Source organism: Chiloscyllium plagiosum, unplaced genomic scaffold (assembly GCF_037043375.1).
Source record: "Chiloscyllium plagiosum isolate Xiang-an unplaced genomic scaffold, Cpla_swu_hap1 HiC_scaffold_7, whole genome shotgun sequence".
Classification (NCBI taxonomy): domain Eukaryota; kingdom Metazoa; phylum Chordata; class Chondrichthyes; order Orectolobiformes; family Hemiscylliidae; genus Chiloscyllium; species Chiloscyllium plagiosum.
In genome coordinates this window covers 70352311-70640668 of record NW_028270145.1, presented here as the reverse complement: position 1 = coordinate 70640668, position 288358 = coordinate 70352311, and the positions used below count along the sequence as shown (strand labels likewise).

At 44.8% G+C, this 288358-nt stretch overlaps 1 protein-coding gene across 4 annotated transcripts; it reads right to left on the bottom strand.

Moving 5' to 3' along the window:
* Nucleotides 1-98554: 98554 nt before the first annotated feature.
* On the bottom strand, nucleotides 98555-261269 carry b3galt1b (beta-1,3-galactosyltransferase 1b). 4 transcript variants are annotated; one of them, XM_043693920.2, is made up of 6 exons: nucleotides 261132-261230; nucleotides 177523-177691; nucleotides 138299-138492; nucleotides 135507-135657; nucleotides 131066-131200; nucleotides 98555-102778 (listed from the first exon to the last, which is right to left on the bottom strand). In XM_043693920.2, the coding sequence occupies exon 6, from the start codon at nucleotides 102589-102591 to the stop codon at nucleotides 101611-101613; it is 981 nt and encodes a 326-aa protein (XP_043549855.1). In that variant the 5' UTR covers nucleotides 102592-102778; nucleotides 131066-131200; nucleotides 135507-135657; nucleotides 138299-138492; nucleotides 177523-177691; nucleotides 261132-261230; the 3' UTR covers nucleotides 98555-101610. The 4 variants fall into 4 exon arrangements, with proteins under 4 accessions (XP_043549855.1, XP_087845239.1, XP_043549854.1 ...); XM_087989113.1 differs by lacking the exon at nucleotides 261132-261230 and adding an exon at nucleotides 190902-191004; XM_043693919.2 differs by lacking the exon at nucleotides 177523-177691 and having other exon boundaries at nucleotides 261132-261269.
* Nucleotides 261270-288358: the final 27089 nt, after the last annotated feature.

Sequence of the window (288358 nt, the reverse complement as noted above, 5' to 3'; positions counted from 1 at the left end):
AATGGTGAGCAAAACTTGTAACTGTATATTGAAAATTAATGAACACATTTTGATTACATTAGAATTGTAAAACTGACTATTTGAATGATATGTTGCTCAATTAGATTGTAATTATATGCATTATATTTGTCTTCAGGATTTGGAGAAAACAGTTGAGACAAACAAGTTAAGTTTACTCCAGGGAAAGCTGTGTATTAAATGCAAGTATTTGAAAGTTATACACATTTATGTTTATAATTCCCAGATGCTAAATGACACAGAATGACCAATGGCATTGTTGGACTAAGTCCCCTTAAAATGCAAAATTTTATCAACGTAATAGTTACAAATGGCAATGTTTTGACATTTTAGAAACTTTAATAAATGTGTAATTTGAGATAATGCTTAAGTTTGATTTAAATTCTGGTGGGTGGATTTCAGCCTTATTAAAATTGATCATTATGCAGAACCATTCTTTGCAGAAGTACAGTTATCTTTGGAGAAATGTTTTTACATCTGCTTTGCTCACCTTTATTTATTACTTCATATGAATACTAAAAAGAAAATTTTGAGTCTAAAATCATGTTTATTTTTCAGGTAGAATGAAAAGGCAATTGCACATAGATTTAAAGCATCTCTGATTTTGATTTCTCTGGAGTTCAGATGAATGAGGGTGAATCTCATGGAATACTATAAAATTCTAACAGGACGAGACAGGATAGATACAGGAAGGATGAATGATAACCAGGGGTCACAGTCAAAGGATACTGGGTAAGCCACTTAGGACTGACATGAGGATAAATTTATTCAGCTAAAGAGTGGCGAGCCTGTGGAATTCATTACTGCAGAAAAGGAGTTGAGGCCTAAGCATTGTATAATTTTAATGGGGTTGGATATAGGTAGGGTGAAAGTTTTCAATGGATATGGAGAAAGCAGGCTATTGAATTAGATGATCGTCCAATATCATAATGTATGGTGGACTAGGCCTGCAGGGTCTTATGATCTGTTTCTGCTCCAATTTTCTATGTTTTCCACTGATTATATTTTATTTGGGGTTAGTTAGCTCAGTAACCTGGATGGCTGGTTTGCCAGGTTCAATTTTTGTACTGGTTGAGGTCACCATGAAGATCCTGTCTCCTTGAACCTGTCCCTTGGAGGTGTGATGTCTCTCAGGTTAAACTAACCACCAGCCATCTTTCTCTCTAATCGCAAAATAGTCCTATGAGTTGATTTCAAGTTTACCTTTATTTATTTTGTGAATTATCTAAAATGATGACTCCTTGTTGAATCTCCAGTATAGGGAGGAATGATGTGCAGCAGGACACAGTGTGAGAGGTTTGGTTCCTTTTATTTCCTCACCGGTGGAATGTGGGTGTTGCAACCTGGCTAGTATTTATTACCTGTCCTTAATTGCCCTTGGCAAGGTGTGAGTGAGCTGACGTTTGGAACTGCTGCAGTCCATGTGCTGTAGGTTGTCCCACCATCCCTTTAGAGAAGGAATTCAAGGATTTTGACCAGTGACCCTGACAGAATGGTGACATGTTTCCAAGTTAGGATGGTGAATGGCTTAGAGGGGAACATAAAGGTGGTGGTGTTCCAATGAATCTGCTGTCCTTCCCCTTCGAAATGGAAGTGGTTGTGAGTTAGGAGGTGCTGTCTAAGGATCTTTGGTAAATTTCTACAGTGTATCTTGTAGATAATACATATTATTACTGGATACGTAAGTTTTGTGTTCCACCATTTCCCAGTAACATCAGCTTTGTATCCTTCTTCAACCCCATGTGTTGCTCTTTGCAATCATCTTCAGTCCTTTGCTTGAAATATGTACAAAATGTTCAGTTTATTTATGAAGAAGATCAGGAGAAAATATTAAAGTAATAGAACCTGTGATTCATGAATGCAAATTCATGAATGAACACAAAGTAATTTTATTCATAGATAATATGAAATGGCAGCAAAGTATTAATTCTATATCAATACTAAAAAACAAAAGAATTAGAATAGTTACTAGAATATCAGAGATATCAATCAGGTCAACATCCAGTAAGTAACTGTAGATATTAAAATATGTGTTAATCTGGATCATATGAAGTTTAGAATATTAGAATAGGGATATTTTACATTTAAAATTAAAATGTCTTTACTTTTCAGCCACAGACTGTGGTGGGAATGAGAGCCTTGATGGGGTCAAACTAATAAGATTTTATTATTGGAGAGTTACCCTCTCACTTGATCCAAATTGAATGGAAGTGCTGACTGAAAGCTGGTTCATCCATCACAAAGCTGTTAGAAGGCAGATTAATTGATGGTTTTATTTTGGGTTTCACTATGTTACTACTTCTCGTAACTGAAGGGCAGAATCTGATGGGGTCTCAGCAACATGGGTTCTTGAAGATACATTTGGCAAAGCCAATCTTGATGTTGAGAACATCTTGATGTATCTTTTATGCTTATCCCAAGCACGTGGAGCGATTCTTGCTAGGCAGTAGTGAGATGTCAATTCACGGTCATTAATGCTTGCTAAATACTTTGTTAACACCACAATACACCTCAGACTTCTAATTTACCAAACTTGCCAAAACAATCTCAAATATTTTTAAAAATCTCATATAGAAACCAGACAGTGTACTGGCAGATCCATCTTACCACTTTCTCTGAACGACCTCTGCATTGGAAGCCAGACAATAACATCGCAAGGCATGATCTCTGGGTACCAGCAAATGCACTCCTCCCACATTGGCATTTGGAACCAACAACCCATCGCAACCATCTTGGTATTTCTACTATGCACTGATGACCATACGTTGAAAGCATACTAGCAACTATCTTGGAAAGCGACAGGGCAGACACTTCACTCACAGGAACAGACATAATTGGACAACGTTGCATCTCAGGGATGCTCACTTTCTCTCTTAGTGCCAGCCTATGTGCTCACTACACACATCTCGACCTTGCTTTTCCTTGCTAATTAGCACAGTCACACAACCAGGTAGCTTCCGTACTGCTAAGCAGTCCTTAGTCTATGGGTGGACATCTTGTTGTATGGCAGTATGCTGCATCAATCTTGCACCTGTTCCATGCGACAATACCTTACGTGGTAAACACACTGCATAGATTGCTCCATAGGGGAGTAGTCTTCATTGAAATCTTATGAGGCACTCAGGCGGCCTTAGCACACTAAGTCAAGGGCAACCTCACACAACAGTCAAAGCATCTGGACAGGGGACCTGTGGCTCTGCAGTCCTGGGAATAAGACTCAGTCAGACTGTTGACACTGTAATAGCAAAGCTAGGGATTAGAGCTAATGTAATTGAGAAGGTTATTAAGCACCAGGCAGGGGTTTGGGTATGTGTTGCACAGAACTGTTCTATCATGTTGGTTAAGCAGGTGGGGTCACAGTCAGTTCACTGGGTCCAGCAGGCATGATATCTCAATCCTCAGGTCTGGGTGGGAACAGGCAGGTGTGAGCATATTATCTGAAAGGCAATGTAGATACCTGGGGCCTCACCAACATGGTCAGGCTGAGGCTTGGAAGCCACTCCTTGAGGAATGTTCACTGTTGCCTTCCAACCTACTGGAAGAAAATGGCTGAGAGCATATGTTCGGTTCCTGCGGTAAATTACTTGACTGATTATATGCTGGTAGCAGAAAACACCATTCAAAGATCTAAATGGGAACAACAATGCTGATAGGCCCATGAGAAGTGGAATGCACAGAAAAGCAGGCCGCCTACTCCCTGGCCACCTACAGCACTAATCCTCTCTGTATGCGACACTACCCTGACCTAACCATTACTGGACAACTCTTTGACATCTTTGTACACAGAGGGACTCAAACATTAAGGATATTGAATGAGGAGGGATAAACGTTTTACAAGAACCCAACGCAACAGGGTCTCCCTGCTTGCTAATGATGCATTCAGTGCAGATCACCATCCATTGAACATCATCTGTGCCCAGGAACAGCTGCTAGATGGTGTGAAAAAGGTATTTTCTACATAGAGAGATTCACAAGTACTGGTCAGAGAGTTATGAACACTTACAGAATAATTAAAATTTTCAAAAAAAATGCCTTTCTTCTAACATGCCACCAAAATGCTGTCAATGAGATTTCTTCTTTCTTTCCCTTCTACTGTATGTCAATGAAATTGCTGGTTCCGCAGTTCATGTGAAGGAGTCGGCTCTGCTGTGGAGCCTTTTGGCCCTGGTGGTCTCATGGGGTGATCACAGTGCACTGGTATCTAGACAGGACAAATATACAAAGGGTCTTCTTGCCATAGGTTTGTAATTCCAAGGGTCAGAAGGGAGCAGACAGAGTGGAGGTGGAGATATCAGGACCAGTCATCTCTGGAGTGTCCCATCAGCGTACGTACCGAACAGCACAGAGGCAGGTGCTGACATCAGCGTACGTACCGAACAGCACAAAGGCCGGCGCTGATGTCAGCGCACGTACCGAACAGCACAAAGACCGGCGTTGACGTCGGCACACGTACCGAACAGCACAAAGACTGGCGCTGATGCCAGCGCACGTACAGAACAGAACAAAGACCGGCGCTGATGTCAGTGCATGTACAGAACAGCACAAAGGCCGGCGTTGATGTCAGCGCACGTACCGAACAGCACAAAGGCCAGCGCTGATGTCAGTGTACGTACCAAACAGCACAAAGACCGGCGCTGATGTCAGTGTACGTACCAAACAGCACAAAGACCGGCGCTGATGCCAGCGCACGTACTGAACAGCGCAAAGACCGGCGCTGATGCCAGCGCATGAACTGAACAGCACAAAGGTCGTGCTGACGTCAGCACATGTACCGAACAGCACAAAGACCAGCGCTGATGTCGATGCACGTACCGAACAGCACAAAGACTGGCGCTGATGCCAGCGCATATATCGAACGGTGTAAAGGCTGGCACTGACGTCAGCACATGTATCGAACAGCACAACGATTGGTGCTAATGTCAGCGCACATACAGAACGGCACAAAGACCGGCGCTGATGTCAGCGCACATACAGAACGGCACAAAGACCGGCGCTGATGTCAGCGCACGCACCGAACAGCACAAAGGCCGGCGCTGACGTCAGCGCACGTACAGAACAGCACAAAGGCTGGCGCTGATGCCAGCGCACATACAGAACAGCACAAAGGCCGGTGCTGATGTCAGCGCACGTACAGAACAGCACAAAGACCAGCACGGATGCCAGCGCACGTACAGAACTGCACAAAGACCAGCGCTGATGTCAGCGCATGTACCGAACAGCACAAAGACTGGCGCTGATGTCAGTGCATGTACAGGAGAGCACAAAGACCGAGCTGATGTCAGCGCACGTACAGGACAGCACAAAGACCGGCGCTGATGTCAGCGCACGTACAGAACAGCACTAAGGCCGGCGCTGATGTCAGCGCACGTACCGAACAGGACAAAGACCGGCGCTGACGTCGGCACACGTACCGAACAGCACAAAGACCGGTGCTGATGTCAGCGCATGTACAGAACAGCACAAAGGCCTTCGCTGAAGTCAGCGCACGTACCGAACAGCACAAAGGCCAGTGCTGACGTCAGCGCACATACCAAACAGCACAAAGACTGGCGCTAATGCCAGCACACATACAGAACAGCACAAAGGCTGGCACTGATGTCAGCGCATGTACAGAACATCACAAAGACCAGCGCACGTACAGGACAGCACAAAGGCCGGCGCTGATGTCAGCGCACGTACAGAACAGCACAAAGGCCGGCGTTGATGTCAGCGCATGAACCGAACAGCACAAAAGTCGCGCTGACATCAGCACACGTACCGAACAGCACAAAGGCCAGCATTGACGTCAGCACACGTACCGAACAGCACAAAGACTAGCGCTGATGTCGATGCACGTACCGAACATCACAAAGACTGGCGCTGATGCCAGCGCATATATCGAACAGTGTAAAGGCTGGCACTGATGTCAGCACATGTATCGAACAGCACAACGATTGTTGCTAATGTCAGCGCACATACAGAACGGCACAAAGACCGGTGCTGACGTCAGCGCACGTACAGAACAGCACAAAGACCGGCGCTGATGTCAGTGCACATACAGAACAGCACAAAGGCCGGCGCTGACGTCAGCGCACGTACCGAAAAGCACAAAGGCTGGCGCTGATGCCAGCGCACATACAGAACAGCACAAAGGCCGGTGCTGATGTCAGCGCACGTACAGAACAGCACAAAGACCAGCACGGATGCCAGCGCACGTACAGAACCGCACAAAGACCAGCGCTGATGTCAGCGCACGTACCGAACAGCACCAAGATTGGCGCTGATGTCAGCGCATGTACAGAACATCACAAAGACCAGCGTACGCACTGAACAGCACAAAGGCCGGCACTGATGTCAGCGCACATACAGAACAGCACAAAGGCCGGCGCTGACGTCAGCGCACGTACCGAACAGCACAAAGGCTGGCGCTGATGCCAGCGCACATACAGAACAGCACAAAGGCCGGTGCTGATGTCAGCGCATGTACAGAACAGCACAAAGACCAGCACGGATGCCAGCGCACGTACAGAACCGCACAAAGACCAGCGCTGATGTCAGCGCACGTACCGAACAGCACAAAGACTGGCGCTGATGTCAGTGCATGTACAGGAGAGCACAAAGACCGAGCTGATGTCAGCGCACGTACAGGACAGCACAAAGACCGGCGCTGATGTCAGCGTGCACGTACGGAACAGCACAAAGACCGGCGTAAACGTCAGCGCACGTACCGAGCAGCACAAAGACCGGCGCTGATGTCAGTGCACGTACAGGAGAGCACAAAGACCGGCGCTGATGTCAGCGCACGTACAGAACGGCACAAAGACCTGCACTGATGTCAGCGCACGTACAGAACAGCACTAAGGCCGGCGCTGATGTCAGCGCACGTACCGAACAGGACAAAGACCGGCGCTGACGTCGGCACACGTACCGAACAGGACAAAGACCAGCGCTGACGTCGGCACACGTACCGAACAGCACAAAGACTGGCGCTGATGCCAGCACACATACAGAACAGCACAAAGACCGGTGCTGATGTCAGCGCATGTACAGAACAGCACAAAGGCCAGTGCTGAAGTCAGCGCACGTACCGAACAGCACAAAGGCCAGTGCTGACGTCAGCGCACATACCAAACAGCACAAAGACTGGCACTGATGCCAGTGCACATACCGGACAGCACAAAGGCCAGCACTGATGTCAGCGCACATACCAAACAGCACAAAGACTGGCGCTAATGCCAGCACACATACAGAACAGCACAAAGGCCGGCACTGATGTCAGCGCATGTACAGAACATCACAAAGACCAGCGCACGTACCGAACAGCACAAAGGCCGGCGCTGATGTCAGCGCACGTACAGAACAGCACAAAGGCCGGCGTTGATGTCAGCACATGAACCGAACAGCACAAAGGTCACGCTGACATCAGCACACGTACCGAACAGCACAAAGGCCAGCATTGACGTCAGCACACGTACCGAACAGCACAAAGACTAGCGCTGATGTCGATGCACGTACCGAACATCACAAAGACTGGCGCTGATGCCAGCGCATATATCGAACAGTGTAAAGGCTGGCACTGACGTCAGCACATGTATCGAACAGCACAACGATTGTTGCTAATGTCAGCGCACATACAGAATGGCACAAAGACCGGCGTTGACGTCAGCGCACGTACAGAACAGCACAAAGGCCGGCGCTGACGTCAGCGCACATACCAAACAGCACAAAGACTGGCGCTGATGCCAGTGCACATACCGAACAGCACAAAGGCCAGCGCTGACGTCAGTGCATGTATCAAACAGCACAAAGGCCAGCGCTGACGTCAGCCCACATACCAAACAGCACAAAGGCTGGCACTGATGTCAGCGCACGTACAGAACAGCACAAAACCAGTGCTGATGTCAGTGCACGAACAGAACAGCACAAAGACTGGCGCTGATGCCAGCGCATATATCGAACAGTGTAAAGGCTGGCACTGACGTAAGCACATGTATCGAACAGCACAACGATTGGTGCTAATGTCAGCGCACATACAGAATCGCACAAAGATCAGCGCTGATGTCAGCGCACGTACCGAACAGCACAAAGACTGGCGCTGATGTCAGTGCACGTACAGGAGAGCACAAAGACCGAGCTGATGTCAGCGCATGAAGAGGACAGCATAAAGACCGGCGCTGATGTCAGCGCGCACATACGGAACAGCACAAAGACCGGCGTAAACGTCAGCACACGTACCGAGCAGCACAAAGACCGGCGCTGACGTCAGCGCACGTACCGAACAGCACAAAGACCGGCGCTGACGTCAGCGCACGTACAGAACAGCACAATGACTGGTGCTGATGCCAGCACACATACAGAACAGAACAAAGTCCGGCAGTGATGTCAGCGCATGTACAGAACAGCACAAAGGCCAGCACTGACGTCAGCGCACGTACCGAACAGCACAAAGGCCAGCGCTGACGTCAGCGCACATACCAAACAGCACAAAGACTGGCGCTGATACCAGCACACATACAGAACAGCACAAAGGCCGGCACTGATGTCAGCGCATGTACAGAACATCACAAAGACCAGCGCACGTACAGGACAGCACAAAGACCGCGCGCTGATGTCAGCGCATGTACAGAACCGCACAAAGACCGCGCGCTGACATCAGCACACGTACCGAACAGCACAAAGGCCGGTGCTGATGTCAGCACACGTAGCGAACAGCACAAAGACCGGCGCTGACGTCAGCGCATGTACCGAACAGTGTAAAGGCTGGCACTGACGTCAGCGCATGTATCGAACAGAACAAAGACTGGCGCTGATGTGAGTGTATGTACCAAAAAGCACAAAGACTGGTGCTAATGTCAGCGCACATACAGAATGGCACAAAGACCGGCGCTGACGTCAGCGCACGTACAGAACAGCACAAAGACCGGCGCTGATGTCAGCGCACGTACAGAACAGCACAAAGACCGCGCGCTGATGTCAGCGCATGTACCGAACAGCACAAAGGCCGGTGCTGATGTCAGCACACGTAGCGAACAGCACAAAGACCGGCGCTGACGTCAGCGCATGTACCGAACAGTGTAAAGGCTGGCACTGACGCAGCGCACGTACCGAACAGCACAAAGGCCGGCATTGACGTCAGCGCACATACCAAACAGCACAAAGATTGGCGCTGATGCCAGCGCATGAAACAAACAGTGTAAAGGCTGGCACTGATGTCAGTGCACGTACCGAACAGTACAAATGTCGGCGCTGACGTCAGCGCACGTACCGAACAGCAGAAATACTGGCGCTGATGTCAGTGCACATACTGAACAGCACAAAGACAGTTGCTGATGTCAGTGCATGTATCGAACAGAACAAAGACTGGCGCGGATGTCAGCGCACATACAGAACAGCACAAAGGCCGGCGTTGATGTCAGCGCACGTACAGAACAGCATAAAGGCTGGTGCTGATGTCAGCGCACGTACCGAACAGCACAAAGACCGGCGCTGATGTCAGCGCACGTACAGAACAGCACAAAGACCGGCGCTGATGTCAGCGCACGTACCGAACAGCACAAAGACCGGTGCTGATGTCAGCGCACATACCAAACAGCACAAAGACCGGCGCTGATGTCAGCGCACATACAGAACAGCACAAAGACCGGCGCTGACATCAGCGCACGTACCGAACAGCACAAAGGCTGGCGCTCATGCCAGCGCACATACAGAACAGCACAAAGGCCGGTGCTGATGTCAGCGCACGGACAGAACAGCACAAAGACCAGCACGGATGCCAGCGCACGTACAGAACCGCACAAAGACCAGCGCTGATGTCAACGCACGTACAGAACAGCACAAAGGCCTTCGCTGAAGTCAGCGCATGTACCGAACAGCACAAAGGCCAGCGCTGACGTCAGCGCACATACCAAACAGCACAAAGACTGGCGCTGATGCCAGTGCACATACCGGACAGCACAAAGGCCAGCGCTGACGTCAGCGCACATACCAAACAGCACAAAGACTGGCGCTGATGCCAGCCCACATACAGAACAGCACAAAGGCCGGCACTGATTTCAGCGCATGTACAGAACATCACAAAGACCAGCACACGTACAGGACAGCACAAAACCGCACGCTGATGTCAGCGCATGTACCGAACAGTGTACATGCTGGCACTAACGTCAGCGCACATACCAAACAGCACAAAGGCCGGCATTGACGTCAGCGCACATACCAAACAGCACAAAGATTGGCGCTGATGCCAGCGCAAGTACCGAACAGTGTAAAGGCTGGCGCTGACGTCAGTGCACGTACCGAACAGCACAAATGTCGGCGCTGACGTCAGCGCACGTACCGAACAGCAGAAATACTGGCGCTGATGTCAGCGCACATACCGAAAGCACAAAGACAGTTGCTGATGTCAGTGCATGTATCGAACAGAACAAAAACTGGCGCGGAATCAGCGCACATACAGAACAGCACAAAGGCTGGCATTGATGTCAGCACACGTACCAAACAGCACAAAGGCCGGTGCTGATGTCAGCGCACGTACCGAACAGCGCAAAGACCGGCGCTGATGCCAGCGCATAAACCGAACAGCACAAAGGCCGGCGCTGATGTCAGCGCACATACCAAATAGCACAAAGACCGGCGCTGATGCCAGTGCACATACCGAACAGCACAAAGGCCAGCGCTGACGTCAGCGCACGTACCAAACAGCACAAAGACCGGCGCTGACGTCAGCGCACATACCAAACAGCACAAAGACTGGCGCTGATGCCAGTGCACATACCGAACAGCACAAAGGCCAGCGCTGACGTCAGCGCACATACCAAACAGCACAAAGACTGGCGCTGATGCCAGCACACATACAGAACAGCACAAAGGCCGGCAGTGATGTCAGCGCATGTACAGAACATCACAAAGACCAGCGCACGTACAGAACAGCACAAAGGCCGCGCGCTGATGTCAGCGCATGTACAGAACCGCACAAAGACCAGCGCACATACAGGACAGCACAAAGACCGCGCGCTGATGTCAGCGCATGTACAGAACCGCACAAAGACCGCGCGCTGACATCAGCACACGTACCAAACAGCACAAAGGCCGGTGCTGATGTCAGCGCACGTACCGAACAGCAGAAATACTGGCGCTGATGTCAGCGCACATACCGAAAGCACAAAGACAGTTGCTGATGTCAGTGCATGTATCGAACAGAACAAAGACTGGCGCGGATGTCAGCGCACATACAGAACAGCACAAAGGCTGGCATTGATGTCAGCACACGTACCAAACAGCACAAAGGCCGGTGCTGATGTCAGCACACGTACCGAACAGCGCAAAGACCGGCGCTGATGCCAACGCATAAACCGAACAGCACAAAGGCCGGCGCTGATGTCAGCGCACATACCAAATAGCACAAAGACCGGCGCTGATGCCAGTGCACATACCGAACAGCACAAAGGCCAGCGCTGACGTCAGCGCACGTACCAAACAGCACAAAGACCGGCGCTGACGTCAGCGCACATACCAAACAGCACAAAGACTGGCGCTGATGCCAGTGCACATACCGAACAGCACAAAGGCCAGCGCTGACGTCAGCGCACATACCAAACAGCACAAAGACTGGCGCTGATGCCAGCACACATACAGAACAGCACAAAGGCCGGCAGTGATGTCAGCGCATGTACAGAACATCACAAAGACCAGCGCACGTACAGAACAGCACAAAGGCCGCGCGCTGATGTCAGCGCATGTACAGAACCGCACAAAGACCAGCGCACGTACAGGACAGCACAAAGACCGCGCGCTGATGTCAGCGCATGTACAGAACCGCACAAAGACCGCGCGCTGACATCAGCACACGTACCAAACAGCACAAAGGCCGGTGCTGATGTCAGCACACGTAGCGAACAGCACAAAGACCGGCGCTGACGTCAGCGCATGTACCGAACAGTGTAAAGGCTGGCACTGACGTCAGCGCATGTATCGAACAGAACAAAGACTGGCGCTGATGTGAGTGTATGTACCAAAAAGCACAAAGACTGGTGCTAATGTCAGCGCACATACAGAATGGCACAAAGACCGGCGCTGACGTCAGCGCACGTACAGAACAGCACAAAGACCGGCGCTGATGTCAGCGCACGTACAGAACAGCACAAAGGCCAGCGCTGATGTCAGCGCACGTACAGAACAGCACAAAGGCCAGCGCTGACATCAGCGCACGTACCGAACAGCACAAAGGCTGGCGCTGATGCCAGCGCACATACAGAACAGCACAAAGCCCGGTGCTGATGTCAGCGCACGTACAGAACAGCACAAAGATCAGCGCTGATGTCAGCGCACGTACCAAGCAGCACAAAGACCGGCGCTGACGTCAGCACACGTACCGAACAGCACAAAGACCGGCGCTGATGTCAGTGTACGTACCAAACAGCACAAAGACCAGTGCTAACGTCAGCGCATGTATAGAACAGCACAAAGATCGGCGCTGATTTCAGGGCACGTAACGAACAGCACAAAGACCGGCGCTGATGTCGGCGCACGTACAGAACAGCACATAGACCGGCGCATGAACCGAACAGCACAAAGGCCGCGCTGACGTCAGCACACGTACCGAACAGCACTAAGGCCAGCGCTGGTGTCAGCGCACATACAGAACAGCACAAAGTCCGGCACTGATGTCAGCGCATGTACAGAACATCACAAAGACCAGCGCATGTACAGGACAGCACAAAGACCGGCGCTGATGTCAGCGCATGTACAGAACCGCACAAAGACCGCGCGCTGACATCAGCACACGTACTGAACAGCGACAAAGGCCGGTGCTGATGTCAGCACAAGTACCGAACAGCACAAAGACCGGCGCTGACGTCAGCGCATGTACTGAACAGTGTAAAGGCTGGCACTGACATCAGCGCACGTACCGAACAGCACAAAGGCCAGCATTGATGTCAGCGCACATACCAAACAGCACAAAGACTGGCGCTGATGCCAGAGCATGTACCGAACAGTGTAAAGGCTGGCACTGACGTCAGCGCACGTACAGAGCAGCACAAAGGACGGCGCTGATGTCAGCGCACGTACCGAACAGCACAAAGACCGGTGCTGATGTCAGCGCACGTACAGAACAGCACAAAGGCCGGTGCTGATGCCAGCGCACGTACCGAACAGCACAAAGATCAGCGCTGATGTCAGTGCACGCACAGAACAACACAAAGACCGGTGGTGATGTCGACGCATACACCGAACAGCACAAAGACTGGCGCTGATGCCAGTGCACATACCGAACAGTGTAAAGGCTGGCACTGACGTCAGCGCATGTATCGAACAGAACAAAGACTGGCGCTGATGCCAGCGCACATACAGAACAGCACAAAGACCAGCGCTGATGTCAGCGCACGTACAGAACAGCATAAAGACTGGCGCTGATGTCAGCGCGCACGTACGGAACAGCACAAAGACCGGCATTAACGTCAGCGCATGTACCGAGCAGCACAAAGGCCGGCGCTGACGTCGGCACACGTACCGAACGGCACAAAGACTGGCGCTGATGCCAGCGCACATACAGAACAGCACAAAGGCCGGCGCTGATGTCAGCGCACGTACCGAACAGCACAAAGACCGGTGCTAATGTCAGCGCACGTACAGAACAGCACAAAGACCAGCACGGATGCCAGCGCACGTACCGAACAGCACAAAGACAGTTACTGACGTCAGCACACGCACAGAACAGCACAAAGGCAGGCGCTGATGTCAGCGCACAGACCAGCGCTGATGTCAGCGCACGAACCGAACAGCACAAAGACCAGCACGGATGCCAGCGCATGGACAGAACAGCACAAAGACCGGCGCTGATTTCAGCGCACGTACAGAACAGCACAAAGACCGGCGCTGATGTCAGTGCACGTATAGGAGAGCACAAAGATTGAGCTGATATCAGCGCACGTACAGAACGGCACAAAGACCGGCGCTGATGTCAGCGCATATTCCGAACAGCACAAAGATAGTTGCTGCTGTCAGTGCACGTACAGAACAGCACAAAGACAGTTGCTGCTGTCAGTGCACGTACAGAACAGCACAAAGAACGGCGCTGATTTCAGCACACGTACAGAACAGCACAAAGACCGGCGCTGATATCAGCGCACGTACAGAATAGCACAAAGGCCGGTGCTGACGTCAGCGCACGAACCGAACAGCACAAAGACCAGCGCTGATGCCAGCGTACGTACAGGACAGCACAAAGACCGGCGATGATGTCAGCGCATGTACAGAACCGTACAAAGACCAGCGCTCATGTCAGCGCATGTACCGAACAGCACAAAGACTGGAGCTGACGTCATCGCGCATGTACAGAATAGCACAAGGACGGCGCTAACATCAGCGCACTTACTGAACAGCACAAACACCGGCGCAGATGTCAGCGCACATACAGAACAGCACAAAGGCTTGCGCTGATGTCAGTGCACGTACAAGACAGCACAAAGATGTGCGCTGATGTCAGCGCACGTACAGAACCGCACAAAGTCCAGCCCTGATGTCAGCGCACGTACAGAACAGCACAAAGTCCGGCGCTTACGTCACCGCACATACCAAACAGCACAAAGGCCAGCGCTGACATCAGCGCACGTACAGAACAGCACAAAGGCCAGCGCTGACATCAGCGCACGTACCGAACAGCACAAAGACCGGCGCTGACGTCAGCGCACGTACCGAACAGCACAAAGGCCGGTGCTGATGCCAGCGCACATACAGAACAGCACAAAGACCGGCGCTGATGTCAGCGCATGTACAGAATAGCACAATGACCAGTGTTGATTTCAGCGCGTGTACAGGAGAGCACAAAGACCGGCGCTGACGTCGGCACACGTACAGAACAGCACAAAGGCCAGCGCTGACGTCAGCGCACGTACAGAACGGCACAAAGACTGGCGCTGATGCCAGTGCACATACCGAACAGCACAAAGGCCAGCGCTGATGTCAGCGCACGTACAGAACGGCACAAAGACCGGCGCTTGTGTCAGCGCACGTACAGAACGGCACAAAGACCGGCGCTGATGTCAGCGCACGTACAGAACGGCACAAAGACCGGCGCTGATGTCAGCGCACGTACAGAACAGCACAAAACCAACGCTGATGTCAGCGCACGTACAGAACGGCACAAAACCAACGCTGATGTCAGCGCACGTACAGAACGGCACAAAGACCGGCGCTGATGTCAGCGCACGTACAGAACGGCACAAAGACCAGCGCTGATGTCAGCGCACGTACAGAACGGCACAAAACAAACGCTAATGTCAGCGCACGTACAGAACGGCACAAAACCAACGCTGATGTCAGCGCACGTACAGAACGGCACAAAGACTAGCCCTGATGTCAGCGCACGTACAGAACGGCACAAAGACCGGCGCTGATGTCAGCGCACGTACAGAACGGCACAAAGGCCAGCGCTGATGTCAGCGCACGTACAGAACGGCACAAAGGCCAGCGCACGTACAGAACGGCACAAAGACCGGCGCTGATGTCAGCGCACGTACAGAACGGCACAAAGGCCAGCGCTGATGTCGGCGCACGTACAGAACGGCACAAAGACCGGCGCTGATGTCAGCGCACGTACAGAACGGCACAAAGACCGGCGCTGATGTCAGCGCACGTACAGAACGGCACAAAGGCCAGCGCTGATGTCAGCGCACGTACAGAACGGCACAAAGACCGGCGCTGATGTCAGCGCACGTACAGAACGGCACAAAGGCCAGCGCTGATGTCAGCGCACGTACAGAACGGCACAAAGGCCAGCGCTGATGTCAGCGCACGTACAGAACAGCACAAAACCAACGCTGATGTCAGCGCACGTACAGAACGGCACAAAGACCAGCGCTGATGTCAGCGCACGTACCGAACAGCACAAAGTCCGGCGCTGATGTCAGCGCACGTACAGAACGGCACAAAGACCAGCCCTGATGTCAGCGCACGTACAGAACGGCACAAAGGCCAGCGCTGATGTCAGCGCACGTACCGAACAGCACAAAGACCGGCGCTGATGCCAGCGCACGTACAGAACGGCACAAAGACCGGCGCTGAAGTCAGCGCACGTACAGAACGGCACAAAACCAACGCTGATGTCAGCGCACGTACAGAACGGCACAAAGACCAGCGCTGATGTCAGCGCACGTACCGAACAGCACAAAGACCGGCGCTGATGTCAGCGCACGTACAGAACGGCACAAAGACCGGCGCTGATGTCAGCGCACGTACAGAACGGCACAAAGACCGGCGCTGATGTCAGCGCACGTACAGAACGGCACAAAGACCAGCCCTGATGTCAGCGCACGTACAGAACGGCACAAAGGCCAGCGCTGATGTCAGCGCACGTACAGAACGGCACAAAGGCCAGCGCTGATGTCAGCGCACGTACCGAACAGCACAAAGACCGGCGCTGATGCCAGCGCACGTACAGAACGGCACAAAGACCGGCGCTGAAGTCAGCGCACGTACAGAACGGCACAAAGACCGGCGCTGAAGTCAGCGCACATACAGAACGGCACAAAACCAACGCTGATGTCAGCGCACGTACAGAACAGCACAAAGATCGGCGCTGATGTCAGCGCACATACCGAACAGCACAAAGACCGGCGCTGATGTCAGCGCATGTACAGGACAGCACAAAGGCCAGCGCTGACATCAGCGCTCGTACCGAACAGCACTAAGGCCAGCGCTGATGTCAGCGCATGTACAGGAGAGCACAAAGATCGGCGCTAATTTCAGCGCACGTACCGAACAGCACAAAGACAGTTGCTAATTTCAGCGCTCGTACCGAACAGCACTAAGGCCAGCGCTGATGTCAGCGCATGTACAGGAGAGCACAAAGACCGGCGTTGATTTCAGCGCACGTACAGGACAGCACAAAGACCAGCGCTAATGTCAGCGCACGAACAGAACACCACAAAGACCGGTGCTAATGTCAGCGCACATGCAGAACGGCACAAAGACCGGTGCTAATGTCAGCGCACATACAGAACAGCATAAAGACCGGCGCTGACGTCAGCGCACGTACCGAACAGCACAAAGACCAGCGCTCATGTCAGCGCATGTACCGAACAGCACAAAGACTGGAGCTGACGTCATCGCGCATGTACAGAATAGCACAAGGACGGCGCTAACATCAGCGCACTTACTGAACAGCACAAACACCGGCGCAGATGTCAGCGCACATACAGAACAGCACAAAGGCTTGCGCTGATGTCAGTGCACGTACAAGACAGCACAAAGATGTGCGCTGATGTCAGCGCACGTACAGAACCGCACAAAGTCCAGCCCTGATGTCAGCGCACGTACAGAACAGCACAAAGTCCGGCGCTTACGTCACCGCACATACCAAACAGCACAAAGGCCAGCGCTGACATCAGCGCACGTACAGAACAGCACAAAGGCCAGCGCTGACATCAGCGCACGTACCGAACAGCACAAAGACCGGCGCTGACGTCAGCGCACGTACCGAACAGCACAAAGGCCGGTGCTGATGCCAGCGCACATACAGAACAGCACAAAGACCGGCGCTGATGTCAGCGCATGTACAGAATTGCACAATGACCAGTGTTGATTTCAGCGCGTGTACAGGAGAGCACAAAGACCGGCGCTGACGTCGGCACACGTACAGAACAGCACAAAGGCCAGCGCTGACGTCAGCGCACATACCAAACAGCACAAAGACTGGCGCTGATGCCAGTGCACATACCGAACAGCACAAAGGCCAGCGCTGATGTCAGCGCACGTACAGAACGGCACAAAGACCGGCGCTTGTGTCAGCGCACGTACAGAACGGCACAAAGACCGGCGCTGATGTCAGCGCACGTACAGAACGGCACAAAGACCGGCGCTGATGTCAGCGCACGTACAGAACAGCACAAAACCAACGCTGATGTCAGCGCACGTACAGAACGGCACAAAACCAACGCTGATGTCAGCGCACGTACAGAACGGCACAAAGACCGGCGCTGATGTCAGCGCACGTACAGAACGGCACAAAGACCAGTGCTGATGTCAGCGCACGTACAGAACGGCACAAAACAAACGCTAATGTCAGCGCACGTACAGAACGGCACAAAACCAACGCTGATGTCAGCGCACGTACAGAACGGCACAAAGACTAGCCCTGATGTCAGCGCACGTACAGAACGGCACAAAGACCGGCGCTGATGTCAGCGCACGTACAGAACGGCACAAAGGCCAGCGCTGATGTCAGCGCACGTACAGAACGGCACAAAGGCCAGCGCACGTACAGAACGGCACAAAGACCGGCGCTGATGTCAGCGCACGTACAGAACGGCACAAAGGCCAGCGCTGATGTCGGCGCACGTACCGAACAGCACAAAGACCGGCGCTGATGTCAGCGCACGTACAGAACGGCACAAAGACCGGCGCTGATGTCAGCGCACGTACAGAACGGCACAAAGACCGGCGCTGATGTCAGCGCACGTACAGAACGGCACAAAGGCCAGCGCTGATGTCAGCGCACGTACAGAACGGCACAAAGACCGGCGCTGATGTCAGCGCACGTACAGAACGGCACAAAGGCCAGCGCTGATGTCAGCGCACGTACAGAACGGCACAAAGGCCAGCGCTGATGTCAGCGCACGTACAGAACAGCACAAAACCAACGCTGATGTCAGCGCACGTACAGAACGGCACAAAGACCAGCGCTGATGTCAGCGCACGTACCGAACAGCACAAAGTCCGGCGCTGATGTCAGCGCACGTACAGAACGGCACAAAGACCAGCCCTGATGTCAGCGCACGTACAGAACGGCACAAAGACCGGCGCTGATGCCAGCGCACGTACAGAACGGCACAAAGACCGGCGCTGAAGTCAGCGCACGTACAGAACGGCACAAAACCAACGCTGATGTCAGCGCACGTACAGAACGGCACAAAGACCAGCGCTGATGTCAGCGCACGTACCGAACAGCACAAAGACCGGCGCTGATGTCAGCGCACGTACAGAACGGCACAAAGACCGGCGCTGATGTCAGCGCACGTACAGAACGGCACAAAGACCGGCGCTGATGTCAGCGCACGTACAGAACGGCACAAAGACCAGCCCTGATGTCAGCGCACGTACAGAACGGCACAAAGGCCAGCGCTGATGTCAGCGCACGTACAGAACGGCACAAAGGCCAGCGCTGATGTCAGCGCACGTACCGAACAGCACAAAGACCGGCGCTGATGCCAGCGCACGTACAGAACGGCACAAAGACCGGCGCTGAAGTCAGCGCACGTACAGAACGGCACAAAGACCGGCGCTGAAGTCAGCGCACATACAGAACGGCACAAAACCAACGCTGATGTCAGCGCACGTACAGAACAGCACAAAGATCGGCGCTGATGTCAGCGCACATACCGAACAGCACAAAGACCGGCGCTGATGTCAGCGCATGTACAGGACAGCACAAAGGCCAGCGCTGACATCAGCGCTCGTACCGAACAGCACTAAGGCCAGCGCTGATGTCAGCGCATGTACAGGAGAGCACAAAGATCGGCGCTAATTTCAGCGCACGTACCGAACAGCACAAAGACAGTTGCTAATTTCAGCGCTCGTACCGAACAGCACTAAGGCCAGCGCTGATGTCAGCGCATGTACAGGAGAGCACAAAGACCGGCGTTGATTTCAGCGCACGTACAGGACAGCACAAAGACCAGCGCTAATGTCAGCGCACGAACAGAACACCACAAAGACCGGTGCTAATGTCAGCGCACATGCAGAACGGCACAAAGACCGGTGCTAATGTCAGCGCACATACAGAACAGCATAAAGACCGGCGCTGACGTCAGCGCACGTACCGAACAGCACAAAGGCCAGCGCTGATGTCAGCGCATGTACAGAACAGCACAAAGACCGGCGTTGATTTCAGTGCACGTACAGGACAGCACAAAGACCAGCGCTGACATCAGCGTACGTACCGAACAGCACAAAGTCCGGTGCTGATGTCAGAGCATTTACAGAACTGAACAAAGACCGGCGTTGATTTCAGCGCACGTACCGAACAGCACAAAGGCCGGTGCTGACGTCAGCGTATGTAACGAACAGCAAAAAGACCGGCACAGATGTCAGCGAATATACCAAACAGCACAAAGGCCAGCGCTGATACCAGCGCATGTACCGAACAGCGCAAAGGCCAGCGCTGACATCAGCGCACGTACAGGACAGCACAAAGACAGGCGCTGATCAGAACAAACGCCGGTGCTGATGTCAGCACATGTACAGAACAGCAGAAAGGCCGGTGCTGATTTCAGCGCATGTACCAAACAGCACAAAGACCGGCGCTGATGGCAGCGCACGTACAGAACAGCACAAAGACCGGTGCTAATGTCAGCGCACATACTGAACAGCACAAAGACCGACGCAGACGTCAGTGCATGTACCAAACAGCAGAAAGGCCAGCGCTGATGTCAGCGCACGTACAGAACAGCGCAAAGGCCGGCGCTGACATCAGCGCACGTACCGAACAGCACAAAGGCCAGCGCTGACATCAGCATACGTACAGGACAGCACAAAGACAGGCGCTGATGCCAGCACACGTACTGAACAGCGCAAAGGCCAGCGCTGACATCAGTGTACGTACCGAACAGCACAGAGGCCGGTGCTGACATCAGCGTACGTACCGAACAGCACAGAGGCCGGTGCTGACATCAGCGTACGTACCGAACAGCACAGAGGCCGGTGCTGACATCAGCGTACGTACCGAACAGCACAGAGGCCGGTGCTGACATCAGCGTACGTACAGGACAGCACAAAGACAGGCGCTGATGTCAGTGCACGTACCGAACAGCACAAAGGCCGGTGCTGACATCAGCGTACGTACCGAACAGCACAGAGGCCGGTGCTGACATCAGCGTACGTACCGAACAGCACAGAGGCAGGTGCTGACATCAGCGTACGTACAGAACAGCACAAAGGCCGGTGCTGACATCAGCGTACGTACCGAACAGCACAGAGGCAGGTGCTGACATCAGCGTACGTACCGAACAGCACAGAGGCAGGTGCTGACATCAGCGTACGTACCGAACAGCACAGAGGCCGGCGCTGACATCAGCGTACGTACCGAACAGCACAGAGGCAGGTGCTGACATCAGCGTACGTACCGAACAGCACAGAGGCAGGTGCTGACATCAGCGTACGTACCGAACAGCACAGAGGCCGGTGCTGACATCAGCGTACGTACCGAACAGCACAGAGGCCGGTGCTGACATCAGCGTACGTACAGAACAGCACAAAGGCCGGCGCTGACATCAGCGTACGTACCGAACAGCACAAAGACAGGCGCTGATGTCAGCGCACGTACAGGACAGCACAAAGACAGGCGCTGATGCCAGCACACGTACTGAACAGCGCAAAGGCCGGTGCTGACGTCAGCGCACGTACCGAACAGCACAAAGACCGGCGCTGATGTCAGCACATGTACAGAACAGCACAAAGATCGGCGCTGATTTCAGTGCACGTAACGAACAGCACAAAGACCGGCGCTGACGTCGGCGCACGTACCGAACAGCACAAAGGCCAGCGCTGACATCAGCACACGAACCGAACAGCACAAAGGCCAGCACTGACATCAGCGCACGTACCGAACAGCACAAAGACCAGCGCTGACGTCGGCGCACGTACCGAACAGCACAAAGGCCAGCGCTGATGTCAGCGCATGTACAGAATAGCACAAAGACCAGCGTTGATTTCAGCGCACGTACAGGACAGCACAAAACCAACGCTGATGTCAGCGCACGTACAGAATGGCACAAAGACCGGCGCTGATGTCAGCGCACGTACAGAACAGCACAAAACCAGCGCTGATGTCAGCGCACGTACAGAACGGCACAAAGACCAGCGCTGATGTCAGCGCACGTACTGAACAGCACAAAGACTGACGCTGATGCCAGCGCATGTACAAAACAGCACAAAGATCGGCGCTGATTTCAGCGCATGTACCGAACAGCACAAAGACAGTTGCTAATTTCAGCACCCGTACAGAACAGCACAAAGACCAGCGCTGACATCAGCGCTCGTACCGAACAGCACAAAGACAGGCGCTGATGTCAGCGCATGTACAGGAGAGCACAAAGACCGGCCCTGATGTCAGCGCACATACAGAACGACACAATGACTGGCGCTGATGTCAGTGCATGTACAGAACCGCACAAAGACCGGCGTTGATTTCAGCGCACGTACAGGACAACATAAAGACCGGCGCTGATGTCAGTGCATGTACAGAACCGCACAAAGACCGGCGTTGATTTCAGCGCACGTACAGGACAGCACAAAGACCAGCGCTGATGTCAGTGCACGTACAGAACAGCACAAAGACCAGCGCTGATGTCAGCGCACATACAGAACAGCACAAAGACTGGCTCTGATGTCAGTGTACGTACCAAACAGCACAAAGGCCAGCGCTGATGTCAGCGCACATACAGAACAGCACAAAGACCGGCGCTGATGTCAGCGCACGTACAGAACGGCACTAAGGCCAGCGCTGATGTCAGCGCACGTACAGAACGGCACTAAGGCCAGCGCTGATGTCAGCGCACATACCGAACAGCACAAAGGCCAGCGCTGATGTCAGCGCACATACCGAGCAGCACAAAGGCCGGCGCTGATATCAGCGCACGTACCGAGCAGCACAAAGACCGGTGCTGACGTCGGCGCACGTACCGAACAGCACAACGACTGGCGCTGATGTCAGTGTACCTACCAAACAGCACAAAGACCGGTGCTAATGTCAGCGCACATACAGAACAGCACAAAAACCGGTGTTGATTTCAGTGCACGTACAGGACAGCACAAAGGCCAGCGCTGATGTCAGTGCATGTACAGCAGAGCACAAAGACCAGCGCTGACGTCAGCGTACGTACCGAACAGCACAAAGGCCAGCGCTGATGTCAGTGCATGTACAGCAGAGCACAAAGACCAGCGCTGACGTCAGCGTACGTACCGAACAGCACAAAGGCCAGCGCTGATGTCAGTGCATGTACAGCAGAGCACAAAGACCAGCGCTGACGTCAGCGTACGTACCGAACAGCACAAAGGCCAGCGCTGATGTCAGTGCATGTACAGCAGAGCACAAAGACCAGCGCTGACGTCAGCGTACGTACAGGACAGCACAAAGACCGGCGCTGATGTCAGAGCATTTACAGAACTGAACAAAGACCGGCGCTGATTTCAGCGCACGTACCGAACAGCACAAAGGCCGGTGCTGACGTCTGCGCATGTACAGGACAGCACAAAGACAGGCGCTGTTGTCAGTGCACGTACCAAACAGCAAAAAGCCAGTGCTGATGTCAGCGCATGTACAGAATAGCACATAGGCCGGCGCTGATGTCAACGCACGTACCGAACAGCAAAAAGGCCGGTGCTGACGTCAGCGCATGTACCAAACAGCACAAAGGCCAGCGCTGATACCAGCGCATGTACCGAACAGCGCAAAGGCCAGCGCTGACATCAGCGCACGTACAGGACAGCACAAAGACAGGCGCTAATGTCAGCGCACGTGCTGAACAGAACAAACGCCGGTGCTGATGTCAGCACATGTACAGAACAGCAGAAAGGCCAGTGCTGATGTCAGCGCACGTACTGAACAGCACAAAGACCGGCGCGGATGTCAGCGCACGTACCGAACCGTGCCAAGGCCGGCGCTGACGTCAGTGCACGTACCGAACAGTGCAAAGGCCGGTGCTGACATGAGCGCACGTACCATACAGCACAAAGACAGTTGCTGATGTCAGTGTATGTATCGAACAGAACAAAGACTGGCGCTGATCTCAGTGTACGTACTGAACAGCACAAAGACCGGTGCTAATGTCAGCGCACATACAGAACGACACAAAGACCGGTGCTAATGTCAGCGCACGTACAGAACAGCATAAAGACCGGTGCTAATGTCAGCGCACATACAGAACGACACAAAGACCGGTGCTAATGTCAGCGCACATACAGGACAGCACAAAGACCGGCGCTGCCGTCAGCGCATGTACAGAACAGCACAAAGACCGACGCTGACATCAGCGCACGTACCAAACAGCACAAAGGCCGGCGCTGACATCAGCGCACGTACCAAACTGCACAAAGACCGGCGCTGATGCCAGCACACGTACAGAACAGCGCAAAGACCGGCCCTGACGTCAGCACACGTACAGAACAGCGCAAAGGCCAGCGCTGATGTCAGCGCACGTACAGAACGGCACCAAGACCGGCGCTGATGTCAGCGCACGTATAGAACGGCACAAAGGCCAGCGCTGATGTCAGCGCACGTACAGAACGGCACAAAGACCGGCGCTGATGTCAGCGCACGTACAGAACGGCACAAAGACTAGCCCTGATGTCAGCGCACGTACAGAACGGCACAAAGGCCAGCGCTGATGTCAGCGCACGTACAGAACGGCACAAAGGCCAGCGCTGATGTCAGCGCACGTACAGAACGGCACAAAACCAACGCTGATGTCAGCGCACGTACAAAACGGCACAAAACCAACGCTGATGTCAGCGCACGTACAGAACGGCACAAAGACCAGCGCTGATGTCAGCGCACGTACCGAACAGCACAAAGACCGGCGCTGATGCCAGCGCACGTACAGAACGGCACAAAACCAACGCTGATGTCAGCGCACGTACAGAACGGCACAAAACCAACGCTGATGTCAGCGCACGTACAGAACGGCACAAAGACCGGCGCTGATGTCAGCGCACGTACAGAACGGCACAAAGACCGGCGCTGATGTCAGCGCACGTACAGAACGGCACAAAGACCAGCCCTGATGTCAGCGCACGTACAGAACGGCACAAAGGCCAGCGCTGATGTCAGCGCACGTACAGAACGGCACAAAGGCCAGCGCTGATGTCAGCGCACGTACAGAACGGCACAAAGACCGGCGCTGAAGTCAGCGCACGTACAGAACGGCACAAAACCAACGCTGATGTCAGCGCACGTACAGAACGGCACAAAGACCAGCGCTGATGTCAGCGCACGTACCGAACAGCACAAAGACCGGCGCTGATGCCAGCGCACGTACAGAACGGCACAAAACCAACGCTGATGTCAGCGCACGTACAGAACGGCACAAAACCAACGCTGATGTCAGCGCACGTACAGAACGGCACAAAGACCGGCCCTGATGTCAGCGCACGTACAGAACGGCACAAAGACCGGCGCTGATGTCAGCGCACGTACAGAACGGCACAAAGACCAGCCCTGATGTCAGCGCACGTACAGAACGGCACAAAGACCGGCGCTGATGTCAGCGCACGTACAGAACGGCACAAAGACCAGCCCTGATGTCAGCGCACGTACAGAACGGCACAAAGACCGGCGCTGAAGTCAGCGCACGTACAGAACGGCACAAAGACCGGCGCTGAAGTCAGCGCACGTACAGAACGGCACAAAACCAACGCTGATGTCAGCGCACGTACAGAACAGCACAAAGATCGGCGCTGATGTCAGCGCACATACCGAACAGCACAAAGACCGGCGCTGATGTCAGCGCATGTACAGAACGGCACAAAGACCGGCGCTGATGTCAGCGCATGTACAGGACAGCACAAAGGCCAGCGCTGATGTCAGCGCACGTACAGAACAGCACAAAGGCCAGCGCTGACATCAGCGCACGTACAGAACGGCACAAAGGCCAGCGCTGATGTCAGCGCACGTACAGAACAGCACAAAGATCGGCGCTGATGTCAGCGCATGTACAGGACAGCACAAAGGCCAGCGCTGACATCAGCGCTCGTACCGAACAGCACTAAGGCCAGCGCTGATGTCAGCGCATGTACAGGAGAGCACAAAGATCGGCGCTAATTTCAGCGCACGTACCGAACAGCACAAAGACAGTTGCTAATTTCAGCGCTCGTACCGAACAGCACTAAGGCCAGCGCTGATGTCAGCGCATGTACAGGAGAGCACAAAGACCGGCGTTGATTTCAGCGCACGTACAGGACAGCACAAAGACCAGCGCTAATGTCAGCGCACGAACAGAACACCACAAAGACCGGTGCTAATGTCAGCGCACATGCAGAACGGCACAAAGACCGGTGCTAATGTCAGCGCACATACAGAACAGCATAAAGACCGGCGCAGACGTCAGCGCACGTACCGAACAGCACAAAGGCCAGCGCTGATGTCAGCGCATGTACAGAACAGCACAAAGACCGGCGTTGATTTCAGTGCACGTACAGGACAGCACAAAGACCAGCGCTGACATCAGCGTACGTACCGAACAGCACAAAGGCCGGTGCTGATGTCAGAGCATTTACAGAACTGAACAAAGACCGGCGTTGATTTCAGCGCACGTACCGAACAGCACAAAGGCCGGTGCTGACGTCAGCGTATGTAACGAACAGCAAAAAGACCGGCACAGATGTCAGCGAATATACCAAACAGCACAAAGGCCAGCGCTGATACCAGCGCATGTACCGAACAGCGCAAAGGCCAGCGCTGACATCAGCGCACGTACAGGACAGCACAAAGACAGGCGCTGATCAGAACAAACGCCGGTGCTGATGTCAGCACATGTACAGAACAGCAGAAAGGCCGGTGCTGATTTCAGCGCATGTACCAAACAGCACAAAGACCGGCGCTGATGGCAGCGCACGTACAGAACAGCACAAAGACCGGTGCTAATGTCAGCGCACATACTGAACAGCACAAAGACCGACGCTGACGTCAGTGCATGTACCAAACAGCAGAAAGGCCAGCGCTGATGTCAGCGCACGTACAGAACAGCGCAAAGGCCGGCGCTGACATCAGCGCACGTACCGAACAGCACAAAGGCCAGCGCTGACATCAGCATACGTACAGGACAGCACAAAGACAGGCGCTGATGCCAGCACACGTACTGAACAGCGCAAAGGCCAGCGCTGACATCAGTGTACGTACCGAACAGCACAGAGGCCGGTGCTGACATCAGTGTACGTACCGAACAGCACAGAGGCCGGTGCTGACATCAGCGTACGTACCGAACAGCACAGAGGCCGGTGCTGACATCAGCGTACGTACCGAACAGCACAGAGGCCGGTGCTGACATCAGCGTACGTACCGAACAGCACAGAGGCCGGTGCTGACATCAGCGTACGTACAGGACAGCACAAAGACAGGCGCTGATGTCAGTGCACGTACTGAACAGCACAGAGGCCGGTGCTGACATCAGCGTACGTACAGGACAGCACAAAGACAGGCGCTGATGCCAGCACACGTACTGAACAGCGCAAAGGCCAGCGCTGACATCAGTGTACGTACCGAACAGCACAGAGGCCGGTGCTGACATCAGCGTACGTACCGAACAGCACAGAGGCCGGTGCTGACATCAGCGTACGTACCGAACAGCACAGAGGCTGGTGCTGACATCAGCGTACGTACCGAACAGCACAGAGGCAGGTGCTGACATCAGCGTACGTACCGAACAGCACAGAGGCCGGTGCTGACATCAGCGTACGTACCGAACAGCACAGAGGCAGGTGCTGACATCAGCGTACGTACCGAACAGCACAGAGGCCGGTGCTGACATCAGCGTACGTACAGAACAGCACAAAGGCCGGCGCTGACATCAGCGTACGTACCGAACAGCACAAAGACAGGCGCTGATGCCAGCACACGTACTGAACAGCGCAAAGGCCGGTGCTGACGTCAGCGCACGTACCGAACAGCACAAAGACCGGCGCTGATGTCAGCACATGTACAGAACAGCACAAAGATCGGCGCTGATTTCAGTGCACGTAACGAACAGCACAAAGACCGGCGCTGACGTCGGCGCACGTACCGAACAGCACAAAGGCCAGCGCTGACATCAGCACACGAACCGAACAGCACAAAGGCCAGCGCTGACGTCGGCGCACGTACCGAACAGCACAAAGGCCAGCGCTGATGTCAGCGCATGTACAGAATAGCACAAAGACCAGCGTTGATTTCAGCGCACGTACAGGACAGCACAAAACCAACGCTGATGTCAGCGCACGTACAGAATGGCACAAAGACCGGCGCTGATGTCAGCGCACGTACAGAACAGCACAAAACCAGCGCTGATGTCAGCGCACGTACAGAACGGCACAAAGACCAGCGCTGATGTCAGCGCACGTACAGAACGGCACAAAGACCAGCGCTGATGTCAGCGCACGTACTGAACAGCACAAAGACTGACGCTGATGCCAGCGCATGTACAAAACAGCACAAAGATCGGCGCTGATTTCAGCGCATGTACCGAACAGCACAAAGACAGTTGCTAATTTCAGCACCCGTACAGAACAGCACAAAGACCAGCGCTGACATCAGCGCTCGTACCGAACAGCACAAAGACCAGCGCTGACATCAGCGCTCGTACCGAACAGCACAAAGACAGGCGCTGATGTCAGCGCATGTACAGGAGAGCACAAAGACCGGCCCTGATGTCAGCGCACATACAGAACGACACAATGACTGGCGCTGATGTCAGTGCATGTACAGAACCGCACAAAGACCGGCGTTGATTTCAGCGCACGTACAGGACAACATAAAGACCGGCGCTGATGTCAGTGCATGTACAGAACCGCACAAAGACCGGCGTTGATTTCAGCGCACGTACAGGACAGCACAAAGACCAGCGCTGATGTCAGTGCACGTACAGAACAGCACAAAGACCAGCGCTGATGTCAGCGCACATACAGAACAGCACAAAGACTGGCTCTGATGTCAGTGTACGTACCAAACAGCACAAAGGCCAGCGCTGATGTCAGCGCACATACAGAACAGCACAAAGACCGGCGCTGATGTCAGCGCACGAACCGAACAGCACAAAGGCCGGCGCTGATGTCAGCGCACGTACAGAACGGCACTAAGGCCAGCGCTGATGTCAGCGCACATACCGAACAGCACAAAGGCCGGCGCTGATGTCAGCGCACGTACAGAACGGCACTAAGGCCAGCGCTGATGTCAGCGCACGTACAGAACGGCACTAAGGCCAGCGCTGATGTCAGCGCACATACCGAACAGCACAAAGGCCAGCGCTGATGTCAGCGCACATACCGAACAGCACAAAGGCCGGCGCTGATATCAGCGCACGTACCGAGCAGCACAAAGACCGGTGCTGACGTCGGCGCACGTACCGAACAGCACAACGACTGGCGCTGATGTCAGTGTACCTACCAAACAGCACAAAGACCGGTGCTAATGTCAGCGCACATACAGAACAGCACAAAAACCGGTGTTGATTTCAGTGCACGTACAGGACAGCACAAAGGCCAGCGCTGACGTCAGCGCATGTACAGCAGAGCACAAAGACCAGCGCTGACGTCAGCGTACGTACCGAACAGCACAAAGGCCAGCGCTGATGTCAGTGCATGTACAGCAGAGCACAAAGACCAGCGCTGACGTCAGCGTACGTACAGGACAGCACAAAGACCGGCGCTGATGTCAGAGCATTTACAGAACTGAACAAAGACCGGCGCTGATTTCAGCGCACGTACCGAACAGCACAAAGGCCGGTGCTGACGTCTGCGCATGTACAGGACAGCACAAAGACAGGCGCTGTTGTCAGTGCACGTACCAAACAGCAAAAAGCCAGTGCTGATGTCAGCGCATGTACAGAATAGCACATAGGCCGGCGCTGATGTCAACGCACGTACCGAACAGCAAAAAGGCCGGTGCTGACGTCAGCGCATGTACCAAACAGCACAAAGGCCAGCGCTGATACCAGCGCATGTACCGAACAGCGCAAAGGCCAGCGCTGACATCAGCGCACGTACAGGACAGCACAAAGACAGGCGCTAATGTCAGCGCACGTGCTGAACAGAACAAACGCCGGTGCTGATGTCAGCACATGTACAGAACAGCAGAAAGGCCAGTGCTGATGTCAGCGCACGTACTGAACAGCACAAAGACCGGCGCGGATGTCAGCGCACGTACCGAACCGTGCCAAGGCCGGCGCTGACGTCAGTGCACGTACCGAACAGTGCAAAGGCCGGTGCTGACATGAGCGCACGTACCATACAGCACAAAGACAGTTGCTGATGTCAGTGTATGTATCGAACAGAACAAAGACTGGCGCTGATCTCAGTGTACGTACCGAACAGCACAAAGACCGGTGCTAATGTCAGCGCACATACAGAACGACACAAAGACCGGTGCTAATGTCAGCGCACGTACAGAACAGCATAAAGACCGGTGCTAATGTCAGCGCACATACAGAACGACACAAAGACCGGTGCTAATGTCAGCGCACATACAGGACAGCACAAAGACCGGCGCTGCCGTCAGCGCATGTACAGAACAGCACAAAGACCGACGCTGACATCAGCGCACGTACCAAACAGCACAAAGGCCGGCGCTGACATCAGCGCACGTACCAAACTGCACAAAGACCGGCGCTGATGCCAGCACACGTACAGAACAACGCAAAGACCGGCGCTGACGTCAGCGCACGTACCAAACAGCACAAAGACCGGCGCTGATGCCAGCACACGTACAGAACAGCGCAAAGACCGGCCCTGACGTCAGCACACGTACAGAACAGCGCAAAGACCGGCGCTGACGTCAGCGCACGTACCAAACAGCACAAAGACCGGCGCTGATGTCAGCGCACGTACCAAACAGCACAAAGGCCGAGCTGATGTCAGCGCACGTACCAAACAGCACAAAGACCGGCGCTGATGCCAGCACACGTACAGAACAGCGCAAAGAACAGCCCTGATGTCAGCGCATGTACAGAACAGCGCAAAGACCGGCGCTGACGTCAGCGCACGTACCAAACAGCACAAAGACCGGCGCTGATGCCAGCACACGTACAGAACAGCACAAAGAACAGCCCTGATGTCAGCGCATGTACAGAACAGCGCAAAGACCGGCGCTAATGTCAGTGCACGTACAGAATAGCACAAAATCCGGCGCTAATGTCAGCGCACGTACTGAACAGCACAAAGACCGACGCTGACGTCAGTGCATGTACCAAACAGCACAAAGGCCAGCGCTGATGTCAGCGCACGTACAGAACAGCGCAAAGGCCGGCGCTGACATCAGCGCACGTACCGAACAGCACAAAGGCCAGCGCTGACATCAGCGTACGTACCGAACAGCGCAAAGGCCAGCGCTGACATCAGCGTACGTACCGATCAGCACAGAGGCCGGCGCTGACATCAGCGTATGTACCGAACCGCACAGAGGCCGGTGCTGACATCAGCTTACGTACCGAACAGCACAGAGGCCGGTGCTGACATCAGCTTACGTACCGAACAGCACTGAGGCCGGTGCTGACATCAGCGCACGTACAGGACAGCGCAAAGACAGGCGCTGATGTCAGCGCACGTACTGAACAGCACAGAGGCCGGTGCTGACGTCAGCGCACGTACAGGACAGCACAAAGACAGCCGCTGATGCCAGCACACGGACCGAACAGCGCAAAGGCCAGCGCTGACATCAGCGTACGTACCGAACAGCACAGAGGCCGGTACTGACATCAGCGTACGTACCGAACAGCACAGAGGCCGGTGCTGACATCAGCGTACGTACAGGACAGCACAAAGACAGGCACTGACATCAGCACACATACAGAACAGCACAAAGACCGACGCTGACATCAGCGCACGTACCGAACAGCACAGAGGCCGGTGCTGACATCAGCGTACGTACAGGACAGCACAAAGACAGGCACTGACATCAGCACACATACAGAACAGCACAAAGACCGACGCTGACGTCAGCGCACGTACCAAACTGCACAAAGACCGGCGCTGATGCCAGCACACGTACAGAACAGCGCAAAGACCGGCCCTGACGTCAGCACACGTACAGAACAGCGCAAAGACCGGCGCTGACGTCAGCGCACGTACCAAACAGCACAAAGACCGGCGCTGATGTCAGCGCACGTACCAAACAGCACAAAGGCCGAGCTGATGTCAGCGCACGTACAGAACAGCGCAAAGACCGGCGCTGACATCAGCGCACGTACCAAACTGCACAAAGACCGGCGCTGATGCCAGCACACGTACAGAACAGCGCAAAGACCGGCGCTGACGCCAGCGCACGTACCAAACAGCACAAAGACCGGCGCTGATGCCAGCACACGTACAGAACAGCGCAAAGAACAGCCCTGATGTCAGCGCATGTACAGAACAGCGCAAAGACCGGCGCTGACGTCAGCGCACGTACCAAACAGCACAAAGACCGGCGCTGATGCCAGCACACGTCCAGAACAGCACAAAGAACAGCCCTGATGTCAGCGCATGTACAGAACAGCGCAAAGACCGGCGCTAATGTCAGTGCACGTACAGAATAGCACAAAATCCGGCGCTAATGTCAGCGCACGTACTGAACAGCACAAAGACCGACGCTGACGTCAGTGCATGTACCAAACAGCACAAAGGCCAGCGCTGATGTCAGCGCACGTACAGAACAGCGCAAAGGCCGGCGCTGACATCAGCGCACGTACCGAACAGCACAAAGGCCAGCGCTGACATCAGCTTACGTACCGAACAGCACAAAGGCCGGTGCTGACATCAGCGTACGTACCGAACAGCACAAAGGCCGGTGCTGACATCAGCGTACATACCGAACAGCACAAAGGCCAGCGCTGACATCAGCGTACGTACCGAACAGCACAAAGGCCGGTGCTGACATCAGCGTACGTACCGAACAGCACAAAGGCCAGCGCTGACATCAGCGTACGTACCGAACAGCACAGAGGCCGGTGCTGACATCAGCGTATGTACCGAACCGCACAGAGGCCGGTGCTGACATCAGCTTACGTACCATACAGCACAAAGACAGTTGCTGATGTCAGTGTATGTATCGAACAGCACAAAGGCCGGTGCTGACGTCAGCGTATGTACCAAACAGCACAAAGGCCAGCGCTGATACCAGCGCATGTACCGAACAGCGCAAAGGCCAGCGCTGACATCAGCGCACGTACAGGACAGCACAAAGACAGGCGCTAATGTCAATGCACGTGCTGAACAGAACAAACGCCGGTGCTGATGTCAGCACACGTACTGAACAGCAGAAAGGCCGGTGCTGATGTCAGCGCACGTACTGAACAGCACAAAGACCGGCGCTGATGTCAGCGCACGTACCGAACCGTGCCAAGGCCGGCGCTGACGTCAGTGCACGTACCGAACAGTGCAAAGGCCGGTGCTGACATGAGCGCACGTACCATACAGCACAAAGACAGTTGCTGATGTCAGTGTATGTATCGAACAGCACAAAGACTGGCGCTGATGTCAGTGTACGTACCGAACAGCACAAAGACCGGTGCTAATGTCAGCGCACATACAGAACGACACGAAGACCGGTGCTAATGTCAGCGCACATACAGAACGACACGAAGACCGGTGCTAATGTCAGCGCACATACAGAACGACACAAAGACCGGTGCTAATGTCAGCGCACATACAGGACAGCACAAAGACCGGTGCTAATGTCAGCGCACATACAGGACAGCACAAAGACCGGCGCTGATGGCAGCGCACGTACAGAACGACACGAAGACCGGTGCTAATGTCAGCGCACATACAGAACGACACGAAGACCGGTGCTAATGTCAGCGCACATACAGAACGACACAAAGACCGGTGCTAATGTCAGCGCATGTACAGAACAGCACAAAGACCGGCGCTGCCGTCAGCGCATGTACAGAACAGCACAAAGACCGGCGTTGATTTCAGTGCACGTACAGGACAGCACAAAGACCAGCGCTGACGTCAGCGTATGTACAGGACAGCACAAAGACCAGCGCTGACGTCAGCGTATGTACAGGACAGCACAAACACCGGCGCTGATGTCAGAGCATTTACAGAACTGAACAAAGACCGGCGTTGATTTCAGCGCACGTACCGAACAGCACAAAGGCTGGTGCTGACATCAGGCGCACGTACCAAACAGCACAAAGACCGGCGCTGATGCCAGCACACGTACAGAACAGCGCAAAGACCGGCCCTGACGTCAGCACACGTACAGAACAGCGCAAAGACCGGCGCTGACGTCAGCGCACGTACCAAACAGCACAAAGACCGGCGCTGATGCCAGCACACGTACAGAACAGCGCAAAGACCGGCCCTGACGTCAGCACACGTACAGAACAACGCAAAGACCGGCGCTGACGTCAGCGCACGTACCAAACAGCACAAAGACCGGCGCTGATGTCAGCGCACGTACCAAACAGCACAAAGGCCGAGCTGATGTCAGCGCACGTACAGAACAGCGCAAAGACCGGCGCTGACATCAGCGCACGTACCAAACTGCACAAAGACCGGCGCTGATGCCAGCACACGTACAGAACAGCGCAAAGACCGGCGCTGACATCAGCGCACGTACCAAACAGCACAAAGACCGGCGCTGATGCCAGCACACGTACAGAACAGCGCAAAGAACAGCCCTGATGTCAGCGCATGTACAGAACAGCGCAAAGACCGGCGCTGACGTCAGTGCACGTACAGAACAGCACAAAATCCGGCGCTAATGTCAGCGCACGTACTGAACAGCACAAAGACCGACGCTGACGTCAGTGCATGTACCAAACAGCACAAAGGCCAGCGCTGATGTCAGCGCACGTACAGAACAGCGCAAAGGCCGGCGCTGACATCAGCGTACGTACCGAACAGCACAAAGGCCGGTGCTGACATCAGCTTACGTACCGAACTGCACAGAGGCCGGTGCTGACATCAGCTTACGTACCGAACCGCACAGAGGCCGGTGCTGACATCAGCTTACGTACCGAACAGCACAAAGACATGCGCTGACATCAGCGCACGTACAGGACAGCACAAAGACAGGCGCTGATGTCAGCGCACGTACTAAACAGCACAAAGGCCGAGCTGATGTCAGCGCACGTACAGAACAGCATGAAGACCGGCGCTGATGCGTCGCACATACCAAACAGAACAAAGGCTGGCGCTGATGCCAGCGCATGTACAGAACCGCACAAAGACCAGCGCTGATGCCAGCACACATACAGAACAGCACAAAGACCGACGCTGACATCAGCGCACGTACCAAACAGCACAAAGGCCGGCGCTGACATCAGCGCATGTACCAAACTGCACAAAGACTGGCGCTGATGCCAGCACACGTACAGAACAGCGCAAAGACCGGCGCTGATGTCAGCGCACATACAGAACAGCACAAAGACCGGCGCTGACGTCAGCGTATGTACAGAACAGCACAAAGGCCAGCGCTGATGTCAGTGCATGTACAGGAGAGTAAAGACTGGTGCTGATGTCAGCGCATGTAGAGAACAGCACAAAGACTGGCGCTGATGTCAGCATACGAACCGAACAGCACAAAGGCTGGCGCTGATGTCAGCGCACGTACAGAACGGCACTAAGGCCAGCGCTGATGTCAGCGCACATACCGAACAGCACAAAGGCCGGCGCTGATATCAGCGCACGTACCAAGCAGCACAAAGACCGGTGCTGTGTCGGCGCACGTACCGAGCAGCACAAAGACCGGCGCTGATGTCAGTGTACCTACCAAACAGCACAAAGACCGGTGCTAATGTCAGCGCACATACAGAACAGCACAAAGACCGGCGCTGACGTCAGCGCACATACAGAACAACACAAAGACCGGTGCTAATGTCAGCGCACATACAGGACAGCACAAAGACCGGCGCTGACGTCAGCGCATGTACAGAACAGCACAAAGACCGGCGTTGATGTCAGTGCACGTACAGGACAGCACAAAGACCAGCGCTGACGTCAGCGCATGTACAGAACAGCACAAAGACCGGCGCTGATGTCAGTGCATGTACAGAACAGCACAAAGACCGGCGTTGATTTCAGTGCACGTACAGGACAGCACAAAGACCAGCGCTGATGTCAGCGCGAACGTACGGAACAGCACAAAGACCGGCATTAACGTCAGCGCATGTACCGAGCAGCACAAAGGCCGGCGCTGACGTCGGCACACGTACCGAACGGCACAAAGACTGGCGCTGATGCCAGCGCACATACAGAACAGCACAACGATCAGCACTGATGTCAGCGCATGTACAGAACAGCACAAAGGCCGGCGCTGATGTCAGCGCACATACCAAACAGCACAAAGACAGGCGCTGATGTCAGTGTACGTACCAAACAGCACAAAGACCGGTGCTAATGTCAGCGCACGTACAGAACAGCACAAAGACCAGCACGGATGCCAGCGCACGTACCGAACAGCACAAAGACAGTTACTGATGTCAGCACACGCACAGAACAGCACAAAGGCAGGCGCTGATGTCAGCGCACAGACCAGCGCTGATGTCAGCGCACGAACCGAACAGCACAAAGACCAGCACGGATGCCAGCGCATGGACAGAACAGCACAAAGACCGGCGCTGATTTCAGCGCACGTACCGAACAGCACAAAGACGGGCGCTGACGTCAGCGCACGTACAGAACAGCACAAAGACCAGCACGGATGCCAGCGCACGTACAGGACAGCACAAAGGCCGGTGCGGACGTCAGCGCAATTACTGAACAGCACAAAGGCCGGTGCTGCCGTCAGCGCACATTCCGAACAGCACAAAGGCCTGTGTTGATGTCAGCGCACGTACCGAAAAACACAAAGACCGGCGCTGATGTCAGCGCATATTCCGAACAGCACAAAGACAGTTGCTGATGTCAGTGCACGTACAGAACAGCACAAAGAACAGCGTTGATTTCAGCACACGTACAGAACAGCACAAAGACCGGCGCTGATATCAGCGCACGTACAGAATAGCACAAAGGCCGGTGCTGACGTCAGCGCACGAACCGAACAGCACAAAGACCAGCGCTGATGCCAGCGTACGTACAGGACAGCACAAAGACCGGCGATGATGTCAGCGCATGTACAGAACCGTACAAAGACCAGCGCTGATGTCAGCGCACGTACCGAACAGCACAAAGACTGGAGCTGACGTCATCGCGCATGTACAGAATAGCACAAGGCCGGCGCTAACATCAGCGCACTTACTGAACAGCACAAACACCGGCGCAGATGTCAGCGCACATACAGAACAGCACAAAGGCTTGCGCTGATGTCAGTGCACGTACAAGACAGCACAAAGATGTGCGCTGATGTCAGTGCACGTACAGAACCGCACAAAGTCCAGCCCTGATTTCAGCACACGTACAGAACAGCACAAAGACCGGCGCTGATATCAGCGCACGTACAGAATAGCACAAAGGCCGGTGCTGACGTCAGCGCACGAACCGAACAGCACAAAGACCAGCGCTGATGCCAGCGTACATACAGGACAGCACAAAGACCGGCGATGATGTCAGCGCATGTACAGAACCGTACAAAGACCAGCGCTCATGTCAGCGCACGTACCGAACAGCACAAAGACTGGAGCTGACGTCAGCGCGCACGTACAGAATAGCACAAGGCCGGCGCTAACATCAGCGCACTTACTGAACAGCACAAACACCGGCGCAGATATCAGCGCACATACAGAACAGCACAAAGGCTGGCGCTGATGTCAGTGCACGTACAAGACAGCACAAAGATGGGCACTGATGTCAGCGCACGTACAGAACCGCACAAAGTCCAGCCCTGATGTCAGCGCACGTACAGAACAGCACAATGACCGGCGCTGATGTCAGCGCACGAACCGAACAGCACAAAGACCAGCACGGATGCCAGCGCACGTACAGGACAGCACAAAGGCCGGTGCTGACGTCAGCGCATGTACAGGACAGCACAAAAACCGGCGCTGACGTCAACGCACTTACCAAACAGCACAAAGGCCGGTGCTGACGTCAGCGCACGTACTGAACAGCACAACGGCCGGTGCTGACGTCAGCGCACGTACCGAACAGCACAAAGGCCGGTGCTGACGTCAGCGCATGTACAGGACAGCACAAAGACCGGCGCTGACGTCAACGCACTTACCAAACAGCACAAAGGCCGGTGCTGAAGTCAGCGCACGTACTGAACAGCACAAAGGCCGGTGCTGATGTCAGCGCACGTACCGAACAGCACAAAGGCCGGTGCTGATGTCAGCACACGTACCGAACAGCACAAAGGCCGGTGTTGATGTCAGCGCATGTACCGAAAAGCACAAAAGCCAGTGCTGATGTCAGCGCATGTACAGAATAGCACATAGGCCGGCGCAGATGTCAGCGCACATACCAAACAGCACAAAGGCCGGCGCTGACGTCAGCGTACGTACCGAACAGCACAAAGATCGGCGCTGTTCCAGCGCACGAACCAAACAGCGCAAAGCCCAGTGCGGACGTCAGTGCACATACAGAACAGCGCAAAGGCTGGTGCTGATGTCAGCGCACGTACTGAACAGCACAAAGCCCGGCGCTTACGTCAGCGCACACACCAAACAGCACAAAGACCGGCGCTGATGCCAGCGCACGTACCGAACAGCACAAAGGCCGGCGCTGATGCCAGCGCATATACTGAACAGCACAAAGACCGGAGCTGACATGAGCGCACGTACCATACAGCACAAAGACAGTTGCTGATGTCAGCGCACGTATCGAACAGAACAAAGACTGGCGCTGATGTCAGTGTACGTACCGAACAGCACAAAGACCGGTGCTAATGTCAGCGCACATACAGAACGACACAAAGACCGGCGGTGCTAATGTCAGCGCACGTACAGAACAGCACAAAGACTGGTGCTGATGTCAGCGCACGAACCGAACAGACCAAAGGCTGGTGCTGACGTCAGTGCACGTACTGAACAGCACAAAGGCTGGTGCTGACGTCAGCGCACGTACCGAACAGCACAAAGGCCGGTGCTGATGCCAGCGCACGTACAGGACAGCACAAAGACAATTGCTGATGTCAACGCACGTACTGAACAGCACAAAGGCCGGTGCTGACGTCAGCGCATGTACAGGACAGCACAAAGACCGGCGCTGACGTCAACGCACTTACCAAACAGCACATAGGCCGGTGCTGATGTCAGCGCACGTACCGAACAGCACAAAGGCCGGTGCTGATGTCAGCGCACGTACCGAAAAGCACAAAGATCGGCGCTGTGCCAGCGCACGAACCGAACAGCGCAAAGCCCAGTGTGGACGTCAGTGCACATACAGAACAGCGCAAAGGCTGGTGCTGATGTCAGCGCACGTACTGAACAGCACAAAGACCGGCGCTTACGTCAGCACACACACCAAACAGCACAAAGTCCGGCGCTTACGTCACCGCACATACCAAACAGCACAAAGACCGGCGCTGATGCCAGCGCACGTACCGAACAGCACAAAGGCCGGCGCTGATGCCAGCGCATATACTGAACAGCACAAAGACCGGAGCTGATGTCAGCGCACGAACCGAACAGCACAAAGACCAGCACGGATGCCAGCGCACGTACAGGACAGCACAAAGGCCGGCGCTGACATGAGCGCACGTACCATACAGCACAAAGACAGTTGCTGATGTCAGCGCACGTATCGAACAGAACAAAGACTGGCGCTGATGTCAGTGTACGTACCAAACAGCACAAAGACTGGTGCTAATGTCAGCGCAACAATCAGAACAGCACAAAGGCCAGCGCTGACATCAGCGCACGTACCGAACAGCACAAAGACCGGCGCTGACGTCAGCGCACGAACCGAACAGCACAAAGGCCGGTGCTGACGTCAGCGCACGTACCGAACAGCACAAAGACCGGCGCTGATGTCAGCACATGTACAGAACAGCACAAAGGCCAGCGCTGACATCAGCGCACGTACCGAACAGCACAAAGGCCGGTGCTGATGCCAGCGCACATACAGAACAGCACAAAGACCGGCGCTGATGTCAGCGCATGTACAGAATAGCACAAAGACCAGTGTTGATTTCAGCGCATGTACAGGAGAGCACAAAGACCGGCGCTGACGTCGGCACACGTACAGAACAGCACAAAGGCCAGCGCTGATGTCAGCGCACGTACCGAACAGCACAAAGGCGAGCGCTGATGTCAGCGCACGTACAGAACGGCACAAAGACCGGCGCTGAAGTCAGCGCACGTACAGAACGGCACAAAGACCGGCGCTGATGTCAGTGCACGTACAGAACGGCACAAAACCAACGCTAATGTCAGTGCACGTACAGAACGGCACAAAGACCGGCGCTGATGTCAGTGCACGTACAGAACGGCACAAAGACCGGCGCTGATGTCAGCGCACGTACCGAACAGCACAAAGACCGGCGCTGATGCCAGCGCATGTACAGAACGGCACAAAGACCGGCGCTGATGTCAGCGCACGTACAGAACGGCACAAAGACCGGCGCTGAAGTCAGCGCACGTACAGAACGGCACAAAGGCCAGCGCTGATGTCAGCGCACGTACCGAACAGCACAAAGACCGGCGCTGATGCCAGCGCATGTACAGAACGGCACAAAGACCGGCGCTGATGTCAGCGCACGTACAGAACGGCACAAAGACCGGCGCTGATGTCAGCGCACGTACAGAACAGCACAAAGACCGGCGCTGATGCCAGCGCATGTACAGAACAGCACAAAGATCGGCGCTGATGTCAGCGCATGTACAGGACAGCACAAAGACAGGCGTTGATTTCAGTGCACGTACAGGACAGCACAAAGACCAGCGCTGACGTCAGCGTACGTACAGGACAGCACAAAGGCCGGTGCTGACGTCAGCGCACGTACCGAACAGCACAAAGACCGGCGCTGACGTCAGCGCACGTACCGAACAGCACAAAGGCCGGTGCTGATTTCTGCGCATGTACAGGACAGCACAAAGACAGGCGCTGTTGTCAGTGCACGTACCAAACAGCAAAAAGCCAGTGCTGATGTCAGCGCATGTACAGAATACCACATAGGCCGGCGCTGATGTCAACGCACGTACCGAACAGCACAAAGGCCGGTGCTGACGTCTGCGCATGTACAGGACAGCACAAAGACAGGCGCTGTTGTCAGTGCACGTACCAAACAGCAAAAAGCCAGTGCTGATGTTAGCGCATGTACAGAATACCACATAGGCTGGCGCTGATGTAAACGCACGTACCGAACAGCACAAAGGCCGGTGCTGACGTCAGCGTATGTAACGAACAGCAAAAAGACCGGCACTGATGTCAGCGAATATACCAAACAGCACAAAGGCCAGCGCTGATACCAGCGCATGTACCGAACAGCGCAAAGGCCAGCGCTGACATCAGCGCACGTACAGGACAGCACAAAGACAGGCGCTGATCAGAACAAACGCCGGTGCTGATGTCAGCACATGTACAGAACAGCAGAAAGGCCGGTGCTGATTTCAGCGCATGTACCAAACAGCACAAAGACCGGCGCTGATGCCAGCGCACGTACCGAACCGCGCCAAGGCCGGCGCTGACGTCAGTGCACATACCAAACAGTGCAAAGGCCGGCGCTGACATGAGCGCACGTACCATACAGCACAAAGACAGTTGCTGATGTCAGTGTACGTATCGAACAGAACAAAGACTGGCGCTGATGCCAGCGCACATACAGAACAGCACAAAGACCGGCGCTGACGTCGGCACACGTACAGAACAGCACAAAGGCCAGTGCTGATGTCAGCGCACGTACCGAACAGCACAAAGGCCAGCGCTGATGTCAGCGCACGTACAGAACGGCACAAAGACCGGCGCTGATGTCAGCGCACGTACAGAATAGCACAAAGACCAGTGTTGATTTCAGCGCATGTACAGGAGAGCACAAAGACCGGCGCTGACGTCGGCACACGTACAGAACAGCACAAAGGCCAGTGCTGATGTCAGCGCACGTACCGAACAGCACAAAGGCCAGCGCTGATGTCAGCGCACGTACAGAACGGCACAAAGACCGGCGCTGATGTCAGCGCACGTACAGAACGGCACAAAGACCGGCGCTGAAGTCAGCGCACGTACAGAACGGCACAAAACCAACGCTGATGTCAGTGCACGTACAGAACGGCACAAAGACCGGCGCTGATGTCAGCGCACGTACAGAACGGCACAAAGACCGGCGCTGATTTCAGCGCACGTACAGAACGGCACAAAACCAACGCTGATGTCAGCGCACGTACAGAACGGCACAAAGACTGGCGCTGATGTCAGCGCATGTACAGAACAGCACAAAGGCCAGCGCTGATGTCAGCGCACGTACCGAACAGCACAAAGACCGGCGCTGATGCCAGCGCATGTACAGAACGGCACAAAGACCGGCGCTGATGTCAGCGCACGTACAGAACGGCACAAAGACCGGCGCTGATGTCAGCGCACGTACCAAACAGTGCAAAGGCCGGCGCTGACATGAGCGCACGTACCATACAGCACAAAGACAGTTGCTGATGTCAGTGTACGTATCGAACAGAACAAAGACTGGCGCTGATGTCAGTGTACGTACCGAACAGCACAAAGACCGGTGCTAATGGCAGCGCACGTACAGAACAGCACAAAGACTGGCGCTGATGTCAGTGTACGTACCGAACAGCACAAAGACCGGTGCTAATGTCAGCGCACATACTGAACAGCACAAAGACCGACGCTGATGTCAGTGCATGTACCAAACAGCAGAAAGGCCAGCGCTGATGTCAGCGCACGTACAGAACAGCGCAAAGGCCGGCGCTGACATCAGCGCACGTACCGAACAGCACAAAGGCCAGCGCTGATGCCAGCACACGTACTGAACAGCGCAAAGGCCGGCGCTGACATCAGCGTACGTACCGAACAGCACAAAGGCCAGCGCTGATGTCAGTGCATGTACAGCAGAGCACAAAGACCAGCGCTGACGTCAGCGTACGTACAGGACAGCACAAAGACCGGCGCAGATGTCAGAGCATTTACAGAACTGAACAAAGACCGGCGTTGATTTCAGCGCACGTACCGAACAGCACAAAGGCCGGTGCTGACGTCTGCGCATGTACAGGACAGCACAAAGACAGGCGCTGTTGTCAGTGCACGTACCAAACAGCAAAAAGCCAGTGCTGATGTCAGCGCATGTACAGAATAGCACATAGGCCGGCGCTGATGTCAACGCACGTACCGAACAGCACAAAGACCGGTGCTGACGTCAGCGTATGTACCAAACAGCACAAAGACCGGCGCTGATGTCAGCGCATGTACCGAACCGTGCCAAGGCCGGCGCTGACGTCAGTGCACGCACCGAACAGTGCAAAGGCCGGTGCTGACATGAGCGCACGTACCTTACAGCACAAAGACAGTTGCTGATGTCAGTGTATGTATCGAACAGAACAAAGACTGGCGCTGATCTCAGTGTACGTACCGAACAGCACAAAGACCGGTGCTAATGTCAGCGCACGTACAGAATGGCACAAAGACCGGTACTAATGTCAGCGCACGTACAGAATGGCACAAAGACCGGTGCTAATGTCAGCGCACATACTGAACGACACAAAGACCGGTGCTAATGTCAGCGCACATACAGAACAGCACAAAGGCCGGCGCTGACATCAGCGCACGTACCGAACAGCGCAAAGGCCAGCGCTGACATCAGCGTACGTACCGATCAGCACAGAGGCCGTTGCTGACATCAGCGTATGTACCGAACCGCACAGAGGCCGGTGCTGACATCAGCTTACGTACCGAACAGCACAGAGGCCGGTGCTGACATCAGCGCACGTACAGGACAGCGCAAAGACAGGCGCTGATGTCAGCGCACGTACTGAACAGCACAGAGGCCGGTGCTGACGTCAGCGCACGTACAGGACAGCACAAAGACAGCCGCTGATGCCAGCACACGGACCGAACAGCGCAAAGGCCAGCGCTGACATCAGCGTACATACCGAACAGCACAGAGGCCGGTACTGACATCAGCGTACGTACCGAACAGCACAGAGGCCGGTGCTGACATCAGCACACATACAGAACAGCACAAAGACCGACGCTGACATCAGCGCACGTACCAAACAGCACAAAGGCCGGCGCTGACATCAGCGCACGTACCAAACTGCACAAAGACCGGCGCTGATGCCAGCACACATACAGAACAGCGCAAAGACCGGCGCTGACGTCAGCGCATGTACCAAACAGCAGAAAGGCCAGCGCTGATGTCAGCGCACGTACAGAACAGCGCAAAGGCCGGCGCTGACATCAGCGCACGTACCGAACAGCACAAAGGCCAGCGCTGACATCAGCGTACGTACCGAACAGCACAAAGGCCAGCGCTGACATCAGCGTACGTACCGAACAGCACAGAGGCCGGTGCTGACATCAGCGTACGTACCGAACAGCACAAAGGCCAGCGCTGACATCAGCGTACGTACCGAACAGCACAGAGGCCGGTGCTGACATCAGCGTACGTACCGAACAGCACAAAGGCCAGCGCTGACATCAGCGTACGTACCGAACAGCACAGAGGCCGGTGCTGACATCAGCGTACGTACCGAACAGCACAAAGGCCAGCGCTGACATCAGCGTACGTACCGAACAGCACAGAGGCCGGTGCTGACATCAGCGTACGTACCGAACAGCACAGAGGCCGGTGCTGACATCAGCGTACGTACCGAACAGCACAGAGGCAGGTGCTGACATCAGCGTACGTACCGAACAGCACAGAGGCAGGTGCTGACATCAGCGTACGTACCGAACAGCACAGAGGCCGGCGCTGACATCAGCGTACGTACCGAACAGCACAGAGGCCGGTGCTGACATCAGCGTACGTACCGAACAGCACAGAGGCCGGTGCTGACATCAGCGTACGTACCGAACAGCACAGAGGCCGGTGCTGACATCAGCGTACGTACCGAACAGCACAGAGGCCGGTGCTGACATCAGCGTACGTACCGAACAGCACAGAGGCAGGTGCTGACATCAGCGTACGTACCGAACAGCACAGAGGCCGGTGCTGACATCAGCGTACGTACCGAACAGCACAGAGGCAGGTGCTGACATCAGCGTACGTACCGAACAGCACAGAGGCAGGTGCTGACATCAGCGTACGTACCGAACAGCACAAAGGCCAGCGCTGACATCAGCGTACGTACCGAACAGCACAAAGGCCAGCGCTGACATCAGCGTACGTACCGAACAGCACAGAGGCAGGTGCTGACATCAGCGTACGTACCGAACAGCACAAAGGCCAGCGCTGACATCAGCGTACGTACCGAACAGCACAGAGGCCGGTGCTGACATCAGCGTACGTACCGAACAGCACAGAGGCCGGTGCTGACATCAGCGTACGTACCGAACAGCACAGAGGCAGGTGCTGACATCAGCGTACGTACCGAACAGCACAGAGGCCGGTGCTGACATCAGCGTACGTACCGAACAGCACAGAGGCAGGTGCTGACATCAGCGTACGTACCGAACAGCACAAAGGCCAGCGCTGACATCAGCGTACGTACCGAACAGCACAGAGGCCGGTGCTGACATCAGCGTACGTACCGAACAGCACAGAGGCCGGTGCTGACATCAGCGTACGTACCGAACAGCACAGAGGCAGGTGCTGACATCAGCGTACGTACCGTACAGCACAGAGGCAGGTGCTGACATCAGCGTACGTACAGAACAGCACAGAGGCCGGTGCTGACATCAGCGTACGTACCGAACAGCACAAAGGCCAGCGCTGACATCAGCGTACGTACCGAACAGCACAGAGGCCGGTGCTGACATCAGCGTACGTACCGAACAGCACAAAGGCCGGTGCTGACATCAGCGTACGTACCGAACAGCACAGAGGCCGGTGCTGACATCAGCGTACGTACCGAACAGCACAGAGGCCGGTGCTGACATCAGCGTACGTACCGAACAGCACAGAGGCAGCTGCTGACATCAGCGTACGTACCGAACAGCACAGAGGCCGGTGCTGACATCAGCGTACGTACAGAACAGCACAAAGGCCGGCGCTGACATCAGCGTACGTACCGAACAGCACAGAGGCCGGTGCTGACATCAGCGTACGTACAGAACAGCACAAAGGCCGGCGCTGACATCAGCGTACGTACCGAACAGCACAAAGACAGGCGCTGATGTCAGCGCACGTACAGGACAGCACAAAGACAGGCGCTGATGCCAGCACACGTACTGAACAGCGCAAAGGCCGGTGCTGACGTCAGCGCACGTACCGAACAGCACAAAGACCGGCGCTGATGTCAGCACATGTACAGAACAGCACAAAGATCGGCGCTGATTTCAGTGCACGTAACGAACAGCACAAAGACCGGCGCTGACGTCGGCGCACGTACCGAACAGCACAAAAGCCAGCGCTGACATCAGCACACGAACCGAACAGCACAAAGGCCAGCGCTGACATCAGCGCACGTACCGAACAGCACAAAGACCAGCGCTGACGTCGGCGCACGTACCGAACAGCACAAAGGCCAGCGCTGATGTCAGCGCATGTACAGAATAGCACAAAGACCAGCGTTGATTTCAGCGCACGTACAGGACAGCACAAAACCAACGCTGATGTCAGCGCACGTACAGAACGGCACAAAGACCGGCGCTGATGTCAGCGCACGTACAGAACAGCACAAAACCAGCGCTGATGTCAGCGCACGTACAGAACGGCACAAAACCAGCGCTGATGTCAGCGCACGTACAGAACGGCACAAAACCAGCGCTGATGTCAGCGCACGTACAGAACAGCACAAAACCAGCGCTGATGTCAGCGCACGTACAGAACGGCACAAAACCAGCGCTGATGTCAGCGCACGTACTGAACAGCACAAAGACTGACGCTGATGCCAGCGCATGTACAAAACAGCACAAAGATCGGCGCTGATTTCAGCGCATGTACCGAACAGCACAAAGACAGTTGCTAATTTCAGCACCCGTACAGAACAGCACAAAGACCAGCGCTGACATCAGCGCACGTACCGAACAGCACAAAGACCAGCGCTGACATCAGCGCTCGTACCGAACAGCACAAAGACAGGCGCTGATGTCAGCGCATGTACAGGAGAGCACAAAGACCGGCCCTGATGTCAGCGCACATACAGAACGACACAATGACTGGCGCTGATGTCAGTGCATGTACAGAACCGCACAAAGACCGGCGTTGATTTCAGCGCACGTACAGGACAACATAAAGACCGGTGCTGATGTCAGTGCATGTACAGAACCGCACAAAGACCGGCGTTGATTTCAGCGCACGTACAGGACAGCACAAAGACCAGCGCTGATGTCAGTGCACGTACAGAACAGCACAAAGACCAGCGCTGATGTCAGCGCACATACAGAACAGCACAAAGACCGGCGCTGACGTCAGCGCACGTACTGAACAGCACAAAGGCCGGTGCTGACGTCAGCGCATGTACCGTACAGCACAAAGACAGTTGCTGATGTCAGCGCACGTTTCGAACAGAACAAAGACTGGCTTTGATGTCAGTGTACGTACCAAACAGCACAAAGACCGGTGCTAATGTCAGCGCACATACAGAATGACACAAAGACCGGTGCGAATGTCAGCACACATACAGAACAGCACAAAGACTGGAGCTGACGTCAGCGCATGTACAGAACAGAACAAAGGCCAGCGCTGATGTCAGCGCACGAACCGAACAGCACAAAGGCCGGCGCTGATGTCAGCGCATGTACAGAACAGCACAAAGGCCGGCGCTGATGTCAGCGCACGAACCGAACAGCACAAAGGCCGGCGCTGATGTCAGCGCATGTACAGAACAGCACAAAGACCGGCGCTGATGTCAGCGCACGTACAGAACGGCACTAAGGCCAGCGCTGATGTCAGCGCACGTACAGAACAGCACAAAGACCGGCACTGATGTCAGCGCACGTACAGAACGGCACTAAGGCCAGCGCTGATGTCAGCGCACGTACAGAACGGCACTAAGGCCAGCGCTGATGTCAGCGCACATACCGAACAGCACAAAGGCCGGCGCTGATATCAGCGCACGTACCGAGCAGCACAAAGACCGGTGCTGACGTCGGCGCACGTACCGAACAGCACAACGACTGGCGCTGATGTCAGTGTACCTACCAAACAGCACAAAGACCGGTGCTAATGTCAGCGCACATACAGAACAGCACAAAGACCGGCGTTGATTTCAGTGCACGTACAGGACAGCACAAAGGCCAGCGCTGATGTCAGTGCATGTACAGCAGAGCACAAAGACCAGCGCTGACGTCAGCGTACGTACCGAACAGCACAAAGGCCAGCGCTGATGTCAGTGCATGTACAGCAGAGCACAAAGACCAGCGCTGACGTCAGCGTACGTACAGGACAGCACAAAGACCAGCGCTGACGTCAGCGTACGTACAGGACAGCACAAAGACCGGCGCTGATGTCAGAGCATTTACAGAACTGAACAAAGACCGGCGTTGATTTCAGCGCACGTACCGAACAGCACAAAGGCCGGTGCTGACGTCTGCGCATGTACAGGACAGCACAAAGACAGGCGCTGTTGTCAGTGCACGTACCAAACAGCAAAAAGCCAGTGCTGATGTCAGCGCATGTACAGAATAGCACATAGGCCGGCGCTGATGTCAACGCACGTACCGAACAGCACAAAGGCCGGTGCTGACGTCAGCGTATGTACCGAGCAGCACAAAGACCGGCACTGACGTCAGCGCATGTACCAAACAGCACAAAGGCCAGCGCTGATACCAGCGCATGTACCGAACAGCGCAAAGGCCAGCGCTGACATCAGCGCACGTACAGGACAGCACAAAGACAGGCGCTAATGTCAACGCACGTGCTGAACAGAACAAACGCCGGTGCTGATGTCAGCACATGTACAGAACAGCAGAAAGGCCGGTGCTGACGTCAGCGCACGTACTGAACAGCACAAAGACCGGCGCGGATGTCAGCGCACGTACCGAACCGTGCCAGGCCGGCGCTGACGTCAGTGCACGTACCGAACAGTGCAAAGGCCGGTGCTGACATGAGCGCACGTACCATACAGCACAAAGACAGTTGCTGATGTCAGTGTATGTATCGAACAGAACAAAGACTGGCGCTGATCTCAGTGTACGTACCGAACTGCACAAAGACCGGTGCTAATGTCAGCGCACATACAGAACGACACAAAGACCGGTGCTAATGTCAGCGCACGTACAGAACAGCATAAAGACCGGTGCTAATGTCAGCGCACATACAGAACGACACAAAGACCAGTGCTAATGTCAGCGCACATACAGGACAGCACAAAGACCGGCGCTGACGTCAGCGCATGTACAGAACAGCACAAAGACCGGCGTTGATTTCAGTGCACGTACAGGACAGCACAAAGACCAGCGCTGACGTCAGCGTATGTACAGGACAGCACAAACACCGGCGCTGATGTCAGAGCATTTACAGAACTGAACAAAGACCGGCGCTGATTTCAGCGCACGTACCGAACAGCACAAAGGCCGGTGCTGAGGTCAGAGCATTTACAGAACTGAACAAAGACTGGTGTTGATTTCAGCGCACGTACCGAACAGCACAAAGGCCGGTGCTGACGTCTGCGCATGTACAGGACAGCACAAAGACAGGCGCTGTTGTCAGTGCACGTACCAAACAGCAAAAAGCCAGTGCTGATGTCAGCGCATGTACAGAATAGCACATAGGCCGGCGCTGATGTCAGCGTATGTACCAAACAGCACAAAGACCGGTGCTGATGTCAGCGCATGTACCGAACCGTGCCAAGGCCGGCGCTGACGTCAGTGCACGCACCGAACAGTGCAAAGGCCGGTGCTGACATGAGCGCACGTACCTTACAGCACAAAGACAGTTGCTGATGTCAGTGTATGTATCGAACAGAACAAAGACTGGCGCTGATCTCAGTGTACGTACCGAACAGCACAAAGACCGGTGCTAATGTCAGCGCACGTACAGAATGGCACAAAGACCGGTACTAATGTCAGCGCACGTACAGAATGGCACAAAGACCGGTGCTAATGTCAGCGCACATACTGAACGACACAAAGACCGGTGCTAATGTCAGCGCACATACAGAACAGCACAAAGGCCGGCGCTGACATCAGCGCACGTACCGAACAGCGCAAAGGCCAGCGCTGACATCAGCGTACGTACCGATCAGCACAGAGGCCGTTGCTGACATCAGCGTATGTACCGAACCGCACAGAGGCCGGTGCTGACATCAGCTTACGTACCGAACAGCACAGAGGCCGGTGCTGACATCAGCTTACGTACCGAACAGCACAGAGGCCGGTGCTGACATCAGCGCACGTACAGGACAGCGCAAAGACAGGCACTGATGTCAGCGCACGTACTGAACAGCACAGAGGCCGGTGCTGACGTCAGCGCACGTACAGGACAGCACAAAGACAGCCGCTGATGCCAGCACACGGACCGAACAGCGCAAAGGCCAGCGCTGACATCAGCGTACATACCGAACAGCACAGAGGCCGGTACTGACATCAGCGTACGTACCGAACAGCACAGAGGCCGGTGCTGACATCAGCGTACGTACAGGACAGCACAAAGACAGGCGCTGACATCAGCACACGTACCAAACTGCACAAAGACCGGCGCTGACATCAGCGCACGTACCAAACAGCACAAAGGCCGGCGCTGATGCCAGCACACGTACAGAACAGCGCAAAGACCGGCGCTGACATCAGCGCACGTACCAAACAGCACAAAGGCCGGCGCTGACATCAGCGCACGTACCAAACTGCACAAAGACCGGCGCTGATGCCAGCACACATACAGAACAGCGCAAAGACCGGCGCTGATGCCAGCACACGTACAGAACAGCGCAAAGACCGGCCCTGACGTCAGCACACGTACAGAACAGCGCAAAGACCGGCGCTGACGTCAGCGCACGTACCAAACTGCACAAAGACCGGCGCTGATGCCAGCACACGTACAGAACAGCGCAAAGACCGACGCTGACATCAGCGCACGTACCAAACAGCATAAAGACCGGCGCTGATGTCAGCGCACGTACCAAACAGCACAAAGGCCGAGCTGATGTCAGCGCACGTACAGAACAGCGCAAAGACCGGCGCTGACATCAGCGCACGTACCAAACTGCACAAAGACCGGCGCTGATGCCAGCACACGTACAGAACAGCGCAAAGACCGGCGCTGACGTCAGCGCACGTACCAAACAGCACAAAGACCGGCGCTGATGCCAGCACAAGTACAGAACAGCACAAAGAACAGCCCTGATGTCAGCGCATGTACAGAACAGCGCAAAGACCGGCGCTAATGGCAGTGCACGTACAGAATAGCACAAAATCCGGCGCTAATGTCAGCGCACGTACTGAACAGCACAAAGACCGACGCTGACGTCAGTGCATGTACCAAACAGCACAAAGGCCAGCGCTGATGTCAGCGCACGTACAGAACAGCGCAAAGGCCGGCGCTGACATCAGCGCACGTACCGAACAGCACAAAGGCCAGCGCTGACATCAGCGTACGTACCGAACAGCACAAAGGCCGGTGCTGACATCAGCGTACGTACCGAACAGCACAAAGGCCGGTGCTGACATCAGCGTACGTACCGAACAGCACAGAGGCCGGTGCTGACATCAGCGTATGTACCGAACCGCACAGAGGCCGGTGCTGACATCAGCTTACGTACCATACAGCACAAAGACAGTTGCTGATGTCAGTGTATGTATCGAACAGCACAAAGGCCGGTGCTGACGTCAGCTTACGTACCATACAGCACAAAGACAGTTGCTGATGTCAGTGTATGTATCGAACAGCACAAAGGCCGGCACTGACGTCAGCGCATGTACCAAACAGCACAAAGGCCAGCGCTGATACCAGCGCATGTACCGAACAGCGCAAAGGCCAGCGCTGACATCAGCGCACGTACAGGACAGCACAAAGACAGGCGCTAATGTCAATGCACGTGCTGAACAGAACAAACGCCGGTGCTGATGTCAGCACACGTACTGAACAGCAGAAAGGCCGGTGCTGATGTCAGCGCACGTACTGAACAGCACAAAGACCCGTGCTGATGTCAGTGCACGTACCGAACAGTGCAAAGGCCGGTGCTGACATGAGCGCATGTACCATACAGCACAAAGACAGTTGCTGATGTCAGTGTATGTATCGAACAGAACAAAGACTGGCGCTGATGTCAGGGTACGTACCGAACAACACAAAGACCGGTGCTAATGTCAGCGCACATACAGAACGGCACAAAGACCGGCGCTGACGTCAGCGCATGTACAGAACAGCACAAAGACCGGCGTTGATTTCAGTGCACGTACAGGACAGCACAAAGACCAGCGCTGACGTCAGCGTATGTACAGGACAGCACAAAGGCCGGTGCTGAGGTCAGAGCATTTACAGAACTGAACAAAGACCGGCGTTGATTTCAGCGCACGTACCGAACAGCACAAAGGCCGGTGCTGACGTCAGCGTATGTGCCGAACCGCACAGAGGCCGGTGCTGACATCAGCGTACGTACCAAACTGCACAAAGACCGGCGCTGACATCAGCGCACTTACCAAACTGCACAAAGACCGGCGCTGATGCCAGCACACGTACAGAACAACGCAAAGACCGGCGCTGATGTCAGCGCACGTACCAAACAGCACAAAGACCGGCGCTGATGCCAGCACACGTACAGAACAGCGCAAAGAACAGCCCTGATGTCAGCGCATGTACAGAACAGCGCAAAGACCGGCGCTGACGTCAGTGCACGTACAGAACAGCACAAAATCCGGCGCTAATGTCAGCGCACGTACTGAACAGCACAAAGACCGACGCTGACGTCAGTGCATGTACCAAACAGCACAAAGGCCAGCGCTGATGTCAGTGCACGTACAGAACAGCGCAAAGGCCGGCGCTGACATCAGCGCACGTACCGAACAGCACAAAGGCCGGTGCTGACATCAGCTTACGTACCGAACAGCACAGAGGCTGGTGCTGACATCAGCGTACGTACCGAACAGCGCAGAGGCCGGTGCTGACATCAGCGTATGTACTGAACCGCACAGAGGCCGGTGCTGACATCAGCTTACGTACCGAACAGCACAGAGGCTGGTGCTGACATCAGCTTACGTACCGAACAGCACAGAGGCCGGCGCTGACATCAGCGCACGTACAGGACAGCACAAAGACAGGCGCTGATGTCAGCGCACGTACTAAACAGCACAGAGGCCGGTGCTGATGTCAGCGCACGTACTAAACAGCACAAAGGCCGAGCTGATGTCAGCGCACGTACAGAACAGCATGAAGACCGGCGCTGATGCAGCGCACATACCAAACAGCACAAAGGCTGGCGCTGACATCAGCGCACGTACCAAACTGCACAAAGACCGGCGCTGATGTCAGCGCACATACAGAACAGCACAAAGACCGGCGCTGACGTCAGCGTATGTACAGAACAGCACAAAGGCCAGCGCTGATGTCAGTGCATGTACAGGAGAGTAAAGACTGGCGCTGATGTCAGCGCATGTAGAGAACAGCACAAAGACCGGCGCTGATGTCAGCATACGAACCGAACAGCACAAAGGCTGGCGCTGATGTCAGCGCACATACCGAACAGCACAAAGGCCGGCGCTGATATCAGCGCACGTACCGAGCAGCACAAAGACCGGTGCTGACGTAGGCGCACGTACCGAGCAGCACAAAGACCGGCGCTGATGTCAGTGTACCTACCAAACAGCACAAAGACCGGTGCTAATGTCAGCGCACGTACAGAATGGCACAAAGACCGGTGCTAATGTCAGCGCACATACAGGACAGCACAAAGACCGGCGCTGACGTCAGCGCATGTACAGAACAGCACAAAGACCGGCGTTGATTTCAGTGCACGTACAGGACAGCACAAAGACCAGCGCTGACGTCAGCGTACGTACAGGACAGCACAAACACCGGCGCTGATGTCAGAGCATTTACAGAACTGAACAAAGACCGGCGCTGATTTCAGCGCACGTACAGGACAGCACAAAGGCCGGTGCTGAGGTCAGAGCATTTACAGAACTGAACAAAGACCGGCGTTGATTTCAGCGCACGTACCGAACAGCACAAAGGCCGGTGCTGACGTCTGCGCATGTACAGGACAGCACAAAGACAGGCGCTGTTGTCAGTGCACGTACCAAACAGCAAAAAGCCAGTGCAGATGTCAGCACATGTACAGAATAGCACATAGGCCGGCGCTGATGTCAACGCACGTACCGAACAGCACAAAGACCGGTGCTGACGTCAGCGTATGTACCGAACAGCACAAAGACCGGCGCTGATGTCAGCGCACGTACCGAACCGTGCCAAGGCCGGCGCTGACGTCAGTGCACGTACCGAACAGTGCAAAGGCCGGTGCTGACATGAGCGCACGTACCATACAGCACAAAGACAGTTGCTGATGTAGTGTATGTATCGAACAGAACAAAGACTGGCGCTGATGTCAGTGTACGTACCGAACAGCACAAAGACCGGCGCTGATGTCAGCGCACGTACCGAACCGTGCCAAGGCCGGCGCTGACGTCAGTGCACGCACCGAACAGTGCAAAGGCCGGTGCTGACATGAGCGCACGTACCATACAGCACAAAGACAGTTGCTGATGTCAGTGTACGTATCGAACAGAACAAAGACTGGCGCTGATGTCAGTGTATGAACCGAACAGCACAAAGACCGGTGCTAATGTCAGCGCACGTACAGAATGGCACAAAGACCGGTGCTAATGTCAGCGCACATACAGAACGACACAAAGACCGGTGCTAATGTCAGCGCACATACAGAACAGCACAAAGGCCGGCGCTGACATCAGCGCACGTACCGATCAGCACAGAGGCCGGTGCTGACATCAGCGTATGTACCGAACCGCACAGAGGCCGGTGCTGACATCAGCTTACGTACCGAACAGCACAGAGGCCGGCGCTGACATCAGCGTACGTACCGAACAGCACAAAGGCCAGCGCTGACATCAGCGTACGTACCGAACAGCACAAAGGCCGGTGCTGACATCAGCGTACGTACCGAACCGCACAGAGGCCGGTGCTGACATCAGCTTACGTACCGAACAGCACAAAGACCGATGCTGACGTCAGTGCATGTACCAAACAGCACAAAGGCCAGCGCTGATGTCAGCGCACGTACAGAACAGCGCAAAGGCCGGCGCTGACATCAGCGCACGTACCGAACAGCACAAAGGCCAGCGCTGACATCAGCGTACGTACCGAACAGCACAAAGACCGGCGCTGATGCCAGCACACGTACAGAACAGCGCAAAGACCGGCGCTGACATCAGCGCACGTACCAAACTGCCCAAAGGCCAGCGCTGATGTCAGCGCACATACAGAACAGCACAAAGACCGGCGCTGACGTCAGCGTATGTACAGAACAGCACAAAGGCCAGCGCTGATGTCAGTGCATGTACAGGAGAGTAAAGACTGGCGCTGATGTCAGCGCATGTAGAGAACAGCACAAAGGCTGGCGCTGATGTCAGCGCACGTACAGAACGGCACTAAGGCCAGCGCTGATGTCCGCGCACATACCGAACAGCACAAAGGCCGGCGCTGATATCAGCGCATGTACCGAGCAGCACAAAGACCGGTGCTGACGTCGGCGCACGTACCGAGCAGCACAAAGACCGGCGCTGATGTCAGTGTACCTACCAAACAGCACAAAGACCGGTGCTAATGTCAGCGCACATACAGAACGACACAAAGACCGGTGCTAATGTCAGCGCACGTACAGAATGGCACAAAGACCGGTGCTAATGTCAGCGCACATACAGAACGACACAAAGACCGGTGCTAATGTCAGCGCACATACAGAACAGCACAAAGACCGGTGCTGACGTCAGCGCACATACAGAACGACACAAAGACCGGTGCTAATGTCAGCGCACATACAGGACAGCACAAAGACCGGCGCTGACGTCAGCGCAAGTACAGAACAGCACAAAGACCGGCGTTGATTTCAGTGCACGTACAGGACAGCACAAAGACCAGCGCTGACGTCAGCGCATGTACAGAACAGCACAAAGACCGGCGTTGATTTCAGTGCACGTACAGGACAGCACAAAGACCAGCGCTGACGTCAGCGTACGTACAGGACAGCACAAACACCGGCGCTGATGTCAGAGCATTTACAGAACTGAACAAAGACCGGCGCTGATTTCAGCGCACGTACCGAACAGCACAAAGGCCGGTGCTGAGGTCAGAGCATTTACAGAACTGAACAAAGACCGGCGTTGATTTCAGCGCACGTACCGAACAGCACAAAGGCCGGTGCTGACGTCTGCGCATGTACAGGACAGCACAAAGACAGGCGCTGTTGTCAGTGCACGTACCAAACAGCAAAAAGCCAGTGCTGATGTCAGCACATGTACAGAATAGCACATAGGCCGGCGCTGATGTCAACGCACGTACCGAACAGCACAAAGGCCGGTGCTGACGTCAGCGTATGTACCGAACAGCACAAAGACCGGCGCTGATGTCAGCGCACGTACCGAACCGTGCCAAGGCCGGCGCTGACGTCAGTGCACGCACCGAACAGTGCAAAGGCCGGTGCTGACATGAGCGCACGTACCATACAGCACAAAGACAGTTGCTGATGTCAGTGTACGTATCGAACAGCACAAAGACCGGTGCTGATCTCAGTGTACGTACCGAACAGCACAAAGACCGGTGCTAATGTCAGCGCACGTACAGAATGGCACAAAGACCGGTGCTAATGTCAGCGCACATACAGAACGACACATAGACCGGTGCTAATGTCAGCGCACATACAGAACAGCACAAAGGCCGGCGCTGACATCAGCGCACGTACCGATCAGCACAGAGGCCGGTGCTGACATCAGCGTATGTACCGAACCGCACAGAGGCCGGTGCTGACATCAGCTTACGTACCGAACAGCACAGAGGCCGGCGCTGACATCAGCGTACGTACCGAACAGCACAAAGGCCAGCGCTGACATCAGCGTACGTACCGAACAGCACAAAGGCCGGTGCTGACATCAGCGTACGTACCGAACAGCACAGAGGCCGGTGCTGACATCAGCTTACGTACCGAACAGCACAAAGACCGATGCTGACGTCAGTGCATGTACCAAACAGCACAAAGGCCAGCGCTGATGTCAGCGCACGTACAGAACAGCGCAAAGGCCGGCGCTGACATCAGCGCACGTACCGAACAGCACAAAGGCCAGCGCTGACATCAGCATACGTACCGAACAGCACAAAGACTGGCGCTGATGCCAGCACACGTACAGAACAGCGCAAAGACCGGCGCTGACATCAGCGCACGTACCAAACTGCACAAATGCCAGCGCTGATGTCAGCGCACGTACAGAACAGCACAAAAACCAGCGCTGATGTCAGCGCACATACAGAACAGCACAAAGACCGGCGCTGACGTCAGCGTATGTACAGAACAGCACAAAGGCCAGCGCTGATGTCAGTGCATGTACAGGAGAGTAAAGACTGGCGCTGATGTCAGCGCATGTAGAGAACAGCACAAAGACCGGCGCTGATGTCAGCATACGAACCGAACAGCACAAAGGCTGGCGCTGATGTCAGCGCACGTACAGAACGGCACTAAGGCCAGCGCTGATGTCAGCGCACGTACAGAACGGCACTAAGGCCAGCGCTGATGTCAGCGCACGTACAGAACGGCACTAAGGCCAGCGCTGATGTCAGCGCACATACCGAACAGCACAAAGGCCGGCGCTGATATCAGCGCACGTACCGAGCAGCACAAAGACCGGTGCTGACGTCGGCGCACGTACCGAGCAGCACAAAGAACGGCGCTGATGTCAGTGTACCTACCAAACAGCACAAAGACCGGTGCTAATGTCAGCGCACATACAGAACGACACAAAGACCGGCGCTGATGTCAGTGTACCTACCAAACAGCACAAAGACCGGCGCTAATGTCAGCGCACGTACAGAATGGCACAAAGACCGGTGCTAATGTCAGCGCACATACAGAACAGCACAAAGACCGGCGCTGACGTCAGCGCACATACAGAACGACACAAAGACCGGTGCTAATGTCAGCGCACATACAGAACGACACAAAGACCGGTGCTAATGTCAGCGCACATACAGAACGACACAAAGACCGGTGCTAATGTCAGCGCACATACAGAACAGCACAAAGACCGGTGCTGACGTCAGCGCACATACAGAACGACACAAAGACCGGTGCTAATGTCAGCGCACATACAGGACAGCACAAAGACCGGCGCTGACGTCAGCGCATGTACAGAACAGCACAAAGACCGGCGTTGATTTCAGTGCACGTACAGGACAGCACAAAGACCAGCGCTGACGTCAGCGCATGTACAGAACAGCACAAAGTCCGGCGTTGATTTCAGTGCACATACAGGACAGCACAAAGACCGGCGCTGACGTCAGCGCATGTACAGAACAGCACAAAGACCGGCGTTGATTTCAGTGCACGTACAGGACAGCACAAAGACCAGCGCTGACGTCAGCGTACGTACAGGACAGCACAAACACCGGCGCTGATGTCAGAGCATTTACAGAACTGAACAAAGACCGGCGCTGATTTCAGCGCACGTACCGAACAGCACAAAGGCCGGTGCTGAGGTCAGAGCATTTACAGAACTGAACAAAGACCGGTGTTGATTTCAGCGCACGTACCGAACAGCACAAAGGCCGGTGCTGACGTCTGCGCATGTACAGGACAGCACAAAGACAGGCGCTGTTGTCAGTGCACGTACCAAACAGCAAAAAGCCAGTGCTGATGTCAGCACATGTACAGAATAGCACATAGGCCGGCGCTGATGTCAACGCACGTACCGAACAGCACAAAGGCCGGTGCTGACGTCAGCGTATGTATCGAACAGCACAAAGACTGGCGCTGATGTCAGTGTACGAACCGAACAGCACAAAGACCGGTGCTAATGTCAGCGCACGTACAGAATGGCACAAAGACCGGTGCTAATGTCAGCGCACATACAGAACGACACAAAGACCGGTGCTAATGTCAGCGCACATACAGAACAGCACAAAGGCCGGCGCTGACATCAGCGCACGTACCGATCAGCACAGAGGCCGGTGCTGACATCAGCGTATATACTGAACCGCACAGAGGCCGGTGCTGACATCAGCTTACGTACCGAACAGCACAGAGGCCGGCGCTGACATCAGCGTACGTACCGAACAGCACAAAGGCCAGCGCTGACATCAGCGTACGTACCGAACAGCACAAAGGCCAGCGCTGACATCAGCGTACGTACCGAACAGCACAAAGACCGGCGCTGATGCCAGCACACGTACAGAACAGCGCAAAGACCGGCGCTGACATCAGCGCACGTACCAAACTGCACAAAGGCCAGCGCTGATGTCAGCGCACGTACAGAACAGCACAAAAACCAGCGCTGATGTCAGCGCACATACAGAACAGCACAAAGACCGGCGCTGACGTCAGCGTATGTACAGAACAGCACAAAGGCCAGCGCTGATGTCAGTGCATGTACAGGAGAGTAAAGACTGGCGCTGATGTCAGCGCATGTAGAGAACAGCACAAAGACCGGCGCTGATGTCAGCATACGAACCGAACAGCACAAAGGCTGGCGCTGATGTCAGCGCACGTACAGAACGGCACTAAGGCCAGCGCTGATGTCAGCGCACGTACAGAACGGCACTAAGGCCAGCGCTGATGTCAGCGCACGTACAGAACGGCACTAAGGCCAGCGCTGATGTCAGCGCACATACCGAACAGCACAAAGGCCGGCGCTGATATCAGCGCACGTACCGAGCAGCACAAAGACCGGTGCTGACGTCGGCGCACGTACCGAGCAGCACAAAGAACGGCGCTGATGTCAGTGTACCTACCAAACAGCACAAAGACCGGTGCTAATGTCAGCGCACATACAGAACGACACAAAGACCGGCGCTGATGTCAGTGTACCTACCAAACAGCACAAAGACCGGCGCTAATGTCAGCGCACGTACAGAATGGCACAAAGACCGGTGCTAATGTCAGCGCACATACAGAACAGCACAAAGACCGGCGCTGACGTCAGCGCACATACAGAACGACACAAAGACCGGTGCTAATGTCAGCGCACATACAGAACGACACAAAGACCGGTGCTAATGTCAGCGCACATACAGAACGACACAAAGACCGGTGCTAATGTCAGCGCACATACAGAACAGCACAAAGACCGGTGCTGACGTCAGCGCACATACAGAACGACACAAAGACCGGTGCTAATGTCAGCGCACATACAGGACAGCACAAAGACCGGCGCTGACGTCAGCGCATGTACAGAACAGCACAAAGACCGGCGTTGATTTCAGTGCACGTACAGGACAGCACAAAGACCAGCGCTGACGTCAGCGCATGTACAGAACAGCACAAAGTCCGGCGTTGATTTCAGTGCACATACAGGACAGCACAAAGACCGGCGCTGACGTCAGCGCATGTACAGAACAGCACAAAGACCGGCGTTGATTTCAGTGCACGTACAGGACAGCACAAAGACCAGCGCTGACGTCAGCGTACGTACAGGACAGCACAAACACCGGCGCTGATGTCAGAGCATTTACAGAACTGAACAAAGACCGGCGCTGATTTCAGCGCACGTACCGAACAGCACAAAGGCCGGTGCTGAGGTCAGAGCATTTACAGAACTGAACAAAGACCGGTGTTGATTTCAGCGCACGTACCGAACAGCACAAAGGCCGGTGCTGACGTCTGCGCATGTACAGGACAGCACAAAGACAGGCGCTGTTGTCAGTGCACGTACCAAACAGCAAAAAGCCAGTGCTGATGTCAGCACATGTACAGAATAGCACATAGGCCGGCGCTGATGTCAACGCACGTACCGAACAGCACAAAGGCCGGTGCTGACGTCAGCGTATGTATCGAACAGCACAAAGACTGGCGCTGATGTCAGTGTACGAACCGAACAGCACAAAGACCGGTGCTAATGTCAGCGCACGTACAGAATGGCACAAAGACCGGTGCTAATGTCAGCGCACATACAGAACGACACAAAGACCGGTGCTAATGTCAGCGCACATACAGAACAGCACAAAGGCCGGCGCTGACATCAGCGCACGTACCGATCAGCACAGAGGCCGGTGCTGACATCAGCGTATGTACTGAACCGCACAGAGGCCGGTGCTGACATCAGCTTACGTACCGAACAGCACAGAGGCCGGCGCTGACATCAGCGTACGTACCGAACAGCACAAAGGCCAGCGCTGACATCAGCGTACGTACCGAACAGCACAAAGGCCAGCGCTGACATCAGCGTACGTACCGAACAGCACAAAGACCGGCGCTGATGCCAGCACACGTACAGAACAGCGCAAAGACCGGCGCTGACATCAGCGCACGTACCAAACTGCACAAAGGCCAGCGCTGATGTCAGCGCACGTACAGAACAGCACAAAAACCAGCGCTGATGTCAGCGCACATACAGAACAGCACAAAGACCGGCGCTGACGTCAGCGTATGTACAGAACAGCACAAAGGCCAGCGCTGATGTCAGTGCATGTACAGGAGAGTAAAGACTGGCGCTGATGTCAGCGCATGTAGAGAACAGCACAAAGACCGGCGCTGATGTCAGCATACGAACCGAACAGCACAAAGGCTGGCGCTGATGTCAGCGCACGTACAGAACGGCACTAAGGCCAGCGCTGATGTCAGCGCACGTACAGAACGGCACTAAGGCCAGCGCTGATGTCAGCGCACGTACAGAACGGCACTAAGGCCAGCGCTGATGTCAGCGCACATACCGAACAGCACAAAGGCCGGCGCTGATATCAGCGCACGTACCGAGCAGCACAAAGACCGGTGCTGACGTTGGCGCACGTACCGAGCAGCACAAAGAACGGCGCTGATGTCAGTGTATCTACCAAACAGCACAAAGACCGGTGCTAATGTCAGCGCACATACAGAACGACACAAAGACCGGCGCTGATGTCAGCGCACATACAGAACGACACAAAGACCGGTGCTAATGTCAGCGCACATACAGAACAGCACAAAGACCGGTGCTAATGTCAGCGCACATACAGAACGACACAAAGACCGGTGCTAATGTCAGCGCACATACAGAACAGCACAAAGACCGGTGCTAATGTCAGCGCACATACAGAACAGCACAAAGACCGGTGCTGACGTCAGCGCACATACAGAACGACACAAAGACCGGTGCTAATGTCAGCGCACATACAGGACAGCACAAAGACCGGCGCTGACGTCAGCGCATGTACAGAACAGCACAAAGACCGGCGTTGATTTCAGTGCACATACAGGACAGCACAAAGACCGGCGCTGACGTCAGCGCATGTACAGAACAGCACAAAGACCGGCGTTGATGTCAGAGCATTTACAGAACTGAACAAAGACCGGCGCTGATTTCAGCGCACGTACCGAACAGCACAAAGGCTGGTGCTGACGTCTGCGCATGTACAGGACAGCACAAAGACAGGCGCTGTTGTCAGTGCACGTACCAAACAGCAAAAAGCCAGTGCTGATGTCAGCGCATGTACAGAATAGCACATAGGCCGGCGCTGATGTCAACGCACGTACCGAACAGCACAAAGGCCGGCGCTGACGTCAGCGTATGTATCGAACAGCACAAAGACTGGCGCTGATGTCAGTGTATGAACCGAACAGCGCAAAGACCGGTGCTAATGTCAGCGCACATACAGAACGACACAAAGACCGGTGCTAATGTCAGCGCACATACAGAACAGCACAAAGGCCAGCGCTGACATCAGCGCACGTACCGATCAGCACAGAGGCCGGTGCTGACATCAGCGTATGTACTGAACCGCACAGAGGCCGGTGCTGACATCAGCTTACGTACCGAACAGCACAGAGGCCGGTGCTGACATCAGCGTACGTACCGAACAGCACAAAGGCCAGCGCTGACATCAGCGTACGTACCGAACAGCACAAAGGCCGGTGCTGACATCAGCGTACGTACCGAACCGCACAGAGGCCGGTGCTGACATCAGCTTACGTACCGAACAGCACAAAGACCGATGCTGACATCAGTGCATGTACCAAACAGCACAAAGGCCAGCGCTGATGTCAGCGCACGTACAGAACAGCGCAAAGGCCGGCGCTGACATCAGCGCACGTACCGAACAGCACAAAGGCCAGCGCTGACATCAGCGTACGTACCGAACAGCACAAAGGCCAGCGCTGACATCAGCGTACGTACCGAACAGCACAAAGGCCGGTGCTGACATCAGCGTACGTACCGAACAGCACAGAGGCCGGTGCTGACATCAGCTTACGTACCGAACAGCACAGAGGCCGGTGCTGACATCAGCGTACGTACCGAACAGCACAGAGGCTGGTGCTGACATCAGCGTACGTACCGAACAGCACAGAGGCCGGCGCTGACATCAGCGTACGTACCGAACAGCACAGAGGCCGGTGCTGACATCAGCTTACGTACCGAACAGCACAGAGGCCGGTGCTGACATCAGCGTATGTACTGAACCGCACAGAGGCCGGCGCTGATATCAGCGTATGTACTGAACCGCACAGAGGCCGGCGCTGACATCAGCGCACGTACAGGACAGCACAAAGACAGGCGCTGATGTCAGCGCACGTACTAAACAGCACAGAGGCCGAGTTGATGTCAGCGCACGTACAGAACAGCATGAAGACCGGCGCTGATGCAGCGCACATACCAAACAGCACAAAGGCTGGCGCTGATGCCAGCGCATGTACAGAACCGCACAAAGACCAGCGCTGATGCCAGCACACGTACAGAACGGCACAAAGACCAGCGCTGATGCCAGCACACGTACAGAACAGCGCAAAGACCGGCGCTAATGTCAGTGCAAGTACTGAACAGCACAAAGACCGACGCTGACGTCAGTGCATGTACCAAACAGCACAAAGGCCAGCGCTGACATCAGCGTACGTACCGAACAGCACAGAGGCCGGTGCTGACATCAGCGTATGTACCGAACCGCACAGAGGCCGGTGCTGACATCAGCTTACGTACCGAACAGCACAGAGGCCGGTGCTGACATCAGCGTACGTACCGAACAGCACAGAGGCCAGTGCTGACATCAGTGTATGTACCGAACAGCACAGAGGCCGGTGCTGACATCAGCTTACGTACCGAACAGCACAGAGGCCGGCGCTGACATCAGCGCACGTACAGGACAGCACAAAGACAGGCGCTGATGTCAGCGCACGTACTGAACAGCACAGAGGCCGGTGCTGACGTCAGCGCACGTACAGGACAGCACAAAGACAGCCGCTGATGCCAGCACACGGACCGAACAGCGCAAAGACCGGTGCTAATGTCAGTGCATGTACAGAACAGCACAAAATCCGGCGCTAATGTCAGTGTACGTACCGAACAGCGCAAAGACCGGTGCTAATGTCAGTGCATGTACAGAACAGCACAAAATCCGGCGCTAATGTCAGTGCACGTACTGAACAGCACAAAGACCGACGCTGACGTCAGTGCATGTACCAAACAGCACAAAGGCCAGCGCGGACATCAGCGTACGTACCGAACAACACAGAGGCCGGTGCTGACATCAGCGTATGTACCGAACCGCACAGAGGCCGGTGCTGACATCAGCTTACGTACCGAACAGCACAGAGGCCGGTGCTGACATCAGCGTACGTACCGAACAGCACAGAGGCCGGTGCTGACATCAGCGTATGTACCGAACAGCACAGAGGCCGGTGCTGACATCAGCTTACGTACCGAACAGCACAGAGGCCGGCGCTGACATCAGCGCACGTACAGGACAGCACAAAGACAGGCGCTGATGTCAGCGCACGTACTGAACAGCACAGAGGCCGGTGCTGACGTCAGCGCACGTACAGGACAGCACAAAGACAGCCGCTGATGCCAGCACACCTACCGAACAGCGCAAAGGCCAGCGCTGACATCAGCGTACGTACCGAACAGCACAGAGGCCGGTGCTGACATCAGCGTACGTACCGAACAGCACAGAGGCCGGTGCTGACATCAGTGTACGTACAGGACAGCACAAAGACCGGCGCTGATGTCAGCACACGAACAGAACAGCGCAAAGACCGGCGCTGATGTCAGCACACGTACAGAACAGCGCAAAGACCGGCGCTAATGTCAGCGCACATACCGAACAGCACAAAGACAGGCGCTGATGTCAGCGCATGTACCAAACAGCACAAATACCGACGCTGATGTCAGCGCACGTACCGAAAAACACACAGACCAGCACTGATGTCAGTGCCCGTACAGAACGGCACAAAGACCAGCCCTGATGTCAGCGCACGTACAGAACGGCACAAAGACCAGCCCTCATGTCAGCACACGTACAGAACGGCACAAAGACCGGCCCTCATGTCAGCACACGTACAGAACAGCACAAAGACCAGCCCTGATGTCAGCGCACGTACAGAACGGCACAAAGACCGGCGCTGATGTCAGCGCACGTACAGAACAGCACAAAGACCAGCCCTGATGTCAGCGCACGTACAGAACGGCACAAAGACCAGCCCTGATGTCAGCGCACGTACAGAACGGCACAAAGACCAGCCCTCATGTCAGCACACGTACAGAACAGCACAAAGACCAGCCCTGATGTCAGCGCACGTACAGAACAGCACAAAGACCAGCCCTGATGTCAGCGCACGTACAGAACGGCACAAAGACCGGCGCTGACGTCACCGCATGTACAGAACGGCACAAAGACCGGCGCTGAAGTCAGCGCATGTACAAAACGAAGCGCATGAGACAATCACTGCTGGAATCATGCTATTGCGAACAGAGATAAGCATTCCCAAAAATATCATTCCTTAATTCCTCTGCAACATTATAAACAAATTACTCTGCTGGAACACACATTATCCCAAAACTACGTTCTCAACATCCGAGGTCCTGGGGGCAATGCTTGTTGACCCCACTGCAAGCCCCAGACATTGTAAGGAGATTTGTGGAACATGCAAGACAAGAGAGAGAAGGCATCATGACCAATGGTTGGAAGTGGTGTCTAATAATTGAGTGATTAATGGGAGAGTGGCACGTCGCTTGGTTCTTTCTTGTTGACACCATGTAGCTATTTCCGCATCCTCAGAGGATGGGTGCCAGTCCCATTCTATGAGGACCAGAATTCTCTCCTCGTATGGGTGTCTACCATCAACCCCACCAAAATACTCAGACACTCACTCACACTTACAGGCTCTCTCTGCCTTGATTATCCTACCTTCTTCTATGATGAGAAGGCAGATGACAATGGGTGGTACAACTGTTAGTACTAGTGCAGGTAGAGAAAAGGTGATTAGATAGACTGAAGAACTGTGGAGACTACATAGAGCAAACAGCATTATTAGTGTGGGAACCTCAGGAGGAAGAGTAGGAGAGGGAACGTATAGCAGGGAAAAATGAAAGTGGGAAGTGTATGCAATGCCACAGACATATTGAGTGTGAGACAGGAAACAAAAGTATGGTATTTACCTGATGGATCAGAGAAGGTTATTGATCTCCTTTCCAGCATTCCTGGCATTTCTGCACACCCTGGAAATGACACAGAGTTTGGTGGTCCAACCTCCTCTGGCAGTCCTGCAGGAAGAAGATATCTCTTCATTGCATCAACCCATCCTCTAGAACCTCCAGGTCCATGTCAGTGAAAAGCAGAGACATCTTCCCCTTCTCTGACAACTTGTGCTTCTGTCTTTCATCAACAAGGCAGCTTCAGAATGCCAATACTTATCGAGGAGTATTTTAAAGGTGGCATGGTACAAGAGATGCCAGTCTTTGAGTGGCTTTTTCTTGAATGGTTTATTGTGGGAATGGTGTGTGGTGCATGGGGTGATCCATGAAATTGAACTTGAGAAATGGCACAGAGGTATGGTAGGTAATTAATAAAGTGAGAAAGCTTCTAGAACACAATTGGGACTTAGTCAAAACAAGAACTGCGGATACTAGAGAACAAACAAAAACACATTTCTGGAGAAATTCAACAGGTCTTGGGAGAGAAAGCAGTGTCAATGTTCTGGGTCCAGTGACCCCTCATCAGAACTAGTAGTAGCTAGGAAAAAATGTTTCTTATAATCAAGATGGCCCTGGGGAAATGGGGATTGGTTTAAAGGAATGGGAGGATTGGTGGAGACAGAGGCCAAGGGACAGAAATGCAGGCAGACAAAGGGATGGATAATGGTTAGCCAGAGAAGAAGAAAAGCTGATAATGGGGATTATAAGTAGTAAAAATGGGTTGGCTGTGCTCAAAGTAACCCATGTCATGGCAAGGACTAGAGTGTGAGTTGGGCAAAGGATATGGAAGATGTTCAGGCCCTAAAATTATTGAAGTCAATATTGAATCCTGAAGGATGCAGCGTCCTTAAGTGGAAATGAGATACTGTTCTTCCAATTGGGCGGAGCCTTGTGGGAGCACTACAGCAGGCCAGAGGTAAAAGTATTGGCCAAGGAACACGATGGTTGTGTTGAAGCCAAAAAAGTAAGATTCAGTCCTAATTCATGATGATACTCATTCAACAAACGCCCACTTGTTTATCTTCATATTATTGTTGTTTATGGATTCCTTCAATATTTTCTGAAAAATGTTAATGCATATTGTTACAATAATTTTAACAGACTCATAAATAAAAATATTTACTGAAAACAAATATTTGTCTTTAACTTAACCATATTTCCTGACAAATTACAATAACATATAGAGCATGTCATAGTCCCAGGCTGCATTTAAGGGCAACAAGGGAATGTGTAGTTTCTTTAAGCTAAACAAATGCTTGCTGTTAAATCTTGCTTCTTTAACAATAATAGCAAGGGGCAATGAATTACAATTGTCTTGATGCTGCCATGTTGAAGTAAAGTTTGCTTCCAAACTCATTAATTGACACATTTAACAATAATGGTCTGCACTCCCCAGTTGGAATAATGATGTTTGAGATACTTACAGTTAAGTAGTCATTTTAGCTGCTTGAGAATTGATCATCATTACAAATACATTACAATCAGCAGATATTTGAGCATTGTCAGTAATGATACTTGAAGGAGTAATATATACAAATTTTATGAATTTCAGTATTTATGTTAACAAGTTTATTATGCAAAAGTAGCTCTCTCAAATTTTGATCCCTCAATCTTTAAACTATTCTTTCTTAGCTTCTGCATTGTGAGATCCTATGCTCTACTGCAGGGAATTTCTGCAATATTTCAGAATCAGTGATCCACTATTACATAGGCAGGTCTTTATATTCTGTTTACTAAGGATGGATCATTCAAATGATTCGCTGCAGAAGGCAGCTCCTAAAAGCAAGGGAATGTTGAGCATTTTTAATATTGCAGGCTATCTTGTCTACATGGTTTTTGTTGCTGTCACTTAAAGAACTGGTTATTTGAGTTTTATTGAAGTTTTTCATCTTGCACAGATCAAGACAATTTACATCCACTTTTGCCTTCTTAGGAAGGCAGCCTCAGTGACCAACATCCCACTATAAGCTGGGTACATAACACCTATTGACAATAACCCTTAGTGCGAACATAGGGAGTAAAAGAAGTTCTTAGCTCTGAGAATGGTCAGTGGCAGCATGCCTTGCAGGTGAGGGCTGCACACACTCCTCCATTCTGTGAGACATGTGGAACCCCCATATACAAGGGCCATGTCTGCATCATGCATTCAACTTCAGTCTCAGCATATGCACCAACTTAGCGAAAATGCTGTGTCAGATAAGAGATCAACACATCACATTAAAGATGTGAGTCAGTACTGCACTCTGATCCCTTCCTATCACTGATCTGCTTCAACCATGAAACTTATAATTGCATTCAGTAGAGTCCATTGTAATACTTACTCAACAGATGATGATTTGACTGTCTCTGCCTCCCACGTTACCCTTACAGGTAGGGAGGTGATGGCCTGGTGGTATTATCATTAGACTATTGATTCAGAGACCCAGGTAACATTCTGGGGACTTGAATTTGAATCTCACCATATCAGGCTTTGATTTCAATGAAAATCTGGAATTAAGTATTTAATGATGACCATAACTGATGGTTAGGAAAATCTTATCTTATTCACAAATGTCCTTCATGGAGTGACATCCATATCTGGTCTTGTTTACATCTGACTTGAAGCCCCACAGCAATATGGTTGACTATTAATTGCCCAATGCCACCCACACCCTGTCAATGAGTTATTAAGGAGAGGTTGGGACTTTTTCCCCTTAAATATAGCGAGTTGAGGAGTGACCTTTATAGGAATTTATAAAATCATGGGGGAGCATGGATAAGGTAAATAGCAAACATCTTTTCCTAAGCTCAGGGAGTTCAAAACTAGAGGGCATAGGTTTAGAGTGAGAGGGGAAAGATTTAAAAGGAACATGAGGGGCAACCTTTTCAGATCCAAGTTGATTCATATGTGGAATGTATTGCCAGAGGAAGTGGCAGATTACCATTACAACATTTAAAAGAAATTTGGACAGGTACATGAATAGGAGAGGGATATGGGCTAAAGAGGGATATAGTCCCACTGGCAAATAGGACTAGTTTAGTTTGGGAAATTTGATCAGCATGGATGAGGTGGGCCAAAGAGTTTGTTTCCATGTTGTATGATTCTATCACTCTAAAAAATAATGTGTCACAAATCATGGATTGCTCTTGACCAGCATTGAGCTCTTTTTAAGTCATTGCTGTTCATTTCTGCATCATTAAGATAATAAGGTTCAATTTGCAAGGACCAATGGCCTGGTTTAATCACATTTAACCAACATTTATCCCTAAGCATTTTTACTCTTGCATAGATTACAAATGGATGATGAACTATTGCAAATTAAATGTAGCTAAAGTTTGCATTTTCCCTTCAATGCCCGTAGCATCCAGTGACTGGGGAACCCATGCATTTTGTCATCAAACTGTCACTCATCCCTCCCACCCTGCTATCCCAGCCATTTTCCAATTATTGTTAGCATCCAGTATATGGCAAACCATCCTTATACTTTGACTTTACTCTTGTCATCTTTCATAACTGTCACCTCAATACGTGTCTCTGCTTTCCATTCCTAAGCCTTGACTGCCATTGGCAAAGAACCCTTCTTTTGCCCTATAGCACATTATTACACCTGTCTCAATGATCAACTCACCGATGTCCCAGCCTTCTGAATGGCACCAACAAAGAGCTCCCAGCCATGACTGACCAGCTCCCTGACCAACAATACAGAATTCCCCTGATCTTTTGCGATGGCCCTGACCATTTCCAACTCCACAAACTGGTCAGACACATCCCTGACAGGCCCAAAGGATGCCTGATTATGACCACGCCCCTGGAGTGTATACAACATGTGCCCCTGAATGACTACCCTATCCCCACTCACCTCCCCAACCCCCACTCCACTAACTGAACTGAGGGCTAGTCCCCATCCACTTTCAGACATGGCCATTTGGTTGAAAAATATGCATTGTGTTTGCTGTGCATGCATCTGGCACATGCTGTAAGTGCTGGATTGACATCTCATATCATGCAACAAGAGGTCTCCTCACAACTTGGTTATATCATAACTCATAAACAGCCCGTGTGTCTACATAAAGGGACATTTAATACGGCAGTACTGACAGCCTTGGGCTCTGGCTAATATGCCAATGTGACAGACCTCATGTAACTTTGCCACAATTCCTGCCATAGCCCATGTCATTCAGATCCTATACACCCTGTATTTATAGCCAACTGAATTGGGACTAATTTAACCAATTAGTGAATTAACTACACTCCTCTCACAGCAGAGTATGTTTACCCTGTCTAAACTGCAAGAAAGAATGAAACTTGGTCAACGTAAAGTACTTTCCATTTACTGCTAATTGCAGGTCGGAGTAAATATTAAGAAACATATTCATACAAAACTAATGACTGAATGCCCCCCAACTCCTCTCACCACAATATGTTATGCACTCAGTTTCCTCACCTTCATTCAAAGATGACATCATCCTTTTCTTCAATATCACCTTCTTCAGGATATATGATTCTATGCTATATGCTTGCCAGACATAATCTGAGTACCTTATGTGATTGGGTTATTGATGGAATTAATCAAATAGAATCATTATGTGAAGGAGATAGTGAGCAGACAGAGCAGTGAACAGATTTGGATAATACTTGCTTTCTCCGTGTCATATTTGGTTGTGCTTCATCTGGATGGAGAATTGATTATAATAAGATCACCGAAGGCCAATCAACTATCAAGCATAAGCTATATGGAAGTTTCCCATTATAATATTATCATAGTAAATCAAGGAAGGTTTCAGCTTGTATGCTGAAGCCTTAACAGACAATGATGTTTAATTGATATACAAACCGGTTTGTGGCATCTACATATCATTATTGTTTTAATCCTAAATTTCTTTCTCCACCAGCCAGTCCTATACTGCCAATGCAGGGCTTTTGCCCAAAACATAGATTTTCCTGCTCATCGGATGCTGCCTGATCTGCTGTGCTTTTCCAGCATTACTCTAATCTTGTCCTAAACTGCTGATTGCTTTCTCCCCAAATGAGGTCATGGACATATATTTGCCACTCCTTCCCCAGTGAACTTCTGTTTCTTTACATTAAGATCCAACTTTTCTTGTAACATAATAAATGCTGGACTTAATCCATCTGACAAGCCCACTGGTCAGAAACAGCCAGCAACACCCTATCAGTTCCTTTGGAGAGGCCTCTCCATATTAAGTGGCCTTAAGGCATTAATTATTCACTCATTAATTATTAAGCAGCAACATTAACCTAGTTGATACCCACCATCAATAGGACTCTTGTGGCAGTGTAGTACATCCCAACTCTGAGTCAAGAGGCTTAAAGTCAAACCCCACCTGCTCCAGAAGTGTGTATTAACATCACTGAACAGGTTAATTGGAAACATATCTATCCGATTAGCGGTGGCTGTGAATCCGATATCACTGTCTTCTGCTTAATCAGGGGAGATTTAGCTGCTTCTGGAAGGCTGGGAGTTTCCAGTTTAATTAAGTGGAATATTTCAAACTCTGTAATGTTGCACCAAATCCACCTTTTAGCTGCAACTTTGGTTGAGTAACAGTTCTATTCTTATCATCTGCATATTTAGAATGGCATCAAGTGAAATGCTTTTAAATTAGAAGAATCTCATTGTGATACAGGAAGGTGGACAGCGACTGTGCAAGAATTGGTTTATTCACCTGTGTGCCATGGTCTCATTCTATTTGCAGTCCAAATATTGTCTATGTCACGACAGGTGAATTGTTAGGAATATTTATAGACAATGATGACCTGGGATATGGAGTTGCTTAGACACGTATGGATGGGAAAGGGTTTATCATGTGATTTCTTAGAAGCAAAAAGTCAAACATAACTGTGGGTTATCTACTGTTTACTGGATGACCAAATTAATGAATTAGCTTTATTGTCACATATACTCAAGTGAAAAGTTTACAATCACCACATTATAGCACCATCTTAGGTAGAAAAACACCTAGGTACAGATTCTTAAGATCAAGTTCTTAAGAAACGAAAAAACAGTAGAAAAGTAAATAAATAAATAGTCTAGCATTATAGGTTAGAGAAATAAATTAGAAAAATAAAGAAGTAGAAGTTTCAAAATATCAGTCTTTCTGTCCCAGTCCATGCCAATATCTAGCCTCAAGGAAGACCTCCACCACCTCACTGCTGCCCCCTGCACCAGACCCATCAACATAGCAGTTACCCCACTTCACCGCTAAACTCACTTCGCTGATATCACAGAATCCACACCCAATCTGCAACCAAAGGTCCCTGGCCCAGGCCAGTAATTTGGGGATGAAAAGTCTAATAAAGGCTTTTAAGATGAAATCAGTCTGGACTTTATAGCTTAATTGCAGGACAAACAGACTTGGAGAAGCCTTGAATCTGTCTGGTTTATTGCCTAGCAACAGCTTCTGGGGTCAGGTTGTTATGTGTTTTCACAGACCTGAGATGTAAATTGCTGAAAAGCCTGTCAGTAGGAAACATTTCTCTCCCCGTCAGGAAGAGACAAACTTTAAATTAAAACCAGCTAAAAGCTCTTTCCCTTAATGAAGCAGCTTGAAACTGATAAAGTCTCAGACATTAGGTTTCCTAAATATTTCTGAACGGAATCTGAATTCTGGTCCAATGCTTCCATCATTCTGAAACTATTTGTAATTTGATCTTATTAACAGGGAATCAAAGTAAATTCATTCTATCTGCTGAATCCCAACCCTTGACCTACAAGGGTGTGGTTCCTGGTTTCCTTTTTATTCCCAACAGACACACGATATCGCTGCAGAGTTGTGTTTTTTTCCTAAGGAGATGGAGCAGATTCCACGTTGTCTCCTACATTTTTTGGTCTGATGGTGTTTGAATATATATGCTTGGGATCAAGCAGATAAAGTTTAATTCTGCATTGTAGCTTAATTGATAATTACTTTTGCCATCTGTTTATAGAATGTTTGTTTCTGATAAACAAGTTACCTTTTACAAAAAATCAGAAATTGCTGGAGAAACTCAGCAGATCTGCTGGCATCTGTGGAGACAAAGCAAAGCTTATGTTTGAGATCCAGTGACCCTTCTTTAAAAGTGTCCATTTATTTCTGCTTTTTTTCCAATTTCCAACATTTACAGTTCTTTGATTTTTAAATGATTCTTTAAATTTCTCTAAGAAACCTGGTGAAAATATCTTTTATTCTAGATAACAGAAATAAAGAGAAACAAATGGATAATTTTAGTGATTCTTTAAAACATTGGTACGATTCATGGAGTGGTGGGGATTGATTACCAATGCAATCCTTCACACAGAGTTGTAACAGAAGCCAGCCTCAGTCCTTCCTGCAGATCTGGTGCTTACCTTGACTGTTAAGACATTTTACTTATCATTTTCAGCGGAATTATTTTATCAAGGGAAGTTCATGCCATCAAATCCATCATAACCTGGACATTTTTTAATCAGGTATTCCACTCTTCATTAATAAAAAAAAACAGATACTTTGGTGCACACTCTCCATGAGATGCAGGAGGGTTTCCTGACACAATATGTAGATAGGCCAACAAGAGGTGAGGCCATACTGGATTTGGTTCTGGCCAGGTGTTAGAATTAGAGGTAGGTGAGCACTTTGGGGACAGTGACCACAATTCGGTGACTTTTACTCTAGTGATGGAGAGGGATAAGTGTGCACTGCAGGGCAAGAGTTATAGCTGGGGGCAGGGAAATTATGATGCGGTGAGGCATGACTTAGGATGCGTGGCTTGGAAAAGTAGGCTTCAAGGCAAGGGCGTAATTGATATGTGGAGCTTGTTCAAGGAGCAACTATTGAGTGTCCTTGATAATTATGTACCTATCAGGCAGGGAGGAAAGGGTCGTGCGAGGGAGCCGTGGTTTAATAAGGAATTAGAATCCCTTGTTAAATGGAAGAGGGCGGCCTATGTAAAGATGAGGCGTGAAGGTTCAATTGGGGCGATTGAGAGTTATAAGGTAGCCAGGAAGGACCTGAAGAGAGAGCTAAGAGCAGCAAGGAGGGGACATGAAAGGTCCTTAGTTGGTAGGATTAGGGAAAACCCCAAGGCTTTCTATAGGTATGTCAGGAATAAAAGAATGACTAGGGTAGGAATAGATCCAGTCAAGGATAGTAGTGGGAAGTTGCGTGTGGAGGCTGAAGAGATTGGGGAGACACTGAATGAATACTTTTCGTCAGTATTCACTCAGGAACAGGACATTGTTGCCGATGTGAATACTGAGAATGGCTTTGAGGTATGTAGGGAAGAGGTGTTGGAAATTCTGGAAAGGGTGAAAATAGATATGTCCCCTGGGCCTGATGGCATTTATCCTCGGATTCTCTGGGAAGCAAGGAAGGAGATTGCAGAGCCATTGGCCTTGATTTTTATGTCCTCGTTGTCTACAGGAGTAGTGCCAGAAGACTGGAGGCTAGCAAATGTGGTTCCCTTGTTCAAGACGGGGAGTAGGGATAACCCTAGTAACTATAGGCCGGTGAGTCTCACTTCTGTTGTGGGCAAAGTCTTAGAGAGAATTGTAAGGGATAGGATTTATGAACAGCTGGATAGGAATAATGTGATCAAGGATAGTCAGCATGGTTTTGTGAAGGGCAGGTCGTGCCTCACAAACCTTATTGAATTCTTTGAGAAGGTGACTAAGGAGGTGGACAAGGGGAAAGCGGTAGATGTAGTGTATATGGATTTTAGTAAGGCGTTTGATAAGGTTCCCCATGGTAGGCTACGTCAAAAAATACGGAGGTATGGCATTGAGGGTGAGTTGGAGGTTTGGATTAGGAATTGGCTGGCTGGAAGAAGACAGAGGGTAGTAGTTGATGGTAAAGGTTCATCTTGGAGTGCAGTTACTAGCGGTATTCCACAAGGATCTGTTTTGGGACCATTGCTGTTTGTCATTTTTATAAATGACCTGGAGGAGGGGCTACAAGGTTGGGTGAGCAAGTTTGCAGATGATACGAAAGTCGGAGGAGTTGTTGACAGTGAGGAAGGGTGTGGCAGATTACAGCGGGATAAAGATAAGCTGCAGAACTGGGCAGAAAGGTGGCAAATGGAGTTCAATGTAGCTAAGTGTGAGGTGATTCACTTTGGTAAGAGTAACAAAAAGATGGGGTACTGGGCTAATGGTCGGATACTTGGTAGTGTGGATGAGCAGAGGGATCTTGGTGTCCATGTACACAGATCTTTGAAAGTTGCCAGCCAGGTAAATAGTGCGGTGAAGAAGGCATATGGCGTACTGGCTTTTATTGGTAGAGGAATTGAGTTCCGGAGTCCTGAGATCATGTCTCAGTTGTATAAGACTCTGGTGCGGCCGCATCTGGAGTATTGTGTGCAGTTTTGGTCGCCATACTATAGGAAGGATGTGGAGGCACTGGAACGGGTGCAGAGGAGGTTTACCAGGATGTTGCCTGGTATGGTAGGAAGATCGTATGAGGAAAGGCTGAGGCACTTGGGGTTGTTTTCATTGGAGAAAAGAAGGTTTAGTGGTGACTTGATAGAGGTGTACAAGATGATTAGGGGTTTAGATAGGGTTGACCGTGAGAACCTTTTTCCACGTATGGAGTCAGCTATTACGAGGGGGCATAGCTTTAAATTAAGGGGTGGTAGGTATAGGACAGATGTTAGGGGTAGGTTCTTTACTCAGCGAGTCGTGAGTTCATGGAATGCCCTGCCAGTAGCAGTGGTGGACTCTCCCTCTTTATGGACATTTAAGCGGGCATTGGATAGGCATATGGAGGATAGTGGGCTAGTGTAGGTTAGGTGGGCTTCGATTGGCGCAACATCGAGGGCCAAATGGCCTGTACTGCGCTGTATTCTTCTATGTTCTATGTTCTATGAGATTGCATGGCAGAAGTTAAAGTAGAACTACTTGGACTGCCAGGAGCTTCTCTGTCCATGCTGTGCGCACCAAGTTTAAAATTCACAGTCACCCATCACTTCAGTTGCTGCAAGTCAGGAACTGGGCCTTATACTGTAGTGCTTCTCCACTGTCAATAAGGAAAAGGCTCTAAATGGAAGTTAGCTCCTCACTTTGCTGACAAGAGCTGGTGAATGGGGTGGTGGGTTGGACTGCCAAGGAAGGCCAGACCATCCGTTAGAACCACCTACACACTGAAAGTTGCCATAGTCAGTTGTGTCTCCCAGATTAAACTGAATGCACAGCAGAGCAGTAAGGAGGTTAAGAGTAAGTGACACAATCTTCTCTGCTAGCTTACATTCACAGGGCCCACCATTTACTCTAACCTTGTCACTTCATACACCTCTTAGCAAGACTCTTGAATTACAATTTTTGTAATTACACACATCGTGCCCCTTAACTCTCATCATCCATCACGTTCTTCCAACTACAGAGGAACCTTGATTGTCCGGCATTCGATTATCCGAATATTGGATTATCTGGCAAGATCACAAGGTCCCGATGCTTGGCTAAACTATGTTATCCGGCATTTGCTTATCTGGCATTTGATTAACCAAGTCTTCATACTCTTTGCACTTCCTGTTCACTCAGTGAGGATACAACAACACCACTCTTGCTCATGTACCTCTACTAATTGCTCTTCTATCCTCTGCCATCAACTTCCACCGTATCCCAATCCCTCCCTTTGTCACATTGCAGGATGGCTCATGTGGGGAAGGGATCACAACAACAAACTTAGTAAAGTTCAATATGCTGTGTTGCATAGCTCTCCTATTAACATTACTGCTAAATCAATTTTTACTTGCACAGTCTTTCATTCCTCTCGTACAAATATTTCCCCGAGTCTCTTATGCAGGCTCCAGCAACACAGTGAAAATCCCTCAAAGTTTGTCTGCCAAATATGTACACAGATCTGCTTTCTATTGCAAGAAGATAAGAGAGGGGCAAAATATCTTGATCTAACTCCAGGTGTCCCTTTCTCTCAGGGAGACATGGTGGTGCTCCCCACTGTAACAAGCTGCCTGCTTCTCCCTCTGCAGTTAGAAAAAAAATGAAAGTGACAGAAACTGCCCGTGTGCAATTTAACACTGAAGAACCTGTGCACTAAAAAGCAATGTAAGCTATAGAGGCTGGCAACTTCCCCCTCCACTAAGACTTCAGTTTCCCTGACCTCCAATGCCTCAACTTCACCATGGACATCCAGTCCCTTTAAACCTTCATCCACCATGACAGGGCCTCTGTTTCTTCCTTTTCCGATGTCCACACCAGTACCCTTCCACTGACACTCTAATTCGTTTGGCTGAACTGGTCCTCACCCTCAACAATTTCTCCTTCAAGTCCTCCCACTTCCTCCAGATGAAGGGAGTAGCCATTGGCACCCGCATGGTCCCCAGCTATGCCTGTCTCTTTATTGGCTACGTAGAACAGTCCATCTTCTGTAGTTACACCGGCACCACTCCCACCTCTTCCTCCGCAACATTGATGACTGCATTGGTGCTACCACGTGCTCCAGCAAGGAGGTTGAGCAGTTCATCAACTTCACCAACACATTCCACCCCGATCTTAAATTCACCTCTCTCCCCTTCCTAGACCTCTCCATCTCCATCGATGATGACAGACTCAACACTGACATTTTCTACAAACCCACTGACTCCCATAGCTACCTGGATTACACGTCCTCCCAACCTGCCTCCTTCAAAAATGCTATCCCGTCTTCCCAATTCCTCTGCCTCCACCGTATCTGGCCCCAGGAGGATCAGTTCTACCACAGAACACATCAGATGGCCTCCTTCTTTAAACAATGCAATTTCCCCTCCCACGTGGTTGATGATGCCCACCAGCACATCTCATCCACTTCCCTCACTTCTGCCCTTGAACCCCACCCCTCCAACTGCAACAAGGACAGAACCCCCCTGGTCCTCACCTTCCATTCCACAACCTCCATATACATCACATCATCCTCCGCCATTTCCACTATCTATAAACGGACCCCACCACCAGAGATATATTTCACTCCCCTCTCCTATCTGCTTTCCGTAAAGACCGTTCCCTCTGCGACTACCTCCTCAGATTCACACCCCCCAACAACCCACCCTCCCCTCCAGGTACCTTCCCCTGCCACTTCAGGAATTGCAACCTACACCCACAACTCCTTCCCCCCTCCCCCCAACCCCACCTCCATCCAAGGCCCCAGAGGAGCCTTTCACATCCACCAGAATTTCACCTGCACTTCCATACATGTCATTTACTGTGTTTGTTGCTCCCAATGCAGTCTCCTCTACACTGGGGAGACAGGACGTCTACTCACAGGGCATTTCAGAGAACATCTCCAGGACACCCACACCAACCAACCCCACCAGCCCGTGGCCAACACTTCAATTCCCCCTCCCACTCTGCCGAGTACATGCAGTTCCTGGGCCTCCTCCACCACCACTCCCTTACCACCTGATGCCTGGAGGAGGAACGCCTCATCTTCCACCTTGGGACTCTCCAACCCCATAGCATCAATGTGGATTTCACCAGTTTCTTCAATACCCCTCCCCCACCTTACCCCAGTTCTAACCTTCCAGCTCAGCACCGTCCTCATGACCTGTCCCATCTGTCCATCTTCCTTCCCACTTATCCGCTCCATCCTCTTCTCTGGCCTATCACCTTTACCCCCACCTCTATCCACCTATTGCACTGTCAGCTACCTTGCCCCCAGCGTCACCCCCTCCATTTTATCTCTCCACCCCCGAGGCTCCCAGCCTCGAATTTCCTGCTCCTTGGGTGCTGCCTTACCTGCTGTGCTTTTCCAGCACCACACTCTTGACTCTAAACTCTAGCATCTGCAGTACTCACTTTCGCCTAGCTTCCATGTAAACACAAACTAAGTAAACACTAAGAAGCTGAGCTGCATCACATGCATGAGTTGCCTGTGTGTGCGAGGCAACCTTGGAAGAAGCATACGATCATAGGTATCCCTGAGCTTCACAGTCAACTGTTGAAGGGCTGGATTGGTTCAGGAGTACCCATAATGATGTGATGAGGATGTTGTTTTACTGAACCCATCATGCATGGATGAAAGATGGAGGAGGAGGAGGATGATGGCCCCAGAGTATGTAGGGACGTTGTGTTGCTTGTATACTTTACGCTAGGCATGTCAAGTATTTGCTGAACTGAAACTGCTCGGTACCCACTCCGAATGTAATATCTAGCATCTCAGGGGAGGGTAAAATTGAAAGATATGTGAAAATAAGGTGAATTGGGAGCTATTGATGACATCTGTTGCTGCTCAGCAGCAATATTCTGAATTCACCATTTAAAGCTGAAGGGGATAGAAATAACATATGTTTCTCAACAACTATGATCAGGTTATTTTATTTCTCACTGTGTTTTGCTTTTGCCCATGGTCTCCCTCCTAAAGGAAAGATGTTGTAAAACCTGAAAAGGTTCAGAAATGATTTACAAGGATGTTGCCAGGGTGGAAAGTTTGAGCTATAGGGTGAGGCTGAATAGACTGGGGCTGTTTTCCCTGGAGTGACGGAGGCTGAGGGGTGACCTTATTTAGGTTTATCAAATCATGAGGGGCATGGAAAAAGTAAATAGACAATGTCTTTTCCCTGGGGTTGGTGGAATCCAAAACCAGAGGGAAGGGATTTAGGGTGAGAGGGGAAAGATATAAAAGGGTCCTAAGGAGCAACTTTTCCATGAAAAGAGTGGAATATAGAATGAGCTGCCAGAGGAAGTGATAGAGACTTGTACAATTACAACATTTAAAAGGCATCTGGAAAGGCAAGGGTAGGAAAGGTTTAGAGGGATATGGGTTAAGTGCTGGCAAATAAGATGATTAATTTAGGATATCTGGTCAAATTAGTCTGTTTCTGTGCTGGACATCTCTACGTCCCTATGACACTATGCCATGGAGGGGAAAATTCAATTCAAGATATTTTCTACTGCACTGTTTATATTGACAACTCCACCTTCAAATACCATTGTAACTAGGCACAGGAATAGCCCATTTAGCTCCTTGAACCTGCTCTGCCAGTCAGTAATATCATGGCTGATTTGATTGTGACTTGTACTCCACATTTCCGTTGGTCCCCATAACCCTTAATCCTTGTCAACTGAAAATTAGTCTTACTCAGCCTTGAACATATTTGGTGACCCAATATCCACTGCTCTCTTTGGGAGGAATTCCACAGAATTACAACATCTATGCAAAAGAAACGCTGCCTCATCTTTGTTTTAAACGGGCAACCCCTCATTTTCAACCTTTGCCTCCTAGTTTTTGATTCTGCCATGCGAGCAAATATCCTCTCAGCATCTACCTGTCAAGCTCCCTCAGAAACTTAATTGTTTCATATAAAATCATCTTAACTCCAATGACTACAGACTACCTGGTTAACCTTTCCTCATAAAACACATTAATTTGAGAAATTACTCTATTGAGCCTTCTCTGAACTGTTGCTTCTACTGCAAGTACACCCCTCTATAAAGGACTTTAAAACTTTACATAATATTTCAGGTTCAACCTCATTAATGCCCTGCGCAGTTGGAGTAAGAATATGACTTTACACTCCATTCACTCTTGCAGTAAGAGCCAATGTTCCATTAACCTTCCTAATTACTTTTGTATGTGCATACTAATTCTTTACAATTCATGTCCAAGGGCACCCAGATTCCTCTGTACTACTGCATTCTGCAGCCTTGCTCCATTTCAATAATATGTTTTATTTTCTAGTCTTTCTGCCGAAATGGACAACTTCTCATTTTCTTACATTAAACTACACCTGCCCGTCTTTCTCCTCCTTGCAGTTTCCTCACAACTTTTTTTTCTATCTATATAATCTATCTTTAGTTAATTTGGATGGAATAAAGTTAGTCTCTTCATCCAAGTTTTTAATATAAATATCTAACAGCCTAGCAGCAAGCTCTCTGAATCTCTACTGGTTACTATTTGCCAGTCTTAAAATGACCCATTTCTCCTGATTCTCTGTTGTCATGTCAGTTAAATTTGTCAATACTCTGCCTAGCCAGCATATCATGTCTAATCCCATTAGCTCTTATCCAGTTTCGCATCACTTTACATGGCATTGTACTGAATGCTTTTTGAAAATCCAAATACGCTTAATCTTTATTTTATCTTTAATCCCCTGCTTGTTGCATCCTCAAAGGGTTTTCCATGTCATTTTGGAGACTTGTGCTTAAAGAATTATGAAAATGAATTTATTTAAAACACTCATGAGGCATGGACACGCTTTTTTGAAAGGAGATTTTGGACTTTTCTTAAGACCCTTACAAGAAGTCACATGTCTCAGGTTAACTGCTTGGACTTAAATAAAAACTGAAAGAACTGCAGATGCTATAAACCAGAAACAAAACCAGAAATTGCTGGAACAGCTTAACAGGTCTGGCCATATTTGTGGAGAGAAATCAGAGTTGATGTTTTGGGTCAAGAGATTCTTCCTCAGATCTGCTTGGACTTGTTTACTGTTTGCCAGGAGTTGTACCTTCTTGGTATTGTTTAGAGTTCAACTGATGTGTAGCCTGCTGGAAGAGGTCATCAAACAGAGTCATAGAGAGGTACAGCATGGAAACAGACCCTTTGGTCCAACTGGTCCATGCCGACCAGATATCCCAACTCAATCTAGTCCCACCTGCCAGCAACCGGCCCATATCCCTCCAAACCCTTCCTATTCATATACTCATCCAGATGCCTCTTAAATGTTGCAATTGTACCAGCCTCCACCACTTCCTCTGGCAGCTCATTTCACACATGTACCACCATCTGCGTGAAAAGGTTACCCCTTAGATCTCTTTTATATCTTTGCCCTTTCACCCTAAATCTATGCCCTCTCGTTCTGGACTCCCCGACCCCAGGGAAAAGACTTTGTCTATTTATCCTATCCATGCCCCTCATGATTTTATAAACATCTATAAGGTCACCCCTCAGCCTCTGCACTCCAGGAAAAATAGCTCCAGCCTTTTCAACCTCTCCCGATAGCTCAAATCCTCCAACCCCGGCAACATCCTTGTAAATCTTTTCTAAACCCTTTCATGTTTCACAACATCCTTCCTGTAGGAGGGAGACCACAATTACACACAATATTCCAAAAGTGGCCTAACTAATGTCCTGTACAGCACAACATGACCTCCCAACTCCTGTACTCAGTACTTTGACCAATAAGGGAAAGCATACCAAAGCCTACACTCCTGCAACTCTACTTTTAAAGGAGCTATGAACTGCACTCCAAGGTCTCTGTTCAGCTGCACTCCAAGGTCTCTGTTCAGCAGCACTCCCTAGGACTTTACCATTAAGTGTATAAGTTCTGCTAAGATTTGTTTTCCCAAAATGCAGCACCTCGCATTTATCCAAATTAAAATCCATCTGCCACTTCTCAGCCCATTGGCTCATCTTATCAAGATCCCAATGTAATCTGAAGTAACCTTCTTCACTGTCCACTGCACCTCCAATTTTGGTGTCATCTGCAAACTTAGTAACTATACCTCTTATGCTCACATCCAAATCATTTATATAAATGATGAAAAGTAGTGGAGCCAGCACCGATCCTTTTGGCACTCCACTGGTCACAGGCCTCCAGTATGAAAAGCAACCAACCACCACTATCCTGTCTTCTACCTTTGAGCCAGTTCTGTATCCAAATGGCTAGTTCTCCCTGTATTCTATGAGATCTAACTTTGCTAACCAATCTCCAATGGGGAACCTTTTTGAACACCTTACTGAATTCCATATAGATCACATCTACCGCTCATCAATCCTCTTTGTTACTTCTTCAAAAAACTCAATCAAGATGTGAGACATGATTTCCCACACACAAAGCCATGTTGACTATCTCTGATCAGTCCTTGCCTTTCCAAATACATGTACATCCTGTCCCTCAGGATTCCCTCCAACAACTTGCCCACCACTGACATCAGACTCACCGGTCTATAGTACCCTGGCTTGTCCCTACCATCTTTCTTAAACAGTGGCACATTAGCCAACATACAATCTTCCAGCACTTCACCTGTGACTATCTCACCTGTGCAAACATCTCAGCAAGGGGCCCAGCAATCTCTTCCCTAGCTTCCTGCAGGGTTCAAGGTACACCTGATCAGGTCTTGGGGATTTATCCACTTTTATGCATTTCAAATCAGCCAGCAGTTCCTCCTCTGTAATATGGACATTTTTCAAGATGTCACTATGTATTTCCCTACATTCTATATCTTCCATATCCTTTTCCACAGTAAATACTGATGCAAAATACTCATGTAGTATCTCCCCCATATCCTGCAGCTCCACACATAAGCTGTCTTTTGCTGATCTTTGTGGGGCCCTATTTGCCATAGCTATCTCATGTCCCCTTTTTGTTCTCCTGATTTTCCTCTTGAGTGTACTCCTACTGTCTTTATACTCTTCTAAGGATTCACTCGATCTATCCTGTCTAAATCTGACATATGCTTCCTTTTTTTTCTTATCCAAATCCTTAATTTCTTTAGTCATCCAGCATTCCCTATACCTGCCAGCCTTTCCTTAACAAAATCACCACTCCCCCTACTCTCTTGCTTCCCTTTCTATCCTTCCTGTAGGATTTGTATCCTGGAACGTTAAGCTGCCAGTCCTGAGCAATGTTTTGGTAATTGCTATGATATCCCAGTCCCATGTTCCTAACCATGCCCTGAGTTCACTGGCTTTCGCTGTTAGGCCTCTTGCATTGAAATAAATGCAGTTTAATTTATCAGTCTTACCTTGCTCTCTGCTTTGTCCCTCCCTGTCCTGACTGTTTGATTCGGTTCTTTTCTCAACTGTACCAATCTCAGATTGATCTCTTTCCTCCCTATCTCTCTGGGTCTCACCGGCCCCCCAACCCACTAGTTTAAATCCTCCTGAGTAGCTCTAGGAAATCTCCCTGCCAGTACATTAGTCCCTTTCCAATTCAGGTATGTGGGATATAAATGAATTAATGTTATTTCTGCAACTATAAATTCTGATACAGAACAGGAATGAGAAAATATATATTCAGCAAAAAGAAAGGATATGTTAGCATAAGACGTGATTACAGAACAATGGTGGATGTATGGGCAAACAGGAAAGCATCGGTTTCCCCCGCTTACACGGAGACACAGGAACAAACCCTAAAGAGGTCAAAGTGGCCTCTGGATAGAAATAGATGCTGATAGAAGAAAAGATATGCCTAATCAATAACCTACAATAGACTGATGTCAAACACCCTTATGGGAGTCAGAGATAAGAGTTTGTCACGGACAAGACAGGATAAACAGAAGTTGTGGGATAAGTCTTAAGGAAATGAGTGACGTAAGCGAAGCAGGGAACAAACAATGGAATAAGAAAAACATATGGGAAAAAACTGTATAAATTGCAAGGGTTTTTTGGGGTATACTGTGCATTTTGTCATTGCCTTACCTGGCAATTAGACAAAGCACCCACCTATAGGTGTATAAATAAAACGACGCTGCTGTTCAGAAATTTGGTCTCGGACTGAAATTATTAAAGTGAGTGAGCTTTTGTTTCTCACAATTGGGGGCTCGTCCAGGATTTTCTTCCATCACCGGGGGGAGTGGCTGGCCTTGGACACTGGGAAGACGCGTCCCGTTCCCCATTGAGGAGCGGTCTCGTGTCCCGGTTTGGTCTGCTCCCTTGGGTGACTGATGTGAATCCTATAAGAGAGACATCTGAATCAGACAGTGATAGGAGCTCGATAAAAGATACGGTGACAAAAGGGGCCAGGCAATTCTGTGCACAGACCAAGGTAAGAAAATTGACTTTTAAGTATTGCCTTGGTGGCCGGGATTGAGTTTTAGTAGTTAATAAGGGACTAACGAAGGAACTCAATATGGATTGTGCTGTGGGTAAGGAAAAAGCCTCCGGGGAAACAAAGTAAGGAAAAGGCAATGGAAATGGAGGCGGGGTCCCTTACAACATTCCTCTGGAAAGTCCTTTGGGCAGGATGTTGTGGAAATTGGCAAAATAATACTTGTACAAGGGAGAAAGATGATTAAATATTGTTGCTTTGTATGGACTAAGGAATCCATTCTTCGTCCCGCAGTCTTCTGGCCAAAGTACTGATCGGACGAAGACTGGGTTTGTGAATATCTGAATTTATATGTCAATGTGCGAGAGAGAGAGAGAATGTAAAGAGCTGTACAGCGGGTAGGAAGTTTAACCCTTTGTGATTTGGTTTGAGTGAACATTTGTTCGTTGGTGATTGAATGTTTGTGTTTTATTCCCTGGAGCTTGAGTTCCAGGACTGTTTTGAATCTGATTTTTGTTATGGAAACTTAACATGATTTCTTTTAAGGTTAAGGATTCTATCGAGATTATGAAAAAAGAAAGAATGATAACTCCTGTTCTTTTTACAGATCATGACTGCCTTACTCTCAGTTTCTAACTAATCTTTTTTATCTTTACATAAAAGCGATTTATGGAGGACAGCTGAAGTTTCAGTTCAACATTAGATTGTAGTAAAAGCAAAATTCTATGGTTAATATCTGTGACCTTGGATTCAGCCATTGTTCATGCATTAGAAATGTTTTTTTTTAAAAACTTGAGTAGACAAATTCTTTTAAGGCAAGCTCTGATTATTTTACGACTTATAGTATTGTAATTGAGCTATGATTGGTCAGGACTATTTAAGAAAACTAATTTTGGATCTAAATTAAAGGACCAAAACTGGGTAATTACAGTGAATTGCAAAATTGGGAACTGTGTGCATTCTGCATTTTAATTATTAAATACTGAAGAAATGAACGTAAATATATAAATGTATTTATAAGTTAGGAACAGGCTTTAAAGTTTAGTCAAGCATGAATTGATGAATTGGTGTTTGAAGTTATGGGGAGCTAGAAATATTGCAATATTTCTTTAAAAAAAAAAGAAAAAGGGGAAGAACGTAACGACTTATCCCCTTTGGGAGGTACCCATAGGGGATAAAGAGATTGGGTTTGTAAGTGGCCCCCTCACCAGTGGGGAGGTCAGAACATTTAAAAAGGAAATGAAGGTCTTGGTTGAGGATCCGGTGGGATTGTCTGAACAAATTGATCAATTTTTGGGGCCCAGTCTGTATACCTGGGCTGAATTAATGTCTATTTTGAATATACTATTTACTGGGGAGGAGAGGGGACTTATACGAGGAGCTGCCATTAAAATATGGGACAGGGAACACCCGATTGGAGATGGGGATGCTGGACAGGGAGAGGTGAAGTTTCCCCTCAGAGACCCCCAGTGGGAAAACCAAAACCCGGAGCATAGAGAAGAAATGAGGGAATTGAAAGACCTGATTCTAAAAGGAATAAGAGAGGCAGTTCCGAAGTCACAGAATTTGATTAAAGCCTTTGAAATTAGACAGGAGAAAGATGAGACTCCCTCAGCTTTCTTGCAAAGATTAAGGGACTCAATGCGGAAATACCCTGGAATGAACCCTGAGGACCCAGTGGCACAGGGTCTTTTGAAAGTACATTTTGTGACAAAAGCATGGCCAGACATACAGAGAAAGATACAGAAGATAGAAGGATGGAGCGAAAAACCATTAGATGAATTGTTGAGAGAGGCACAGAAAGTATTTGTAAAGAGGGAGGATGAGAGACAAAAACAGAAGGCGAAAATGATGGTAGCTACAGTGGATGAGGTAATTAAGAGGAGAATGGAACCGATAGTGGGCGGCACGGTGGCACAGTGGTTAGCACTGCTGCCTCACAGCGCCGGAGACCCGGGTTCAGTTCCCGCCTCAGGCGACTGACTGTGTGGAGTTTGCACGTTCTCCCCGTGTTTGCGTGGGTTTCCTCCGGGTGCTCCGGTTTCCTCCCACAGTCCAAAGATGTGCAGGTCAGGTGAATTGGTCATGCTAAATTGTCCGTAGTGTTAGGTAAGGCGTAAATGTAGGGGTATGGGTGGGTTGCGCTTCGGCGGGGCGGTGTGGACTTGTTAGGCCGAAGGGCCTGTTTCCACACTGTAAGTAATCTAAAAAAAAAACCGGAGCGGCGGGAGGCAGCATGTCGGACAGAGAGGAAGAGGAAGAGGGAGAGGACAAGGGGGAACATTTGATAGAGGGTTTGAGCAACAAGGGCAGAGATGAAAGTTTCCACAGGCAGGATGCTATTATTGTGGAAAGATAAGGCATTTTAAGCGGGAATGTTCTGATCTACAAAGGGAAGAAAGGGCAATTTCGCTTATGAATTATGATAAAGAATGGGGGTGTCAGGGGTTCCTGCCCTCGGGGGCCCACCAGGAACCCTTGATAAACTTGAAGGTGGGATCCTGTAGGGAAGAGGCAGTCTTCCTAGTAGATACGGGGCCAGCACGGTCATCGCTAAACTTTAAACCAAAGAAAGTAGAAATGTTAACACGGTAAATTACTGTTTCGGGGGTGAAAGGGGAAGGATTTACTGTTCCACTATTTGAACCTATGATGATAGAAGGTCCTAAGGATAGGGTTACAGGGGAACTTCTGTATATCCCTGATATAGGAAGCAACTTACTAGGGAGAGACTTAATTATCCTTTTAGGACTGGAGATTGGAATTCAGGAAAAAGAATTAGTTGTACAACTGGCAATGTTGACAGAGGACGCAGAGAGAGAGATAGACCCTATAGTATGGGCTAGAGAAGGGAATCATGGAAAACTACAGATCCCTCCCCTTACAATAAATTTAAAACGAAAAGGAGACATTATCTGTGAACGACAATATCCTATTTCCATAGAAGGTAAACGAGGACTGCAGCCAGTAATTGAGGGACTGATTAGAGATGGACTATTGGAACCATGTATGTCTCCTTATAATACCCCAATTCTACCAGTACGGAAATCTGATGGAACTTATCGATTGGTGCAGGATTTGAGAACATTAAATCAGATAGTACAGATCAGGCACCCAGTGGTGCCAAACCCCTATACGTTATTAAGTAAGATCCCTCATGACCACAAATGGTTTAGTGTGATAGATTTAAAGGATGCCTTTTGGGCTTGTCCCTTGGCGGAGGAAAGATTTGGGACTATCCCCCTATGAAATTTTATTTGGATTACCTTATCTGGGAACGCAGGGAGAATTGCCAATTCCCGAAACTAAAGATTTGTTTTTAAAGAAGTATATACTGGGCTTGTCCTCCTCTTTATTTTTCCTCAGAAAACAGGGTCTATTGGCACAGACTCCGCCCCTTGAATTTGCTGTTCATCCCATCCGGCCAGGAGATTGGATCTTAATAAAATCATGGACAGAGACTAAGCTGCAGCCAGACTGGGAAGGGCCGTATCAGGCTCTTTTGACTACCGAAACGGCAATAAGGACGGCGGAAAAAGGCTGGACTCATTACACTCGGATCAAAGGGCCAGTGAACCCTCCAGTTGAGGAAGAAGTCTGGACAGCCGAATCAACGGAAGACCCACTGAAACCCAGACTAAAGAGACTTTGAGTAACTGATCATACAGTGGCGACGCGAGCGCGGGATTATTTCTGTAAGATTGTATATTAAGCCTTTTTGTGTTTTAGCATAATGATTAGAATACTGGGAATGCTTAGAGTTATGATGCTAGCCCTCTTGGTATTAGGATTTTGTGAAATATCATTTTCATATGTATTATTAATGGTTCCTGAGTCTGATAATCCACAAGTAATAGATACTGATGTATGTAGCTTAGTAAATTGTGGGAATGTAGCTAATCAGAGACAATACCGCAACTCGGAGATACATCTTAAGTCCTATGGGGATGGCCTCGGGGATGGTACCTGGTATAATGGTCTTGTCACAATACACCGGGTCCCCTTCCGACCAGCTCGCGATTGTCTCGATAAGAAGTATAACCCCATATATTTAACGATAAGGAAAACCACATGGCACGAAGCAGTTTTGGGGGGTGGCACTTATGAGATACAATTAAATGAAACATTTGGGATTGAAATGAAAGCAAATGGGAAGGAGTTTGTGGGCTGTTGTTTTCGAATTAGCGTAGGACAGGGAAAACGGGTAGAATTACTGGGTAATGAGATACAACCTTTCACCCCTCCCGATGATCCTAAAGTAGTAAAAATTATAGAGGTAAAGGATTTGAAACAGACCATCGAGATAGAGACTGGGTACGGGGATGCAAATGCCTGGGTTGAATGGGTAAAGTATACTGTAAAAAGTCTGAACAAAAGCAATTGCTATGCATGTGCCTCCGGTAGGCCAGTGGCCCAGGTGGTTCCCTTTCCACTCGGGTGGAAGCGAGACAGGAAGGGCATGAAATGTATGATAGCCCTGTACCAGGATAAGACTGCATGGAATGATAGGAATTGTACCTCCCTATCTCTAATGTTCCCTCCCTTGGAGGAGAAAGATGCAAAAGTTCCCCCCACATTTCCGCCGCAGTTGGAAATCACACGTCGTGTGTGCACAGGCGAGGTATGAGTCGGTCGAGAGATTTGGGGGAGCTGAAATTATGTACAGAGATTAAGAATGTTACCGAAACGGAGAAGGGAGGGAACTACTCAGCATTAAAGGTTCCCCGAGCGGATCTGTGGTGGTACTGTGGAGGAAAAATATTGAGACCCACCCTACCTCCGGATTGGAAAGGGATATGCGCAATTGTACAATTGGCAATTCCATTTACCTTGGCATTTGAGAAGGAGAAGATAGTAAGAAAAAGGGAAGGGGTAAGAGATTACTGTTAGATACTTCTTTTGATGACGGGATTTATCTTGATTCGGTAGGAGTCCCTAGGGGAGTACCTGAATTCAAAGCTCGTAACCAGATTGCAGCAGGCTTTGAGTCAGCTCTCTTTTGGTGGGTAACAATTAATAAAAATGTAGACTGGATAAATTACATTTTCTATAATCAACAGCGATTTATAAATTATACAAGAGAGGCAGTTAAAGGAATATCAGAACAGCTTGATGCGACAAGTAGGATGGCATGGGAAAACAGAATAGCCCTTGATATGATTTTAGCAGAGAAAGGGGTGTATGTGTGATGTTAGGAGGAAGCTGTTGTACCTTTATTCCTAATAACACTGCACCTGATGGTTCAATTACTCGGGCCTTACGGGGATTGACTACCTTAGCAGAGGAACTGGCTGAGAATTCAGGAGTAGACACATCTCTCACAGGGTGGCTTGAATCCTGGTTTGGAAAATGGAAGGGGGTGGTGGTTTCTATCCTTACTTCCCTGATAGTAGTAGTCGGGGTATTGGTGGCCATTGGCTGTTGTATCATACCCTGTATACGAGGGCTCACCCAGAGGCTGATTGAAACAGCCTTGATGAAACGAATGCCCCTGAGGGGATATTTGACAGAGGAACTTTATCAACTAAATAATAAGGAGATGAGTGAGACTAAGATGGATGAAATCTCTGAAATGATGCTTGCGAATTTTGGGAACAATGTTTAAAAAAAAAAGAGGCGACAAAAATACAGAAGATAACAGATAGTAATGAAAAGAAAAAGGGGAAATTGTGGGATATAAATGAATTAATGTTATTTCTGCAACTATAAATTCTGATACAGAACAGGAATGAGAAAATATATATTCAGCAAAAAAAAAGGATATGTTAGCATGAGACGTGATTACAGAACAATGGTGGATGTATGGGCAAACAGGAAAGCATCTGTTTCCCCCGCTTACACGGAGACACAGGAACAAACCCTAAAGAGGTCAAAGTGGCCTCTGGATAGAAATAGATGCTGATAGAAGAAAAGATATGCCTAATCAATAACCTCCAATAGACTGACATCAAACACCCTTATGGGAGTCAGAGATAAGAGTTTGTCACGGACAAGACAGGATAAACAGAAGTTGTGGGATAAGTCTTAAGGAAATGAGTGACGTAAGCGAAGCAGGGAACAAACAATGGAATAAGAAAAACATATGGGAAAAAACTGTATAAATTGCAAGGGTTTTTTGGGGTATACTGTGCATTTTGTCATTGCCTTACCTGGCAATTAGACAAAGCACCCACCTATAGGTGTATAAATAAAACGACGCTGCTGTTCAGATATTTGGTCTCGGACTGAAATTATTAAAGTGAGTGAGCTTTTGTTTCTCACAGGTGCAATCTGTCCCTCTTGTACAGGTCACTTCTACCCCAAAAGAGATTTCAAAGAGCCAAAGATGTGAATCCTTCTCCCATACACCAGCTCCTCAGCCATGCTCTATCCTCTTATTCCTACTCTCACTCGGTCGTTGCACTGGGAGTAATCAGATATTACTGGCCTTGAGGACCTCTTTTTTAAATTCCTGCCTAACTCTTCATATTCTCCCTTCAGAATCTCATCTTTTTCCCTTCCTATGTTATTGGTACCAATGTATACAATGACCTCCTGCTGGTCCCTCTCCCTTTGGGAACATTCTGCACTCTCTCTGAGACATCCTTGATCCTGGCACCAGGGAGGTAACACAGCATTCTGATTTTTTGCTGCTGGCCACAGAAATGTCTGTCTGTGCCTTTGGCTAGAGAGCTCCATAACACAATCGATCTCTTGGAACCTGACATACCCCTCATTGTATTAGAGTCTGTCCTGATACCAGAAACTTGGCTGTTTGTGTTACATTCCCCTGAGAATCCATCACCCTGTACATTTTCCAAAACAACATACTTGTTTGAAATGGGATAGACACAGAAGACTCCTGCACTACCAGCCTACTTCTCTTACTTTTCCTGGAAGTAACCCATCTATGTGCTTGTATCTGCAACTTTTATCCCTTCCTTACGCAATTGCCTCGTCCTTCCTCTAATTTACCAAATTATCTTGCATGTGAACCCTGACTGATAATAGCTAGTTCAAAGCTGATTGAAAAGGCCTACATATGATGCATCAGTACACTGTTCCCACTGCATTCCAGGTGAAGGTTATCCTGAAGGTACCAATGTCTCATGAATCAAAACCCATTTTCCCACACAGTTACATGAGCCAATTTAAAATCTTATTCAACTCTCTAATATTATTTACTCAATGCCAATTAGTCTGTGGTTCAGATAGTAAGTCAGAGATTATCGTTGTTAAGGTTCTGGTTTCTCATTTAATCCTTAACCAGTCATACTACTTCAACACAAACTCTTTCTTAGTCTTATTTATGTTGTTGGTATCCTTGTGAATCATAAAAATTAGATTCTTTCCCCACCACACTCCAAGTTCATCTTCAGGCTGAAGATGTTTTAACCCTGGCCACCAACTAGCAACACAACCTTTGGCTCTCATGATTTCAACTGCAGATAATGGTATCTAGCTCCCAAACTATAACTACTATCCACTTTCTTCCCTCCACTTGAAAGATATCCTGCAGTGAGGTACTGTCATCATTTTGATCATGCTCCCTATAGTCCCTGCTCTCATCCTCACAATTTCCAAGATCCTTAAACCTATTGGACAATTTCAAGACCTGAGGGTCTACCCTTGCTACTTCTGGATATCCAAACTTGCTTCACACATTACCCCATCTCTCTTCAAAAATATCATCTGCCCTGCCATTTGTATTTTCTTTATTTAACTAACCAGCCTTCAAGTTTAAAAATATCACTGAACCATTGTTTGTAGCTATACCAAATGGCTTAATTAAACTACAAATTTTCTTATCTTGTCTTCTTCCAATGCTTATACCTCTCCAGTAACAGTTTAAACTATTGTCCATGTTTGAAGGATAAAATATTAAAATTCTCAGCAATCACCTACTTTCTCAAACTAACTAAAACCTTGAACATTCACCCGCTTCTGGAAGGTTCAAAAATTTAAACAGTGGCACCTCCTTTCCTCTTTGCACTGAATTCTCACCAAGTTAGTACTATACCCATGTCATTGTGCTCAGGCCTCATCACGCAATACCCCTGTGCTTAGGCGAGTGAAAGGTAACAGAGGTCACTGATCAGCTTGTCTTGGTCTTAGTGACAAAGAAGCCATTAGTTCCTCAGTTGTTGGAGGTGAAGGTGGAGATGACAGAGTAAAGGTGTGTAAGATATTTGTTGTAAAAGAGAAATCAATGTAAGGATTATCTTTGCATTCCAGGAGGATCCTGAAATAATGAACAGTTTTAGCATTAGAAACAGGGTTCAGCCATACTTTAGCCAAACTATATGTATGTCAGATCTTAATGTTACAAGCACTAGCAAGTTCAACTTTGCATACGTTTAACTTAAGGGAGTTGCGAAGAGAGGTTTTACCACGGGACAGGACGAGGGAGAGTAATGGACTTATGGTAGCCAGGCCAATAAGGATGGAGGTGAAGGTTCAATTGACTAAATAAGTAGCTATAGAAATGTTGTGACATGTGCAGGGCCAGAGGTGAGATAATTGGGATTCTCACGTGAACGTGCAAATGGATTCAATTTAGCAATGGCCACACTTGTATGATAATCATACAAAAGATGTATTAAGTCACCAAAAATCTGAACAATTAGCTAGTGTAATGGCAGGCTCCCCTCAGTGATCCAGACATTGGAAGTGTTCCTTAAAGTTTTGAGGGTCTGTTACACAGCTTGTATGTATTTTGTCCTTGTATGCTTGGATCACATTAAGACACATCAGGAGTATAGGGTTTAGCCATTGTTTCCACTCTGCCATTCCCTGCTTTTTCCATGGGATAGAAAAGTGCCTCAGTTTGAAGGTATTGTAGCTGCTGCCAGGATACTGGCATTTAATGATCTGATATGCTGCAGTACAACAACCACTGTAGCTTTTGCGATTACTGCATCCCTGCTATTGTACATAAAGAGCAAGTAGAAACCTCACCTTAATCCAAAGTAACTGTCTTTTTATGTGCAATGAAGCAAACTGCATGATAATGAATTACATTTGTTTAATTAGTGGCCTTGTAAGATTAGAATTTTGAAGGGTAACTATCATTGCTGCACAAACTGCATTATGAAAATTCTAGTTCAGCACCAAATCTTCAGACTTTAATGTTACAAGTACTAGCATGTTCAAGTACTGTCACTGGTATGAAAAGTTTATGTACTTGACATCACACCAGCACTGAAATTCACAAACCACATTATTAATTTGTGCAGTTGGCAGAACATCTTTTTTTGGCTTGATGGCTTCATCTATTTCATGAAAAACAACACTTGTGTTGCTACTGCATTGTAGAAGTGTGAAATAACTAACTTTATCTGTTGCATAAAAAAAATCCAGATCCTTTACTCGAGTCAGTTGGTGAGAACCTTTCAGTGAAGTGAGGAAAATGGAACACCTCAAAGTTCAAAGGGGATGACACTGGGCCCATTTTTGAGAATGTTCAATTTAGAATGATCAGCTATCTCATAGGATAATGGCTCTCCATGCAGGATAACCTTCATGTATCATACTTCAGTGTCAGGCTTGCAAGGTAAGTAAAAACTCAGGCTAAAATGATTGGTGAATCATATCAAACAGAAACATCCCTTTGTGCCTGTTCACAATAGGTAGAATATTAACTGTTGTCAATTGCACTTTGCTTACTAAGTGCAAATCACAATGTCATATATTAGATTTGACCCAGAGGGAAAAGTAGTAATAATTACAAATGAGTGTATCTGTTACACTGCAGCTCCATTTGAAGTACCCAGATGAGTTAAACATGTGTGTTGTTTGCAAGTTTCACTGGTTTTCCTTTTGGGATTGTTGTAATTAGAACAATGTTACCCAGGTGGATCTCATAGAATGTGTTCCTTGATAGTTAACCTGCTCCAATCAGGGACTCCTGGCTAACATATAAATAGGAGTGAGTGCAGTGTATTATTTCCCTGTCCAATTCTATTACGATTTATCCCCTGCCCTCCCCTTCACTGTTTGATCACGTAGCACTGCCCTTTGATATGAAGAGCATTGCTTGTCACTGGCCACTCGGGTGTTTCCTTTCTTCCTGGTGGTGGAAATTTGAATAAAGATTCGTGTATCTTGTGTCTCTCACTGTGTCTCACACCTGCACACACCCAACATGGGTGCTGGGGAAAAATAAGTGCTACCGCAGTGTTGGGGTAATTAAGCAAAAAAAAGTAAAAAAAAACAAGAGTGTCAGAAGTTCTACAAAACAAATTGGAATGTCAGGAGTTCTGCTCACTCTGGGAGCTGGCTCTGAACTAGCTGGGTCAGTGTCATGTACTATACACATATAAATAAAGGGTGACTTGGTGACAGGAAACTAGCCTCTGTGGTTATTTCAGGACATTCTACAATTGGACAGTGTTTGCTGAATAGTCCAAAACATGCCAAGATTTATGATGAATACTAATTTAAGATCATCAAGTGGGCTTGCACCATGACTCCTCCCTGCTTGCTAGAAGTTACATGTCTGTATCTGCCCTCTACAGGGAAAAAAGAACAAGTTCAGGCATTATGCCTTTTTTTAAATTAAACTGATTGGATAACCATAGTTCCCTGATACATTCTCCATGGCCACACCTCAATCTAACTTGACTTTTAAACCAATGAATAGCCTTTTCCTATGCAGTACATTGGCATTCTTGTGTATGTCCCAATGAATTTTAAAAAAAGGGATGTGAGCATCTCTGAATCGGAGAAGTCAGGATCCATCCAAAGTTGCTGAGAAAGCTGTTAAGAATCACTGACATGTCTGTGGCTCTCAGGTCACACATAGACCAGACTAGATAAGGATGGGAAATTTTCTTCTCTGAAGGAAATTAGTGAATCAAATGGGTTACACCAGTCAACAATGGTTACATGGTCACCTTGAGGCTAGTGTCTAAAAAATAAGTTCAAACATTTCAAAAACTATTGAATTCAAATTTCAACACCTACTGTGATGGGTTTAAAACCATATCCTTAGAACATTAGCCTGGGGTTAATGAATTACTTACAAGCAATTTAGGTAGCAAAACTGTATCAAGCAATTTCAAATAAATTTAGCATATCTTGTGGACTGTTGTAATTTTGGATGTACTGACCAGAAATCCATTAAAATTTCAATGTAATCCTTTGTATGTTATATATTTCTTATTTACATAGATTAAAGCACTGTTTTCAGCAACTCCATGATATCTCCAAGCTCCTGTTAATTCCTGTTTCCAACAGGCAACCACTTCATTTAATTTTGTTCCTTATTACAAGAAACATACAACAGTTTTAAAAATTCTGCAAGTTTGACTATTTTACATTGCAGGCTAATACCTGTCACATCAAAAGCAAAAGATTGTAAAAATAGGATTGCACAGAAAATAAATGCAGCTGTTAACTGCACTATAACTGGTATTCCAGTGTCTTCGGGCATATTTTCCAAAATAGCTTGCAAATTGGTATATAAACATACAAACATTATGAAATTATATTACCTATAACATAATATTTTATTTGATATGTGACATTAATACAAATAATGTTTTACACATTTACGCACAATAGCTATGTTACTTGATTTGTATTCACACCATCTAGAAGAAAAATAGACCAAATTTTTATTAACCAGCAAAGTATTTGTTCAGTATTGTGAGTTTGACCAGAAACTATAAGCCTGGATACTAGTGCAAGTAATCCCTTTATGCACTGATTTGAACTTAGTCTTGCAATAGGAGTATATATCCAGTTTATTTTAAACTGGTAAATAGCCATGTTAAAATGCCACAGAAAAGTAAATTAATACAAGTAATTATAAGCACAGTAAACCCACTCAGTAATGTCCAGACTAAAACTTGATAGTATCAGACACATTGTTAAGGCCATAAGGAATGCAGACTAAGTACCAAGATTCAAGTTAAGGGAATTAGAATACAAATGCAGGGAGCTGTTAAATCTTTAGAACACACTTGACATATTTTGGAGGGACTCAACTTCATAACAGAAAGCATACGGAGGCACTATAGAAAATGTAGCAAAAATTCATGCATGCATTACTGGATTGCAGATGATGCAACACAGGAATACTGAGCAAGGTGAAGCTTTCTTATCTAAAAAAAAATGTGAGTAAGAGGAGACTCAATAAACTGCTTCAAATTTTTAAGATGTTTAATGGCATGTTTTTATTTGTGGGTGAGTTGGAATAAAACGTATAAAAATACAGATCAGAACAATGTTAGGAAGCATGTCTTTGCACAAGAGTGGAAGGACTGTAAATAATGCTGTCAATGTATGTCATTGAAATATTCACCCATGTTTGAGGGATAGCTTGATACATCCTCAAGCAAGGGGAAATGAATGTACAAGTTGTAGATAGGAAGGTGTCATTTGCAGAGGGTTTATGTGGAATACAGATTCTGTGCCATTAATTCAATGGAAGGGAATTGCCTCAATGAACTTGCAGAGCATAACAGACATCTTTTCCAGCTAACAATATGGCGATCAATTACAAACACATGAGTTAAGGGCAGGAGCAGGGTTTTTGCCATCTCAAGTCAGCTCTGTCATTTAATAAAATCATGGCTGATTTAATTACAACCCCAAATCCACATATGGTGCATATTGTTTCACTTACCAACATTATCTTTAAGGTACAGAAAAAAGCAAGGAAATAAAATTCAGTTAAGTAGGTCTGATTTAATACTAGCATCAAAACACATAAAATAGGTTCATTTTGTACTAAAACTTCTATGATTCTGTCATAAAGATGGCCACAATTGAAAATAGAATGCAGATTCAATTCCTTTCTCCAAAATAAAACCAGAGGTGCTAAATTCATTTGCATTACCATCATATAATTGCAATCTGAAAATGGGTTAATGTGTAAAGTTTTAAAAATTTCACTTTTGATTTATCACCTTGGCAATCGTTCAGTTGTCAGGTTTAGGCCATTCAGCCGTTTGAACCTGCTCCACCATTCAATATGAGCATGGCAGATCATCCAATACCTTGCACCCATTTTCTCCTCAGATATAGTTCTTAGGGCTAAAGGATATAAGTTCCTCTAGAAAACATTCAATGTGTTGGCCTCGCTTGTTTTCTGTGCCAGAGAATTCCACAGGCATACCATTTCTGACTGAAGGAATTTCTCCTCATCTCTGCGTTAAATGGCTGAACCCATATCTATCAACTATGATGCCTGGTTCTATACTCCCCAGTGCTCAAGAACATCCTTCCTGTGTTTCTACTTTGTCTACTCCTGTTAGAATTTTATAGTTTTCCACGAGATCCCCTGCTCTTTCTTCGAAACTCCAGTGAATATAGTCCTAACCAATCCAGTCTCTCCATTTCACACTGTCCATTGCCAGAATATCCCTGTTAAGGAGATAAGAACTGCACACAATACTCCAGGTGTGGTCTCACCAAGGTCCTGCACAATTACAGCAAGACATCCCTGCTCTTGTACTCAAATCCTCTTAAGAATGCTAATATAGCATTTGCCTTCTTCACTGCCTGCTGCCTTTCAGCAGGTTTAGCCAAATAATTTAAAGATTTTATTGTCATATGATTTGTGCAATACATAGCAGAAAGTGAGCACTGCAGATGCTGGAGATCAGAGTTGAAGAGTGTGGTGCTGGAAAAGCACAGCCAGTCAGGCAGCATCTGAGGAGGAGGAGAATCGACATTTTGGGCATAAGCTTTTTACTCCTGATGAAAGGCTTATGTCTAAAATGTCGATTCTCCTGCTCCTCAGATGTGCTTTTCCAGTGTCACACTCTTCAACTATGTATGCAATACATAGCTGATATATTGCAACCAAACCACAATTTAATTATAGCTTAAGGTGACCGATGACAGGGTTTTGGTAATTATTCCCTTCAATCTCTGTACTACCAATTCTTAATATCAGAGTCTTTCCTGACTTTGGACACAGCTTTCCAGATGTGGGCATGACAATACAATGTTGAGGACAGGAAGGGTATTTGGATAAGGAATAAAATTGGTCAGCTGCGATGCAGGCCTACAGAAGTATCAAAGGTAGGTAAGTTTATGGCTTATGTGAGGAGCTTGTATGAGTTAGCAACAGCACAGTTCTTTTCCCCAACTCTTTTAGATCACAACAAAACTCGAAACTTATCTTGTGGGTGGCAGCCTCCAGATGCCTCTTTATGGACCTCTGGCTTGGCCACTCTGAGAACACATGGTATGTGCATTCACCAGCAGCTTACGAAACCTAAAATAGAAATTTTGCCTATGAATTAAATAAGTACACTCTATTGGGCTCTGAAGTGCTTGCATCTTTACATTAAAACCGCAGCATTAGATATCTAGGCTATGCTGTTTCTGCCACTGCCAAGATTAGTTATTTAACCAAGGCACAGAGGGTTACTTGGCATTCATCAGTATTTGCTTTAAATAGGTATTCTTTGCAATTTTGTATATATTTACCATGTTGTATAGAAAAACAAACTTAGTTTCTAATCTTGCAGCAGTTTTCCATTTAAGTATGTTCTATTGGTACAATTTACGTATGTTATCTGTTTACGCTTATATTATCCTTCCAGCATTTTAAGAATAAAGCTGGATTATCTGTCGCTCAGTCAACTTTTGCCCAGTTAAATCAAATTACAATTTCCTCAACGCATGGCACAGAATGATCCTCAGTGATCTTTTGCACCCTTCAGAACATTATGTACCATTGATAATCATAATACAATGATAAAGATTAAAGACTTATACTTACTTAATACTTATTTGTCTAAAAATTCAATCTCAATTTTAAAAAAATGCCAGCATATAAGCAAAGGGACAGCAGAATTGGTTTGATATCACTGGTACAATTCTTTTTAAAAAAATGAAATTTATAAAATTGAAGCTGTCTGTGATCATTGTTATTATGAAGCAAATCAGACAGCAAATTCTGGAAATGCGATTAACAGATCTGTAATTTGCTACCTGAGCTACTCTGCTTCTCCAAAAGTTATGTTATAACAGAGCTTCAATGAAAGTATTGAAATATGTGAAATGCTCTGATATTGAGGTACTTAACTCACTAGCTACTCATTTAACATGTCAGAAATGTTAAGATTTGTACACTCAGCAGTCAATTGGTGAACAAAAATAACTGTTAAACATCACTCTCCCCTGGATCTTTAATTTTACAAGCATGCATTCGCTTCTTTCTGCGATTCATTGCAATTAAATTAAAAATAGTAAATAATTTCATTACTTCATAGAATCAAATAATTATAGAATCCTACATTTCTAGATTTTAAATACCCACTTGCAATCAAAATAACTTTATGCAGCTTTTCTAAAAAATACAAACACAAAATATAGCACCCACTGAGCATTTTCAGTTTGTTTTCTTTTAAAAGAGTGAAAAACAAGGACAGCTGTAATATACATTTCAGAATATATGTGTACTGATGAGTTTACAGCATTCTACAAAGATACCAAACCACTTTACAATCGGCTTTCAGTCAATTCTACATTCATCCATTCAATTCCAGCCTTTGAATTTGAATCTAATTTAGTTCACATCACAAAATATGCATTCAAACGCAAAATCACAATACAGCCACACCTTACTTTGAACATTGAAAACTGATTTCTTGAAATGCTTAATAAATTATTATTTATTGAAACATTAAAATCTGTGCTCTCAGCTTTTTTTAACTAGTCAGTTTGATAGAGGAGACAACTATGATATCATAATGTAAAGATATTCAAACTCTCTCTTTTGCATGTACAAATACATACAGTTTGTTATGTATACGAATGCCAATGTATCAGCTTGATTTGAACACTACATTATTCAAACTGTCTTTAATTTACCATTTAGAAGATGGTAAATGTTTGAATCCTGTAACAAATTCACAGCACAGTTTTAATGTTGGTCAAAGTTAATGTTCTTAATATTTATGTACATACAATATAACTATTAAATCACTCAATTATCTGTTATCCAATCCACACTTAAAACACTTATTTTCACACCACTTACAATAACTCAATATGTCAAGAAAATCAAATGCATTACAATTTATTTATCTTCATAAAACTATAATCTGACATACTTTAGTAGAATGATATCCAGTACTTTCTGTAGACCAAGTAAGATAATGCATTCAAGGTTTCCAGAGCATCCTTCTTAAAGAAAGGCAGCATTACCCTTATATAAAGAATCAAATAATTATGGATATTATGCAGGTTTAACAAATTACACTGTACTGGATGAGTTGACCAGACTGAGTTTTACAATCCTGAACTAAACTGAACTTTGTATCAATTTTCTCTGATCCACACATCGCTTATATGAATGCATTTAAATAAAATACTTAGTTACTAAAAGGTAAATTTAAGTTGAAAATCTTGGCATTTGCACATTCTTCTTAAGCAAGTAACATAATTATATAAGCAATAAATGTATAATAAATATCACTTCTAGCAATAACACTGTTTATCCCATGACACATATATCAATACACGATTAATTATTTTTAAATGAACTAAAACATACACCTAACTTTTTTTATTTACTTTAAATGTACAGTCCAACAACAAACAAGACCATTTCAATTAATTACTATATATGATAGTAATTGCAGTCATTAACTGTTAGGTTAAATTATTCAGCATTTATATTTGTGACAGTGGGTGCCATTATAAGAGGTTAAAGTTCCTTCTCTGCTGTAAAAACATTTTAACTGCCTTAGTGAATCAACACAGATTTTTGATTCGAGGTTGAGTGGCAACAAAAAGCATTTGTAAATCATTCATGTACTTATGTACATTTAGCATCGAAGATGTTTTTTGCTTGACATTTCATTCCAAATCCTCTGCATTTCTTCAGGAGATATCTGGTGCACTGTAATTAGTCTACGATACCTGCACAAACTGTATGAAACCTTCCAATGATTGAAACCACTATTCTGAAAGGGATGAATGCCAAGTTTACGCAGGCAGAGTCCAACATAGACATCCTCAAGATGCAGCATTCTAGTATGAAGAGATGTTTTATAAATAGCTTCAGCCACATCTGTAGAAAAGACATAGCCTGTGCCTGAACAGAATGGTGGGTAATTGTTGTCAGGGTATAAATCTCTAGGCATATACCACTTGCTGCGAATGTCCCTTATTGGTCCCCCATTAATAACATAGCCAGTAAAATATCTTCTCCGTGGCTTTGTGTTTGGTTTGAGTAATTTGTATATCAAATTGTCCATATTGACAAAAATATCACTGTCAGTTTTCATTACATACTTTGCTGTTGAACAAAAGTTGGCTATCCATTTCAGACCCATTAAAGTTTTCAGAGTAAGGTTATGGTAGGAATCTAGAAAGTCCTCCACAATAATGTCATGAAATATTTGGCTCTCCTGTTCAACCATCTCATTCAAAACATTGTCTGTGTTCTTTCCAAGCAGAAATAAGGTGACCAGTTGTACTCCTTTGAAGTTGTTTTCATCTCCCCATGTTTCCCTTATGGCCTGCCGTGCATCAAACTCTTTGTGTGTTGTGCTTACAAGAATCACTAAAAAAGGGCTAAGTTGCTTACATTTGTTAGGCTCATTAATAAGATAATTGAAATTATGTGGATTCAGGGAACGAGTTCGAATATTAGTAAAGCTGAAATTTTTTCTCTCAACCGCAATACGGGAAAATGAGCTGTGCCCGACATAAGATGATGAAGGACGAGTTGCACTCAAGTACCAAAGAGCACTTGCCCAGCAAACAACTGTTAAAATATATAAACATGAGACCTTCGAAGCCATTCTGATGACGTCTTTATATCATATCACATATAGGACAAAATTGATGCAGAATCAAACGGTCAATTTTTGAAGTTTATGCCATTATGTACATCATGAAAATTCAAGAAGTCTGTAAAAGCAGAAAGCTTTGCAGATTTTCTATGGTTCACAGCTTCTTCATGGCTAACTGGTGTCGTTTCTCAGGTATCTTGAAAAGAAGTGAAATTATTTCATTAATGTACAGTTCAACATTACAACATAACTACCTGAAAACTAATGGCACTTCTTCATAAATTCCATAACTTAGTTAATTAGTGTAAATCTTTCTGAAACATGCGACAAGGTGATTAAAATAATGCAAGACAGCATCAAACCATTGGGTTGAAGGTAGTACTGTGAAAAGCAAACTCATACATAGTGTAAGACAACAAGCCTTCCCTGCACCAAAGCAAAGAATATACCCTCCATCAGAAAGTGCCATACAAGATGCAAATATATAATAAAGGTTTTCATCCTATTATGAATATTATGCACTATAAATCATGGGAAGTGTGCTCTCTTGGGCACAATTGTTCACAATGGAATATGGAGAAACTTTTCAGATTAATTTCCAATATAACTTTTTATTGGACTCTCCCACAAGGTTATCATAGTCCTGGATGGCTAGAGATTTGCATGTGGTGTGATGCACAAAGCATTACCTATCTGTAATTTTGATAATACATGCCAAAGTAATTCTTTAGCATAAACAGAAATTTGTGTTTTCTTACACGTTTTTATTGAAGTATGAACTACCTGATAAATATGATACCTGTGGTATGTTAAAAAGGGGTGACAATTCATGAGTGATCATTTTACAAGTGAATAGAGTCAAAATGTATACAAATCTGTTCTAAAAGTTATCTTACTCACTAATTGTACGAAGAATATGAGGCCTGTAACAATTTAGCAAGTTGCAAGTTGCCTTTCATGATTTCAGGACATATGAAGTGGTTGCTAAACAACATAACATTTTGGAGCCCTAGTCACTACTGACTATAGTGAACAAAGTCAGAAGTCACACGACATCAGGTTATAGACCAACAGGTTTAATTGAAATTACAAGCTTTCAGTGTGCTGCTCCTTCATCAGGTGAAGTGACAAAGGAGCAGCACTCCGAAAGCTTGTGATTTCAAATAAACCTGTCAGTCTATAAACTGGTGTTGTGCGACTTCTGACTTTGCCTGTCCCAGTCCAACAACTTCCACAGCATAGTGAAGTGTAGAAGCCAGCTCAAAAGCAAAAAGGGCTGAATCTTATTTTTTTTAAGAAGACTATCAGTTTTGTTGAGTTTTATATAGGTTTTACATCATGAAGTGTGCAAGATCTCTTGGCATATACGACCAAATACACTTCATTCCAGACTTACCCCACCTCAATGATTCTCCTCTCACCCAATTGTAGCCCCATTCTACCTCGTGTCGTACTTGAAACAAGTCACCATTAGCCTGCAGCAGTGGCATTGTTAAAAGGATGATTGTGCAGCCAATCAAACATTGTCAGGCTGGATCTGCACTGCAAGGTTTGTGACATTCGCCTCAGACATGGCAGACACTGGGAAATTGGTGGCTTAACTTTGCAGAATTGGACCCAGAGGTATCAGTGGATGGAGAGATGCAGATGCGGGACATTCTCTTGCCCAGGAGCCATGCCAGCCTGGTCTGAGATTGCCATTTGGTTCAGTGCAGTCTCACTCATCAGGAGGAATGCATATCACCACAGGGAAAAATATCAATGACCTAGAAATATCGAAACTGGGAGCAGGAGTAAGCCATTAAACATGATCATGGCTGATCAGCCATCTCAGCACACTGTACTCACATTCTTTGCTTACTCTTCGATCTCTTTAGCCCTAATAACTATATCTAACTCCTTCTTGAAAACATTCAATGTTTGGGCCTCAAGCGCATTATGTTGCAGAGAATTCCAGTGGCTCACTATTCTCTGGTGAAGAAATGTCTCTTCATCTCAGTTCTGAATGGCACACCTTGTATCCTTGATCCTTGACCCCTGATCCTTCCTGCATTTATCCTAACCAGTCTTGTTGGAACAGTATGGGGTTTTATGAGATCTGCCTTCCTTCTTCTAAACTCCAGTCCATAAAGTCCTTACTGACTCACTCTCTGTTCATATGTCAGTCCTGATATCCTAGGAATGTCTGAAAAACTCTTGCTGCACTCCATCCATAGCCAGAATGTTCTTCCTCAGATAAGGAGACCAAAACTGCACACATTACTCCACCTGTGGTCACATCAGTGCCCTGTAAGTTTGTCAATTAATTTCACCATTCCATCAGCTAGGTGCCACCATCACTCAGATAATTCACACTCGCTCTGTCTTTTTACTGCACCCTCTTCTCAACAAGAATCATGCTATACTATGCTCGCTATTTCCTGCAAAATCTTTCCTGTCTTACGATCATCCAATACAAACACTGCATGTCCTCTGCACTGCCTACCCATCTGCACCAGAACTAAAAGCTGTACCTCTCAATTTCATCCCCTTAATATCTGACTCCCTCCCATTGCAGGAAGAAAACAGTCCACAATATGACAGAATCAAGCAGCGTTGTGAGCTACCCAATATTCAGCTTCTCACCCCTTATGTGGAGAACAGTCCGATTCTGATTCCTATGAGCGGGTGACTGATCACGTCCAGGCCCCTGAACTAGAAATAAATGTTGCTCTTGTCTTACTGTAACATGACTCCCTGGCTGAAGACTATTTCCCTTGACTTGACTGAGGACAGTTGACAAACATGACAAACTTTCTGGCTTCATGTCTGCATTAAATGGCAGGTCAAGACAGCAGCACTGAGTCTGACATCGCTGGCAGAGTGGCAGAGCACAAAAAGGCATGGCATGGTGAAGCAAGGCAGAGATGTTGTCAGCATCCAGGTAGGCTCAAAGTGAGTGATTGCTCAGAGAGCAAGTGGACAGACCAGAGGTGCAACTTGGTCCAGTCCGTGAGCTGGATATGTGTTCCTGAAAGCACAGTGTCCTGGCTGCAACATTTCAATGACAGTTGATGTTGCACTCCAAGTTGCAACATTGGAATCCAGAAGCATACAGTAATTAGGTCAGAAATATACCCTGAGTTTTATATGCTGGCATATATCAGTTGCCGCATCTGTGGATGTGGGTACCTCACATGTTGATGCCTAGTGTTCAACATAGACGTCTTTTGGAGCAAGCTGTAGGCTGAAGTTCTCTTGGATTGCTCTAACTTGCATATCAAGAATTCTCAGCATCTAGTTCTTGCTCAGTTGGGTGCTAGGATAGGAAACTGCATATTAATAAGATGAGAAGTGCAGTTAAAACACAATTAACATCAAATAATAGGCAATTTGAGAGTGCCGAGCAAGAATCTTGCCTCAGTGCTTGGGACTTCACGAAAAGATGCAGCAAGTTGATCCCAACATTGAGACATGCCTCATGTGATTCTGCCACATTTCTGGTGACAACCCTCATTGTTCAGACCCTTGTAAGATTTCACCCTTGGATCCCCTAAGTAACAACGTTATAAATGATAAAATGTTCTATTCTTGAAAGTGATACTTGGGAGTTAAATAATTGCCAGGACACTGGAAGAAGCACTCTTCTCTTTTTAACTACTGCAGCTGATTGTTTATATTTACCTGTATAGGCAGATGGAGCCTTTACCTAATGGCCCATTTAAAAGTTCCAGCCCCAACATAATGCACAAAAATAAATTACATTTCCTTAACATAGTTCTTTTCATTTTTCATTTTAGCAAATTAATATTTATCTTCTGTCTATACATATTTCATTACAGATCTTTTTATACTTATTCATCCAAAATCCATTTTTCTTCTTTTAGGATTCTAGTTTATTTGTCTTGAACGTTGTTAATAGACTTTTAAATGATAAACTGGCATTATTGAATTTTAGAATATATTTCTTCCTTATTTTGTGAATTGTGTAATCCATTCAGAACAGTTATTTAGACAAACTCCTTTTCTTCATCTATTTTTAAGCACTTGTTCAGTTTTTAATCCAGAGATGATACATTGACTGCTAGGAAGTTCCTGCTATTGCAGAATTACACTTCTACAGTGTGAACTGTGAACATCACTTTCATAGTGATATTTTACCTTTCTTAAATAAACTGTTAAACGTTGACATCATTATGTCACTAATTCTTTAATTGCCGATTTCCATTTTTAAACCTGGTATTCAGATGAAATATCTATTCACCAGAGTGAAATGTCCCTCATATGATGACTCATTTTCCTTTGCATCCATAAATCAATTTGGTAGTGGATATAAAATGATTGTGAGTAAATGGAGAGTATTATATTGCTCTAAATAGTTGGTCTGTTGCTGTCCAGACTAGCCTTTCTACATTTGTGTTGCTTCCTTGACAACTTGCTTTACTCTCCTTTGCTAAAAGCATCAACTACTTGCTGACATATTGTTACTCCACAGAATCTTTCCTAAATTATGACAATTGCTGCATAGCTTAAAAACTGAAGTGTTAGCAATGTAGTTGATTAAGGGGATATCGTGCCAGAACTTAATTTTGTCCATGCAAGTTTGTTCCAAAAGTCATAACATATCGGGCGGCACGGTGGCACAGTGGTTAGCACTGCTGCCTCACAGCGCCATGAGACCCAGGTTCAATTCCCGCCTCAGGCGACTGACTGTGTGGAGTTTGCACGTTCTCCCCGTGTCTGCGTGGGTTTCCTCCGGGTGCTCCGGTTTCCTCCCACAGTCCAAAGATGTGCAGGGTCAGGTGAATTGGCCATACTAAATTGCCCATTGTGTTAGGTAAGGGGTAAATGTAGGGGTATGGGTGGGTTTCGCTTCGGCGGGTCGGTGTGGACTTGTTGGGCCGAAGGGCCTGTTTCCACACTGTAATCTAATCTAAAAGAAATATCAGCCTGCACGATGCCCCACAATTACAAACATTTAATTTTCTCTTTTTTCTCCTCCCTGAGGAAGCTCACTGATTACTGAAGGAAACAACAGGTGGTGAGGGGAGGCGTTAGAGCATCTGGTGGCTGCTCCATCACCCTCTGTTGCAAGTTTGTCAATCAAAACCATCAAAGCCAAGATCTCAGTGCTGTGGTGGAAGCTCACACTGAGGCCATGAAACCTACACTTGATGTCAATTAAGTCCAGCTCACCAATATGCAGTCTCAAACTGTTGGCATTACTGTTGGGGATCTCAGTGGCTTTAGGGGGCATACTGGTTCTGAAACAGCTTGTTAGGATTGTGGAGGGGTCTGTCAGTTACACTGCGGAGGAAGAACCCCTTTCCTCTCTAGTTGTGAGCAAAAGCATTAAAATAGGATTGAATCATGCATGATCAGGGACCGTGACTGCTGCCAGGATAGCGGACTTTCACCCGGATGAAGGTCTTGGCATGGTAGAACACCAAGTACAGATTTGTTGAATAAGAACTGCACAGAAGCACTCTGTGTCACCCTGCACCATTGGGTTCCTTTGCATCCTGGTAAAGTCACATGTTTCTTCATCGTGCTTCCACTAATGAACGAGAATATTAAGAAATCCTGTTATGTGTTTTGCAATCTGATTCGTTGTGAAGGTACACAATTGGGGTGCCTTTTTCATACAGGCCACTGTAGGTAGCATTGTGCTGTTTGACAAGTACATATGTAATAAATGATGAGCATTATTGTTCACTGCTGATCCTATAATTTAGATCAGGTTTCTGTCAGTTTATTGGCTTTTTTCAGCTTAAAATCAAAGTCTGCTGTATTATTAAACATGGTTGTGAAAGCATGGAATGCGTTGCCAGCAGCAGTTGTGGAGGCAGGGTCATTGGGGACATTTAAGAGACTCCTCGACATACATATGGTCACAGACATTTGAGGGTGCAGACATGAGGATCGGTGGTCGGCGCAACATCGTGGGCTGAAGGGCCTGTTTCTGTGCTGTACTGTTCTACGTTCTATGTTCTAATTATTTCTGTTGATAATTGTTTCATCGGAATCAATTACACTAAGCAGAAATTTAGCCTTAGCGAGTTTTGAGAAGATTTGGATGTAGGTTTGCTCGCTGAGCTGAAAGGTTCATTTCCAGACATTTCGTTACCTTACTAAGTAACATCTTCAGTGGGCCTCATGCGAAGCAATGAAGATGTTACCTAGTAAGGTAACGAAACGTCTGGATATGAAACTTTCAGCTCAGTGAGCAAACCTACTTCCAGAAATTTAGCCTGTAAAGAGTAGTGGAGGGCTGAATAAAGGCAAGCTGTTTAATCAACAAACAAATGGTAACATGTTGGAGAGTTAACTTGATCATGCATACTCCAACTTGGCCTTTGACCAAATGCAGGAAACCCTCACGGAGATGGTGGATCCGTTATTTGAATTTGCTAGAAGTTTTATCAGTGAGAGCTTAATTTCAGCTTTAACAGCCTGCACATGGGTTTCTCAAGCTGTGAGAAACTCTTTGAAATTAACAAGGTGAGAGCACAGCAGGGAGTGTTCTCTGTGAAAATGACTGTCTGGAAAAGCCCTCATGTACTGATACCACATCTATAACTAACACTACATTTTTTACAAGATGAGAGCCTTTTATTCACAGGACTTATACGGAGGGAGATTTTGGAAGTCACTACTTTTTTCTCATTATGGCATTAGTGGCAAGGCAGCAGCTATTACCCATCTCAGATGTGGTTGAACTGACTTGCTAGGCCATTTCTAAGGGCAATTAAGAGGCAATCACACTGCTGTGGTCTGTAGTCACAAGTAGGCCAAACTGGGCAAGGATGACAGATGTCTTTCCCTAAGGGACATTACTGAATCAGTGAACATTTCCAACAATCAATGTCAGTTTCATGATCTCCATTACTGAGATGAGCTTTCAATTCCTGATTTATTCATATAATTTACATTTTCACAACTGCCAAATCTGAGTCTGCACCTCTGCTCCCTTTGATTTTACCCAGCGAAATCTGCATATCCCTATTGTGATCCTTCACTACATCATGGGAGCAGCTGACGCAGCTGTACCAGATTCCTCTGATGAGAAACAAAAGGAACAGTACCAATAAGATTAAGCAAAGCAGCTGTCTTCTTTTCAGCTGCATGCGGTTCAAGAGAACAGAGGAGATTTGTATATATAGGCAAATATGTGTGAAGCGCCCAAGTTCAGGACAGTTAACTGTGGGACAGTTAATTGTGGAGGAGACCAAAAGTCAGTTTCCTGATGGGCAGAATGAATCTGTAGCAGTACATTGATTGCAGATTGAAACAGAATCAAACTCCTTAATGGCAAGTGATGGGAATGTTTTATTAATACATTCGCATGTCATGCATGTTTATTAAATGGTAACTTCACCAAAGCAGTAAAGGAGGGTCATTGAATACTTTCCAGAAAGGTAGATAACTTCTTGATCAACAAGGGAGTCAAATGGTTTTTATTATGGATAGGCAAGAATGTGGAATTGAGGCCACAATTAGCTCAGCGATGATCTTCATGAATGGGAGAGCAGGCTTCATGATCCAAATGGCCTACTTCTGTTCCTAATTTGCATGTCCATATATTCTGGTGCCTTCATAATGCACCTCTCAAATTCCCCACACATTTTTACACATGGTACAGAATCAGACAAGTGATTGCAGGGAAAACAACCTGCTCTTTGAGATATGGTTGCTCCCACCCGTGGACAATCCTATCACTGTCACAAAACACAGATACAGCTGGAGTCACATGAGCACATAATACATAACAAGCAAGCTATTTGATTATACAAGATGCAGTTCCCGTGCACTGACATATCTAAGGGCCAAGGAGTTAACCCATCTACCTGACAGTATCTGCAGAGGTGGTACATTTCACATCCTCTGCTGCTCTTCCAGTGAAGTTCCTGAGAACCAGAGGAAGAGATTTTGCTCGAGTGCTGTAGGTTCGACGCAGCGGACGTGTGCCGGCGGGGGAGGAACTGCGGGGATCGTGTTGCGAGTCATCGGAGCTGCTGGAGACCATCGCTGGATCGTGATTAGACATTGGAGGATCGTTTGGTTGTGCTGACCTGCTCTCGGTGGATCTTTATGCTGGCTTCGGCCTAACGCCAATTCAGGTACCAGCCAACCTCAGAGCTATGGCCTCAGGAGCCGCTCGCAGCCCTGGCCAGGGCATTCGCAACACAGTCAGGGTGACTGTGAAGAAGGTGGAGGAGCACACACCAGTCGATCGGACGGTGTTCGTGAAGAAGATTTTGCTGGAGTGCTGCGGGTTCGAAGTAGCGGATGTGTACTCTCGGTCAGATCCACCGACGTCCAGCCGGTGTTCTTCTCTGAATAGTGCCTCCTGCTGGCCGACTGTCACCTACAGGACGAGCAGCGGGCTGGTAAGGGAACGTGGAAGCTGAACACAAAGCTGTTGACCCTGGGAAACATTGAGGAGTTCGAGAGGGACTACGCAGGTTGGAGAACTGTGAAGCCCCACTTTGAGTCCCCAGCGGACTGGTGAGAAACAGTAAAAGGGAACATCAAGAGGTTCTTCATCCTCAAGGGTGTTCAGGAGGCGAGAGAGAGATGGGGAAAACTGTCCCAGCTTCAAGAAAGTATACAGAACCTGCTCCTGCTGCAGACGATGGGGGTGAATGTCACGGAGGACCTCAAGGAGGTGAAGGGCCAGCAAGCCTCGCACTTTGCCTCGGAGGCCTCCAAGATAATCTTCCGGTCCAGGGTCCGCTCGGTTGAGCAGGACGACACATGCTCACATTTCTTCTTCCAAAAGGTGCACAAAGAGAGCTCCGTGCTCAGCAGCCTGAAGGAAGAAGATGGCTCGAAAACGTCATCTCAGGCTGACGTCATGAGGGTGAGTAAATCCTTCTATGCCAGTCTGTATGACGCGAAGCCGACCGACAGCGAGGCCTCCCAGTCGTTCCTGTCCTCTATCACGGAGGTCTTAGACGACAAAACATGGGAGAGGCTGGACCAGCCGCTATCTCTGGACGAGCTGACCAAGGCCCTCGAGTCCTTCGAAAAGAATAAAACTCCCGGAAGCGACGGCTTACCGGTCGAGCTCTATTCCGCTCTGTGGGACTTGATTGGCCAGGACCTGCTGGAGGTGTATGTCAGTATGTTTTGGGCAGGTACCATGAGTGAATCCATGAGGAAAGGCATCATCACCCTCATCTACAAGCGGAAGGGGGAGAGGGAGGAACTCAAAAATTGGAGACCAATCTCACTGTTGAATGCAGATTACAAAATTCTGTCAAAGGTAATCACCAACTGGGTCAGGTCTGCTCTGGGGTCGGTGATTCACCCTGACCAAACCCCCGCTGTGCAGGGCAGGAAGATTGCTGAGAGTCTCGCACTCCTCAGGGATACGATTGCCTACGTGCAGGACAGAGGGTTGGACACCTGCCTGATCAGCCTGGACCAGGAGAAAGCCTTTGACAGGATATCACACAGGTATATGAGAGATGTTCTCTCTAAAATGGGCTTTGGGGAGGGAATCTGCAATTGGATCAGTTCGAACGGGCCTCTGGGGCCAAGGTAAACCGAGGCAAGAGCGAGGCCATGCTCTTTGGGAACAGGGCCGACCAATCCTCGATCCCCTTCACCGTCAAGACCGACCACCTGAAGGTGCTGGATATTTGGTTCAGAGGGGCTGGGGTGTGTGCCAAGTCTTGGGAGGAGCGTATCAGCAAAGTGAGGCAGAAACTGGGCAGATGGAAGCTACGGTCGCTCTCCATCGCGGGAAAAAACCTGGTCATCAGGTGTGAGGCACTGTCATTGGCCTATTCCCAGAACCTGTGCCGCTGCAGTCACCCGGGCCATCTTCCAGTTTATGTGGAGGTCAAAGATGGACCGGGTCCGAAGGGACTCACTGTATAAAGATCTGGGCAACGGGGGAAAAAATACACCCAATGGCACCCTCACCCTGATGGCCACCTTTGTGTGCGGCTGCATCAAGCTGTGCGTGGATCCCCGGTACGCAAACACCAAGTGTCACTATGTACTGAGGTTCTACCTGTCCCCGGTGTTGCGAAGGATGGGCCTGGCCTCGCTGCCGCGGAACGCTCCAAGTAGTTGGACCGTTCCGTATCACCTGTCCTTCGTGGAGAAGTTTATGAAGAAAAAACACCTTTGACCACAAGTCCATCAGGAAGTGGTCAGCACGTAGTGTCCTTGAGACCCTTCGGGAAAAGGAGAGGGCGGATCCTATCGAGCGGTTCCCTGAGCAGACTGTCAAAGCCATTTGGCAGAATGCCTCATTGCCAGAACTTTCCAACAAGCACCAAGACATGGCTTGGCTGGTGGTGAGAATGGCTCTGTCTGTGAGATCCTTTATGCACGCCCGGACTCTCAGCCACACCTCACGCTGCCCTCGAAGGGCTGCGGGGGGGACGAGACTGTCACACACCTCCTTCTGGAATGTGCCTACGCAGAGGAAGTCTGGAGAGGAATGCAATGGTGTTTATCGAGGTTCGTCCCGAGCAGCGCTGGTCTGTTCCCCGGGACGCACACCGAGACGAACATCAACTGTGCCTGGAGGATCATCAACTCAGTGAAGGACGCTCTCTGGGTGGTCCGAAACCTGTTGATCTTCCAGCTGAAGGAGTTGACCCTGACTGAGTGTTGCAGACTGGCACATTCCAAGGTCCAGGACTACGTGTTGAGGGACGCGCTGAAACCTGGGGCAGCTGCAGCCAAGGCGCGGTGGGGAAAGACCACCGTGTAACATCTGCCTGCCGAAAGAAGAACAGGGGGCCCGCGCAGTCATTTGGGTTCCGCTGACATCTCAGCTAAAAATGTAATTGTACAGTCCTGTAAAAAGGAATGATTACTCTGTTTTCGGTATGCAAACAAATGGAATGTTTACATATGTATGGCATGTCCAGTTGTACAGATCATCAAAGTATTTTATGAATAAAGTATATTTTTGAAATAAAAAAAAGCAGACATGTACTGCCTGCAGGATTTCCCTGCGGCAGGCCATTTCGATGTGACCTTCAGGAGCGTGAAGAATTGTGAGCAGCTCCTGAAGGTCTTCAATGAGAAGGAAGGGGAACCTCTGTTCTCCATCTTGTCAGCAGTCCCGTTGTGTGTGCTTCCTGCGCAAAGGCGTCGGGTTGTAACAATCCAGATGTACAACCATCACGTCCCAGCAGCAGATGTCCTGACCTTCTTGAGAAGCTAAGATAAGTGGGAAAACTGAGGACTGGGAAGCTTTAAAGAGCAACAGAGGATTACTAAGAAGGAAATACGCAGAGGAAAAATGAGGTACGAAGGTAAACTGGCCAAGAATATTAAGGAGGATAGTAAAAGCTTTTTTAGGTATGTGCAAGGCAAAAAAATGGTTAGGACAAAAATTGGGCCCTTGAAGACAGAAACAGGGGAATATATTACTAGGAACAAAGAAATGGCAGAGGATTTAAATGGGTACTTCAGATCTGTGTTCACTTGGGAAGACACAAGCAATCTCCCTGAGGTAACAGTGGCTGAAGGACCTGAACTTAAGGGAATTTATATTTGCCAGGATTTGGTGTTGAGAGACTGTTAGGTCTGAAGGTTGATAAGTCTCCGGGGCCTGATGGTCTGCATCCCAGGGTACTGAAGGAGGTGGCTCGGGAAATCGTGACTGCGTTGGTGATTATTTTCCAGAGTTCAATAGATTCGGGGTCGGTTCCTGAGGATTGGAGGGTGGCTAATGTTATACCACTTTTTAAGAAAGGTGGGCGAGAGAAAGCAGGAAATTATAGACCAGTTAGTCTGATCTTAGTGGTGGGAAAGATGCTGGAGTCTATTATAAAGGATGAAATTACTGCACATCTGGATAGTAGTAACAGGATAGGACAGAGTCAGCATGGATTTATGAAGGGGAAATCATGCTTGACTAGTCTTCTGGAATTTTTTGAGGATGTAACTATGAAGTTGGACGAGGGAAATCCAGTAGATGTAGTGTACCTGGACTTTCAGAAAGCTTTTGATAAAGTCCCACACAGGAGGTTAGTGAGTAAAATTAGGGTGCATGGTATTGGGGGCAAAGTACTAGATTGGATTGAAAATTGGTTGGCTAATAGGAAACAAAGGGTAGTGATAAACGGCTCCATTTTGGAATGGCAGGCAGTGACCAGTGGGGTACCGCAGGGATCCGTGCTGGGACCACAGCTTTTTACAATATATGTTAATGATATAGAAGATGGTATCAGCAATGATATTAGCCAATTTGCTGATGATACAAAGCTGCGTGGCAGGGTGAAAAGTGATGAGGATGTTAGGAGATTACAGGGTGACCTGAACAAGTTAGGTGAATGGGCAGATGCATGGCAGATGCAGTTTAATGTGGATAAATGTATGCTTATCCACTTTGGTAGCAAGAACAGGAAGGCAGACTACTACCTCAATGGAATCAATTTATGTAAAGGGGCAGTACAGAGAGATCTGGGTGTTTTTGTACACCAGTCAATGAAGGCAAGCATGCAGGTACAGCAGGTAGTGAAGAAGGCTAATAGCATGCTGGCCTTCATAAAAAGAGGAATTGAGTATAGAAGCAAAGAGGTGCTTCTGCAGCAGTACAGGGCCCTGGTGAGACCACACCTGGAGTACTGTGTGCAGTTCTGGTCTCCAAATTTGAGAAAAGACATTCTGGCTATTGAGGGAGTGCAGCGTAGGTTCACAAGGTCAATTCCTGGAATGGCAGGATTACCTTACATTGAAAGACTGAAGCGACTGGGCTTGTATACCCTTGAGTTTAGAAGATTGAGACGTATAAGATTATGAAAGGACTGGACACTCTGGCAGTAGGAAACATATTTCCACTGATGGGTGAGTGCCGAACCAGAGGACACAGCTTAAAAATACGGGGTAGACAGAGCTCAGGAGAAACTTCTTCACCCAGAGAGTGGTGGCTGTGTGGAATGCTCTGCCCCAGAGGGCAGTGGAGGCCCACTCTCTGGATTCATTTAAGGAGTTGGATAGAGCTCTCAAAGATAGTGGAATCAAGGGTTATGGAGATAAAGCAGGAACAGGATACTGATTAGGAATGATCAGCCATGATTATATTGAATGGCGGTGCAGACTCGAAGGGCTGAATGGCCTACTCCTGCACCTATTGTCTATTGTCTATACGTCCAGGTCGAGGGAGAGAGTACCGATGTGGTTGATCCTTTCGGGATCTGGACCAGCAAACGACAGGTCAGGGTAACCCTGAGGGTCGGTGCCAGTGGGAATATCCTCCACCCACCCTCCAGCTTTGCCATCGGAGGAAGCAGAGGTTACCTGACATACGCAGGGCAGCCAAAAGTGTGCCAAACCTGCGGGAGATCAGGCCACATGGCGGCGGATTGTAAGGTGACCGTCTGCCGAAACTGCAAGCTGAAAGGCCACCCGACCAAGGAATGTAAGGAGGCCAAGAACTGTAATCTGTGCAGAGAGGCGGGCCACATGTACAAGGCCTGCCCAAGACAAGGGGCTGTCACCTACGCACAGATGGCCGGAGGTGGCAACACGAGCCGTGGACCGCCTAAGACCAGCAAGGTACCACAAAACAGCACGGAAACAGTGTCTGGAGGCACCCAGAAGGAAGGGCAGGCTGTAGCGGAGCAGACGGCAGACAGCGGGGAGGTGCAGCAGCCGATCCAAACTCCTTCAAGACAAACGGAGGAAATGGAAGAGGAGGGATCAAAGGAGGCAGGGGCTTGGATTACTGTCAAAAGCAGGAAGAGGAAACCTCCCAAAGCCACCCAGCGAGGGGGGAAGTGACACCTACACGACGAGGATACAGGCAGCTCTTCCGATGGTGAGGACGGGCGCAAGGAGGGTCGTCACCAGGGGAAGAGACAGAGCGCCCTGGGGAAAAAGGAGGGCAGCACCGCCCAAGCAGGAAAAGACGATCCCTCTGAGGGGATGGGTAAAGGCCTCCCCCCACCCGGTGAGAACCAAGAGGTACCCACCGGCCCACAGCTCCAGGTAACTGGGAGCAGCGGTCCTGTGACAGCCCCACTGTCAGATGGAGAACTGGACTATGCGGACCCTGGGCCCGACCCGAAGACACTAGAGTGGGGATATGGCTCCAGCGTGGAGCCGGACAGCTACCTCAGCCCTGGGAGGATCCAGCAGTTTGCCGTCACCACAGGGATGCACACAGCTACCCCAGAGGGGCAAGACCAGCAGCAAATGGACAGTGTCAACCTCATAAACTGTTAAAATGGGGATAAACATTGCCAGCATCAATGTGCGGAGCATAAAATCAGCTACGCGATGTGTTTCTACGATGGCCTTCCTGGCCAACATTAAAGTCGACATCCTGTTTCTGCAGGAGTGTGGGATACCGCACCTCAGCAGCTACAGGAGATGGTCGAGCTTGTGGGCCCATGGGCCGTCAGTTTGGTCAGGGGGCAATGATAGCCGCGCCTCCGGCCTGGGTATCCTGTTGCGAGGAGGCAACTTCACCATCTCCGAGGTTAAGGAGGTGGTGGGCGGGCGCCTCCTCGTCACCGACGTCATGTACAGGAATGCTCCCCTGAGACTGATTAATGTGTCCGCCCCAGTGGGTAAGAGTGAACGGTTGGCCGTCCTGCAGCAGCTTCCACTGTTGCTGGCTACGTCCAGGCCGGTCATTCTGGCCGGAGACTTCAACTGTATCATTGATGCAGATGGACGATCCGGCGGGGAGGGGACAGTAAACTGAACGCCACGTCCAGAGCCCTGATGGAAACAGTAAAGATGCCAAGCTGCATAGATACACCTGGTCACGGGCAGACGGGTCTATCCGCTCAAGGATAGATTACCTGTTTGTGTCCCGAACGCTCTCGGTCAGATCCACCGACGTCAAGCCGGTGTTCTTCCCTGACTGCTGCCTCCTGCTGGCTGACTGTCACCTACAGGACGAGCAGCGGGCTGGTAGGGGAATGTGGAAGCTGAACACAAAGCTGTTGACCCTGGGAAATATTGAGGAGCTCAAGAGGGACTACGCAGGTTGGAGAACCGTGAAGCCCCTCTTTGAGTCCCCAGCGGACTGGTGGGAAACAGTAAAAGGGAACATCAAGAGGTTCTTCATCCTCAAAGGTGTTCAGGAGGTGAGAGAGAGGTGGGGAAAACTGTCCCAGCTCTAGGAAAGTATGCAGAACCTGCTCCTGCTGCAGACGATGGGGGTGGATGTCACGGAGGACCTCAAGGAGGTGAAGGGCCAGCAAGCCTCGCTCTTCAGAGGCCTCCAAGATAATCTTCCGGTCCAGGGTCCGCTTGGTGGAGCAGGACGAGACATGCTCACGTTTCTTCTTCCAGAAGGTGCACAAAGAGAGCTCCGTGCTCAGCAGCCTGAAGGAAGAAGATGGCTGGATAACGTCATCTCAGGCTGACGTCATGAGGATCAGTAAATCCTTCTATGCCAGTCTGTATGACGCGAAGCCGACCGACAGCACGGCCTCCCAGTCGTTCCTGTCCTCTGTCACGGAGGTCTTAGACGACAGGACACGGGAGAGGCTGGACCAGCTGCTATCTCTGGACGAGCTGACCAAGGCCCTCGAGTCCTTCGAAAAGAATAAAACTCCCGGAAGCGACGGCTTACCGGTCGAGCTCTATTCCGCTCTGTGGGACTTGATTGGCCAGGACCTGCTGGAGGTGTATGTCAGTATGCTTCGGGCAGGTACCATGAGTGAATCCATGAGGAAAGGCATCATCACCCTCATCTACAAGCGGAAGGGGGAGAGGGAGGAACTCAAAAATTGGAGACCAATCTCACTGTTGAATGCAGATTACAAAATTCTGTCAAAGGTAATCGCCAACCGGGTCAGGTCTGCTCTAGGGTCGGTGATTCACCCTGACCAAACCTGTGCTGTGCCGGGCAGGAAGATCGCTGAGAGTCTCGCACTCCTCAGAGATACGATCGCCTACGTGCAGGACAGAGGGTTGGACACGTGCCTGATCAGCCTGGACCAGGAGAAAGCCTTTGACAGGATATCACACAGGTATATGAGAGATGTTCTCTCTAAAATGGGCTTTGGGGAGGGAATCTGCAATTGGATCAGACTGCTCTGCACCAACATTGTCAGTGCAGTCTCAATCAATGGGTGGGAATCAGATAGCTTCCCAGTCAGATCTGGAGTCAGGCAGGGCTGCCCTCTCTCTCCTGCCTTATTTGTGTGCTGCATAGTGCCATTTGCCGAGTCCATCAGGAAGGATGCGAGCCTGAGAGGGGTGACTATTCCTGGCAGCGGGGGCCTGCAGGTTAAGGCCTCCCTGTACATGGATGACGTCGCCGTTTTCTGCTCGGATCCGCTGTCCGTGCGCAGACTCATGTGCATATGTGACCAGTTCGAACGGGCCTCTGGGGCCACCTTTGTGTGTGGCTGCATCTGAGGCAGAAACTGGGCAGATGGAAGCTACGGTCACTCTCCATCGCAGGAAAAAACCTGGTCATCAGGTGTGAGGCACTGTCATTGCTGTTATACGTGGCACAGGTCTGGCCTATTCCCAGAACCTGTGCCACTGCAGTCACCCGGGCCATCTTCCAGTTTATGTGGAGGTCAAAGATGGACCGGGTCCGAAGGGACTCGCTGTACAAAGATCTGGGCAACAGGGGAAAAGATACACCCAATGCCACCCTCACCCTGATGGCCACCTTTGTGTGTGGCTGCATCAAGCTGTGCGTGGATCCCCGGTACGCAAACACCAAGTGTCACTACGTACTGAGGTTCTACCTGTCCCTGGTGTTGCGAAGGATGGGCCTGGCCTCGCTGCCGCAGAACGCTCCAAGTAGTTGGACCATTCCGTATCACCTGTCCTTCGTTGAGAACCTTATGAAGAAAAACACCTTTGACCACAAGTCCATCAGGAAGTGGTCAGCACGTAGTGTCCTTGAGACCCTTCGGGAAAAGGAGAGGGCGGATCCTATCGAGCGGTTCCCTGAACATACTGTCAAAGCCATTTGGCAGAATGCCTCATTGCCAGAACTTTCCAACAAGCACCAAGACATGGCTTGGCTGGTGGTGAGAAGGGCTCTGCCTGTGAGATCCTTTATGCACCCCCGGACTCTCAGCCGCACCGCATGCTGCCCTCGAAGCGGCTGTGGAGGGGACGAGACTCCTTCTGGGATGTGCCTAAGCAAAGGAAGTCTGGAGAAGAACGCAGTGGTGTTTGTCGAGGTTTGTCCTGAGCATCTCCGTAACGTGGGACTCCGTGTTCCACAGTCTCTTCCCCGGGACGCACACCTAGATGAACATAAACTGCGCCTGGAGGATCATCAACTCGGTGAAAAACGCTCTTTGGTCTGCCCGAAACGTATTGATCTTCCAGCTGAAGGAGCTGACCCCGACTGAATGTTGTGGACTGGCACATTCCAAGGTCCAGGACTACGTGCTGAGGGACGTGCTGAAGCTTGGGACAGTGGCCGCCAAGGCATGGTGGGGAAAGACCACCGTGTAACATCTGCCTGCCTAAAGAAGAACAGGGGGCCCTGGCAGTAAGTGGGTTCTGCTGACGCCTCAGCTAAACATTTGGATATATGATTGGTAAACGTACAGACCTGTATATACCAATGATAAATTTTGATCTCTGTATGCAAAGAAATGGAATGTTTACGAATGTATGACATGACCAATTATACAGATCATCAAAATATTTTATGAATAAAGAAAAATTTTGAAATATAAAAAAATCTGAGTCCATCTGCTGAACGTATCAGTGTGACAGTGCAGGAAAGTAGTTGCATGCCAAACCTTGCAACGTCTAGTTCTGCAGAGTGGACTCCCGGAGCCACAGAAGGAGAAAGTCAACTGCTGTCCTGAATCCTGAGAAAAGGTTGAGAAGCAGTCTTACATGGGCACTGTGCCTGCAGGTTTTATCTAGCTGCTTGAGACTTACCTAGGTGTGATTCAGATATCCAGAATGTGCCAAGTTACATGGCATAATACTGAACCTCCTGCTCACCAACCTTGTCACACCCACTCAGCAACACATTTTAACATTCAAGAATTCCTCCATCTATTCATTCAGTTTTCTCATTTTCTACTCAATCCACTCATTCTTATCAAGATTACTATCCATTTTGCGGCCAGAGGCAACAATAAAGCTGAGTGGTTTGTACAGACATGCATTTAAGTCTTCATGAAACTGTTTCCACAAAAATGGATGGCATGGTGGCACAGTGGTTAGCACTGCTGCCTCACAGCCCCAGAGTCCTGGGTTCAATTCCCATCTTGGGCAACTGTCTGTGTGGAGTTTGCACACTCTCCTAGTGTCTGCGTGGGTTTCCTCCGGGTGCTCCGGTTTCCTCCCACAGTCCAAAGATGTGCAGATTAGGTGCTAAATTGCCCGTAGTGTTAGGTGTAGGAGAATGGGTCTGGGCGGGTTGCTCTTCGGAAGGTTGGTGTGGACTTGTTGGGCCAACGTGCCTGTTTCCACACTGTAGGTAATCTAATCAAAAATGATCAGAGCACAGCCCAGTGACACCACAGCACACCCAGCAGGCATGGACTTTTCTAATTCCTCACCAGGACAGCACAGTGCCTTTAGAAAGGCTGACAGAATTTTGCATACTGCAGAAGGCTGCAACACAAAGAGACTTGTGGATATTTGTGATGAAACACAGAAAGCTAACACACAGGTGCAGCAAGCAATCAGGAAAGCGAATGTCAGTCCTTATTTCAAGGGCGGTTGGAGTAGAAGTGTAGGGAAGTCTTATTGCAACTGTACAAGTTGCTGATGAGATCACATCTGGAGTGCTATGTATAGTTCTGATCCCCTTATTTAAGAAAGGGTATCATTTCTTTGCAGACAGTTCGGAGGAGGTTGACTGGGATGAACATTTCATATGGAGGAATTGGCTAATGAGCAACGATTAAACAGGTTGGGACTCAAGAAGCACCTGGATGAATAGGAAGGGATTAGGGGACTATGGATCCTGTAAGTGAAGACAGTTTTAATATGGAAGGGCAAAATGGACAGCCAAAGGGTCTGTATGTGTGCTAGACAAAGGGTCAGTTAGACTCAAAAAGCCAGCTCTTTTCTGTCCTTACAGATGCTGCCAGAGATTTTCCAGCATTTTCTCTTTTGGTGGCATGTGAATGACAACGCTTGGAGTGTGGGTGTGGATAAAGGACACAAAAGAAGATATTCTGTCCCTAAAATTATTGAATTTGATATTGAGTCCATATTGATGGCCTTCTATTTATAGGTGTAGATTCAGATTGGTTGGATTATCTGGAAATGAGCTGCTAATCTCTTAAGTAAAATAAGCAGTCACAAAAAGCCAGTCCTTTAATTTGATGCCAGACTCACTGACAGTTAAACTCTCATCACCAATTAGTTGTGGGTCAGTTACATTGATGAAGTAAAGGTCAGAATTATTTGGTCTTTCAAATGTATATATTTGAAATGAGCAATCATTAGGAACAGCACAGCTGGGTTTACTATAACAAAGACAGACAGGACAATATTCAAACCTTCCATTATAATGAGTGGAATGTTTGCAAGCTGCAGAATAATACTATCTGTAATAACAAACTATCAGCATTCTATGGAATACAGACAAGCACACAAGGTTGCCATAGAAACTGGCACAAGTCTTCTCATTTTTGCAGTGAAGTTGACGTGACCAGAACCAATTATGTTTCATAGAATGATGCAGCATAGAGGAGTCTCACTCTAACTCTTTCCCCAAAGCCCAGCAAATTTCTGATTTCATGTATTTACTCAATTCTGCTTTAAAAGTTACTGTTGGGTCGGTTTTCACTGGCCTCAAAGAATGCATTCCAGGCACAACAATTTGCTGTATAAAAAACATACCAGATATTGCCATTTAGATTAGATTAGACTCCCTACAGCGTGGAAACAGGCCCTTCGGCCCAACCAGTCCACGTCTGACCCGCCGAAGAGTAACCCACCCAGACCCATTTCCCTCTGACTAATGCACCTAACACTACGGGCAATTTAGCATAGCCAATTCACCTGATCTGCACAACTTTGGTCTGTGGGAGGAAACCGGAGCACCCAGAGGAAACCCACGCAGACACGGGAAGCATGTGCAAACTCCACACAGACAGGCACCAGAGGCTGGAATCGAACCTGGGACCATGGTGCTGTGAGGCAGCAGTGCTAACCACTGAGCCACCTTGCTGCCCTAACGGAAATGCTTAAATGATTTACAATCAAGTAGATGGTTTGGGGGTAGATGTAAATGACTTAGATCTAAATGCCATAACAGAAGCATGGGGCCAGTGGTTCAAATAAACTAGTGCATTGGGATATGAATCACATGGTCGCAGACATCATGTCAGGATTCTGATGCCTTTGCCCTCCTGATTTCTCTCTTAAGTATACTCCTATTGTCTTTACACTCTTCTAAGGATTCACTCGATCTATCATGTCTATACCTGACATATGCTTCCTTCTTTTCCTTCAACTTTGTAGTCATCCAGGATTCCCTATACCTACCAGCCTTTCTTTTCACCCTAACAGGAATATACGTTCTCTGAACTCTCGTTATCTCACTTCTGAAGGATTCACATTTTCCAGCCGTGAATATTTGTATCATCGATAGTCACAGGTGAGGTGCTAGAAGACTGGAGGTTGGCTAACCTGGTACCCTGTTTCAGAAAGGTGGTAAGGAACCTGTGAACATTTGCCCCAAATCAGCTTGAAAGTTCTTGCCAAATACCATCAAAATTGGCCTTTCTCCAATTTAGAACTTAAGTAATCTGGTCTATCCTTTTCCATCACTGTTTTAAAATTAAAATTAATAGAATTATGGTCGCTGGCCGCAAAGTGCTCCCCCACTGCTCTGCCTTATTTCCCAAGAGTAGGTCAAGTTTTGCACCTTCTCTAGTAGATGCATCCATAAACTGAATCAGAAAATTTTCTTGTACACACTTAACAAATTCCTCTCCATCTAAACCCTCAACACAATGGCAGTCCCAGTCTATATGTGGCAAGTTAAAATCCCCTACCATAACCACCCTATTATTCTTACAGATAACTGAGATCTCCTTACAAATTTGTTTCTCAAATTCCCTCTGACTATTAGGGGGTCTATAATACAATCCCAATAAAGTGATCATCCCTTTCTTATTTTTAATTTCCCCCCAAATAACTTCCCTAGATGTACTTCCAGGAATATCCTCCCTAAGTACAGCTGTAATGCTATCCCTCACCAAACACACCACTCCCCCTCCTCTTTTGCCTCCCTTTCTATCCTTCTTGTAGCATTTGTATCCTGAACATTAAGCTGCCAGTTCTGTCCATCCCTGAGCCATGATTCTGTAATTGCCATGATATCCTGGTCCCATGTTCCTAACCATGCCCTGAATTCATCTACCTTCCCTGTTAGGTCTCTTCATTGAAATAAATGCAGTTTAAATTTATCAGTCCTACCTTGTTCTCTGCTTTGTCCCTGCCTGCCCCGATTGTTTGACTCGCCTTTGTTCTTAATTGTACCAGTCTCAGATTGATCTCTTTCCTCACTATCTCCCTGGGTCCCACTCCCCCAACTTACTCGTTTAAATCCTCCTGAGCAGCTCGAGCAAATCTCCCTGTTAATATATTAGTCCCCCAGGCCCAGCAATCACTTCCCTCGCTTGCCACAGAGTTCTAGGGTACACCTGATCAGGTCCTGGGGAATTATTCATTTCTATGCATTTCAAGACATCCAGCACTTCCTCCTCTGTAATATGGACATGTTTGAAGATGCCACCATCTACTTCGCTACATTCTATATCTTCCTTGTCCTTTTCCATAGTAAATACTGATGCAAAATACTCGTTTAGTATCTCCCCCATCTCCTGCAGCTCCACACAAAAGCCGCCTTGCTGATCTTAGAGGGGCCCTATTCTCTCCCGAGTTACTCTTTTGTCCTTAATACATTTGTAAAAACCCTTTGGATTCTCCTTAATTCTATTTGCCAAAGCTACCTCATGTTCCATTTTTGCCCTCCTGATTTCTCTCTTAAGTATACTCCTACTGTCTTTACACTCTTCTAAGGATTCACTCGATCTATCATGTCTATACCTGACGTATGCTTCCTTCTTTTCCTTAACCAAACCCTCAACTTTGTAGTCATCCAGCATTCCCTATACCTACCAGCCTTTCTTTTCACCCTAACAGGAATATACGTTCTCTGAACTCTCGTTATTTTACTTCTGAAGGATTCACATTTTCTAGCCGTGGATATTTGTATCATCGATAGTCACAGGTGAGGTGCTGGAAGACTGGAGGTTGGCTAACCTGGTGCCCTGTTTCAGAAAGGTGGTAAGGACAAGCCAGGAAGTATAGACCAGTGAGCCGGACATTGGTGGTGGGCAAGTTGTTGGAGGGGAATCCTGAGGGACAGGATGTACATGCATTTGGAAAGGCAAGGACTGATTAGGGATAGTCGTCATGGCTTTGTGCGTGGGAAATCATGTCTCACAAACTTGACTGAGTTTTTTGAGGAAGTAAGAAAGAGGATTGATGAGGGCAGAGCAATAGACGTGACCTATAATGGACTTCAGTAAGGTGTCCGACAAGGTTCCCATGGGAGATTAGTTAGCAAGCTTAGATCTCATGGAATACAGGGAGAACTAGCCATTTGGAAAGAGAACTGGCCTGAAGGTAGAAGACAGAGGGTGATGGTGGAGGCTTGCTTTTCAAACTGGAGGCCTGTGACCAGTGGAGTGCCAGAGGAATCGGTGCTGGATCCACTATTTTTCATCATTTATATAAAAGATTTGGATGAGATCATAATAGGTATAGTTAGTTAAATTGCACATGATGGCAGATGGAGTGGGGGTGGGGGTGGAGAGGTCAGGAAGAAGATTGCAGGTTAGGAAAGCGGTGCTGAGTTGGAGGGATTTGACTGAGACAAGGTGGGGGGAGGGGAAATGAGGAAACTGGAGAAATCTGAGTTCATCCCTTGTGGTTGGAGGGTTACTAGGTGAAAGATGAGGCGCTCTTCCTCCAACCGCCGTGTTGCTATGGTCTGGCGATGGAGGAGTCCAAGGACCTGCATGACCTTGGTAGAGTGGGAGGGGGAGTTGAAGTGTTGAGCCACGGGGTGGTTGGGTTGGTCGGTCCGGGTGTCCCAGAGGTGTTCTCTGAAATGTTCCGCAAGTAGGCGGCCTGTCTCCCCAATATAGAGGAGGCCACATCGGGTGCAGCGGATGCAATAAATGGTGTGTGTGGAGGTGCAGGTGAATTTGTGGCAGATATGGAAGGATCCCTTGGCGCCTTGGAGGGAAGTAAGGGGGGAGGTATGGGCGCAAGTTTTGCATTTCTTGCGGTTGCAGGGGAAGGTGTCGGGAGTGGAGGTTGGGTTGGTGGGGAGTGTGAACCTGACGAGGGAATCACGGAGAGAGCGGTCTTTTTGGAATGCTGATAGGGCAGGGGAGGGAAATATATCCCTGGTGTTGGGGTCCGTTAGGAGGTGGCGGAAATGACGACGGATGATACGCTGTATATGGAGGTTGGTGGGGTGGTAGGTGAGGACCAGTGGGGTTCTGTTCTGGTGGCGATTGGAGGGGCGGGGCTCAAGGGCGGAGGGGCGAGAAATGGAGGAGATGCGGTGGAGGGCATCGTCGATCACGTCTGGGGGGAAATTGCGGTCTTTGAAGGAGGCCATCTGGGTTGTACGGTATTGGAACTGGTCCACCGCATCTCCTCCACTTCCCGCTCCTCCGCCCTTGAGCCCCGCCCCTCCAATTGCCACCAGGACAGAACCCCACTGGTCCTCACCTACCACCCCACCAACCTCCATATTTCTCCAGTTTCCTAATTTCCCCTCCCCCCACCTTGTCTCAGTCAAATCCCTCCAACTCAGCACCGCTTTCCTAACCTGCAATCTTCTTCCTGACCTCTCCGCCCCCACCCCCACTCCGGCCTATCACCCTCACCTTGACCTCCTTCCACCTATCACATTTTCAATGCCCCTCCCCCAAGTCCCTCCTCCCTAACTTTTATCTTAGCCTGCTGGACACACTTTCCTCATTCCTGAAGAAGTGCTCATGCCCAAAACATCGATTCTCCTGCTCCTTGAATGCTGCCTGACTTGCTACGCTTTTCCAGCAACACATTTTCAGCAGCACACATTGAGGCAGCCTGCCGTTGCCTCGAGGCACTCGATGCTTTTAATTAAGTATTGAGCTTAGCTCCTGGCAAATTTAAAAGTAACACTGCAAGAATAACAGTGTTGAGGAGTAGGGTCAAGAGTCAAAATTCATGCAGATATTGCTTTGAAAATCTACGGTTACAATATGGTAGTGTAGGTAATATAAGTATGACATAAGTACGCGAGTGAGAAGTTTTTGGTCCTGAAGCACAGGAATTAGGAACGGTGTGGTTGGAGATTAGAAATACCAAGGATCAGAAAATACATGTTTGAGGATCATAAAGGCTGCCTACATTAGTTCTGCCACTGGGCAAAGAACTAAGCAAAATGTAGTTGGAGATTATAACAAAAGCACTTGAATGAATTTGTGGCTTTAGACAGTCATGTGGACTAAACAAATCAAACTGGAAAAAGATTGTTGAGAAGTTGACTCCACAGCATACTTTCACGGCAGTTTCCAGAACAATATGAACTAAAAGAAATTGGAGATTAAACTGTCTCAGATTATTGCACAATGAGACAATTATAATTCAATTTTATATTAAAAGATACTGCAGGAATGATGAAACTGCAAAAAAAATTAGTCAAATATTTGCGTGACTTCATACCTGGAAGACTCAAATCACGTACGAGAATATAGGTAAAAAAGGGGGCTTATAAGAATGCGGCAATTAGGGCAATTGATATTAGCAGAAAGAAAACTGAAGCAACTTAAAAGAGACCTTCATCAGTGTAGAAGTTGGGAAGTGAAGTTGCAGTTTTACAGGACATTGGTGAGGTCACACTTGGAGTATTGTGTTCAATTTTGGTCACCTTGCTATGAAATGGATATTATTAAACTGGAAAAAGTGCAGAAGAAATTTACAAAGATGTTGCCAGGGTCTGAGCTATAGGGAGAGGTTGGTTAATCTTGGACTTCTTTCTTTCTTTACAACATAGTAGACTGGAGGGTGGTCTTATTGAAGTGTGTAAGATCATGAAAGGCATGGATAGGGTGAATGCACTCAGTCTTTTTACCCAGGGTTAGGGAATCAAGGAGTAGAGGGTATCAGTTTAAGGTTAGAGAGGAGAAAATAAAAGGGAACCTGAGTGCAACTTGTTTCCACAGACAGTGGTAGGCATATGTAATGAGCTGCCAGCGCAAGTTGTTGAAGCAGGTACATTAACAACATTTAAAAGCATTTGGAATAATACATGGATAGGAAAGGTTTAGAAAGATATGTGAGAAAGTGAGGACTGCAGATGCTGGAGAACAGAGTAGAGAGTGTGATGCTGGAAAAGCACAGCAGGTCAGGCAGCATCCAAGGAGCAGGAGAATTGGTGTTTCGGGCAAGAGCCTTTCATCGGGAATGAGGCTTGTGAACCGAGAGCGTAGAAAGATAAATGGGAGGGCTGGGGGGGGGGGGGGGGGGGGGGGGGGGGGGGGGGGGGGGGGAAGGTAGCTGACTGCACAATAGGTAGATGGAGGTGGGGGTAATGGTATTAGGTTGGAGAGAAGGGTGGAGCGGATCGGTGGGAAGGAAGATTGACAGGTGGGACAGTTCATGAGGATGGTGCCGACTTGGAAGGTTGGAATTGGGGAATAAAATGGGGGGAGGGGAAATGAGGAAACTGGTGAAATCCAGATTAATCTCGTGTGGTTGTAGGGTCCCAAGGCGGAAGTTGAAGCGTTCTTCCTCCAGGCGTCAGGTGGTGGGGGTTTGGCGATGGAGGAGACCCAGGACCTGCATGTCCTTGGCGGAGAGGGAGGGGGAGTTGAAGTGTTCGGCTATGGAGTGGTGAGGTTGGTTCGTTCAGGTATCCTGGAGACGTTCTCTGAAGCGTTCTGCAAGTATACGTCCTGTCTCCCCAATGTAGAGGAGACCACATCGGGAGCAACAGATACAGTAAATGATATGTGTAGAAGTGCAGGTAAAACTTTGATGGATGTGAAAGGCTCCTTTGTGGCCTTGGACGGAGGTGAGGGGGGAGGTGTGGGTGCAGGTTTTGCAATTCCTGCGGTGGCAGGAGGGGAGGGTGGGTTGTTGGCAGGGGTGTGGTTGTGGACCAGACAAGAGAGCTGCAGAGGGAATGGTCGTCATGGAAAGTGGAAAGGGGAAGGGAGGAAATATATCTCTGGTGGTGGGGTTTGTTTGTATGTGGCGGAAATGGCAGAGGATGATGTGATGTATGCGGAGGTTGATGCGGTGGAAGGTGACGACCAGAGGGTCACTGACAAAATGTGGTTAATGATGTCCTTCAGCGCATCTCATCCACTTCCTGCACCCCCGCCATCAAACCCCACCCCTCCAACTGCAACAAGGACAGGAACCACTGGTTGCTCCCAATGCAGTGTCCTCCACATTGGGGAGACAGGAAACCTACTTACAGGGTGCTTCAGAGAACATCTCCAGGACATCCGCACCAACCAACCCTATTGCCCCGTGACTGAACATTTCAACTCCCCCTCCCCCTCCACCAAGGACATGCAGGTCCTTGGCCTCCTCCATTGCCATAATCTCACCACCTGACACCTGGAGGAAGAATGCCTCATCTTCCACCTTGGGTCCCTCCAACCCCATGGCATCAATGTGAATTTCACTAGTTTCATCATTGCCTCTCTCCCCACCTTATCCCCCAGTTCCAACCTTCCAACTTGGCACCACCCTCATGAACTATCCTACCTGTTCATCTTCCTTCCCACCTATCTGCTCCACCCTCCTCTCCGAACCTAACATCATTATCCCCCACCTTCGTCTACTTATCGCACTCTCAGCTATCTTCCCACCCCACTCCAATTTATCTTTCCATTCCCTTGACTCACAAGTCTCATTCCTGATGAAGGGCTCTTGCCTGAAACGTCGATTCTCCTCCTGGGATGCTGCCTGACCTGCTGTGCTTTTCCAGCACCCCACTCTCGACTTAGAAAAGATATGGGCAGAGGGCAGGGTAGTGGGGTTAACGTAGATGGACATTTTGGTCGACATGGACCAGTTTGGGTCAAAGGGCCTGTCCCGATGTTGCAGGTCTATGACTCTAAAAGCTGACCAGTGATGGTCAACATCCAAAAGTGAATGAACTGCATTGGTTACAATTTCCACTATGCTGAAATATGTCAGTCAGGTTACTCTTTAGACCACGATCTCAATGAAATTATTTTCAATAAGTTCATGGATAGCAAGGACATTGTTCACAAGTGAACAATCTGGAGGAAAATGTTTAGAGGAATGATAAAAGTTAATCCACTGGTCAAGTTCATTGTATCAGCAGAGTAGCGTTGGGATAGACCAGAGGGGATTAGCTCCCAGGAGGCACAATGGGTGGGAAATTTGACAAGAGAGTGGATTGGGAAAATTGGAATTGTTTTTCCGAATGGACCAGAGCCAAGTAACTTGAGTAACTCTTCAGAGGAAGCTGGACCCATCTAAAAGGGAGTCAAAGCTTGTAAGGCAGCAAGAAAGCCCATACGTTCTGCTGAATGTTATGTTATTGTTTTTTTTTAATACCACTACAGAGAAGTATTGTTCCTTATTAATTCTATTAAAATCCTTTCAGATTTAGAACACTCCTCCTTAGCCTTCTCTGCTCTCAGAAGAGCAGTTCATTTTTTTCTCCATAAGACATGAAGTCTTCATTCTTGATACCACTCCTAGTAAAATCTCCTTTGCACCATCACTAATGCTATGACATGCTCCCAAAATGTCATGTCCAGGATTGACAGAAATAATCCAGATGAAGATTAACCAGTATTTTATATAGGTCGAGCACAAAATCCTTTCTTTTGTACTCCATGACTCTGGTAGTAAACCCCAGGATTTTTTGTGTCTTTCTAATCTTCTCCATTTGATTTTATCAAACTAGTCTGTATAATTTTAGGAATTCAGCCGGTTTGAGGGCCTTATAGTCAACTCCCACTCTTTATTTTCATTCTTATGCTAATTAATAGCCAACATATCAGCAACCTACCCACTACAAGCTAGCAATAACTTACAGAGGAACCTCGATTATCCGAAGGACACAGGCACGGAGTACTTTGTTCGGTTAATTGAATACTGGATAATTGCTGCCGGATAACATAGCTGGAAATGTGTTGCTGGAAAAGCGCAGCAGGTCAGGCAGCATCCAGGGAACAGGAGAATCGACGTTTCGGGCATAAGCCCTTCTTCAGGGGCTTATGCCCGAAACGTCGATTCTCCTGTGCCCTGGATGCTGCCTGACCTGCTGCGCTTTTCCAGCAACACATTTCCAGCTCTGATCTCCAGCATCTGCAGACCTCACTTTCTCCTGCCGGATAACATAGTCAGCCAAGCACAGGGACCTTGCGATCTTGGTCGGATCACCCAAAATTCGCTTAATCAAATGCTGAATAATCAAGGTTCCTCTGTATATTTATTGCACCATCTTAATTATGGCTTCAGACAAGGAGAGACTGAGTATGAGGCAAGTACCTACCTTCATCATGGTGGTGAATGGCAACCTCCTGATTAATTTGTAATTGTCTTCCTTACAGGTGTATTAAAACCAAAGATCCATTCATCAGGAGGGGCAAAGAATCAAATGCATGATGTTTGTGACTCAGAATTCAATCTGCATCATGAAGAATAATAAACAATTAGGAAGACACCCTGCATTCTTTCAACTTTACTGCAGAGAATAAACTGGTCCATATATCAGGTCAGAACTCATAACATAACCCGAGCATTGAGGCATTAATTGATAACAGTGGCTGCCACTAGCACAAATTTCTGATCTTTTGCTATAACATGAGGTGAACTACTTTATGTCAATTACTAGCATTTCCATCCAAAATCACAAACAGTAGATTACAGTCGCAGATTACATACTGAAATCCTGACACCCAGAACTTAAAACCTAATGAAAGAAGGAAAGTACAAAGCAGAATATAATTATTCCAAGACTTTCATTGTAGCTATTTTTACATGAGCCTTTGGGATTCTGATTTATTTTTTCCCCTTCTAACTGCCACCAGTAATCACTCATGGAGCCAATTAAATATTTACATACAAAGCCAATTATGGGCAATGCATACCATCAGAAGAGTGGGGGAGGTGGGGAATGAGGGAAGGGACTAAATCAAAATGGAGTTGGAAGAGGGAATAAAGCACTGTATCCCCCACTGTGTCCATGCCTCTCGAAAGGCATCAAGAGCACAGGGTCTGCTTTATATTTATTTCTTCTTTTATTTCACCAAGGACTCCAGGGCATGAACATATGGATTTAGCTTTTATTTTTCTTTTTTTTAAATCTCCCTTATTTTACTCCAAAGTGCTATTAGGTATAACTGAGTGTTTTTCCCATCACGAAAATTCACCTTCATTACTCATCCTTTAAGAGGAGATTCCTTCATGCGGTGACAGGGAGCAACTATAAGTGCACTGACACAGTGCTTCATAAAGTCTTAAAGGGCTAAGACAGTTTACTTTGCAGTTGTGCAGCAATAGCTGTCTCAGCTAGGCCAGGCAATGACAGATAACAAAGCAGAGTCCTTACTTAATTGGCAACCGAGTGGCAATAGCAATAAACAGATTATCTCATAGCCCCTTCATCAAGATGTTCAGTTTACCTTCTTTTCCACTCAGTTCACTTGCAACAACATCTTGATATCAAAGAGCACAAAATACGAACACTTCAGATTTTAAAATGTGCACACTGTTGCTTCCTTCTTCCTTGCTCCTTCAAAAGGTAATGTTTCTGGAGTCATTGTCTTATTCTCCACCAACTTCTCAAAAGCCCTCTCCTGTAGGACAGGCATATAGAGTATTCTCTTCTTCTCTTTCTCTCTTTTGAGCACTAGCTAATATTAGCATCAGGAACCACAAAGTTTGGCCTAGCCTTCAGGATTGGATGAGTTAGACTATAGGATCATAGGAACAGGAGTAGTTTGTTTGACTCCTTAAGCCTGCTATGCTATTCAATAGGAACATGGCTGATCTGATATTCCTCACTCACTCTTTCATTTGTTTTACCTCAGCCTTAAAAGTATACACAAGGAACAGCAGTCAGTGGTGCTCCATCTAACTCAAAAAGACCTATTGTTGGAAAATAATGGTCCTAGATCCTAGAAAAAAAAACTCTTCCACACACCAGCAGCAGTTTTCAATGAAATCTCCAGACAGTTGTTTCACAGAGATTCAGTAAGCAAATCTGTACCAGCTTACTCAATGACCTAAGTTATTATCTAATGAATGACCTCCATTTGGAGATGCTTACTTCATACAATTAACATCAACATTCTCAGATTCTTCTCCCACTGATCCCAGATCAAAGACCAACCCCAATCTTCATTTATTTTTGTTTTTCAGTGCTTCTAGACCCAGGAACATTTTTCAAAATAATGCTAGATCGTTGAAAATAATTCCAGATTTTTTGATTTGATTTAATTTATTATTGTCTCATGTAACTAGGTACAGTGAAGAGTTTTGTTTTGCATGCAGTACAGGCAGATCATACCATACAAATTACATATGGGCAATAGGACAATAGACAATAGGTGCAGGAGTAGGCCATTCTGCCCTACGAGCCTGCACCACCATTCAATATGATCATGACTGATCATCCTTAATCAGTATCCTGTTCCTGCCTTATCTCCATAACCCTTGATTCCACTATCCTCGAGAGCTCTATCCAACTCTTTCTTAAATGAATCCAGAGACTGGGCCTCCACTGCCCTCTGGGGCAGAGCATTCCACACAGCCACCACTCTCTGGGTGAAGAAGTTTCTCCTCATCTCTGTCCTAAATGGTCTACCCCGTATTTTTAAGCTGTGTCCTCTGGTTCGGCACTCACCCATCACCGGAAACATGTTTCCTGCCTCCAGAATGTCCAATCCCTTAATAATCTTATATGTCTCAATCAGATCCCCTCTCAGTCTTCGAAATTCAAAGGTATACAAGCCCAGTCGCTTCAGTCTTTCAGCGTAAGGTAGTCCCGCCATTCCAGGAATTGAACTCGTGAATCTACGCTGCACTCCCTCAATAGCCAGAATGTCTTTTCTCAAATTTGGAGACCAGAACTGCACACAATACTCCAGGTGTGGTCTCACCAGGGCCCTGTACAGCTGCAGAAGAATCTCTTTGCTTCTATATTCAATCCCTCTTGTTATGAAGGCCAGCATGCTATTAGCCTTCTTCACTACCTCCTGTACCTGCATGCTTACCTTCATTGACTGGTGTACAAGAACACCCAGATCTCTTTTTACTGCCCCTTTACCTAAATTGATTCCATTTAGGTAGTAATCTGCCTTCCTGTTCTTGCCACCAAAGTGGATAACCATACATTTATCCACATTAAACTGCATCTGCCATGCAACTGACCACTCACCTAGCCTGTCCAGGTCACCCTGTAATCTCCTAACATCCTCCTCACATTTCACCCTGCCACCCAGTTTAGTATCATCAGCAAATTGGCTAATGTTATTGCTAATACCATCTTCTACATCATTAATATATATTGTAAAAAGCTGCGGTCCCAGCACTGATCCCTGCGGTACCCCATTGGTCACTACCTGCCATTCCGAAATGGAGCCATTTATCGCTACTCTTTGTTTCCTGTCAGTCAACCAACTTTCAATCCAAGTTAGTACTTTGCCCCCAATACCATGCGCCCTAATTTTGCTCACTAACCTCCTATGTGGGACTTTATCAAAAGCTTTCTGAAAGTCCAAGTACACTACATCTACTGGATCTCCCTCGTCCATCTTCAGAGTTACATCCTCAAAAAATTCCAGAAGGCTGGTCAAGCATGATTTCCCCTTCATAAATCCATGCTGACTCTGACCTATCCTGTTACTAGTATCCAGGTGTGTCATAATTTCATCCTTTATAATAGACTCCAGCATCTTTCCCACCACTGAGGTCAGACTAACTGGTCTATAATTTCCTGCTTTCTCTCTCCCACCTTTCTTAAAAAGTGGTACAACATTAGCCACCCTCCAATACGCAGGAACTGATCCCGAATCTATTGAACTCTGGAAAATAATCACCAACGCATCCACGATTTCTCGAGCCACCTCCTTCAGTACCCTGGGATGTAGACCATCAGGTCCCGGGGACTTATCAAACTTCAGACCTAACAGTCTCTCCAACACCAATTCCTGGCAAATATATATTCCCTTAAGTTCAGGACCTTCAGCCACTGTTACCTCAGGGAGATTGCTTGTGTCTTCCCCAGTGAACAATTCTTCTGCCATTTCTTTTTTCCCCATAATATATTCCCCTGTTTCTGTCTTCAAGGGCTCAATTTTAGTCTTAACCATTCTCTTGCCTTTCACATACAGAGGGAGGAATACAATGATATGGCTGTAGAGAAGGTGCACAAACACCGAGATCAACAACAAATTTTAAACCTGAGAGATCCATTCCTGATGAAGGGCTTTTATCTGAAACATTGATTTTTCCTGCTCCTCGGATGCTGCCTGACCAGCTGTGCTTTTCCAGCACCACTCTAATCTTGAGTCTAATCTCCAGCAGCTGCAGTACCCACTTCTGCCTAGGTCCATTCAGAAGTCTAATAACAGTGGGAAGAAGCTATTCTTGAATCTGTTGGTTTGTGTGTTTAAGCTTTTGAATCTTCTGCCCGAAGTTGAAAGTGATTATAACCAGGGTGGGAGGGGTCTTTGATTATGTTTGCTGCCTTTCTGAGGTAGTAAGAAGTATATATTGAGTCAATGAATAGAAATTTAACTTGTGAGATGGACTGGGCTGTGTTCATAACTTTTGAATCCAGATTCCTGGATACTTCAGCCTGTGAAGTCAGTTTGTTTTGGTAATACCATAGGTATAAGGATTATTGTCCTCATAAAACCCAATTTTATTGTGCTAGCAACACCATGCTATTATGCAAATAGATATAAGCATACATTAAATCTTTTTACCTTAGCTTTCACCTCAGACTTTCTCCACAGAGAATTCACAAGACGCAGCATATCCTTTATCCTGGAAGTAACTCATCTGATATTGAAATCCACATTAAAACTAAGCCTAATTATGGTGAGGCTTAGTGCTAGGCTCAGTTACAACTCCTGGCTATTGGAAAAAAAACAATATTATTATTTTTAACTCATACTCAATGTAGGAGGTATTTATTAATGAAAATGAATGTTTTATTTGAATTACAATTTAACTAGCAATCTTAGCAATTGTGATAATTTATCAAAAAGGCACACTTTTCATAATTTTGAGACATTATACTACTGCAAATAAATACCTCAGGAGGAAAAGTCAGCTTTTGTGATTAACTTGCAAGTACATCAGGTATGAGAAGATCTAGGCAACAAATTTTTAACAAAGCCCCCAAACTATACATGATTATCACAGTTTATTCAGCTTATTTGTATTTATGAAACATAGTTTATTTGTATTTATGAATATCACATCGCTTGATTAACCTGTACATGTTGGTTCTGATGGAGGTAGCATGCAAACTTCAGTTTTAAACTTGTTTACGTGAAAGCCAACCTGTATCTCTTAAAAGGATGGTGAATAGCTGCAGCAGATGCTAGAACTGGGTTTGCAAAAGAACATTTGGGTAAGAACAACGCTAATTGATAGCACATGAAAGAGATTTCAAGGTTTTACGATTCTGCATTAAACAGCCAGGAGACCATTCAGAAACACTTTAAGACGACATTGGGAATAGCTAGCCATGATGATCAATGCCAGAAATATAGCCCAAGGAACAGGATGCAGTGCTGCAAGTATTCAGCATTAGTAAACACATCTTTGAATGCCATAGCCTATCAACTGCACAGCTAGCCATAACACCCAGGCACTTTTCATCACAAGCACTGACATATATTCTCTTTTGTAACACAAATGATGCATAACAGGGAGAAGCAGGAGCCTAAAGGCAGGGCACAGACACACCTGCATACTCTCAAAACCACCGAAGAGATAGTGTTTGTAATTATTAGAGACACAAATGAACGGCCATGGATAGCAGCAATGCTGAACCAAAGCTGCTTAAACCTAAACCTTCGATTTGGATCGTACTTCACACTCATCCCACAATCTCTCCCCGGTTAGAGGTTGCTGACAGTATAAATATACATCCTTTCATTCTCAACCTCCCCTCTATTTACCACAATCCTTTCTCTTTTCAGATATCCACATGGACAGGCAATGAAGAGAATCATGAGAAAGAAGCTTCATCACTCCATCTTACATCCATCAGAGCAGATATGGAAACAGCTCGAACATTGGAGAATTGTTCAGATCTGCACATGTTGAGATCCTAGGCTCAAGTGGCTTGCAGTCTGGGAAAGGGACAAAGGAAGTGCAGATGCCAGCTCATCAAAGACAAGGTCACTTACAAATCCTTAGAAAGAACAATTTGAAGTCTTCGGTGGTGTGCTTACTGAAGGCTGTTAGGTAAGCAAACTGAAATGCTTGTTGCAATGACATACCTGCCAAATGGTTTGTGGTCACTGTCAAGGAGCCTGGAGGAGTCAGGTATGAGACTATGCAGAGAACGTAGAACTCTGCCCTTTTAAATGTGGATGTCCGAAAGTACTTTCGCTTGAAATATAACTATTCTTGTAATGTTGTGTGACCTTTTTATTTTATTCTTTCATGCAATGAGTGTGACCCTGAGAAGGTTAGTAAAAGGTTGACCTGAATGGCTTGCTAGGCTATTTCAAAGGGCAGTCAACCATAATACTGTCAATCTGGAGTTATGTTTCGGGCCAGATCTTGTAAACCTGGCAGATTTCCACCCCTAAAGGACATTAGTGAATTACTTTTTTTTAAACTGACAGTCAATAACAGTTTCATGCTGATCATTATTGAGTCTAGATTTCTGTCCCAGATTTATTAATTGAATGCAAACTTCACCAGCTGTCATTGTGTGATTTGAACCCATGTCCCTGGAGCATTAGCCCGTCCTCTAGATTACTAGTCCAGCAATATTACAATTACACCATTGTCTCCTACAGCAGGGATGTCTTTTGCTTGTGCTGCAATGAAAACTGAGAGATCAGCCATCAGGTGCTGCATCATGCTTGGGTCCATAAATTTGCTATTGTTGAATGACAAACTGGGTTGTGTTCACAAGTACAGTGGTAGGATAGACTGTGCCAGACCAGTCAAAAAGGCTTTGGTTGCGGGTCTCTCCTCTTCCTCCTTCAGTATCTCTTCTCATTCCTCCACAGCTAACCACAATGTATCTGGTGGTAAGGACTAGATGCTTATGATGTTGAGGTTGTGCAAAATGCAGCAGACCACAATGTACCACGACATTTGCTCTGATGACTACTGCAGGGCTCCCTCAGAGTAGACCAAGGAATGTGGAACCATGACTCAGCAAGTTACCAATTTGTTCAATGATATCTAGTGTGGCTGCATGGTTTTCAGTATTTCCATTCTGCCTATGTGCATGAGGGTTAAGTATCAAGAGTCAGAGTCAGAGTCATTGGCCTGAAGGTTAGTGGATAGTATTGTCATCCAGTAGCTGCTGTTTCATTGGGTGAAGTGGTTTAAATGTAAACCAGCCATGTTGAATGATTGAAGGCTTTTGATACAACATTTTGTAATTATACACTTCATTAGCATGACACAATGTGTACAAAAGTATGGAATCAAAGAGATGATGGGTTATTGGAGGGTTGAATATGGTGCTCGTAGAGCATAGCTTGAGATGGGAAGAATGGGAAAGACTTTTGAAACTCACCTTTGAAATGTTTCCCTCATCCAAACTAGGTTTTCTAGACACATCTGAGGTGCTGTGAATCACGAGTGATTTAAAAATTGGCCTGACTCCATAAAATTTACCAACAACTGGAATGGGGTCATGAATCTTGGAATCTGGGCTGGCTGCCACTTTCACTCCTCCATGGAGTCTCTTGACTCCATGAAAATCCAGCCCTATATGGAAAACATTGAGAAGCTGGAAGTTATAAAATGATATTAGATCAATAATATAAAAGCGCCACTTTATTTAGATCTTAAAATGACAATTGCACTGTCAACATGTATTATTATCCTTAATTATGGCTTTAGCAGACAGTATTAGCATCCTGCGAACATGTAATTCCTTATATTCATAAAATGGCTGCAATTCTTACAATGACAAGCTATGTCCTTCCCTTTCCAAGGGAAAAGATACTATATTGCAATAATTTTCTCTACAAGTTTGATTTACATTTCAGAACCAAACCAAAGTATTTTGATTTAGTTTATTTCTACTTACCAGAATATTTTCATAAACTAGTATTACACTTCCACACCTCCGCCCTTGAACCCCACCCCCCCAATCGCCACCAGGACAGAACCCCACTGGTCCTCACCTTCCACCCACCAACCTCCAGATACATCGTATCATCCTCCGTCATTTCCGCCACCTCCAAACAGACCCCACCACCAGGGATATATTTCCCTCCCAACCCCTATCAGCGTTCTGGAGAGACCACTCCCTCCGCGACTCCCTCATCAGGTCCACACTCCCCACCAACCCAACCTCCACTCCCGGCACCTTCCCCTGCAACCGCAAGAAGTGCAAAACTTGCGCCCACACCTCCCCCCTCAACTCCCTCCAAGGCCCCAATGGATCCTTCCATATAATTCGCAAATTCACCTGCACCTCCATACACATCATTTACTGTATCCATTGCACCTGATGTGGTCTCCTCTACATTGGGGAGACAGGCCGCCTACTTGCGGAACGTTTCAGAGAACACCTCTGGGACACCCGCACCAACCAACCCAACCGCCCTGTGGCTGAACATTTTAACCACCCCTCCCACTCCACCAAGGACATGCCAGTCATTGGCCTCCTCCATCGCCAGACCCTGACCACACGACGTCTGGAGGAAGAGCGCCTCATCTTCTGCCTAGGAACCCTCCAACCACACGGGATGAATGTAGATTTCTCTAGCTTCCTCATTTCCCCTCCCCCCACCTTATCTCAGTCCCAATTCCCGAATTCAGCACTGCCCGCTTGACCTGCAATCTTCTTCCCGACCTCTCCAGCCTATTACCCACCCACTCTCCGGCCTATCACCCTCACCCTCACCTCCTTCCATCTATCGTATTCCCAGTGCCCCTCCCCCAAATTCCCTTTCCCCTACCCTTTATCTCAGCCCGCTTGGCACACCAGCCTCATTCCTGAAGAAGGGCTTATGCCCGAAACGTCGATTCTCCTGCTCCTCGAATGCTGCCTGGCCTGCTGTGTTTTTCCAGCACCACATTTTTCAAACCAAGCTAACTTAATCAGGGTAGTTTTCACTGTACACTTACCAAAACAGAATGCAAAGTTCTGGTCTGAGCTGCCTGCTTAAGAATGTTTTGAATGGTCTGGCTTAGTCCATAACAGACTGGGGGCCCTTTGCGGGATTTTAAACAATAAATGATAGGTGCTCATGTCTTTATTTCGGGTGTTGGTTGATTGGGTAGACAAAGCTTGGGACAGTAATGGCTCTTTCAGGATGTAGATGTGGTGACTTTGGAAGGTTTGCAAAAAGTGAATAAGACCAAGTTGCAAGAATTAGCAGAGAAGCTGGAATTGGAACTGCCTGCTTCTGTGAGGAAAGAAAAGATCATTACAGCAGTAGCTCATCATTTAAACTTGCTGGAGAAACCATTAGAATCTCTGGAGATGGCAAGAATTCAATTGCAAATGAAGCAGCATGAGTTAGAGGAGAGAGATAAGGAAAGGGCAGCAGAAATGAAACAGTTTGAGTTATGATTAGAAGCAGAAGAGAGGGAAAAAGAGAGAGCAGAGAAAGAACAAAAAAGAGAGCACTTTTGAACTTCAAAAACTGACACTTAAAGAGGAAAGTCAGCTTAAAAGGCTGGAGATAAAAGCTGAGGGTAGGCTTAGTGAGGAAGTAGTGTGAACTCATATGGAAGAACAGAGTTAAAACAGCAAGGCTAGCAGCTGAAGTGGCTGATGATTATGAGTTGGTCCATGAAACTCTGTTTGGCTTCCAGAAGCAATTTCAATACATGAGGGATAGAAATTGGGGCAAAGAGAAGTCCTCACATGGAAAGAGAAAAGTACATGTCAGTGAAGATCATAAGGATAACTAACAACAGGGTAAAAAAGTTAAAAGACTCCGGTGTTTTCATTGTAATAAAGTAGGCCACACGAAATCACAATGTTGGTGGTCTCGGAGAATGCCAGATGTAGGGAAACCAGACAAACCTGGACATTTTGTTTGACTAGTAACAAAAAGCACAAGGGAAGTTAGACAACTGCCTCAGAGTGTACAAGATGATCAGAGGTTGATAAAGGAGGAAGTACCAGATCTGCTTAAAAAATATACATGCAAGGGTAGAGTTTATTCACATAGGCCAGGAGTAATAGATAAGGAGGTTACAATATTAGGGGACTCAGGATCCTCTCAGCCTGTAATGCTGAGGGATGAGGAGATATGCTCTCCTGAGAGACTAGTGCCAGAGAAGGTACTGGTAACAGGAATTCATGGTGCGACAAAAAGTGCTCAATTATGTAAAGTGAGGCTAGAGAATCCTGAGTAGAGTGGAGAATTTGTGGTTGGAGTACTGGGCAAACTCTCAGCTTCAGCAATACAATTTGTCCTTGCAAATGATACAGCTGATTCACCAACAGGCATGCTACCTCCTCTAGTTGAAAAGCCAGTGGAGACGCAGGCAACTGAAGACATGGAGAATGCTTATCCAGGAATTTTCCCTGATTGTGTGATCACAAGATCACAGAGGCACAGGCTGAAACAGCAGAGATCAAAAGGCACAGATAAGTAGGCTGACATAGTGTTATCTGTTCAAAGAATGTTTCGGATAAGTGGAACAGAGACGGAGCAAATAGACAAACATGCCAGTATTTTTAGCTCTAAGTTGATTGAATTACAGCAGAAAGATTAGGAGTTAAAACAGTTATATCAAAAGGCATTTACTGAGAAAGAAAGTGAATACAATCCTGTATGTTATTACTTAACAAATGGTGTCTTAATGAGGAAATGGAGACCATTACACATTCAAGCAGATGAGAAATGGGCAGAGATTCATCAAACTGTTTTGCCAGTAGGGTATAGAAAGGAGGTGCTGAGAGTGGCACATGAGCTACCACTTAGAGCTCATTTAGGGGTGAGGAAAACATAGGCTAAAACATAAAGACATTTTTACTGGCCTGGACTACACAAAGATGTAGGTAAACTTTGCCAGACGTGCCATACATGTCAGCTAATCAGAAAACCACAGGCAGTAATGAAGCCTGCACCTTTAATACCTATTCCAGTATTTGAGGAACCTTTCACAAGTGTCTTGATTGATTGCGCAGATCCTCTACCTCAAACAATTAGTGGGAATAAGTATTTATTAACAATAATGGATGTGTCAAGTGGATTTCTAGAGGCAATCCCATTATGCAACATCACAGTGTTGTAGAAGATTTTTTTTTAAACGAGATACAGACTGCCAATAGATCAAGCATCAAACTTCATATCCAAACTACTCAAGGAAATTATGGATAACTTGGGAATAAAGCAATTCAAATCTACTGCATACCATCTGGAATCACAGGGAGTACTTGAGAGATGGCATCAAACACTGAAGACCATGTTGAGGGTTCATTGTTAAGATTATCCAGATGATTGGGATAAGGGAATTACGTTTGTACATTTTGCAATCAGAGATGCACCAAATGAATCGACCAAATTCAGTCCATTTGAATTAATTTTTGGGCATGAAGTAAGAGGACCATTAAAGCTGATGAAGGAGAAATTAATAAGTCCGAATTCAGAGACCAACCATTTGGACTACGTGCCAAATTTTACAAAATGATTAAATAGAGCTGGAGAGTTTGCTTGATAGCATTTAAAGGAAAGCAAGAGGAGGAGGTCATAGTCATACAGTCATAGAGATGTGCAGCATGGAAACAGACCCTTCGGTCCAACCCGTCCATACCGACCAGATAATGATTACAGTATAGAAGGAAGAGCCAAGTTCAGAGGATTCTGAATTGGTCATTCCTCAAATCAAATTGGAGAATGTGGAAATTGTCAAAAATCAGGATAAATTATTGAGTTACTTTCCACAAGAAAATTTAAACATCCTGAAAGAGTTATTACTATCACATGGGGAGATTTACAAGGACGTTGCCAGGGTTAGAGGATTTGAGCTATAGGGAGAGGCTGAACAGGCTGGGGCTGTTTTCCCTGGAGCATCGGAGGCTGAGGGGTGACCTTATAGAAGTTTACAAAATTATGAGGGGCATGGATAGGGTAAATAGGCAAAATCTTTTCCCTGGGGTCGGTGGTCCAGAACTAGATGAGAGGGGAAAGATATAAAAGATACCTAAGGGGCAACTTTTTCACACAGAGGGTGGTATGTGTATGGAATGAGCTGCCAGAGGAAGTGGTGGAGGCTGGTACAATTGCAACATTTAAGAGGCATTTGGATGGGCATATGAATAGGAAGGGTTTGGAAGGATATGGGCTGTGCGCTGGCAGGTGGGACTAGATTGGGTTGGGATATCTGGTCAGCATGGACGGGTTGGACCAAAGGGTCTGTTTCCATGCTGTACATCTCTATGACTCTATATGCGGAATAAACTGGGAAGTACTAACCTAATTTTGCATGATGTAGATATAGGAGATGCTGCTCTGCTTAAGCAATATCCTTATAGGCATAACCCTCTAAAGTTGGCACAGGTTCAGAAGGAGATGGAACGCATGCTTCAAGATGGTATAATCGAAGTGAGTTACAGTGACTGGAGCTCACCCATAGTCATGGTGCCAAAGCCAGATGGTACCCAACGGTTGTGTGTGTGGATTATCGCAAAGTCAACGCCGTTACAAAGACTGATGCATATCCAATTCCACATTTGGAGGACTGTGTCAAAAAAGTGAGACAAGCAACTTATATTTCAAAGTTGGATTTGCTCAGAGGCTACTGGCAAGTACCTCTGTCAGAGAGAGCAAAGACAATTTTGGTTTTTGTAACTCCAAATGGACTATATCAGTTCAAAGTCATGGTACTTGGTAAGAAAAATGCTCCAGGCACATTTCAGAGATTGCTGGATTACCCAGTTGTGTGGTGTACATTGATGACCTGGTGATTTTTAGTCACTCACGGAAGGAACATTTACAGTATTTATCAGACTTGTTCAATTGTCTTCGGAAGGCAGGCTTGGTGGTAAACCAAGCTAAAAATAAACTTGCCAAAGCACAAGTCACCTTCCTCGGCCACGTTTCTGGACATGACAAATGTCACCACTGGATGCAAAAACAAAAATAATTGGGGAATTTCCCACACTGTCGACAAGAAAAGCAATACTACGGTTCCTGGGGTTGAGTGGATTTTACCGAAGGTTTGTGCTGAACTTTAGCAGTATGGCTGCTCCACTCACCAAATTGTTTAAAAAAAGGCCAAGAGGTTTCAGTGGATAGTGGACTGTTAAAGAGCATTTGACAGCTTAAAAACTGTGTTAACCACTGCCCCTGTGTTATTTACGCTGGATTACAAAACCTTTCAAGGTGGCTATCGCTGCCAGTGATGTGGGTGTCGATGCGGTGCACCTACACGAGGATGACGAGGGAATAGAAATCAGGTATTTTTCCAGGAAGTTGAATGTTCATGAACAGAAATATTCAATGGTGGAGAAAGAGACTTTAAGCTTGGTGTTGGCATTACAACATTTCAATGTTCATATTGCCAGCAATTCCCCAGAGACAATCGTATACACTGATCACAACCAATTAACATTTGTGGAAACATTTAAGGACAAAAATGCCGGGCTGTTTAGATGGAGCTTGTTGTTGCAGCCATTCAATTTGCCAATTGTGCAAGTGGCAGGTCATGAAATAATGTTTGCAGATGCGTTATCAAGATTCGAATAAGATGCAGAGGCGTTCAGTGGTGGGTGTACTGCAGCCTGAATTTTCATGGGGTTGTGCATGTTTGCATGTTTATAGTTATCAAAATCTATATGTGTTTCGACTACTAATCGAGTTTTGAAGGGTTAAACGTAAAGCCATCTTTTGGTGTTGATGGCTCATTTTGTTTTTAAAGGGGGGAGGTGTCACAAGCTAGTCCCTTTTTTTGTAAAAGCTGTTCCTTGGCTCCAGGAGACCATGTCCTTGATTTTTTTCAGAGGGGCAATAATCTGGACCAGGCTTCGATCAGTTTGCTTTGGTACAGAGACGAAAAGGATTTTGAGAGGCCTTTTGCTTTTATGTAAACAGATGAGACCTCAAGTCAAAGTGGTTATGTGTTAGAAATGACCTGTATAATGAAAAGGGGAGTAGTCAGCTCTTTAGCTGGGCTAAGCAGTTTTAGTTCAGTCTGATCTGGTGAGGAGTTCAACAGGGAGCTGTGTGGAAACTCTATGTCTTCTGCCCTTCAACATCAACCTGTAAGCATGAGTTTGCTTATTGGGACTGTTGTGTATATTCAGAACAGCATAATTAAGTCTAGTTTGGATAGACTGTGTTCTGTGGGCGTTCTTTATTCTGTTCTTTGTGTTTCATTGTGTTTTTTTTAATACATTTTTGTCTGTTTTAAAATCTAGTAGTCAACCTCACTAACTTATTCCAGGTAATTTTCACTGCACACTTAATGAAACAAATTGCAAAGTTATGGTCTGAGCTGCCTGCTTAAGAATGTTTTGAGTGGTCCGGCTTAGTCCATAACACCTGCTTCCACCATCTTTTCAGAAAAAAGAGTTACAAAGATTCATCACTCTGAAAGCAAATTGCATCTCATCTGTTTCAAATTTATGACCCCTGGTTGTGGAAATAATTATTACTAGTTCTAGATTTGTCGAGGAGAAAACATTCTCTCCACATTGATAGCCACCTTGAAAGGCTTTGTGTAATCCAGTGTGAATAATACAGGGGCAGTGGTTAACACAGTTTTAAGACACATCAGGATTGTACATTTCAATCAAGTTGCCTCACAATCTTCTCAATTCCAGCATATAAATAATCCTAACCAGTCCAACCTTTCTATTTAAGATAACATACCTAATGCAGGTACTAATCTAGTAAATCTCTGAAAAACATCCATCACTTTACATCCACCCTTGAGTCTGCAGACCAGTGCCATGCACAATGCTCCAGGTGTGCTGTCATCAATGTCCATATAATGGAAGCATAAACTCTCTGCCTTTGTATTCAATTACCTGCACAATGCACAGTAACATTATAATCACTTTCTTAATAACCCACTGTACCTGCATACCACTCTTTATAATTCAAAATTAGAAAACCCAGATTCCTCTGCTTCTCAGAGTTCTGTTGTAACATTTAGAAAATATGGCTTTTTCTTTTCTTTGTCCCCATATGGACAATTTCCCACCTTATCTTCCATTTGCCACATCTTTATCTGCTCACTTCACCTATCTATATCCATTTATAGCTTCTTTATGTCTTTGTCACAACTTTTTTCACTCCTTAGCACTGGTATCTGTGGTATACCACTTTGTTACATTTTGTCAATATGAAAGTGATTATTTTTGATTACTAAGTTTCCTATTGGATAGCCAACTTTCTATCCAAGTCAATATGTTATCTCCATGCCATTAGCTTTTAATCTCTGCAACAACATTTGATGTCCCAACTCATTAAAAGCTTTCTGAAAATCCAAGTACAATAAGTTTACTGATTCCCCTTTATCCACAGAATGTTAGTTCCTCAAAGTAGTCCAACAAATTGCTTAAAAATGATTTCTTTTTTACAAAACAATGTTGAATCTGCCTATCACCTTGAACCGTTAAAATTACAGCCCAAGCAGCAACTATGTCACTAGTCTTGCATGTCCCTCGTGCAAGGATGCTTGCACTTTTTTCTCCTCTCTGTCTCTCGCACGTTCTCTCTTTCACACACAGGGTCTCTGATGGACACTCATGTGATAAAAAGTACCACCAGATGGGGTTGTAAGACAGTTACTTGAATTAGCAAGGGAAAGTTCACCTGTGAAGGAAACTTGGCAGATCGAATGTCTTCCAGATTAGGCATGGACCAACTACTAGGTTTAGCAGGAAATGCATTCTCTGAGAAGGACATCTAAGAGATGACATATCCCCCCAGAAGACGAAAGATTTACAGATAATCTGAATCAACCTTAACAAAACCTCAAGCAAAAGATCAACCAATCTTCTAAGTCAGAAGAGAAATTGTTCTGGAAGAACTGTGGAAACAAACACAAACTACCTGAATTTGTGAAAGCAGAGACTTTGGGGGATTTATATATGTACCTGAATATATAAATGATACCTATGGGGGAAATTAAAACAAAACTTGGAATGAGATGCCATATAAGGCAATAGTTCTGGATGAGTTAATGCTGAAACTGTAATTAGTTCCATCCAATTTGATGATATCACACAATCATTAGGTTAAGAAAGAATCTAGCATGAGGTTCCACTGGAGATATAATCTTTTGCTCCTGATAGTCTTTGTAATTATGCCTAATTAATCAATCTAATGTGCACTTAGTACAATCACACTATAAACTACTTCTGCAAACATCCCATTTTTGATCACCATGTCGAATTTTGCAATACCAAACACTGGCAGCTTGTGATTGATGTGTAGTACCTCTACCTCCACCAATCCCTCTTTTTAAATAAGAATTTAAAAAGTTAAGACAATTCCTTGTGGGGCACAATCCACCTTTCCTACTCTCTTTAGAAGAAATTAAACAAGGTGATCCTCCTTTCTATGTTTTCAAATTGACAATAATGGTTTAGGTGGTCTCCAGTGGACAGTGTAAAACGTCAAGTAGTCAATGGAAACTTACAAGTAGAGACTTATAGAAGTTCAATCAAAATATCATTAAGTGACATCCTATAACCTGCTGGAGACAATTGTCCCTCAAAGGTCTATATTGTGGCAGTGGACCCCCTTTGTTCCCTTTGCTATGAACACCTGAGTGAGGATATGGCGACAGAAGGACAGACCATTAGGTACTATGGTCCGCTTTGGGCCTGTCGATGGCCACTTTGGCTAAGCCCAGGATCAGGGGATGAGGTAGCCCTCTGAGCCGCTCGGTGCTGAGGGGCTGAAGTGCAATCAATAATTTAAAATCGACCCCTTTAAGAAACTAAAAAGGGGCTGAGAAAGAAAACAAAGATGAAACTCTGGGCCATTAAATCTATGAGAGACCTGGCATCCAGTGAATCTACTTCAATGTTATTCTGGGACTGCAACGTGCACCAATCTCTACCTCAGTTCCCAGACTGAAAGAGGAAGGACCCATTTATAGAGGACCCTCCACTGTAAATCTCTGCTGTGGAAAGTAAAAGGTTATGTCAAGGCATACAGGAGTGGTAAACAAATTGGAGAATATGTAACAACAGCCCATCTGGGACATACTTTCATGTCATTTTAACAGACACAATTTTAATCAATCTGTTCAGAAACACCACGGCACATCCCTAAGGCAGGTTGAACTTGAATCTGGAGCTTTTAGCCCATAGGCAGGGACATTACCACTGCAATACAGGAGCACTTTTAATTGACAGCCATATTTTGAAAGAACAGAGAGAAGCAAGGCTGAGATTTAAACACTCAACCTCCTGTTTACTTGATAGGTGCTTTAACCCACTGACACACAGCTTAAATGGGGCTGCGAATGAAAATTTTCAAAATAAATGTAAAACATGAGTTTCTCCAGGCCTCAAAAACTGTTTGTGGCTTGAAGAAGCCTACTTAACTTCCCTATTGCTCAAGACTGCTAGATACAATCCTCATGCTAGGTCCCTGATGAGAAGAGCAAGTACCCACTTATAGTGGTTCCCTCCTCTGGGAATCTCTGCCATTGGAAGGCAGGATGTTACATATTTGAATGGCAGACAAAGACAAGGAGGTGGTGAATGTGCAGCAGCATCCCAGGCAGGAAACTCCACGTTCTCATAACTTCCCATTCTTCAGTTGTAGAGAAATATGTAAAATCATAGATGAAGTAACTTTAGTGGTACAAGCAAAGAAACCAAAAGAATATAACTATCTTTCCTTAATACTCAATGGTATAACAATCACTGAATTCCCCCAAAATCAAACAACCTGATGCTTACAAAGGAACTACACCAGCCATATAAATACTATGGGGGCAAATAAAGATCAGAGGCTGGGAATTGCATGCTGAGTAACTCGCCTGGATGAATGCAGGTCCAGTGACTCTCGAAGTTTGATATAATCCAGGACAATGCAGCCCACTAAACTGGCACCCTATCCACCACATTAAATATTCACTCCCTCCACCACAACGGCAGCAATGTGTACTGTATATAGGATGCACGGCAAAAACCCGTTAAGCCTCTGTTGCTCACTCTTTCAAATCTGTGACCTCTGCCCTGAGAAGAGTAAGGGCAGCAGATGCATTGGAGCATCTCACACAAGTTCCCTTCCCGTACCTCAAATTGGAAATGTATTGTTTTCAATGTCACTGGGTCAACATCCTAGACATCCTTCCTAATAGCATTGTGAGTTTACAAAGTCCCATTAGAATGCAGTGGTTCAAAAGGCAGCTTGCTACCACTTTCTCAAGGGCAATTACAGATGGACAGCGCAGTGACTCCCACAAAATGTGAAAGAGTAATTAATGCAAAAGTGACAAGTTGATTAACAGTAATGAGAGACTACAATGTGCAACTTCTTTACATCAAATAAATTGGGTTGTCTTACAAGGAACAGAGAGGGGTTTATGTATTCCACAACTTATACTAAGAAATGGGGTGGTCAGTCACTCATTGTAAGTAAACACCAGTATTCCAGTAGATGTCAAAATAGAATTCAAAGCAGGAGTTCTGAATTACACTCTTAGGGGTTATCTGGTGTCAAATATGAACCTCATACCTTCCAATTAAGAAGTGGAATCACCCTCTGTAAGCCAAGCTGTTCTTCAGTCATGAGCCGTGAAAATACTATAATTTTCTGAAGTTGTTTAAAAATGTTTTCAAATAACTTCAACTCATCCATTAAAAGAAGGGAGGCAAAATCAAAGTCTCTGAGAAGCTCCAGTATTGCCTCCAGACAAATGAAGTTTATGTTTGCTTGCAACATTACTATCCAGTCATATTTATGGTTGGTAGCAGAATGCACCGACCAATTCTGTCAGGGCTTTTGCCCGAAACGTCAATTTTCCTGCTCCTTGGATGCTGCCTGACCTGCTGTGCTTTCCAGCACCACTCTAATCTAGACATAGAATATTTTTGACCCAACCATAAATAAGTAAAACATAAATCATTCTTCGGGCATCCTTGCTCTTTTCAGTGTAATTGGAAATGAAAATGTGATCAACGTGTTGAGGATAGATGTAATATATTCTTACACTTTTAGCTGAGGAATTTCACATCACTGTTTGTCTAATTTATGAGGTAACAAGAGAGACAAAGGTGTGAGGAAAATCCAGCTGGCATCAGTATTCTGTGCAGCTTTAACCATTAGGAGATCAGAAACGTGGCTGAAACATTTTCTTTGTAGCTTATGAAGTTTTGACTAAAATGCAATTTCAAGGTCAAGTTTAACTTCTGGTTTGCCTCGGTATAGATCACATGTTCATTACGTTCTATGAAATAACCTTAAGTTCATCTGGAAATACTTAAAGACATTCTAAACTACTGTAAATTTAATTTCTTGATATTGTTCTGCAAATGTTTCAAATTAAAGGATAAAAATTCACAATAATACTCAAAGAAAGAATTGAATTGTGCAGAGTAGTCAATCTGGATTATGTCTGTGCCATGCATTCCATTACTGTGTTTAACTGGCATTCTCAGGAATCACAAATAATTAAACTGTCAATTTCCTTTCAATAAAAATGAATTGTAGAACACATTTCTGTCTGCTCAGAAACAAACGCAAATCTTTAAACAGAAACACTAAATAAAATAGTAACATTGAAAACTTGCCAATTTGAGAATTTCTGAACAGTTAAAATGCATTTGACTATGAGAATTGCAATGATTTTTCATTTCATTATAAGAGAAACAGCATTCTGTTATTCAAACATTTTAAAAAGTAGGTTGCGTTCTCAAAGAAAAAGCCACTTGACATGGCAACAAATTGTTGAAAAGTGTGGTGCTGGAAAAGCGCAGCAGGCCAGGCAGCATCTGAGGAGCAGGAGAATCGACGTTTCGGGCATAAGCCCTTCTTCAGATTCTCCTGCTCCTCGGATGCTGCCTGGTCTGCTGCACTTTTCCAGCACCACGCTTTTCAACTCTGGTCGCCAGCATCTGCAGTCCTCACTTTCTCATAGCAACAAATTTCCTAACTGGATTATATTTTCTTCCCAACATAAAGTAGTTTGGGTACTGCTTCCTCAAAGAATATTGGTAGAAATAAATGGTTGTTAATTTTAATTTATTGTAAAGGAAACTGCCTTAAAATTTCAACTTTAGTTGTATCCTTTGCTCCACCACAGACCAGATTCTCAAAGCAGGTTGGCCTGAATAAATATCTGGCTTCCCTGCAGCTCTGTAGTAAGAATAGTTCTGATTAGTGGGCCATAGTTGATGAATTTTGGGCTGCTGTTGGAAATCAAATGTCAGCTAGTTCAAGGTTTTCAGATTACTGGATGGTCCAGCAAACTTCTTCATTGTAGGAAGGCAAATAATAGAGGGAAACACCTTGATATGAGGTGAGAATGGGAGAAAACGAGTTGGAGGTTGGTAGGCCAGGCAGATTTTGTGAAGTCCTGAGGAGTAAATATATAAAAATGAAAAGGAAATTTCTTCGGGATCCTCTTTGGTTGGATTGTTGGATAATGCTGCTGTGTTGATGTTTGATTTATATATATAATTTTAAATGTTAGCTTCTGAAAACTTGGATTTCTGCATTGATTCAATAACTGGTGAGTCTTTCTATGTGTCAGAACTTTATAATGACCTTGTATGCACTTCTGTAATCATGATGATTTTGTTTAAAAATGTGCTTTAGAGTGGATAAGTTTCATGCACTAATGGGCTTTTGTTTACTTTTGATTGCTTGTAACTCAGCATGACAAACGGTGGGGCCTTAAGTGTTTATTAGAGTCCTGCCATCTTGGTTGACAGAATCTTTTTGTTTTTATTTTAAATCTTGAGTGTTTTAGTTCTGTGAAGACCTTGAAACAGGATGATTGTACAGAGCAGTGCTCTTGATAAGAGAAAGAGATTGTGACTTAGGTCCTTAGAGTGACAAGTTAGTAGTGGTTTCAGACCAGATAAAGACCCAGGCATGGTTATTTAAGTTCAGTGCAGTGAGGTTCATGTGTGTGATAGTTCCAGGAAGCAGCTATCATAGTTCCAGTTTAATAGTTGAAGTCCCAAGTGACTTAAATCTACTGAGGTGTTTGACACAGGGATATTGACGTTGTATGTTATAGGAGTGGTGTTTTGAGACCTGTACCAGGGGTATCATAAACAGTATAAATTTTCTGTTTTACTTCTTTTCATTTATTCATTCATGGGATAAGGGTCTCATTGGCTAGGCCAGCATTTATTAGCCATCCCTAATTAACAGTCAACCACAATCCTGGGGTTCAGAGTTACATGTACGCCAGAGCCAAGTAAGGATAGCAGTCTTCTTCCCTAAATGACATTAGTGAGCCAAATGGATTTTCAGAAACTCAATGATTTCATAATCATCATTAGACTCTTAATTCTTGATTTTTCATTCAAAACAACTTTCACCATCTGCCATGGCAGGATTTAATTCCAGTATCCTTGAAACATCACCTGGGTCCTTGGATTAATAGCCTAGCAATAAACGCCATCATCTCCATCTTTTTCAATTTATAAAGGAGCATTTAGGGATTAACAAAATTATACCTTTCCGTGGTTTAAAATCTTTGATGTTGTGTTACAAGTAGATAGTTTGGATTGTTCTATTTTATCTACATTCCCTTTGTAATAAACTTATATTTTGTTGTTAAAGCAAAATCAATAGCTTTGTGTGCCTACGGTTCAGACCACTTTATTCAAATTAAAACAGAGGTATGATCTATCAAACTGAGTTTCTGCCTAAATCATAGAATCCCTACATTGTGGAAGCAGGCCATTTAACAATCGAGTCTACACCAACTCTCCAAAGCTCATCCCACCCAGACTCACCACCTCCCTATAACTCTGCATTTCCTGTGGCCAATCCACCTAACCTGCACAGCTTTGGACTGTGGGAGGAAAGCAACACAGGCACATGGAAAATATGCAAGCTTCACACAGACAGTCATCCGAGGCTGGAATTGACCCCACATCCCTGGCACTGTGAGGCAGCCATGTTAACCACTGGGCCACCATCCTGCCCAGGATCAGACTTGTACAGTAATAACATTTGCTGGGTTCATAATACAATCAGATGGTACATGGTACCCATGCAGTCTAGTTCACACCAAAAGTGGCATCATAATCTCTAGCAAATTATAGGATGCTAATTAGTATTTTAGATGAACTTATCATCCAGACTAGAATTAAACCAGCTTCTCATGCTAGCGAGGATTGTTGCAGCCATAGTAGTATCAGATAGTACCTAACTGCCCACTACTCCTGGGCTGGTTTCCATTTGATAGGAGGCCTGAAAATGCAGTTCAGTGATTCTTCTCAGTTCTTCAACAGGTTTGAATATTTCAAACATGCTAATCCAGACAGATAAGGTTTGCAAATATTTTCCCTACTCTGGCTAAACTGGTTGAGAATGTCAGATTTCAGCTCCATATATATCTCATTACCTTGTGAGACTAACAAATTCAAGGATTCATCTCCTGCAGACTGTCAGTTCACATACATGTGAGAAGATTACTATAATATAGAAATGTATTATTCCTTTCTTATTAAGATATTAGACATAATGAATTTACACACCTTCGGAGAACTTGTGATTAACCATATTCTCATCTACGACCTGAAACTAAATATTCCATGGTTCACACAGATCTGAATGGTCATTGTTAAAAAAGGAAGCGACCCACCTCTGAAATGATTGATTTAGATGTTCTTAATTGCAGTACCTAGAGAATGCTTATTCCCAGGAGAAGCAATGAAGAAAAATGGAAGGGACAGTCAACCATTACACTGGATCCATACTTACATGCAACTTCCTCGGGATTCTCAATTTGACATGTAGCACTGCACCTGTTGTAGATATTTGGAAATTCAGTGGGTTCTTAAAAGTAATAGGTTGACATCAGATTATGTACATTTTTCAGTTCCTGAATTTGGCTTGACTCAGCCATTGTCGCAATTAGTTTCATCAACACTAATTATTTAAACAAGATGATGTAAAAACTCTCTTAAAAAGAGCAAATCTAGGATGCATGAAGTGACAAACAAAAAGGGATATATAGAATAAACCTGACCCAATAACTTCAGAATATATACAATAAAGAATAACAGATGCACAGGGCACAATTCAAAGCAAAAACATCAGCTCAGCATCCAAAAAATGGTTCTAAATTGCACAATGCTCTTTATTTCATTTATTCATGGGACCCAACATTTATTGCCCATCCCTAATTGCCCTTGAATGAGTGGCTTACCAGGCTACTTTAGAGGGAAGGTAAAAGTTAACCAGCACACATATTCTTTTCTGCCAGTCTTCAGAAATAACAAATTTTATGTTAAATCATGAAATCATAGAATTGTTACTGTACAAATCAGGACATTTGGCGCTGTCTCAAATCTGCTCACCCAAATTCCCAAACTCCACCTCTAGCCCAGAAATTATCTTTTCTTTTCTAAACATATTCAATTTCATTTGAAATTCACAGTTGAACCTGTCTCCACCACACACTGAAGCAGTACATTACAAATCTTAACCAATCTTTGTTTAAAATTGTTTTTGTTCATGTCACTGTTTCTAGAAATCAGGGGCTTGCATTCTGAATAAGTTGTGACATTTGGACAGACTTTCATCGTAAATGTCCAAAATCTTCAATGAAAGCAGGAGTTAGGAACATTCCTAGCTTGACATGCTAACCTTGGGAAATTTGGGCTCTGAAGATGAGTTTTTCATTGCTAGGGGCATGTTGCTGGCTGAGTTTGAGCCAGCTGACCATGGAAAGAGTTTAGACATAGCCACAGGGCAGCTGGCTGCAGAGACATGCTATTCAAAATGGCTACCTTGGTGCTGTGGGATTTCATGCCAGCTGTGGGAAAAAAAAACAGAAAAGCTTCACAGTTCGCATCCCTTATGCCTTCCATAATTTCCAAATGCTATCCATGCCTCCTCATGTCCACTAAACACCTATGGACCTCATGACCCAACAGCTGAAAACAGGTACTTCAACAGGCTAATGGGCATCTGGGTTGTCAGCCAAGCCTCATTATATATCCCTAGCTTTTAAAGAGACCAGCCTTTGAGCTGACATTTCAAATTTCTGCTTGCTTGACAATTCTGGTTGTCTGATATCTCAATTTCACAATGTTTGTCTATAGAACCTTAAGTGATTTTAAATGTCCTCTTGTTTCAAGTATGGAACCTTAAAGAGTCTGGATGACTGACATTTTTATTGCGCTTTAGTGAATGCAATATTTATTTTTAAAACATAGGGGTTTTAACATAATGTATAATTGGGAATGATTTTTTAAAAAATGGGGAACAGAACAGAGAAATGAAGAAATGTCACTGGACCTGAAACATTAACTCTAATTTCTCTCTGCAGATGTGGCTAGACCTGCTGAGCTTTTCCAGCACTTCCTGTTTTTGTTTTTTTTTAAAAACAGGATAGGGTAATTAGGTTCATTGCTGACTGAAACAGAGCAGGAGAATTGAATGAGGGACACTGTAAAGCCAAGGCTGTGTATGTAGATATGGATAGGAGAGGAATCGGGTGAAGTGTGAGAGATCATGAAGGGACTAAGAGTCACAGGGGAAGACTGAAGCAAGACAGAAGGAATGCCAGAGGAAAGGAGAAAGTCATCTGAAAAGATGAAGGAAATGTGCAGTTTAACAACGAAAGGCAGAGGGTGAAGGATTCAAGTGAAAAATTTAAACATGCAATGTTTTACTTAAATTGAGATGCAAAAGAATACCTCACAGAGAATGTGCAATCCACCCAACCGAGGGAACTGAAACAGTTCACCATTGCTTGAGTGCTCGGCTGGGGCCTTTGCATATAAGGGATACACTCACTGCAGCATGAATGCAAATAAGCGCTATGAACCCTTAACAGTAGCCTCATATCTATATCCCATGAATCATTTAACTGTGAGAATCCAGAAGGGGTAGTGATGGGGATTATTCTAATTTTTCAGGAATCTTCAGAAACTGGATGAAAAGGACATAGGGATGAAACTATTATGCAGGCTGAAGATTCTAAGTTTGTAGGGAATAACAAGCATCCAGGGAATAACAAAGGTTACAGAGATTTAAAGAAGTAAAAGCCTGCTTACAAACACTGAGGTGGAAACGAAAATTGAAAACCAAGAGGAATTCTGAAAAGCAAATAAGAGAATCAAAAAAGAAAAGACTATCAGCCAATATAATGAGTGCCCCAAGCCTTCCATAAGCATATAAATAATAAGTTGTAAAATAAGGAATAGGTCCAATTAAAGATCAAGAAGGAGATGTATACCTGGCGTCAGTGCATATGGCTGCAATAGGATAAAGATATCAGAATTGTTACAAAGGAGGCCAGTTGACGTGTCACGTCCAAGAGGTTAAATTAATAACTTGCACTTGTCTTTATGAGAGAGAGAGATGTTATCCAGACCATGGTGACTTGGGAGGAAATCTGCTACTCCAAGGATTCAAAACTGATAAGGAAGGAGTGTCGGATAGATTGTTGGTACTTGAAGTTCCCAAGGTACCAGGACTGGATGTGATGTATCCTTGGATTTTGAAATAGAGAGAGTGGAAATTACAGGGGCATTGGCAATAATCTTCCTTAATGTGGGGCAAGTGTCAGAAGCCTGGAAAATTGCAAACATTAAGCCTTGTTCAAGAAAGATTGTAAGGATGAGCCCAATAATGATAGACCAGCCAGTTTAACTTCAATGGTAGGGAACCTTCTAGGAACAATGATTCAGAATAGAGATAGCAGTCCTATGGAAAAAGATGGGTTGACTAGAAAGAGTCAACATGCATTTCTAAAGAGGAAATCATATTTAGCTAACTGGCTGGAGTTCTCTGAAGAGGTAACATAATAGGTTGATGAGTGTGACACTGCTGACATGGTGTAAATGGACTTTCTGAAGGCATTTGATAAAGTGCCACACAACAGGCTTGAAGAAAGTTATGGGCCATGGAATAAAAGGGTTAGTAAGAACATGAATCCAAAATTGGCTGAATGATCAGGAACAGAGTGCAAGCATCAATAGATATTTTTCAGCTTGAGGGAAGTCTTGTAGTGGAGTTCCCCACGTGTCAGTATCAGGATGCTTACTTGTTTATGACATACGTCAATTATATAGATCATGTATAGAGGACAATTTCAATTTTTTCACGTGACATTAAATTTGGAAGAATTACAAACTGTGTAAGAGTTGCATGGGACATGGACGCAAACACAGAAACCTGCTTTGGTCTGAACATCATCTAGCCACCTCAGTCATATGCATCATATAGTACTTCATTGGTTTTCGTCAAGTTTGGCTCTTTGACAAGACTCAACCTATTCAGCACCCTTTAATCCTAGTGCCCCCCAGATCACATTCTGTACACCCATTTGCTCCAGGTGGTCCTCAGCTGGATCTTTTTGGCTGGCTGAACAGCTATATAAACTGCACTTACGGTATCAGCTAACTTGCTTTTTTTTAAAAATGTGCAGCAATTTTGAACAATCCTTTACTTTTAAATGAGTTCTTCTCATGTTTTATTCCACAACCAAAGATACCAAGAAATAAAAGGTCTTTACAATCCAGGCTCCAGAGGTCTTGCACATTGCAGAATGAGGAACAGGAGAATAGTCATTGGTCACTGATGATGCCCCTCATCTTTAAAGCTGGCTTAGAGGAGATTTTCATCCCTAACAGCTGCCAGTTTAACAGCTTGCTCCTCAACGTACACAAAGATCCATTAATGTGAATTATTTCCCCTTCCCTATCTAGGCTTGTTCTCACTCAATGTACAATCTTCCCCTGCAGACATAAACATCAAGTGACATTAGCCTGAGTACATGAATGCTATGCTTTCATCCATAGATAGATACAGATATCAACTGCAAAATGATTATCTCTATGTATTACTAGTAAGAAGAATATGGTCTCGGGAGCTGGAGGATTAAAGAGCGCTGAATGGGTTGAGTCTTGCCAAAGAGTCAAAGTTGACAAAAACCAATGAAGCACTATGTGATGCGTGTGACTGAGGTAGCTCGAAGACGTTCAGGCCGAAGCAGGTTTTTGTGTTTATGTCCTTGTCCCAAGCAACTCTTTGTTGGAAAGCTAACATATGTGCACATTCTCTTAGTTGTGGGGCAAGTTCAATGAGTTGATGTTGCATGAGCTGCTGAGCACAAGTGGTACAAGTAATCCAATATTGGTAGCTACAACTAACTGATAGGCATTTATTGCATAAGGCATCCAATGAACATGGTTGGCACCCATCTATTGAGTGACTCTCTTCTGCAGTGGCAGAATTAGAATGCTATATACCATCATGATTGAGGGTATGCATTGCGTAGACAGTAGTATACACCCTGTAGTAGATTATTCGTCATCTTGCAGATGGTTCTCCTGAGCTGCCATTGGCCCTGACCTCCAGTCTGTTCAGCCTGCCTTTCTCAGCCAACTTGGCCTCATGTTGTCATCAGAGGAAAAAAAACTGCCCTTTCACTCTACAACTACCTTAAAGAGAACCTCCAGGGATTCATCATTGAAAAGTGATGTTGCTTTCTACCTGGTCTCAGTCATTTCCAGGGATGCATGTGGGTGATGGGCAGAAGTTGATTGATGCTTGTAGTATGCAGGTTGTGAAGTACTGATCTTATGCCTTTTAAATACATCAGTCAGTGCCTAAGTTGATGCAACATTGTTTGGTTTCATCCTTTTCTTAGATTTCATAGCAGGTTGTACAATTGAGAGGCTTGCAAGGCTATTTAAAGGGCATTTTTAAGATTCAACCAAATTGCAATGAATCTGGGGTCACATGCACACCAGAATAGGTAAATATGACACACTTTTTCTCACTGAAGGATGATAGTAAACGGGATAGATCCTTTGAACACAGATCAATGCTAAACCTCTACAAGACACCAGATCATATGTTGAATACTGTGAACTCATCAGTCACCCTTTCAAAGGAAACAGGGGCGGCACGATGGCTAGCACTGCTGCCTCACAGCGCCAGGCACCCAGGTTTGATTCCAGCTTGGGCGACGGACTGTGTGGAGTTTGCACATTCTCCCCGTGTCTACATGGGTTTCCTCCATGTGCTCCGGTTTTCCTCCCACAATCCAAAGATGTGCAGGATACGTGAATTGGCCATGCTAAATTGCCCATAGTGTAGGTTATTAGTCAGGGGTAAATTGCAGGGGAATGGTTCTGGGTGGGTTACTCTTCGGAGGGTTGGTGTGGACTTGTTGGGCCAAAGGGTCTGTTGCAACACTGTAGGGATTCTAATTCTAAAATTCTTCTAAATCGCAGGCAGACCACAAAAGATTGTCTTGAATGATCCTCAGTATGGAGGGTTTTCTTATTGGAAAATGTTGAGTATTAGGGTCAGTACTCAGTGGAATTTAGAAAAGATGAGAAGCGACCTTATTGAATCCTAAAAGAATCTTTGGGGATTGAAGGGAATCTGTCAATGTGGAAGTAAGCCATTTGCCTCATCAAGGTCACACTGACCTCTGAAGAGCATCCCACCCAGACCCATCCCTCTACTTCCCATGGCAAATCCCTGTAGCCAGCCTATCCCTGGGCAATATAGACAATTTAGCATGGCCAATCCACCCAACCTGCATATCTGTAGACATGAGGAGGAAACTGAAGCACCCGGAGGAAACTCGCACAGACACGGGGTGAATGTGCACACTCCACACAGACATGCACCCAAGGCTGGAATTGTACCCGGGTCCCTCTTGCTGTGAGGCAGCAGTGCTAACCACGGAGCCACTGTGCCACCCAAAACATAGGTCGTACAGGTAGATACAGAGAAATTCGGTAAATACAGGATAGATACAGAGAGATTGTCTCAGCATGTGTTAGTGTCTAGGACCAGAGGGCAGAAACACAAAGTAAGAGGTCACCCATCTAAGACAGAGGGGGAGTTTCTTCTCTCAGAGGGTACTGATTCTGTGAAATTCTTTAAAACAGAGGTTGATAATCAGTAAGGGAATCAAGGGTTGTGGGGAAGAGGCAGGAAAATGGAGTTGTGGATTATCAGATCAGCAATGATCTCACTATGGTGGATTAGAGTTGACAGGCCAAATAGTCTCCTTCAGCACCTATGTTTTATGATAGTTGTTGTAGCTACCATCACTGATACCAACTGTATATTTCAATACACGTTAATTTTAATTGATTTTAAATTCGACTCGATCTTGGATGGAATTTGAACTTCTGTCCCCACAGCATTAGCCTGGATTTCTGAGCCCAGTAAAATGACCACCATGTTATCAACTCACTCCTTTTTCTTTTTGAAAGAACTAACATCATCATTCATCTCTATAAATTAAAATTAGACTAATTACATCAAAGATATCAAATATTAATTGCAGCTAATGACAACATTTCTTCATTGTAACTCTTGAAGTGTAGGCATTTATTACAATAATTCCAGTTCTCTCTCTACAACCTCTTTGGTCCAAGCGAGTTCCTTGATGACTAGTATGCAATACCTAGTTCTTTTTCAATTAACCTGTATCCAGCCTACATTTGATTGATATTGATATAAGAAATGGTTCAGAAGATGAAATGATATTTTACATAGATTTTAAAAAATCATTTTCTGTTATCATGTTAATATCATTCATTATAATGCTGCAGCAGTCACATCCAGGCTACTTCAGTCAGCCTTCTACTATTCAATGTATTGCTGTTTTGGAAATACAAATTTACAATTGACTGTTTTACAGGGTGAGTGGAGAAATTTTACCTTTTTCAAAAGCGTGAATTCTCTGAAAGCTCATTTACATTTCATTGTGATTAGTACCAATTATTTTAAAGGCTCCACATAAACAATCTACGTTAGGAACAATGGGTGTAATGCTCCCAGGCCCTAAATGGTATGTGCCATGCACGAAACTTGGGAGAATCATGTTAGATGTCAAATAAGGCCTTTCTTGATGCTAGGAGCATCAAGTCACAAAACTCAGTGGGCGTTTGACAATTCTAGCTCACTCTAGCTCTTCATCTTGGACACCTGGTATTATGTCAAGGCACTTTCCATAGGCAGTAGCTGCATACACGTTGTGTCCATGGATCCTGGCATCCAACATGTCATTCATCTCCACAATACCATTGCACACCTCTGATCCTCTTATGGTAATGAATGCACTGCTATGTTGCACTTTGGGTTGTATCAGAAACTATCGTTGATATGGTGCTGCAAGGACGCTGTGCACACAGCGACGGGTATCCAGCTCACAGATTGGACCAGGCTGCACCTCAAAGACTACTCGCATACACTCTTAACATTTAATTACTTAATGCTGTCAAGTTTTAAATGGAATCTGTAATGAAAAATGGCTGTGACCAGGCACAGAGTGGTGGAGGTAGTGTCGGTTGAGGACCAAAAACGGGGCTTCAACTTCTGATTGAAGAGAGACCCTTCAAGGGGAAACTGTATCAATCATGCATTTGTGAAGTACAGACTGAAATCATTTGCAGTCACACGATTGTGTTTATCAAATGACCGTACAACTGTGTGGGTAGCAAATAATCGGTTTCATGCAAATATTGACCATGTCATTGCCCTTTACAAATTGAAGGTGGACATCTCTATAAGGCAAATGTAATTGCAGGTAACCTTAAAAGGGCATTTGTAGCCTAGATAGTTAATGCAAGACTTCCTCACATGCGCAAGGCACACAAGTGATTCCCTCTGCTCCTGAACCATATCTATAAAGCAAAACTCTTTTGTATGCAGTGATGCTTATGTGATGATTGGAGGAGAGGGGTTCAGTACTCATGCAGCACTTGACACTCTCTTGTTGTCTTTGCCATGTGACTGGTGGTGCAGTTATCAGAATAATGTCCAATGTCAATTTGTCAAGATGAGTCATCCATGGCCCCATTGTCTGACTGCTGCAAGTACGAAGGGGTATGTAGAACTGTCATTTATGAGTCATGTGAATGCTGACTGCTCACTTTGCTGAGGACCTTTTCTATTTCTTTGTGGTGCCCACACAGGGTCATTGCAAGTGTGACTGATGAATTCAGCCAAAGGAGGTGTGATTATTGGTTTTACTGCATTGTGACAAAATCACAGAGAAATGGAAAAGAAAACGATGAGTCAGCAAGCCCAGGACAAGCATCAACTTCCAGGGGATCCTGAACAGCCTCCATATGAAGAAGTTACAGTTCAGCAACCCACAGGATGTGCAGGAGGCACAAGGAGACTAAAATCTTTCGAAGTTGATGCCATTTCCTACAGATGAGCAAGACATAGTGTCTGCAGAGCCTTACGATGTCCTGGGACACTGTCATTGAATTATGGCAACTGCTGAATCGGGACCTGTGATCGGAAGGGTTGGGTGACCCACCCTATTCCATTGGCTGTCAAAGTGACAGCTGCATTGAACTTTTATGTGACTGACTACTTCCAAGGAGTCACTGGAGTCCTGAGTGGATCTCTCAATCATTGACCTAAAAATGCATTGAGACTGTGACTGATGCGATTTGTGCCAGATCTCACCATTTGATTGTTTCCCAGTTACAGGATAAGTATTCCAGCCCAAGATGTAGGATTCATCAATATAGCTGGCTTCCGCAGGTTTAGGGAATGGTGAACTGTACACATATCACACTGAAAGGGCCATTTCATAACACAGCTGTTTTTTTGAGAAATAGAAATGACTTCCATTCTGTCAATGTACAAGTGATCTGTGCTCCATTACATGACCCTTAGGTGAGGCAGAGTGCAAATGCAATACAATCCTTTTTTTTTTTACAAGTGCCATGTTGGAGCAGACGATAGGGTTGCTGATGATAATGTTCCACTTTCACTTCGTGCTATTCTTCTATTTTCTTTCCCCCCAAAAAACTTGCACTTTGCTTCTACTCAAATAATCAGCCAATGTCCCCTTAAATGCTTCAATTGAAACTGCCTCCAACATACTTACAGACAATGCACTGACCTGAATCACTTGTTGTCTGGAAATGTTTTCTCTCATACTTGCTTCTTTTGCAAATGACTAAATCTGCACCCTCTTGTTCTTGATCTACAGCCAAGATGGAACTGTCTCTCTCTCTCTCTCTCTCTAGACTATCTAGTCCCCTTATGACTTTGAAAACTTCTATCAAATCTCCTCTTAGGCTCCTTTCCATGCAAAACAATCCCAACATCTCAAATCTTTCCTCAAAACTGAAGTTTCTCATACGTGAAACCATTCTTATAAATCCCTTCTGCACTTCTTAATGCATTCACATCTTCCTTATAGTGTAGTATTCAGAAATGTACCCAACACTTCAGCAGAGGTCTAGCAAGTGTCTAATATTACAAATTCAACATCACCTTCTTTCTCTTATATTCTACGATCCTATTATTAAGGATACTGTTTGCTTTATTAACTGCTTTGTCCACCTGTCATATAATCTTCAATGATCTGTAAACAGATACACCCAAGTCCCTCTTTCTCTGCACCTTTAGAATTGCACACAGTTTTTTATAGTATCTGCTCATGTTCTTCTTACCAAAGTATACCTTCTCACATTTCTCTGCATTGAACTTCATCCGCCATCGATCTTTCCACTCTGCCAACTTATCTATGTCCTTTTGAAGTTCTACACTAACCTCTTCATATTTTAAAATGCTTTCAAGTTTCATATCACCCACAAACATTGAAATTGCTCCCTGAATTCCAAAATCTAAATCATTAATGTATATCATAGCAATGAACTGCAGCGGTTTGAGAAACCACCTTCTTTCTCTCACTACCATCTTCTTAAGGGCAATAAATGCTGGCCCAGCCAGTGATGCTCATGTCCAAAGACTGAATAATATTAAAAAATAAAGCAATAGACCATTACCCTCTGTTTCATACCACTCAGCTAATTTTGTATCCATGTTGCTACTGTCCCATTTATTCCATGAACTATAATTATTCTCTCAAGCCATCTGATATGTAGCACTGTATCAAACACTATTTGGAAGTTCACGTACACCAGATCAACAACTTTACCCTCATCTACTGTTTCTGTTACCTTTCCAAAACACTTGAGCAACTTAGTTAAACATGGTTTCTTCCAAAGAAATCCATGCTGCCTCTTCCCAGTCAATCCACCTTTCTCCAGAGTTCTGCTATTTCTATTCTGATACATTGTTTCTCGAAGTTTCCCTACATCAGAAGTTAAACTGAATGCTCTTTAATTGCTGGGGTTATCTTTACAACCGTTTTTGAACAGAGTGGTCCTGAAATTCCCACTTTCACTTCCTTCAATATCTTTGGATGCTTCTCATCTGGTCATGGTGACTTGTTAATGTACAAAAAGTCCTGATGATCAATTTTGAATTCTGCAATGACAGAGTTGCCTCCTCTATTACCAAGGTCTGAGCAGCAATTTCCTACTTTAATAAATAGAGATGCAGATATTCAATCAATACCTTAACTATGCCCCTCTCTCAATGTGTAAAACCGATTTTTGATCCCTGATGTGCTCCTTTTACTATTCTTACTATTTACATACCTACAGAAGACTTTAAATTCCCCTTTACGTTGGGTGACAGTCTTCTCTCATAATTTATTTTTTCTTCTCTTATTTGCTTTTTTTTCACCTCCCTTCTGAATATTCTATTTTTCTCTTGGTTCTTAATTGTATTTTCTACCTGACAACTGTGATAAACACACTTTTCTTTATTTACCTTAACTGCTGAACAAGAACGTGGGAATTGTAGGGCCACTGACCATAATCAATAGCCTTCCCTAGATTCAGAAGATGCCACAAGACTAAACGAATCACAAATATCAAAAGTTGATACAGTAACTCTGTTTCTCTTTCCACAGATGCTACCAGACCTGTTGGGTTTCTCCAGCAACTTGTGCTTGTTTCAGAATTCCAGCCGTCTGCAATATTGTGCTTTTTGCTCTTGTGCATTTGTAAAACTGTACACTACAAGGAGAGAGAACTTACTATCTTTTGACAAAACAGCATTTGCCAAGATGGCTACATCATTTCACAGCAAAGAAACTGATACCTGTTATGAACTATGTTTTCAGGCAATAGGTTCCTGCAACATGCAAGATGATCAGGAGCCAAGGAATTGTCTTCTAGTGAAGGTGATTAATTCTCAGCTAACTGAGCAGATTGGAACTGGAAAATAGTTGCAGAGAGACATACACAGAGAAGAAAAGGCACTGAGGGTGTGCTGTTCTCCCAGAGAAGATGCCTGTTCTCTGCAGTAAAATCTTAGTTTAAATTTTAATAAAACTAGTGACCTACCTTGCAGCAGTAGCTGTGACTTCTGAATTGATAAATCAAATACATTTTCCAAGTGAATCTGTTGCTCTGTATTTCATACAAACTAGAAAAAAGACAACTGCACACCAAGGGTCTGGCTAGCTGAAAAAGCTGAAAAAGACTTTACCATTTGGCATGACTCCAGGAATGGCGGTGTGCAAATAACAGTGTGCTATCTCAGTGAGTCATGATACAGAAGAACTAGGAGCAGAAGTAGGCCAACTGGCCCTTCGAGCCTGCTCCACCATTCAATAAGATCATGGCTGATCTTTTCGTGGCCTCAGCTCATCTTAACCACCCTCTCACTGTATCCCTTAATTCCTTCATTGTTCAAAAAAATCTTAGCCTTAAAAACATTTACTAAAGTAGCGTCAACTGCTTCACTAGGCAGGGAACTCCACAGATGCACAACTCGTTGGATGAAAAATTTCCTTCACGATTCAGTCGTAAATCTGCTCCCCTTAATTTTGAGGCTATGCACTCTTGTCCTAGTTTCATCTGCCAGTGGAAACACCCTCTCTACATCTATCGTATCTATTACCTTCACAATTACTTATGTTTCTATAAGATCCCCTCTCATTCTTCTAAATTCCAATGAATTTCCAATGAATATAATCCCAGTCTACTCAGTGTCTCCTCATAAGCCAAAACCCTCAACTCCAGAATCAGCCTAGTGAACCTCCTCTGCACTCCCTGTAGTGCCAGTACATCGTTTCTCAAGTAAGGAGACCAAAATGGTTCAATGATGATCATTTAGCTTTTAATTCCAGAAATTAATTAATTCAAATTGCAAAGTGTGCAGAAGTGGGATTCAAACACAGTCCCCAGATAACCTGGATTTCTGGATTACTACTATAATTTTAAGAGGACAGATTATATTCAGTTGTTTGATCAGTTCACGCTTTGGTTTTTTTTGCGCGTAAGAATGAATTGCATAATTTATGGGGCTGAATAACTCTGTATTGGTTGTACATGGTCTTTTAGCCAAAACTGTTAGCTTTGTGACACAATTATTATGCTACCACTGGCTGTTTATCAAACATTAAGCAGTTCAAAAGGAAATGTGATGAAAACATGGAAATTGCACAGTATAACAAAAAATTTGACTCGGTAAATGAATGTTGATTAACCCTGGGTGACTTTAAATCAAGACAAATGGGAGCACCAAATCCAACTGAGATAGTCAATTGTTTTAAAAATGTTTTCATTCATTGGATGTGGGCATCAGTCACTAAGAAAGCATTTAATCCCCTCCTCTAAGTTCACAAAGAAGGTGAACCACCTTCTTAGATTGCTGTAGTCCACATGGCATAGGTGTACCTAGATCTGTGAGGAAGCGAGTTCTAAGATTTACTCCAACAGCAGTGAAGAAAGAAAGACAGAAAATGCTGGAGAAACTCAGTGTTTGTTTCATATTTACAGCACCGACAGTACTTTTATTATGGTAATGAAGATATGGTATTCTAGTTTCAGATCAGGATGATATGGACTTGTGGGTGAGGGGGTGCCTTGACGTTTGTGGTATTTCCATACATTTTCTAGCTTATTCTTCAAAGTAGTAGAGGTTGTAGGTTTGTAAAAAGTGTTGAAGGAGCCTTGGGAAGTTGCGCCAGTGCATCTTGGAGATGGTACACATTGCTGATACTGTGAGTCAGTGGTGGAAGGGTTAAATGATTAAGGTGGCAGATGTTGTGCCAATCAAATGTATTGCTTTGTCACAGGATTCTTGTGTTATTGATGCTGCACTCTTCCAAGCAAGTGGGGATAACTTCATCATGCTTCAATTCGTGTGTTTATGGATTGGCTTTAGGAAATGAGAGGAGGCAAGCAGAAATCAGATATGTCAATGAAATAATTTATTGAGAACTTGAATTTAGTGCTCATTGTCATTTCATACCTAAGAAATTGGTTTAAATCAAGATCAGAATGTGGGTTAGAATTTTGTTGTCTTTCTTGTGGTGTGTTTTGTGGTAGGAAGGGCACTTAATCAGGCAAGGTGGTGGTGTACCAGAACCCCGCTTCACTTCCGCCAAAAAAATTGGCACTAGGAATCCTCAGAGGTGGAAATGTCCATGGCCCATTAACCTCCTGCTCTGCTGCCACTTCTACCATTTGACTGGATAATAAAGGATTCCTCAAGGGCTTCAATCCACTGCCGCTATTGTTAACAGTGATGGACAGGCTTATTGGCATGCAGCATACATGGAAGGTATCACTCTGCAAGTCATATATGGTGTCCCAGCTGGGCTAGGCAGGGCAGGGAATTGGGATCCCTCAGTCAAAGTTACCTAGCTTGCTGATCCCCCTAAATTCTTCACCCCTTGATCCCACACTGGAGAAACCTTCACGACAATAGTCACCTTTGGCCTAGGACACTCTGCCATCCTATTATTAAAGTGGTTATCATTCCAGCACTAGCCAAAGCTTCCCCAGTGATCCTGCCATTCTAATGAGCTGCTGGCCTTTGATTGAACAGCCGCTCTCAGTAGGTGGATTTCCTGGTACAGTGACCTTGATCTTGGGAAAGACATGCTAGTGTTCATTAAGTGTTGGAGAGGCACTTAATATTGCCAGAGAAGGCAACAGTTTTTTTAAAAAAGTTAGCTGTCCAGCCAGCCAGTTAAAATTCCTCCTGCCTCCATAAAATCCTGCCTTTTTTTTCCTCTAGCTGCCTGATGTACATTTCCTACACAAAATGAGTTGCTTTAAATGTATGCTAGCTTGCAGGCACACTTACATTCTTAGCAGTTACAATTTTTATTTTAATTCCTGGTCAAGGTCAGTGTAATTGCAGGTCAATAGTTTTAGTTAGAACAAGCCAAGTCACTTTCTTGTACGTTACAGTAATAAGTCAAGCATGCAGCATAAAACAGGAGTCTCTTGCACCACACAATACATACCACTAAAATTATACATACTTTTATTAAATAGCATTGTGAATCAGAGGGCACAATTCAATGCAAGCTTAAGTGTAATGATATGTATTATGTGATAATACTCCATAACTGGAAGAGTCCTCACTTCTCCTACCACACCAGCCTGCCAGCATAGATTGCCAATAACATTTATAGATTGATTCCTGATGAGGAAATATGGAATAAATTCAGTCTGTAATTGCTGGCGTTTAGAAGAATGACAGGTGATGACATGGATGCATAAAAGTTTCCAGTCCCTGAACAATGTGGGCAATGGTGAACCAGTTGGGAAAACATGGCGCAAAAGGAGAAATAAGATTCCAGATGTTGTGATGAAAAACATCAGATTTTGTGCATAAGATTTTAATTGCTAGATGAGAATCTCATTACTGAGTGATGAGGGGTTTACTTGCATGCATTAACATGTCCTTATTATCTAACATCACTTCAGTAGTTTAGAAGTTGCTATTTTATCAGGCGGAGGAGAGAAACTAAGTGGTACCAATTCCCAGCATTAAAGTCAATGTGGCTACTTGGTGTCTGCAGCTCACTGGGCATCCATCTTGGCCAGCATTTCCTAACATCTTGGGGCACTTCCCATGGTCTGAGACCATCTGTACCCTTCGTCCATGGAGGCTGGCAATGGACAAGCAACAGCCTCACCACATCATCATGGCATATCACTGGCTCCATAATAATACAGCTCACCAATTAATTACTGAACTTTGGAATTTGCCATTGATAGACAGGTACCTATCTTCTGAGTTGTGCTTTGTGGATGATGGACAGGCTTTGCAGAATCAGGTGGTGTGTTTCTCTCCAGGGTATAACTAGCCTCTGTCCTGCTTTTGTTGTTACAATTTTTAATATGGCTAATCCAGTTTAATTCCTGGTTAATGTTAACCCCAAGAATGTTAATAGTGAATGATTCAGTGATGGTAACAAGATTGAATGTTAATGCATTGAGGTTAGGTTCGCTTGTTGGAGATGGTCATTTGTGTGATGTGAATGTTACTTGCCACTTTTTAGCCAAAACCTCAATATTGCTCAGGTCTTGTTGCATTTGTACTTGGACAGCTTCAGTATCTGAGGAGACGCAAGTTATGTTGAACATTGTGCAGTCAGTGAACATGTCTACTTCTGACCTTATGATGGAGGAAGGTCATTTAAGCAGCTGGTTGGGCCTAGGACACTATTCTCCCAAATTCCTGCACTGATGTGCTGGAGTTGAAATGACTTACTTCCAACAAGCATAACCATCTCCCTTTGTAGCAGATAGGAATTCAACCAAGAGTTTTCTGATTTTCACTGACTCTAGATTTGCAAGGGCTCCATGAGACCACATTGGGCTGAGTGTGGCCTTAATGTCAAGGCCAGTCACTCTCACCTCACCTCTGGAATTCAACTCTGACAACCTGTTTTTATATGCAATGCTGCCTTTTTTGGGTAATGTGGAGTTAAACATATTATACTGGCATTGATTAGGAATCGGTCAACAGACGAAAGTGAGATTAAGAATAAACTGGACATTCTCAAATTGACAGGTTATGACTTGTGGTACACCACTGGAACCAGGACTTAGCGACCAACTATTCACAATCTAGATCAACAATTTAAATAGAAGAACAAACGTAATATTTTAAAGTTTGCTGATGACACAGAACCAGGTAGGAATGGGAGTTGAGGAGGCTGAAAGAAAGCTTCAAAGATCAAGAATGACTACAATGTGAGAGTAAGAACATGACAGATGGAATGTGTGGATAATATGAAGTTATCCACTTTGGTATGAAAGCAAAAATGCAGAAAACATTTTACACGTTCAAGGATTGCAAGAACAAGGAAGGCAAGAACAAAGAAAAATACAGCACAGGAACATGCCCTTCGACCCTCCAAGCTTATGCCAATCCAGATCCCCTATCTAAACCTGTCACCTATTTTCTAAGGATATGTATCCCTTTGCTTCCTGACCATTCACGTATCTGTTTAAATATATTTTAAATGACGCTATCGTTCCCACCCCTGCCACTTCTGCTAGCAACGCGTTCCAAGTATACACCACTCTCTGCATGAAGAACTTTTCACGCATATCGCCCCTAAATCCTTCCCCCCTCACTTGGAGCTTGCGACCCCTAGTAATTGAGTCCTCCACTCAAAAAGCATCTTGCTATCCACCCTGTCTACACCTCTCATGATTTTGTAGGCCTCAATCAGGTCCCTCCTCAACCTCCATCTTTCCGATGAAAATAATCCTGATCTACTCAACCTCTCCTCATAGCTAGTGCCCTCCATACCAGGCAACATACATCCTGGTGAACCTCCGCTGCACCCTCTCCAAAGCATCCACATCCTTTTGGTAATGTGGCGACCAGCACTGTATGCAGTATTCCAAATGTGATCGAAACAAAATCTTAACACAACTGCAACATGACCTGCGAACTCTTGTACTTACTACCCCGTCCGATGAAGGAAAGCATGCTGTATGCCTTCTTGACCTGACCTGTGTTGCCACCTTCAGGGAACAATGGATCTGAACACCCAGATCTCTTTGTACATCAATTTTTCCAAGGATTTTTCCATTTACTGTGTAGTTTGCTCTTGAATTGGATCTTCCAAAATGCATCACCGCGTATGTATCCGAATTGAACTCCATCTACCATTTCTCTGCCCAACTCTCCAATCTATATTCTGCTGCGTTCTATGACAATCTCCTTCACTATCTGCTACTCCACCAATCTTTGTCATCTGCAAATTTGTAATGAGACAACCAACACCTTCTTCCAAATCATTTACATTTATAACAAACAACAGTGGTGCCAGGATGGATCTCTGTGGAACACCACTGGTCACAGGTCTCGATTTTGAGAAGCTCCCTTCCACTACTACTCTTTATCCTGTTTCCCAACCAGTTCTCTATCCATCTGGCTAGAACATCCTGGACCCCAGCGACTTCACCTTCTCCATCAGTCTACCATGGGGAACCTTATCAAATACCTTACTAAAGTCTATGTACATGACTGCATCCTTTCCCCCAATCAATCAACTTTGTCACCTCTTCAAAAGAATTCTATTAGGATTGTAAGACATGACCTTCCCTGCACAAAACCATGCTGTCCATCACTGGTCATCCCATTTACTCCCAAATGGGAATATATCCTATCTCTCAGTATATTCTCCAGCAGTTTCCCTACCATTGACGTCAGGCTCACAGGTCTGTAATAACTTGAATTATCCCTGCTACCCTTCTTAAACAAGGGGACAGCATTAGCAATTCTTCAGTCTTCTGGGACCTCCTCTGAGTTCAAGGATGTTGCAAAGATATCTGTTAAAGCCCCAGCTATTTCCTCTCTCGCTTCCCTCAGTCACCTGAGACGATCCCATCCAGACCTGGGGACTATTCCACTTTAATACCTTTTAGAATACCAAACACCTCCTCCCTCCTTATGGCTGACTTGACCTAGAGTAATTAAAGATCTATGCCTAACCTCAACATCCACCATGCCCCTCTCCTCAGTGAATACCGATGCAAAGTCCTCATTAAGAATCTCACCCATTTTCTCTGACTCCACGCATAATTTTCCTCTTCTGTCCTTGAGTGGGCCAACCCTTTCCTTAGTTACCCTCTTGCTCCTTATATATGAATAAAAGGCTTTGGGGTTTTCCTTAACCCTGCTCGCTAAGGATATCTCATAACCCCTTTTAGCCCTCTTAGTTCCTCGTTTCAGATTCGTCATAATTCTCGATATTCTTCCAAAGCTTCGTCTGTCTTCAGTCACCTAGACCTTATGTACATATCATTCTTTCTCTTAGCTAGTCTCACATTTTCACCTGTCAACCATGGTTCCTTAATCTTGCCATTTCTATCCCTCATTTTCATAGGAACATATCTCTCCTGCACTCTAATCAACCTCTCGTTACAAGCCTTCCACATATCGAATGTGGATTTCCTGTCAAACAGGTGCTCCCAATCTACATTCCCCAGCTCCTGAAGTTTGCTATAGTTAGCCTTCCCCAATTTAGCACTCTTCCTTTAGGACCACTCTCGTCTTTGACCATAAGTCTTCTAAAACTTATGGAATTGTGATCACTATTCCCAAAGTAATCCCCTACTGAAACATTAACCATCTGGCCGGGCTCATTTCCCAACACCAGGTCCAGTATGGCCCCTTCCTGAGTTGGACTATTTACACACTGCTCGAGAAAACCTTCCTGGATGCTTACTAAATTTTGTTCTATCCAGACCTCTAACACTAGGCAAATCCCAATCAATGCTGGGAAAATTAAAATCTCCTATCACCACCACCCTGTTGCTCCTACATCTTTCTATGATCAAATGATTTACGTATTTATATTTCCATGGAGGTGTTAATGTGCAAAGGGGTCATGGTGTCCTGTTCATGAGTCACTAAAAGTTGGCATGCAGCTGCAGTGAGCAGCTGGGGAAACAAATTGCACATTGTTAAATATCACACAACACCAGGTTATAAGTCCAACAGGTTTAATTGGAACCTGATGAAGGAGCAGCGCTCTGAAATGCCGCTCTACACCGGCATTTCTAAATCAAATTGGTCTGTATTGCTGGAGAATTTTAATATATGAGTAATGACATAGCAGTTGTAACAAACATTGATGAGACCACACCTGGAGTAGTGTCCCCAGTTTTGGTCTCTTACCAAATACAGGATAACGTCATAGAGGGAATGCAACTTAGCAGACTGATGGCATTGTCTATTGAGGAGATATTGAGGAGGCTTTTACTATAAAATCAAAAATCAGCAGATATGTTCATACACTCAGGCATATTGAGAAACTCCTCTAGGGCACTTGATCTCAAACCTTACAGCTATCCTGGACCTCAAGAACCCAATTGGGGGACATTGTATGTCTATGTTGTCTTTAAGAGACTTCCTTATGTCAGAAGGCTGTGGAAACTCAAATGATAAGAGTATGTTTGAGATAGAAATTGATCGAAGTTTATAAATTAAAAACATCAAGGGATATAGTAATAGTTGGGAAAATGTTGCTGACATAGCAGATCAGTAATGATCTAGTTGAATGGACAGAAGGCTTGGGGGTCCAAAGGGCTCATTCTTGTTCCAATTTCCTGAATTCATAACATGGATTGGGTAACTCATAACTATCTAACATAGGAACATGAGTGGCTTAGGAATCTATTTTGCTCATCAAATGTGCGCCGGCTCGATGCAAAAGAAATGCTCGGAGCTCATTCCCCTGCTTTTTTCTCATTGCCCTTTAATTTCAAGGTGGACAAAAAAATTATGATCTATGTCTCTTTTGAAAGCCAAAATTGTGCCTGGTGTCAAAGCTGGATTGATTCAGGGAGTCTCTGATGTTCCATCTATTCAATATAATGTACAGTATCCAGAATCTTTAAATGTTATGGCTGTGGAGCTTGACATATAGTGAACTTCAGTATATTCTGCAACAGATTGGAGTCTATAATTTTCCATTGTCTAGATTTCAGTAGAAAGTTTTAGGGCTTCAACATGGATATGCGACAGAAATTTTCCATTGCACATGACTCAGTATTCTACCCCTTTGTTGGCACACACTTCTATAATCCAAATTTATGGGTGGAATCTTGTGCTCAGAGGTGGCAAGTGTGGTCAGGTGGCCAGGAGGAGAAATGGCCACAAGACTGGTTGAGAGCTACAATAAAGTATGCTGGGAACTTTGGTCAAGCTAGATAAAAGTCTGACCTCAGTTACAACTGGAGCCAGGACATGTTGGGACTTGTCCTATAAGCTGTGACATGCAGTTTCCTGTGTTGACCAAATAAGGGAGGTGTCATAGCAGCCCACGAGACATACAGGCACTGTAATACCTTATATGGAGCTTGGTGTGTAGTTGTTTATGACTTGGTATAATCATGTGGGAGTTATTTACCAGTAACCTCCATTGGCTGAAATGGTACATCGTGATTAGGTTTGGTCAATTCATTGGCTGAGTGCCAAAGAAGTTTCTGGAAAATGAGCACACTTTGGGATAAAAGTTACTCACTGATTTTGCAGCAGTGAGTGCTTGAGACCAACATTTGAGGGGTACATGCCCTGAAGTCATCTCCAGAGAAACAAAGGACCATGAGGCAACAGAACACAAAGTTGGCTGCTCCCTCAAATCGGGTTAGTGTTTGTTTCAAGCCAAATTTACAGAATTAATTTTAGACTTAAATGTGAATTAAACTAAGGTAAAGTGAAGTTAAATGAAGTAAGTTAAAGCCGCAGTTAAGTTGGATGAAGTAAGAGGTAAATGTTGCAAAGAATGTCTGCTTTATATTGAGCATCGATACTTTGAGTTAAATAAAGAAGGCTTTGATGAATTAAAGTCTGAGTTGACTTCTCGTCTGTCACACAAGGGAGTAATACCTCAGTAAAAGGTTTGACAACTCCTCTTGGATAAGACAAGGTAGGAGGTGGGAAGGACATGTAGTGAGATGGAATGCTAGCAGATTTGATCCCCAATACCTTCCTATCTCCACTAGAATTCAGTTCTAGACACTAAGACCTATGATCAAGTTTTTCATCTTGCAGCCATTTGAGACCCGCGAACCACTAATTAAGGACCACTAAAGACCTTTTCTGGCTGGTGGGATTAACGAGTCTCCTGAAATGCATTCCTGGAAGCAAAAAGATTATGGACTAATTCCTAAATTGTTCCTAATTCAACAGAGGGCTCAGTCATCGGGCTCGGGATGTCTCCTAAGAAATCCCTTCTTTCTGTGTCCCTGACCCTTATATACCCACGCCACTCCCACTCCATTAGATACTTCTATCCCAATCATTCCTCTCAGATGTACATACATTATTTATCTTGCTCCTCTGGAAGCAGTCAAAGTATCCTCCATGGTGCTGTTGCGTGCAACAACTACATCTGATGACTGGTGGTTCCTAAAGGGTGGCACTTCTAACCCAGTCACTAATTCCACAGGAATGCTGGCATATCGTCAGAACTGCCCGACTGCCACAAGGATTGGCATAGACAAAATAATACAGCAGATGCTGAAATCCAAAGTAGACAGGCAGGAGGCTGGAAGAAAACAAAGCCAGGCAGCATCTGGAGGTGGAGAAGTCAATGTTTTATGTATAATCCTTCAAATGGTTCTAGCTAAAATGCTGACTTCTCTACCTCCAGAAGGTTTGGCAGGCATTCCCTGAAAGAGACAGCCCAGGTCTCTCGCCAGCTCTCAATCTGGCAGGGCCCTGTCACCCTGGGCTTAGGTGCAATTTCCACATTCATATAGTAAAATTCTTTAATCTAATGTGAATATTTTTAATTTCAGCAAATGCACAGATTTAACTGATATCACTCAACAAATAGAGAAATACAGCAATACTGAAGAATTCAATTTATTTCCAACTGTTGCTTGCAGTAACATTCGGAAATTATTTTATACATGGTGCATTGAGTGACTGCAAACAGTTGTACTGTATAGTTAGACATAATTTGTTAGATTTTTGTAGTTTAGATAGGTTAAGTGCTGCTGTCATCCTCACTGATACTGCCAGGACAGATTTGAGTGGCATGGTTTTCCTTCTGGGGTCAGGAGTCTGACATTGGGAGCATTTCAGAGTCACGGCTGTCCCAGTGCTGATTTTAATGGAGGTGAACTGTTGATGATGTGACCAATTAATGCAGATGGAAATGAGTAAATGTCTGCTAATCATGGTGTTGATTTAAACACACCATAGAATCCAAGTAAAACATTCACGCCACACAAATGCCAGACAATGTCTACCTTCAATAAGAGACAATCTAACCACTGTCCCAAGGCAATCAATCCAGAGGGAAGACTGGTTTGTCTTCTGAGGCAAGTTTGAACAGTGGGGAAAAAAGCAGTATATTTCGAAGTCAGAGAGGTAGTGGTGTTCCCATGTTTCTGCTGCCCTTGTCTTTGAGACAGAAGTGGTCAGAGTTTTAAAAGGTGCTGTATGAGGATCTTGGCAAATTTCTACACTGCATTTTATAGATAGTACACAGTTCCTAATCAGCATCAGTGTGGTGACAATCAAGTGAGCTGCTTTGTTTGGATGTTGCTTCTGGAGTGTTGTTGAAGCTGTACCTACCTATGTAATTGGGGAATATTCGATCACCCTTCTGATGTGTACCTTGTACATGTTGGACAGCTTTGGGGAGTCAGCAGGTGAGTTTCTTGCTACAGTATTCCAGGCCTCAGACATACTCTTGTAGCCCATGTGTTGAATCCAGCTGAGGTACTGTGCATCTCTATGACTCTATATTGATAACCTCCAGGATGTTAATAGTGATGATTTAGTTAAGTGACGGTAACACAGAATATATTCACAAAAGGCTGTCAATGGACTTTTAAGAAAAGAACAAAAATTTATTACATGAAAGAAAAATACAAACTCTATTCCTACTAACTATTGGAACAATCTTATTATAATCACCATTTGGAGATGCCGGTGTTGGACTGGGGTGTACAAAGTTAAAAATCACAACACCACATTATAGTCCAACAGGTTTAATTGGAAGCATTAGCTTTCGGAGCATCGCTCCTTCATCAGGTGGTTCATTATAATCACCAGAAATAAAAATTCATCATTATTCCAGTAATACTCTTAAACACTCAAATTTGAATAAAGCTGGCAAGCTGCAATTCAGACCTGCACATTCACTAGATGACATTTTCTTTGTTGGGGGTTAGTTTAGCTCAGTTGGTTTACAATATAGATTAATACCAACACCATGGGTTCAATTCTCATTAAGGATTCTCCTTCTCAACTCTCCCCTAACCTGACACATGGTGACCTGCAGGTTAAACCACGAATAGTTTCTCTCAAATGGGAGAGCAGTTCTGAAGTGACTTTACTTTTATTTTCTTTAGTTAATGTCTCTTCCTGTGAGTCTTAAACTGCTAACTCAGCTCAACATTACTTAATGTGGTTGCCCTAACATCATGTCTTCAAAACACTTGTAGGATAATTTCTCTTCTTGACACTTTCATAATGTTCTGTTTCTAAGGCTAAGGCTTTCTTCTGACTTCCAAATACCACCGGATTTCCCTTCAGTCCAAACAGTTTGGAGATATCTGCTGTTGTGGGTCTCCTACCTGTGCACGAACCTGCTCCCAGGTTCCTTTTCTCTCTCTTTCTGGTGGTTGAGTAACTTAAGTCTCTAAATATTTGAGCAATTATCTCACATGGTGGCTTGCTCATCATTTAGCTGAAATCACATTGCTTCTTCTAAAATGTTGTTTTGCACATAAAAGTTTAAAATGTAATTTTTAACAAGTCCGATCTTTACGTAACTAAAACTATTCATTTTCCCTACAATTTAGAACACAAGTTCTCAAACATTACCTACATTATGAACACAAACATTAAATTACTTATGATGCAATTATTAAAAAGAACCAAGAACATATAATACTTCCAACAGAATGCAAACATGTACAGCAGAAAAGCCACATTTTAACAAATGAACTATACTTTGTCAATCAATTGTTATCAACAATCACACACAAGGAATACACTATTTTCGCATAAGGTTCACCATTCCAAGCATTGATTTCTTCAACAGCTGCTCTCATTCCCTGACTGCAGTAACGTCTTTTCTGCCTGCTTAATTCTCTAGGAACAAGCACTTCCCACATCCTTTCTTCATTTCTCAAGTGCATTCACGCACATCCTTCATGTGGACAAATATAACTCGAACTTCACACCTGCCCACAATGACAAAAGAAAACAGGCAATCAAATTGGTTAGACTAAATTTCATGAACAGGCAAACACAGTGAACTGGATACTAGATTCTGCAATAGTTTTGAGCCCTGGCACCATCCCAACGAAGAGTAGAAGAGATTTGCTCCAGAACTAGCCATGAATTTATTCAAGCTGTTGCAATACAATTGTTATCTGCATTTGTCTGAAAATGTGAAAAATTACCCAGATGCGTATAATCCAAAGAAAATTCATCTTCAATAAAGGGAAATCAAATCCTTGTTCCTTAATATTCAATGGCATTACCATTGCTGAATACCCCATTACCAACATCCTAGGGATTACCATTAACCAGAAATCAAATTGGACAAGTCATATAAACACCTTGGCTATAAGAACAGGTCAAGGCATAAGAATTCTGCAGCAAGTAGCACATCTAACTCCTCAGAGCCTATTCATCGTCTACAACACACAAATCTGGTGTGTGATTGAATTCTCCCCACTTGCCTGGGTGAGTGTGGTGCCAATAACAATCAAGATGCTTGACATGAATCAGGACAAAACAGCCTGCATGATTGGTACTCCATCCACCAACATAAGCATTCACTCCATCTCCCAGCAAGACAGCAACACCAGGTAAAATATAGATAAAATAGTAATACAAGACTCCTTTAAGCATTTAAATGAATAATCCCTACTACAAGCCACACACCATTCTGGCTTGGAATAAGATCAACATTCCTTTACTGTTACTGATTCAAAATTTCCAAACTCCCTTCCCAAAAACACAGCGGATGTACCAGATTGGGATGGGCAGTAGATCCTGGCAATATCCTCATCTCATGAAAGAATAAAATTAACAACTGCATATGAACCAAATGTATTATCTTTGGCGCAGATTGTGTCAGCTGAGAAATGATGTCACTCATTCCTGAAGAAGGGCTTATGCCCGAAACGTCAATTCTCCTGCTCCTCGGATGTTGCCTGGCCTGCTGCACTTTTCCAGCACCACACTTTTCACATGAGAAATGATGTCACTCACTACAGATTTCAAAGTGTTTCTCACAATGCTGTAGTGATATTGTTGGGATGGTTTCACAGTTCTTACATTAACCTCACTCTGGCAGTAGCTAAAGGGGACCTCTAGCAGGCTAAGGTGGCAACCATATTGAAGAATTCTCAGTAAACCACAAAATTATAAGTTGGCTTTATCACTATTTCATCTTGTGCAAAATTATTTTGAAAAAATGAAAGATTTAGGCATTCACTTGGGCTTAAGATTCAAGTTAAAATGCCAATTTGAGTTTTTAATTACAAATAATTTGTAATTTTTGACACAGAAAACAAAAGCACTATATTACAGAAAAAAATATAAACTAGCTAAACAGTAAGAACTTGCTCAGTGGTGATTAGGTGTTAGTAGGCTATTAAAGACTGAGTGTGGAATCTTATAATGGCCTGAATGACATGGGCGATGGTGAGAAATATGGCCGAATCGAGTAAGAAGTCAGGAACAACTGGAGCAACGCACTGCATCTTTTAAGCAGATTCTGGGCATCAAGGTGAAATTTTCCACAGGGAGCAGTGAATTGCCTATCAAGGGAGATTGTCGTTTAGTAATGAACTTACTAACTGGACATTTTCCTCATTCTTTCACCCACAGTTAGCAAACTAAAGATGGCAAAAATCTCAACATAGAGGTCAAAGCAGGTACCTGATGACTGCAGCTTACCACAAAGGACCTCCATGTTGGATATTGGACACAAATATCACTGGGCATAAATGGGCACTGCTGCATATAGCCCAGTTCCATGGGCATTAGCATCTGATAGGTGCCAGACTTCAGAAATGCTCACAGTACACATCCAATGTACTTACCGTAATGCTTCTGTACTCCATTGTTGTACTTTGGACTGCACAAGCAACTATAATTGTAATGCTGCAACAAGGACACTATGCACTCAGGGATACGTACCCAGCTCTGAAACTGGAGCAAGCTGCTACATTGTTCACTGGCTGACATAGGCTCAACGAATGAGCACTATTTATTGCTCACAACATCCACGTCTTGTCATTGCTTTGCACCTTGCCTCTTACCACAAAAAGTGGCAGTGAGAGCAGGTCAGAAGCTAAGAACATTATGACAAAAGCCGACCTACCATCTTCAATGCACAAGTCAGGAGTGTGATGGAATGCTCCCCATTTGCCTGGATGGGTGCAGCTTCAACAACATTCAAGAAGTTGACACCATTGACACCATTGTGGGCGGCACGGTGGCACAGTGGTTAGCACTGCTGCCTCACAGCGCCAGAGACCCGGGTTCAATTCCCGCCTCAGGCGACTGACTGTGTGGAGTTTGCACATTCTCCCCGTGTCTGCGTGGGTTTCCTCCGTGTGCTCCGGTTTCCTCCCACAGTCACAAAGATGTGCAGGTCAGGTGAATTGGCCATGCTAAATTGCCCGTAGTGTTAGGTAAGGGGTAGATGTAGGGGTATGGGTGGGTTGCGCTTCGGCGGGGCGGTGTGGACTTGTTGGGCCGAAGGGCCTGTTTCCACACTAAGTAATCTAATCTAATCTAATCTAATCTAATCAATCAAAAAAAAAATTCAGGACAAAGCAGCCTGCTTGATTGGCACTACATCCACAAACATCCATTCCCTCCACAACAGACGCTCAGTAGCAACAGTGTGTACAATCAACAAAATACACTGCATAAATTCACCAAAGATCCTTAGGCAGCATTTTGCAAACCTATGACCACTTCTATCTCAAAGGATAAGGACAGCAGATATTTGGAAACAGTACCACCTGCAAGCTCCCCCCAAGTCACTCACCATGCTGACTTGGAAAGGTATCATTCTTTTACTGTTGCTTGGTCAAAATTCTGCAATTCCCTCCCAATGGGCACAGTGGGTCAACCCATAGCATGTGGACAACTGGAGTTCAAGGCGGCAGCTCACCACCACCTATTCAAGGGCTACCAGGAATTGGCAATAGATGCTGGCAAGCCAATGATGCCCACATCCACAAGTGATTTAAAAAAAAACAGAATTTTCTCAATCCTGAACTTAAATGCCTGCCTAAAATATATAATCATGCTTGAAACAGGAATTGAATCCACATGTTTGAACATGTTGCTAAATCACATGGCAAAAATCTCGATATTTAGAGTTCCGATTTAAGCTCTGTCCTAGAATCGGAAATTCAGAATTAGCATCCAGTGATTTGTTGCAGTCAGCAACTAGGCTTTTTCTTGCCTGAACCCTTCAAATTAGTTAGCTATAAAGCACCTCACAACTCCTAAATGAACCACATCGTTCTCCTGCTCCCCATGTTCTAGCTCCTATTAGAGCACCATGTAAAATAATTCATTAATCTATAATAGTGTGCAAAACCTTTTTCTAAGGTAGTAAAACCACAATGGCTTGTGAAATATTAGTTTTTAAGCAATTAGTTCCATGATAGCTGGTGTTACTGTAATGTTAGGTGACAGGGAATATCATATCTGATCTTTAGGGTATGGTCAAACTGGACAGTCACCACAGCTAACAAAATCATACCCATGTTCAAAGATATGATATCCAAAACAAATTTCTTTGGAGAAACTTCTCTTTAAGGAAAATCTTACTGCAAGAGTTAAGACAAAATTTCCTGAAATGTAATTGATTTTTACCAAAAATGAAACCCGTTGGGGCTAACTGAAAAAAGTTATGGCATTTACTTTTTTTGAATTTGGTGATTTGCTGTATTAGAAAATTGAGCAACTTACAACATTAATTCATTATGTCAAAACTAAACTGCACAAATTGCATCAGGTTTTTCATACCATTCTGCGTAATTTGTTTCTATGCTGTTAACCAATCCAGAAAAATCTTTAGGTCCACATATTTGTGACAAATTGTCAGTGTGGCATTTTGCCCAACATTAGAATATTACCTTCTTTGGCTTTTTTAAACCCACAATAGACATTTACATCACAATATTTATTATTCACAGAACAAATTTTCTTCTCTGTATCAGTGTTTCAGGTTTATCGATATCAGCCATGTTTTCTTCTGAGTCTACACCAGTGCATCAATGCCCAATTCCAAAGCACAGTTTTCCAGTTCTCACAGTTTATAAACAGCTTCCAATTTTCTTTAATGATCAAAATAATTGGTTACTGAAGATTTGTTTTCTGATACAATAGCGTCATATTGCAATGTGATGTCAGTGAATGCCTTGTAAGGCAAATACATTCCTATGATTCTTATTACAATAGTATATCTCCCAATGTGACTCTATTTGAAGTCTACCATAGTATCCATGTCAGTTCAGATGGATCCCAGGTGATTTATTCGAAGTTTTGAAGTTGTTTTAGATTAGATTCCCTACTGTATGGAAACAGTCCTTTGGCCCAACAAGTCCACACCGACCCTCCGAAGACTAACTCACCCAGACCCATTTCCTTCTGTCTAATGCACCTAACGTTATGGGCAATTTAGCATGGCCAATTCATCTGACCTGCACATCTTTGGACTGTGGGTGGAAACCGGAACACCCGAAGGAAACCCACACAGGGAGAATGTGCAAACTCCATACAGTCACCCAAGGCTGGTATTGAACCTGGGTCCCTGGTGCTGTGAGGCAGCAGTGCTAACCACCGAGCCACTGTGCCACCCCAAGGAAATCAAAACTTGGCTGTAGTGAAATAATTACAAAGCAAATCAAGTAATGTCACAATAGGAAGACTTAAATCTGCGGTTGTAACAAAATGAAATATTGACAGACTTCCTGTCTTTTTAAAAAGATATATACGTTTATGGTCTCAGTGCATTGCTGGCTAGACCAACAGACATTGCATATCCCTAATTGTCCAAAGATAGTTCAGAGTCAAATAAATTATTGCTGTGGGTTTGTACCAAGTTAGGATGGCTTATTTTCTTTCCTAAAGGATTTATTGTGAACTATAATGATTTTTTTTTCACAACAATCAGCAGTAGTTACATGGTTGCTGAGCATACCTTTTTATTTGAGATTTTTATTGAATTCAACTTCCACCATCAGCCATGGTGGGATTCAAATCATGTAAACAAAACATTAGTTTGGGTGTTCTGGATTACTACTGCAGTGGCATAACCACTATGCTACTGATTCCCCTACGTTATACATGACATATACAGTAAATCAAGTTTTGAAAATAAGTTTCAGATATCACAACTGGCAATACTAAGTGCTGAATAAGGTAATAGAATTCTCAAACTTTAAATAAAGTAATAACTTGGTCATCATTTATTGCTTTTAGTGCATTTGCATTGCAATGCAATATTGATTTCACAAAGCAAATACAAAATCTATTAGATTGATATAAAAGTTAGGAATTATTGAATGTTTGTGGCGACAATTTAATTTAATAAAGTAATAATTAACTGGCTCCAAAGTACACAGTAATATATGTCTTTTTTCAGTAAAGTTCACAAACATGAGAAAAATGGAATTTATACAATTATAAATTCGATATTTTAAAAATCAAGAAATATATTAAATGATACATGAAAATGTTTTGGTACGCTGGAGTCACTCATTTTACATAATTATCATGTGCAACATTAATATTATGGTGTGTGTCTTTTCCAAAATCAAACATTCACAATACATAGTATTAATTCCTTCAATATTTCACATCCCTTATTCCCACTGCTTTCATCTAATTCAGGCAAAGGCACGCTAAACTGATCTGCTCTTGGCAATAAAAATGATTTCTACAATCAAATCTTGTACATTTAATCAGAATCATGTTTAATGTAAACTTTAAAAATGTAAAACATTGTTTGGCAGTTTATTCTAAAATTTCCAGGTGATAGTCTTATTTAAATATTGAAAATACTGTGCTGAGATTATGATGATCCCAGATAGGACCAGAAAATTACAATTACAATACGGCTTTGGGACTCTATGACACTACGAATGATAACTTCCTTTTGTTCAAAGTAGATAACATGGGAAATTCCAGATAGTTAGGAAGTGAAGAAAGGCACAATATTTTGGTGTTGAACAAACAAAATAATAACTTTACAATACAAAATTAGAATGGCAAAACAATCTACAAAAATATTTTAACATCTAGATTAGTTTGAGGTAAATATGTGGAAAAAACAAACATGGTCAAACACCCCACAGCACACATGAATAGCAAATGTTATGAAGAACAGATTACATGGATTTCTCAGCATCCCCAGATGTGTTAATGACACTAGAGATCACCTAATCTTTTTAAAAGCTTTGTCTCCCTCACATGGGATTATAACTCTTTACCTATGAAGATCAAATACTATTCAGGTCCTGGTAATTTAATCCCTTCATCGAGACTGTGCTCCAATGGATTCATGAGACGATACTCCAACATGTTAAAGTTTCTGGTACACAGAGATGCATCACACTATATGTTCAATTGATAATGTTAAATACGTTTCTGGTGTAATACACAGCACATTCAAGATAATCTCATAAATTATGCTCTATAGCAGAATTGTACGTAATTCTGAAATTTGCAAGCATAGGCTGTTTGAGCCCAATCACCCCGCTGCTTAATGTGAAATGCCAAATGGACAAGTTGTTTGATAAGGACTGCCAGTCATTGGGAAATATGACCTACAAACTTGAAATGAAATTGAGACTAATGATTTAGCGAGCTTTGAGAAGATTTATAGCTCAGGTGAGGGTTCTGGATGTAGGCTTGCTCACTGAGTTGCAAGGTTCACTTCCACAGGTTTTGTCACCCTACATCTTCAGTGGGCCTCCGGGCAAAGCACTGTTGATAATTCCTGCTTTCTATTTATATGTTTAGCTTTCTTTGGGTTGGTGATGTCATTGCTTGTGGTGACATCACTTCCTGTGGCGATGTCATTTCATGTTCTTTTTCTTAGCGGGTGGTAGATGAGGTCTAATTCGATGTGTTTATTGACAGAGTTCCAGTTGGAATGCCATGCTTCTAGGAATTCTCGTGCGTGTCTCTGTTTGGCTTGCCCTAGGATGTGTTGTCCCAGTCGAAGTGGTGTCCTTCCTCATCGGTATGTAAGGATATTAGTGAGAGAGGGTCATGTCATTTTGTGGCTAGTTGATGTTCATGTATCCTGGTGGCTAGTTTTCTGCCTGTTGATCCAATGTAGTGTTTGTTACAGTCCTTGCACGGTACTTTGTAAATGACATTAGTTTTTCTTGTTGTCTGTATAAGGTCTTTCAAGTTCATTAGCTGCTGTTTCAATGTGTTGGTGGGTTTGTGGGCTACCAAGATGCCAAGGGGTCTGAGTACTCTGGCAGTTATTTCTGAGAGGTTTTTGATGTAGGGGAAGAGTGGCTAGGGTTTCTGGACGTGTTTTGTCTGGTTGATTGGGTTTGTTGTTGAGAAATCTGCGAACTGTGTTCATTGGGTACCCGTTCGCTTTGAACACACTGTATAGGTGATTTTCCTCTGCGCTACAGTGTGTGGTGGCTCATTGGAATAATGTTCTGATGCAGCTTCATTTGTGGAAGTTGGGGTGATTGCTTCTGTAGTTCAATATTTGGTCTGTGTGTGTTGCTTTCCTGTAGACACTGGTTTGAAGTTCCCCATTGGCTGTTTGTTCTACTGTGACATCTAGGAATGATAGTTTGTTTCTTGTTTTCCTCCTCTTTAGTGAATTTTATGCCAGTAAGGGTATTATCAATGGCCTTGAAGGTTGTCTTTAATTTGTTTTGTTTAGTGATGACACAGGTGTCATCCACGTAGCGGACCCAAAGTAGGGGTCGGATAGTTGGCACAGTTGTTTGTTTGAGTCTTTGCATTACTGCCTTTGCTAGGAATCCTGATATCGGAGATCCCATGGGTGTTCTGTTGGTTTGTCTGTAGGTTTTGTTGTTGAAGGTGAAGTGTGTGACAAGGCATACGTCCACTAGCTTGACGATACTGTCCCTGCTGATGAAGTTAGTTGTGTTTGGTGTATGTGTCTTTGGGTCTTCTAATAGTGTAGTCACTGTTTCCTTGGCCAGGTTAATGTTGATTGATGTAAACAGAACTGTTACATCAAAGGAGACCATTATTTCATCCTCTTCTATCTTACTGTCTTTGATGGACTTCAGGAACTTTTGGGTGGAGTGGATGGAATGGCGTGAGTCTTCTACTAAGTGTTTTAGTTGTTGGTGTAGCTCCTTGGCCAATCTGTAAGTTGGTGTTCCAGGCAGCGAGACTATGAGTCTGAGGGGGGCTCCTGGTTTGTGAATTTTGGGTAAACCATAGAAGCGTGGTGTGTTGGATCCATCTGGTTTCATTTTTGGAAGTCGGTTTTATTTATTTCTCCAGATTTTTGAAGTTTTTTTGAGTAGGGCTGTGATTCGGTTCTCTAGTTGTGGGGTCTGGTCTATCGTCACTTGTTGGTAAGTGTTTGTATCTGTAAGTAGTGCGTTTGCTTTTTCAATGTAGTCTTTTCGAATGACTGTCAAGCGTCCTTTGTCTGCAGGTAGGATAACACATTTTTTTAGTCTTTCCAGTGCTTTCCTTTCTTGTGTATCGAGTGTGTTTCCTTCCTTTTTTTCTACTTAATGTTAGCGCAACTACCTGTCTAATAGTTTGTTGGGTTTCTTCTGAGAGTTGGTTGTCTTTTAGTGTTGTTTCTAAAGCTGCTAAGAAATCTTTTTTGTTCACATCCTGGCAGTTGTAATTTAATCCTTTGACTAAGACGGCTTTTTCAGTGACTGTTAAGCTACATTGGATAAACAGGCAGAAAACTAGCCACCAGGATACATGAACATCAACTAGCCACAAAAACGACACAACCCTCTGTCACTAGTATCCTTACATACAGATGAGGAAGGACACCACTTCGACTGGGACAACACATCCATCCATCCTTGTACAAGCCAAACAGAGACACGCACAAGAATTCCTAGAAGCATAGCATTCCAACCGGAAGTCAATGAACAAACACATTGAGTTAGATCCCATCTACCACCCCCTGAGAAAAAGAACCGGAAATGACATCACCACAGGAAATGACATCACCAATCCAAAGAAAGCCAAACATATAAATAGAAAGCAGGAATTATCAACAGTGCTTCGCCCGGAGGCCCACTGAAGATATTACCTAGTAGGGTGACGAAACCTCTGGAAATGAACCTTCCAGCTCAGTGAGCAAACCTACATCCACTAAGACGTTTATCACACTACTCATTTGTGAAATAGGCAAGATGGGTTTTTGGCTTGATGGCAGAATCCTGTTAGTGGAGAAGACTACTTGTGTGTTTGATTCAAAGTAGCAGTGTGAATTGACCAGTTTCACTCATTAGGCGAAAGTGAGGACTGCAGATGCTGGAGATCAGACTCAAGATTAGAATGGTGTTGGAAAATCACAGCAGGTCAGGCAGTATCCGAGGAGCAGAAAAATTGACATTTTGGGCAGGTGCCCTTCATCAGGAATGAGTTTACCTTATTGTTAAAGTTTTTGAGGTACTTTCTGAATATTCTGAATTGTTGAACAAGATAACCTTCAAAACTGACACTTGTTTTAGATGTTCTGGCAATCATTAAAGTCAAGCATTTTAATTACCTTATCTTCCAGACTGTAAACCTCTTAAGCGAACATGAATGAACTTAAGTGCACTAGACTTCAAGATGCTTCAGTAGGAGTTATCTAATTTATTACTGTTAAACTGTCATTCTTAAACCTAAAAGTTAAATTTGAACACATGAACTATAAATTAGATATTCACAAAATGTTCAAATTCAAATATGGCCAATTTAAACAGTAATAGGTTAGTCTGTACAAAATATTAATTCTCATTCATTTTCTCACTCGTAGAGTTACAATAATTCTGTAATGTTAAGTAATTCAAACAAAGATTTACAATTGTTTAAGGGAAGTCATATGCATTTATTGATATAAATATGAATAGTCATCAATTTGGTCCCCAGAGTTTTGTAGAATGAGGGCATTATAATTGATCCGAGCATTCCAGCGTTAGAAATAAAATCTTCATGCAGTATTTCTGTTCCTGCCCTACACTGGAAGTGTTATTTGATTAGTGGATGAGGGTAGAATTAAGCACACACAAACCATATTTGACAAATATTATTAAGATCACAAATGAACATGTCTAAAAGCATCCTAAATAATTACAGAAGCAGAGTACAGCAAGGAATCAATCCTTTCCGAAGAGGAGGAAACAGAAAACAATTAGCAGTCTCTACTTCTTTAATAATCGATTGGGATCCATCGAGAACCGAGGACATTTTGCAGATTACAATTGATGCATCCAACCAGTGTCCTATTTTAACAATGCAATATGTAACACTCGAAGTCTGGAAAACCTGTCAGCCTTTAGAGTCAGACATTTCCTAGATACTTTTTTGTTTAGAACTAGCTTTCTAATTTTTAAATATATATTACCAATTTTTAAATATAAATTGCTGGCTTGACCAGTATTTATTGCCCATTCTTAACTGTTCTCAAGTGGTTGTGAGCTGCCTTCCTGAATCACAGAAGTCCATTTGCACAAGTACCCCCCCACTGCTGTTAGCGAGGGACTTCTTGGATTTTGAACAAGCAGCACTCAATGAACAGCGATACATCTCCAAGTCGGTATGGTGAGGGGCTTGGACATAAACTTGCAGATAGTAATGCCTCCATAAATCTGATGTCTTTGTCCTTACAGATGGGTGTGGTTGTGGATTTGGAAGGTGCTGAGTAAGGGGCCTTGGTGAATTTCTGCTGTGTATCTTGTAGATGGTACTCACTGTTGTTATTGTTCCTTTGTGGTGGAGGGAGTGAATATTTGTGGATGAAATGCCAATCAAGCTTTTTGCATTGTCCTGGATGGTATCAAGCTTCTGGAATATTGTTAGAACTGCAACCATTCAGCCATGTGGAGAGCATTCCACCACAGTTCTGATTAGTACCTTGTAGATAGTGGACAATCTTTGGGGAATTGACAGGTGAGTTACTCATAGCAGAATTCCTAGCCTCTGGCCTGCTTTTGTTGTCACAGAATTTACATGGCTAGTCCAGTTAACTTTCCAGTCAATGGTAGCCTCCAAGAAATTCATGGTGGGGGATTAAATGATGGCAATGGAATTTAATGTCAAGGTGTGGTGATTAGATTCTCTCTTGTTGGAGATAGTCATTGCCTGACACTTGCATGTTACTTATACTTGTCAGCCCAAGCCTGGATATTGTCCAGGTCTTACTGCATTTGGAGATGGACTGCTTCAGCCTCGGAGGAGTTGCAAATGATGCTGAACATATGTTCACTGATGACTGAACACTCAATCTGACCTTTTAATGGAGATGTGTGCCAGGTTGTGAGCCCAAACAGTGTAGAGTTTTCCTCAATTCCCACTAACTTTAGGTTCTGAGGAAGAGTTATGCTGAACTCTGAGCACTGGCCCTCTCTCCACAGATGCTGTCAGAATTGCTGAGCTTCTCCAGCATTTTCTGTGTTTGCTTCTCATTAATTCTAGTCTTGCGAGGGCTCTTTAATGCTTCACACAGTCAAATGTGGTTATGATATCATTGAAAGTCACTCTTACCTTTGGAATTCAGCTCTTTTGTCCATATTTGAACCAAGGCTGTAACAAAGGCAAGAGCTAAGTGGCCCTGGTGGAACCAAGCTGATCATCAGTGAACAGGTTATTGCTAAGCAAATGCCTCTTGATTGCACTGTTGATGATACCTTCCATTATTTTACTGATGATCGATAGTAGATTAGTAGATAGCAATTAGCTGGATTGGATTTGTTCAGATATGTGTGTATGGGACATTTCTGAACAACTTTCCACATTGTTGGGCAGTGTTGTAGCTGCACTGGAACTGCTTGGCTAGGGATGAAATAAGTTCTGAAGCATGTGAATTTGGTACTATGTCCAGAAACTTGTGATGGCAGAATCCAATGTCACCAGCTATCTCTCAATATCATGGTGAGTGAATCAAATTGGTTGTAAACTGGTATCTGTGATAACAGGGATCTGTGGAGGAGGTTAAACATGATCATGATTGTTTAAGTTCTTCCTTTGCTTTTATCTCTACCAATTCTTTATTTTCTATTATGAATTCCATAGTGGGATTCTTAGCTACTTTAAGCTCCTAAAGCTTACTTAAGCTACTCATGTTTTTTCATACACATTTTAGGCATTTTATTTTGAAGCTGACAGACCCCATGACTTGAATGTCCCTGTGCTGACCTGGACACAAAACTTATGGCTTTTAGCTTGTTTTCTTACTGCTTACTCTCTTTAGAGCTAACTTGGAGGATGCCTTCCTCTGTCTGCTTTACAGAGCTTTATTAGCGCACCCTGACTTTAGCAGTAACTTGTAGGTTTGCAGCATTTGCAATTTTTCTTGCATTTTTAGCGCAGAGGGAAAGGTAGGCAGCTTGTGATGATGGGAAGCACTGAAAAGTGATCTATCAAACAGAGAACGGACATATTACTGTGTGGCATCGTGCTACATCAATGACACAGCTACAACATGTCAGGATACTATGAAACATCAGTCCAGGGGCTGGGCCAATTTTCCCTGCATGAGACAAAGTGCAGTACTGAGTGTCTGGAAGAGCATTTAGTAGTGAACAGGAATGTTGATGAGATATTCCCAGTAACAAGAATTCACAGTGAGCAGAAAGGGTTATGATTTTGGGCAGAAGAATGGAGTGAAAAACATTGAACAGACAATATGCACATGTCTCTGACAGCTGTAGTTCATGGGGCTTGATGAGAAGTGGCAGAGTGCCATGATGATGGTCAGAACATTGAAGTGCTATGGACATTTTTAGCCCTCAATTTCAAAACATGTTTTGTTTTAAGAAAGTGGACCTCTCCAGAGGCAAAAGCGACAGATGTAAAATATTTCTGTATGACTGATGGGATATAACACCTATATGTAAAAAATAAACATCAAGCAGAATGTGTACATGCATTTCAGCAGTCTCAAAATCCTGTCTATATCCCTTCCATTATTTACCACTTTGTAGGCACTTTACAAATTCTGCCTAGTTTCCCTAAGTCCAAGTTACGGACACCTCAAAAACAGAGGCCTTAAACCAGAAAAATGTCACCACTGCTCTTTGCTTTCTGTTTTTCACCTAGTTTTATATTTATAATGTCATTGCCCCTTAACTGCTATAGTTATTAATTTTGCTAATTGAACGATAATGTTACACTTTATCAAAAGACGCTTGGAAGTCAATATGTGCAACATCAACCCACCTCATCAAGGCCATCAGTCGTTGATCACTGCATTCACATGGAGGTGAAGTGGATTCCTGGACGCTACTGGATGTAGAAAAGTCAATTTAGTGTATAATATTTCCACATGCGCCCTGCATGGTTTCCTAGAATAGAGGAGCAGCCAAGGTGAGGACCCCAAGGCAGGCGGTCAGTATCACAGAGAACTGAGCAAGGGGAAGAGCCAATCAGCATCACCAAGCAGAGCAGGCGAGAAATGAATCTTGTGGCTGGCAGCCAGGGGCACAGCAAGATTTATAGGAGCTGACTAGAACTGGTTCTTGCACTACCTCAGAGGAAGGAGATGAATATCTGGTAAATGTTTAAGGTCTTTTCTGTACTTACATTTTGACAGTATACATGCCAGTGGTAAGATTAATAAAATGTATAAAAAGGCAACTAAAGCAAGTGAATAACACAACAGTAATGAAAACTCATTAAGGGTAAGAGCTCAAGTGCTGTGATATGGCTTCTGTATGTGGGAGTTATGGGATACCATTGTAATCTAAGGTAAACAGGAAGTATTTGAAGTTTGAGCAGCTTCAGCTCAGAGTTTGAGATGGAGGTTAAACTACAGACACTGTGGCACATTAGGGAGGCAAAAGGTTACCTGAATACTAGGAGATGGTCACATTACCTAGCAAATAAGAACACCCTCTCCTAAGTAATCAAGGTCAGGAGGGTGTGACTTTGAACAAGGCAGGTAAAGAGCCCTGAATGACAGAATTGGTGAGAATGTCAGCCTCAGCTGACTTGTCACTAGGTTTGAGGTTCTCTCAGTCTATCTTGATAAATGATGGCTGCAGGATAGCTGAGCAAACAACCATGGTACCATAGTACAGGAAACCTTTCAAATGTGGGGAGAAACAAGGAATGTAGTAGCATGAACTATGAACAGGATCAATACCGTTCTCTGCAGTCAAGAGGCAGAGGCCAGAGGGCTGTGTTGTCTGCTTAGTGTGGTGCAGGATATCTGCTCAGAGCTGCAAAAGAAATTGCTGTAGGAAGGAAGGATCCAGTGGCCAAGATCCATTTAGGGATCAACATGGATAAAACTAGGAAAGAGGTTCTGCACATAGTATGAGTTATGCTAGACACTAAATTTAAATAAAAGGAACAAAGATTATAATCTCTGGATTACCTAAACAGTGTGCAAATCAGCACAGTACAGAACATGTGAGGGGAACATGTGGTTCAAAACATCTTGCACGAGAAGCAGGCTCCAGTTTGTGCTCACTGATACCAGTATTGGGGAAAATGGAGGCCGTGTCACTGGGATAATCTACACTTGGACCTTGCTAGGATCAGCTTCTGTTATTACGGAACAAGTCAGATCTGTTAGAGTGATTGAGTCAGAGATTTACAGCACAGAACAAAAAAACTCCTTCAGCCCATTGCATCCGCACCAGTCAAAAACAACCATCTAACAGTTCTCGTGTTGTGCCTCATTGTATACATGCTGAAAATCAAGCCCCGATATTGCCAGAGTTACTACAGAAGTTAATGATTTTGAAATGGAAGCAGAATTTGCCAATTGATCTGTCTGTTAGAACTAGGTTAACAGAAAACACAAACCAGGTTTCTGTACCTTAACAAGAATGACTATTACAAATAAACAGAATCCAGCTACAGTTAAATAATTATGAACTGTCAGAATATAGTCCTACTTAAACTCTAACTCCCTTTTAAACTCCTCCGTAAACATACAGGTAGATAGGACAAAGAATAGACAGATCTGAGAGGCAAAATGGAAGACTAGGAAGTCAGTGCAGTGGTTCCTGATCACATAAATTACTGAGATGATTCTTGTGCTGTTTAGAGCACTCCTTCTTGATCTTCCGTCTCCAGATGCTTCCACGCATTATCTGGGGGCACAGAATGACTAGTTTACACTTAACACAGTTTTGTGACTTATTAATTAGAAGTTACAGCTTACAGCAACTGAGGCAGAGAAAAAAAATGGTTTTCTTCAGTGTTAAAATGTTTTTTTTTTTAACTGCAAAGAAAAGAGACAGATTCTGAGTCTATGGATATCTGATTGCTTCTCCCTATTCTGTTCTCACCTGCAAGCTGCTCAGCTATTTGGAAACCAAGCACATTGTTATTTGCAATAGAAGACTATTGTCAGTAACTACTGGTCACTAGTCCAGAGATCAATCAGTAACTTGCTGCTGGCTGAATCTCTATGTACACAGCCCTTAGCTCCAGCTCATTTACAAACCATCTACTACTGCTTGAACCAGCAACTGTTTGGACCGTATTTACAATGAATGTGAGGCTATATGCTTTCAAAAATTGCAATAATCTTTAGTATTTTAAAACAGTTCTTTTACAATTTCAGTGCTAATCAAAACTACAGAGAAACAAAAACAAAGTCTTCATAGACCCCTGACTGAAATTTGGCTTGATGGATCATATTTGGTTTGTTTTTTTTGAGTGCAATGGAACTGAGTTCCATTGAAACACATGCACACAATGCTGATCTGCTTTACACATTAAAATAAAAGTTTGTTACATCAAAAGAAAGAAACTAAAATAGAAGCAGCTTTTTACATATAACAAAATTTGAAAGATTACAAAACACAGGAAAAATACAATATCCCATTTCATTTTCGACAGTATCCTGCTGAGTACTCAAACACAAGAATTTGTTTCCTCTTTCACAGTTAGACTTGCCACAACTCTTTACTCTAGCGATGGAAAGGGATAGGTATATACCACAGCACAAGAGTTATAGCTTGGAGAATGGCAATTAAATGCAATTAGGCAAGATTTTGGATAGGGAAGGAAACTGCAGGGGATGGACACAAAATGTGGAGCTTGTTCAAGGACAGCTACTGAGGGTCTTTGTTAAGTATGTACCTGTTAAGCAGGGAGGAAATTGTCAAGCTTAGGAGCTGTGGTTTACTAACAAAGTTGAATCTCTTGTTGAGACAAAGAAGGAGGCTTATGTTAAGATAAGATGTGAAAGCTCAGTTAGGGCGCTTGAGTTACAAGTTAGCCAGAAAAGACCTAAAGAGAGAGCTAAGAAGAGCCAGGAGGGGAATGAGAAGTTGTTGGTGGATAGGATCAAGGAAACTCCTAAGGGTTTTTATAGGCGTATCAGGAACAAAAGAATGGCTAGGTTGAGATTAGGGCCCATCAAGAATAGTAGTGGGAAGTTGTGCGAGGAATCAGGGGAGATGGGGAAGCACTAAATGAATAATTCTTTGTCAGTATTCACATTGGAAAAAGATAATGTTGTCGAGAAGAATACAGAGATACAGGCAACTAGATTAGATGAGATTCAGGTGCAGTAGGAGGAGGCGTTAGCAATTCTGGAATGTGAAAATAGCAAAGTCTCCTGGGCCAGATGGGATTTATCCTAGGATTCTCTGGGAAGCCAGGGAGGAGATTGCAGTGCCTTTGGCTTTAATCTTTATGTCGTCATTCTTGACAGGAATAATGCAAGAAGACTGGAGGATAGCAAATGTTATTCCCTTGTTCAAGAAAGGGAGTAGAGACAACCCTGCTAATTATAGGCCAGTGGGCCTTAGTTTGATTGTGGGTAAGTGTTGGAAAAGGTTGTAAGAGATAGGATTTATAATCACCTAGAAAGGAATAAGTTGACTAGGGATAGTCAACACGATTTTATGAAGGGTAGGTCATGCCTCACAAACCTTATTGAGTTCTTTGAGAAGATGACCAAACAGATGGATGAGGGTAAAGAGGTTGATGTGGTGTATATGTTAAAAGATTATCTCCCTGGACATTAATGCAATATTAAAGGGTTAAACTGCACAGTCTTCCTCCAGAAGCTGAACATTCTGAAAGTGATTGGGGACGACATTCATGCAGGAATGCAGATGACTTCCACTTCACTTAGACAGTCATGGACTACTACTCTCTTACTATTATCACATTAAACTCTCATTCAGCCCCTACCATTCAGAAATACTTTCATAGCCATCCCCCATCCAATCAGGTAGCATCCCCAATACTGAAGCATATTACACCTACATTGGGGAATCATGGAGTCAGGAAATTGTCTGCATAACGATTCCCCAAGATAAGGACATTTGCATTATCTCCAAGGATGACCTCATCCTACCATTGTACCTGGAGCAACATATGGTTATGTGGGGGGGGGGGGGGGGGAGAAAGAGCATGGACAGTGTACCTGTAAGCATTACCAACTGACCTGTATAAAAAGAATGTGTTTTCTTTGTTGGGGGCCTCATTTTGACTCTACTTGGCACGACCAGCAAAGACTGTCAGAGGAATCACCTAGCTTATACAAGCTTTAATAAATTTTAACTGTTTGCAGAAGTTGGTGTGCACAATTTTGCATCTTGTGTGAAACTTCAAGAAAAGAACCTAACATTTGGTAGCAGCGGTGGGATTCCAACATACATGGAGCTACCAGGTGGACTGAATAAGTGATCATCTGAGTGTTGGTTGCGTGAGATGAATGGGCCCACCAGGTAAGATTCACCTTGATCTCTCTCTCTCTCTCTCTCTCACTCTCTATCTCTCTCTCTAACTCTCTCAACTTAACACTCAGTCGACCCTCATCTCTTGAGACTTGGTGGTGATGGAATCTTTGAGGTAACTCGCACACTTGCACACCAATGAGTCCCTTTGCGTGAAGAAGGGTTTTGATTGGGATTAGAGTCCCCAGACATATAGAGTTTGAAAAGGGGTTCGAGTCCCCATGAGAAGTAAAGCAAGGAAGTGGTTAAAGTCCCCTGGAATAAGAAGTTTGGATTCCTCTAGTGGTGGGATTTGAGGCTCCAGAGCATTAAAAATAATAGTTAGAAATCAGGAACTTCAAAGAAAAACATCTAAACAAAATTTGGTACTTCATGAAGTTATCGACTTTGTCCCCCACATCTCCCCTTAGAAGTACGTTTGGGACAACATGGTGTCACCGGGAAAAGGGGGAGAAAGTGGAGCTGGTCTGCTCGGATCCCAACAGTGAAGTGCATTAACTACCGGGGAAGTTTTGTCTAGGTTTTTGTTGTGGGGGTCTCAGTTTCTGAGCTGTGGACTTGACTCAGCAAGTCTTTGTTTTGGAGAAGGGAGTGGCTTGGCCTGCAGTGCCAAGTTGTCCACTGCGAGGGCTCTCTCTCTTTTTCTAAGTGTAATTTCATCAAGAGGACACAAAAATGAGAAACACTGAAATTAAGGTTGTATTAATACATGAGTCGAAAAGGCAGTTTCAATGTAAATTGTGTCATGCTGAGTGTGTTTCAAATTTAAATATTTTGGTTTGTTAAAATACTGGTTAAAAAAAAATCCTTCAAGTGACTGCTTTGCCTTATCGAATCAGGATCTCAATTCAATGTGTTTTGTGGGCTATGTAATAGGGTAGATTTTGTTCTTACATTAATCTATACAACATTATGTCATTTTTAAAATTATCAAACTTGTAACCTTAAAACAAATTGATTAAGGGCCTTGAGCCCCTGATTTGTTTGAAATTCTACAATGCCTGTTCAAAAAACAATTGTGTGTCAGTGGTCATGCTTTAGCCAGAAGAGAGTATTGCATTATAATATTTTTGGTGCCGTGCCTTTAATGCAGAGTGTTCACAAAAAGAGTGCATTTTAAGTTTGATGTTTTGTTAAAATTTTAGAGACTATCAGATCTTGAGGCTGAGCTGTTTCAGTTCTGTTAATTATTGTTAAGCCTTCATTGGCCCCCTTCATATTACAAATTCTAAGAATATTGATCTCTACCAAAGTTGCCACTGTAATTCCAACTGTTTTATTAGGAAAGTTTCATTTGGAGAACATATCTTAATATATTCTGCATTTGTTTTCCATGAATATTTGAGATTTAAATCTGAATTGAAACTGCCTCTTCAATGGCGAGAACATAGAAAACAGTTTGTTGTTTTCTTGCTGTTCCAGATTTTTGAAATATTTTTCCTGACAGCCTTCACATTAGCCAAGTATTAATTTGTCAAAGGGAAATAATTTTTGAATAACCTGAATGAGGTACCTGAGGATTTGATTTTCGAACCATTGATTATTATTTAGCAATCGCCCTGAGGTAACAGTGGCAGAAGGACCTGAACTGAAGGGAATTTAAATTTGCCAGGAATTGGTGTTGGAGAGACTGTTAGGTCTGAAGTTTGATAAGTCCCCGGGACATGATGGTCTACATCCCAGGGTACTGAAGGAGGTGGCTCGGGAAATCGTGGATGCGTTGGTGATTATTTTCCAGAGTTCGATAAATTCAGGATCCGTTCCTGCGGATTGGAGGGTGGCTAATGTTGTACCACTTTTTAAGAAAGGTGGGAGAGAGAAAGCAGGAAATTATAGACCAGTTAGTCTGACCTCAGTGGTGGGAAAGATGCTGGAGTCTATTATAAAGGATGAAATTACGACACATCTGGATAGTAGTAACAGGATAGGTCAGAGTCAGCATGGATTTATGAAGGGGAAATCATGCTTGACTAATCTTCTGGAACTTTTTGAGGATGTAACTCTGAAGATAGACGAGGGAGATCCAGTAGATGTAGTGTACCTGGACTTTCAGAAAGCTTTTGATAAAGTCCCACATAGGAGGTTAGTGAGCAAAATTAGGGTGCACGGTATTGGGGGCAAAGTACTAACTTGGATTGAAAGTTGGTTGGCTGACAGGAAACAAAGTAGCGATAAACGGCTCCATTTCGGAATGGCAGGCAGTGACCAGTGGGGTACCGCAGGGATCATTGCTGGGACCGCAACTTTTTACAATATATATTAATGATATAGAAGATGGTATAAGTAATAACATTAACAAATTTGCTGATGATACTAAGCTGGGTGGCAGGGTGAAATGTGATGATGATGTTAGGAGATTACAGGGTGACCTGGACAGGTTACGCGAGTGGTCAGATGCATGGCAGATGAAGTTTAATGTGGATGAATGTATGGTTATCCACTTTGGTGACAAGAACAGGAAGGCAGATTACTACCTAAATAGAATCAATTTAGGTAAGGGGACAGTACAAAGTGATCTGGGTGTTCTTGTACACCAGTCAATGAAGGTAAGCAAGCAGGTACAGCAGGTAGTGAAGGTGGCTAATAGCATGCTGGCCTTCATAACAAGAGGGATTAAGTATAGAAGCAAAGAGGTTCTTCTGCAGCTGTACAGGGCCCTGGTGAGACCACACCTGGAGTATTATGTGCAGTTCTGGTCTCCAAATTTGAGGAGGGACATTCTGGCTATTGAGGGACTGCAGCGTAGGTTCACGAGGTCAATTCCTGGAATGGCGGGACTACCTTATGCTGTAAGACTGGAGCGACTGGGCTTGTATACCCTTGTTGTTAGAAGACTGAGAGACATATAAGATCTGATTGAAACATATAAGATTATTAAAGGATTGGACACTCTGGAGGCAGGAAACATGTTTCCACTGATGGGTGAGTGCCGAACCAGAGGACACAGCTTAAAAATATGGGGTCGACCATTTAGGACAGAGATGAGGAGAAACTTCTTAACCCAGAGAGTGGTGGCAGTGTGGAATGCTCTGCCCCAAAGGGCAGTGGAGGCTCAGTCTCTGAATTCATTTAAGAAAGAGTTGGATAGAACTCACAGGGATAGTGGAGAGAAGGCAGGAACAGGATACTGATTAAGGGTGATCAGTCATGATCATATTGAATGGTGGTGCAGGCTCGAAGGGCAGAATGGCCTACTCCTGTACCTATTGTCTATTGTCATATTGTCTATTATAATTGACTGAATTGTTTAGAAAGTACAATTTAGAAGTTCATGGATTGTATAAATCTTGATAATATCATACATAGTGAACAGACTTCAAGACGACTAAGAATGTTGAAATAGACAGACACAATTTACTGTAGTTAAACGTGTGACTGTCTTCATACTGATAACCACCTTGTCAAGGAAGGAATGAGAGTTTAATTTGATAATAATAGGAGTAGTAGTACAAGACTGTCAAGATGAAGTGCGGGGGGGGTCATCTGCATTCCTGCATGAATGTTGTCCCCAACCACTTGCAGAATGTTCAGCTTCTGGAGGAAGACAGTGCAGTTTAACCCTTAATATTACATGAATGTACAGGGAGATATTCTAATTTAATCTTTTAACATTTTATATTGATTTCAGTAAGGCGTTTGATAAGGTTCCCCACGATAGGCTATTGCACGGGATTAAGGGTGATTTAGCGTTGTGGATCAGATATTGGCTAGCTGAAAGAGGGTGGTAGTTGATGGGAAATGTTTATCCTGGAGTTTAGTTCCTACCAGTGTACTGCCAGGATCTGTTTTGGGTTCACTGTTGTTTGTCCTTTTTATAAATGACCTGGATGAGGGTGTAGAAGGATGGGTTAGTAAATTTGCGGTTGACACCAAGATTGGTAGAGTTGTAGATAGTGCCAAAGGATGTTGTAGGTTACAGAGGGACATAGATAAGCTTCAGAGCTGGGCTGAGAGTTGGCAAATGGAATTTAATGCAGAAAAGTGAGAGGTAATTCACCTTGGAAGGAGTAACAGGAATGAAGACTACTGGGCTGATGGTAAATTCTTGGTAGTGTAGATGAGCACGGAGATCTCGGTGTCTATGAACATAGATCCCTGAAAGTTGCCACACAGGTTGATAGGTTGTTAAGGTAGTTTACAGTGTGTTAGCTTTTATTAGTAGAGGGATTCAGTTTCAGAACCATGAGGACATGCTGTAGCTGTACAAAACTCTGGTGTGGCTGAACTTGGGAGTATTGCATACAGTTCTAGTCACCACATTATAGGAAGGATGTGGAAGCTTTGGAAAGGGTTTAAAGGAGATTTACTAGGACATTGCCGGGTGTGGAAGGAAGGCTATATGAGGAAAGGTTGGGGGACGTGAGGCTGTTTTCGTTAGGAGAGAAGAAGATTGAGAGATGACTTAATTGAGACATGTAAGATAATTAGAGGATTAGATAGGATGGACAGGGAGAGCCTTTTTCCTTGGATGGGGAGGGGGACATAGCTTTAAATTGAGGGGTGATAGATAGATGACAGATGTCAAAGGCAGTTTCTTTTCTCAGAGGAGGAGGAGTTTGGAACGCACTGCCTGCAACAGTATTAGACCCATCAACTTTAAGGGCATTTAAATGGTCATTGGATAGACATATGGACAAAGATGGAATAGTGTAGGTTAGATAGGCTTTGAATTGGTTTCACAGGTCGGCGCAACATTGAGGGCCAAAGGGCCTATACTGTGCTCTAATGTTCTATGTTATTTTCATTTCCTGATCATGAGAGATTGATGGTCTCTTCCTGAATAGCCATTTAACTGAAATTAGACTTTCTCAACTTCAAATAACCCCATTAGGATTGTAAACACACACTTCTGGTCTTGAGTTTTCAAACTATACCTCTCACACGGAGATAACCTACTACCTCACTTTTCTGAATAAACTCCATTCTCCAGAAGGGAATGTTTCAGACATCGTAAAAGGACATCTCTAAAACTAAAACCAAAAGCTTTCCAAGTGAGGGTCATTTCCCACTAATATGAAAATCAATTCCTGATCTTTCTAATGAATGGAGGCTAAAGTTCTTCAGTTTTTACTAGGTCTTCATAAAATGCTCTCAATGCAAACAATTTCCCACTAGCTTTACAGGAATGCTCTCTCTCCTATTTGATTTAAAAAACACACATAGTACCAAGTTAAACATTAATTCCCCTCACATATTCCACATGTTATAAACCCAATGTCTAATATAAATAATACCAGTTTTTAAATAAATCATACACCTACATAAGACAGTATTCTTGCTAACTACATAAGTAGGGATGTACAGAGAGGTTACAATTGAAGAGTGGGAGCAAGACAACAAAGGGGCAAGATGTGGTCTGTCAAAGTTTTGAGACAAGATAATAGAAAAAAAGTAGTAATATAGGAAATGAAAGGTAGAGAATGGCAAGACGCAGGGAGAAAGAACCAGAGATAAAGACCAAAGGTTTTACAAAGATAACAAAAATACAAAACTAAAGGTTCTATATGTAAATGTATGTAGTATCTATAATAAAATAAATAAATATATGTTTGACTTTACAGAGATGTGGTTGCAGTAATGATGAGGATTGGTCATGAATATTGAGGAATATAGGACATTCAAATATTAAAAGGTCAGCATTGTTAATCAAGAGTCACATTTGTGCAGTAATTAGGGGTGAGGTTCATGAGATCAAGATTTGACTCTGTTTCGGTAGAGATTGGGAATAGTAGAGAAAAGAAATCACTTTTGGGAGTAGTCTACAGAATCCCTTACAGTATCCACAATGTGGGATAATGCATACAAGAAATAATATCGTGTGCCTCTGATGAAGAGACAAAACTCATAGATGACTTTAATCTGCATAAAAGCTAAAACATCAGATTTAGAGTAATAGCCTGGATGAAAAGTTCTTAGAATGCTCTCAATACAATTTCTTAGAGCAGCATATTTTTGAACCAACTTGTTATTGCATAATGTGACTGAATTAATTAACAGCCTCAGAGTTAATGCACATCTAGATAGCATTGACAGCACTATAATTGAATTTTACGTAGTTAAAAAGAAGATTGGGTCTAAGCCTAGTATTTGAACTTCAGTTAAGTACAACTATATAGAAATAAAAGCTGAGTCAACTGAAGTAAACTGACATAACAGGTTAGGAGATGTGGCACAGTAGAGCACAGAGACACAGTAGCAGACATTTCAGTGGATATTTCAGAACACTCAGAATGAACATATTCCCACTTTAAAAAGGGAAATTCTGAAGGGAAGACTCACCATCTATAATTAACTAAAGAAATTAGAAATATTATTAAACAAAATACAGTTAACTGCACCAAGATGTGTGGTACATCAGAAGATTTGTTAGAATATAAACATTGTAGACATGATTTTTTAAAAATCAAAAGGAAGACAATAAAGCGTTAAGAGATAGTACACTAAAAATATAAAAACAGACAACAAAAATTTCCACAAGTATTTAAAAGGAAGAGTATGTAAAGAAAGTGTCAGTTTTCTAGTGACAGAAAATGTGAATAAGAAAATGGCAGATAAAATGAACAAATATTTTGCTGGAGCAGAGAGCTGACCAGTCCCCAGGCCCAGATAGATTTCATCCCAGAATCTTAAAAGAGGTTGCAGATGAGATAGATGTATTGGTGTTAGCATTCCAAAATTCTCTAGATTCACTGAAGGCTCAATTGGACTGGAAAATAGCAAATATACAAGAACATAAGAACTAGGAGCAGGAGTAGGCCATCTGGCCCTTTGAGCCTGTTCCACCATTCAATAAGATCATGGCTGATCTTTTTGTGGACTCAGCTCCACTTAACTACCATCTTACCATAACCCGTAATTCCTTCATTGTTAAAAAAATCTATCTGAGCCTTAAAAACATTTACTTCAGTAGTGTCAAGTACTTGACTAGGCAGGGAATTCCATAGATTCACTATCCTCTGAGTGAAGAAGTTCCTTCTCAATTCAGTCCTAAATCTGCTCTCCCTAATTTTGAGGCTATGCCCTCTTAACCTAATTTCACCTGTCAGTGGAAACATCCTCTCTACTTCTAACTTATCTATTCCTTTCATAATTTTATGTTTCTATAAGTTCCCCTCTCATTCTTCTAAATTCCAAAGAATATAATCCCAGTCTATTCAGTCTCTCCTCATAAGCCAACCCCCTCAACTTTGGAATCAATGTACTGAACCTCCTCTGCACCCCCTCCAGTGCCAGTACATCCTTTCTCAAGTAAGGAGACCAAATCTGCACCCAGTACTCCAGGTGTGGCCTTACCAGCACCTTGTACAGCTGCAGCATAACCTTCCTGCTTTTAAACTCAATCTCTTTAGGAATGAAGGACAAAATTCCATTTGCCTTCCTAATTACCGGTTGTACCTGCAGCCTAACCTTCTGTGATTCATGCACAAGGACACCCACGTCCTTCTGAACAGCAGCACGCTGCAATTTCTTACCATTCAAATAATAATCCTTTTTACTTTTACTCCTACCGAAATAGATGACTTCACATTTATTAACATTGTATTCTATCTGCCAGACTTTTGCCTACTCAAAGTATCTACGTTCCTCTGCAAAGTTTCACAGTCCTCTGCACACTTTGCTCTGTCACTCATCTTAATGTCATCTGTAAACTTTGACACACCACAGGTCATCCCCAACTCCAAATCATCTATGTAAATTGTGAATAATTGCAGTCACAACAGTGATCCCTGAGGCACAGCTATTCAAGAAGGAAGGAAAAACTATAGGTCAGTTAGCTTGATGTATGTCTTGGGGAAGATCTCAGAATTGACTAAATAGTTATAACTGTACACTTAGGAAATCACAAGGTAACTGTGAAACAGCAGCATTATAAGTAGTAACCGATTAGCATGGATAGAAGATTGGTTGGCTGGCAGAAAACACAGAGTATGGATCTGGGTCTTTCTTCGACTGTGATGTGTGGAATTCCACAGGGGTCTGTGCTGAGGCCTCAACTTATAGAACATCAAACAATACAGCGCAGAACAGGCCCTTCTGCCCTTGATGTTGCGCTGACCTGTGAACTAATCTAAGCCCATCACCCTACACTACTTCATCTTCATCCATATGCTTATCCAAGGACTACTTAAATGCCCCTAATGTGGCTGAGGTAACTACATTGGCAGGCATGGCATCCAAGCCCTTACCACTTCCTGAGAAAAAAATCTGCCTCTGATATCTGTCTTAAATCTATCACCCCTCAATTTGCAGCTAAGCCCCCTTGTACAAGCAGACATCATAATCCTAGGAAAAAAAGACTCTTACTGTCCACCTCCTCTAATCGTCCTGTATGTCTCTATTGAATCCCCTCTTATCCTTCTTCTCTCCAATGAGAACAGACCCAAGTCCCTCGGTCTTTCCTCATAAGACCTTCGCTCCAGTCCAGGCAACATGCTGGTAAATCTGGGTGGGCAGCACGGTGGCACAGTGGTTAGCACTGCTGCCTCACAGCGCCAGAGACCCGGGTTCAATTCCCGCCTCAGGCGACTAACTGTATGGAATTTGCATGTTCTCCCAGTGTTTGCGTGGGTTTCCTCCACAGTCCAAAGATGTGCAGGTCAGGTGAATTGGCCATGCTAAATTGCCCGTAGTGTTAGGTAAGGGGTAAATATAGGGGTATGGGTGGGTTGCACTTCGGCGGGGCAGTGTGGACTTGTTGGGCCGAAGGGCCTGTTTCCACACTGTAAGTAATCTAATCTAATCTAAATCTCCTCTGTACCTTTTCCAATGCTTCCACATTCTTCCTTATTGTAATTTACATCTGTGATTTATATGAGGGACACAAAGGCATGGTAGATGACCCCACCATAGCTGGGAAAGTATGCTGCAATAAAACTTGGGTACAGTACAGACAGGTAGACAGGTTAAGTGAGTGGGCCAAAATCTGGCAAAGGGATACAATGGGAAAGTAGGAAGCTGTTCGCTTTGGAAGAAAAAATGAAAAGCAGAGTATTACTTAAAATGGAGAATGGCTACATAATTCTGAAGTACACAGTGATTTAGGAGTTCTCGTGCATGAGTGACAAAAAGGTAATATACAGGTACAGTATGCAATTGTGAATGCTAATCAGATGCTATCTTTTATCAGAAGGAGAACTGAACATAAAAGAAAGTAAGTTATGCTTCAGTTATACAGGGCATTGGTGAAACCGTATTTCAAATGTGTGCAGTTTTGGTATCCTTACTTGAGGAAGGATATAAATGTATCAGAGGTAGTTCAGAGAAGATTTATTAGATTGATACGCAAGTTGAGCAGGCTGTGTTATGAGGATAAGTTGACATGGAAGAGTGAGTGCTGACTTGAATGAGGTATACAAGATTGATGGTCGTAACAAGGAAACTGAAAGGATATTTCATCTTATGGTTCAAACTACAACTAGGAGGCACTGTTCTAAAATCAGGGGTCATTTTTACAGGACAAAAAAGTGAGGATTAAGAAAGAAACTTCTCAGAGGAGAGCATGACGTTGGAACTCTTTGCCTCAGAAGGCAGTAGAGTTAGGGTCATCGAATAGTTTTAAGACAGGAGTGGAGATCTTATTAGGCAGAGAAAATCCAAGGTTATTGTGGGTAGATGGGAATGTGGAATTCAAAACAAGGAATATTTCTGTCTTGATCTCATTGAGCAATAGAGCAGGCACATGGATCCAAATAGTATACTTCTGCACTTACTTCATAGGTTTGTATGTAATGCTGGGAGACTATGGCAGGAGAAAGACAGGGATAATCTCAGAATCAGCTCTTATTTTATAACTGTCCTGTTTAATTTTAAATGGAACCTAACCATTATAGTAGGGAAGATAGAATAAGTGGCAAAACCTTGCTCTTTAGACAACAAAGGCTGGATCTGCCATGGAAGCATTTGCAGCAGACAGGCAGAGGTTAGGCTAGTTTCTTGGCCTATCACTGACCTCAACTCTGGTGTACTGCGATGCCAGAATTTACTGGCCAACCTGAACCTGATAGCTTCTGCGTCCTAAGGACTGCCAGTTCAGGCCTGTTCATTGGGGCATCTAGCAACCAGAAGGCAAATCATCTTGTCACTGCTGGGGTTTGCTGGGTAAGATGGTGATCAAGAGGTTGGAGGCAAGGGAAGTGGAATGGGTTTCAGAGCTGCTCCCTATCTATTCCTCCAATTGTACTCAGGTTGGGGCATTTGGAATGCCCACCCCCTAAACAAGCAACTATTTTTACCTGGCTTCCCAATTGGAAAACTAGCCACCTTCCTTACCCACCAGGAAAGGAGGTAATTTGGAAGGTGGTGAGTTGAGGCCCTTAAGTGTTAGAAAAACAAAAGAGCATCGTAATGAGAAGACGCTTTTGTCTTCAACAAGGTATTGTTTATTGCATAATACCAAGCAGTACAACTTACATGAATAAATTGGAATGTGTGACAAAGGGTAAAATTCTCCCAACCCTTGACATGGCAAGGGGAGGTCAACAATGGTTCATTGTTAATCCTACTTGACCTGCCAGCAATTATGTAAAAGTGAGGACTGGAGATTCTGGAAACCAGAGTCTAGATTAGAGGGGTGCTTGAAAAGCACAGCAGTCAGGCAGCATCTGAGGAGCAGGAAAATAGACGTTTCGGGCAAAAGCTTTTCATCAGGATTCCTGATGAAGGGCTTTTGCCCGAAACGTCAATTTTCCTGCTCCTCAGGTGCTGCCTGACCTGATCTGCCACCAATTATGGACATTAAAGGGTTAATTCATGTTCCCCACTCAGTCTCAATGACATCACCACATTACAGACAATAGTAAGCTCCATCCAAAGTCAACCTTTCAATCCCATTATCTCATACAATTATAAATACCATGGAGAAGGAGAAAGTGAGGATTGCAAATGCTGGAGACTAGAGTTGAAAAGTGTGGTGCTGGAAAAGCGCAGCAGGCCAGGCAGCCTCCAAGGCGCAGGATTCTCCTGCTCCTCGGATGCTGCCTGGCCTGCTGCGCTTTTCCAGCACCACGGTTATCAACACTACCTACCATGGAGATAAACATTAATTTCTGTAGACCAAGTTCATGAAATTTCAGTTAAAAATCTACGTACAATTTAATCCAGTCTTTTCACAACACAGAAAACACTACCATATGTCAGCATGAGAGCAATATGGACCTAAATTCATACAAATCGGCCTTTATCTTAACTTTAGAACCAAATAAATCAGCGCAACCTGCTTCCTGGAGAGGTTTATTATAAGGATCATCAACATCATGTTCATCAGCTTTTACATTGTTATTTAACAAAGACAAAGGTTAAATGCTGCTGAGTCAGAACCCAGACATATACTTATCTCAGTTTTAATTCTAATCACACTCCAAAAACTCTAACAACACTGATTACTTGTTCTCCATGAATGTCCATATACATCCAGTCATATGCTCATCCAATAATCCCTCAATTAATATCTAATCATCACCTGTTCCACTTGGTCTTAGGCATCCTTACCAAACCTTATTGGATGTAAATAGATTCTTCTATTCCTTTTTGAATAAAGTATTTCATATATAAGCAATGAAAACTGAAAAGAAAACAAATTGACAATAGGTTATACGGAATGACAACTTTTCTTTCGTGTCCTTTAGAGTTTCAAATATCCTTTATAATAGTTTCTTAGAGCTTGCTCCTTTCTTCATTAAGTAATCAGCTGGCTGTTGATATTCAACCATGTCTATTTGGAGAGTTCTGTTCTACAACACTTTACAAAAATGTAAAGTTATGAAAAATATAACAAATACCAATATAATAAAAAACACACAAATTACAATACAACTACTGTCTACCAACTACCAAACTAGCCTATATAACAAAAGCAAAACACTGTACAAAACAGCACCAATAAATGTGGATGTCTTGAAACATAAAGTTGCATAAATCCCCAGGACCTGATCAGGTGTACCCTAGAATTCAGTGGGAAGCTAGGGAAGTGATTGCTGGGCCTCTTACTGAAATATGTCTATCATCGACGGTCACAGGTGAGATGCCGGAAGACTGGAGGTTAGTTAAAATGGTGCCACTGTTTAAGAAAGGTGGCAAGGACAAGCCAGGGAATTATAGACTGGTGAGCCTGACGTCAGTGGTGGGCAAGTTGTTGGAGGGAATCCTGAGGGACAGGATGGACGTGTACTTGGTAAGGTAAGAACTAGTTAGGGATAGTCAATGTGGTTTCGTGTGTGGGAAATCATATCTCACAAACTTGATTGAGTTTTTTTGAAGAAGTAACAAAGAGGATTGATGAGGGCAGAGTGGTAGACGTGATCCATAGCGACATCAGTAAGGCTTTCAACAAGGTTCCCCATAGGAGATTGGCTAGCAAGGTTAGTTTTCACAGAATACAGGGAGAAGTACCCATTTGGATACAGAACTGGCTCAATAGGTTGAAATCAGAGGATGATGGTGGAGCATTGTTTTTCCAGACTGGAGGCCTGTGACCAGTGGAGTGCCACAAAGATCGGTGCTGAGTCCACTTCTTTTCGTCATTTATATAAATGATTTGGATGAGAGCATAGGTGATATAGTTAGTAAGTTTGCAGTTGACAGCAAATTTGGAGGTGTAATGGACAGCAAAGAAGGTTATCTCAGATTACAACAGGATCTGGATCTGATGGGCCAAATGGGCTGAGAAGTGGCAGATGGAGTTTAATTCAGATAAATGCAAGGTGCTGAATTTTGGGAAAGCAAATCTCAGCAGGACTTATACACTTAATGGTAAGGTCCCAGGGAATGTTGCTGAACAAAGAGACCTTGGAGTGCAGGTTCATAGCTCCTTGAAAGTGGAGTTGCAGGTAGACAGGATAATGAAGGCAGCGTTTGGTAAGCTTTCCTTTATCGGTCAGAGTATTGAGTACAGGAGTTGGGAGGTCAGGTTTCAGCTGTGCAGGACATTGGTTAAGCCACTGTTGGAATACCGCATGCAGTTCGGGTCCCCCTCCTTTCAGAAAGATGTTGAGAAACTTGAAAGGGTTCAGAAAAGATTTACAAGGATGTTGCCAGAGTTGGAGGATTTGAGCTATAGGGGCTGGGGCAGTTTTCCCTGGAGTGTCAGAGGCCGAGGGGTGACATTATAGAGGTTTACAAAATCATGAGGGGCATGGATAGGATAAATAGACAAAGTCTTTTCCCTAGGACGTGGGAGTCCAGACTGGAGGTTTAGGTGAGAGGGGAAAGATATAAAAGAGACCTAAAGGACAACTTTTTCTCGCAGAGGGTGGTACGTGTATGGAATGAACTGCCAGAAGAAGTGGTGGAGGCTGGTACAATTGCAACTTTTGAAAGGCATTTGGATGGGTATATGAATAGGAAGGGTTTGGAGGGATATGGGCCGGGTGCTGGCAGGTGGGACTGGGTTGGGATATCTGGTCGGCATGGACGGATGGACCGAAGGGTCTGTTTCCAAGCTATACATCTCTATGACTCTAAATAAGTAAGTGATGAAAAGAAAAACGAACACACAAGAACACAAAAGAAACAAAATAACAATGGTCGGCGCAGAGCTCCCAAACAAAACAATGGGAGCATTGTGTGTATACTCGCATTAACCGAGGAGTTCCCCTCTCAGGGCTCAGCAAACCTAACCTTCCTGGTTAAATGAATGCCCTAGTTAAAATAGCAGACAAATAACTCAAAAAGAGCTGCCATGTCTTGTTAAAAAAAAACTTCTGCACCATATTTATGAAAAAATCCAAGGGAATATACTCCATAATTAATTTTTACCATCCCAACAAGCCTGGCAGATTCTGGACACCCAATTCATCAGAATATTCTTCCGTGCACAGTAAGAATGTTGAATAATTTCTTCCCATGCTCGTCTAAAGATGATAAATTTGGTAGACCTAGGAGGAGAGATGTCGGGTCTACTTTAACTTTGGTCCTCAAAAACCCCCATCTCCCGTCACAGCGCTCCGAGAAACAACACGAAGCCCATGGCATGACCAGAAGCATTGGGTAAGAGTACCTCTATTTATTTTACATTTTGGGGTACATTGGAGATGCCCCATTTTTATACTTGGCCAGACCATCCAGTACCAAATGAATTCTGTGCAGAATTTGTAATTGTATAGTGTAAGTCCTATGACAGATTGAGATCTTTTGTGTGTCCTCCCATATGTCCGCCCATGTTTCAGAAGAGATCTCCACTCCTCGCTCTTGCTCCCAGACTTCACATAATTAATTAATATCCTGCCAGGTCCTGCCACCCAGCAGGCGATAGAGCGCACTAATCGAGAGGGTGCTTGTGGCATGTAGCCACAACCTCTCTGTATTGGGCTTATAGGGTTTAGTGAGATGTGTAGTCTTCTTCTGGATGAAATCCCTAACCTGAAAAAAAACTGAAAGATCTCTACTGGGCAGCCCAGTAAGCGATCATAACCTCTCCCTCAGACAAGTTTCCCAAAGAAATCCAAACATATAAATAGAAAGCAGGAACCATCAACAGTGCGTCAGCCAGAAGCCCACTGAAGAGGTTACCTAGTAGGGTGACGAAACATCTGGAAATGAACCTTCCAACTCAGCAAGCAAAACTATATCCAAAACCTCAACCTAAGCTACAAATCTTCTCAAATCTTGCTAAGTCTCCCAAACTGGAAACTCCTCTCACTGCCCATAGCTTGAACCCTGAGTCCATCATCCTTGGTCGGAACCCTGGCATACCAACTACGGGTATAAGTGGGGAAGTCTTGGATAAGCAACCCTCACTCTGACGCATTGCCCTTAATGCCTTGACTGTATTAATAACACTGGGATACCGGCAGTGGTCCATAACTATTCTCATCTTGTCCATGAACAACAGGTCAATAAGAGGACACTTTGCCTGGGAGGCCTCAATATCCAGCCATATTCAGCCTGGATCGTTAACTGCCCAATTGCACACAAAGGACAGCAGGGAACTCAACTGATACCTCCCGATATCTGGGAAATCAACTCCTCCCCATCCTTGAGGCAACTGCAATTTAGTAAGTTTGATGTAGGGCTGCTCACAACAGAACTAAACCAACCCATAAGCTTCCACAATGTTGACCTGGGAAATATTATAGGGAAATATATTCTATATACGCATGGGATAAAGCAAATGAGGAATGACATTCATCTTATAAGGGCTATTCAGCCCAACCACAAAATTGGAAGAGCCTCCCATCTCTGGAGATCGCGCCTAATATTGTAAAGTAGGTGAAAAAAAGTTAGTCCAAAATAACCGATCAAACATGGGAGTAATAGAAATACCTAGGTATCGGAAACCTGCCAGTGACCACTTAAAAGGGGAACCTTCAACCTCTGGCACTTCCTTAAGGTCCACCAAAGGCATAGCCTCTGAATTGGCAAAGTTGATCTTTTATCCTGAAAAAGCCCCAAATGAATTAATATGTTGTATTAGATGGGGTATGGAGGTCATCGGGTCTGATGAAAACTGAAGGACGTCATCCACATATCGTGTAATCTTGTATACCCTGATCCCACTTCTGGACCGGTAATGTGCACGTTCTGACAAATGGCCTCTGCCAGCGGCTCTATCACCAAAGTAAACAACGATGGTGGGAGAGAGGGCAGCCTTGACGACGACCCCTGCCAATCCTAAAGTTCCCAGACTTCACCCTGTTGGTGATGACTGCGGCTAGAGGGTGGTGTTATAAAACCTCCACCCGCCTAGCAAAGACCCAATCCAATCCAAACTGTTCTAAAATATAAAAGAGATACAGCCATTCACCCAGCCAAATGCTTTCTCTGCATCTAAGGAAATCATGAACCCCTGAACCAATCATTGCTGACATGCTTGAACCATATTCAGCAATCTTCTAATATTATTAGAGGACCTACGGCCCCTTATAAAACCTGTCTGGTCCCTTTTGACAATATAGGGCAACACCTTCTCCGGTCTCAGCGCCAAAATCTTAGACAGAATCTTAAAATCTGAATTTAATAGAGAGATGGGCATGTATGAGGCAAAATACTCAGGAACCTTCCCCTTCTTAAGAATTAAGGAAATATTAGCTTCTCTCAAAGATGGTAGGCATTCGTGCATATAGGAGTGATTGTACATCTCCAACATCGGCCTTGACAGAGTCCCTATAAACTCCTTGTAAAACTCACCCGGGAGACCATCAGGGCCAGGTGCTTTCCCACTTTGAAGTTGCCTAACAGCCTCCTGTATTTCTTGAATCGTCAGGGGAGCATTGAGGAGAGAGGTCTGTTCCAAGTTTACCACTGGGAGGTCCAGGCTCTTAAAAAAAAGGTTTCCATCTTTGCCCTCCTATCCTCAAAACCCTCAGGGTAAAAACTCTGAAAAGCCTCATTAATCCCTTTGACATCATATGTAAGGCTCCCGGTGCTGTCTTTAACTACAGTAATGGAGAGCGTGCTTTTTCCTAGTCAGATATGCTAAAACCTTCCCTGGCCTTTCCCAATAGTTGAACAACCTATGTCTCGCAAAAGCAAGTTATTTCTTCAAGGTTTGTGGAAGTACTGAATTCAGGACAGCCCAAAGGGCAGTAATCTGCTGTAACTTGACCACCGAAGGCCTCGCAAAATGTGCCACCTCAGCGGCTTTCAGTCGCGTCTCAAGTAGTCGCTGCTGTTCCCCCTTCTGTTGTTTCCGGGTGGCCGAACAGGAAATAGCTAATCCCCTAGCAAAGGCTTTAGCAGTCTCCCATAGCACAGATGGACTACTAGCCGTGCCTGAGTTGATAGTCAAAAACACCTAGCTCTCCCTCAAAAAGTATTTCACAAATTTGGGATCCTTGAGGAAGAAAGGATCCAGCCACCAGTGCCGTGAACCTAACCCCTCACTCTTGGCCTTCACCTCTAATTATACCACCAGGTGATCAGAAACAGCTACGTTCCCAATTTTACAACTTATAATCAAATCCAGAAGGATTGAGGGAGCCAGAAACAGATCAATCCTCATATGACATTTATGTGGGTTTGAAAAAAAAGGTGACGTCCCTGCCAGTAGAATGAAGACATCGCTCAATGTCCACCAGCCCCAAATGCTCACATAAGTCAACCACCTGCTTGGCCTGTGAAGTAATAGTTGGGGGCCCATTAGGCATCCTGTCCACTTTCAGATCCAAAAGGTAATTGAAATCCGCCCCCCCTCCCCCCACCAATAATAATGTGCTGTGTTCCAAAGGCACTCAGCTTAGAGAAGGCACTAATCAAACATTTGAGGGGATGCACCGGAGGACAGTAGACATTTAAAATGCCATATTCCTCCCCATGTATCAGGGTCTTAAGTGTCACAAACCACCCTTGCTCAGCTTTTACCTGCTCTAATAATGTGAATGGAAGATTTTTCTGGATAAGTATAGCCACTCCCCTATTTTTAGTAGGAAAGGATGAAAAGAATACCCGGTCATAACTTCAGGTGTTCCCCATCATCAAGATAGATTTCCTGCAACAGGGTAATATCAACCCTTTCCCTCTTAAGGTTGGAAAAAACATTTTCCTTTTAACAAGAAAATGACTTCCCTTGATGTTCCAGGTGCACCATTTAACAAGAAACATAACCATATTCTCTTTCAGAGACCCTTGAACCCCTGGGAGGGAGAACCCTGCTTGCAATGCGCCAAGCACAAGTAAATGAAGACTCAAAGTTGCAGGACTGTGTATACAAAAACTATCCTAACATAATTACAAATGATTATTGCTACCAAAAATCTACAAAAACAAACTGCAAAACCTCCGCCATGCCCATAGGAGGTACTCACCCTATCCATCCCCTCCTATACAGCTCCTTCAAGCCCGGATTGTACCACAGCTTTAGGCAAAAATAAGTAAATAAGGAGATGATCGTTAAGTCAACAAGATAAGACAAAGTCAGGATCAGCCCTCTGCCCATCCCCGGCTCCGTGTCAGCCGCAAGTATAACTAAAAGAAAAAAAACAAACGAAAAAGAACAACAAAACGCATAAAACTTCCCATGATAAAATCCAGTTATAAAAGATATAAAAGGAACAACATGTTTCATGACTTTTTTTAAAAAAGAAAATTATTAGGGAGAGAGGAAAAAAGGGAAAAGAGAAAACACAGGGAAAGAAGGAAAAGAGTACAAACATTAATCATATTCTTCAGATCAGTCAGACTATTTTAAAGTGTTCGCAAAGTTCTTGGCCTTATCCGCTGAGTCAAAAATATAAACTATGTCCTTGTGGCTGAAACAAAGCACTGCAGGGTATCTCATGGAGTACTGGGTGCCCAGGTTCCCCAGCCTCTTCTTAACTTCACCGAAGGACTTCCTCTTTCAAATTAAAGTTGCCAAGAAATCTTGAAAGAAATAACTTTTGACCCCTTGTGCAGCAGTGCCTGTGAATCATTTTGTAGTGATCTGGAGGCTTCCAGCACTCTTTGCCTGTCCCTGTATGTGAGCAAGTACACTACGACTGGCCAGGGATGCTGCCCTGGCCCAGACCTGTGCACTGCGATCCAATATGCCCTTTCAATGTGCAGCTGGCCGGACGCAACTTGAAGGCTCAGGACCTGCGGCAACCAGTGTGCAAAGAAGCTGACTGTCTGCCTGCCTTCTTCACCCTCCAGCAGCCAGACAATCTGTAGATTCGTCCTCTGACCTTAATTTGAGGTCATTGACCTGATCTCGCAAGGCCTGCACTTGCCGTTCCATGGGCTGGATCCGTCTGGACGAGGACTCGATCGTCACTTCCGAGGCCGTGGTTCCACCCACCAGCTCCTTCACCCCAAGCTCCTTCACCCCAAGTCCCTGGAGCTCCCATTCATGCTTTTGAAACATGGACACAATGGGTTGGATCTGGGCACAAATCTTCTCAATCACAGCCTCAACCTTTGTGATAAGTCTCGTCATCGCCACCGCCAATTCCTGTGAGTCCGTTAAGACCCCCGGGTGTTCAGGAGAGGCTGCTGCTATGTGCCCTCCCTGCTGCTGTTTGCTCGCTCCCTTTCCCTTTGGCATCCTTCCCACGCCTAAATATTAAAGCATATGTGCTCCCAAGGCTTTAAGTGAATAACTCTCTCATAGGAGTCATGATTTGGAGATTTGGAACTTGGATGTACAAAGTTACAAATCACACAACACCAGTTTATAGTCCAATAGGTTTAATTGGAAGCACTAGCTTTCAGAGCGCTTCTCCTTCATCGGTTGGTTGTCAACTAACTGACGAAGGAGCAGCACTCCAAAAGCTAGTGCTTCCAATTAAACTTATTGGACTATAACCTGGTGTTGTGTGATTTGTAACTCTCATAGGAGTTAGCCAGGGATGGCAAAAAACACCAATATGCCTTGGCTGTTAGGCAGAGCCGTCCACGGCAGTTCTACTGAATCGTGGCCATCTTGCCGAGTCTGCAACACTGGTTTTAAAACTGCATTATTTATTCTCAGTTTTTGTTTTCTCATTCATACCTTTTGATGGATGTACCTTATCTTATTGCGACTTATTATTAATATAGCACTCAATGGGTATTGCTGCTGAATCCCTTTTTAGAGATTCTTCCAATATTTTTGCTAAGAAAAATGTCATATCTACTGCCTCAAAAAGAGCAGGAGTTTCTGCTGTTAAGGTACTTTTTACTACGCTTCTGATCTTTTTAGCTTCCCAATCCAAAAGGCAACATTTCCCTCGAACTCCCAAGTAGAAAAATCTTGAGCCCTGCTGAATGTGAGAACCTGTCACAAAGATCTCAGAAGCACATATGTTCCTGGTACCTCTCATTGATAGAGATCTCAAATCATAATGTACCACTTTTACTTTTTTTAATGTTTTGTTCACCCGAATGATAATCTTAAGATTTGGTAACTTTCCTAAATGTACTCAACTCTGGCCTCAAAACTGGCACCTAACCTCATTTAAGTATCCAGTCAGTTTGACTCTCTAATTCAATTTCACAAATCGTCCATTTCAGTTTTGTAAAATATTGCATCTTTTTGTGAGGGTTCATTTTGACTAAAGGTTTGCTAAGTAAGGTTACTGATGTAAAGTAACACTTGATTCATTCTGCCTGATTTCTAATCTAATGTACTTAAAAATCCCAGAAGCATGACTTCTGATTTCATTCTACTTTAAGCCCATCTATTTTGTTCTTAAATTCTGTGCTTACACCCACAAAAAGAAAATCTTTCTGCAATTTAAAGATTCCTGAAAGCAGCTTCCCTTTGTGTCAGTAAAACAGAGTATTCTTTCAACTGGAGACAGACAAATTTTAATAAAATAGACCTTATGGACAAGTACCGCATTCTAGAGATATCAGTTTGGACATGTACATGTTTATTTAGATGTCAGTTTATTTTATCTTCCACTGTGTTTGGTTGCATTTGGAGAATGAAGAACAACTTATATTTTGAGATCCACATTCCCAAGTATATGTTACTAACAAAGCCAAGTAAACTTTCAAAATTCTTTTCCTTCTCATAACTTGGTTGTCTAATTTTTCTTCTAAATGTATGCCACTAGCCTGGCTGTAGCCTTATAAGGAGGCATGAGGCAGGTTTTCTCATGAATATACATCTATGTGATACTGTTGACTGTCCTCTATCTGGCACCTCAGTGTCTTTCTATTTGCACCTTTTATCATCTTTTCATCTAATTTGTTCACAGCCACTGACACTTTGCAATCATTTGGGCTTCTACTCTTGGTGATATGAACAGTCTGTATTATATTCCTTGAACTTATGGAGTTACACTCTTTACCTTGCCTTCCACCTCTTTCTGGATTGTTACAGTTCGATCTTCACCTCTTACTTAGATTCCTTTCAAAATGTTCACGAACTCTTTCACAGGGTCTGTTCCCCCATCAAGTGACTATTCAATCTCGCAGTATATTTTCTTGCCTCCCATTTTTACACTTCATGCTCTGAATCTATGATCTTAACATCCTGCCCCTCACCCAGTACATTCAATTGTTGTTATATTTTCCAGTGACCTTCAATACTCCACATATAATAGTCACATTTCTCCATTGACTAGCTTGTCTGGTAAAACTTTGACTTGTTTTTGCCAACTACTTCTGGTAGTTGTCCTTTGGGATTGATGGCCTCGTTTTGGCCATTAGGAATCATGTGTCCTTTGTCTGATAAATTATCAGTTGTGTCAGTCTGATCCTCATAACTGTGCAGCATATAGTCATGAGAGGTTCCCAATTTCTTGTTCCCTTTTTCTAACTCATTTACAGCCTCCAAATTATAAATCTAAAAAGCATATTTTAATAATTTGGCTCCTATGCTGGACAATTATGATATTCATGGCTTTGCCAATAACCTTTCCCTAGTCCTCTCCATGTGTTAAGCCCCTCCCTTTTACATTAAACCAGTCTCCGGTTTTAATCAGTTACATTAAATCAGTCTCCCTGATTGAAACTAGTTTCCAACAGCCTTACATCTCAAATTCTCTCTCATACTTCAGCCTGAATTAAAGCATTTCTGCCTGTATGCAGTGTATTCAAATTCTCCAAAAAGTGAGCTGATTATCATCCCTTTCCAAGCAGGGATTTAAACAATAAGACATCATAGTGGAAGGAAGGCCATTTGGCCCATCGACTCCACTCCACCATTTAATCATGGCTGATGGGCATTTCAACTCCACTTACCCGCACTCTTCTCGTATCCCTTAATTCTTTGCAAGATCAAGAATTTATCAATCTCTGCCTTGAAGAAATTTAACGTCCCGGCCTCCACTGCGCTCCATGGCAATGAATTTCACAGGCCAACTCTCTGGCTGAAGAAATGTCTCTTCGTTTCCCTTCTAAATTGACCACCTCTAATTCTAAGGCTGTGCCCATGGGTCCTAGTCTTCCCGCCTCATGGAAACAACTTCCCAGCATCCACCCTTTCTAAGCCATGCCTTCTCTTGTAAGTTTCTATTCGATCTCCCCTCAACCTTCTAAAGTCTGATGAATACAATCCCAGGATCCTCAGCTGTTCATCGTATGTCAGGCTTACCATTCCAGGGATCACCCTTGTGAATCTCTGCTGGACATACTCCAGTGCCAGTATGTCCTTCCTGAGGGCCCAAAATTGAACACAATATTCTAAATGGGGCCTAACTAGAGCTTTATAAGTTCTCAGCAGCACCTTGCTGCTTTTATATTCCAAACCTCGAGATAAATGACAACATTATATTCACTTTCTTAATCACAGATTCAACCTTCAAGTTAACCTTTAGAGAATCCTGGACTAGCACTCCCAGATCCCATTGTACTTTGATTTTATGAATTTTCTCACCACTTTGAAAGTAGTCCATGCCTGTATTCCATTTTTCCAAAGTGCAAGACCTCCCATTTGCTCACATTGAATTTCATCAGTCATTTCCTGGACCACTCTCCTAAACTGCCTAAATCTTTTTGCAGCCTCCCCACCTCCTCAGAACTACCTGCCTGTCTGCCTAACTTCGTATCATCGACCGAACCTCACCAGAATACCCCCAGTCCCTTCATCCAGATCATTAATATATAAAGTGAACAGCTGTGGGCCCAACACTGAACCCTGCCGGAACCACTGGTCACCGGCTGCCATTCTGAAAAATAACCTTTTATCTCAACTCTCTACCTTCTGTTAGACAGCCAATCCTCAATCAATGCCAATAGCTCACCTCAAACACCATGGGCCCTCACCTTACTTAGTAGCCTCCCGTGAAGCACCTTATTAAATATCTTTTGGAAGTCTAGATGGATAACATCCATTGAGTTTCCCTGGTCCAACCTACTTGCTACCTCTTCAGAGAATTCTAACAGGTTTGTCAGGCATGACCTCCCCTTACTAAATCCATGCTGACATGTTCTAATCCAGCATTGCACTTCCAAGAACTTAGAAATCTCATCCTCAACGATGGATTCTAGAATTTTACCAACAACCGAGGATAGGCTAATCAGCCTATAATTTTCATTCTTCTGTCTTGATCCTTTCTTGAACAAAGGGGTTACAACTGTGATTTGGTTAATTATTACTGATAGAACTCAATGATCCATACAACATCCTCCTACCATCACAGCAAATTCTTTACATGGGCAGACTGTGCAAATACAGGCAATAGTTTGCAGTTTGGCTGATATGCCAAAGTTTAAAGACCATTTAAACTACTATTCCATTGTTCCTTTACATGCCTAGTTGTTGAAATGTTTTTCTGCTGCTATGGTTATAACTATGGTGTTTAAATTTTCACACATATCTTTAAATTCATTGTTAGCAAATTTTGTCCCCACTCCCTCTAACCATTATTTGTTACAGATTCTGCCAATAGTCCAAGTTCTGTTCATATTCACAATTATTTTATCTTTATGATATATTATTGCTGACTGACTGAATATGATTGCCTACTCTGGAAAACGTGACATTTATTTTCCTCTTTCTTGTTGAAATCCTTTGGTAAGAGTGGATTTACTACAGACCATGATAGTACCTGCTGCATTTCTTACAAATTTCACATCTATTACACATCCTCCATAAGCTATATAAACTATATACACAAACACAGAACAAGAGTAGACCACTTGACCCTTTGAGCCTGCTCTGCCACTTAATCAAATCATCACCAAACTGATTTTAAACTCTACTCTACATCCCTGCAGACTCGATAATCTTTCATCCCCTTGGTAATCAATAATCTATATGTATCTTAGAAATATGATATCCTTTTAAAAAATATCTAACCTTTTGGAGGTCGGAGGAGCAAATTGCATATGTAGTTTTCACACAATTTACATTGCCTTTTATATTTCTGTCCCCGATGTCTTTTTTTAATTTCTTTAGTGGAGAGATTATATTCCATTAAAGGAACACAATAGATTCCTCAAAATGTGTAAATTGCAATTTCACAGTTTTTCCAACTACAATAGCTTTGACATTTTCCACATGCAATTTAGTCTAATTTTTTTTCAATCATCAGTCCACTTAATAGTATTAGTCTTTCACTGGATCCTACATATATGCTAATAAAATGACAGATTAAAGTTGTTTTATAAGGAATGGCTACTCATTTTAAAGATTTTAGTGTGTTATAATAATTCCAAAACTAATCAAAATCACATATGTTTTAGCTTCCTTGTGATCCTTACTACTCAGATTTGAGTTAGTGTTTAGCTAGTTTAGTCACATACTAAACTTGTTTCCACTGTTTAATGCTGAAGATTTGAAAGATTCTACTGTCAACATATTCATCAATGGCCTAAAACTTCTTTTGACCAGTACAATGAATTCACTTTGATCCATAACTCAATCTTGGTCTGAATTTTTCATTTCATGTATTGTATTGTATCTCATATTGTAACTCATATTGTATCATTTCGGATTGGTCATGATGCAGTGGTAATTTGAACCATACTTCAAACATCAACTAACCACATGCTGGGGATTTCTGGGGTTCAGAATTTGATCGCAGGTTCCAAATTATTTTTATTTCTCCAAAAATCAAGAACGTTTCTTTCCTCATTTCTCTTTGGAAAAATTCTACTTTCACATTGTCACCTGTAACTTTTATTTAGACACAATTTCACAGCTTACTAACAATATCCTCCAATTCCTGTCGTATTACTGATTACTCTATTTGCGTCATGAACACTGCCAGAATGGAGTTTTTCTCAATGAATATATTTCTTAGTGCTTCTGACATTTTGACAGCGCATCTATCAGAAAAAATAACTATTGACAGATCTAGAGATCTGTCTAAAATTGGTATATTGGCACAGTTCAATAATTCAAATTCCAACACAGGCTTGTAAGTTCTCAGCTGGATTTCCTAGCTTTTTTAAAATTTGTGGCAATTGCGCATCTCTGATTACATACATATGGGTCTAGAGTCCAATGCAGACCAGAACTAGACAGATTTCTTTTCTGAAGGACATGACTGAACTAGATAGGTTATTACAACTGACAGTAGAAACATGTTTGTAATCAGGCTAGCTTTTTAGTCCAAACTTTTATTGATTTTAAATGTCACCATCTGACAAAGTGGGATTAAAAACCCAAACCCCTAGAACAGTCGGACATCCTGGATTACAAATCCAGTAACATTACATGACTTCACCACTTCTCTTATTTGCATACAATCCACTGAATTCTACAAGTTTGTGCTATAGGGATAGACTGGCGCTATTTTCCTTGGAATGTCAGTCGCTGAGGGCTGACCTGTAGAAGGTTATAAAATCATGAAGGGCATGGAAAAGGTAAATAGACAATGTCTTCTCCCTGAGGTGGGAGAGTCCAAAGCTAGAGGGTATAGGTTTAAAGTAAGAAGAGAAAGATTTAAAAGGTACCTAAGAGGCAACTTTTTCATGCAGAGGCTGGTGCATGTATAGAATGAACTGCCAAAGGAAGTGGTAGAGGATGGTACAATTACAATATTTAAAAGGCATCTGGATGGGTAAATGAATAGAAAGGGTCAAATGCTGGCAAATGGGACTAGGTTGCAGGAATGTGGATGATTCACATTTTATTTGGGCAGCCATTTACTCCTACTCTACACTGCTATTATCAAATTAAACTCTCACTCAGACCCTTCCATTCAGGGATGCTTTCATAGCCATCCCCCAGCCGAACTTATTTGTCTGCGGAGTCAGGAAATCATTTGCATAACGATTTCCCAGGATTAGGGCATTTACATTTACGTTATCTCAGAGGATGACCTCATCTTGCGACTGTACCTGGGGCAACTTGTGGTTATTTGGTGGGGTGGGGGAGGTGGGGGAGGTGAGTGGCCGGAGTACCTGTGAGCATTACCAACTGACCTGCATAAAGTGGATGTGTTTCCTTTGCTCGGGGCCTCTTTTGACTTGACTTTGCACGCCTGCGAAGAGTGTCAAAGGGGGTGACCTAGCTCATACAGGTTTTAATAAACTTTAACTGTTTGCAGGAGTTGGTGTGTGTGAATTGCATCTGGTGTGTGAAACCTCGGGAAAAGAACCTAACATCTGAATGTGCTGGCCACGTAGTTCCCTGCCTTGTGAATGTACCTCAGTGAATTCAGCCATTGCTTGGGTTCCAAAACCCAGATTTCAAGCGCATGTTCACAAGAAGTATCCAAGATACCCCACATCCACAGGACAGACATTACACTTGACCAAGTTCCTCAGCCATGCCTTAAATGATACTTTCCTTCCTTTAAAATAAATAACACAACAAGAAAGGTAAAACTAGAGTTTTGTAGAAATTCTCTACTCTTAATATTAAATTAACCTCCTCTCCATTTTTCACAAATAATTACTTTCTTTGTGCTGGTTTGAAAATTTACATTTCCAAAAATTACTTACATTGAAATAGTATACATTAGCAGCTGTTCAATAACTAGTTAACTCAGGACTTTCCTTCTTTCTCCTCGCTCACTCATATTGATTTATCCGATGTCTGCTCTCACTGTCTCCTCAAATTAGTTAATCTCATGTCCATTCTCTCTTATTCATGCTGTTTCCTCTCTTATACAGGAGAGTACACTGTTTTACCTGGTGTCTGTTCCTCTTTCGTGCTGTTTTATCTCATGCTGTAATATCTAGTTCCCACTGTCTTTCTATTTTTCTCTCTCTTTCTCTCTCCTTATGCTATTTTATCCGGCGTCTGTTCTCTCTATCTGAAGATAGCATCTTTGACCATATCATTTCACAGAAAGTCATCTGTGCATTGGATTTTACTGAATGATTTCACAGCAATCTCCATTCTGATTTCACCCCAGGCCTCTACAATGCATTCACAGAGGAATGTGTATGAGCCCATATCGTGCTTTGCTTGGTGACAGTCTTCTCTGATCCAATCATTTTACTTTATCACACGCTGTCACGGAAGGGCATTTTCAGAAAGATATCCAATGGTTGAACGTGGTTGGTCAGACAACTGATAATCAGTAGAATATCACAGTATTGTGATGCATCTTCAGCAACACTATTATCGACAAGGTACGATGTGAACATGTCCCAGATGAAAATACAACTTTCCTGGTTGGAAACTCCAACTTTTCCTCAGTAATATTTTCAAGACACCTTCAACCACTCAGTCCTTATTATGAATGTGGACAACAGTTGCAAATTTGGGAGGGTATTTCTCTTGAATAGTACCATTGACTTTTGCCCTTTCCCATCAGACCTACAACATCGTAATGGAGACCCTACTTTTTTCTCCCACAGTGAATTGTCTTCCTTAACACAGCTTCTCTCCAACTTTGCTCACTGGTTGTTTGGCTCACATATCAAAATTCAAGGATGTCTCATTCTGCTAATGATTTATTACAGTCTAGTGAAATACAATAAGCCTGTTGTCACGATCTGTTGAAAGATGCTGTGAAGTCTTAGTCTTTTTCAAAGTTGACATCCACAATGCCTAAGTTTCTTGCTTGTTTCAGGCTGAAAAGCAGTCAGATCTTTGAGAAACTAAGATGACATTCTGGTGATTTTCATTCACATATCACGCAACATCATCTCTTAACTGCAGCCATATTCTAGCTTTTCCTTTGCACCTTTATTCTTAGGCATCTGGTTAAGCGGTGTAGAGATCCTCCATCATCCTTCTCTTATACTAGAATTCGTGAGCTGCTACACAATTATTTGACTGCTATGCAATTACAACAACTTAAAATTTGAATGGGGCAAAGTATATATAGCTCCTTTTTGACAGCAAGTTCAAATATTTTAGAATAGGATTTGTTGGAATGCAGTGACATGAATGAAATGATTGCCTTCAGATCATGTGTTGAAATGGACAGGCATGAAGAGCTGAACAGTCACCTTCAATAGAACATAGACTATCAAACTATTAACTAAGTTTGCACCAAGGAAAATCTGGCTTCTGAGAGTGGGTGGTACTACAAAAAATTTGAAACTTCTGACCCATACTGGAGATACACAAAATAAATGATCTAATGGGCATACATCAGAGGTCAAACTTTACATGAGCTTGACCGTTACTTCAGTATTTGATGGTAGCTGTTGATATTCCAACAGTGTATGACAAAAGGGGCTTCACTGGTCTGTGAAGCATTTCAAGCTGCTTGAACAGTCATGAAATTATGTAAAAGAGTCCTTTCCTTTCTTTTGATAAACACAGCTCTCTATTTGTGATGCTACAATTTTACATAAGAAGCAATTTTCTTGCAGTGAAGCTAAATTGAGTAATCTTTTATCTGATTGCACTTGTGATTTCATTTTAAAATATGAGCACGCTACATCGATGAAAACATTAAATCACTTTCACACTCAAAATATAGCAAAGAGTAAAATAAAATGCCAGCACACTCTTGTTCCACAAGGAGGTTCTTTACAAATAGTTAATTATATACAGAAAAGGTTTTTCATCACTAAAAGGTACTTCAGCAAAGTTTCATTGGCATGAATTCCATTGACATCCAAGTCAAAGAAAAAAAAATCCAAAGAAACCAATTTGGTAGGGGCACAAGCAGACATATTGAATAATTTTACTATTGTTCACTATTAGTTCTACAACTTGACAATGCTCAACTCATTGGTACTCTACGTATAACGTTTCATAAGATGAATTGAAAAGCAGGATATACCAATTTAACTTTTTTTTTCACTATGGGTTGCATTGAGTTTTAGATATCACATCAAATCTGGAATGGGTCACAATGTTTACAAAAATCAAATAATATTGCATCAGGTTGAGACTGGAAGAGAGAGATTTGGGAAGCTATTCAATAATGATGCAGGCATTTGTGTTTAAAAAACACAGATGAATGGAGCACATGCACACACAACAACTGGGAGATAATTATCTTATGATGTACTGTAACAAATTAATTTTGTTTCCAAATACAGCTGACAGCAAATTAAACTATTTGCAAAGATGACATACCAAGTATCTATGAACTGGTGCTTTTATGTTTAAGCCCAGTTTGGGGAGCTGCCAGGGCTGTGTATTACTGCCTTGATCGAAACATGGTCTGAAAATGGTGCAAGGGAGGAATTCCCCAGATACAAAGGTGACAGTTGACCAAGTGAAACATTAAGGAACTCTAGTAAAATTGAAGTCAGCAGGAGTCAAGGGAAAACTGTCTACTAGTTTCAATCATTTTTAGCAAAAAGAAAAATAGCTCTAATTGTTGGAGACCATGGTGTAGTTTTGTCCATCATTGAGTACGAGGGAGAACGAAGTTCAAAAGTCCCCATGGCAGATGATGGAACATGATTTCAATGTAACTTGAATTTGAAGTCTAATTATGGCCATGAAACAATTGTTGGTTATCCTGAAAGCCCATCCGGTTCACTATTGGCCTTTAGAGAAGGAAATCTGCTGTCCTTTCTTGGTCTGATCTACATATGACTCCACACTCATAGCAAGGTGGTTACTCTTAACTCCCCTGTGAAATGGCCAAGCAAGCTGCTCAGTTGTATCAAACCACTAAAACATCTCCAGAGAAACCAGATGGACCACATAGCATCAACCTAGGCAACAATGTTCAACTCAGGCCCGTCCTCCAAAGGTAGCAGCACAGTGGTATATAGTAAAGGAGAGAGTTGCCCAGGGATGTCTCATGGCATCAAATCAAAATTGGACAAGGACATCTCCTTACCGATTACCACTTGACAGTTAACTTACTCCTCGGCTGATGAATCATTTTCCTCCATTTTGAACACAGCTTGGAAGAAACACTAAGAGTGTTAAGGACAGAGAGCATACTCTGGGTGGGGGACTTCAACATCTATCAAGAATGGCTCAGGAGCACCACAACTGACTAAACACAGAGTCCTATAGAAAGAAATGTGACTGCACTGGAGGGTGTAAAGAAGATTCATTAGGATGTTGCCTGGAAGCAAGAATTTCAGCCATGAAAATGGCTGATTAAGTTTAGAGTTATTTTCTTTGGAGCAGAGGATGTTAAGTGGGGACCTGATAGAATTGTTTAAGATTCTGAGAGGCAGAGACAGTGTGAATGGAAGGCAGCTGTTACCCTTCACGGAAAGGTCAATAACAAGTAGACATAACTTTAAAGTGAAAGGCAGGAGGTTCATAGGGGATTTGAGGAAAGATTTTTTCACCCAAAAGGTGTGGTGAGGGTTGACAATGCAGTGTATCAGAGGGTAGTTGATGTGAGAAACCTCAACCTTAAAAAGTACTGTATTTGGATGAGCAGGAAAGTGGGTCTCGTGTTGGTAGTAACATATTTTTGGCAGTGCAGACTCAATGTACTGAAGGGTCTCTTCTTTACTGAATGAGTCGATGATTGTGTGACTGAGCTGTGAGATTGCTGCTGTGGCAGATGGCAAAGAAACCAGTAAGAGGTAAAATTATATTTGACCTCATCTTTACCAAACTGTCTGCTACACATGCATCTTCACATGACTGTATTAGTGGGAGTGACCAACACAAAGTAGACCAGCTATCAATATTGAAAATTTCTTAAGTACGTCCTATGCATAAAAACCAGAACAAATACAACTCAGCCAATTACTGTTCCATCAATTTACACTTGATCATCAGTAAAACGAAAGGGGAGGTAATCAACAGTGCTATCAAGCAATAAAATTTAACTAAGAACTGCAGATACTGAAAATCTGAAACAATAACAGAAATTGCTGGAGAATGTGACCAGTGCAGTGCCACAAGGATCAGTGCTGGGTCCTCTACTTTTTGTCATTTACATAAATGATTTGGATGCGAGCGTAAGAGATACAGTTAGTAAGTTTGCAGATGACACCAAAATTGGAGGTGTAGTGGACAGTGAAGAGGGCTACCTCAGATTACAACAGGATCTGGACCAGATGGACCAATGGGCTGAGAAGTGGCAGATGGAGTTTAATTCAGATAAATGTGAGGTGCTGCATTGTGCGAAAGCAAATCTTAGCAGGACTTATATACTTAATGGTAAGGTCCTAGGGAGTGTTGCTGAACAAAGAGACCTTGGAGGGCTGGTTCATAGCTCCTTGAAAGTGGAGTCGCAGGTAGATAGGATGGTGAAGAAGGCATTTGGTATGCTTTCCTTTATTGGCCAGAGTATTGAGCACAGGAGTTGGGAGGTCATGTTGTGGCTGTACAGGACATGGGTTAGGTCACTGTTGGAATATTGCATGCAATTCTGGTCTCCTTCCTATCAGAAAGATGTTGTGAAACTTGAAAGGGTTCAGAAAAGATTTACAAGGATGTTGCCAGAGTTGGAGGATTTGAGCAATAGGGAGAGGCTGAACAGGCTGGGGCTGATTTCCCTGGAGTGTCGGAGGCTGAGAGGTGACCTTATAGAGGTTTACAAAATTATGAGAGGCATGGATAGGGTAAATAGGCAAAGTCTTTTCCCTGGGGTAGGAGAGTCCAGAACTAGAGGGCATAGGTTTAGGGTGAGAGGGGAAAGATATAAAAAAGACTTAAGGGGCAACCTTTTCACACAGAGGGTTGTACGTCTATGGAATGAGCTGCCAGAAGGTGTGTGGAGGCTGGTACAATTGCAACATTTAAGAGGCATTTGGATGGGTATATGAATAGGAAGGGTTTGGAGGGATATGGGCCGGGTGCTGGCAGGTGGGACTAGATTGGGTTGGGATATCTGGTCGGTATGGACGGGTTGGACTGAAGGGTCTGTTTCCATGCTGTACATCTCTATGACCCAATGACTCTAAACTCAGCAGGTCTGGAAGCATCTATGGAGAGAAAGAGGAGTCAACGTTTTGGGTTGTGATTCTTCTTCAGAACTAATTCATCAAAACTAATCAGAGTTAGTTCTGAAGGGTTACTGAACCTGAAATGTTGGCTCTGCTTTCTCTCCATAGCACCACAGTCCAGGCAGTATCTATCTAGCAGTTTCTGCTTAGCAATAACCTGCAGCATGGATTACAATGTCACTCAGCCCCTGAGCTTAGTACAGTCTTAGCTCAAACATAACAAGAGCTGAGCTCGAGGTCAGGCGAGAATGGCTGACCTTAACATAGATGCCTCATTTCACAGAGTGTGGCACCAAAGAGTATTGGCCAAACTAGACTCAATAAAAATCAGGTTGGGGGTGGGGGGGGGGGGGGTGATCTCTCTGCTAACTGAAGAGATACCTCTCAAAATGGTTGTGGTTGTTCAAGATCAGTCATCTCAACTCCAGGACATTGCTACAGGAGTTCCTCAGGGTTGTGTTGTAGGCTCAAGCATCTTCATCTGTTTCATCAATGACTTTCTCTGCATTTATAGGGTCATAAGGGAGAGATGTTTGCTGATGATTACCTAATGTTCAGCAATCTGACAACTTCTCACACACTGAAGCAGTTCATGTTCAACTTCAGCAAGAGCTAGATAATATCTAGACTTAGCCCAACAAAAGGGAAGTAACAATTACCCCATTGTAAGAGCATGTCAGATACTGGAAATTCTGTGAAATGTAGCAATCAGTGAACATCTGTACTTCTGATCTGATGCTAGGGTGAAAGTCTTTACAAAAGCAATTGAAGATGGATGGATCTAGCCACAGCACTGAGGGGCTCCTGCAACAAAATCCTAAATCTCAAATAATTGTGGTTCTTGGAGGCCAACAATCTTCCTTTGTGTTAAGCTTGACTTCAACTCGTGGAGAATATTTCTGATTTCTACCAAAGTACATTTTGCTAGGGAACTTTGATGCAAACTCATTCAAATGCTGGTTTGATGCCAAGGGCAGTCGTTCTTACGCCACCTGTGGAGTTGAGCTGTTTTAACCATCATTTTTACCAGGATTGCAATGAAGTCTACATCTGAGCAGGTCTGGTAGATGGCAAATTTGTGACTTTCCACTTGCGTATGATGCAAGTATTTCAGTCTATTCTAAAACATACAGTCGCTCTGTTCTCACTGTGCAGGATCAGGGTGAACAGGGGTGGGTGATGGGGTCATTCCTCTCATAGAAACTACAAAACTAAAATATATTCATGCCAATGTTAAATGAAGATGTGCAAAGTATACTTGACACAATAATCTTTAAGCATTCATGATGTCACACAAGAATTAAAATGCAGAAAAAGTATGAATGAATGAAGGATGGATAAAGATGGATTTATAAAGATTTATCAAGATGGATACTTAAAATTAGAAAAAAACATTATTTTCTATTGTTAAAATCCTTGTATTATAATGGGACAGGATTAGTAGAATGATAACTTATTGAGGCAATCCTTACTTCCAGCTTGCTTTATAAAATGTTAAAAACTATCATGCAAGGAATTTTAATTTAAATCTTTTTCATCAATAACAGCCTGTTCCCAAAGTTATCTGCTCATTCAGTAAAACATATCTCAGCATTAAAAGACTTATTAAATTATTAAATTAGTATCTGGTTCAAAATGACTGCTTTATATTTTGTTGAGAAATATGATTAAGCTCAGCATGCTTTTCATTAATACTCTACAACGTATCCAGAAATATTTGGATTCAATTAAAGACTGCAATTTTATCTCCATTAGCATAGATAAGATCAGTTACAGTTTGCAAGTACTGCAACATTTATTTTTACAGTGTCTGTTGAACTATGATTCATTGTACATAGGTCTTCTGAACAGTGAGAATGAGACCTAAAAAGAAAAGGACAAAATGGAAATACTTTATACACAATCGCATTGGCAACATTCTAAATTAAAATGTGATACACTGTTAAGTATATAGTCAAAAACTCATTCACATTAAATTCAGAAGTGTTTTCTGTGTCAGTTTTACAAAATATTAAGTTAAATGCATATAAAAATGCCAACTCATTCCGAACTATGAAACTTGTTTATTATTATCCAAGAGAAATGTTATGCAGAACGATTTGGCTGAAGTGGAAACAATGTGCAAAATGTCTAACCAAGCTCACTGAGAAGCATATGATTATACAGCAGAGAAGAGACCCTTTGGCCTATCAATTCTGTTTCGCCAAAAGCACACTACTCCCAACACTAGTCCCACTTTCCTACACTAGGCCCATAACCTCAAATGTTATGGCACGTCAAGTATTTTTTTTAAAAATTGTTGTGAAGGTTCCTGCCTTAACTACTGTGGGAAAAAGATCTGCCACCCTGTCCACCCACAGCATGGCAACATGAAAAAGACAGAAATCAAGCCTGCCAACACAGACAGAACACACCTACAACGCCCCAGTCTTGGCCAAACAGGTTAACAAACAAACCGGACATAGCCAAGCTATTCCCAGACCAGAGAATACACTTCCCAAACAGCCTTCACAATAAGCTCCCAGCCTGATTAGCACTGCGGATCCAATACCCTAAAGACAGCCTTATTTGCCATTGAAACCGGAACGCATAAATAAAGAGGCAGACCAAGGAAGATTTCGCTCGCAGGAGGAAAACAATGGACACACCTGAATGCCAGGAGAAGGCACATTTACACATATTTGTGCAGACGGGGAATACAAAGAAGAATCCTTGAAGACATTCTCACCCCTTCATGGAGATGCCTGGAATCTCCTGTGTCAAATAAATAAATTGCTCCTGCCAGACGCTTGATTCACTTCCATTCAGTTTATTCTTGTTTTAATTGCTTTACAGTTTTCACCATTGTACTGTAACTGCTTTACAACTGCCACCTTTGTGTTGCACCCCTATAAAACATGCCTGCACCCTCTGTTTGGGGAAGAACATCCTGCCCGTGCTGGGCCCTCTACTTTTTATCATTTACATAAATGTTTGGGATGCGAGCAGAAGAGATACAGTTAGTAAGTTTGCAGGCGACACCTAAATTGGAGGTGAAATGGACAGTGAAGAGGGTTACCTCAGATTACAACAGGATCTGGACCAGATGGGCCAATGGGCTGAGAAGTGGCAGATGGAGTTTAATTCAGATAAATGCGAGGTGCTGCATTTTGGGAAAGCAAATCTTAGCAGGACTTATACACTTAATGGGCAGGTCCTAGGGAGTGTTGCTGAACAAAGAGACCTTGGAGTGCAGGTTCATAGCTCCTTGAAAGTGGAGTCGCAAGTAGATAGGATAGTGAAGAAGGCGTTTGATATGCTTTCCTTTATTGGTCAGAGTATTGAGTACAGGAGTTGGGAGGTCATGTTGTGGCTGTACAGGACATTGGTTAATCCACTGTTGGAATATTGCCTGCAATTCTGGTCTCCTTCCTATCGGAAAGATGTTGTGAAACTTGAAAGGTTTCAGAAAAGATTTACAAGGACGTTGCCAGGGTTGGAGGATCTGAGCTACAGGGAGAGGCTGAACAGGCTGGGACTGTTTTCCCTGGAGCGTCGGAGGCTGAGATTTACAAAATTATGAGGGGCATGGATAGGATAAATAGACAAAGTCTTTTCCCTGGGGTAGGAGAGTCCAGAACTAGAGGGCATAGGTTTAGGGTGAGAGGGGAAAGATATATAAGAGACTCAAGGGGCAACTTTTTCACGCAGAGGGTGGTACGTGTATGGAAGATGTGTGGAGGCTGGTACAATTGCAACATTTAAGAGGCATTTGGATGGGTATATGAATAGGAAGGGTTTGGAGGGATATGGACTGGGTGCTTGCAGGTGAGACTAGATTGGGTTGGAATGTCTGGTCGGCGTGGATGGGTTGGACCGAAGGGTCTGTTTCCATGCTGTACATCTCTATGACTCTGTGCAGAGAATCAGTTCTGTGTCAGCCTGGTCAGTTTCTCTTCCACGATATCGCATTGATTAATAAACCGCTTGTCAATTTCACCACGATCCTAGTTTGCGGTCTCTGATCTATTCAGCTGAATTTGTCTGACAGCTTGGCGCAGTCGGCAGGCCCTTTCTATCAATAGAGTAAATGAACCTGACATTTTTAAAATTGTGCTCAATTCGGACCTAGCAGCGAGCTCTGCCCCAGCGGGTCATACCTACAAAGGGAGGGACGTCTGGGGGTAGTAGCTACAATTCTGATCTACTCGGGTAGCATTTCGGCACTGAGCTGATTTCCCTGCTCGAACGCAGCAGCCCGGTGAGCTCCCAAATTGTGCGCATTTAGGCAGACGCGTGGTCCTACTTAAGTCGGAGAGCAGCCGTGCGCCTGATCCAGCCAGGGGAAAGACGGACCGGCAGCGTTCCTGGCAAGATAGAAGTAAAGACCGCCCACTAAATTCTCACTTAAACGATCTAAAGATTGGGGAAATTGACAAAGGCAGCAGCTGCTGATCGGTTTGTCTGTCTTGTGGTTTTCAAATGTTTGCTTTCTGGTTTGCAAGTGTTTGTCTGTGGTCTGTCATTGCATGCCTTAATGGTTTTGCGAGTGTTCCTCTGTCTTGTGCTTGTAGACTCTGCTAACCCGGCAGCCAAGTGGTTGTTTACATCGCAGTCAGAAATTAACTTGTCCTGCGCCTGATTGTTTATTTAACTAACAGTGACTGACAGCTGGGCTGTCTGGAGGCTGGTGCCTTCGCCGAATTCCTCGAAAGCCTGCAAGCTCAACTCGGAAGCTGTTTTACAGCATGGAAACGGGAATGTCCACTCTCTGCCAGGGAGTGCCACCCCCGGGCATGTCGATGCCCCAGCTGAATGAGGTCACCAACTATGGACAAAAAGATAATTAAGAGTCACGGTAAATACGTTGCCTTCAAGACAAAGGTAGGAGATGCTCTTGTAACACCTGGGTCCCCAGTAGACACACAGTGCTGGGGGGACACAGTGTTGGGGACACACAGGAAACAGGCGACAGCCAATATGCCATCCCCTTCACTGGGGACCTGTACATCTGGTCCCATGGAAATTGGCCACATGGGGGGGGGGTAATTCAAATTTGAAAAAAAAAATCATTGGACCACGGTTTTTGCGGGAGGGAATGGAGACCCCCTCCTGGGAAACTGCCGATATGCTGCAGTGTCTGGGAAAATGCAAGGAAGTTGTGAAGCGGCACCAGCCCCCTACAGTGAAAGATCGCTACCCGAGCCCTCCTAAAACAGACCCCCACAATCCCCGTTCACAGCCCCACCGCCCTATGCCCCGCAGTACCCCAAACTGCCCCTACCACCTCCAGAATCAGACCTGCTGCTAGAGGTGGCTGCATTCATCCCCACCCAGCGCTAGGAGGGCTCGCAGCAGGACACAGAGCAGCCTGGTTCAAAACTGCCACCAGGCCCCACCACAAACATCTTAGTTACTCGCAGTGGAGCTGCCACTGCAGCCCAAAAGCAACAGGGCATAGACCATCAACTCCCTCGCATCATGAGCACCTCCACTCCAATGGACGAGGCCTGGACCCTTGCAGAGTTCCAGACCATGCTGTAGGACGCCCCAGACCCTTTAAAAAGGCCAATACCATTCCACAATTGACTAGTGCAAATTTCAGCCATGTATAATTGCCTGCCCCAAGACGTGCAGACCCTGCTGCAATGAGCATACAGATCCCACTGGGGAAACTGTTCATTCCACAGAATCCATCTCTGACCCTGAGACTCCGCTCTGGACCAATAGCACTGGCTGAACAATACTGTAAAAGAGGCCATCAAAACCAGTGCCAGGCAGCATGGCGACTTTGGTGCTGTAACCCGATGTCTGCAAAAAGCTGACAAATCCCGACCAGACTTCACAGCGTGTTTTAAAGAAGTCTGGGATTGTTCAGCACGCATCCTGTTGTTAGAAAACCAACTTGTGGTACAGACCCTTGTAAACTGCATGTTGCTGGCCTATGCCCAACTATATAACAGAATGGGGGGGGGGGGGGGGAACACGTTAATGACATTGAACCACCTGGGCAGGAACCAGCTGTTTCCCACTTCCAGCCAGAAAGGGATGTTCCCTCAGATTGCCCAACTGGGCTACCGGACACAGCAATAGGCCACCACAACGGCCCAGGGGATGCCTGAGAGGACAGTGCTGGAACTGTGGGACAACAGGACTTTGGTCAGGAGCTAGGCAGGGTCACCCAGATGCCCCCAGACCTCCCCAGTCCCCACCGGGCACTGCAACACACCACTGCCCACCCCCCCCAGTAGAGACTCCCATACGCAATGCAGACCCCTTTTCTCGTGCCGCTGGAGGGAAGCTCTGCAGCCAGTTTCAATAAGCCTCTCCCACTACCCGTCCAAAGATCCCATAATTGACGTCAAGGTTGGGAGATGGCTCATTTCTTTCCTGGTGGACTCTGGGGCCACTCATTCGTTTGCACCTCCTTCAGGGAAACTCAGTCCAAGCTCAAAAACTGTCCGAACTGTGGGGGCTGCAGCATTACCCGTGGTGCAGTCACTCTCTCATCCTGTGCAGTTTAGCGTAGGACCAACCACAGTCCCAGACGGTGCCTCCTGCCCAGTAGCCCTCCTGGGTCGCCAGACGCTCTGCAAGTTAAGTGCCAGCTTCCACTGCTCCCCCCAAGGACTCACACTCGAGATGCCGAAAGTACACTATTCTATGGTTCTGGCAGCCATCTCCCGCACCCCCGGGCCCTCCGACCAGGCAAACTCCTGCTTTGCCTGGTTGTGCCTGCCAGAACCTACCCGCGCCCTCCTTGACTCTCTCCTGGCAATAACCACCCCTTCATCCCCGACATTATCCTTCCTCCAGCGGGGGATATTGACAAGCCGCTTTGTCTGTCAGTTTCACTGCACAGCTTCCAGCCCAGAGGAACCGGTATCACCATATGCTGCACTCGCAGACTCACATCTCCAGCTCACCTCCCCACTAACGATCACTGGCAGGTACTTTAATCAGACCACAGGAAGTTGCAGCAGAGCAGCCTACCCTGACCTGCAAAGACCCAACGGTGGTTCCACACATTCCCATTATAATTAAAAACCCATGGCTCCCTAAAGATCTAGCAACGACGATAGCGCAGCTTGTGCAGTCACCATTACATTTCATACCTCTTGGGCAAGACACAGACCCCTTAGTAGAGATTGCACAGATTGGACAGGATGAGCTGTGTGCGCGCTGCGCTCCCACATTACTACAAGCTACTCACACTAAATAGAGCTCAGGCACTGCCCCCTCCTACGAGAGCCCCCTCTTATTAGCTGATTTCCCATAATCACTGTGGGCACAGCACTTGAACCAAGCAGGCCAGGTATTGTCTGCACCACCACATACAGTTACACTCAGACAGGGAGCCATAAATACAACAATACCTGTTATCACCCGCAGCATAGAGGGGATCAAGCCAGTTATTGACTCACTTCTGAAACAGGGATTCCTAGCGCCCACAACCAGCCTGTGCAACACGCACATCTGACCTAAACCAAAGCCCAAGAAACCAGGAAAATGGCATTTTGTGCAAGATCTTACATTATTGTTATTCGCTGTTCCCTAGTAGTCCCGGATACAAATGCTATCCTGACCAGTATCCCCACCTCCGCCACCTGCTTCTCTGTAATCGACGTATGCTCAGCCTTCTTCTCCATTAAATTGTCTCCTGAAAGCCAATACCTTTTTGTTTTTACATAGGTTTGCTGCCAATATACATAGACCCAGCTTCCCTAAACGTATACGGAGAGTCCCACAGTTTATGCGGCTGCAGTACACCGCACCCTGTCCACCCTCCGCCCGCCATGCCACAGCACCCAGTATGCGGATGACCTGCTATTAGCTTCTACCTCCGCTGCTGCATGCATGCAGGATACGGTGGCCTTGCTCCACGTCTGGCACAAGGTGTCTCTCAAGAAAATGCAGCTCTGTCAGCAAAAAGCCCAATACCTGGGGTAAGACCTTTCCCATGGCCTCAGAGCACTGTCCAAGGAGGGGTGGCATCCATCACCCAACTTCCCCCAGCTGCCCCAAGGACACAGCTGCAAGCTTTTCTGGGGACGGTAAACTACTGCAGGCACTGGATCCCTGATCACCGTGTCATTGATGCACCCCTGCGGGAGGCAGCTTCCCCTAAACAGCCAGCCAAAGTGAAGTGGACATCTGAAATAGAACGGGCATTCACTGAACTGAAGCAACAACTAATCTCTGGTCCTGCTCTCAGAGTCCCAGATTACTCACAGCTCTTCTATCTTTATCTAACCGAGACAGAAGGATTAGTGTCCGGCATTTTAACGTAGCTTCATGGGGATTTCCATTGCCCTGCTGCCTTTCTTTCTGTACATTTCTAACCTGTTGGGAGGAAAATGCTGGAAGGTTTGCGAGCGATGGCAACAGGGGGGATGTCGGGGTAGGTTCTTTACCCAGAGAGTGGTGGGGGCATGGAATGTTCTGCCTGTGGGAGTGGCAGAGTCAGAATCATTGGCGACCTTTAAGCGGCAATTGAATAGGTACATGGATGGGTGCTTAAGCTAGGACAAATGTTCGGCACAACATCGTGGGCCGAAGGGCCTGTTCTGTGCTGTATTGTTCTATGTCTAGCCACAGTAACAGTGGAAAAGACACCCTCATAATGCTAGGTCACCCGTGTATTGTTTTGGTCCCACATTTGCCTCCCTGCTGCTAAATTCGGCAGCAACCCAACATTTTACTGCAACTCAGAGAATTGGCTATGAGGTCACTTTGCTATCTAAGGCAAACCTCTCCGTACAGTGCGCCCCAGCCTTGAACCCTGCCACTCTACTCCCGCTCACCCAGCACGATGCTATGGACAACCATGATTCTTTAGACCAGATTCAGCAGGTCGTTACCCATCATCCTGACCTGTCCGAGACACCACTAGAAAACCCTGACCTCATACTTTTCACTGACGGCTCTTCCATTCAGCCATCAGACCAAGGTGCATTAGCAGGAAATGCCATCTGCACTCCTTCGCCACCCTTGAATCAGCTGCATTACCAGACAGGATGTCCACACAGGCTGCAGAGCTCTTTGGTCACACCAGAGCCTGCATCCTGACAAAGGATAGCATAGCCAACATCTACACAGACTCCAGGTGTGCCTTTGGAGTCGTTCACGACTTTGGCACAATATGGAAGCAGAGGGGTTTCATCAACTCGGCAGGGAGACCACTCCAACATGCTGCACTCATCGCCAACCTCCTGGAAGCAGTCTTGCTACCCTCCGCTATAGTGATTATAAAATGTGCCAGCCATACCTCTGCCACTGATCGCATCACCCAAGGAAATGCCTCAGCTGATGCAGCACCCAGGAAGCTGCACTACACCTGGTCACTTATGTCCTGCAGACCTCCAGGGTGGCAAAACCTCCAGAGTCCCCTGACCCTCTCGATGCAGTCCGAGAAGCTCTGCAAGCTGCCCCACCAGGAGAGGGCTGCTTGGGCCTGCACTGAGACTATACAGTCACCCTCCCTACAGGTTCTTATCCACTTTGATGGCTGCATCATCTGCCCGAAAGCCCACTTACACTTACTGGCACTGGCGGCACACGGAATTGGGCACACAGGCAAGAGAGGTATGATACATGTTGTCAGCCATTCCTGGCACGCACCGGGATTCGCTGCAGCTGCCCAAACCCTGCTGTCACAGTGCACATACTCCCACCCTCCGGGGTCACTCACACACACCCGGGTCACACCCCACCTTCCCTTCCCCCTCCCCTGGGTCTCTCAGAGCCTGGTCTGTGCAAAGACCCGGTCAGGAGCAGAAAATGACTGCGAATGTTTCGTGAATGGACCCCGGGAATCAGACCCTCAGCAGCCGAACTGTTGACCATGTTTAACCATAACCGTGCTACAGAACAATGCAGGGAAGCCTGGGACCAAATATGACCACTTACCAGCTCCGGAGGGGCCATTCACCCACCTGCAGATTGATTTTGCCTACATGCCTCAGAAAAGGGATACAAATATGTCCTAGTTATTGAAGACATGTTTTCCAAATGGGTAGAGGCATTCCCCACTAAAAAGAAATTGCACCTGAACAGTGGTAAAGTGTCTCCTGCGGGATGTTATTCCAAGACAGACACTGCAAAGTCATTACTGCCATCAGTGAAGCCCTAGCAATACCCTGGAGACACATCCCCAACCAGCCCCAGTCATCGGCACCCTCAATGATGAAGGGCTTTTGCCCGAAACATCGATTTCGAAGCTCTTTGAATGCTGCCTGAACTGCTGTGCTCTTCCAGCACCACTGATCCAGAATCTGGTTTCCAGCATCTGCAGTCATTGTGTTTACCTCATTGATAGCACCCTCAAACCCACCCTCACCAAAATCACTCAGGACACAGGACTGACTTGGCCAGACACCCTACCACTGGTACTGTACACACTGAGAGGACAGGTAAACTGTACAATGGGACTTACTCCCTTTGAGGTTCTAATGGGACAGTCAATGGCCACAGCCACCAGACCCCCAACACTACCCACTGACACAGAACTGCTCTTAACATAGGAGGCTCTCTCAGATTACATTCAAGCCCTTAGAAGGATCACTTTAAACCATGATCTGGTAAAAGCTGCGCTGCCTACACCACAGCAGGAACCACTTCACCCATTTAAACCTGGGGACTATGTAATGACACAGTCACTGCCGAAAGATTCTCTCTCCCAAGGTGGAAAGGACCATATATCTGATCTTGCTCACAACTAGGACAGCTGTCTAGCTCCAAGGGAGACCAGAATGGACGCACGCGACTTGGTGCAAGAGGGCTCCACCTTTGCAGAAGGACAACCGAGCTGGATAGGATGCAGCTCCAGACACCGCAGAGGGATCCAGCTGCTCGCCGCAGCCATCGAGATCATCACCCTCGGTCTGACCTGCACATCGCCGCAGACTGGGAACGGGGGACACAGTGTGGGGCACTCAATCTGCTGCGAATTGCGGGCGAACAGTTTCCATCACATGACTCACGGGTATGCCCAGAGGGTGAACCAGACCAGCTGCTGGCTTTGTGCCTGCGTCCCTGTCCATTTCCACGGGGATTCCCCTAACCGGAGTCCCTTTTAACATTGCAGGGATGGCAGAATGGTGGCTGGATCCGGACAGCTCCCCTGAGGTCACAACGCTTAGCCTGCCAAACAGACCAGCCATTCACATAACTAATAGCCCAGATCACTGGAAATCCGCAGGGTACTGCCTAGACAAACTCACAGGATGGTTCTACCCAGCCTAGAACCTCTCACACGAACCCCCAGCCTTGACCATCACTGACACCACCGGACAGGGCCCGCCCATAGGAACCACCTGCCTGACAAGAGGCCAGCCATCCATATGGGAGGTTGGCTGGAGCCAGTGCACCAGCTCACTGCTCCTAACCCCCTCAGCACGCCGGTATGCAGTAGAGGTCAGCATCCTGAATTTATTTGCCCCCAACGAGTCTGCCCACAATTCCACTTTCACGAGCATCTGGACAGGAATCCAAACCGATCACCAAAAAACATACAACAGAACTATTTTGTCTGCAGGCAAAAGGCATACTCCTGGCTGCCGTGTCATGTTGCTGTTTCATCGGGTATGTGGTACCACTCATTTACCACTCCCAGTCCTCTCCCTTCCGGAAGCTTACCACCTGCAGCAAACGTGCCCTCACTGCCCTAAATGAGGTACTCTCCCTATTTGTGCCCACTTACACAACCCTGAGCCTGGACATAGAGGCACATCAGCTGGCCACCACACTAGAGGAGATAGCGAATGCCACAGTTGAAGCACTTGCCCAGCTGAATGCAGAGGTTGTCGCCATTTGCACTGTTGCCCTACAAAATAGAAAGGCCCTGGACTACTGGTTGGCTGAAAACGGGGGCACTTGTGCCCTTACTGGAGTGGACTTCTGTACCTACATCCCTGACCTCAGTGAAAATATAACGCACCTGATGTACCACATGCTGCTGCCCTACATGGATGAGAGTCCCACTGGGACTTGTAGAGCTGGGCAACCTCCTGGCTCACCTCATGGGGCACAGCTCTGCTACAGGGTCTGATATCCCTTATTGCCATTCTTGTGGGTATCATAGTCCTGGTCATGGCCCTCCGTGTGTGTACTCCAGGGCGTGCACAGCATTGTTAGCCCCGTCCCCCTCACCACCCTGCTAATACAAGTCCGCTGAAGTGACATCCCCACCCCAGACACAACCTCCCGTCAGATTCAGAGTACCTATCTGACAGTGAACCCCCACCACCTGACAACATTCTTTCCTCCCCCCACCCACCAGATCTGGCTACATTGCCCCCTTTTCAACTGTCCCTTAAAAAAAGTAGGGCATTGTGGGAAAATGATCTGCCACCCTGCCCACCCACAGCATGGCCACATAAACACAAACGTTGGCCTGCAAAACACAGAAATCAAGACTGGCAACACATATAGAATGCACCCACAATGCCCCAGTCTTGGCCAAACAGACTAACAAACCAGACATGGCCAAGCTATTCCCAGACCAAATATTGCACTTGGCAGAAGTGGGTACTGCAGATGCTGGAGATTAGAGTCAATTTCAAGCCCTGATTAAAGGCTTTCACCTGAAACGTTGATTCTTCCTGTTCCTGACCTGCTGTGCTTTTCCAGCACCACTCTAATCTTGACAGAGAATGCACTTCCCAAATAATAATCTCCCAGCCTGATTAGCACTGCGGTCCCAATACTCTAATGGCAGCCCCATTTGCCACTGAAACCAATACCGCTTAAACAAAAGGCAGACCGAGGGACACCAGAAGACTTCACTCGCAGAAGGAACTCAATGGACATACCTGAATGCCAGGAGAAGGCACATTTACACATATTCGCACGGACGGGAAATACAATCAAGAATCCTCTGGAAGACATCCTCACCCACTCACGGAGATGCCTGGAATCTCCTGAGTCAATTCCAAATGACTTGTTCCTGCCAGACGCTTGATTCACTTCCATTCAGTTTATTCTTGTTTTAATTGCTTTACAGTTTTCACCATTGTACTGCAACTGCTTTACAATTCTCACCTTTGTGTTACACCCCTATAAAGCATGCCTGCACCCTCTGTTTGGGGAAGAGCATTCTAGCAATCTGTGCAGAGAATTAGATCTGTCGGCCTGGTCAATTTCTCCACGATCCTCATTTGTGGCCTCTGATCCATTGGGCTGAATTTTCCGACAACTACCATCCCAGGTAGACAAGCAGGAGACTGGAAGAACACAACAAGCCAGGCAGCATCAGGAGGTGGAGAAGTCAATGTTTCAGGTGTAAACCTTCTTCCAGTCTTGACTTCTCCACCTCGCGATGCTGCCTGGCTTGTTGTGTTCTTCCAGCTTTTTGCTTGTCTACCTTGAATTCCAGCATCTGCAGTGTTTTTTTTTTGTCTCTCTCAACCACCATCCCAGGCAGTGCATTCCAGACATTCACCGTTCTCTGGGTGAAAACGTTTTTCCTCAAATCTCCTCTAAACCTCCTGCCTTTCACTCTAACTCTTAAGGGGAACACCTGCTTTCTATTCAAACTGTCCATGCTCCTCAATCTTACACTTGTCTATCATTTCGACACTCAACCTTCTCTGCTCCAAAAGAAACAAACTCAAACTTTTTCAAACCTTCTTCATAGCTGAACTGCTCCATCCCAGGCAACATCCTATAAATCTCTTTTGCACTGCCTTTGGCGTAATCACATCCTTCCTGTAGTGTGGGTGACCAGAACCGCACACCATACTCCAACTGTGATCTCACCAAAGTTCTGCACAGTTCCAATATGACCTTTCTGCTCATACATTCGATGCCATGACTGATGAAGGCAAGCAACCCCTCTGAACTACTGTATTAACCTGTCCTGCACCTTAAGGGACCTGTGGACAGGCAGCCCATGATCCCTTTGTTCCTCTGATGTCTCACCATTCATTGAATACTCCCTCGTCTTGTTCCTTCTTCCAAGGTTCATCAACTCACATTAGTCACATACAATCAGCAAATTTCTCAGCTTTCTGTATGGACTATTGTGCTCAGCTGAGATCATAAACAGCTAGAAACCAATCGGCTTACACAGCATTTTGCTTTGAGTTATTTAAGTTATTTTCACTTTCAATTCTTTGAAATGTAATCATAAAACATTAATATTTGCACATACTCAGCATTAAATATGTAAACATATCTCCAGTCTTTTTTTTCCAGAAATTACAATTTGAAACCAATGCAAGCTTGCAGTTCATCTTAACTAGATTTCTCCACTTGAGTGTTATTTTTCTATAAACATTGCCACATTTGATAATCAGTATCAAAATCAGTAACACCGCAACCTTCCAACAACCATTTGGATCCTAACATGAATATATCCCAAATATGAGGACAAAATAACTTACACAAGACTGGAAGATTAATTTGCCTATAATGGCACTGTATTGGATACTCACCATTAGTGTGGTGCCTTATTATGGTTAGAAATAAAAAAAGCTCATTCCACAGATGGCATCAACATTTTTGCATAATTTAAAAGTCCAAAATTAAATAATCTATAAGAGAGTTCCTAAATTACAAAGCCTCTCTGGCAGATACAAGTTTGTCATATAATCACTGCTGCCTTTTGTTCTATCACAGACACTTATATTTCTGTGTGGAGTTTGCACATTCTCCCCGTGTCTGCGTGGGTTTCCTCCAGGTGCTCCGGTTTCCTCCCACAGTCCAAAGATGTGCAGGCTAGGTGAACTGGCTATGCTAAATTGCCCGTATTATTAGGTGAAGGGGTAAATATAGGGGAATGGGTTACTCTTCGGAGGGTCGGTGTGGACTTGTTGGGCCGAAGGGCCTGTTTCCACACTAAATAATCTAATCTAATCTTAATCTTCATCCATCAATGCCTCCTGACCATCCAGTTTCCTTTCCTCTGTACTTGCTTAAAACTTAAAATTCCTCATACTTTCAAAAAGGTCATCAATCTGAACTATCAAATGGGCCCAGTTTTAACCCGTTCGAAACCCATCCAATTTGCAGCGTTAAAATTAGTCCCATTAATCCCATTTCTCCCCAGAGATGTGACTTCTCTGCAATCATCTCCTTTCTCCTCCTCTAGCTTTCCAATGTTGTACGGTGTCACGGCGAAGCTGGTGGATCATCTTGATGTCAATCATGTTTTTATCTGGATTTAGTAGATAGTTTTACAGCTGCATGTCCTTCCCCTGCTAATATTCTACATTTATCTGGGGCAGGACACCACAACTTGGCTGACTAGCTGCAATTTTCAAGATTTAGAGTTTTATTTTAGATATAGATTCCCCTCAGTTTCCTTTTATTTCCCTCCCCCAACCTATCTCTCCAGAGAAATAACTGTATAGATGGTCCAATTTAAAATGGTTAAAAATGCAAATAAATTAGATTAGATTAGATTACTTCCAGTGTGGAAACAGGCCCTTCGGCCCAACAAGTCCACACCGACCCGCCGAAGCGTAACCCACCCATACCCCTACATTTACCCCTTACCTAACACTACGGGCAATTTAGCATGGCCAATTCACCTGACCTGCACATCTTTGTGACTGTGGGAGGAAACCGGAGCACCCGGAGGAAACCCACGCAGACAATTCCCGCCTGAGGCGGGAATTGAACCCGGGTCTCTGACGCTGCGAGGCAGCAGTGCTAACCACTGTACCACCGTGCCGCCCACAAATGAACAAGTTTAAATGTCCACAGCAGTTTTAACTAATTAGATCAGGGAAGACAACAGATCAGTCTCAGTTTAATAAAAACTTAAATATTAGGAGATAGTTCTTTTCCCACTAAGCAGTGGTCCTGTGGAACAAGCTTTTGACCCTTCCAGCAGATTTATTCACTAAATGTGTTCAAGCAAGAGCTCAACTGTCTTCATAGTGGGATAGAAATAACCTGGTACAAAAAGTGCTAACATTAAATATGGCTTGGAAAGGGTGGACGCTAGGAAATTGTTTCCATTAGGCGAGGAGACTAGGACCCATGGACACAGCCTTAGAATTAGAGGGGGTAAATTCAGAACAGAAATGCGGAGACATTTCTTCAGCCAGAGAGTGGTGGGCCTGTGGAATTCATTGCCGCGGAGTGCAGTGGAGGCTGGGTCGCTAAATGTCTTCAAGGCAGAGATTGATAAATTCTTGATGTCACAAGGAATTAAGGGCTACGAGGAGAATGCGGGTAAATGGAATTGAAATGCCCATCAGCCATGATTGAATGGCGGTGTGGACTCGATGGGCCGAATGGCCTTCCTTCCACTCCTATGTTTTATGGTCTTATATAAGCAAAATTGTCTTCTCATCTAATTTCAAGTGCCTAAATAGATAAGTGAGACTTTTTTGAAACATTTTTTACCTCTCTCAGAGGATTACATGGTCTATATGTGAAGTAGGATGTGTATATTATTGTACTTGATAGGCATGAAGTCATCTAGGTTAGCCTCGATGGATCAATGAGTTGCTGCATTCAGATGTGGTTTCTCAAATTTCAAACAAAACTATCCAATTCCCCTTCAAGATCATTTGTAAAGTTTAGTTTGGGAAAATGCAACCATTGTCCCAATGTCCAAAAAGAAGCTCTTGCAGCAGCCAGTTCAGTCTTAGGAGGCCACAACCATTTCCAAACAAGCTCCAAAATTGTCTTTTAGTGTGAACTCTGGAATTTCATTACCAAAGACATCTCACATGATTGTGGAAACTTTGTCTTACCTATTGCCATCAGGTAAACAATGGGAGAAAGCAAGAACTGCAAATGCTGGAGATCAGAGTCAAAAAGTGTATAGATGGAAAAGCACAGCAGGTCAAGCAGTACCTGAGGAGCAGGAGTAAACATTTTGGGCATAAACCCTTCATCAGCAATGTGGGGTGGTCTCAAGATGGCTGACAGATAAATGGGAGGGATGTGGGGCTGGGGGAAGGTAGCGAGGAATGCGATAGGGAGATGAAGGTGGGGAGTGATGGTGATAGGTTGGAGCGCAGGATGGAGCGGATAGGTGGGAAGATGGACAGTACGACAATTCAAGAGGGTAGTGCTGAGTTGGAGGGTTGGACCTGGGATAAGGTTTGGGGGGCAGGGGGGGAGGGGGGAAAGAGAGATGAGGAAACTGGTGAAATTGACATTGATGCCATGTGGGTGGATGGTGCCAAGGCAAAAGATGAGGTGCTCTTCCTCCACCGCCAAATCCTAGCCATCCGACGGCTGGAAGCGGCCCAGGAGTTGCATGTCCTTGGCGGAGTGGGAGGGAGGAGTTGAAGTGGTCAGCCACAGGGCGGTGGGGCTGTTTGGTGCACGCGGCCCAGAGATGTTCTCTGAAACATTCTGCAAGTTGGCATCCTGTCTCCCCAAAAATCTCCCCCATCTTCCTTTCCCGCCAACCCAACTAGTACCCTTCCACCATCACTTATTCAATTGGTTGAACTGGTCCTCACCCTCACCAATTTCTCCTTCGAATCCTCCCACTTCCTCCAGACACCCACATGGACCCCAGCTATGCCTGTCTTTTTGTCAGTTACGTGGAACAGTCCATCTTCCACAGTTATACCGGCACCATATCCACCTTTTCCGATAACCGTATCAAGTGTCACCTCGTGCTCCCATGAGGAGTTTGAACAGTTCATCAATTTTACCAAAACTTTCCAACCTGACCACAAATTCACCTGGACCATCTCTGACACCTCCCTCCCCTTCCTGGACCTCGCCACCTTCATTTCCGGCGACTGGCTCAACACAGACATCTACTTCAAACCCACTGATTCTCAGAGCTACCTGGACTACACTTCCTCACAACCTTCCTCCTGTAAAAATGCTATCCCTTACTCCCAATTCCTCTACCTCCGCTGTATCTGCTGAGTAGGTGGAATTCCACTCCAGGACATCACAGATGACCTCCAGCTTCAAGGACCGCAATTTCCCCTTCCACATGGTCAACAATGCTGTCCAGTGAGTCTTCTCTACTTCCCGCACCTCCGCACTTGAACCCCACCCCTCCAACTGCAATATGTATAGTACACTCCTGGTCCTCACCTTCCAACCCACCAATCTCCGGTTACAGCGCATTAGCCTGCACCATTTCCGCAACTCACAGTCAGACCCCACCAGAGATATATTTCGGTCCCCACCCCTATTAGCATTCCACAGGACTATTCCCTCCACAATTCGACCGTAAGGTCCACACCCCTACCAACCCACCATCCACATCCGGCATCTTCCCTTAACTGTACGAGGTAACACCTTCCCCCTCACCCCCAACCAATGCCCCAAAGGGTCTTTCCATATCTGGCAGAGATTTTCCTGTACATACAAACACCTCATCTACTATGTCCTTTACTCTCAATGTGATCTACTTTACACTGGAGAAACAGGACTCAACTTCAGAACGTTTCAAAGAATATCTCTGGGACACACACAACAGACAATCTCACTGCCCTGTGGCCGACCACTTCAACTCTCCCTCCCACTCCCACTCTTCCAAGGACACGCAAGTCCTGGGGCCTCCTCCACTGCCAATTCCTAGCCACCCGACAGCTGGAGGAAGAACACCATCTTCCACCTTCGGACCCTCCAACCACACAGCATCAACATCAATATCAACAATTTCCTCATCGCTCCTCCTCCCACCTTATCCCAGATCCAACCCTCCAACTCAGCACCGCTCTCTTGGACTGTCATACCTGTCCAGCTTCCTTCCCACCTATCCGCTCTACCCTATCACCATCACACCCCTCCTTCATCTAACTATTGCCTTCCCAGCTATTTCCCTCCTAGCCCCACCCCCACCCTCCTATTTATCTCTCAGCCCCCTTGACTACCGCCCCCCTCACCACCACCCCACACACACTCCTGATGAAAGGCTTATGCCCGAAACATAGATTCTCCTGCTCCTTGGATGTTGCCTGACCTGCTGTACTTTTCCAGCAGTACACTTTTCGAATCAGATAAATAATGTCTACTGTGGCAGGGACAAGTTTAAAGCTGTACATCTCTCAACCAACACCACTAAGCAAAAAATAGATGCAATGACAGCTGATCAGGAACCCACAATATGATGCACAGCTGCTTTCATTCTTCAAACTGCTTTGTCACCAACATTTGTGCAAAATATGAGAGAATAGTATCATTGAAGACATTCTGTTCTGACCATGAAATGGCACAATGAATATTCATTCTGTTATGGGATTCATGATGGTCAAAAAAGAAATTCCTTGGGATCACATGATTAGATTTCGTACTGATGGTGCTGCACCTATACTAGGCCACAAGTCAGGGTTAGGGTATGTCTCAGTGAACAGATTTCTTCCATCTGCTGCTTGGACTTTCTGCCTCACACACATGATTCACACTAGAGAACAACTAGCAAGTAATGAACTAAGCACAGAGCTTGATGAAATATTGCAAAAGGTCACAACAGTTGTGAACTACATTAAACCGCCCCCACTTAATTCATGTTTATTAACAAAAACTGTACAAAGACACAGAGACTGATCATGATATCTTGTTATTTCACATCAAGGTGCACTGGCTATCAAGAGCAAGGATTGCAGTTTTGGTAACTAAAACTTCAATTGCTTGCATTTGCAATGAATTGCAAACAAAAAATTCATTGTTTTTTCTGAGATAAAAACAAAATTTGATCTTTTTGCTTTTATCACATATTTGGAAAATGAAATGAACAGAATGGAAATTCTTTAATTGAGTGGCTGAATCACAAAATTCATTAAGATTATTCACAGATTGATTTGTGCCATATCAAAACAGAGGCACATTTTGAAACTGTATTGCAATGTGTGTGCCCTGTGTCACACTAGAAGTAGTTATATATTCACTGGACTTAAAATATTATAAAATAGATTTCATATGTATCTGGCATACTGTACGTTTATATTTAATGTAATGTTTAATTATTGAATAGTAATTGCCATTTTACCGTTACTTTTGATGTCATCTGAGGTAGTGTTAATTTTCAATTATCAAAACAGGGTGACAATGGAAAATAGTTTGAGAAGAACTGCACCAAGATATCTGGTGTATATGATATTGCTTCTGGGGAAAATACTCAATATTTCCACTGCTATAAGATCTCAGACTTACAGAGTCTGGGTTCTGTGATCACCATTACAATGTTTACTGCCGCTGTTACGACTAACGAACAGCTAACAAAGATGACCGCGAGTACCTTTACACTGGAATGTGATGTGTCATGGTGTCATCTTGCTCACAGTCTGTTAGATGATGCACTACTTTGTGAGGACATGAACTTCAAATTGAATATCAATGGATACTCTTTAAAGTCAAAGTTGTAAATGTTCAGCAATCCCAGAAATGGTGGGTGCATTCACAGGTAAGATGGTAGAAGTGATGGAGCAATCTATGAAACTCAGAGACAAGGTCCCCGTCTCTTTATTTTCTCCTGTAATAGTGTCTCTCAGTTAATGATACCATCACTTACTGAGACAGTGAAATCACCTCCAACTGCAACATTCTTTTGTTCTCATTATTTTTTCTCTGGGAGAGAAATTGGAGCAGAGTGGGTGGAAGCAATAGAGGACTGGATTATGGCAGAAACAGCAGCTGCATTAAGCATGGAAGGACTTAACACTATCATTGAAAAATAGGGGCTTCATCCAAATGTCTCATGGTGAGAGGAGCAACACAAGGAAACTGTTGGCTATAGCTCTGATTTTAGAGGGTCGAAACAGATAATAACAACAGTGTCAGCTGTCTTGGTGATCAAGTGGGTAGGATTTAGTAGCAACTATAATGTATAAATAGCTTTCAAGCATGACAGAAATTGCATAATGGAAATAGTGCATCAGAGAAGTTGATATTCTTGAAATTTGAACTATTTCCCTCTACTACTACTGTTGCAAGAAATATGGAGAGCAGGAGGCAGAAAGGCACAGGATTATGCTTCCTTACACACGATATGAAACTACTTTCCAGCTTAAGCGCATGTCCAACTCTGATGTCTCTTACTAATATAAATAGCCTTTACTTACTTATATTGGTAAACCTTGTTACTTTAAAATCCTCAGCCATACAAAATTGAAACATGGATAATAGGAGCAGGAGCAGACCATTCAGCCCTTTGAACCTGTTCTATCATTCAATATGATTATGGCTGATCATCCAACTCAGTATCCTTTCCTGCTTTTTCCTTGTCCCAGATTATCCCTTTAGCACTAAGAATTATATCTAGTTCTTTCTAGTCAGAATGTGTATAGGGTATAAGCAGGCAGGGAAAGAAAGAGTCAAGTCCTGAGTTTCATGAAACAAGAGGTTCAGCTGAGCATGACTCAGATCAGATAAGAACCTACAGTTAACAATTTAGTGCTGGAGGCAAGGGTAATGGGTTAACAAGGTAGAAAAACAGTTATTATGTAGAGCCATTTAACAATATTGGAAGCATCAGTAAGCGAGGTCAGTTTAACAAGGTGAAAAGTATTCATTATGTGAAGCCAGTTATTCATTGTGTAACAGCAGATAGCTTAATTTATACAATTGACACTTGCTGATTGTAATGGTCACCCAATCAATACGTATGTTGCCTTATCTGGATGGTCCTCCCTATAAAATGACCATATAATTCATTGAGAAACTGCTGTTTCAGAGAAAGCTGTGCATTCATGTCTCTATGCATATGGACTATCACTCTACCTCCCTCCAGGGCCTGGAATAAAGATGAAGGAGTAAAACTCTAGTGTGTCTGAGCATTTTGCTTTGACGGGGGGGGGGGGGGGGGGGGGGACAGGACACCACCAGAAGACATGCAATGTTTTGGTCTCAACACCTTTCTATGACAGAGAACTCCACAGGTTCGCACTCTCTGGCTGAAGAAATTACTCATCTCTTCCTAAGTAGTCTCCCTGATAACTTAGATTGTAACTCCCTGGTTATGGTCTCTCCAGTCTTCAGGAATTTCCTTCCTGCACATGACATGACTAGTCCGGTTAGAATTTTAAGGTTTCTATGAGATTTCCTCCCCCTACCCCCACCCCAACAATTCTTTGAAATTCCAGTGAATATAGTCCTAATCAATCCAGTCTCTGCTCCTACGTCAGTCCTGCCTTCCCAGGAATCAGTCTGGCAAATCTTCACTGCATTCACTCCAGAGCCATAATATTCTTTTTTTGATAAGGACATAAAACAGCACACAATACTCCAAGTGTGGTTTCACCAAGGCCTTGGGCAATTGTACCAAGACATCTCTGCTGTTGTGCATGTGTAATCTCACTATGAAGATCAATATAACAACTGGTCTTCTCTCCAGTAAGGATCTCAAATTCTCTAACATCACTCCTTTTCCTTGTATCATGGTAGTCCTGGTTTAAAAGCATTAAGTAAGTTCCAACTTAAAAACTCTGATAGACTTTCATTCAACATGTTTGTGGCAGAGAATATGTTGTTCATACATTTTTTGTTTAATTCTTTCATGTGGGTATTTCAGAAATGTGATGATATTCAAACGTTTTAGCAATATTAGTGGTCAATTACCTCGCTTGCTAGTAAATCATGGTGTGTTCTATTTTAAAATATAACAGGAACATTATGTCACATAAACAATTTAAAGTTCTTCTGATGAAATATAAGTCTGCATCATGTAAATACTCCAAAGCCGACATGTTGTTCAGTAAATCCTGGATGGTTTCAGAGGTTAGTTAAGAAAATACAGACGTCCTGACCTCAGTATTTTATTGTTTATGTACTGTTCCTCTTTGAAGTTTGATGCTGAAATGTGAATGAACTGGGATATACAATGAAGAATTCTGTATATATTTTCATTCTACAGTATTAGTGACGGACAGCCACCCAGAGCCATTTAGTTTACAAAAGAGTTCCATGCATTATTATGCCTAATATGTTTTGCGTTTTGATTGAAAAGAATGTGACATTACTAAGGAACAGTATAAAGAAATTGTTAATTACCATACTGTTTTTATCTAGGAAGCAGCAACCCCTAGTTGTACTTAACGTAACTGAACAAAATTTCAGCAAAAATGTTAAAGTTCAATAATTTTCTGACATGGGATATTCAAAATGTACAGTATAAATTTAAATGTGTACACATAGTTGTTTTTAGTTTGTTGCAAGCATTTGAAATATCACTACAACCATATTTACGAAGTAGCTTAAGATAATCAGAATTGTCTGCATTACCTACATTTTAAAATATTATCGTAACATGCTAAAGCTTACTCGTGCAATAATAACATCAAATCAAATAATCACAAAACTTCAAATTTTACAAGTGACTTGGCTACAGGAAGGTGGGGTTGGTTCGTATGGACCAGAGATGTCCCTTGAACCATTCCACGAGTTTGCACTCAGCCTCTCCGATGTAGATAAGACCACATCGAGAACAATGGATGCAGTAAATGAGGTTCAAGGATATACAAGCAAATCTCTGCTGGATTTCGAATGATCCTTTGGGGCCTTGGAGGGAGGTGGTGTGGGTCCAGGTTTTCCATCTCTTACGGCAGCAGGGGAAACAGCCAGGTGTGGTGAGGGGATTGGTGGGGAGTGTGGACTGAATGAGGAAGTCATGGAGGGAATGTTCCCTCTGGAATGCAGACAGGGGTGGGGAGGGAAATATATTTTTGGTGGTGGGGTCTGACATTAGGTGACAAAAATCGTGGAGGATGATTTCTGGATTTAGAGATCAGCAGGGTAGAATGTGAGGACTGGGGGCTTCCATCCTTGTTGTGGTTGTGGGGGTGGGGATCAAAGCAGACGCGCGAGAAATGGAGGAGATACAGTTGAGGACATTGTTGATAACAGGAAATGGAGAACATCTGAGATGTCCTAGAGTTGAATCGCTCATCGTGGGAACAGATACGGCAGAGGCAGAGGAATTGGGAAGAAGGGATCGTGTTTTTACAGGAAGCGGGCAGGGATGGTAGGGTGTAGTCAAGTTAGCTGTGGGAGTCAGGTGGTTTGAAGTAGATGTCAGTGTTGAGTCAGTCACTGGAGATGGAGATGTCCGGGAAGGGAAGGGAGGTGTTAGAGATGGTCCAGGTGAATTTGAGATCAGGATGGAAGGCGTAAATGAAGTTGTTGAACTACTTGAGCTCCTCATGGGAAGATGAGGTGGTGCCAATACAGTCATTGATGTGGCGGAGGAAAAGGTGGGGGATGGTGCAGGTGTAGCCATGGAAGATGGCCTGTTCCACGTATCTGACAAAAGACAGGCATAGATCAGACCCACACAGGTAAACACAGTCACCCATTTGGTTTCTAGTCAGTGGGAGGATTGAAAGGAGAAGTTGTTGAGAGTGAGGACCAGTTCTGCCAAACGAATGAGTGTGTCGGTAGAGGCCAACTGGGTGTGGCAGCGGGAGAGGAAGAAATGGAGGGCTTGAAGGTCTTCCGCATGGGGTATGGAGGTGTAGAGATTCTGGATGTCCATAGTGAAGATGAGGTGCTGGGGGCCGTGAAATTGGAAGTCATGGTGGGCATGAGTGGTGTCTCAAACATGTGTGGGGAGTTCATGGACCAAGGGGGAACAGGACGGAGTTAAGATATGAGGAGGAGAAAGTGAGGTCTGCAGATGCTGGAGATCAAAGTTCTGTTTCTATCTCAGGCGACCGAATCAACACGGACATCTACTACAAACCAACCGACTCCCACAGCTACCTGGACTACACCTCCTCCCATCCTGCCCCCTGTAAAAACACCATCCCATTCTCCCAATTCCTTCGTCTCCGCCGCATCTGCTCCCAGGAGGACCAGTTCAAAATACGTACAACACAGATGGCCTCCTTCTTCAAGGACCGCAATTTCCCCCCCGACGTGGTCGACGGTGCCCTCCACCGCATCTCCTCCACTTCCCGCTCCTCCACCCTTGAGCCCCGCCCCTCCAACCGCCACCAGGACAGAACCCCACTGGTCCTCACCTACCACCCCACCAATCTCCATGTACAGCGCATCATCCGCCGTCACTTCCGCCACCTCCAAACAGACCCCAGCACCAAGGATATATTTCCCTCCCCTCCCCTATCAGCTTTCCGTAGAGACCACTCCCTCCGCGACTCCCTTGTCAGATCCACACCCCCCACCGACCCAACCTCCACTCCCGGCACCTTCCCTTGCAACCGCAGGAGGTGCAACACTTGCGCCCACACCTCCCCCCTCACTTCTCTCCAAGGCCCCAAAGGAAACTTCCATATCCGCCACAGATTCACCTGCACCTCCACCCACATCATCTACTGCATCCGCTGCAGCCGGTGTGGCCTCCTCTATATTGGGGAGACAGGCCGCCTACTTGCGGAGCGATTCAGAGAGCACCTCTGGGCCACCCGGACGAACCAACCCAACCACCCTGTAGCACAGCATTTCAACTCCCCCTCCCACTCCACCGAGGATATGCAGGTCATTGGACTCATCCACCGCCAAACCACAACAACGCGACGGTCGGAGGAGGAGCGTCTTATCTTCCGACTGGGAACCCTCCAACCACAGGGGATGAACTTGGACTTCACCAGTTTCTTCATCCCCCCTCCCCCCACCTTGTCTCAGCCGAATCCCTCCAGCCCGGCACCGCCTTCCTGACCTGCAGTCTTCTTCTTGATCTCTCCGCCTCCATCCTACTCCGACCTATCACCCTCACCTTGACCTCTTTCCACCTATCACATTTCCAACGCCCCTCCTCCAAGTCCCTCCTCCCTACCTTTTATCTTCTCCTGCTGAACACTCTCTGCTCATTCCTGAAGAAGGGCCTGTGCCCGAAACGTCGAATCTCCTGTTCCCTGGATGCTGCCTGCCCTGCTGTGCTGTTCCAGCAATAAAGTTTCAACTTAAGATATGAGGAGATGAGTTCAGTGGGGCAGGAGCAGGTGGAGATGTCATTCGACTGGGCAGTCAGGTTTGAGGATTTTGGATAAGAGGTAGAACCGGGCAGTGTGGAGTTGGGGAACTATGAGGTTGGAGGCTGTAGATGGGAGATCCTCTGAGGTGATGAGATTGTGGATGGTCTTGGAGATGTTGGTTTGGTGATGACAGGCGGGGTTGTGGTTGAGGGCACGGTAGGAGATGGTGTCAGTGAGTTGGCATCTGGCTTCAGCGATGAAGAGGTTGGTGCGCCATACTACCCTTGCACTCCACCTTGTCGACTGGTTTAATGGTGAGGTTGGGGTTGTGGCGGAAGGGGTGGAGGGTTGCGCTTTGTGAGGTTGGGAGGGTGGGGTGAGTGAGGGGGTGGAGAGATTGAGGCAGTTAATAATGCAACAGCAGTTGGAGACGATGAGGTTGAGGGAGGGTAAGAGGCCAGCATAGGGTGTCGAAGAAGATGGTGTTTGTTGGAGACAGGAGAAGGAGTCTTCGGAGGGTGGGTGGGTGGGAATCACATCATACCAGGTTTGGCATTCAATTAAGGATGACAGGCAGACTCTTGAAATTAGAGGGTCAATGGAAGGTGCTCGATCTCCAAAGCAACAGCAGGTGCCTTTGTAGAAAGGAGAAGGTGATTCAAGATGGAGACTCTCTTTCCAGCTTTTTAATATTTGGAGTGTCAAGAAAAGCCCTGAGCAGCTGAGCCACTGTTGTGGACTTTGTAGGGAAAATCCCCTCCAAAAAAAGGTAACCTGCGCCTACAACTCAAATCAAGTGTCCTGGAGGGTTTCTCAGTCTGCTTGGAGTGCTGGTATCTGCCCTTCACATGGGAAGTCAATTCTAGGCAGCTGTGCTATTCCCTAATAGCCCCATGAGCTGGAAGCAGACTGGTAATTTTAATTGACCTCCAACAAAAGGCCTTTAGTGAGATGGACTGCTCTGCACCTCGTGTGCCTCTCCAAAAAATTGCAGACAGGTCTGGACAGGAAGAACAATGACATAAAAGTCACCTGGAATATTATACCGACCAATACTACCTACAAATCTGCACATGGAAGCCTGTAAAATTCTGTCAATGGACTTGGTGCATTGTCAATATTTTTCTCCTGTCTAGTACTTAACACATGTCAGTGTAAACTCTTATGCACCAACATTTTGTCCCCAGTATCCTGTAGTTTCCAAGCTATCACTTTCAAATCCACTGTCTATTCTGGTCTAGTCCTATCAGTATACTTATCAATTTATATTGAGATTCAAATAGACAGTAGTAGTGAATGTCAGAGAGGATTTCTCAAAAAGGACATTGAGGAAAGGAGGCTTGTTCAACTGTTCCATTTCAGTAAGAGATAGAGCAAGTCTACCTTCAATGCTTAATACATGTTCTGGGATTCCTACAGCTCAATGCTCTTATGTATTGATTGTATCAGCAAAGGGCCCGAGCCATGTGCTCACCATGCAATCTTGATGGTGAAATACAGTGCTAACTTAGGGATAATGGCTGCCCCAATCAGATCATTGCTCACTGTATATCATATATTCTCACAAATGGACAAAATGCCATCACCTTCAGATCTGAAAAAGTGATTGTATACCTTAAATTATCAAGGAAATATAAAAGGTATCTGAAGAGTTTGAGCATCAGATAAAGCTGGTCATGTCACACAAATAGTATTTTCCAGCAATAGCTTGCTGCCTTCAAACCAAAATGACAACCTGACTACCACATAAATGGGTAATGCAGTATGTGAATCTCTGTTCTGGTGCAGTGCCAGGTAGGTAGACTAATAGTTTGTAACTTGTCACTTCACTAACCATATTCAACCTGCCCGAGCCTGAAAACTTGAGTTCATAATGTCCTGATTCTGCAAGTAGATAGCATACTTTGAATTTCTCTGCAAGTGCTAAGAATTACACTAACAATCACAAAGATTATTTGTTGGGTATACAGGGTGGTACAGTTGTGCTTGCTGAAAGGCTACATATAGTCACATCGAGCAATTTAGAATCCAGGGAAGGAGGATTTAGAAACTGAATAAGGAAAAAAGAGAAAATTAATGCAAAGTAGTTAGGGACAAGGCGGCACTGTCAAAGCTTCTTGAGGTATGTGGAAAGGAAAATTCTGGCCAAATAAATGTGGGTCCATTACATTATAAGTGGAGATAGGAAAGATTATACTGGAGAACAAGGGTATGGTGGAAAAACTGAAGAGCTACTTTGTGTCTGTCTTCATGAAAAAGCTACAAAATACCTCCCAAAAATACTACACAACCAAGGGACTCGTGAATATGAGGAAGTAAACAAAATAAGTATCTTGTAAATACATTATTCTCAAAAAATTAAATGAATTGATGGATGATAAATCTCCTGGACAAGAAGCTATATCGCAGGGGGTCAAAGGTGACATGAGAGATAATGGATACAATATTGGTTATCTTTCAAAATTCTCATGATTCTGGAAAGGTTCGAGCAGACTGAAAAGCAGTAAATATATCTCCACTATTCAAGAAGAGAGAAACAGAGATAATAGAGAGTGATAGATCAGTTCATTTGAAGTCAGGAAAATGTCAGAATCTATTATGAAGGACAACTCTACACTTAGAAAACAATGCTAAAATTGGGCAGAGCCAACATGGATTTATGACAAATTTAAAGTTTTTTGAAAATATACTTAGAGAGTATTGATAAAGGTAAAATCAATGGTGAAATAACTCCAGAAAGGCCAGAATCCTGCACTAAGTCAGTCTTTATTCACGTGCATAGTAATTGACACTGGTCCAGCTTTCTCAGAGCCACCTGTCAGAGTGAATAGAATTACTGGCACTCTGGTTTATATCAATCAGCCAGGGCTCCCTGATTGGACCAGGTTAACAGCCCCAGTCATGGAACTCATAATGCTGACAAGGCTGACCTTGTTACGATCACTATTAATGGAGGTCATGTATTTGGATTTATAGATTTTTTTTTTTAAGAAAGATCCCATATAGGAGTTTTAGTAAATAAACATACAGTGCATGGGATGGAGGAAAATATTAGTATGCAATGAAAATTTGTTAATAGACAGAAAGCAGAAATTAGGAATAAATAGATCATTCCCAGAATGGCAGGCTGCTACTAGTGTGTTACCTCAAGAACAGCACTCAAAGCTGTTAACAAGCCATATAATGATTAGCATAGTGGGACCAATTGCAAGTTCCAAATTTTCCGATGGCATCAAATTGGGTGGTAATGTAAATTGTGAGAACAAAAGAGGACTTCAAGAAAACCTGGAGAGATTAGGTAAATGGGCTAGATCACAAGCGATAGAACATAATAAGTATGAGGCCATTCATCTTGATAGGAAACAAAGATTGAAAATTTCTTAAATGGTGAGAGCTTGGGAAGTCCATGTGTCCAAAGGGACCTGGGTGTCCTCATTCATGAGTCACTAATAGGTCGCATGCAGATACAGCAAGAAATTAAATGGTCAAATGGTATGTTGGCCATCATCACCAGGGAATTTAGATACAAGAGTAAAGATATCTTCCTGCAATTGTGTAGTGTTAAAAAATGTGGCACTGGAAAAGTGCAGCAGGTCAGGCAGCATCCAAGAAGCAGGAGAGTTGACGTTTTGAATAGTGGGGATATATTTACTATTTTTCAGTTTGCTCGAACCTTTCCTGAAACATCGATTCTCCTGCTCCTTGGATGCTGCCTGACCTGCTGTGCTTTTCCATCTATACACTTTTTGACGCTGATCTCCAGAATCTGCAGTCCTCATTTTCTCCTAGTCACCGCAATTGTGTAGTGCCTTCGTGAGACCACAGCGGGAGTATTGTTTTCAGTTTTAGTTCCCTTACCTAAAGAGAGACATAATTGACATAGAGAGTGTGGAACATATATTCACCAGATTAAGCCTGTGATGGTGGGATTTATTTTATGAGAAAAGGCTGAACAATTTGGATCCGTATTTTCTCAAGTTTCAAAGAATGATAATGGCTTCATGGAAATGCTAAAAATTCAAAGGTGGCTTGACAGAGAAGAAATGTGTCCCCTGGCTGATGAGTCTAAAACTAGGTGATATAATCTCAGGATTAGAGGTGGGCCATTTAGAACTGAGATAAGGAGGAATTTCTTCAGAGAGAGGAGAATCTTCGGAATTTACTGCCCCAGAGACCTGTGGAAGATGGATCATATTCAAGTCAGAAATCAATAGCTTTCTCGAAACTTATGATATTAAGGGACACAAAGAATGCAGGAAAGTGACACTGGCATTGATGATCAGCCATGACCTAACTCAACAGTGAAAAGGCTGGTTGAGCAAAATAGCTTACTGTTCCTATTCTCTCTGAATCATATGTAACAGAAAATATCCCAAACACAATGACCATCTCTGGGTATCTGCTGTCCAACCAGCAGGGCAGACACCACGATGCATAACTAAAAAAAAAGATGTCAACCTGATGAGGCTCCAGCACAAAACTAGTAGCATGCCAAGGAATGAAGGCAGCATTCAATAGACAGGGCTGAGCAATCTTGCCACCAAATGATCAGATCTACGCTCTGCAGTCCTGTCACATCCAGTTGGAAATGGTGATGAACAATTAAACACTTACAGAAGGAAGAAATGCCTCCACAAATATTCCCATGTCCCATGATGTGGGAGCCCAGCACAGTGTAAAAGACAAGACTGAAGCAGTTGCTTCCACCTTCAAACTGCCCCTAAGGTCCTCAGCATCACAGATACCAGTCCTCAGCCAATGTGATTCATACGGTGAAGAAACAGCTGAAAGCATTGGATAATGCAAATGCTCTGGGACCCCACATCATGCCAGCAATAGTACCAAAAGCTTGTGTTCAGAACTAGCAGCACCTGTAGTGAAGCTGGTTCAGTATAGTTACACCATAGGTATCTCTGAAGCAATTGGAAAATGGCCCACAAAATGCAGAATAAATACAACCTAGCCAATTACAGCTCTATCAATCTGCTCTTGATAATCAGCAGATGATGGAAGGATTCATTGACAGTGCGATCAAGTGGCACAGCAATAACATGCTCACTGAAGCTCAGTTTGAAATTTGTCAAGGTCACTCAGCCCCTGATCTAATTGTAGCCTTGGTTCAAACAAGGGCAAAAAAAACAGAACTCCACAACAAGGCAATAATTACTGCCCTTAACATTAAGACAGAATTTGATGAAGTAAGTTATCAAGGAACCTAAGCAAAACTAGTGTCAAAGGGCAAACTTTCCACTGGTTGGAGTCGTACCCAACACGAAGGAAGGTGGCTGTGATTCTTCAGTCATCTCAGTGCCAGCCATCCCTGCTGATATTCTTCAAAGTAGTTCTCTCATCCAATCATCATTCTGATTTGGAATGCTTTTTTTTAAAACTGTAGGAGGGCTAAAGTCCTGGGACTCCCTTCCTAAGGCAATGTTGATGCAGCCAGACCCCAAGGAAGCAGCATTGAATGAAGACAACTCACCACCACCTCCTCAAGGGCAATTACAGAAGGGAATAAATGCTGACCTAGCCAGCAACACCCAACACCCACATTGCGTGAACAAATTTTTAAAGAATTGCAGAAGTTTTGCTTGATTTCTTTTGGACTTTGCTTCAAGAAGGAAATTAGCATTTGTTCAATTGTCCTCCCACTGAATCTGGAGACATTACTAATGGAATATCTAATGCTTTCGTGTGTCACTAGTACACAGTCCATGGGAAACTCATTAATACCTTATCACTGATGGAGATTATCTTCTTGTAAGGTTTCCATTATCTTAATTTATTGCACAAAAAAAACACTAATAGCTGTGCACAATCGCAACAACAATACATTCTCATACAACAGTTAAAATTTCATTTTATAGCTCCTATTTTTTTTAATACATTCATAAGTCTCAACATGACTTAAAATGCAAAGTAATTATCCTACAACATATTATAGATGCTCAAAATGAATCCATGCAAACTGACGGATGTTAGATGCAAGAACCTATACACACAGATCATTTTATACATCACAGACATATCATAAGAAAGTAGCAGGAGAGGTGCTAATAGTATTTGGAAAGAAACAGGTATTGGTTTTGAACTGTTGCCTGCTAAGGACTGAATATATTTAGGTGAACAAGTGAGATTAACAACTTTTTAAATATTAGTTAAAAGGCTTGTTATGAAAGTGTTTAAAATGTTAACACTGCTTGATAAGATGTATCTGAGAAACATAATTCCAAACTGATTATTGAGAATCAAAATCAGGAAGAAGGACACAGGGGGACAGGCAAAAAGTGTAACTAGAGATGTGAAATAAAAGCTGGTCACAGTGAAGCCCACATCCCACAAGTAGAAAATGACTTTTAGCTAAAGCAGACAATAAATCTGAATACTCCTTTTCCAAATGCTTGTCAAGTAGTAAGATAAACAGAACTTCTTAGAATAAGACAGTTTTTTTTTATTAGATAAGGGAAAGCTGAATTGTGGTTCAAATCAGCTATGATTTAATTGATTCAGTGTAGGGGCAAGGGGCTAACTAATTTATTCCTATTCCAAATCTAACCATGAATTGCTTGACATATTTTGCAAGTGCTGGCAAGTGGGACTAGACTAGGTTAGGATTTCTGGTCAGCATGGACGAGTTGGGCCAAAGAGTCTGTTTCTGTGCTGTACATCTCTATGACTCTATTTACAGGAATACACAAGTAATTTATTACAAAAGGAATATTCTGTTCCAAAAGTGCATAAGTCACATCTCTGGAAATTAGAATGTACCTATACTGTCTCAGCTTTAGTTTACATTATCAATTTTCTGAACCTTTTCAAAGATTGGAATGGATAGCATTACAAGACTGCTCAAGAATCTACTTTCTCGTTACGAGAAAATTGAGACTTTATTTTAGCAAATGGTGTAGTTTGAAACTGTAACCCCACAGACTACTAATTTCGCAAGACTGTTCACTCCCATTAAAGGCACCATATGCTGCCTTTCTCACATCATGGACTAATTTTAGGAAGGCAGCAGATGCCATTCTCATAATACCTGCGCAAAGTGATAAAGAATTTGCAAGTGATTAATTGACAATCAAGTGTCCTAAGCACTATTTAACAAACTAGGAAAGCCTGTATTTGAATATACTTCCAAACTAATTGTGACATCTAAAGTGCAACAGGAAATATTGCCATTTTACCATCAAAATCTCCAATTGAATTCTAATATTAAGAACTTTATGCGTTTAAACTTTTAGTGTCACACAAAATAGCAATTACAGATCAGTTAAATTTAACTTCTCAATGCACATGCTTAACTGTGGGAGAAGTGGAATATATTCATTGCACACTTTCCTACAGTGTAAAACAAGAACTTCCCTAATGTTCTGTCAAATAGCAGCATGAAGGATGGAGGGAGTCACACTGCTTTTGTTTCACATTAGAATCAATTCCTCAGATGAAAATTTGAATCTGGAATTTTGGAATTCAGCTGTTTCTTGGTTCATGTACAAAGTTGTCAACCATAAACATGTACCTCTGTCATATGAGGTACATTACTATAAGTATGAAATTTTGTCTTCAGCAATCTATGACTGAGTTAATTTCCTTGTGAAGCCATTACATAGCATTTGTAATATATACACACACACACACAACAGTTAACTTTAAAATATATGGGATTGAGTAATTTGAATGATTAGTGAATTAGTTACGTTTTGGGTGTTAAACGACAGAGAAAAGTAGCTTTCATACACCATTTGTGATAACAGTTACTTAAGTAGCAACTAAAATGTAAAACAATTATTGCACAAAAATAATAGATTTCCATTCGTACACATTGATTCACATGCCGCAAAACCTTTCAAAGATAGTTGTGAAAAAGCAACCTTGCATAAATGTTACTTTACAGTTAACAAGCACAGCACTGTAGAAAATGTCATTTTGAATTAGTTTATTTTTATCGCCCATAATAAAGATGAAGTAATTCAAAGAATCTAAGTTTATCAATATTAGATATTTCAACATAACAATTCCACCCCCCTCCCACCAACCAACCTCCAAGGCTAGTCAGAGACGCTTTAGTAATACATACATGGCATGTGACGAGCAGCCTAGAAATGGTTTTCCTGATTGTTTCGAATAATTTAAATATAAATCTAGCATAAAGGCTACCACGCACCATATCGCGCACACATATACTGCATACAGTCCGCATATCGCTTTTGCCGACGAAATACGGGAGCAATGCACCCATCGACTTCTAATTGAATGAAAAATATACTGGTCTGTAATGCTTTCAAAAAATGACAGAATTGTTACAATATCAGTCGGTTTTAATTCCGGCTAATAGTCCAAATGTTTCCACAATGTAACTGTACTTCGACGAGTGGATTTACCTGCTGTCTGTCGGTTTGTCCCTGCTTATGACAGGCAGCGAGAGAGCTCTGACTGCTGGCGCTGCAAAGTCTCGCCCTCCCTCTATAATCTGGTTCGAGCGCTGGCTCCTGAGCGAACTGAGTCGACGCAAATCTGAAGCTTGAGCAGCAGCTCCACCGACAGCCGGCAAATCACAGCCTCATCGTGCAGGATATCCGCTTTCAAAAAAAAAATACCCCGGCTCATTCAAAGAAGCCTGTATTGCCTGATGAAGGTGGACAGTGCGCGTCGATTATCGCTGAAAGCTGCTTAAGGAATACTGCAGTCACATTCATCCCCATTCACTGTCGCCACGCCATGCATTATTACTGACACGACTGTCATTGACAGTTTCTTTCCATAAATGAGGGAAGACTAATTCAAGTAAACAAAATGTGACAGGGATCTTTGTCTTCCTCACGCTCCCAGTTTTTTTTTATTCTTCGACGTCGATGGAGTTTCTTGGTGTGGACGGCAGGTTGGTGTAACCCACTTGCGGCTCCGCATTCCGCTCCCTGAAACCGAAAGAGAACAGCGGGCCAGCGATTCCCCACTTTTTTGTCACGGTGGAATAAATGTTACTATATAATCGCTGCTTTTATATAACTTTTTGTTCAAGTCTAAATATCCATCTGCGCCTCACATTCATTATAAATAGACAGTGTCACTATCACAGTTGTACAATTTTTGTTTTATCATAGTGACATTATTTCCTCAGCATCACGCACCGGCCTCCTAGGTCAAAACTCATGAAGTGAATGTTGCCTTTTTTTTGTAAACTGGCTTATAGCGGCGGGGAGCTGGACGCCGTGTGTTTAGTGCATCTTGCGTGTTCAGTGCATCTTTATTCGTGCATTAGATATACAAATACAAGCATTTCAAACAGGCGCCAGTAATGATATTTATCTTACAATGTGGAAAATTATCTTTTTCACAATTCAGTAGGAAAAATCTAATCAACCAATTACTCCACTTTTTTTGTCATAAATAGAGATGGCGCAGGTGACAGCTAAAAAGCAGTATTTGCACAGTAATAAGTTGCTAATAGGTTCATTTTGTGGACTGCATAAATGCAAGAGGTGCGAATGACTGCCATTGAGTATTCTGTCAAGTGCCTGAGCAAAATTGATGGAATCAGGATGGAAAATATGGAGTGCATCATACCTAGCACAAAGGAAGATAATTATGGTTGTCCATCACAGAATCCCTGCAGTGTGAAACAGGCCAATTGGTCCATTGAGTCCACACTAACCCTCCAAAGAGCACCCCACCCAGACCAATACCTCTTACTCTATCCCTGTAATTCTCATTTCCCACAGTTAATCCAACATTCCTGGACACTCTGGACAATTTAGCATGACCAACCCACCTAACCAATGGTGGCCAATGACTCCAACTCCAAGACATTGATACAGGAATTCTGTAAAGTCATGTCCTGGACCCAAGCATCCCTCTGTAAAACGTCAGAGTGAAGATATTCATTGATGATGGCACACTGGTGTTATTTGTAAATGTTCTGGTACTGGAGCTGTCCAAGTCAAATGTAGCAAAGAGGCTTAGACTGATAAGGGCAAGTGACATCACACAACTGCTAGACAATGGCCATGTTCAGAAGAAGAATTTAAAATCCCTCCTTGGCATTCAGCAACTCTACCATCTTTGAATCTTAGGACAGATACTGACGAGAACCTTAGGTGAACTAGACTAGAAATATTGTGGCTGAAAGAACTCTTTAAAAGCTGTTAATCACTGATAAGATACAAATCAGGTATATGATGGAATACTTTCTACTTGTCTTGATGAGTGTAGCTCCAAGGATATTGAAGAAACTCAACATCAACGAAACAATAGTCTGCAGACTTAAGGGAGCACCACCAGCAGAAAATTTCTCTCAAAGTCACTCACCACCCAGACTTTAGACCTATATCAGTTTCTAGGAAGTGTGGTCAATAACCTGGAATTCCCTCCCTACAAACAGGGTTGGGGTGGGGTGGGTGACAACATCAAATAGATTAAAATGATTCACCTTCTTCTGAAGAGCAATTGGAATACTCAACAAATTCTTGTTTTGCCAACAATACTAACTTCCAAAGCATAAATGCATGTAAATGAATAAATATAAGACAGTCATTAACAGATCAAAATCATTTTGTAAAAAAATCTTTCTCAAGAGTGTTGAGAATATGGAACTGGCTACTGTATTGTTTTGCTGAGACAAGACGGTGGATATATTTAAGGGGAAACTAGCTCAAGTACATAAGGGAGAAAGGATTAGAAGAATATATTGTTTGGAAGTTTTTTCTTAATTTATTCATTTGTGGGATATGGGCATTGCTGGCTGGCCAATATTTATTGCCTGTCCTTAGTTGCTCTTGAGAAGGTGGTGGTGAGCTGCCTTCTTGAACTGTTGCAGTCCATCTGCTGTGTGTTGACCCACAATGCCATTAGGGAGGGAATTTTGACCAAGCAACAGTGAAGGAACAGTGATATATTTCCATGTCAAGATGGTGAGTGATATGGAGGGGAACATGAAGATAGTGGTGTTCCCATTTATCTGCTCCCTTGTCCTTCCAGATGGAAGTGGTCATGGGTTGGAAGGTGATGTCTGAGGATCGTTGGTGAATTTCTGCAGTGCATCTTGTAGATAGTACACACTGCTGTTTATGAGCATTGGTGGAGGAGGGAGTGGATGCTTGTGTATACAATGACAAGCAAGCAGGCTGCTTTTTCCTGGATCGGGGCAAGCATCTTGAGTAGTGTTGGAGATGCAGTCATCTAGGCAAGTTCATACTCCTGATTTATGCCTTGTAGTTGGTGGACAGGCTTTCTGTAGTCAGGAGGTCAATTACCCGCTGCAGTATTCCTTCCCTCTGACTTGCACTTGTCGCCTCTGATGAGTCCAGTTGAGTTTCAGATCATTGATAACCCCCAGGATGTTGACAATGGGGAATTCAGTGATGGTAAAACTATTAAGTGTCAGGGGGCAGAGTTTAGATAGTCTCTTATTGGTGATGGTCATAACTTGGCATTTGTGTGGCGCGAATGTTAATTGCCCCTTTTTAGCCTGGATATTGTCCAGGTCTTGTTACATTCAGACATGGACTGCTTCAGTGTCTGTGGAGCTGTAAATGTTGCTGAACATGGTGCAATCATTGGTACCCCCCCCCCCCCCCCCCCACCCCACTTCTGACCTAATGATGGAAGGAAGATCATTGATGAAGCAACTGAAGATGGTTGGGCCCAGAACACTACCCTGGGGAGCTCCTGCAGAGATGCCCTGGAACTGAGATGACTGACATCCAACAGTCATGACCATCTTCCTATGTATCAGGTATGACCATAACCACCAGAAAGTTTGCCCCCAGATTCCCATTGATTCCATTTTGCCAGAGCTCTTTGATGCCACACTTGGTTGGATGCAGCCTTGATATCAAGGGCTGTCATTTGCACCTCATCTTGGAATTCAGCTCTTTTGTCCATGTTTGTGAGTAGCATTGGTAGTACCCAAACTGGGCGTTACTGAGCAGTTGTTACTTGATAACACTGTTGGTGACATCTTCCATTACTCCACTGATGATTGAGAGTAGACTGGTGGGGTGGTAATTGGCCAGGTTGGATTTGTCCTGGTTTTTATTTACAGGACATTGTTGGGCAATTTTCCACATTGTAGGGTAGATGCCAGTATCATCATTGTACTGGAAGAGCATGGCGAGGGAAGTGGAAAAATCTGGAGTATAAGTCCTTAGTACTGTTGCAGAAGTGTAATCAGGCCCCATAGCCTTTGCAGTATCCAGTGTCCCCAACTGTTTCTTGATATCACGTAGAGTGAATCAAATTGGCTGAAGACTGGTATCTATAATGCTGGGGACCACTGGAGGAAGCCATCTACTCCATACTTCTGGCTGAAGATTGCTGTGAAAGTTTCAGCCTTATCTTTTGCACTGATGTTCTGGGCTCTTCCAACATTGAGGATGGGGATATTTATGAAGCCTCCTCCTCCCAAGAGTTGTTTAATTGTCTGCCACCAGTCATTGGATGCAGGAGGACTGCAGAGCTTAGATCTGATTGGTTGTTTGTGGGATTGCTTAGCTCTATCTATAACTTGCTGCGTATGCTGTTTGGCATGCAAGTTGACACTTCATCTTCAGGTATGGCTGGTGTTGCTCCAGGCATGCCCTCCTGCAGTCTCCATTAAACCAGGGTTGATTCCCTGGCTTGATGGTAATGATTGAGTGGAGAGTATGCTGGGCCATGAAGTTACAGATTGTGCTGGAGTACAATTCTGCTCCTATTGATGGCCCATAGTGCCTCATGGATGCCTAGTTTTGAGTTGCACAATCTGTTTGAAGTCTGTCCCATTTAACACACTGATAGCACCACACAACACAATGGAGATTATTCTCAATTTGAAGGCAGGACTTCATCTCCTCAAACATTGTGCTGTGGTCACTCTTACTGATACTGTCATGAACAGATGCACCTGCAACTGACAGATTGGCAAGGATGAAGTCAAGGATGAGCATCTGCAGCTGACAGATTGGTAAAAATGAGGTCAACCAAGCTCTTATTGGTTCCCTAACCATCTCCTGCAGATCCAGTCTCGCAGCTTTCTCCTTTAGGACCCAACCAGCTCAATCAGTAGTACTATTGCCAAGCCACTCTTGGTGGCAGACATTGAAAATTCCAGAGTACATTTTGTGCCTTTGCCAACTTTTGTGCTTCCTCCAAATGTTGCTCCACATTGAGGAATATCGATTCATCAACAGGAGGTCTCCTTGCCTGTGTTTAACCAAAGGACACGAGTCTTCATGGAATCCAGAGTCAATGTTGAGAAATCCCAGGGCAACTCCCTCCCAACTATATACCACTGAGCTGCCATCTGCCAAAGGGACAGGACATATCCAGGGCTGGTGATGTCTGGGACATTGTCTATAAGGTATGATTCCATGAGTATGATTATGTCAGGGTGTTGCTTGACTAGTCTGTGAGACAGTTCTCCCAGTTTTGGCACTAGATGTTAGTGAGGAGGACTTTGCAGGGTCGACAGGGCTGTTTCTGCCATTGTCATTTATGGTGGCTAGTTTTACGCCAGGTGTTCTATCTGGTTTCACTTCTTTGAGACTCTGTAGTGATTGATACAGCTGAATGGCTTGCTAGGTACTTCAGAAGGCAATTGGGAGTCAATCACATTGCTGTGGGTCTGGAATGAGATGCAGGCCAGACTAAGTGAAGCTGGCAGATTTCCTACAATGAAACACTCTAGTGAACTAGATGATAAAAAGGTAAAGTTAAAAGTTTATGGGATGAATGGCCTTTATCTGTGAGGTAAGTTCTACGTAAATGTTACTAAGTGAACAAGTGCAGCCCAAAGTTAATGTAAAATATATTAAAATTTAGTTATGAATATATAAACTAGGAATAGAAATAGATAATTCAGTACCTCGAGCCGGCTCTGCCTTTTAATAAAATCATGGCTGATCTGCTTACGTTCTAAATTCCATATTCCTATCTGCCCTGATAATCGTTTATTTACATGCCCAACAAGAATACCGTGTATCAAATTTTATCTTAAAAATATTCAATGATCCTGCCTCAACTGATGGAAAGGGTTCTAAAATTGCACAATCCATTGAGAGGAAAGAATTCTCCTTATCTCTGTCCTGAAAAAGTGAACCATAATTTTGAAACATCCCCTGTACTGGATTCAACCATAAAAATAAACATCCTTTCCACATCTACCTTGTCAAGGCTTTTCAGGGCCATGTACACTTCTAACAAGTCACCCTTCACTAAACCCCAGTGGAAACAACCCCAGCTTGTCCATACTATCCTAATATGATAGTCAATCATTCCAAGTATCAATGTAGAAAACCTCCTCTGAATCACCTCCAATGCATTTCCATCCTTTCTGCAATAAGGATGCATTCAGTATTCAAGATGTGCCTTCATCAATACCCTTTATATTATCCCTACTTTTTTGTTTCATTCTTTCAAAATGAAGGAAGGCATTCCATTAGCCTTCTTGGTTATATGCTGCCCTTTCTTATTAACTTCTTGTGACCTCGGCACAAAAGCATTTAAATCCCTCTGCACTTTGGAATTCTGCAGCCATTCTCCACTTATGTAATACTCGCATTTAATATTCATCCTGTCAAAGTAAATGATATCACATTTACTCACATTATATTCCATCTGCCAGATTTGTGTCTACTCGCTCAATCTATCTATATCCATCTGCAATGTCCTTATGCTTTCTTCACAACATACTTCTTTCTTTATCAATATCTGCAAGTATACTTACTATCCTTTAGCTCCCCTCATCTAAGTTAGAGTCATAGAAATGTACAGCATGGAAACAGACCCTTCGGTCTAACCCGTCTATACCAACCAGATATCCCAACTCAATCTAGTCCCACCTGCCAGCACCTGGCCCATATCCCTCCAAACCCTTTCTCTTCATATACCCATCCAAATGCCTCTTAAATGTTGCAATTGTACCAGCCTCCACAACTTCCTCTGGCAGCTCATTCCATACCCGTACCACCCTCTGTATGAAAAAGTTGCCCTTAGGACTCTTTTATATCTTTCCCCTCTCACCCTAAACCTATGCCCTCTAGTTCTGGACTCCCCGACCCCAGTGAAAAGACTTTGCCTATTTACCCTATCCATGCCCCTCATAATTTTGTAAACCTCTATAAGGTCACCCCTCAGCCTCCAATGCTCTATGGAAAACAGCCCCAGCCTGTTCAGCCTCTCCCTATAGCTCAAATTCTCCAACCCTGGCAACATCCTTGTAAATCTTTTCTGAACCCTTTCAAGTTTCACAACATCTTTCCGATAGAAAGGAGACCAGAATTTCAAGCAATATTCCAACAGTGGCCTAACCAATGTCCTGTACAGCCGCAACATGATGTCCCAACTCCTGTACTCAATACTCTGACCAATAAAAGAAAGCAAAACATATCAAACACCTTCTTCACTATCCTATCTACCTGCGACTCCACTTTCAAGGAGCTATGAACCTGCACTCCAAGGTCTCTTTGTTCAGCAACACTCCCTAGGACTTTAGCATTAAGCGTATAAGTGTTGCTAAGGTTTGCTTTCCCAAAATGCAGCACCTCGCATTTACCTGAATTAAACTCCATCTGCTACTTCTCAGCCCATTGACCCATCTGGTCCAGATCCTGTTGTAATCAATTATATTGTCATAAGTTGCGGTCCCAGCATGCACCCCAGCAGGACTGTACTCATCACATCCTGCCAATCAGACAGTTATCTATTTATGTTAACTCTTTGTTTTCTGCCAACCATCCAATCTTCTATTCACACTAATATGTTACTCCTTATATTGTAAGCTGTTAATTTCTTTTGATATGACAACTTATCCTAAAGCTTCTGGAAATCCAATAACAATATATCCATAGGTTCCCCTTTGTCTGCAGCATATGTTTCTCCTACAAAGAATTACAATAAATCAACTAATCACAATTTCCCTTAAACAAAACTTTGCTGGGTTCTTTACGATTTATTAAAGTTTTCTAAGTGCACAGTTATAAACTCTTTAATGATCAATTCTAACACTTTCCCATAACAGGCATCAAGCTCATTAGCTGCTAATTTCCTGTTTTCTACCTCTCTCCTTCCCTCTTGAATAAAGAGGTTATATTTTACTTTTCAGTCTGATGCAACCTTTCTTGAATCTTGTGAATTGTGGAACATCAGCACCTATACATGTACTACCTCATCAGCAACCTCTTAAAAGTTTGTCGATTCAGAGAGCTGTCAGCCCAGAGCTTCATCACATTGCTTTATTATGTGTCCCTTGTGATTGTGTCACAGTTCTTGCATGGTATTCTGTAAATGATATTAGTTTTGCTTGTTGTCTGTATAGGGTCTTTCACATTCATTAGCACACTAAAACAGCAGCTAATGAACAGTAAAACTAATGTCATTTACAAAATACCATGTAAGAACTGTAACAAACACTACATTGGACAAACAGGCAGAACACTAGCCACCAGGATACATGAACATCAACTAGCCCCAAAATGACATGACCCTCTCTCACTAGTATCCTTACATACAGATAAGAAAGGATGCCATTTTTACTGGGACAACACATCCATCCTAGGTCAAGTCAAACAGAGACATGTCCGAGAATTCCGAGAAGCATAGTATTCCAACTGGAACTCTATCAAAAAACACATTGACTTGGACCCCATTTACCACCTCCCTGAAAAAAAGAACAGGAAATGACATCACCAACCCAAAGAAACCCAAACATATCAACAGAAAGCAGGAATCATCAGCAGTGCTTCGTTTGGAGGCTCACTGAAGATGTTACCTAGTATGGTGTTGAAATATCTAAAAATGAACCTTCCAGCTCAGCAAGCAAACCTACATCTAAGGATTATTTGCCCTCCTGTTCCTCATCTCCACCCAAATGAATGCCACATCCTGATTTCCTGCACCAAAATCATCTCTAACAATTGCACTCATACCACACTTTAATAAATTGCACTTTAATACATCTCTAGCATTACCTAGCTTCCTATTCTTCTTGATTGATTTGTACTCCTCAATATGACTATGTCATCTGCAATCATATCTACATAATAGCTATCAGATCTCATTTATTTACTTCAATTTGTGCTATCAATACATTTACTTTGTTATGATTGCTTCGTGCATTCAGATACATGCCTTCAGTTTTTACCTTTGTAACATTTAAATTGTTGGTTGCTCAGACGTTTTCTCTCTCCTCCTTTCTGATACTCATTTTTCAACATAGTATTTTCCTCTCCTACCTTGTCTTTATTCTTTGATATACAATATCATTCTACATTTGATTCCTTATCCTCACGATTAAGTTTAAACCCTTTCTATTTCCTTAATTATGTGATTCCTGAGAAAACTGTTGTCAGTACAGTTGAGGTGTAGACTGTCCTAATGGTACAGACCCACTTTCCCTCGCACTGACACCAATGATCCACAAACTGGAATATACATCAATCCTTGAACTTTTATTTTCCTTTGTAGCATCACTGACTGGTAACACTTATTGCTGGCCAACATTTATTGCCCATCCCTACATGGCATTGAGGAGGTGGCAGTGAGCTGCCTTCTTGAATTGCTGTATTCTACCTGGCATGTGTTGCCCCACTATGCCTTTAGGGAAGGAATTCCAGAATTTTGAAATGCACCCAGTAACAGCGAAAGAATGGCAATATATTTCCAAGTCCAAGATGATAAGTGGCTTGGAGGTGAACTTGAAGGTGGTGGTGTTCCCATGCATCTGCTGCCCTTGTCCTTCTGGAAGGAAGTGTTTGTGGATTTGGAAAGTGTTGTCTGAGGATCTTCAATGCATTTTGTAGATAGTGCACAATGTTGCTACTGAGCATTGGTGGGGGTGGGAGTGGTTGCTTGTGAATGTAGTGCCAATCAAGCATGCTGCTTTGTCCTGGATGGTGTCAAGCTTGTTGAGAGTGGTGTATGATTGCCCCATCCAGGTAAGTGGAGAACATTCCATCACACATCTGACGTGCCTTGTAGATGGTGGACAGGCTTTGGGGAGTCAGGAGCTATATCACTTGCCAAGTGTTCCTAGCCTCTCATCTGCTTTTGTAGCACCATGTTTATGTGGCGAGCCCAGTTGAGTTTCTGATCAATGGTAATCCCAGGATGTTGACTGTGGGGTCTTCCTATATACGTATATTTACATATATATAAAACTATATATTCATCACTTCAGTTTTATGTACCCTATGACATTTTACACACAGCTGAGATATTAATAAACCAGATGTTATAACTTAGAGCTTCTACTTTTTAATTTGGTGCCTCCTCATATTCTCTACACAGAAACTTTATCTAGTTCTGCCTATGTGATTGGACTATGATCAGTGTATCTTTCCCCTCCCACTGTAATTGTCTTTTGAGCCCTGAGCAGATATCCTGAACCCTGCAGTTGGACAGGAACTCATGCTTCATGCTGTAGCAAACAATATCAGTCACCCCTTACTATACTATTTCTCACTATTTTTACATTCCTTTTTGTTCCTGTAGCACTGTTTTATAGCTAGCCTGTTTATTTAGCTTACAGCCCCAGCCCTTACCAAATCAGCCTGAGGGAACTTTAAATCTACTGGATAATTGCAGAGGTTGTTACTCATTTCCTTTTAGTCCCATTGTATGCTGCACTAATTGTCACACCTTCTTGGCCCTGACCACTGACCAAATCAGAAAACTGGTGTGAGTGACTCTTGGTATAAAGGAGTCAGGGTAACCTTCCCTGATGCATAGGAATGTTTGTATTTCATTTACTAACTCATAAAATTGGAACTAAATCTGCTTGAACTTCAATTACTGCAGATGTGCTTGCCCTGGATCACGAATGTATCCAGGAGCTCCCACTTGCTGCAGTCTTAACACGCCATCTGTCTTGCCATCATTAATGAGTTTTAATTAATTATTAAATTATAGTATTCAATTGTGTTGCCTAGATATATATTTTATTAGCTTTAACATTAATTTGGATATGATGTTAGAACTTAAGAATAAAAATGACCTTAACAACTTACCACAGACTCACCAGTTAGCTCCTTTTCTTATAATAGGACATGACTAATTCTAATAAATTCCAATTAGTCTACTTCTGTCTCTGATTGCCTGTCTCAGGAACCTTTCCACAACTGCTCCTCTAAGTTACCAGGTTAAAGACCAGTTTTTGATAAATTGATTTTTTTTTGACAGCATTCACTTTGATGAACTTTTGAAATAATTGCTGTGCTCCTTGCTACCACTTTTACTTAAAGTTCCACAGTATCACCAATCCAATGTCCCCATTAATATAATCTTTTAGTTACATGAGAAGAAGAGCAAGGATACAAGTAGAGTCCAAGCTTTATCAAAGGTTTAGTGATCACCTTTTGATGCTCATGTGCTCACATCTCCAAATGGATTGCAAGTTACCTTGGCTTTGGTAAGCGGATATGCATGCTGGAAACCAAAACCCAAACCCAAACCCAAAGATCAGTTGTGACAGCAGGCTTGAAGGCATAGAAATTAGAGCTTAAGGTCTGATGAATTGTAATGCTGAATGGTTATCCAGTCTGCATGCTTGCCATAATATTCAAAGCTCTGTACCTGGTGCAAGAATACTTCCAACTAAAATCCAGCATGAGGCATTAACTAGTTTGTGGATGAGAAATTGGTTAAACAGGAGAAATTACCTTGCAACAACCATCATCAATGTAATATTATCTTAATTTCAGTAGCTGTCAAAGTGGGTTAGCTACAGGTTTGTTCTAATCACATCCTAAAAAATCATTCCCTTGAACTTTGATTAGAAAGCAGAATATTGCAGAAGCTGTAAATTTGAAATAAAAATAGGAAATTCTGGAAAAAATAATCAATTGATAATGTTAACTCTATTTGTCTCTACACAGATGTTACCTGCCTGCCAATTTTGTTCAAGATATTCTGTTTTTCTGCCTATGAACTCCAATTGTTTTTCACCATTTTTACCTGTCATTATCTTTGCTTTATCCCCTAAATCTGTAAGAACTTATTTTTCTGTGCTATCACTTCTAGCTAAATCCATGTATTCTTTTAAATTTCACTGGCACATAATTTTCAGTTCTCAAGAGGAGTGTGTATTCTGCACCTGGAATTTTCAATTCTTAAATTTGTCTGGTTTCTAAAAGTGCATTCATAAGTTACTATTCTAGCAAAATTTCAGCAAGTTGTACAATCTTAGAATTTGTTTACACCAACACTTAAAACTTCAAGACATTCAACCTTAACCATAAAAAAAGACTTAACTTCAACAGCTTTTGATTAGTTAATGGGAACTCTCATCATTTAAATGCTTTCCTGAATATTGCATTCTACTTAAGCGATTGTCAAACCCCTTTTTATATATATTTGGCTCAGTAAACATAGAACTGTCAAAGGACCATCTATGGCCTCTTATTTGTTAAACTGTACATCAATTATGAGCATTATTACATTGGGATTTTGCAAGTAATCAGTTGTACTCTCAATGTTTGCTTCATCCTCAAAAGTTAAATATTTACAACTTGACTTTCTGATTGACATTCTTGAAACACTCAAGGTAATCCATTATTTTAAATGAATTACCTCCAGCATTGTAAGAGTAGTTTTTAGGAAGTCTTAGCTTCAATCTTAATGGGGATTAGAGTTTAAGCCCCAGGTATGCATTAATAATTCCTACATTAATGGAGACTTTGTCTGGAATATGGACTTGACAAGAGACAAAGTTATTGAGCAAAGTAACTTGTACATTGTAAGAAGGTCATGTGTAGCTGATTGCTAATTAATTTTAACTCTTACTGAGAATAAATCTTGCAAAGTTTGTTAAATCTAACATTTATACTTACATTAATTGTTTGCAATTTTATATCAAAGTTTGTTGAAAGCTGTTTGATGAACAATAATGTTATTATAAGCACTATTTTTCCTTTTAGGTATTTGGAATTACTCAGGGAAGATAGTGTCATAGTGGGAGTGTCACAGGACTAATAATCCAAAGGCTCAGACAAATGCTTTGGGGACATGGGTTCATGGTAACTGGTGAAATTTAAAATTAAAATCATAAATTTGGAATATATATGTAGTCTCAATAATGGTGACCATTAAACTATTATCGACTGTCATAAAACCTCAACTACTTCACAAATGCTGTTTAGGAAAGAAAATCTGCCATACCTCCTTGTTCTGGCCTCCACATGACTCCATCCCAACAGTTGACTCTTACCTCCTCTTTGAAATGGCCTCGCAAGCTAATCAGTTCAAAGGTAATTAGAAATGGGCAACAAACACTGGCCCTGACAGCAACTCCCATATCCCACCAAAGAATAAATTAAAAAATGCCTCCTGTTTAGTTCCTTAGCTTTTTAAAAATTAGAATGTACCTTAGCCTGTGGCAGAAACGTCTCTTCTTTAAAGAAACTCATCATTTCAAAGGGACTTTTCCAGTCACTGTTCAGTCCCACTTTTCTTTGGCTACACCCCAGATCCATTGATAGTATCACTCTTTCAGTTTCAAAGTTCTACTTTAGATTATTTCTTGCTCTTCTTTATTAATAATCTAAACCTTATGATATAACTTTTTTTTAGCAAAGTGGTCTCCGACAGCAGCAAAATACTACTGATGCCAGTTGAAATGTTGGCAATATCAGCAGGTCAGCCAGCATTAAAGTTTCGGGTCCATATCTTTTCATCAGAGGATTTTAATTTTAAAAATCTGAAAATCTGTATCTTCATTCCTATTAAAACAAACTCCATCATTGTACTGTCAAAATGTTTACCCTTCAGCAGCTTTTAAACCTCATTTATTTCATCTGCCTCCAAACTCAGATTACAATTCATTGATGTTTCGTGCTGATTCCAGGCTTCATTATTCCACTTCTGATGAATTCTCTACTACTTCTTACTATCACCATCTATTTCTTGTTGCCCACTTATGTATCCTGATTTATATGTAACTAAACCCGTGCAACTTGCACTCTCCCTGCATCAGTTGTACATTCTAGTTGCTGCTCAGATCCTGAGTCCATCAATCCATTTCCAGTTATGCTCTTACTTCTAAATTTATTTCATCTGCTCCTCCTATACTCTTCTCTACTGACCTTGTCTCATTTTATTTTTGACTCTCAGGTCCTCTACCCATCTTAGACTATTGAAGGTATCCCTGCTAGTCTATGGCCACTCTCTGTGCCTTCATTGGCATCCTTTGACAGGCTCATGAAGGCACTCGCCATTGGCTCATTATAAACAGCAACCACACCTGCCCCATTCCACTCTCTTATCAACCTTTTGGCCTTTGTAGTAACTGGGAGCTAACTTTGCCAATCTACTTCTGATTCAACTCACCCCTCCCACTGCTGATTATGTGGATTCTGCCAGCAAATCAACTATTACCATTTCACTATGCACCTCCCTCAATATGTTCATTTCAGTTATGAGAAAGAATCTTTCCATTCATTAACATATTGTGGTTGCTAGCATCAACATCATGACCTTAATAGAAGCCTGGCTTAGAAGTGAGGCTTCTCGCTTTAATGAAGCCTCCCAATCTGGCTACATCTTCACCATTCATGATACATTTCATGGTATGATACATTAGCCTTACTCCCTGTTCCTCAGCCACTTTCTTCTCTTTTGAACACTTCATTCCTTTTCATCTGTTCCATCCCTTTCCAAATCATCATTCTATCCCACTTTTCCACGTATTATAGCAATATTATGACCAGACCTTTTTCACTGCTTTCCTCCTTCAAGCTTGAACCCAATGGCTTCTTCTCCTTAGTGATTTCAACCTTCATGAGATGATTGCTAATTAATTTTAACTCTTGCTGAGAATCAATCTTGCAAAGTTTGTTAAATCTAATATAAATCTAGCATTTATAATTACATTAATTGTTTGCAATTTTATATCAAAGGTTGTTGAAAGTTGTTTGATGAGCAATAATGTTATTATAAGCACAATGTTTCCTTTTAGGTGTTTGGAATCACTCAGGGAAGATAGTGCCATAGTGGAAGTGTCACAGGACTAATAATCCAAAGGCTCAGACAAATGCTTCTCCCCAGTGACTTCAACCTTCATCTCAATTCATCATGCTTCTCACTCTCAGATCACAACCCTCTTTACCCTTCCCAAATCTCTCTATTGCTATAAATTCCCCAATTCATATTCACAGCCATCCTCTTGATCTTGCCAAGTCATAAATCCATACTGCTTCCATTGTGTCAATGACAGAACAGATCATCTCTGATCACTTCTGTGTCTCATCATAATACACTTCTCCTTTCCATGTCCTAACCATATCTTCATTTGTATCTGTCTCTGGAAAACTTACCCCCTTATTCACCCACAATTGCACTTCCAAAATCCCAACTGCCTAGCCTCTGGTGCTCTATTCTTCATAATATTTTTGCAGCTAGTTCGTTTTCAGTTGCACCCTCACTTCCAACTTTAATGTACTAGAAAAATTATCACTTACCCTGGCTGTTTCTTCAGTGCAGGCCCTTATCTCCATTTCCTTAAGTCCAAGGGACACAGACTTGAAAAGATATGACAGACAACTAGTCAAGTATCCATCATCAGATCTGGCTTGACTTTTTAAAAGACCACTGGGTCCTAATCTTTTCTGTTAAATACTATTCACAATTCCAGATCATCTAGAATATAAGGATAAGCATCAGCGTCTCTTCTTTACAGAAGATCATCTTTCCCCTGTCCCCATTAATCTCTTTTCCACTAATAAGTGTGAAGATCTCATTGATTTCTTTGTCACTTAAGTTGAGACAATTTAATCAATTGCCTCTGCTGCATCACTACTTTCCACTAGCCCACAAGGGCCAGCATTAAAGCTTCTCCCTCCATGAACCCAGAACTTGCATATTTTTCTACTTCCTCTCCTATCTTGATATGTCTGCAGCCTTTGACAGACAACATTGCCCTTTTCCAATATTGTCCAACTGGGTCAGACTGATCTCATGTGATTCCTTTAATATTTAACTCATCATAATGGAGCTTAAAAATGTGTTGCTGGAAAAGCGCAGCAGCTCAGGCAGCATCAAAGGAACAGGAGAATCGATGTTTCGGGCATAAGCCCTTCTTCAGGAATGACTCATAAGTCCTTCTTCAGGAATGATCTCCAGCATCTGCAGTCCTCACTTTCTCCTAATCATAATGGGACTCAATGGCTTATTCTCCTTCTCCCAGAGTATTACCGCTGGCATCCACTAGGATCCAACCTTGACCCCTTCCTTTTTTTCATTGAATAGTTGCTACAAAGCACAGCATTAACATTCACATGTACACTAATGACGTTTAACTCTGCCATCACCTCTCTCAATTTTTCTATTGTTAAATTGAAGAATTATCAGCTTGCATCTCCACCATCCAGAAGTGAATGAGCAGAAATTCCCTCTATTCAATACTCAGGTAGATTAAACATTTTTTTTAGTCTGCACTCCAAATTCTGTTCCTTCGCCACTGACTCCATCCCGGTCACTGATAATAATCTAAGATTGTCAGTCTGTTCACCATCTTTTGGCCCCAAGATAAGCTTCTAACCTCATAATTGTGCCTTCATTCCTGATGAAGGTCTTTTGCCTGAAACATCGATTTCCCTGCTCCTCGGATGCTGCCTGACCTGCTGTGCTTTTCCAGCATCACTCTAATCTTGACTCTGATCTCCAGCATCTGCAGTACTCACTTTTGCCCTGTAGTGTCTCCTACCCATCCTCGTCCTCTAACCAATAAAATCTCTGGATTGGTAAGGTAAGGACTTTTTAAAATCTCTTTTGGCAATTTAGAGCAGAGGGGATGCATTTCTTGCAGGATGTGGGAGGTAAGGGTCACCACGAGTGTCCCTGCTGACTTCACCTGCAGGAAGTGCACCCAACTCCAGCTCTTCACAGACGGTGTTAGGGCACTAGAGCTGGTGCTGGATAAACTTTGATCATTCAGGAGGCTGAGGAAGTGATGGAGAGGAATTATAGAGGAGTAGTCAGACCTAAGTTACAGGATAAAGGTAGCTGGGTTACTGTCAGGAGAGGGAAAGAGAATAGATGGACAGTGCAGGGATCCCCTTAGGCCATTCCCCTCAATAATAAGTATACCACATTGGATACTGCTGGGGGGGGGGGGGGGAGCAATCTACCAGGGGTAAGCCACAGCGGCCAGGTCTCTGGTACTGAGCCTGGCTCTGTGGCTCAGAAGGGAAAGGGGAAGAATAGGAGAGCAATGGTTGAAGGAACAGACAGGAGATTCTGTGGTCGCAAATGAGACTCCTGGATGATATGTTGCCTCCTGAGTCCCAGGGTCAGGGATGTCTTGGATCGAGTCTATGGATTCTTAAGGGGGAGGGTCAGCAGCCAGAAGTCGTGGTCACATCAGTACCAATGACATAGGTAGGAAAATGAATGAGGACCTGAAAAGTGAATATAGGACGTGAAGTTGGTGGCTAAAAGACAGGACGAGATTAGGAGTAATCTCAGGATTGCTACCCATGACATGGGTTAGTGAGGCTTGGAATAGAGAGTGAGTGCAGCTGGACACATGGCTGCAGAGCTAGTGTAGGAGAGAGAGCTTCAGGTATGTGGATCATTGGGAGACCTTCTGGAGAAGATGGGACCTGTACAAGGAGGACAGGTTGCACTTGAACTAGAGGGGTACCAATATCCTGGACAAGAAGTTTGCTCGAGCTTTTGGGAGGGTTTACACTAGTTTGGTAGTGGGCTTGAAACTGGAGTTATCGATCTGAGAATGGGGTAGCTGATGGACAGACAGATACAATGTTCAGAGAGAGTCTGTGAGGAAGGATAGACAGTTGATAGGGCAAAGTTGCAGTCAGCGTGATGGATTGAAGTATGTATATTTTAATGCAAGAAGTGTCGGGGTGATGAACTTAGAGCACAGTTCAGTAATTGGAGCTACGGTATTGTGGCCATTACAGAGACTTGGATATCATTGGGACAGGTATGGTTATTGGATGTTCTGGTGTTTAAATGTTTCAAAGGGAATAGGGAGGGAGGTAAAAGAGGTGTGGGAGTGGCATTGCTAGTTAGGGATAGTATAACAGCTGCAGAAAGGGAGGTCATCAAGGAGGGTTTGTCTAAGGAGTCATTATTGGTGGAAGTCCGAAACAGGAAAAGAGCAGTACCTTTATTGGGAGTTTTCTATCGACCCCTCTAATAGCAACAGAGTCATGGAGGAGCAGATTGGCAGGAAGATTTTGGAAAGTTGCAGAAGTAACAGGGTGTCAAGGGTGACTTCAATTTCTCTAATATTGATTGGAATGTGCTTAGTATAAATAGTTTGGATGGAGCAGATTTTGTCAGGTGTGTCCAGGAAGGATTCCTGACTCAATATGTAGGTAGGCTTACTAGAGGAGAGGCCATATTGGATTTGGTGTTTGGCGAAGAACCAGGTCAGGTGTCAGATCTCTCAGCGTGAGAGCATTCCGGTGATAGTGAATCACAACTCCCTAACCTTTACTATCGTCATGGAGAGGGATGAGAGCAGACAGTATGGGAAAGTATTTAATTGGGGGAGGGTGAATTACAATGCTATTAGGCAGGAACTTTGGAGCATAAATTGGGAACAGATATTCTCAGAGAAATGCACCACATAAATGCAGAGGTTGTTTAGGGAGCACCTGCTGCAAGAGCTGGATAGGTTTGTCCCACTGAGGCAAGGAAGGGATGGTAGGGTGAAGGAACCTTGGATGACAAGAGATGTGAAACATCTAGTCAAGATGAAGAAAGATCAGATAGGGCTCTAGTGGGTTACAAGGTAGCCATGAAGTAACTGAAGAATGGACTGGGAGAGTGAGAAGGGGGCATGAAAAAGCCTTGGCAGGTAGGATTAAGGCATTCTACATATATGTGAGGAACAAGAGGTTGGCCAGAAGTGAGGGTAGGGCCGATCAAGGATAGTGGAGGGAACTTGTGCATGAAGTCAGAGAAGGTAGGAGAGGTCCTTAATACTTCGCTTCAGTATTCATTAGTGAGAGGGAGTTTGTTGTTTGAGGTGAAAGTGTGAAACAGGTTGATATGCTCGAACGGGCTGATGTTAAGAAGGAGGATGTGCTGGAAATTTTGAAAATCTTGCGAATAGATAAGTGCCCTAGGCTAAACAGGATATCTCCAAGGTTACTACGGGAAGTGAGGGAAGGGATTGCTGCACCCTTGGTGATGATCTTTGCATCCTCACTGTCCATGGAGTAGTACCAGGTGATTGGAGGTTGGCAAATGTTATTCCCTTGTTCAAGAAAGGGAATAGGGATAACTCTGGGAATTACAGACCAGTCAGTCTTATGTCGGTGGTGGGCAAATTATTGGAGAGGATTCTGAGAGACAGGATTTATGATTATTTGGAAAACCATAGTTTGATTAGATATACAGAAAAACCTCAGTTATCTGAATGTCAATTTTTCAAATTTCAGATTATCCGAACAAGATCTCAAGATCCTGTAAAAACATTATCCACTATCCGAACAATCAGTTATCTGAACAAAATACTCTCCACCCATCTTGTTCGGATAATCAAGGTTGTGCTGTAGCCAGCATGATTTTGAGAGGGGCAGGTCATATTTCATAAGCCTTATCGAATTCTCTGAGCATGTGACAAAACACATTGATGAAGGTAGATCAGTGGATGTGGTGTATATGAATTTTAGCAAGGCATTTAGGGTCATAGAGATGTACAGCAAGGAAACAGACCCTTTAGTCCAACTTGTCCATGCTGACCAGATATCCTAACCTAATCTAGTCCCATTTGCCAGCACTTGGCCCATATCCTTCTAAACTCTTCCTATTCATATATCTATCCAGATGCCTTTTAAATGCTGTAATTGTATCAGCCTCCATCATTTCCTCTAGCAGCTCATTCCATACACGCATATGTGTGAAAAAGTTACCCCTTACGCCCCTTTTATATCTTTCCCCTCTCACCCTAAACCTACGCCCTCTAGTTCTAGACTCCCCCAACCCAGGGAAAAGACCGTGTCTATTTACCCTATCCATGCCCCTCATGATTTCGTAAACCTCTATAAGGTCATTCCTCAGCCTCCAACACTTCAGGGAAAACAGCCCCAGCCTATTCAGCCTCTCCTTATAGCTCAAATCCTCCAACCTTGGCAACATCCTTGTAAATCTTTTCTGAGCCCTTTCAAGTTTCACAACATCCTTCTGATCGAAAGGAGACCAGAATTGCATGCAATATTCCAAAAGTGGCCTAACTAATGTCCTGTACAGCAGCAACATGACCTCCCAAATCCTGTACCCAATATTCTGACCAATAAAGGAAAGGATACCAAATGCTTTCTTCACTATCCTATCTACCTGCGACCTGCACTATCAACATTCTTGGGGTTACAATTCACCAGATACTCAACTAGACCCACCATATAAACATAGTGGCCACAAGAGCAAATCAGAGGCTAGGAGTACTGCAGAAAGTAACTCACCTCCTCATTCCCAAAACCTGGCACAAGACACAAATCTGGTGTGTGATGGAATATTCTCCACTGGGTACAGCTCCAACAACACTCAGGAAGCTTGACACCATCCAGACAAAGTAGCCTGCTTGATTGGAACCACATCCATTCCCTCTACCACCAATGCTCAGTAGCAGCAACATATACTACCCTTCAGATAAACTTCAGAAATTCACCACCAAAGATCCTCAGGCAGTATCTTCCAAACCAATGACCACTTCCATCGAGATGGCCGGGGAAAGCAGTTAAATGGGAACACCAGAACATGAAAGTTGACCTCCAAGCCACTCACCATCCTGACTTGGTACTTTATTGCCATTACTTCACTGTCACTGAATCAAAATCCTGGAATTCTCTCCCAAAGAGCAGGTTTAATCAATAGCATGTGTACTGCAGCAGTTCAAGAAGATAGCTCACCACTACCTTCTCAAGGGTAATCAGGGACAACAATAGATGCTTGCCCAGCCAGCGACAGCCATATCCTATGACTGAATTAATAGAAAATCAAATCTTGGTATCTTTATTTTCATTTTTTTCTTATTTTTCCTGCCCTGCTCAACCCCTCTTGAGAAATAAAATAAAAGCCAAGGTTTGGCATATGCTTGGGGGAGGGAGGAAATTAAGAGCTGCATGCTAATGCTACCTGCAGCTTCTAACTTAGAAGGTATTGAAAGATGTATTGGGAGGATGCTGCCTCCATCATTTCTTACATCAGAAGCTAGAAGCATGGCAATGACTCTTCTCAAAATGGCCAGTACATTCTTCTGCATGAATATTAAAAGTGCTAGCTTTTGTCGAGTTTTTGCTGTATTTATATGCTACCATCTACTACATGAGAAAGGGAAACGTGCATTGGGCATCATGCAATCTATTTGTGAGATGCAATTGTGATGGTTGAATACATGCCAAAGTATACAAACAGATTTGGGCACAAAGCTGGAAACAATTAAGTGTGTGAGGGTGATGTAAAGCATGTGAATGTGGATAGCATCCTGGTTCGTCAATGTTGTTGATAGGTGAGCCATGGGTGTATCATCAATTGAGCAGTGGAAAAGGTCAAAGTTATTTGTCCATAGGAATATGGCAATTGAAGATGCATTCACTGACTCATGAAAAATCATTGAAGTGTATTCTGTTCTGCAACAATGCACTCAAAGCAACATTTGTCACAATGTTGTCCACTGCCGGCTCTTCATACTGCCTCCAGTTCTCATGCGAAAAGGAGAACCTTCCTTTACTTTTATTACTTAGTTCTTCAGCAGATCATCCAAAAACGTTTGTGGATGCCCTCTTCCATGTTCAGCTATTGCTAATTCTTTCATATTACAATATTCAGAATGCTCATAACATCCACACTCACCAGTGTATATACTTAAGAAGTGCAATACAGTCAGTATTGCTAAGTGCTTATAAGATTGGCTCCTTGTTGATGAATGCAACTATTGTACAGTGTGAAGGGTGCAGGGTATGCACAGAAATCATGGAAATGAGCAGACAGGTTGAAGTTGCTGTCTTGACTGCATATTAATCAAGGATCAATTCCACATTACAGTCCCTGCTGATGCCTTTGGGAGTTATCCGATCTCACCATTTGGGTATCTGTGGAGAATGGCTTAGATTCAGACGCCCTAAAGCTTCCAGTATTTACCTGTGTTTGTTTTCTGCATTGTCCCCATTGTTGTGTTATCATCTTTACCTTTAGACTCATTAGACTGCTAGGGTTAACATCAATTTGTTTTGATAATTTGCACTCTTCCTGTCAGTGTTATCTTAGACTTTTCCAATTGATAAACATCTGTCTCTTCTCCATATTTGTCCCAAAATTTGATTTAAGGTGAAACATAATGACCTGGTGTCCACAATAACATTGCATATATGTATATTAACTTTCAGCTTTTAACTTCAATTTGGCTATTAGATGGAGACACCTTCAAGGATTTTCAAGATGGCAGCAGAGTAGCATTGCTGCATTTGAGCTCCTGGCCTGGAGCTTATCTATTTCTGTCTGCTTTGTTTGTTTCTTTTTTATTCTTTTACTTTTGCTCCTGTTTCTTTTGCTCTATTTCTTTCTTCTTTCTTTCTCCTTAAAAGCCTTTGTCGGTGTCTTTGGCAAGGTGAGAGCAAACCTGGCCTCCCAAACATGTGTGGGAGCAATGGCAACAGAGTTGGCTCCTCCTAACGACTGGAGGTGGCAGTGACAGTTTGGGCAGCATCACCACAGGCATAACTCGGGGGAAGATGGCGAGCCCAGTGCAGTGGAGAACGAACTAAGCGCGGAGGAAAGCGAGCCCAGTGCTGGTGTGAGTGAGTCAACGTTGGTGAGGTAGGCCCAGTACCAAAGGTGACACCTGAGGATTGGCAACATAATTGTTGGTTGGTTTTGATGCCAGTGGTGGCGAAATGGTGGTGGGAAGCACCATGGCAACATCAACTGCAGCGATAGACACTGATGTTGGTGTGCCCAGTGTATGTTTCATATTACATCTTATAAATATCTGTCTTCAATTACCTCAAATTGTGCATTCTTTCCAAGAACCATGCCACTTCCTGACAGATCCTCCCTACTCCCTCGGTCTTTTATAATTTCCTGCTTTCTCCTCTGAATACATTGCCTTCCTGACCCCTCTATCTTTTTTTTCCTCAATATAAAATCTTTCATCCATATTCATAGTCAATTAATAAGCTTGTGATCTCCTGAGGCTTCTCTACTACAATAGATGACATCACTGATAAGACCATCTCTGAACAATTTCCGTATGTATCATCCATCAAAACAACTTACTGTCACAATTTAATTAGAAGAGACAAGATTCCTAACATAATTCAGAGCATTTCTATATGTATTTAGGTTACAAATTTTGCAAAAGAAAACCTGTTTATATAGTAATGAAATGCCTTCCTCTATGAACCAAATATTGCGGTATAATGTGAGCTGGTGTTCTTATGCTTGAATTCTAAAACAATGTGACATCTTCTTTGAAATAATGTTGTAAGTGTAGTCAACAAAATATTTATTTGGAAGACACATTGAAGTGCATCGCTTGAAAGGAAAATCACAAAAGAAATGTTGTGGTCTTTCTGGGCTCTTCCACAAATTCAATTTATACAAGATGTGTTGTATGAGGATAAAATATTCAAGTCGGGAGAAATGATGCATTCTGTTAATGGAGTATTGTAGTTTTCTTAACCCTTTCCTTATATGTCTCAATGACATTTGAAAATTTCTGAGTACTCCATCTGACTTTGTAAATAGGAATGATATTTTGCTCATAAACGTCAAACTCTTCATTTAAAAAAACTCTCCTGCTCCAGTGAAATTGGCCCAATTATATTAAATATACTCTCCTTGTTATAATTTCCAATCCTAACATCATCCTGCTGAACATATATGATTGTTATGAAATGTGAATTTACTTTGTTTCAGGCTCTGGTGACAACGCCATTCTCAGTAGGCCACAAGTTCCAGCGCTGTGCAAATTAGCTGCATGAAGGCAATGTGGATATTGTGCTTTTTTTCATTGCTAAAGGACCCATCCATCTAAAGGGAATAGCCATAATGTGCTCTGGAGATTGCAATGAAAAGAGAACCCATAAGACTCAGTCAGTTGGTTGAAGGCAGTCAAAATAGTAGGTTGCTATCTTGAGACTGCTGGTCGCCCAGGTGCCTGGAAATAGAAGAAGAAATGTCAGGCAGAAGAAGAGGCAATGTGTTTAGCAGGCCCTCGGCTGTCAGGGATCAGGAGGCCCATGGAAGAGTTGAGAAGGAAGTGCAAAGTTATTGATGCTGCATTAGGGAGAGATGTGCAGCTAGGAAGATATCTCCATACAGTTAAAGTGCTGCAGTTTATTCCAGTCAGCTGGGGGTTCATTGATGTACACAGAGCAATTTTGTTGATGAGATTATTTTCTCAGTGCTGTTGAAAAATATTGGACCATGAAGAAAATCAGGGGTAGTGTAACTTGGTGAGGTTAGCATCTGCAAAAGGGTCGGGATTAAGCCCATGAGTGGATGCTAAAAGATATAGCCTCAGGAATCCAACAGAATGAAGTGTCAGGAGAGGTAATTGAGTTACTTGAATGTGAGTAGTTATTGAGCAAGACCATCATGGAATTTCTTTTAAATAAGTTAAAATTCCTTGGAAAGGCGACAACATTTTATTCAAGTTTGGTGACCCACAGTGTCACCAACATTTGGGAGATTGTTGAAATATCTATTGGATCTGTCTTGATTGTATTTGTGATTTAATGTGTGGTGTGTAGTGTTCAATCACAGTTTATCTGTTTATCTTACCTCATGTTAATTATGAATGTCAGAGTATAAGTTCTGTCTGTGTGTGTACATATTGTTTTGCTTTTCTAATATTATACTGTAAAGTTTTATTTAGAACTGTGGAACCTTGTGGCATTATCCTTTTATTAATTACCTGGAATCTTAAACATTTTCTATTTCAAACAAAAGAAGTACTGGTGCTGACATTGACCGTCATATAAATTCAGTGGTTGATTCAATGGCAATAAATGCCTTTCATGTTTCTAAATATTTTCTATGATTCATCACCTATAATTCTACAAAAAAAAGCAACAAGTTCAAGAAAAGCTAAATTTGTTAATATTCAACAGACAACAATAATGCCATTGGTGCTTTGAAACTTTGAATGGTTGATATGGTGGAGTGTTTAGCGAGATATTACAGCCTCAGTAAAATGAAAGGAGTCAGTATATTTGACCCAAGTTTATAAAACTTTCAAGATAATGATAGACTTATAATGGCACTATCTGAGGATACTCAGTTGGGGATGCATTTGAAGAATCCTTATAGCCAAGTAAAAGGAAGCTCATTGAGTAGAAATCTGTTTCTTGACTGACAGCAAGCAAAAACAGCAAGAGAAGTAGTAGCAAGTCACTTGAAGCTTACAACAGTAACAGCATAGAATTGATGGGTTGGAACAAGAAAAGAAGCATTTGACAAGAAATGAGGAGAAAACCAGAGCAGGAAGAAACGTAGTTGACAAAAAAAGGTCTCTACCTCAGCATATTTGAGAGACTCAGTTTTCTAATTAATAAACATCGGCTGATCAGAAGCCTTGTATCAATTCTATTTAAATATTTATCTTTACAGCCGAGAATAACAAGAAAGAAAATCATGCAAGTATGTAGCTTTTTCAGAAAACCTATTCATCATGAGGGAGAGAACATTACATGCTGTCATACAGACACAAATTGATGAAGAATCACGTCAAACCTAAAATATTATCTCTTTTCTCTCTCCATAGATGCTGCAGACTGGCTGAATTTCTCCAGCATTTTCTGTATTTGATTCACATTTCCAGCATACGTAGTATTTTGCCTTGACACAAATTGCTCTACTGGTGCCATATGATCTTCGTGGAGATTTAGGAAATTTATTGGCTCAGAGAGACAAGCCGTCATAAATGAGATGTGACTGACTTTTCTAGGAATAAATCAAGAGTTATTATGAAGTGATATCAGGAACATGACAATCACTTAAATGTATCAGTAATTGAGAGGACACACTCTTTTGGCAATATGAGATTGATCCTCTGTTATTCATACTTTCAAAGCCACTCAGAGTTCAAAACGTCTCTGATTATGTCTAGAAGTTATTGGCTAGCAATAGTTAATAAGTGGTGATTCTAGATAGACTAATGCAGAATAAGTAAAACAAAGATAAAAGGAGAACTTCAGCCAACAGAACAACAGATAAGCATCCAGTCAGCCAAAAGTAAGGAACTGGTGCTCCAAAATGAACAAATGAAAATCACTGCCTTTTTTCAATATTATTCTTCTGCACTTATTATGATAAACATAAATTATGTGAACTTGTGAAAACATGTTTGTATTAGAATGGGTCTGTTAACAATGCAGGTCTTGTAGACCATTTAGAATGGTTCTCTCAACTCAGGGCTATATTTGTAATTGACTTGGGTCTTACAACTAAGGTTAAATTAATACCCTAAATCTTACAATTCATTTAAGCTATAGTGTCTCCTTTCAAGGCATGAGAATTTTGCTAGATTTCTTGTTGGATTGATCTATGAATTCTGGACAATCAAAATGGCTACTTAACGAATTGTTAATAATTTAGGATTACATAATTAGTAACACGAATTTTTGTGGATGAAAGAGAATAAAATGAATAAACAAACTAACTTTGAAAATTTTAATTTATTGACAAATGATGTTTAAATGTGATTGAAAATCTCAAACACTTCAGATACGAAATGATGTGCACTAATAATCCTACATATATAATTGAACCTTTTCTAGTTGTATTTCAATATATTCAGAAAAATGTATGCACAGACATCACTAAAAATTAGAGAAAGGTATAAAATATAATTAAAATGGCAACAGAATGTCGGCTTTGATGTAATGGTGCTGGAATAAAAAACGTGGAAATTATGTTAGAATTGCATAAAGCTCTGATAGAACCATTTCAAATGCAGCAATCAATTCAAGGCACCTCAGGAATGATTTATCTGCCTTTGAACTTCGCAAATTCACCGGAACTATAGTAAACTGAAAGGATTAAATTAGAAAACAGATTGCATAGATTAACCTTGTATTTCTGTAGCATAGAAAATTAAGGGATTAAGGGATGGCCTAATTGATGTGCTTAGGTGATTAAAGAAGATGAACAGTTAGAAAGAACTCTCTTTTTCTGGAAGGAGAATCCAGATTAAAGAAGTATGATCACAACTGGAGTTTAGCCATCCAGGAGTAATGCCAGGAAGTATTTCTTTTCACAGAAATGAAAATTGAACCCCCCCCCCCATAAAACTGTTATGACTAGATTGGTTAACAATTTAAAAACTGAGATTGATAGCCTTGTGTTAGACAAATATATTCAGGTTTATAGAAGCATGGCATGTGAGTGGGATTAAGATGTAAATGAATCAATGTAATTGAATGAGGAACAAATGTGAGTTGATGAAAGGCCTACTCCTGCTCCTATGCTCCTACCAAGTCATAAATATACCAATTGTTAAACAAGGTGGAATAACTGGAAATCACACCTCAGTTTTGTTAATGGTTTTCATGAGGACGAGAACTGAGCTAAGTTTGGACACAAAATATACACTTATCTTTTGACCAGTTCTGTCCAGTAATTGCATGTACAGGGGTATCTTTCTATGAAACAACCGAGACCAATC

Excerpts from the sequence above, each read along its gene's own strand:
- b3galt1b (XM_043693919.2), bottom strand. The coding sequence starts at position 102,591 with ATGGCTTCGAAGGTCTCATGTTTATATATTTTAACAGTTGTTTGCTGG.